Source organism: Lontra canadensis, unplaced genomic scaffold (genome assembly GCF_010015895.1).
Source record: "Lontra canadensis isolate GAN:19392208 unplaced genomic scaffold, GSC_riverotter_1.0 scaffold58, whole genome shotgun sequence".
Taxonomy (NCBI): domain Eukaryota; kingdom Metazoa; phylum Chordata; class Mammalia; order Carnivora; family Mustelidae; genus Lontra; species Lontra canadensis.
In genome coordinates this window covers 7,465,520-7,753,160 of record NW_022631052.1, presented here as the reverse complement: position 1 = coordinate 7,753,160, position 287,641 = coordinate 7,465,520, and the positions used below count along the sequence as shown (strand labels likewise).

The 287,641-nt window shown below is 46.6% G+C and overlaps 4 protein-coding genes across 16 annotated transcripts in view; 2 read left to right on the top strand and 2 right to left on the bottom strand.

Annotated features, from left to right (window-relative positions):
• The window catches only part of CUX2 (cut like homeobox 2), a 254,098-nt gene extending 178,293 nt beyond the window's left edge, over window positions 1–75,805 (top strand). For 3 of the 4 annotated variants that reach the window (XM_032876295.1, XM_032876294.1, XM_032876291.1), the window contains 19 exons: window positions 20,742–20,820; window positions 36,275–36,409; window positions 39,389–39,512; window positions 41,263–41,339; window positions 42,216–42,282; window positions 43,949–43,997; window positions 47,489–47,593; window positions 50,663–50,854; window positions 50,957–51,015; window positions 51,504–51,552; window positions 51,622–51,742; window positions 52,845–53,519; window positions 54,356–54,457; window positions 57,764–58,551; window positions 59,312–59,471; window positions 65,810–66,079; window positions 67,257–67,445; window positions 68,645–68,918; window positions 72,783–75,805. In XM_032876295.1, the coding sequence (XP_032732186.1) occupies window positions 20,742–20,820; window positions 36,275–36,409; window positions 39,389–39,512; window positions 41,263–41,339; window positions 42,216–42,282; window positions 43,949–43,997; window positions 47,489–47,593; window positions 50,663–50,854; window positions 50,957–51,015; window positions 51,504–51,552; window positions 51,622–51,742; window positions 52,845–53,519; window positions 54,356–54,457; window positions 57,764–58,551; window positions 59,312–59,471; window positions 65,810–66,079; window positions 67,257–67,445; window positions 68,645–68,918; window positions 72,783–73,584 (4,317 nt within the window). In that variant the 3' untranslated portion in view covers window positions 73,585–75,805. The remainder of the gene's footprint in view (window positions 1–20,741; window positions 20,821–36,274; window positions 36,410–39,388; window positions 39,513–41,262; window positions 41,340–42,215; window positions 42,283–43,948; window positions 43,998–47,488; window positions 47,594–50,662; window positions 50,855–50,956; window positions 51,016–51,503; window positions 51,553–51,621; window positions 51,743–52,844; window positions 53,520–54,355; window positions 54,458–57,763; window positions 58,552–59,311; window positions 59,472–65,809; window positions 66,080–67,256; window positions 67,446–68,644; window positions 68,919–72,782) is intronic. The other variant, XM_032876293.1, reaches the window with a different exon arrangement.
• Window positions 75,806–83,825: 8,020 nt separating this feature from the next.
• Window positions 83,826–87,842, bottom strand: PHETA1 (PH domain containing endocytic trafficking adaptor 1). Its single transcript, XM_032876290.1, has 3 exons — window positions 87,779–87,842; window positions 86,850–86,992; window positions 83,826–84,966 (listed from the first exon to the last, which is right to left on the bottom strand). Exon 3 carries the CDS (start codon window positions 84,941–84,943, stop codon window positions 84,245–84,247), a length of 699 nt encoding a protein of 232 aa, XP_032732181.1. The 5' UTR covers window positions 84,944–84,966; window positions 86,850–86,992; window positions 87,779–87,842; the 3' UTR covers window positions 83,826–84,244.
• A 19,892-nt stretch (window positions 87,843–107,734) lies between these two features.
• Window positions 107,735–143,203, top strand: SH2B3 (SH2B adaptor protein 3). 2 transcript variants are annotated; one of them, XM_032876288.1, is made up of 8 exons: window positions 107,735–108,100; window positions 118,676–119,473; window positions 141,372–141,473; window positions 141,554–141,645; window positions 141,733–141,830; window positions 141,933–142,147; window positions 142,243–142,414; window positions 142,573–143,203. In XM_032876288.1, the coding sequence occupies exons 2-8, from the start codon at window positions 118,703–118,705 to the stop codon at window positions 142,866–142,868; spliced, it is 1,746 nt and encodes a 581-aa protein (XP_032732179.1). In that variant the 5' UTR covers window positions 107,735–108,100; window positions 118,676–118,702; the 3' UTR covers window positions 142,869–143,203. The 2 variants fall into 2 exon arrangements, with proteins under 2 accessions (XP_032732179.1, XP_032732180.1); XM_032876289.1 differs by having other exon boundaries at window positions 107,736–108,100; window positions 141,736–141,830.
• A 3,277-nt stretch (window positions 143,204–146,480) lies between these two features.
• Window positions 146,481–257,967, bottom strand: ATXN2 (ataxin 2). Of its 9 annotated transcripts, none has more exons than XM_032876279.1 (25): window positions 257,442–257,967; window positions 223,572–223,605; window positions 222,377–222,436; window positions 221,776–221,847; window positions 220,857–221,007; window positions 196,337–196,461; window positions 194,424–194,515; window positions 193,310–193,507; window positions 191,681–191,859; window positions 189,624–189,833; window positions 186,967–187,149; window positions 184,462–184,659; window positions 183,991–184,098; window positions 183,663–183,733; window positions 174,529–174,833; window positions 173,139–173,202; window positions 172,409–172,561; window positions 171,960–172,026; window positions 160,668–160,852; window positions 160,218–160,350; window positions 156,563–156,616; window positions 151,340–151,485; window positions 150,425–150,652; window positions 147,969–148,137; window positions 146,481–147,113 (listed from the first exon to the last, which is right to left on the bottom strand). In XM_032876279.1, the coding sequence occupies exons 1-25, from the start codon at window positions 257,672–257,674 to the stop codon at window positions 147,085–147,087; spliced, it is 3,447 nt and encodes a 1,148-aa protein (XP_032732170.1). In that variant the 5' UTR covers window positions 257,675–257,967; the 3' UTR covers window positions 146,481–147,084. The 9 variants fall into 9 exon arrangements, with proteins under 9 accessions (XP_032732170.1, XP_032732171.1, XP_032732178.1 ...); XM_032876280.1 differs by having other exon boundaries at window positions 171,966–172,026; XM_032876287.1 differs by lacking the exon at window positions 257,442–257,967 and adding an exon at window positions 149,315–149,390 and having other exon boundaries at window positions 150,426–150,652; window positions 171,966–172,026.
• Window positions 257,968–287,641: the final 29,674 nt, after the last annotated feature.

Genomic DNA, 287,641 nt, shown 5'->3' with positions numbered 1-287,641 from the left:
CTGTTTACAGGTACAGACACTGAAGCGCAGAGATGCTGAGATGCTGAGCAAGGTCTCACAGCCAGTTGGCGGCAGAACACCTCTTTTTATTCCAGGCTTTACGTGCTTCCCACTACACCCTGTGTCCACGGGGTAGGGACACTTTGACAATTTAACCAGTCAATTATAATAATATTTTTCTCCTGGAATGTTTAAACAAAAAAAAAAGTTGGCTTGCCAAGGTATAATCATGGCTCAGAGGCCAACCTGACATTAGTTATTAATTAGGCCATTATGCATTCCACAGTGATAATTGCTTTGCTGCAAAGTCACCAAGCATGAAACGGACCCAGCACAGAAACGCAATCTATCAATCTGAGAAGTCGCAGCCCAGTTGCGTTCTCTCACCTTGAGTCGGGTGTACGCCATAGCGGGAAACAAAAAGAAATTAATGATACATCGATAGGCAATAGCAAGCCAGACCCTTCCCAGTCCCGCCCCAGGAGATCACATGCCTGGGTGCGGGGACAGCATCTAAGTGAAGTTTATCAGCGAAAATGGCCATTTCTCTTTGATCTAGACGGTAGAAATCTGTTCATCTCCTTTCCCTTTTTTTTTTCACCTTGTTATTTAGGAGGAGAGGGAAAAAGCCATCTCTCAGCCATCTGTTTGCCTTGCCTGTTGCTTTTTGTAATGAGTAGGGTGGGGGAACAGCAACAACGGGATCCTGGCCCATCAGGAGCCATCCAGTACCTCCGTCTGTGTTCTGTCTCCGTCTAGGTTCTGTCCCAGGCCTGAGCAGGGGAGAGGAGAACCCCAGCTCCACCCAAACTTTGGAGTGGGAGGTGTCCATGTCGAGGGGAGCTGGGAGGCCGGTTTTAAGAGAAAACCTTAGATTGCAAAAAAAACAAACATCCACTGAAGCTAGCCTTCACAAAGAGAATGTATTACGGTGTTAACTGTGATGATATTTATGGGACATCTGTTGTACGCCAGGCACACATTTGTGCCACTGAATCCTCTTAGCAGTCCTGTGAGGGAAGAACTGGTATTCTCCCCATTTTACAGAAGAAACTGTAGCTCATCGAGTTGAGGGGTTTGCCAAAGGGCCTCAGCTAGTTAGCGGTGGAGCTCAGATTTGAACCCAAGCCCATGAGCACAGCACTCTTCTGAGACCACATGAGGGGCCAGAGAAAGTTCAGCGGGGCTTCCGAGAGGGTGGACGAGGAACCAGAAAGGGCTGTGAAACGAGGAGGGCGCTTCTGCTATACAAGGGGCAAGGACCCTCACCCTGCCTCCCTAGGCCAGCTTTCTCACACATGATCGATGGAAGGTGGCCCCCATAACAGCCATCTCAGCCCCTGGGTTCACCCCACCACTGATCCCAAACAAATCAAAAGCAACCCATCTCACATTCAAACTCTGGGATCATCAAGATCATTAGCCTCGCTTGAGACCAGTGTCGGCCCCTGATGCAGTCACAGCTGTGGACGGGAAGATGCCTCAGTACCAACATTGTGGCCCATCTCAGGGGAAGAAGGAAGATCGTAGCCTGGCAAGCTGGCTGTCAGGCCTCTTCTGACCTCTTATCAGTTTGGTCCATTTATGCTAACACCCACTGCCCACCTCTCTCTCTCCTCTCATCCTTCACCGTACTAGAGTCACTAATTCCTGCAGATACTTAAAATTTGTTAACAGTTTTTTTAATTGAGATGTAATTTACATATAACTTATATTAGTTTCAGGCTATGTGTCTCTCTCTTGCCACAATTAAGTCTATTAACATGCCTACCACACGTGGTTACTTGTTTATTTCCTAACAGTAGTTTCTCGGTATCCCCTAATATCCAGGTGATGTTTCAGTGTCCCTGATTGGCTCCTCCGTTTTTTAAATCTTTTTTTGGTCCATGTCACGACTCCTACAGGGCCCATTGGGGTTGGTTGATGGGCCCAGCTGTCCTGGTTGGACTGGGCTGCAGAACTTCCGGTTATAAAGCTGGGAAGGTCTTGAGGTACAAAAGTCTTTGGCCTAAAACCAGGAAAGCCCCCGGGACAGGCTGGCCACACTACTTCCTCTCATCTGTAAATTCCTTTTCCATCCCCAGTTTTTTTTGGGGGGGGGGCAGTTTACGTGTGGAAGTAACTGGACCGTTTTTCCTCAAGACTTTGCCCTGATCACAGCTGATTGCACCTTTGTCCATCCTTGGTCTCAAGTAAGGCCAACGATACTCATTATCTCAGGAGTCTGAATTTGAGACTGGCCTAGACAAAGAACAGGATGAGAGACCTTGCCCCTTGTAGCAAAAGCTCCTTCCTTGCTTCTGAGCCTTTCTGGTTCCCTGTTCCACCCTCTGGCAAGCCCAGCTGTGCTTTCTCTAGCCCCTCGTGTGGTCTCAGGAGAGTGCTGTGCTCATGGACTTGGGTTCAAGTCCCAGTTCCACCACTAGCTGTGGGACCTTGAGTAAGTCCCTCAGCTCTAGTTGTGTCCCCATGGTGTGGTCTGATTTGCTCGTCTGTCCCCTGTGTTTGCTGTGCACGGGCAGTTGGACTGGAGACTTGATCACATTTAGGTTCTGTGTTTTCAGTAAGTCTATCCGTAGCTGGTGCTGGGCGCTTCCATCACGAGATACACAACGCACCTTCCAGTCAATCCCAGGATGGGCATGGGAGTCAGCTGGAGGCAGGGAGCAGTTTGATCAGTGACAAGCCCGGTATGGCTGCCTGGGGACACCTAAGCCCCTTCCCCCAGTATGTCAAGAAACCTCAGCCAATGTCCTCTGATAGTTAACATTCATCATTAATAATGGAAGCGGAAACCAAGAGATTTCATAGCTGTGCATGGTAATTAAATTATTTACATGAATCTACTCTCACTTGATTATTTCCACGTTTCCCACCAAACATATGACTTTCCTTCATTTGCTGCCATCCTGGGGTCTCAGTTGGGAGGATGAGAGTTATCGGGGGCTTTGCAAGGGTTGCCTGTCTTTGAGAAAACAGCAAAGAAGATGGGGTTCCCCATCTGAGCCCCCTCCCCCTGAAAAACAGAAGCGCCTTCCCCCAACAAAGTACAGAGGATGCAGCAACCTTTGCATGTCTAACCTAAAGTGAACTGCTTTTTTTAATATTTTCCCCCTAAAAATCAGGTTTTTCCCAAGTTTTGTCATATGGGGTGGTGGGAAGGCGAAGAGGGGAAGAGAAAAATTGCTTCCATTAAATTGATTCTGTTAGTGCCCCTGGCAAAGAGAGAATGAGAGAAAGTGTGAAGAGATCATTTGAACTAAAGATTTGCACTGGCATTCTGTGCCAGGTGCTAGTGGACGGGGTTGGGATAGAGGAAAAGAAGCTGGTTGTCCCCCACCCTGGGTGCCTTCTGTTTGTGTCCAGGTACCTGTTGAGGTTCCCAGTAGAGTAGGGGGAAATGTTGGGGGCAGGATGCCATTTCATACCCCAAAGCAGGGATACAGGGGCCCCGCAGGTAAGCTGAATGAGCAATGCAGACACAGCTAAGATGACAGGAGTGGAGAGAGGCAAGCCTGCGTTGAGTGGCCTCTGCCCAGCTCGAGCCGACTATAGAAGTCTGGTCTTGCAGCACAGAATGTAGGCTGAGAGCACAAACTTGGAAGCCAGGCTGCCTGTCTCCAGATCCCTGCTCTGCCCACTCTCCTGCCTGTGTGACGTTAAGCAAGTGTCTTGACCTCTCTGTGCCTCTGTTTCCTCTTCTGGGGACTAGAAACAATACCTTCACCTACCACTGATGTGCTGGAGGGGCTCATTACAGTGCCTTCCTTTGGTCAGTGAGGTTGCTTGAAATCTGCCATAGTGGGAATATTTATGCCACAGAAATTGGCAAATACTACAAAACAGGGCCTTTCTTCCCCAACCACATAACCAGGTGTTAAACCTTTGCTAGTACTGCGCATCACTGCACCTGCCCTATAGGGCTTTTATGATGAGCATTTTTATTTTTTTTTTTTAAGATTTTATTTATTTATTTGACAGATAGAGATCACAGGTAGGCAGAGAGGCAGGCAGAGAGAGAGAGGAGGAAACAGGCTCCCCGCTGAGCAGAGAGCCCGATGTGGGGCTCGATCCCAGGACCCTGGGACCATGACCTGAGCCGAAGGCAGAGGCTTTAACCCACTGAGCCACTCAGGCACCCTATGATGAGCATTTTTAGACTTAGTGTGTGTGTGAAACACGAACAGTGCCTGGCACACTTTAAGTACTCAGTAAGTATTCGCTATTCTTTCTGGGGGGGGGTTGTTTTATAGTCTTGTTATGCAGGAATGTAAGCCTGCTGTGGCCACGTTTACTAATTTTTCCAGACAAGCTGGAAATCTCGATTTTTATGTAAAAACCTCTTGATTTTTAAATGTTGGCTAAAAATGAACATTTTTTTTAAACCTGAACAAAACCAAGTTCATGAGGGGATTTGGACCACAGACGGACCCCCTGTTTGCTACTTCAGACTTGGAGGAAGGGGCAATGAGTATTGTCTGATTACTCTAGGCTGTTTCTCACCTCCCACCTTGGCACTCACAACCTTCTCCATCCTCTGCACATCAATGACCTGCTCAGCCTTTGTGAGCCAGTGCCTCCTCCTTGAAGCCCTCCTCTAGGCAGTGCCCCTGCAAGATAAGCCACTCCCTCCTTGACTCTCTCTCCAAAGTGCTTCTTGCTTTCTGCCCTTTTCCATGGTCTGTCTCTCTTACTCTAGGACTTGTCGGCTGGGTTTGGGGTTCATCATTCCCTCATAGTGCTTGGCACACTGAAGATCATAATGCGTAGCAGTAGAATCAACCTCTATTATGCACCATCTGTTTGCCAGTCTGTGAGCTGAGCAATATTAATGCATATCACCTTTAATCTTTACTGTATCGCTGAGATATGGAAACAAAGGCTCAGAGACGGCCGGCAGCCTCTCAGGGCCACAAAGAAGTAAGAGGGACTGGGAATGACATCAGCCTCCTTCAGGAAGCTGAGCGGCCCCTGAGAACCATGGCTGGAAGTTACAGGCAGAGTGGCCCCGGCTGAGTAGTGCCCTGAGTGTCCAGCTGAGGCCTCATGGGCCTGTCTCGAGTCACACTCCTCAGAGACATCCAGAAAGGACATTGCTATATTTAAAAGCCCAGGCAGGGTGGTGCTTTGTGACATTTGGGTGGCCGCCTCTCCATAAAGGGCATGCATGCTCTTTTAACTCTGCTCTTCGGAGCTGGCATTTTGGAGAACTTCCACAATCTCTCCTCTCGCAGCCACCTGGGACCCCTACAGTCCTCCCTCTCAGCGCAAGGATGCCACAGCACATGGCTGATGGAGCATGGGGCAGAGAGAGCTCAGGGCCCAGCTCAGGGCCACTGAGTGGGCTCAGGAGGCAGCAGCTGTCGTTGGAGCTGGGCGCACTGACCCCTGGACCGCTCCGCATTTCAGAGGGTGCTGGTGGCTGTTTCAGAGGGGCAGCCTGGGGTGGTTCTTGGCATCCCTGACCCTCTGCCCACACTGGCAATTTGGCTTTGGCCCTGTTGTTCCAGCAGCTTCCACCTCCCACATTCCCTGTGGAAAGCATCAACTTCTAATACTGTTGGAACCCTTTGCCCAGAAATCCCCAGAACCATCTATGACTTGGCCATCTTCGTTCCGTATTAAGAGTGAACAAAGCTTTTCTTTTAGCTGCTGTGCCTTCACAGCCAAGCTGATCTCTTAAGTGGAGAAAGGAGGCACACACAGGTCAAGAAAGGATGTTCATAACCATCCCATGCACATTCATACAGAGCAAGCTAAGTGAGCACCATGCCAGCTCTTTCACTGCCTTGATTGATTGGATGCCCCAGTAGCTCTTCATATCATTGTACCCATTTTACAGTTATGAAGGCTGAGACTTTGAGAGTTCAGGGACTGGCTCAGAGTCACACAGCCAGGGATGCAGGCTTCAGACCCCGGTCACTCAGCCTTGTGCTCTGTGGTCTTTCCTTGAAGCCCCAGGCCTTTATTAAGCCTCTGCTGCATGCACCCCCTTGCTCTTCTCTCCCCCCGACTTGTGAACTCACCCCTTCCTCTCCAGGCCCGACTTGGCTTCACCACTCTCACCAGAATATACAGATTGCCAAGCCCTGCTAGTTCTTTCTCAACTTTGCCTACAAGTCCCTCACCTCCAGGAAAGCAGAATCATCCAGATGCTCTAAATGGCCTCTTTTCTCTGAGTCCGGGTGGACTTGAGTGGGAGGGCCTGACCATTCCGTACGTAATCCATGGAAGGCTCACACAAAGATCCTGGTGCATTTGGGAAAGGCGGTTTGCCAGCCACACAGGGCTGCATGGAAGCGAGAAGTAGGACCAGTATGGGACACTCTGCCCTTCACTCCTGGTTTTCATCAGACTGCAAAATCACAATTTGAAGAGGGCGAGGAGGTAGGAAGGGGACAGAACTCAAGAAGAATGTGGTGAAGACAAAGCAAGGGGGGAAAGGAGTGTCTGTCTAGGACAGAGAGAAAATGCTGATGCCTTTGGGGGTCCAGATAGGCCCACACCTGTACTGCAGGAGGCCGGGAGGCTTGGGGGAATTGAGACCCCCCAGCTTATCTCAGCAGGAGACAGCTAGTTGGCTTCAGGCGATGGTTGTCAGTGGAAACGTAGGCCCAGGGTAGCCAGATCCTATTTTCCAAGAGAAACCAGCAATTTGGATCTCTTCTGGTTTTTAAATGCTGGCTCAATATATATGCACATATTTTCATGCTCACAGTACTTTATGGAGGTGTAATTTACATACGGTAAAATGCGCAAATCTTAAGTGTGTAACTTGATGAATTTTGATGCCTCAAATATTTTTAAAACACTGGAGGGTCCAAGAAAATATGCCCTTGGGGTGCATCTGGCCCTGGACCCCACCATTCATGACCCCTAGTCTAATGTATTTTGTGACCCCCATGAACATGGTGGGATGCTTACACAACCATATCCCATGGAGAGTGGGACAGGCTTTGGGTGAGGACTCAGTGATAACCCCATTACTCTCACAGCTAAGGTGTAGACTCTGGAGCCCAGGGTGTGAAATAGCCTTGCCACTTGCTGTGTGACTTCGGGCAAATTACTTCACCTCTCTGATGCTTGTTTTCCCCACGGATAAAATGAGAAAGATAATGATACTAATCTCATAGAGCTATTGTGTGGATTAAATGACTTAATATGGGAAACACTCAGCAGTGCCTGGCAGAGAGTAACTGCTTTATACGCGTACACTACTACTTTTTTTTTTTAAGTTAATAGACTTTTTTTTGAGCAGTTAGAATTTGAACAGACAGTTTAGAGCTTTCATACACTCCCTCTTCTCTTCACCCCCACCCTGTTTCCCCTAACATCTTCCCTTAGTGAGGTATATTTGTTACAGTTGCTAAACCAACATTGATACATTGTTATCAACTAAAGTCTATCCTTTACATTAGGGGTCACTCTTTGTGTTGCACATTTTGTGGGTTTTGACAAATGGCATAACGTCTATCCACCATCATACAGAATAGTTTCACTGTTATTTTAAATCAAGAATCTTTGTTCATCCCCACGGCTACTGCAGAGAAAGACCGGCTGTAGCTTATGAATAACTTCTGGTGGGCTGGCAGGAACCCCACTTTTTACTCTCCCACTCAGGAAGTGTCGCACATTCAGGCACATGAAGGGGACATTTTAGAGGTGAACCCGAGTCTGTTCTAATTTACCCAAAATGGAAACTACTTTCCCATTTAAGGTTGGGAGTCACACAATTTCCAGCCCCTAATTCCTTGCCCCACAGCTGGCTCTGAGTCCAAAGACCCCTTTCACACCCTAGTTTAGCCCTTGCTGTGTGACTTGGAGCCACTGTGGGCCTCTCTGGGCCTCTCAAACAACCACACTCCCTTTCCTGGGACACCCCTGGGAGTGTGTGGAGCCTCAGACGCACTAATTTCTGTGAAAGGTCTTTGTACATTATAAAAAGCTCTAGATTAAAATTGGAAGTATTATGATTATAATCAGTTAGGCAGAAAAACTGAGCTGTTAGCGAAGCAAGTCTGGCCCTCAACGGCTGAGCCACAAGAAGTCAGTTGCATGCAGGGGCTGCGTGACAGCCATCCATAGCTCGTCCCTCTGGGGTGAGGTAGCCAGGAAGTCAGACACACAGCTGGAGGCTGCCTTTGGCTAGAACAGCAAGGCTGAGCTGGGGGCACCCACCCCTGGGTTGTTTCTACTTTCATAGCCTGCCGGCCAAATGCCAATCAGCACGGAGCCACGTTTGCGGTATCGGCAGCTCCCAAAAAGAGGAAATTGGACACAGATGCTTCCAGCACCCATGAGAATGAATCTCAATCATCCAGCTTCATCCACTGGCCACACCCCGGCGGGCAGGACAAGAAACACAACTCCTGTCCTGAATGAATGAATGAATATATATATATATGGCTTTGTGGCTTATTATATGAGCATATAGTTTATTTTTTTTAATACCCCAAAGCGAAATTTATTTGTAAGGCACTAAAGAAAGCCTCCTGTCCCTTTTATGCCAGGAACCCTCGGAAGAGAAGTGAAATTGTGTATTCGGTGCTAAAAAAAGCCCTGGCTTATACAATTTTAACAATAGAAAAATGATCTTTGTGCTTCAGTGCATGGATGCTTAAAGGAAAACAGGCAGTCTGTTCAGGTGGCTGGTGAATTACAAATGAGTGGTTCGCCTTTGTTTTGAGTGACAAGCAATTTAAATGCAGTCTTACGTGGAGGCCTGGAAATTCTTTTCCCCAGAAGAGAGAGCACGAGAGGAAAAGGAAAAAGAAAAAAGCTTCCTTTTTGAACTGAGAGATTGTATTAGTTGCCACTGAGCAGAGGTGAGAAGTTAGAACTTCATTTGATAATTATAAAATCAGTAGTTTGTGATTGGACGTAATTGATGATTATACTCTTGCTAATAGCAAGCCTGCCAGCCTGCACTTGTGGGACATTTCATTTCTGCACCGCTTCCAAGCCATGAAAGCCAGCCCGGCGTGGGGCGCTGCTCACAAGATCTCAGGGAGCCTGACATCAAATGCATTTGGGGGCCTGTATTATGTTGGATAAAAAGTGTTCATTAATGCCGACATTTGAAAACACTTTTCTCTGTGCCTTATTTTTAGCCTGGGAATAATTACAAATATTAGAATAAAATTGCACAGTGTTTTTCTCCCCTGCCTCATCCTCTCCCAGCAGACCCACCCCTCAGTCAGAACCTGGGTGGGCTCCTAAGCCTTGCACTGCCTTTGATTAAAATACCTGTGGGGTGGGGATCAGTGTGTGGGGAGGAGAGTGTCTGTCTTTCTGTCTGCCTAGGTGAGTTTAGAGCCATCACACAACAAAGTTGGACGGGAACTTAAGGCCAGCACCTTCACTTTACAGATGGGGAAACTGAGGCTCGGAAGGGGGGTGTGCCTTTCTCAAAGATGAGCAGGGTCTCAAGGCCCCAGCCAAAACCAGAACCTACATCTACTCACTCCTACGTCTAGCTTCTCCTGTTTTCTACCCAGCTGTTGGCTTCCCTAAGACAAGCACCGGGGTTCTCTGGGGCCCATCCTAGGCCTCTGACCCCTCCCACCTCGGGCTCCTCCGTTACTCCGTCAGAGAGCCCGCAAGAGACCTCCTGCAGAGCCTCCGAGACCACAGCCTGGTTTGGTCTGCTCTGGGGGCATGATTCTCCATTACCCTTCCTGATGAGGGTTTTTTTTTTTAAGTTTGTAGTTTGTAAGATTAGCTCAGAGAACCTCTTATCTCATTCATTCGTTTGTTCATTCAGTCAGTGTTGGGTTAGTGCCCACTCCTGACCTGCCCCGTGCTGGGCTGCGAAGGGGGGAGAAAAATCATAGCAGTGGCCATTTAAGATCATCCAGCTACGGAGTCCCTCTGATTCCCCTCTCACCACCACCCCCCAATCATCTCCGTGTTCCTGAGGAACAAAGCCTGTGGCTTGAATTCACATCCATCCAGACCCGAGCATTTCTCCCACTTCCGCTGCCAGCACCCTGCTCTGAGCTGGCGTCCTTGCTTGCCCAGACTGTTACAGTAGCCACCTCCCCGGTCTCCCTGCTTCTATCAGAGCCAGACTCAGTCCATTTTCCACTCAACAGCCAAAGGCATCCTGTTAAAACGAATGTCAGATCATGTCTCTTTCTGGACTCAAACCCTGGCATGACTTCTCATCCTCCTTAGAGGAAAAAGTCCCAAGTCTTCACAGTAGCCTGCAAGGTTACACCCCGCCCTTCTCCTTCTCTCCCCCTCCACTTAACTTCTACCACTACAGTGGCCTCTTTGCTGTTACTCAAGCCAAATTCACTTCTGCCCCAGGGCCTTTGCACCTGCTGTTCTCGCTGCCTGGAACACTCTTCCCCCAGATCACTGCACAACTTAGTCCCAGGGCCTTCCATGGCCCTGCTAGGCAGCGCACACCTTGCCCCAAACCTGTGTCCTTCTCCCTGCTTTATTTTCCTCTCCTGCACTTGGTCATGTTCACACATTCTATAATATGATTTATTTTATTGCCCATCTCTGCCTTTAGAGTGTCAGGTCCACAAGGGTACGGGTTTCATTCAGTCCTGGTTGGTACTGAATGCCCAATGCCTAGAACAGCCTCCATCTTTAAGAGGTGCTCAATAAGGAGGGACCCCCCACTTCTACCAGTTTCTCTCCAGCCTTAGAATCACCCCCAAGGATGACACAGAAACAATGAGGCTCATTATTCAGCAGTTGTTTGTTGAGTACCTGCTGTGCGCAGAGTTGCCTGAAGGGGAACACAGCAATGAATGGACAGACCCACTTTCCCGGAGCTCAGACATAAGAGCTGACAAATCCCGGCTTGAGAAGACAGCTTCTGGAGCTGGGCGAGTCTGGGAATGACTCCTCAGGGAAGGGGTGCCTGCATGACTCACCCCAACAGTGTATTCAGGGGAAAACAGCTAGGGCTAAAAGTATAACCTGCTGCAAGAGGCCTGGTTTCTAAAATCTCAAACCTCTGCTGTCAAACAGCTGTTTTCCCTTTTGGCATGTGTCATATGGTCCCACTAACAACCATTTGTCCATCCTCTCAGTAAAAGGGCCCCAGCCTGCTGGCTTCTTTCTGCCTCCTATCAAAGTAATATTTTAGTCCCCAAGATGGCAGATTGCCCAAACCCTATGCCTCCCTAAAGAGCTGCTGCATCCTTGGTTGCTCTTTAAACTCTTTGTGCCTCAGTTTTCTCATCTTTAAAATGGGAATAACCATAGAGCCCACCTGCCTTAGATCGGGCTAACAGAATACCACAGACTGGGTGTCTGAAACAATAGGATTTTATTTTCTCACAGTTCTGGAGGCAGAAAGTCCCAAGATCATGGTGCTGGCATTGTTGGTTTCTGGTGAGAGCTCTCTCCTCGGCTTATAGACAGCTGCCTTCTCACTATGTACCTCTTTGCTCCTACATCCCTGGGGGCTCTTCCTCTTCTTATAAGGACATTAGTTTTGAGGCTCCCGGCTGGCTCAGTTGATAGAGACTGTTGTGACTGTTGATCCCCAGGTTGTGAGTTCAAGCCCCACATTGGGAGTAGAGATTACAATTTAAAAAGGTAAAATCTTTGGGGCACCTGGGTGGCTTAATTGGCTAAGTGTCTGCCTTTGGCTCAGGTCATGATCCCAGGGTCCTGGGATTGAACCACGCATTGGGCTCCCTGCTCAGCAGGAAGCCTGCTTCTTACGCCCCCACTCCCCCTCCTTGTGTTCCCTCTCTCACTGTCTCTCTCTCTGTCAAATAAATAAATAAAATCTTAAAAAAAGAACATTAATCCTATAGGATCAGGGATCTGCCATTTTGACATCATTTAATTTTAAATACCTCTTTAAAGGCCCTATCACTAAATATAGTCACACTGGAGGTTAGTCTTCAACATACAGATTCAGAGGAACACAGTTCATTTTGGAACACCACCACCTCATGAGAGTTTTGCAAGGATCAAGTGAGTTAATGCATGTACAGCGCTGAGTATGTGTTTGAGGGACTTGGGGAGGGAGCGGGATGGTTCCCCTCAGGCACACACATAGTAGGTGCTCAGTAAACACCACCTGTTATTGTTGTAGTTACTGAGCTCCTGCCCATGTCCATCACCGCTGCAGGTTGAGGCACTGAGGGGAGTATCTAGAAGCTGGACCTGCAGCCCTAGAGGAGGGGGCGTCTCAGAGCTCAAGCATGGAATTTGAATTAGCAATTTACACCTGAGGATTCAAAATAGTGACAGGTGGCCAGATGCATTAATTCTGCTCCATCCTGTCAGGATATGGAGTGTCTGATGTTGACTTCTGAGCCCCTAGAATGAGGTCTTTCTGGGACCCCCATGATCCTCCAGGGAATGCCACCCAAGATCTCAGAAGGCCAGAGAGGGTCTCAGGCTTCTGTCTCATGTGGTAGGAGCCGAGAGAGCCCAGATCAACAATAGCCGACAAAAATAAGAGTCAAACTCTTATTTCTTATTTAAGCCTGACATTAAATTGTAATTTTCATTTGCTCAGCCACATCAGTGATTTATAGCAGAGAGAGCGTTAGCACTTAACCCAGGAATGGAGCTCCCAGCAAACACACTGTGTAAGGCAGGGGGAGTAAAATTCTGCTGAAGACCTGGGTGCTTGGCTCCTCCTGGCCTCCCAGTCCCCTGACCATCTAGCTCCTCCCACTCGTTCAGACATTCCAGCTGCTTCCACAAAACTCCCACTAGAGTCAGTCCCAAGCAGGGATTGGAAGCATGGGGTTTGGAGTCCAGCTAAGCTGAATCTGGGTCCCAACTCCCACAGGCTATGGCCTTCTCCATTCCATGCCTCAATATCTTCATCCATTAAATGGGCAGTAACACCACCTCCTCAGAGTTATGAGGATTAAGTGAGATAATACATGCCCAACACATAACACAGTGCCTGACAGAGTTAGTGCTTGGTAGTCACTGCTATTATTAATGATACCAGTTCTTATACCAGCCCAAGATAAATGTTATCCTGTTTTATAGGTGGTAGAAAACCAGAATATTACTATAAAGAAAAGGGATCGATCTATCAGACTTTATCTAAGACTCATCTTAGAATCACATGTAAGTCTTCTGGATAGTCGAGTCAGACCTCCATATGCAGGTCTCCCTGAGTACCTTTACAGCCTCCCAGATGGGTAGTTGTCTACTTTGATGCCTCACCTCATGGGGAGCTCAGTATCTGATAAGGTAGCTCACTTTGAGAACTTAGAGCTTTCTAAGACAGAGCCTCCTTGAAATTTCCTTCATCCTCTCACCCCTGGTCCACCCCACCTCTGGAATATTTACAGCTATCAACGTAATGGCCAGAAAGATCTTTAGCTGATTACATACCATTCTTGGGTATGTCCCCCTGAATCTGCTCCTCTCTCTTGGCTAAATATACCCCACAGCCCTCCCCATCTTTTGCCTCCACCTTGTCCTGAATCAGGAATTTATCTCCTGATCATCTTTCGAATTTGTTCTCCAGGACGCCCTTGGACCTGGGCACCAAACCTCCCCAGCCCCTGAGCAGCCCCCACGGTGAACAACTTGCTTCCCCCATTCACAGCGTCTGGGTTTCTTCCTGTCTTTCATCCTCCACATACCTCTGCCCCCCTCATTCTCCATGTACCCCCTTACTGCTCCCCTCAGGGTCTGTGCCCCCACTCGATGCTCCCCCTTCATTCGGACTCTCTTATTCCATGCTGCCTCCCATGTTGGTGCCTCCCTGACTCTCCATCACCCCCTTATCCATGCTCCCCCCAGTGACCACAAACACTGAAGCCCTCTGTGCTCCCCGCAGTGCCCACGAACACCACAGCCTCCGCACCCCCTTCTCCATGCTCCCCCAGTGCCCACGAACACCACAGCCCTCCACACCCCCCTCTCTGTGCTCCCTGTAGTGTCCACGAACACCGCAGCTCTCCTCACCCCCTTCTCTGTGCTCCCCCAGTGCCCACGAACACCAGAGTTCTCCGTGCCCCCTGGCTCCCCAAGCATCCCCTCAGATCTGCACCCCCGGCCTCCAGAGGGAGAACCAGACCTCAGCATTTAAGGGCACGCCCCACACCCCTTGCTTTCCTGAGCTGATTCCTTCTCTCCCCAGATCTCAATTCCTCTTCATCCTCCTCAGAGGTCGTGCTCCTGAGATCATCGGAGCACCCCGCCTCCTCTCCATTGTCCATAAGTCTTCAGTTTCTTCCAGAATCCTGCCACTTCAGACACACCCATTTCTGTCTCACAGAACCACCACACCCACCCTCCCCAGAGCCCGGAACCCAGTGGTAAAGGAAAACTGTTCTCAAAGTGTGCTCCACAGAACCCTAGTTTCCAGGTTCACTCTCCAAAACAAAAAGTTCTGTGGCTTAAATGCATTTGTGAAAACCCTGGGCTATGCTGAATTGAAGGGGACTTTTTCCAGCAGCTCTTCGAAGCGTCCATTTTGTTGGTATATTCTGTACATATCCACGCAGAAAGTGTGTGCGGACTTGATCACAGGTCCTCCTGTCCATGCCCAGGGGACCGTGCAACATGCTTTGGGAAGCACGGGTTTCTGATTGAAGCCTGAGCCCTGGAATGAGAAGACTGGGCCACCTCTGCCACCGACTAGTTCTGTCCGTTTCTTCCTCTGTAGAACAGGGGGCCATAACCGGGCTCACATCTGAGAACTGGAGGAGAATCCGAAAATAAAGCACTGAGTGCAGAATAAGGTTCAGTTCCCAGAAGTTCTGACCATTCTTTGTAAAGAGATTGGACAGAGAAGTTCTCGATAGCCAGCGGCTGTTGTCACCACTAGCTCGGACAGCTCGTGGAAGCTCAGCTTCAGGAGGCCCCCAAATTTGCTACTTTTAACCACTTGACAGATGAGAGCTAAGTAGCCAGAACGGGCTTTTGCCTCTCCCCTGACTTAACTGGTTTTGCACCTGTTATTTTCATACTTGGGGGACCAACACGTTTTCACCCCTCATATTATAGCGGGTGGTGCAAATGCCACGTGCTCCATCAGACGCTGAGCTATTTCTGATGGTGACCTTCTTGGTGTCTGTAGCTGGCCGCCACCTCCTCCTCCTCCTCCTTCCCCAGATGGCCTTCAAAGATCTGCCTGTCACAAGCCAAATCTGTTATCCTGGACACTTTCTCCCGCCCTTCTGTGTGGTCGGGCCCAGCCATGAGGCAAAGACACACATGGCCTTTTACTTGTGCCAGGCTCACCTGTCTGGGCACATGGTTGAAACACGCTAAAGTTGCAGACTTTGGAAAAGACATCCTGTGTGGTCAGAAGAAAAATTAATTAAGTGCCTTATTAGAAAGCTTTTTGCCAACTTCTGTGGCCACTCTTTGCCACATGCTCGCCCATTCCTCCCCAGTAGCTTCCTAGGCAGATGGAGAGTATCTTTCCCACTTGATGGTTGAACAAACTAAGGCCAAGAAATGCTTAATGACGTTAGGCCCAGCACCAGATCAGCCTCTAATGCCATTAGAAATTTTGACCTGGCCTTCTAGAAACAGACAGGGTTATTGTTCTAAAACAAGAATGAACAAGGCAGGGCATCCACATGGCTCCCTATCTGCAAGTCATCTTTACTGTGGGAAGCCCTGAACTTGAACTGATTAAAACTGAGAGCCGTTTGATCTCTGCTTTTGAAAATATTGTCCAGTCATTAGATGAGTCTCGAAAGCAGGGATTGGCAAACATTTTCTATAAAGGGACAGATAGTAAATATTTTTTTATTTTATTTTATAAGACTTATTTATGTATGTATGTATTTATTTATTTATTTATTTATTTTAGACAACGAGAGAGCACGCATGTGTGAGCAGGGGGAAGGCGCAGAGGGAGAGAACTCCCAAGCAGGCTCCCCGCTGAGCACAGAGCCCAACATAGAGCCCCATCTCATGACCCTGAGATCACGACCAAGCCAAAACCAAGAGTCAGATGCTTCACCACGCAGGCACCCCTATTTTATCTTATTTTAAGTAATCACTACCCCCAACATGGGGCTCAAACTCAATGACTCCGAGACCAAGAGTCACATGCTCTATTGACTGAGCCAACCAGGTGCCCCCACATATTTTTTATTTTACAGCCAGTGTCTTTGTCACAACTATGGAACTAGGCCGTTATAGCATGAAAGCAGCCATAGACAATAAATAAAAGAATGGCTGCAACTGTATTCCAAGAAAACTTTATTTACACAAACAGATGAAGGTCCACATTTGGCCTAAGGACCATAGTTCGCCAACCCCCAACCCTTGATTTAGACCAACACTATCCAGTAGAAATATAATGCAAGCCATATATGTAATTTAAATTTTTCTAATAGCTACATTACAAAGTAAAAAGAAACAGGTGAGTTTAATTTTAATAATATATTTTACTGAACCCAGTAATTCCACAGTGTTATCATTTCACATAAAATCAATACAAAGTTACTGAGATGGGTTGCCTGGGTGGCTCAGTCTGTTAAGCATCTGCCCTAGGCTTAGGTCATGATCTCAGGGTCCTGGGATTGAGCGCCCTGTTGGGCTCCCTGCTCAGCAGAGAGCCTGCTTCTCCCTCTGTCCTGCCTCCCCCCACTCCTGCTCATTCTCTCTCTCTCTCTCAGATAAATAAAATCTTTTTTAAAAAAGTGCTGAGGTATTTTACAACCCTTTTTTCATCCTGAGACTTAAAAATCCCATATTTTACACCCATAGCCCATCTGAATTTGGAATAGTCCCATTTCAAGTGTTTAGTGGCCACATGTGCCAGCGGCTGCTCTATTGGACAGTGTAGCTCCAGTGGGCAGACCAATATCATAAGGAGACAATCACATTGGTAAACAACATGCCCTTACGAACTGATAAGCACCGTGAGAAGAAAGCAAAAGGCACTATAGGCAGGGACAGGGAAGCATTGAAGCAATTCTTCTGGTATTTGCCCCAACCCTGCTCATAGTTCCTTTTTAGCAGTCAATGGAACATTCCCTTTTTTTTTTTTTTTAAGATTTTATTTATTTATTTGAGAGAGAGACAGAGGGCTCATGCATGAGCTGAAAGGAGAGGGAATCCAAAGGCTGTGCACAGAGTGCAGAGCTGGACGCGGGGCTCAGGCCCATGGCACTGAGATCATGACCTGAGCTGAAACACAAGAGTCGGCCGCTTAAGCAACTGAACCACCCAGGGGCCCCAAGTCAATGCAACGTTCTTATGCCTTTTCCCAAGCCCCACACATGCTCAGCATAGATGACTGTAAAATGAAAGATTCAGACTTTGCTGGCTCGTCTTTGATAATTTCCCATCTAGGGCTCAGAAGATGAATTGCTTTCATTTCTCATAGCTTTCCTGGGCTTCAGATCAGCAACACAGTAGCCTATGACCTGGTACAGCCATAGATGATGTCACGAGGCAACATATAGGGTCCAAGCAACTATCCCCACTGAGTGGGATGGTTTCTCTATCCAGGAGAAAGGGCCCAGCATCTGGATCAGAGCAAGAATTTGAACCCCCAGACCTCGTATGAATCCCACTGTGCCGTCTACTTACTGGTGACCTTTGGCAAGTTATTCAGTGTCATCGAGGTTTTCTCATCTATGTAGTAGGGATAGTGACAGCAGCTACCTTTACTGATTGGTGTGTCCATGGAGAGAGATGATCATGGAGAGTAAGAGCATCTGGGACATGGTAAATGCTGAATATTACAACAATGATGATTATTATTATTGGCCCATCAAGGTTGCCCCCCCAAAACTCAGAATTAATTGCTTTCTAGTGTTTGCATCACCTTCTCCCATGTTGTGGTTCCTCTTGGACGTAGCTGTGTCCCCCACTCAGTTCTAAGTCCCCAGAACAGGAACTGTGCCTTGTCTATTTCAGCAAGATCAAAAATCGACCTGCAGTTGATTTTTCCCTTTCCTAGATCCTGGAACATTCTTTCTTTCCCTTTCTTTCTTTCTTTCTTTCTTTCTTTCTTTCTTTCTTTCTTTCTTTCTTTTTAAGATTTTATTTATTTGACAGAGATCACAATCAGGCAGAGAGAGAGGAAGGGAAGCAGGCTCCCTGCTGAGCAGAGAGCCCAATGTGGGGCTCGATCCCATGACCTTGGGATCATGACCTGAGCCGAAAACAGAGACTTTAACCCACTAAGCCACGCAGGTGCCCCTGGAACATTCTTTATGTTTGCCGTTGTCTTTCTCTTCTCCAGGAGATAATGCGTAATGTTCCCTCTACCAAACTGGACCAGCTTCTCCCCACTTAACATACTCTCAAGGCCCCCTTGTACTTTCCCTTCGAAGCATTTAGCATTTGTAATTAATGAGTGACCTGGAGAATCTGCTTTGATCTCAGTCTCCCTGCTAGACTGAGTCCCATGAGGGCAGGGCTCCAGTCTGCATCATCCATCGATGAGCTCCCAGCACAGAGCACATAGTAGGTGCTCAGGAAGTGTTTGTTGAGTGAATGAGAGACTATCATTCCCTCTGGAATTTAAAAGACCAGACACTGTTCGCAGAATAACAAGAGAGCTTAGGGAATTTTCGTAACTGACCTTTTTAAAATCATTTGCTCAACGTCCACCATACATTTCCCTCCACCTCTCTTAAACAACGAATTCTCTGTGGACCTCATAAAACCTTCAGGCTATGCTGTCCAATAGAAATATAATGTGATCCATGGATGTATTTTTACAGGTTGTAGTATCTACATTGAAAAATAAGTAAAAGGAAACAGGTGAAATGAATTTTAGTAAAAGATTTTATTTGACCCAGCATATCCAAGAGGTTACCAATTCAATATGTAACCAGTATACATGATGAGCTGTTGTCCATTCTTTTTCTCTTGCTAAGTCTTTGAAACCTTGTGTGCACTTTGCACTCCCAGCCCATCTCAATCTGTGCTTGCTGCATTTCAAGTGCTCAAGAGCCACCTGTGATTTGCGGCTGCCATATTGGAGGCCTTACAAGAACCACTGTGGTTTTCACATTCTTCTTCCCAGTATGCACTGCGAGGTGTGGAGGCGGAGCCTTTCTTAGGTGGTCTTTGTAGGACGCTAGATAAGCACAGCTGGGGTTTATCACCCAGCACTGGACAGAACTTGTCTCCGTAACAGGCAAGAAGGAAGGGGTTGGTCATACCAAGAGGTGACCTATACGGGGCTTAATGTATCCCATAAGATTTACAAAGGGATTTGTATGTGTTAAATCATCTGACCCTCCAGCAAGGGAGGGTGTGGTGTTATTATTTGCATTTTACAGAGGGGGAAGTAGAGGCACAGGGATTGCCATGACCTGTCCACTCAAAGACACAAAGATAGTAAGTGATGGACCTGGGATTTGAACCCAGGTGGCCTGGATCCAAGGCTTGTGCCTTAGTTGGCCCTTCTCTGAATAGACCATCTCAGAATTGGCCCTTGTCATTTCTCCAAAATGGTGTCACAAACAGGACCTAGAGTTGGGGCAACCAACCCTCTTAGATTTGCTCATCCCCCAAATTGTGTTGAGCACCTTCTGTGCATTCACAGAGCTCATGTCAAGGGAAGGAATTTGATAACAGACACTCCCCCAAGTGGCGTCCCTGGGATTGGTAAGAGAAGCCCACCTCTGAAAAAGGGAGATTGACACGTAGATCCTCCCCATAGATTCATCATTGAAGAAGATGGCACCAGAGGGAGAGGTATATCATTGTCAGGGAGAATGAAGATGTTCCAATGCAAAGGGAGATACCCCACCCAGAGTGTTCTCGAGGATGTAGGGACGGTGACCTGCAGGTACCAGGAGCTCACACCTGCCGTGTGCTGGAGAGGCCCAGGATGATGCCAGAGAAACTGGCTACCAAGAGCCAGCACCAAGGCAGCTGTGAAGCCAGAGCTTGGAATTCCTAGCCAAGGACAAGGAGGGATGAGATGGTGCTGAGCCCCAGAAATGTCTTGCCCACCTTATCTTAAGGAACATCACTGGCAGAACGAAAAAGTCTGTGAGCAAGAGAACAAACGTAGGAAGGTAGCTCTTCACAATGGGGTTATAGAGCCGTTTGTGTTTTCATCAGCCAGGAAGCATTCGTTGAGCTGTTTGACATCTCACAAGAGTTTTAACGAGTTCTCTGTAATTTTCAGTGTCAAGAAATATTCCCCAGATGTGTGCCACTTTCCCCCAGAACATGTGTCACATCTGGATCTCCAGCAGGACCCTTTCATAACAAAAACAATAATAATAGCTATTAACCTGCTGTGTGCCAGGCCCTATGCTAAGCACTTACATGTAATTTCATTCCGTCCCCAGAAGAGACCCAGAAGGTAGGTTCCATTTTTCCCCCATTTTTCAGATGAGAAAACCTTAGATCAGGGAGGGCCAATGACGTGCCCGAGGTCACAGCTAAAATGCAGCGGGGCCAGGATTTGAACCTGGACTTTCTTTCTTTCTTTCTTTCTTTCTTTTATATTTTATTTATTTATTTGACCGAGAGAGAGAGGTCACAAGTAGGCAGAGAGGCAGGCAGAGTTGGCGGGGGCGGGGGGGCGGGGGAGCCGGCTCCCTGCTGAGCAGAGAGCCCAATGAGGAGCTCGATCCCAGGACCCTGAGATCATGACTTGAGCCGAAGGCAGAGTCTTAACCCACTGAGCCAGCCAGGTGCCCAAACCTGGACTTTCTAACTCCATACTTTTGACTTTCATTTCCCCTCACCTCCCCCCATCCCATGTTTGCACATGTAGGAAAGTGATCATATTTCCTTGTAGACTCGGATGCCATGGTTACACATGACTCTCTCTCTTGTTTCCAAAGGTGGTGGCCCTTAGTAAGAGAAGTCAGGAGGCCGAGGCAGCTTTCCTGAGTGTTTACAAGCAGTTAATTGAAGCACCAGGTAAGATACATTTGGGTTCCATAACTGGATAATTAATGACATTGAAGAGCTAGCCATTATTGGTCATTACACAGGGGCCTCCCCACAGTGGGATCCAGGGACAAGCGAAGGCTCCTGGGCAAGGCTGAGCCCTCCACAGGTGAGGGTTGTTGGGGGCAGTGAGAGGTCCACACCCAGCCTGGTGTGACACGTCCCCACACAGTTCCTCCATCCTCCCCCACCATCTTCCAATGTTAGCTGGAAAGCTTTGGGGGACTCCTGGCAAGATCTCCCACCTGGACCTTCTTGGGGAGCCGAGTGTCTTACCTCCAGAACCCCCACCCCATTGCCACAAAGGACAGATGGTGCCCAGGGCTGTCTGCCAGCTAAGGGCACTGGAGGAAAGACCGCAAATGTTTCCCCACCATGGCATAGCCAACCTCAGCTCAAAGAACACATACTTACGTGACTCTCTTTACATGAAATATGAAGACAGGCAAAGATGAATCTGTCGGCAGTATTCACAATGCCCCAAATGGGGAAAAAACCCCTATGTCCATGAATGGATGAATGGATAAATAAAATGTGGTCGATTCAGCCATAAAAAAGAGAGACGCGCTGACACCCACTGACACATGCTGACACGCAGCAGGGACGGCCCTCACAATCATGGTGCTGAGTGGAAGAAGCCAGACACAAGGTCACATAATCCAAGACTCCACTTATATGGAATGTCCCAAATGGGCAAATCTAAAGAGACAGATACCAGACTGGTGGGAGGCGGTTGGTGACCGCTAATGGGTGTGGGGTCTCCTTCTGGAGGGATGAAAATGCCCTGGGGCTAGATGGGGTGATGGCTATGTGACTTCATGAATGTGCCAGATCCCACTGAACTGATCACTTTAAAATGGTAGATTATATGTTCTAAGAATTTCACCTCATCTAAAAAAAAAAAAATTACCTGTGCTGTTAGAAGTCAAGAGAGTGGTTTCTGTTGGAGGGCCAGTAGTTCCCAGAAGGGACCTCTGGGGGCCAAAGATGCTGCTTCTTGATCTTGATGTGGATTGTAGAGCTGTGAGCGGTTTGAGCACACTTAGGTGTGTGCCTAAGATGTGTAGATACATGTCTGTAAAAAAGTCTCCCATTTCCAAAATGGCGCCTTCTCTGCCACCTTCTCATTTCATGACTCCGAAACGGGAGCCCAGGGAGGTGTAAGTGATTTGCTTACAATGGTGGGGACCCTCTGCCAACTCCCGCCACCCGGACAGCCTCCTGGTCCTTTCTGGGGCCCTTCTACACAGCCGCAAGGATCAATGCTATCGGGTGACCGGGGCTGGGGTTTATGAGGAAGAAAATGAAATCCTAGCTAAGCCAAGTCATGGAGAAGGCGAAGTCCTTTCTACTCTATGTGGAGGTCATTTGTGGGATCTTTGTGTTTGTGGGTGGGGAAGTCCCTCATTCCATCTGTCTTGGGCGACTAGAGTGGCTTGAGTGGTGTCTTCCCAAAATTCATGGCTACCCTGAAACTTGGAACGTGATCTTCTTTGGAAGCAGGATCTTTGCAGGTGTAACTAGTTAAGGACCTCAAGATGAGACCATGCAGATACAGGGTGGATCCTACCTCCAGTGACTTGTGTCCTTGTAAGAGGAGGAGAGGACACAGAGACCCAGGACGAAGGCCATGTGAAGACTGGCTCAGGCTGGAGTGATGGGGCTACAAGCCAAGGAGGGCTTGAGGCTGCCAGAAACGGGGAGCGCATCAGGGTTTAGAAAGCACATGCCTGGCATTGAGGCCGCTCCACTGTCTGCACGTTACAGCCCCAGGGGAACAGGTCAACCAGCCCCCTTCACGGGGTACCCTGAGGTTAAGTCTGGTGCCTGAGGTCTCACAGCCAGGAGAGTGGGGCTCAGGTCTCCGCACACACGCTGGTATGTCCAGAGTGGCTGCTCCGTGTCACAACTCAGCTGCGCGGAGGAGGCTGTGTTTGTTTTCTGGGGCTCCTGTTACAAGTCACCACAAACGGGGGGGCTTCAAGCAACAGATGTTTGTTGTCTCCTAGTTCTGGAGGCCGGAAATCCGAAATTAAGGTGCCCACAGGGCCGTGCTCCCTCTCAAGATTCTAGGGGAAGCTTCTTCCTTACCTCTTCCAGCTTCTTGTGGTTCCAGGTGTCCCTTTGCCTGTGGCCCCGTCATTCCGGTCTTTGCCTCTGTCTTCACGAGGCTCCCTCCACCCTATGTCTGGGTCCCAACTCTCTAGCTCTTTTCTCTTATAAGAACACTAGCCATTGAATTTAGGGCCCACCCCATAATCCAGGGTGATCTCCTCCAGAGACCTTAGCTGAGTTACATCTGCCAAAGACCCTTTTCCCAAATAAGGTCACGTTCACCGGCTCCAGGCGTTAGGACATGGGTATATGTTCAGGGGCCCGTTCAGCCCCCCGCAGAGGGATGTGCACACTCCATTCTCTTTGCCCTGGTCCTACCCTCCTGGTCCTACACTCCCTGGAAGGCAGCATGCTGTGTGGGTCTTCTCAAGGAGGATGTTTGGGCAGTGAGAGTGGCTGGAGTTGGACAGTACAGCCCTTGGGGTTCTATGCCCACCATGAGGACGTGGCCCCCGGGCCATGAGGCCAAGACGGCCATGTCTGCAGCCCTGGCCATTGTCCCCCTCACTAAGGACCACATTGGGCATGTAGCAGATGCTCTGCTTATATCTCTACCCTCATTAGAGCTATCTGGAAAAAATAATTGGGAAAATAAACCCTCATATTTACCATCATTTTTCAGTCCTTAAGGTCCCACGAGATCAGCGACAAGTGACATTGGAAAGTGACCCACAATAGACCCCAAAAATGTCTCCTAGGAGTCTCCACACAAGGCTCCTCCCCTAGACCCCATGTACCTCCCCTGTAGCACCAGGGGGCAGCACTGAGACGGGCTTGTGATTCGGGGCTCAGGCTGGAGTCCTACTCAGACCACTCACTCACTGGGTGACTGCAGATGAATTAATTGACTTCGAGAGCCCCAGCCTCCTCTTGTATAAATTGGTGACTGGGCTACACTTGTCGTCATGTATGTGTCTGGCTTTCCTAGAAGTGAAATTCTCTAAGCCTGGGACTGACTGGTCATATCAGATTTGTATACCCAGAACCTGATACACAGTAAGCACCTAATAGTTGTTGAATGAACGAGAAACAAGACTCACGTGCAGAAATGGGGGGAAGGGTTATTTGAATGACAAGGCGCTCTTTCACCTGGAGCCCTCTGCCTATCACGTGTTTATTTACATTTATTTAAGTGCATTTATTAAGTACCTGCTGTGTGCCTGGCACTTGCTAGACACTGAGAACCTAACCATGAGCCTGCAAATGCAGACAGGGGCCCAGGCCTCGGGGAGCTTGCATGCCGCCGGCAGGTGACCAGATCATCCCTCGAATGCTTATGGCAAACCTAGGGGAGCTCCAGCAAGCCTAGCGCTTGAGGGTGAGGAGAGGCTATGGCCCCTGCTTGGAAAAGAGTCATTAATTCCAGGGTTCACTGTGAAACCCTCATCTTTCTCTAGATAGGGCGGTTAACACAATCACAGGGCCAGAGTGCCAGCCAGGGACTTCGAGAGTTCCCAAGACCGGTGCAGAGCTTTCCAGAAGGTCCTCGTGCCCTCCTGCCCCTCCCCCCAAAGGGGTCTTTCCAAGTCTGGTGCTGACTCCACGCATCTGATTTCGCAACTCTGCTCCCCAGAAATGGAGAGGCGGGGGAGACGTACGTCCCTAGCTGTCGCTGAGTTGGAGAACAAGGAGACTTAACTGATGGAGACATACTGTTCGAACGGCCCCTTTAGGGGCTCTAATTCATTTTCGAGACATTTAAGAATAACAAAATGTTTTAATGATTTCTTAGGGGAATTAGGAAGACATATTTTTGTTCTCATTAAATTTTATCCTCAGACACAAGAACCAAATGTCAGATGTGTTTTTGGTGCTGGGAGCTTCCCGGCGCACTGTCCCCCCCACACACACACGCTGTTCTAACCCCCTCCAGAAAAAAATAACACTCCTGGAAAATTTGCCAGGATGCACACTCTCCTGTTTTTATATTTCTTGACAGGCAAATTATTTGTCGAAATACTTTCCACCCCCCTCCAAAGCCACACAAGTCCTGATTCAACATTTTTGTTTTGAATGACTGCTGCCAGCACAGATCTTTGGCAGAGAATACGATATGGCGTGATTGCTCAGCAAGTATTTTGATAAGTGTGCAGCCTGTATGTCTGTAATTACGAAAGAAAACCGTAAATCTTTTGGATATTGTTCACACAGATGTGGCGTGAAGTGAGAAAAAAAGCAGTAAAACGTGTTAAAAGCATAATTAATGTCATTGTTGTGGAGGATGGTTTGATTTAAACCTTTCTGACTTCTGTATCGGTGGCGGCTGATTTCTTTATCGCGCTTGCAGTCACCAGGTACCAACCCGAGCTTCACAAAGCTAACTTGTTAACTGAGTGCTTAGTTAAAAGTAAAAGAGGGGAGGAGGGGAGGAAGAAAGAAAGAGAAAAAATGAAAAGAAAGGAAACAAGGAGAGAGCAAGAGAGCAGGCAGAAGAGGACTGCTGAAGAGATAAGAAGTGAGAGGTGAGTGCCCCCAAAATGGGTTTTTCTGCTTTACTTTGGTTTTTTAAAAATCCAGTGCAGGAGACGGCAACTCCTGACAGGTGTTTCTCTCCCTGCTTCTTTCAGGAGGCAAAGCTGGTCAGCTTAGGTGTTCCAGCTGCAGAGTCAGACACAGCAGGGTAGGACTCTCAGTTAGGTAGTTTTGAGCTGTGTGACCTTGGGCAGGGGCCCGAACCTCTCTGAGCTCTGAGTTCTATGTCTTTAGCAGAGGGGTAATAATAGCAGCTACTCACTATTTGACACAAAGGTTCACTGTGCTGGGTGTGAAAGTATTTGGCAGGGTCTAATAACCAGCAGCCCACTGCCAAGCTGACATCAGAGTGTAAGCTACATAGATCACAAGCGTTTGCTGCTGATCTCACAAGGTTCTGGCAGTTATCAAGGACATGGGGTGAGCAGTTTAGGCAACAGGGTGACTGAGTCTGGAATAGGAAAATGCTTTACAGTGTTTGGGGCTTTAATTTTTTTTTCTCCCCAATTATAAAAGTCACATACGCGTGCTTTCGACTTCAAAAAATACGGAAAAGTAGAAAGAAGGAGACAGAACTCCCTACTAGAGAAGCAGTGGGAACATTATTTTTCTTTCTGATCTTTTCCCTATGTACTTCCTCAAAACAGTAGTTCATTCTGCTTGTACCATTTTGAATCATCCTTCCTTTTTACCCAATATGAGCATACGTATTTCCCTGTGTGATTAAAAATCCTGAGTAACTTTGGTTCATCGTGTGTAATGGTCTCTTGTGTGGCTGTGCTGTAATTTTCTGGACTGCCTTCTCCAATGTTGGGCATGTAGGGTGCTCAGGAATGAGCAGCTTATTGGTACTGTGCTGTAGTTCTGAGGACAAAGAAGAGAACTTGGGAAGGAAAATAGATTGTAGCCATGCATTGGCCCCAAACCCAGAATTTATTCTGAACTCATGCATTTGTTACACTAAGTATCTTTTCAAATATTATGAGCCTCTCATATTCTTTTGTGAATCACTGGTTCATGTATCTATAGCCCATTTTAATGTCAGAGATCACTTTCTCATTGATTTGTAGGCACTCTTTATATATTAAAGATAATAACCTTTGCCCTGGTAAACATGTCTCATATCTTCTCCCCTAGTTTGCTTTTTGTTTATAATGTCTCTTGTATATGGCACATAGCAGGCATTCAAAAAATATTTGCAGAAACGTAGAAATTCTTACCAAACCTTTGCTTTTATGGCTTCTGGATTTCATGTCATGTTTTTTAAAACCCCTTCTTGCTTGAAAGTTTTGGGTTTTTGTTTTTTTTAGTACTTCTGTGACCTTAATTTTTAGAGATATGAATCTTTGATGGAAGTAGTGAGGGAGGTTAAGAATTTAGCTTTGTTTTTATCCCAAATGACTAGTTCTACTGCCATCTAGTGGATAAGCCACCTTCACAAATAGAGGTGATAAAGATTTTAGTACAACGAGAAACTCTTGTTTCTGTTTGCTCTCACTTCCTTCCCTTTCTCCCTGAATATGCCTCTGCTCACTTGATCCCATAGGGAACAAGGCCAGAGTTTCCCGAAGATGGCAGCTGACTTTAGAAGGCATTACACCACCATCTCCCCTGCCAGAAGTGCTCCCCCACCATGGCGGCCCGTCTAACTTTCAGTACTCTTGGTAACCAAGGACTGGAGGAAGATGAAACGAAAGCATCTGGCATGATGCTGGCACCCAGTAGGTGCTCAATGCACGGCTGTTCCCTTGCGGGAGGAAAGCCAAGCACATCAGCTGTAGCTTTTCATCAGTTCATTCTGGGCACCTACTAGAGCTGAACCCTGTGGGAGCTCAAGCCTGAGCCTTCTTCTGCCCTCAGAGACTCGGAGGCTGGCAGGGCCATCATGACCCAAAGTCAGACTACCAGAGAAAGGGCCCCGCAGCTGGACAGCCAGAGGAGGCACCTCAGAGAAAACAGGCTTCGAACGTGGTCCTAAAGCATCAGCTGCCACCCTTGCAGGGGTGGTTGGGGGGTGCTTCCTGTGCGTTAGGCTGTGCAGCACAGCCCCTCACAGAAATGAGTCCATGATCCCCTTAGCCCCCTTGACAGCAGCTAAGCTGTCCTACTGTGCAGCTGAAAAAATGTAGGCTCAGAGAGATCAAGGCACTTGCCCGAGGTCACACAGCAGAGAGGCAGTAGAGTCTGAATTTTGACCCGGACTCCTAACCTACGTGCAGGTTCGTTTTAAAAATTGAAAGGATTTGGACAAAACCATTGGACATTTAGCCTCCAAAAAGAGTGACAAACAGCTGAGGGTCTTTGTTGCTGGTAGGTTAAGAAGTTCTAGACTGAGAGGATGGGCCCTTTGCTGAAATACAAGTGTGTTACCCAGAAGAGGAAAAAGTTAACCCCCCCAGCTAAGAACTCCTCGTTCTCCCGGCTCAAGCTTCCAAATTCAGGGAGCCGAGTGATACCAGGAGAAGCACTAGCAGGACCCCAGGCCAGAGGGCCCTCCTACAGAGCAGGGCCAATCCCTGTCCTGCCATTGTGCTCCCCTTGTCATTCTTCACTTTTCTGCTCCTCGGTTTCCCCATTTATAAAACGCGGATAATAATCATACCTAATTATAGGCCAATTGGGTGGATTTGGTGAGAGAAAGAACATTGAGTATGGTGCCTGGTACAGAGTAGCAGCCCCATGCAATTCATGAGACAAATATTGAGCACCTACTGTTTGCTGGACCCTCCACTCACCACCAGGAGCACAATGTGAAGCAAAACACACTGTCGCTGCCTGCCTTTCTGTGAAACTCCGTATATGGGAACTTTATTTGTTTTATAATGGACTTGGCTTTGAATTGGGCTCTGGTGCTCCCTGGCTGGGCCACCCTGAGTGGCTGGTTCTGCCTCTCAGCCTGTTTCTTGGTCTGGAAAAGCACACCTACCCCCTGGGACCTCAGAGAGGAGTAACCGTGGTACAGAGTCTAGAAGGCCCTCTGGGTGTCTAGCACCTAGTATGTTCTCAGTAAACAGTCCCTGCAGCTATGCTGGTGTTGAATTCCCACCACCACCCCGTGCCAAGAAGGAAGACCTTCCCCAGCCCCTCTGTCCGTCCTTCAGCCAGAAGACCCCCCAGAGCAGCCGGTCCTGGCAGTGGATGAAAGAGCGGGTGGGCGGACACATGGCTCACGGCTGTGTGGAGGGGCCCCACACCCCATCTGCTCTCTAAAAGTTAAGATTAAAGGATCAGAGTTAGTCTCTCTGCCGCCGTCAGTAGCCCGAGCCTCCCGCCCATGCAGGCGCCCGGAGCCTGGGCCCAGATGGGAGAAGGCTTCTGTCTCCAAGATATTTTGGAGGGGCGCACGCATACTTCTGCATATATGTGTTTCTAAACAGCCTCTCGGAGAGCCTTTGCGGCTCCAGCTTTCCTAAAAAAGCTCTGAATGCCACTTTCCTTCAGATGGACACAGTGGGAGGAATGAGACAGCTTTTCCTAGCTCCCCGGCTCCCCCCCACCAAAAACCCCATAGACACTTTCTGAAGAAACACCACAGCATCAGCTAGCGGTGGGAGAGGGAATAGACGAGTACCTCTGTGAAGCCCGGTGTGGTATTACAATAGTACAAGTCCGTTGGCAGTCTTCTCTAAGGGGTTAGATCCAATGTAGCCAAAATGAATTAGTCATTTTATTAAGCACTTTATGCATAAAGAGCAGGTTGATGACTGTAGGACAAAGGCCCTCCGCTTCCTGACAGCGTCCCCCTCCCTGCACTCCCGTCAGGACCTGCCACCTCGGATGGCTCGTGTCTGATCTCCCGTGTCTGCCGGCGTGCTCGATTAATCCAAAGGATTTGTTGTAGTCAAACATTTCTGATTTGGGATCCTCCCTGTTTGGGGCTTTTTCATTCAGGTTGGATCCAAGGCCCTTTGCTTCCCACTGCCACTGCCCTCATCGAGGTATCGACCGTGTGTCTGTCGCAGAAGTGAAGTGAGGGAGTCCCGCGCCCAACTCTGGGCAGCTGTGTGTCTTGGCTGAAAGGTTCGGCTGGAAGTGCTGAGCCCGGCAGAACCTGGGCTCCCTGCTCCAGACAAGGACATGCGGGGATGTTTGGTCACTTCTCCTGACACCAGGATAGGAGGCTTGCCAGACACCAGAGTGGGGACACAGGTCACTTTGGAGGTTGGGGGCTTGGTGGGACCCAGCACGTCCCCTCATGGGGTCACCTGACACGGGAAACAGCTTCAGTGTACCTGGCACAGCAGTGAAGCTTTGAACGCATTGCATGCCGGGTGTCACCTGTCTACTTCCTTCTAGATAAACTTCAGTCTGGTGCTAGAGCATCTTAAACACCTGTAGAATACCTGTGCATCTCCCTTTTTAGCCGAGGGAGAGCCAGCCTTGGGATCCCCGTCTTAGGTAACAAGAGAGTCTAACTAGAATTTAATAACATCAATTTTCACCCAGTGTGGGGCTTGAACTCACAACCCTGAGATCCAGAGCTGCATGCTCTCCTGAAGCCAGACAGGCGCCCCCTCTTTGTGTTTATTTTTATGGTTTAAGGCACCTTCTATTTATGATATAGGATCCCAATTATCTATTTATAATAATTTAAAATATTCTTAGTTAAAAAATACTGAGTCACATAAGGACAAATGTCATGTTGGTAATCCTTGAGGGGCAGGTGGATTCAGTAGAAGTTGTGAAGTGTGTATGCCAATGTCCGGCGTTTGGGCTGTACTGGGTTCAGATTCAGCTCTGCCTTGTTCTGGGTTGGTGGCCTTGAACAAATGGCTTCCCTTTGCTAGGCCTCAGTTTTCTCATCTGGAAGATGGGGATAGAACCATCTCATGGGAATCTAACACGATTTGATTGTTTTGATGATTAAATGAGATGTAAATATATGTAAAGTACCAGGCATATGTGAGTGGGGGGAGTATGAGGATATGTCAGTTCCCTGGAGCTTTTGGCCCAAAACACTTGGTGGAGGTCATATCTACCCCATAACCTAGCTCCCCAGATGTGGGTGCCCCACCTGCTTCAGGATCCATGGTAGCTGGGGTTTTGGAAACAAAGACCAGGAACTAGCGGTTAGAGGGCCAGAGCCTGCTCTGAACCCAACTTCCACCCTCGGCGGCAGCCCCCAGACCAGCCTGCAGGGAGGGGAGGTGAGGCTGGCACCAGAAGTCCCTGGACATTGCCAGTCTCTGTCAGCCCCACATCCTCGTCTCTAAAATGGGTCAGTTGTGAAGATTGAGCTAAGTTGTGTTTCTGGGACAATAACTGGGGCAGGGGGTGGGCAGCTGGTCACAAGGGTCCACCACCCTCTCTTGGTCCGGTGGGGGCTCTTTCTCCTGGTGGTGATTCTTGTGTCTAGACTATTCTCTCTGCCCCCGCTGCTGGCTCCCTCATCTTCTTCAAGGCTCTGTTCAAATGTTACCTCCTTCAAGAAGCTTTCTCTGACCAGCCTGCCTCCATTAGCAGCATTCCCCCCACCAAGCATGTCAGGCCACTCTCTGCCCGGACCCGGCCTTCTTTTTCTTCTCTGTCCCCTTACTGCCATTGGTTTATTTGTCCTTTATCCCTCTTTCTCTCTGGAGTGTCAACCCCAGGAAGACAGAAATTCCCTCTTATCTACTGCTCTATCTCTGGGGCCCAGAAACCTCCCTGGCACACAGCAGGTGCTCAGAAAATATTTGGCAACTGAACTAATGGTGTCTGGCACGTAGTAGATGCTCAGTTAAAATGTACTGGTGAATAATGAATGCATTAGTGACTATTCACTTCCTATTGCTGTTATAACCTATGACCGCAGACTTAGAAGCTTATCACAATCCACATTTACTGAGCACCTACTATGTGAAATGCCAGGGCAGGGCCCCAAGGGGAAAGGGAAGACTGAGGAATGCAAGCAAGATGCTCCCCACTTCCCTGTGGCTGTCAGGTTCTCTGAAAGACCTCTTCCAAACATTTTAAAGATCTGTTGTCACTTTTCTCTCTTTCAGTTTGTGTTTGTAAAAGTGGCCAGTGACATTTAGCTGATGGATCGAATAATGCTGTTGGACAAGGGAAGGGGGAAAGCCTTGAATTTGCCAGCCCCCAAGGCTGAGTATTTTACCTCTGTGTGATTTGGCAAATCTTCCAGTCGTCTGGGTGCTAGTCATTTTTTTCCTCCATAACTCAGCCCCTGGCAGCATAGCTCAGGGCTCCGTGGATTTCTCCCAGATAGGGGAGGTGGGAAGAAATTAGTTTCCCACACACTGTAAAACCTAAGAATTCCCACTATGCACCAGCGGGGAGGAAATAAAGGGTAAAAAATACCTGGGGTAGTAAGAGACCATCCATCGTTGCTGTGTGCTTTTCAGAGCAGGGACCCTATTCGACCCACGGCCCAGTGCCTCAGTAGATCTGGAGGATAAAAATGCAATAGAGTGAGAACCAGGTCCCGACACTTTCTCTTACACAATGGGCTTGTTCCCTGGATGCCAGGTAACATGGTACAGCAGGAGAGAAGTAGATTAGACTTGAATGAGGACTTCCTTCCTGTGGGACTTGGAGTCTTGGCAGTGCCTCAGTCCTGCCTCTCTCACAGTTGGTATCCAGTCAGTTACCACATGTTATGGTTTGAATTATGTGCCCCAGAAAGATACGTGGAGGTCCTAACCTCTGGTACCCTCTTTTAGAAAGAGGGTCTTTGCAGATGTAATCAACTTAGGAAGAGGTCATCAGGTAGACCCTAATTCAGTATGCTGGGTCCTTATAAGAAGAGGAGAGAGACATAGAGGAGAAAGTCTTGTGATAACAGAGCCAAGATCAAGAAACAATGGCCAAGGAACGCCAAGGATTGCTAGTAATACCAGGAGCGGCGACGAAGGTGTGGAACACTTGGGGAGAGCAGACTTTGGACCTGTGTCCTCCAGACCATTTTCTGGGGCTGCCTACCAAACTAGGTTGTTGGAAACCATGAAAATTTATTCTCTCGGTTCTGGAGGCTGGAAGTCCAAAAATCAAAGTGTTGGCAGGGTCAGTCAGTTCCTTCTGGAGTCGCTGAGGGAGAACCGGTTCCAGTCCCCTGTTCTACCTCTGGTGGTGGCCGGCCATCCTTGATGGCAGATGCATCACTTGAGTCTCTGCCTCTGTCTTCGCAGGGACTTCTCTGTGTGTGTCTCTCTGTGCTGTCTCCTCTTCTTAAAAGGACTCCGGTCGTTAGTCAACCCCAATCCAGTTGACTTCACCTTAAGTTGATTCCTTCTGCAAAGACCCTGTTTCTAAATAAGGTCAAGTTCCGAAGTTCTGGATGGACATGAATTTCAGAGAGCACTACTCAACCTAGGACACCACACCCCATCAGTTCTTCCTGTCTACCTCTTGAATCTGAGCAGTGTGTGGGACCCCATCAGTTCTTCCTGTCTACCTCTTGAATCTGAGCACTCTCTCCACTTCTGCCGCCTCCCTGATCCCGGCATCGCTGCTTTGACGGTCCTGGTAGCTTCTCCTTGGGCTCCCTCTCCAGCTCGTTTCTCACACAGCAGCTCAGACGAACCTTTGAAAAAGGCGAAATAGAACGTGTCACTCCCTCCCCACTGCCCTTAGGGTAAACCCCACCCCCCCATCACCTGACTGGGATGACAGTCACACAGAGACAAGAGCCTGTACGTGGACCCTTAGGTCCCCCTGTGAGCTCCGCCCACTCCAGACTCCTCCCTGGAAAGTGCCAGCGCCATACCAGGGGTTTCACATCCATAGACTCTGATTCTAGCAGCAGCTCTGCAGGAGAGGCCCCACGGCTGCCCCCATTTTACAGATGGGAAAACTAAGAGTCCAAGAGGAGAAAAAGTAGTCACATGTTGCTTTTGGTCCTGTGGAAGCAGGCAGATGCCAGAACGGCGTTAAATAGGCAAGAGGTTTATTGCGGGGAGGGACGCTGTGTAGGATGAAGGAGAAGGAGAGGAGGAGGTGCCGAGAGCCTTTAGATGGCAATGTGGTCTGAACCTGGGGTGAGGGGAAGAAGCTTGGCGGGAAGACCCTCGGACTGCAGTGCAGCTCTGAGCAGGTCTCGGCTGGACTGACAGGCAACGCCAAAGAAGGTGTACCAGTTTGCTCAAGCTGCTCTGACCAGACCACAGAGCAGGTGGCCTAAGCAACAGACATTTATTTCTCACAGTTCTGGAGGTTGAAAGTCCAAGATCAAGGTGCCAGCAGGCTGGTTTCTGGTGAGAGCTCTCCTCCCAGCTTGCAGGTGGCTGCCTTTGCTGTCTGCACGGGGCCTTTCCTGTGTGCACATGCAGAGAGAGTTCTGGTGTCTTCCTGTTCATATAAGGGCACTGGTCCTATAGGATTCAAGGCCCTTTTATCCAGATGCGGCTGGATCAGGGGGTTAGGGCTCTACTACATGGATTTGGAGAGACACAGTTCAGTCCATGATACAAGGTTTGCCCGTCCCAGCATCATCAGGAGCAGCCCCACTCTAGCCCCACTCTGCACCCCCTGTCATGCTTCGTTGGGCTGGGAGCAGCCCCAGGCAGGTGTGGCCTGAGCTGACACTACAGTAGATCAGAAGAGTCTCCGTGGCTGCCACAAATCTTCATAATAAGCGGAAGGGCAACACTCACTCAGAGTCTGCTGGGTGCCAGGCACCGTTATAGGGCTCGGCATCTCGTGGGAGCCCTGCACAGCCCATACGCAGTAGGCCTGCTGTCCCCGTTTTACCACTGGGGAAACTGAGACACAGAAAACCTAAGCGGCTGTCTCTGGAGATGTCACAGCAGGAAACACTCTCCGTGTCCCAGCCTGGCCCCCTCCCACTTTGTCTCAGGGTGGCTTGGGAATTCACAACATTCGTACTTCTTGGGTCAGGCTAGCCTGTGAAGGTGTCTAGTATAAACTTTCTGCCACACATCCCAGCTCTACGGGATAGCTGCACAGCCAAAAGCACTCACTTTGACAGGATCCCACCCCTATCTGATTGACATCCAGGGTTAATATACTTGTAATAGGAATTTGAGTGGAGAGCCCAGAGAGGTCTGGTGCTCTGTCCAAGGCCACACAGCAAGCCAATGGCAAGGCAAAGAACAGAACCATCAGTCTAATGCTCCTAGCCTAATAGTAAAAAATCCCCATGCCCTGCCTCAAAGCAGCTTGGCCTACTGCAAAGAATCACCTGGCACCCTGAGTTCAAGTCCCACCTCTGCCACTTTTGAGCTAGGTGACCTTGAGCACATGACATCTCTTCTCTGGGCCTTCATTTTCTTGTCCAGAAAATGGGGAATAGCAACATCTTCCTTCCTGGGCCTCAGGAAGGCCCCATTTTACAGATGAGAAAATGGAGGCTCTGGGAGGTTAACTAACTGTCCAGAGTTATTAGCCAGTTTGGAGCCAGACCTGGCACCAGCAGCCCTTGGAACATATTGCCTCTGCTGGTATCTTTGTTTATCTTCCCGGTAATAATTCTTGGGAATTAGGAACTGTTGTAGTTCTCCCACTGTATTAGAGGGAAAATGAGGTTCATGGCTCTTTGGGAGTAGGATTTGGATCCAGAGCTGGGCTTCAGCTTCTGTGAGCTTAACCACTATGTTCTACCCTGTAGCAGCAAATGAAGGTGAAAAACAGGAACCTTAGAATCGCTGAACCTCTATTAAGCAGGGATCCGGCCAACCCTGCTCCTCCAGCCTCTCAGGGGCCCACCTGAGGGCAGCTCCCCCTGGACAGAGGGCACAAGGCAGCCACAGGGCCTCCGAGCAGAGTGAAGGAGGGAAGCATCAATCCCTGATCCCTGGAAATGGGGTGGATGATACCCTTTATCACCCAAGTGTAATCATTTGGCTTAGACGGGCTTGTGGCCAGCCAGCCCCCAAGCCATGAGCTAGATCTTTTCCACCTCCTTGGAACCAGAGTGAGCCCTCTGTGGCCCACTCAGAGCTGCCCCCTCCCGTGTTTATCTAACTTCCCTGACCCTGGCAAGTGCTCATGGCCTTTCTCTTCTTTCTGAAAAACCAGGACACAATAGGAAGCATTTCCTTGAACTTATTAAAAAATCCAGACTTGTAAATTAATTTGTCCGTGTTGTACAAAGGCAGTGCAGATGGACTCATTAGCATGCACACAACAAATAATTATAGATGAATTTTTAGCTGGCCTGCCTAATGCGCTTGCTGGGTTAATTATGTCAATGTATAATTACATCAGCCCGGGGAGACATAATGGCATACCCCGCTGAGCAGGCCCTGCCTAATGACGGGGCGTAGGGGGAGTGCTGACAGGGGAAAGACGGCAGCGTTCTCGCGCACCTGCTTACCTCGGCACAAATGCCCATTGTCAGAGCCTCCCGCCACCTAAACAGACAGGAGGAGAGGGGTAAAATGCAGAGGCGACCTTGTTCCAGCCGGACCTGAAGGCTCCTGTGTGTAGGCACTGCCCCATTTCTTCCCTCAGCAGATGTTTGTTGGGTCAGATTGTGTGTTGGACTTCATTCACCCACCAGGGGTCCAGTGGGGAGTGAGAACAGACGCGGTCCCAGCCCTGCCTTGTGGAGTTGGCAGTCCAGTGGGTGTTAATTAGGTAGACTTGCAAATCAGTGAAAATTGTAAGTACAGTGAGTGCTCTAAAGGAAAGGTGCAGGGAGCTGGGAGAGCTCAGGTGGAGGAATGACTGACTGGTCAAGGCAGGCTTCCTGGAAGAAGTGGCATTTGAGTTGCAGTATGGAAGGTGATTAAGCATGAACTAGCTGAAAGAGGTTAAAGGAGAAGGCAGGGTGTTCCTGTAGGGGAACCCACCAGGCCCTGCGGCCTCAGCCTAGGCAGCCCTCAACCCTCAGGGCTCCCCCCCACCCACTCCTGGGCTCTTCTCTCTGTGTATGCAGACCCCGTGCCTGTGTTTGAAGCGACACGCAGCCTAGACGACAGACTGCAGCCCCCCAGCTTCGACTCCACTGGGCAGCCGCGGCGAGACCTCCACACTTCGTGGAAGAGGCACCCTGAGCTCCTGGGCCCCAAAGGTACTGATAAGGCCTTCATGGGATGTCCCTAATAAACAAATGGGCTGTGGATCTTCAGCAGCCTGGCTTGGCCATCTTTGGAGGGATGGGGGTAGGGACGCCTAGGAGCTTGACTTTATCATTTTCCAGGTAGGGTGGGTTATGGTACACCACTGCTGAAACAACCCAATCCCAAATCGCAGAAGCGTAATATATTTAAAGGGTGGGAGGTTGGAGGAGACACTCCATGTGGTCACTCACACAGCCAAGCTATGGTGATCCTGCCATCTTCAACACTTGACATCCCGAGTCACAGTGACTGTTACAACCAGCCAACGGGAAGAGAAAAACTGCAGAGGATCATACCGCGGTTTATGGGTCCAGGCTCAGACTTGGCACACAGCACCCCCAGCCACATCCTGGTGACCCAAACTCCGTCATGGGGCCCCGCCCAGCCACAGGGGAGCCGGGAAGGGCAGACTGACTGTGTGCCCCACAGGGGAGGGAAACCGGATGTGGGGAACACAGCACTGTCCTGGCATCGAGCGAGGCAAGTCAAGAAACTGGGAGAGCTAAAAATAGAGTTCAGATATACATATATGTGATTAAAAATGTTTAAAAGCAGGAGAATGATGAACAGAAGCGAGCATGGTGGTTACCCGTGGCAGGTGAAGGAGGAGGTCTCTGGGGAGGAGAAATGCGGCCATGAAAGCTCTCGGTGACCATCTGAGTCTTGGGTGTTGGTTGAGCTTCAAGCCAGACACTGTCATAGGCTCCGGTGACATAGCTGGGAGCAAATAAGGCCCAAATCCCTGCCCTCGTGGCTCTGACCTTCTAGAATGTAAGGCTGACTGTCAACCAATAAATATACAGCACTTCCAGTGTAAGAAAGGCTTTGGGGGCAAATGAAGCAGGGAGGAGGGGACCAGACTAAGGAATAAATGAGAATTTACCTCAAAGTTCAGCAAATTTACCTTTTTTTTTTTTTCTTTTTTTTGTAAAGGGCCAGAGAGTACATACTTCAGGCTTTGCAGGCCACATATTTTCTGTCACAACTACTCAACTGTGTGGAAAAAAAAAAGCCATAGAACTTGGGTAAATGAGTGGGTGTGGCTGTGTTCCAATAAAACTTTATAGGCAAAACAGGAGGTGGGCCAGATTTGGCCCAAGGGCTGTCATCGCAGACCCCGAGTCGAGTCTACCTCCTGGAGTCATGGAGATCATGGGCTGAGGCCCGCCAAGTCGGTCTGACTGCTCCAGTGCACTCCCCATCTCACAGCCCCCTCCCTTCCTTCCAGTCCCTAGTGAGCACCTACTGTATGTATGCCTGGTCCTTGGCAGAGTCCTCTGGGGAAGATTAATGGTGACTAAAATACAGCACTTTGCCGGCTCTGTTCCTGTACCCAGAATGCCTTTCCAGCCTCCCTGACAAACCAGCTCATACGGCGATGGCTCTGTGCGGCCTCTGAGGTCCCTCTAGGGTTTGAATTTCCCTCTATCAGAATAATGACGCTTGTGGGAACTGCCTCTTGAGAGCATTTACTCTGTGCCATGTGCCTTTCACACGGTTTCCCACTGTCTCCTCTTGTCAACTTGGGGTGTCACTGGCCCCGTTTGACAAACGGGTTAACAGTCTCAGAGGCAGCAAGCAGTCAAGCAGGGATTCAAACCAAGGGCTCTTGACCTTGGCCCTGGGCTGTGTTTCTCCCTGAGAACACTTGTTGCTGTGCCTCACGATGGTCAAACCCCGTTTGTTCACTGCTGTGTCCTCAGCCCCTGGAACGTCCTATGTGGCCTGCAAAGCCGTGTGTGTGTGTGTGTGTGTGTGTGTGTGTGTGAACAAGCCAGGGCCTGAAAACTGTCGGGCCCTCAAGGGAGGCAAACTGCCCAGCTCTGCACTCAGCAGAGGAGCCTAACAACCAGGACAGAGCTTAAAGGAGTCAGTCGGACCCAAGGCCGGAAGCCCAGATTTTGGGATTCTTGAGACACCCTTGATGGCCTGTCCCTGAGCACCCTTTCTCCCCATGACGAATTGAGTGCCCAGGGCATACACACTGATTCCCTGAAGCAGCCACCACGGGCCTGCAAAGCGAGACCTGATGTGGGCCCTGTGCAGGCGTTCCTGCAGGTGCAGTGGGCTGTGACCGAGCCTCTGAGTGTACACCGTCAGCTGTGGGGAGGGGAAGTTAAACCCACAGCTACCCCATGGCCCAGCACTTTCACTCCTAGGTGTCTACTCCAGAGAACTGAGAACAGGTGCTCAAACACGTGTACACACATGTTCGCAATAGCCCTATTCACAGCCGCCGAAGGTGGAAACACGCCAGATGTCTATTGGCAGATGAATGGGAAAACAAAATGTGGCCTGTCCATGAAATGGAATATTAGTGAACCATAAAAATGAATGATGGTCTGATCCATGCTATAACCTGGATGAACCTCGAAAACATTTTGCTAAGTAAAAGAAGCCGGACGCGGAAGGACATATATTATGTGTGATTTCGGTGATAGAAAATATCCAGGATATGAAAGTCCCCAGAGACAGAAAGCGGATTGGTGATTGCCAAGGGTTGGGGGAGAGGAAAAGGAGTGACTGCTTAGTGGGGACGGGCTTCCTTTTGATGACATTCTGGAATTAGTGCTCACAGTTGCACAATACTAAATGTCACTGAATTGTATACTTTTATGCATATTTTACCATCACCCTTAAAAAAGTAAAAAGGCCGAGGAGGCAGGAACTGGTCCAAGAGGGTAAAGGAAGCTTCTGGGCGTGCTGGCTGAGGCTGGCACACTGGAACTTGACATTCATTCACACACGCCCCCCAGGGCAACAACCCAGCTCATCATGGTGATGGCAGGTCTTTCCAGCTACACTCTCTCCATCACCTGAGTTTGGAAAACTGAGTCCCAGCCCTCCCAGTCCCTCCGATTTGCAGAACACAGCTCTGGCTGCCGTGCCACTTCCAGCGATGGGTGGTTTTCCCTCTTTTTTCCCTCCAGAGCAGAGAGAGGGGACGTCTCCGGCGGGGCCCACGCTGACTGAGGGGAGCCGCCTCCCGGGCATTCCCAGCAAAGCCCTCCTGACAGAAACTTTGCTGCAGAGAAATGAGGCGGAGAAACAAAAGTGAGTGGGGAGGAGCAGGTGGGCCGCCCACCTGGCTGGGAGGTGGGACTATCAGGGAATCCAGATGTAGGTTGGAGGTGGAGATGCAGGCCTGGCCCATTTCAGCAGCTCAACAGCCAGCCCTGGGCAGCTCACATCACCTGTCTGAGCTTCAGTTTCCCCAGCCGGAAAGTGGGGCTAATGGTGGTGTATTAGTCAGGATTCCCCAGAGGGGGAAAGAAAAAAAAGAAATTTTTCTATTTTAATTAAGACATGTGTTTTAAAGACTTAGTTCACGCTGGTCGGACAAGTCTGAATCGGTAGAGCCAGCCAGCAGGCTGGAAACTGTCAGGCAGGAGTCAGTGCTGCAATCTTGAGAGGAATTTCTTCTTCCTTAGTTTTATTCTTAAGCTCTGCAACTGATTAGGCAAGGCCCACCCACATTATTGAGATTATTCTCCTTTACTTAATGTCAGCTGACTGTAGATGTTAACCCTAACTACAGAATACCTTCACAGCAACCCCAAGTTTAGTGTGTGGTTGAATAACTGGATACTGTAGCTTGATCAGGTGGACAGGTGCTATCAACACCTAATCTGCTGTGAGAGTGAATGCATGTGCTTAGCCCGGCACTCACTTGGAGGAGTGTGTCAGTAAATGGTTGCCCTTACAGTTGTTGTGGGAATAATAATACCTGCTTATTATACATCTGGATCCTTGGGGCATTTCTAGACCAGCTTCATGGTGGTCATTACATGTATCCTTTCATTCACTTCTTCGTTCGTTTGTCCCATGTATTTATGGAGCCACCTGCTGTGTGCCAAGCACTGTGTCTAGGGACACAGCAGTGAACAAAGGGACAAACCTCCTACTCTCCTGGAGTTTACTTTCTCATGAGGAAGACACAAATAAACCAGATAAATAAATGGTCTGCTACGTGATGATAAGGGTTGTGAAGGAAAATAAAGGGGGGGAGGGGATGAGATTGAAGCCGAAGTTTTAAATAGGGTATGAGGGGAGGCCTCACTGAGGAGGTGAGCAAAGCCCTAAGAAGGTGAGGGAGGGGAACTTGCAGATATATAGGGGAAGTGTGTTACAGACAGAGGGGACAGCCAATGCAAAGGCCCGGAGGTAGAAATATGCCTGGTGCATTTGACCAGCAAGGAGGTGGTGTGATTGGAGGAGTGTGAGAGAGGGGAAGGGACAGGATATAGGACCAGAGGTAAAGGGGCTCCTTCCCTAGAGTCTCTGAGCCAGACAACATAAGGTCCAGGCTTTGTATAAACCCTCTCCCAGTCTAGCTGGGGCCCCTCTGTCTCTGCTGAGACACGTGCGTCACACCAAAACTCTAGGCTGCAGTGGGCTGGGCGACTATCCCAAATGACTGACCCAGAAACGGGAAAAAAATGCCTCCCTGGGCACAGGAATAGTAAGTAATGGTACTGAGGGAGTCCTGGGAACCAGCATCACGCTTAAGATTTTCACAGCACCCATGGAGGCAAAGACCAGCAGGAACCTTATTTTACAGATGAGGAAATTGATGCCCGGAGAGACAAAGTCACTGACTGATACAGGTCCACACAGTTAGCAAAAAGCAAGGCAGCCAAGTGCCTGAAGGTTTAAGGACCGAGTAACAAGGCAGTGGTACATGTGATTACAGAGAGCAGGTGAGAGGAGTAGAAAGCTAGGAGGGCCCACTCGGGGACCCAGGCAAGGCCCATGCACATGGGCGTGTGCAGAGCCAGTGTGAGCAGGCCCGGTCTCTCTGCAGGGGCCTTCAAGAAGTACAAATCACTTTGGCAGCCAGACTGGGGGAGGCAGAGGAAAAGATCAAAGTCCTACATTCAGGTATGTATCTGGCACGCATTCCCTGGCCCCGTGCAGCTCCCCAGCCCAGTCAGACCAGGAGGGGGAGTGGGAGGGGACAGTCAGTGACACTGTGAACTCAGGCTCAGGTATTTTGGAATCAGGAAGGCAAGGGGGGAGTTTGCGGAGGAAGGGGATAGTTCAGCATTACCCAGTGGGGGTCTGAACCCAGTCTCCAGAGGCCACATTGCTGTGGAGAGAGGGTTTGAGAAATAGAATTAAATCAGGAGTAACACAGCGCCTGCAGGGGCCAGACACACAACCATGCCAGCCAGGTTAGGGAAGGCACTAAGGCAGGGTGGGGTCCAGGGCAAACTGGACCACTTGGGCCTTGGCTAAAGAAATGGCCACTGTGAGCACCAGCCAGGCATGGCCATATGACCCAGTGTCACCAAGCCTTCGATTTTCTTGGAGAAATCAGAAATCTGGAATTTTATAAGAAATTTCTCATTTATTATAATATACACATATCTGTTGACTTCATTGCTCCTCTCTGTCCCCCTCACTTGCCAGTCTGGACCTTGGGGTAGGTGAGCTCATGGACAGATGGCCCCACCCAGGTCCTGAAGTGACCTAAGGGTGTGGGACAGCTTATACCCAAGGCCATGGGACAGAAGACCCCTACTGCTTACATGGGTCCTCTAAGCTTCATAGACTCCTAGAGGGTCATCCTGTCCACCCTCCAACCAGCTTGAGTCCCCTCCATTGGCAGGAAACTCTACCTGTCACTGGTTCTAACCAAAAGAAAGGTCTTCCCTTTCCACCTTGAACCTCATTCTGCCTTCTGAGCCCTGCAGAAGGAATGGGCTTCTGGGGGAAGTGGGGGGCGCTTCACCCTGGCTCTTTAATTTTTCCCAGCGTTAAAGGCCACACAGACAGAGCTGCTGGAACTGCGGCGAAAATATGATGAGGAGGCAGCATCCAAGTAAGTGAAAACCCTGCTGAGACATGTCTTCTCACTCTGGCCCTCCCAGACATCCCTCTTCCCTCATATCCTACCAGATATGTCTCTTCCCTCTGACCTTCTCAAATATGCCTCCTCCCTCCAACACCCCCATGCATGCCTCCACCCTCAGGCCCTCTCAAATATTCCTTCCTGACTCCTCCCTCCAACTCACTGCCTGAAACACCTATTTCATTAAGCACCCAGTGCTCCCCAGCCCCGTAGGCACACAGCTGTTCACTGGTCATTTGCTGTGCCATTCATGTGCCAGACTATAAATGACATTCTGGGTCATGTCTGAGCAGGTTTGCTGGGTGGGGGCCTTCATCTTACCCCAAATTCCTAGAACTGTCTCCACCACAACTCCACAGTCCAACCCTCGGGCTGAGTATCATTCACTTAAATTACTCTGGACTCAACATGGCTTTAAGACATCATTTATTTAAAAAAAAAAAAAAGACATAATTTATTCCACAGACACTTATTAAACACCTACTGTTTACCCAGTGCTGTGCGGGGTCCCTAGAAGAAATGTTAGAACATGATCCTGTCCTCAGTTGAGAAGAGACAGACAATAACTGATAATGTACAGAGATAAATTCATTCCTTCACAGATTACTATTGAGCACTTACTGTATGCTTGGCACTGTTCTGGGTGCCTGGTGAATGCTAAGAAAGGAAGAACCAAGAGCAGCAAGAGAGAATCACAGGGAGGGTTGGGTCCTATTATCCAGCGTAGTTACGGAAGGCTTCCCTGAGGAGATGACCTTCAGAATGAGAAGGAGATAGCCACGTGGAGAATGCCGGGTCGGGTGCTCTGGGCAGGGGGGGAACAGCTTGCATGAAAAAAGCCCCCAAACATACCTAAAGCACGCGCACAGCTTCTAGTCACCAAATGCTCCCCGCAGGCCTCCTGTGCCCCACCAACCCCATGCTCAGCAGAGGGGCGACCGAGGTAGATATGGCCTGTCCTGGCCCCCTTAGTGCTGGGACCGTGGATGGGGGGCAGCAAATAAATGACCACCACGGGGATAGAGGGAGGCCTCCTAGGAGGACACTTTGGAGCTGGCTTTTAAAGCTCAGGGTCGGGGCACCTGGGTGGCTCAGTGGGTTAAAGCCTCTGCCTTCGGCTCAGGTCATGATCTCAGGGTCCTGGGATCGAGCCCCTGCATCAGGCTCTCTGCTCAGCAGGGAGCCTGCTTCCCCTTCTCTCTCTGCCTGCCTCTCGGTCTACTTGTGATCTCTCTCCCTCTGTCAAATAAATAAGTTAAATCTTTCAAAAAAATTTATTAAAAAAATAAATAAATAAATAAATAAAGCTCAGGGTCCTGTCCTCTTGAGGAAGGGCATTCCAGGTGGAAGGCACAGCAGGGACAAAGCCTGGGAGGCGTAGCTCTGTCCGCACCTGGGGGTGTGGCAGGCCAGGTTGCCCAGAAGGGGTGTTGTGCTGAGGCCCCCGTCCCATTTCCAGACGTACTGGGTTCTTTAGTGCCCAGCCCCGTTTCTGTCCAGTAGGAAGGGTAGAGGGCAACCTCCTTAACCTCCCGTTGTGGGCCTTTAGGTTCAGGCAGGGGCTGGGGTTATCGGGGTAGGCAGGGGCCCAGGGGCTGCCAGAAGCCCTTCTCAGGATCTTCTCTTTCTGTCTCAGGGCAGATGAAGTCGGCCTGATCATGACCAACTTGGAGAAAGCTAATCAGGTGAGAAGATGTATGCTAACACTCACTCATTCTGCCCAGGGTTGGGGACTCGGGCTGGGAGGGACGGACTGAACCCAGCTGATAGTTGTTGGTATCATTGCCGTGTGCCATGCTGAGTGCTAGGGCCAGGAGGTGCCTGGGGCCCTGAGCTCCCGGAGGGAGGAGGAAGGGATGCTGATGGGACACTCAGAAATAGGGTGACCAGGAAGCAGCAGTCGGGGAGGGACGCCTGACCCAGACTCAAGGGTCAGAGAAGGCATCATGGAGAAAGGGCGTGATGCTGAGATCTGATGAACAAATTGAAAACGGATGCCCGGATGGCATTCCAGGCCAGGGAACAGCCTGGGCGAAGGCCAGGAGGCCACCTACAGAGAACACGGTGCCTTCCCTGGTGGCTGTACTAGAGGCCTCTCCAACAGGAGGAAGGCGGCAAAGCAGTGACTGGTGAGCCTAGAGTGCAGGCCTAGCTGGGACATGGGTCTCTCCCAAGCAGACCAAGTGAGGAACCATATTCCACAGAGCCTGTGGTGGTGACAGGGGACAAACCCCTGCTGCTTCTTTCCCTCCCTCCCCACTACCAGGTCTCCTGCAGCCTTCTCCCTTGATCCCAGCCCCACCAGCCAAGCACTGGGCAGACCCCAAACTTCAATGGGTTCCCCATCTGCTAGTCCCAGCCCAGGTCCTCGAAAGTCTATGAGCCTCTGCGAGTCCCCGTTTTCACATATGTAAATGGGGTCCCGCACCCTGCCTTCTTCTGGCCTCAGACCTGTTGCCGTCTTGTGGGCAAAGCTGGCAAGAGCCTGAATGGAGGTGAAGTGTGGCCATGGGCTCCGGTCTGGAGTCTCTACCCACACCCGGCTCCCTGCAAACCCAGCAGCCAGGGTCATGGCCATGCAGCGTGACAGCAAGTGGATCACACTGGTCACAAGTGGGTCATTGCTTTGGAGGAGCACACTTTGCAGCCCAGGAGCCGTTCTCTGGAGGAAGGGCGTTCCGGGCAGAAGGCACCGCAGGAGCAAAGGCCCAGAGGCATGGCTGTGCTGGCATAAGGGCAGGACCCTCCCACCTGCAGAGGAAACGTAGAAAGGGATAGCATTTTCAGGGTAATTTTTTGAATACATAATCCATTTACATCGTTCAAAACACAGAAAAGTTCATACGTGGGGAACTCCCATCTCCTTCCCCAACTCGGCTTGCCAGTTCCCCTCCCTTTGGCAGTCTCTCTTGTTTCTAGGGTCTCCTTGTAGAGCTCTGTCCACAAACTCATGAATATATGAATTTTTACCCCTTTTAAAAGCAAAAGCTATCACATACTGTACCCACCCTCCTGAACCTTCTTTTTTCCACGTGTGTATCTTAGAACTCGTTCCATGTCTGTATAGAAACAATTTATTCATGGCTGTTGGTATTGCCCTACAGGGCCGCACTGCCATGTAACCTGGGGGGGCTTTCCGTGAAGGGGCACAGAGGAACTATGCCCAGCTCTGTGGGTCTCTGTCACAGCCGATCCATTTTCCCGTACGTGAAAGCATAGACGTATGCGAGCGAATGGATGTGGCTGGGTTCCAGAAAAGCCTGGTACACAAACCGGGCATCCGGCTGCAGTTTGCCCGCCCGTGGTCTAAACAGTCCCCGACTGGTGAAGACCATGGTATTTCCAGCTGTGTACCATCATCGTCAGTCCCGCAGGGAACACCCTGGCACAGACACTATTTCAGACCTGCATGAGCCAATAAATAGGATAAATTCTGAGAAGTGGAATTACTGGGCGGAGGATCTGTGCATTTTTATCTGACAGATGTGACCAAACTGCCCAGTTTGCCCTCCCTGCAGCCAGTGAAGAGAGGGCCTGTTCCCCTGCATCCTCGCTAGTACCGTGTGTCACCCAACTTTTGGATCTTCGCCAATTTAATAGGCTTGAGGAAAGAGATCTTAGAGCAGTTTGAACAGGAAACAATTTTTTTAATGTTCATCTTCTCTGAGTATAAAAGTAAAACCTCGTTATAGAAAGTATGGAGAGGAAAATAAATGTCATCATATGAGGGTTTCTTTAATCTGTGTTAAGATTATCCAAAATGTGAACAAGAGGATTCTGGAGCAGAGCAGATCAGCGTTACTATTTACATAGTAAATAGTATTTACTATTATTACTATTTACATAGTAATAACCCGGCCAGTTTGCCCCAGCTCTTTCCCCTGGGGGTGACAATCAGTCATTGTCCTGCATGCACCAGATTTCTTACTGGGGACAAGGAACCCCCAGATGTGAATCCAGGTGGTTATATAGGAGAGGGAGCTCTTTGAGAGGGAGAAAACTAGCTCCCTAGAGTCATGATGGACAGAGGGCAAGGATCCTAGATTTTTAGCATGTGGAATGCAAATATTTCTGTCCATGGGGGAGATAAGACTCGTAACTTTCTAGTAGCTATAAACCCAGCTTTCCAACCCAGGGGTTGTGTCCATGGCCGGGGTCTCCTCCCGCTTTGAAATGTAAACACATATCTTCAGAGAGGAAAATCTGCTGTTCTCACCAGCGGAGAGAAACTGACTTCTGGGCTTGTCATTTAGCCCCATCCTGTTTTAGTCAGATTTGCTTGGGAAGCCCCAACTGTGCAGAAACATCAAAGTATTTCTCTATACCCACACACCCAAAGCCTTTCCCAAAACAAAACTTACTTGAGCCATTTCTGGAACAAGGCAGGATACTAGGAAGTGAACAAATCAATTTAAAAAATTAATTAACCAAAATTAATTAATTAATCAATTAACAAAATGTGAACATGGATGTGTGTGGGTCTCCATATGTGTGTGGTAGGCGTGGCATCTTGATTGCCAAGATCAGCATGAAAGTTAACTATAATCGTTATGACCTGTGTCACCAGCTGAGGATAAAAATATAGTCACAGCTTTTTTCATTAAGTTAACCAACTATTGATACCTAAAATACCTAATGAGTTGTAATTTACCAGATCACTTACTTTGCAAAACAAATCTATGAGGTAGTTCTTTTTATCATCCCCATTTTACAAATAGGGAAACTGAGGCTGGGCAGATGAACTCTCCTTCCCAAGGTCACACAACCAGGGAATGACAAAGTACAAATTTCTCTCAAAAGCCACAAGGCTACATTGTGAACATTTGGAGGCTTCCTTCAAGGCTTTTTTCTTAGAAATTTTTGAGGAGTTAAGTTTCACCATAGACCGAGTTTGGTAAGCTGGCATCCCAATTTAGATGTATTTCATAGCCCCCATTTCACAAGAGGAAAACTGAGACCCAGGGAGAGGAAGCGACTTGCCCAGGGGCCTGCCACAGCTCATGGGCTGGGAAACACTCTGCAGACACTCCATCTAGGTGGCACTAGGTGGCATGGGAGCTGGAGACAAACACCAGTTCTGCCTGAGGTGTGCAGGGCGATGGCAGAAGGCCAGGGTGGGATCCAGTGTGACCCTGCTCCCCTCTTAACCACATTCACCTCCATTCTCTTCCCCCAGCGAGCTGAGGCTGCCCAGCGAGAGGTAGAAAGTCTTCGGGAACAACTCGCCTCAGTTAACAGCTCTATCCGCCTGGCCTGCTGCTCCCCCCAGGGACCCAGTGGGGTAAGGATGGTGCAGGAGCCAGAGGGAAAGGTTGGGAAAAGCCATGTTGGGGAGTGTGAATATGTGGATGACATTTTGTGGATCAGTCATGTACCTCTGTGTGAAATTAGGCACATGAAAGTGTGTGGATACAGTGGGCATAGCATCTTAATAAGGTCAGTGTATAGTTAACTATAATTACTATGACTTGCTTCACCAGTTGAAGGTCAAAATACAGCCACAGCTCTTTGCAAGCTCAAGCTTCCATGTGTGATTAATAGGAAGTCCAGCATCTTCCTTTGGAGGCTCTCCTTTACCCCAAATTGTCCAAGAATGCCAGCAACTTACTCAGGCCAAAGAGGACCATTTCCATGGCCAGATGCCTGGCAAGACTGGGTGGGAGGGTAAGTTTGAGCTCTAGAACAGCGGTGCAGTTCTGGTAGCTGCCACCAGGTGTCGCCATTGACCACTGGTTCTCAAGTCCTACAAAACCGTAGTAGGACCACTTAACCAAGATCTGAGGTAAACAGTCCTATCAGCCAGTTGGGTCCCAAAACATGCCGGAGTGATTCCAGTAGGCTTTCCCAAACAGCCACATGCTACAAAGCACCAGTCTTTAGTCATCAATCCTGAGGTTCCTGTGTTAAGCCAGCTTAGCGCACCTTTCTCTTAGAGCACCTTGGGGCCGCCTGGGATCCTGGGGTCAGAGGGATTTCAGTCAGAGTCACCCCAATCGATCCCTCTGTCCTGTGTTAAGTAAGAGTCTTCATCGCGGAGCACCTGGCTGTCAGTAGAGCACGCAACTTGATCTCACAGTCATGAGTTCAAGCCCCACACTGGGTGTGGAGCCTACTTAAAAAAAAAAAAAAAAAAAGTCACCATTGCTCCTCTCCCAGGAAGCCTTGGGTTCCTTATGTCAGCTGGTCCACCTTCTTTCCAGATCTGTGCATACCAAAGGATTCGATTCCCGACTCCTTACATGACAACAGGCCTGCTCCAGGGTGATTTGCTGCCTCCCCGCACACGCCTGAAGTGGCCAGCATATGTTTCACCCCACCGGACTCCCTGAAACACTGACCACTGTGCCCGTATCGGTCTTCCTGTTTCAGTGTCGGACTGTGTCTCCCCTGACGTGTGTCACCATGAATGTGTTTATCTGTTTGTGGCCTTTGGGCAGATAACTGTGTCCTTAATCTAACTGTGCCTCAGTTTCCTCACCTGAAAAGTAAGACCTACTTATAGGGCTGTTGAGAGGATTACATGTAAAGTACCTAAAATGGTTTTTGGCTTATAGTCTGAGGTGGTTTTGCCCACATCGCATGTGATCTCTCAGCACACACATGACTCTGTGTGTCACGGTGACATGTCCATGTGCACACATCTCTTTGGTGCCCAGATATTTCTGTGTATCTGCGTGTCAGCACGAGTACTCCAGCAGGTACATGTATCAGGGTGTGCTGTGTGTGTGTCTGTGTCCCAAGAGGCAGTGTGTGTAGACGTCAGTGTGCCTGGATATCAGCACAACACAACAAGCGAGCACGAGAAAGACCAAGAGAAAGAGGGCTCCTGGGGTCGCCTTAGACGGAATTTACCGATGGTTCTTAATTAACCCCTGTGGAACGCGGTAAATGCCTGTGCTAATCAGCCACGGGGAATTTTGCTGGTTTGGGGGGTAAGTTTTTCTGAGCATCACAGTGGCGCTCGATGCTAATTAATTTAATGTGTTAATGGCATCCGCTTCCTGTTTTAATTGGCATTTATCTCCCTGGAAGAATAGCGGGTATTGGTAGTGGTAGGCTGTGTTTTCTGCTCCGTTTTGTTTTTTGTAAGCCTTTTTAGATTCATTTGCAACTGCTTAGAACAAGCTTGACTTCAGGTCCTCTCAAACATAAACTTCTTATTCATCCAGGACAAAGGGACCATTTCCTAAAACCTGGAGAAGCCGTGGGGCTTGGGGCTAGGGGCAAATTAGGAAGAGAAAGGAACCACCGCTCACATGGCCTATGGCTGTGGGGGTCTCAGGTCTAATCCTGAGGGGTCTGCCTGGAATGAGTGGAAATGCCTCCCTGGGATAGGACCTGTGCCTAATTTAGAAACCTAAACCTTGATCTTGATGTTCTCTCAGCTGGGAACACCCAATCCCCACCCTTTCCTCACCAGACTACTTCCCTTTTTTTTGTCCTTTCATAACAGAGGTTTTATTGAAATATAATATGTATAAGGACACATGTGCATATCCTAAGTGTACAGCATGTTGAATTTTTCAGAGATGCCATAACCAGCGTCCAGATCAGCAGGTAGAATGTCCCCAGCCCTCAGAATGCCCCCCTCGGGTCCCCATCCGGGACCTACTCCCCAAGGGAGACACTCTCCTGACTCTTAACCATACAGTTGGGTTTTGCCTGCTTTTGTATCTGGTCAGAGTCAGATCCCGCACACACGCTTTGCGGTCTGGCTCCTTTCCCTTCATATTCTGAGAGCCTGGTCCATGCTGTGTTAGTAGTCGTGGACTATCCGTTTTCAGAGCTGTAGCGTTCTCCATGGTGTGGGTGTGCCACAACCCGATCCTCCCTTCTCTCACTGGAGGGCATCTGGTGGCCAGAGGAGGGTTTCCGGCTTGGGGCTATGACAGAGAGGGCTGCTACGACCGTTAGCTTGGTGTTCACATGTGTGCCTTGTGCGTTGTTCCTGCTTCCCCCCCCACATATGCACCAGGCAGAAGTGCACATATCCACCCTTAGCAGACGCTGCCAAGCAGTTTTCCAAGTCACTAACTTGTTCTTGAACTTCTTCACAGTTTAGACACATCTGCCTCCAGAAAATCTTCCCTACCCACTCTCCCCTCCGCGCCCCAGTTTGAATACTAGAGGGAAGGCGTCCGGGCTGGTAGAACTGGCCTGAGCAAAGGCTCAGAGACAGGAGGAGGAAAGCCAGAGCCTGGAAGGAGGGGCTGAGTCACTCCAGGGAGCATAGCACCAGGGGTGGGGGAGGATGCCAGGGATGGATTTCCCCTTTTGTCTGGGATTCGGTCAGCCCTCCGGCCCCCTGCCCCACACCTCTTAGCCCCTCAAAGCCCCACTTTTTCTGCAGGATAAGGTGAACTTCGCGCTGTGCTCGGGCCCCCGGCTTGAAGCCGCGCTGGCCTCCAAGGATCGGGAGATCCTGCGGCTGCTGAAGGACGTGCAGCACCTCCAGAACTCTCTGCAGGAACTGGAGGAGACCTCGGCCAACCAGATCGCGGACCTGGAGCGGCAGCTCACGGCTAAGTCCGAGGCCATAGAAGTAGGTCTTGGGAGAGGAGGTGTGCAGACAGGAGACGGGCGGGGCGTCCCCCAGGCAGAAGGACGTGGGCCAGCCTGAATCCATCTTTGCTTTCTCCTCTAGAAGCTGGAAGAGAAGCTCCAGGCACAGTCTGACTATGAAGAAATTAAAACAGAGCTGAGGTACCATGGGGAGTGGGGCCCCACCACCCCCAGCCCTCTTCCTGGGTGAGGAGGGGCCCTGGACCTAGTTCATGATCTTCCTTCCTCCCACCACACCCCACTTGGTGATGCCCCTGTCCCTCCCCCAGGGCAGCCTGGGTCTCAGAACTGAACCACACTTGGTTCTTTGCCCTCCAGAGCCACCTATCCGAGAACTTGCGAGGTGGCTCATGGCCCGTGTGGGAACTGGCAGGATGGTACTTGCACTGGATGAGCTCAGACCCGCCCTCAGGGGTTGGTTAAGGCAGCACCCCTCCAGCTATCACGGGAGCCGGCTCACAGCCTGCTACCTGAGCCTGTGGTTGACCCAGGGGCAGTGTTCCGTGGGGCCCCCGGGGTGGGGCCGTTGTTCTCAGTCAGGGAAGAGGAGCCAGAGGAAGTATCTCTCAGACCTCCCCCTCAAGCGCCACGAACCTGACTGGTCTCAGACTCTGCGCTTTCTCTGGCAGCATCCTGAAAGCCATGAAGCTGGCCTCCAGCTCCTGCAGCCTCCCCCAGGTGAGCTTTCCGCCACTGTCCCCACAGTGCAGGCTGCCCTCGGGCCTTCTGCCACCCGTGCCCTCTCAGCCCGGCCTCTTGTCTCCTCAGGGCATGGCCAAGCCCGAAGACTCATTGCTCATGGCAAAGGAGGCCTTCTTCCCCACGCAGAAATTCCTTCTGGAAAAGCCCGGTCTTCTGGCCAGCCCTGGTAGGGGAGACGGGATGTTCTTGGGGCCGAGGGACTATGATAGGGGCTGCCCGTGGGCCTCTGGCCTTCTCTGGGCCCACACACCACTGCTTCCTGTGTGGGCAGGAGAGGGAGGAGGAAAGGGGTGAACATTGAATGGGCGGCTGTGTGGTGGTGCTGCGCTGGGGGTTCCCCTAGGTGAAGCCAGCTGGCAGCGCCCCCCACCCCGAGTGTCCACACACACCTACCCCACACAGCTCACTCAGGCCCTCCCAAGAACCCTCCACAAAAGGCTCCATTCATCCCCGAGTCTCGATGAGCAGCGGGAAGAGGTCACAGGGCACGAGGAGGGCATTCCCATTGTAACCCCCGAAGACATTGCTCTCTCCCCAAATCACCTTCGCTGCTCAGGCCTTCTCCCCACATAGTGGCTCCATGACCTTACAGCTCTGTGGCCCCGGCCAAGACTCTCTGTGCTGCCTCTGTTTCCTCATCTGTGAAATGGGGGCAATAACAGATCTACTCCGTGGGTGCTATTCATCTGGGTAATGCAAGCACATAGGACGTGTAGGAAGAGGAGGGCTGCAAGGTGGGCCAGGAGTGCGCATCCTGCCTCGGTGGGCATTGGTCCCAGCGCACCACCCAGGGGCCAGGGGCTGGCCCGGAACAAGTGCTCAGTGCATGTTAATGTAGGAGGGAAGGGTCCCCAGGACTGGCGTGTGGGCCAGGCCTGCACAGATGGGGATTTGAGGGTCAGAAAATGAGCTCTTGGTACTGCTGGACGCCCAAAGCACTTCTCTCCCCTTCCCCACCTGCCCTCTCCTCCCCTCTCCTCTCCCTGAATTGCTCTCTCATGTATGTGTCTCTCTACCTCCCACTTTCTGTCTCTTTGTCCCTCTGTCTCTTTCTGCCTCTCATTCTGTCTCTGCCTCTGTCTGTGTCTCCCTGGTTTCTTGTTTGCCTGGTGTATGCCTGGTTTCTTGTTTCTCTCTGCCTCTCTGTCTCCCTGTGTCCATTTCTCTGGTATCTTTCTCACTCTCTGTCACTCTCAATATTTCTCTCCCTGTCTCTCTCTCTATCTCTCCTTTCTTCCTCCATCTGTCTGTCTCTCTCGACATTATAGAAGAGGACCCTTCGGAGGACGATTCCATCAAGGACTCTCTGGGCACGGAGCAGTCCTACCCATCCCCTCCGCAGCTCCCGCCACCACCAGGGCCCGAAGACCCCCTATCCCCCAGCCCTGGGCAGCCCCTGCTGGGTCCTGGCCTGGGCCCTGATGGCCCAAGGACTTTCTCACTGTCCCCCTTCCCCAGCTTGGCCTCTGGGGACAGACTAGCAGGGGACGCACTGCTGTCCAAGCACATGATGCCCCCGGCCACCTTTAAGGGGGAGGCAGGCGGCCTGCTGGTGTTCCCCCCGGCCTTCTACGGCACCAAGCCCCCCACGGCTCCTGCCACCCCTGCTCCTGGCCCCGAGCCGCCTGGGGCCCCCGAGCCAGTGGACGGGGGTGGGAGCAGCGCAGCCGGGGCAGGGGCCGGAGCCGAGGAGGAGCAGCTGGACACGGCGGAGATCGCATTCCAGGTGAAGGAGCAGCTGCTCAAACACAACATCGGGCAGCGAGTGTTCGGCCACTATGTGCTGGGGCTGTCACAGGGCTCGGTCAGCGAGATCCTGGCCCGGCCCAAGCCCTGGCGCAAGCTCACGGTGAAGGGCAAGGAGCCCTTCATCAAGATGAAGCAGTTCCTGTCAGATGAGCAGAACGTGCTGGCTCTGAGGACCATCCAGGTGCGGCAGCGAGGTGAGGGCCTGTCCCAGGGCACAGGGGCAGAGGGCACAGGCTCCGGGCTCAGAGCCGGACTCTGCCACCTCTCAGCTGTGTCACCGGGGCAAGTGACTTTACCGCTCTGTGCCTCAGTTTCGCCTTCTATAGAACAAGGAAATATATCCCCTCTCCCTTCTTCCTGGGGCCTGTGGCTACCCCTTGCTCCCAACTTGGCCCTAGTGGGACAACTCAGGCTGATCATGGTGGGAGAAGGCTGGGCCAGGGGCTGCCCTGGCAGGTAGGAACTTCCTGAGGACCTCCAAGCCTCAGCTCACCCATCCGTGAAATGGCCCGGGTTCCTACCAATCTTGCGAGACTTGACTTTTAGGGTATCCTATGTGAATGGCCCAAGGTTTGACCTCCCAAACACACCTGAGTTTGAGTTCCAGCTCTGCCATTCACGCACTAGGTGACCTGGGACGGCTGACTTTAGTTTCTGTGCCTCAGTTTCCCCATCCATCCCCATCTTTCAGGCACCTCTGAGGGTTAAATGAGTAGAAATCATTCAGCACGCCCGCAAAACCTAGTACCTGCTTGAGGACTGTTAGCTGTGGTGGCCATCGTTGTTGTCACCATTATGATTGGTATTATTATTATTAGTTCAAGCCAAAATCATTTGTAGATCCAGCCTGTCACACAGACTGGCTAAGTGGCGGTCTTGCCACACACACTCGAGGTCTGGCCCTCCCTTTCCCAGCCCTGGCCCTGGAGCCCCTGAGGGAGGAAGGGACCCACCCTTCACCCTGCCCAGCTCAAGGGACTGACCCACAGCAGGCAGGTCCCCACGACAGATGCCCCCTTGCCTCCCCCAGGCAGTATCACCCCAAGAATCCGCACACCAGAGACAGGCTCGGATGACGCCATCAAGAGCATCCTGGAACAGGCCAAGAAGGAGATCGAGTCCCAGAAGGGGGGTGAGTGTCACTGCCCCAGGCGGGGCCTGAGGCCTCCAGGACCTGCCCTGAGCAGGAGCTGAACCCTTGCCCGCCTTCATCCACAACAGCCGGGATTCCAAGCAGGTCAGAACCTCTTCGCCAACCAGCCTGCAGCCATGTGAGGCCTGGAAGGCACTGGGTCCCTGTTAGTGTGGGAGCCACTAGCCACGTGTGACTATTTCCACTCAAATTACTGGAAATTAACTAAAATTACAGCTTCAGTTTTCGGCACAGTGACGAGTGGCAGCTGTATGGGACAGCCCAGCTACTGCCACCACCCCGCTCTGGATTGTCCCGGGGGCTTCGACTTTGAAGAGACTCGGTGATCCGTAATCACACAGGAACTCTGTCAAAAGTCACAGGTCCGCAGTCAGCCTCACGGGGCAACAGGGCCGCGTTCCTTCTGGAGGCTCCAGGGGAGAATCCATTTCCTTACCTTTTCCAGCTTCTAGAGGCGCCCACAGCCCTTCCCCTGTGGCCCCTCCTGCATCCTCAAGGCCAGCAGCATAGCAATTTCCGCTCTGCCTCTGATCTTCCTGTTTCCCTCTCACAAGCACCCCTGTGATGATGTGTGGCCGGCCCATGTAGCCCAGGATCGTCTCCCATCTCAAGATCCTTAACTTGATCCCATCTGCAGAATCCTCTTTGTCATGTGAAGTAGCATAGTCTGGGCCCAGGGATAGGGATACCATTGGGACCCCATTATTCAGCCAAACAGAGTGTACTTTCTCCAGCAGCCCCTCAAACACAGGATCCCCCAGGACTCCCCCCACCAGGCCCTCTGACTTTCCTACCCTTCCTAGATGAGTTAGTCCATTCCTAGAAGTTCCACCAACACCCAAAACACCCCCTCTCCAGGCCACACCTCTCGAGAGTTCCAGAGCCCTACACCAACTGCTAGCTGGACATATCCACCAGGGTCCTCCAATGGCATCTCAGACTCAGCGTATCTGAGATGGAACTTACTGTCTTCCCTTACCCCTCACTCACTCCCCATACCCACCAGCTCAAGGCTGGGAACCTGTCACAGATGGTGCCTGGCACCCAGGTGGCGTGAGCAGCTCTCCTAGACTACCATCATCTTCACTTGCTGGAACTGTCTCACTAGCCTCTTCACTGGTCTTACCAATGATATTCTAGGTCCCGGTGTAGCCCATTCTCCACAGAGGCCAGAGGGATCTTTCTAGAGCAGACAAATGGGCATGTCACTACTCCCCTTCCACAGCTCCCCATTCCCCTAAGATAAAAATGCCAACTCCTCAACAAAGCCCCAGACCCTAAGGTCTTGACTTCTCCTGACTACCTATACCTCTCGAACAAACTGCTTATAGCCACGTCCACTCTCCTGCTGTTCCCTGTGCCCCTAATGCAATCCTCACCCCTGGCCAACTCCTGCTCATTCTCAACAGTTCAACTCAAAGTCGCCTCGTCTAGGAAACCACCCACCCCCATCCAGATGGATTGGATACTGACCCTCCTTGGATTCCCCGTAATCACCTACATTGCTTGATGCAATGCAGCCAGAGTGGCCAGGCTGCAAATTTTGCCTCTTCTGTTTATTAGCCGTGTGACCTTGGGCAAGTTTCTTAGCCTCTCTGTGCCTCAATTTTCTCATATTTAAAATGGGCACAATATCAGTACTCCTTTCTTAAGGCTGTATAAGGTCAAATGAAATCAGTCCTGACAAGCACTCAGCCTGGGGGCCTGGCATGTAGAAGGTCCCCCTGAAAATGTAGCTATCATTACAGGTAATGTTACATTTTTCTATCTGTTGTTACATTTGTTCAAGTTACAAATACTTCTGCTGATACGTCTGTCCCCCCTACCCATCTGTCAGAGGGCTTTTTGCCGCAAGGGGCGGAGTGGCCTCCCTCCTGCTCCCAGCACTGCTGCTGACTTTGAACCTGATGCTGGCTTTCACGTTCCCACTTTGTGGTGTCTGCTGCCCCTTGGTGGCAAATTGGAGCAAACTGTCCCGATTCCCCAGCGTCTGAATGTGGCTGGGAGCCAAGTGTTCAGCAAGGGCCCGTTCTCCTGCCAGGTCCCTGGGAGGGACAGAGGATCTCGCCCCAGGACCCTACACTGCCCCACCCAAATAATCCTCTGAGGCCCTGCTGTGTACAGCTGATTTCTTTATTGAGCTCCTGTGCAGGAGAGGCAGTCATTCCATAAACATTGGCTAAGCATCTCCTGCATACTGGACATGAGGTACAGCTGCAGACAAGACATAGTACTGGAGTGTAAAGAACCATGAGAAACAGATTCATCAAACTCTCCCACTAAATAAACAGGACAGCTGAGAGCAGAGAGGGGGAGACATGCTCGCAGTTGCACAGAGACCAAGGGAGAACCCAGGTCTCCTGACTCCCTGTACAGTACGCTCCCACAGGTGGGGGTGGGGGGTGTCAGAAAGAAGACAGCAGAGAAATCAAAAAGGCAACATTAGGGGGCGCCTGGGTAGCTCAATTGGTTAAGTGTCCGGCTCTTGATTTGGGGCTCAGCTCATGATCTCAAGGTAGTGAGATGGAGCCTGCTTAAGATTCTCTCTCCCCCTGCCCCTCCCTGCCCATGCACAGTCCCTGTCTCTAAAAACTACTAATAATAAGACAAAAATATCGGGCAACATCACAGCAGAGTGGGCCAGCCAGGGGGGGTTCCATTCAGGGTCTCTGAAGAGGTAGCAAGAGACAGAAATGTCCAGGTGATTGCTCCACACCGCTGACAAGAGTGGATGCTACGAAGAGAGCACGGAGCAGACCCCCAGGGAGGACAAGCGCATGCTGACTGCTAACTCAAAAGCTCCACTCTCGGAATTGAAGAAAAACTACCCAGGATGGGGGCAGAGATTTATATACAAGCTGTTCCTTTATCGGGGTTCACATCAGTGACCAAATAGAAACAGCATGAGTGTCCCGCAGTGGGGGATCAGGTAAACACAGCAGAGAATATCTCTTCAAGTGGCAGAGGCAGCCGTAAGAGGTAGAACTTTGAGTCATGAGAAAACATGCTCGTGTTGATACTAAGTGGGGATGCGCCAGGCTGCGATCCCACATCAAGCATGATCTCCCCCACGTGTGTGAGATTAGAAAGCAGAGCAGAAGGCAATACGTGAGGCTATTCCGTGTGATTGCCTTTGGCAGAGAGATTAACTTCATTTAACCACTTTGCTGCAGTATCTTCACAGTATCTCCAAAGCATGCTTTGACTGATGCTGTGAACACCTTTGCCCGTCAAGCCATGCCCTGACCGTGGGCCTCTGGCCACCCTGTGTCATCCTCCCGACAGGTGAGCCCAAGAACGCGACAGCCCCACTCAGCATCACCAACGGCACAGCCCCTGCCAGCACGTCAGAAGATGCCATCAAGAACATTCTGGAGCAAGCACGCCGCGAGATGCAGGCACAACAGCAGGCACTGCTGGAGATGGAGGCCGGGCCCCGGGGCCGTTCGGTCCCTCCCTCGCCCCCAGAGCGGCCCTCACTGGCTGCTGTGAGCCAGAATGGGGCCCCGACCTACGTCAAGCAGGAGGACAGCAGTGGCGGCGGTGGCGGGGGAACCAGCAGTAGTGCCACACAGACGTCCCTCACGGTCCTGTCCCCCGCGGCCTTCGTCCAGAGCATCATCCGGAAGGTCAAGTCGGAGATCGGAGACGCCGGCTACTTTGACCACCACTGGGCCTCGGACCGTGGCCTGCTCAGCCGCCCCTATGCCTCCGTCTCGCCCTCCCTGTCCTCCTCCTCCTCCAGCTATTCTGGACAGCCCAACGGGAGGGCCTGGCCCCGTGGGGATGAGGCCCCCACAGCCCCTGAGGACGAGTCAGCGGGGGGCGAGGAGGAGCCCCCCAGGGTGGGCGAGCTGAAGTCTGAAGGGGGCGTCCCCGAGGCAGGCAGCGGTGGGCGGCTGGCCTACTACCCCGCGTACGTGCCCCGCACGCTGAAGCCCACCGTGCCGCCCCTGACCCCCGAGCAGTACGAGCTTTACATGTACCGGGAGGTGGACACCCTGGAGCTGACACGCCAGGTCAAGGAGAAGCTAGCCAAGAACGGAATCTGCCAGAGGATCTTTGGGGAGAAGGTGAAGACAGTGGGGCCCACCTCCAAGGAGCTCAGGGGGCCATGGGGCCCATGGGACCTGGGGAGGGAGGACCACCTGAGGACCCAGCCCCCAGCGCTTGTGGTTTGGAAAGAGAGGTTGTGTGTATGAACAGGAGCAAGGCAAAAGCAGGATTCGAACCCAGGTCTGCCTGACCCAGACCGTTTTTCCTGCATCCACCTGTCTCTGGGTCCTGTGGGAAGAGAGCCATAGGCAGGACTGACATTCAGTCCTGTGGTTGTTCAAACAGTGAAATGTTTCTGTCTGGTTAGGAATAGCTACTTATCTCCCATCCTCCAGAACCCTCCATCCCTCCCAATGATCTGCCCACTAAAGGGTTAAGGCTCAGCCCAGCAAAGGGTGCCCTGCAGTGCCAGTGGTTAAGTAGTTTTTAACAGCACCTCTGCCTACAGTAGAGGAGCAGGGAAAGGGTCAGGTGAGCTGAGAGATAGGAGTGACCTAAGTGGAAGCACAGGAGGATTCCCTGGAGGAGGAGGCGTTTGAGGGCTCTTAAAGTCAGGAAGGATTCTTACATGCAGGGATCATCTGGAAGGGCACTGTCGATGGGGGGCGTGGCCCAGCCACACGGCAGGCACCTGGGAGATAAAGAACAATCAAGGCAGCCCTGGTCTCCCAGAGAATCAGAGTGAACAGTGGTCTCTACAGAGGGAGGGAGGGAGGGGAGGCCCGGGGATGGCCCAGGAGCCTGCCTCCCTACCCTTCCTGCCCCACCCATCCCCAGGTGCTGGGCCTGTCCCAGGGCAGCGTGAGCGACATGCTGTCCCGGCCGAAGCCCTGGAGCAAGCTGACGCAGAAGGGGCGAGAGCCCTTCATCCGCATGCAGCTGTGGCTCTCGGACCAGCTCGGCCAGGCCGTCAGCCAGCAGCCCAGCGCCTCCCAGGGTGAGTGTGGTCGGGGCCCTCTCGCAGGATGCTGCCTGCCCCCCAGAACTGCCATTCCCAGCAGCCATTACTTCTCTCTGGAAGACAGCAGGGCTATCCTTCCTCCAACCAGAGGAATGCCCTCTGTTGGTGGTTTAGACTCTATGCCTAGAGCAAGTGGAGGGAATACTTAGCGTGTGGAGCTGGGGCCACGCCCTCCCATCCCCTGACCAGAATCACTGATTGATCTCTTTTTCCCAGCGAGGCAACACGCAGCCTCAGAAGCCTTAGCACAGAGATTTGGGCTGTTACCCGTCCATTAGTGATGCACAGGCAGGGTGAGGTCTGAACATTGCCCGGGTGAGGAAACTGAGGCTCGGAGAGTTGCCCAACGTCACAGAGCAGAGATGGCAGCATGGAGTCTGGGGAGGGACTCTAGGAAGCCCTCGCTCCCTCCCTTGCAGCGCCCAGTGGGCAGGTCAGTTGGAGTCCGGATGAAGTGCAGGGATCAACAGACAACAAAGCATCCCAGGTGATGGTGTTTATAGCAGAAGTTCATGGCCAGAAGACAAGACAGCACACTGTTGCCGCATTGGCTACAAGCCTGTGCATTAAAATGTCAAAAAGAGGGACACCTGACTGCTTCCATCGGTAGAGCATGTGACTCTTGATCTCAGGGTCATGAGTTCAAGCCCCATGTTGGGCATAGAGCTTACTGGGGGGAAAAAAAAAGTCAAAAAGAGCCACCACTCTCCAGCATGGGAAGAGGGGTTCCATGGGGGAGGAGAGGGCTCTAGCTGTCTCGGTGGCTTTTTGTCTTTAAAAGAAACAGGGAGATTTGAAGCAAATAAGGGCGTATTAACATCTATTAAGGGCATGGACCCGGGGAAGGGAAGGGGGATTGATGTTTTCTTTTCAGCATATTTCTGTACTTTGAAATATTTTATATTTATAATTTTTGATTGAAAAACCCTGCTCCATGAGGCAGTTGTGAGACTGATGCTGCCGTTCTAATGACAGCTGCCGTTGGTCACACCCAAGGCTGGGCACTTGCAGTAGCTTCTTTAATCCTCACATCAGTCTTCACTGGAAGAATTATTTGTCATTCCCACCTTCCAGAAGAAGAAACGGATGGTCTGAGTAGTACAAGGATGTGCCCAAGGTCACTGGCCAGTTAGTGGCAGAGCCAGGATCAGAATGCAAGGCTTTCAGCCACTAGGGTCCCTAGGAGCGCCTACCCCAGAGCCCATAGCTGTGAAAGAGTTCTCATCCCTGTGTCATGTTGTGTTGTATTGTAATTAATCTGTTCATTGTTGTAAAACTCACATCACGTAAAATTTACCATTTGAACCGCCTCAAAAGTGTACAATTCAGTGGCATGTAGTGCATTCAAAACTTTGTGCAACCCCCAGCTCTCCAGCACCCCTGGACATTCTTAGCCCCCCAAAAGGAACCCTGTGTGCATTAATCAGTCGTGCCCACCCAGCCCTCCCCCAGGCTCGGGAACCACCAGCCTGCTTCCTGTCAGTGTGGATTTGCCTTTGCTGGCCGTTCAGGTCAATGGAATCGTACGCTATGGGGCCTTTTGTGTCTGGCTTCTTTCACCGAACATCATGTTCTCCAAGCTCATCCCTGTTGTAACCTGTCTCAGTACTTCCTGTTTGTGGCCGAATGATATGTCCATGTGTGGCTAGGCCGCCTTTTGGCTACTGTGACTAATGCTGCTGTGAACTTCACGTACCTGTTTTGAATACCTGTTTTTGATTCCTTTGGATACATACCTCAGAGCGGAATTGCTAGGTCGGGTGATAATTCTGGAACTTACTGAGGACCTTCCAAACTGTGCCCCATAGTGACCACAAACGCACCATTTTACACTCCAGGCAGCAGTGGGGGGGGGGGTCCTATTTCTTTCCATCCTCGCCAGCACCTGCCGTTCTCCGTGTTTGACTGAATCTGTCCCTGTGGGTATGAGTGGGCATCTCGTTGCAGTTCTGGTTTGCATTTGCCCAGTGTCAGATTGTTTGGGTTTTTCAAAACATCTTTGTTGTGTAAGGATAGGGTTAGGCTAAGATAGTCAAGAGTGGTGTTCCTGGTGGAAGAAACAGCACAAGCAAAGGCTAGGAAAAAGGATCCTTCACAGATTAGGAAAGGAGTGAGGTCCGGTGAGCATGGACACCTTGTCCCCTCCCCCCTCCCCCAGAGACCAGGAAGCCAGGGCCCATGTTCGTGGAGGCAGAGATGTGAGCAGTGGCTGCTGGCTCGGTGGGGGGTGGCTGATCCAGCCAAGGCCCCCACAGCCACCAGCTGTCCACAGCCTAGAGGAAGGAGAGGATCCATTGCCCACAAGGTCCCGCATAGTCTGGCCATGGGGTTGGGTATGGACCATCCATGGCCCAGGGAGTTGGGGGTGAGCCTGATGCCAGGGGAGGCTTCCAAAGTCTGGCCTCCCCAACACCAGCTGCCCGCCAGCAGAGCCTGGTTCAGTGTTGGGTTCTTAGCACTGCCCACAGTGGTCAACATGGGCACTACGGCCATTTGTGTCTGAGGCTTCTTCTCAGAATTCTCTAGCTCCCCCAGAGCAGTCTCTGACTCCCCGACCCCCGCCCACCTGAGTCTCTCCCACCATCATTGTTGTTTCTCTCCCCCTCCCTTGTCTTTCTCACTGCCTTTCTCATGTGTCTCTTTGTCCCAGTCTCTCTCCACCCCAGCCCCTTCTTTCCCTGTCCCTCTCTACCACTCTGTGCCTGTCCCTACCCCATGTCCCCCTGTCACTCCATCTCTCTCCTTCCATCTCTCCCTCACTGTCTCTCTCCATCATGACCACTGTCCTGTTTGCCCAGGACACGGGACTTTCTATACTACAACCAGCACAGTCCTGGGCAAACAGGTATTACCCTGCTCTCCCAGCTGTGCCCCGCCAACATCCCTGTCCAACACCCTTGCTCAGGCCCCAGCCCGCCTGACTGTTCATGTTCAACCCCTGGCCCCTTATGATTAGTGTGTTCCTCCTGATAGAGTTGATTTCTGAATCTTTCAATAATTTTATTAGAAGTGGTCCTCGGAATCTGAGTAGTCAGAAAAGGCTGACGTTCTGCCTGGAGGCTGGCTGATTTCGGGCTTATAATCGGGGTCTCCCTCCATCGCCTCATCCCGCTCCCCCTCTAGTTGGAAATCTGGCCCTTTAGGAGGGGGTGCAGGTGTTCCAAGAGGCAGATGCCTTTGGAGACCCCCGATTCTCCTCCAGCTGAGCCCAGCTCCTCTCCTATACCCGTGATGGATGGACTCTTGAAACAGCCTCTTGCTTTCCCAGGCTGGCCCTTCCCCACCAGCTCTGTATCTCTGCTGGTGACAGTTGGCGGGGGGGGGGGGGGGGAACACATCATCTCCAGCATCACACAGAGGCCACCTGGATGACCAGAATCAGTCTGATTCGGAGCCGGGGAACAGCAGTGTCTTCATGATGCCCAGTGTGGGCTGCCAGCTCCATGGGGCTGTGATGCCACTGCTCAGAACTTTGAGGGTTCACCTTGCACCCTGTGAGGGTACACAGGGGTCCTGTTTCAAAACTTACTTATTTTATTTATTCACTCAGCGGACCTGCCCAGTGCCTCCTTCCTCCCCACCCTCTAAAACTCACCCATGACTAATGTGTGTTCCCAGCCTGCCAGGGACTTATAGTGGATGAGAAGACAGTGTCAGATATAAGCAGATCTCAGCTTGCCACTAGTCCCTGTGTGACCTTGGACACATTGCCTAACAGCCCTGATCCTCAGTTTCCTCCTCTACAAAATGGGGTGACATGGTAGCTACCTCCTAGAGATGCTATGAAGGTCACTTGAGATCACATAGCATTATGCAGGGCATGTGATAAGTACCCAATAAAAAGAAGTTTTACTAATTATTATCATCATCGCTGTCATCAGGTAGGGGTGAGATCTGGCACAAGAAGGAAATTTCAGCGAAGTGTAACAGTGTAGTCAAGGTGTACCTCGGAGAAGGGGTGTTGGGGACTGGGTTTTGAAGGATGCATAGGAGGTCAAGGCTAGGGAGAAGACCTTCAGGATGGCAAAGTCATAGGGGCATAGAAGAGCCTAGGAGGTTTGGGGCGGGCGGTGGTGGGTGGGTGAATGGGGCTGTGAGAGTAGCTCCAGGTCTGTGTGGTTGGTCCCTCCAAGAGAGCCCAGAGCCTTAAACTCTAGAACAGGGAGAACTCGTTTCTCGTGCAAAGGTCAATAAGGAGCCGTTTCAGATTCTGGAACACGGTAATCCACCTGCTCTCCACAGGGAAGGAAGAACCCATCCAGAGCAGAGGCTCCGAATATTCTTTCTAGAATCAAAGCCACTACAGGATGGCTGTGGGACACTTTTCACTTTCTAGGCATCATACATTTTTATACTTAGTGAATTTCTGGCTGGTAGCAGCCAAATGTCTTGAAGAAGAGGTACCTGTTTCTAATTTGCTGGAAGGTGCCATGTGGACCAGCACTGGGATTCCTTGAACCTCCACCTTGGTCCCACCCCTTTAAGGGCATCAGCTCAGGCCCCTCCCCTACCTCCCGGGATAGACGGGAGGCTCAGTTCATGCCCAAAAGCCCAGTGGGTGGGTGACTGCTCAGGCGGTGGCCTCTTGATGGCCCCGAGGAGGGCTGCTGTAGACATAGTGCCACGTGCTCTGTGGTGCCATGTAACAGATTCAGGGGTTGGGGGTTTGGCAAGGTCATCCCACCCAACGAGTCTACCAAATGGCTTTTGCCAGATGAAAACTGTAGCTTATGAACTCAGTTTTTAAATATGCCAGTGTACCATGGACATCTTTTTCTTTTTTCAGCTTTATTAAGATACATTTGACATAGTAACATTGTATAAGTTTAAAGTATACAATGTGATGGTTTTTTGTGGGTTTTTTTTTAAGATTTTATTTATTTATTTGACAGAGAGACAGCGAGAGAGGGAACACAAACAGGGGGAGTGGGAGATGGAGAAGCAGGCTTCCTGAGGAGCAGGGAGCCTGTTATGGGACTCGATCCCAGGACTCTGGGATCATGACCTGAGCTGAAGGCAGACGCTTAATGACTGAGCCACCCAGGCACCCATAAAATGTGATGGTTTAATAGGCATATATATTGCAAATATTTACCACAGTAAGACTACCTAACACATCCTTCACCTCACATAATTACCATTTTGTTATGTCAGGAGGAGTGAAGTTCTCCTATAGCCGAGTGTCAAGTATATAATGCCGAATTGATCCCCACAGTCACCACACTGCACATTAGATCCCCAGAACGACTCTTACTCTGTGGACAGCTTTTCATTACATCCTTTTTCATTGCTTCTGGGAATCACCATATTTTATTCCATTAATCTCTCTCAGTTGGGTTTATAAAAAGGGTTCCCAACTTACTTTTTGGAACTTTTCATTTTTGAAGTAATTTCTAATTAATTGAAAAGTTGAAACAATAGGACCACGGACTCCCTGTACCCCCCACACAGACTCACCAGTTGCTAATTTTGCCACGTTTGTGCCCTTTCGCTCCTGACCATTGGAGAGGTTAGTTCACTTCGTGTCCCTTTATCCCTAAATACTTTAACAAAGCATTTCCCGAGAACAAGAAAGCTGACAATGGTACGATACCATTAATGTAGCCCACTACCTATGTTCAGGTTTCTTTGGTTGTCCCAATAACAACCTTTATATCATTTTTTAAAGTAAACTCTGTGCCCAACTTAGGGCTTGAACTCACAACCCCCAGATCAAGAGTCACGTGCTCCACGGACTGAGCCGGCCAGGCTCCCACCCCATCCTTTATATAATTTTGTTTCTCCCTGTCCAGGATCAGATTCAGGAACCCTTGTATCTTGTAGTCGTGTCTCTCTAGTCTCCCAATTTGAACAGTCTTCTGCCTCCGTTTGTTTTCCAATTTTGACATTTCTGAATTATTCTACAGACTGTCTCAGTCTGGCTTTGTCGGCTGCCTCCGTGTGATTAGGTTCAGGCCACATTCAGAGCAGGACTGTCACAGAGGTGACACTGTGTCCTTCTCACTCCATTGCATCAGGAGGCACCAACTGTTGATTTGTCCTTCGATTGGTGATGTTACCTTTGGTCCTTTGGTTAAGGGGATGTCTGCCAAGTAGCTGTGCTGGAGAGTTACTATCTTTCCCTTTGTAATTAATAAGTATCTTACAGGGAGATACTTTGAGACCATGTAAATACCCTACTCTTCATCAGCCTCTCATCTAGTTTTTGCATCCAGGATGGTTGCCCACATTGGCTCCAGCACACAAACACCCAAACCCTGTGTGTCTGTTCCAAATGGCAGTAACTGCCTTCTCTGTCTCTCTGTGGCCCACAGCTAGTCCCACGGAACCGAGGTCCTCGCCATCGCCACCCCCTAGCCCCACAGAGCCGGAGAGGAGCTCCCAGGAGCCCTTGATCCTGGCACTGGAGGGCAGCAAGGAGAACCAGCAGCCGGAGGGACGCTCCAGCTCCTCGCTGGGGGGGAAGATGTACTCGGGCAGCCAGACCACGGGGGGCATCCAGGAGATTGTGGCCATGTCCCCCGAGCTGGACACATACTCCATTACCAAGAGAGTCAAAGAGGTCCTCACAGACAACAACCTAGGTACGGGGTGGTGGGAATCAGGTATGCTGCCCTCCTCCCCGGGTTGGCTCTTACTTGCCTTGAGCTAAGTGCCCACAATGAGATCCTGGGGTCCAGGGTCCAGCCTGCAGGAGCCCATCAGCCCACGGGTATCCAGGATCCTCCAGAAGGCATCTGACTCTGACCCTAGAGTAGGACAGAGGGGGGTGAGTACAGGTCTGATGTGACCTGAAATCCTCAGCCCATAGTGATAGTGACACTCTAGCACAATCCTGACCCAGTGCCCAACCCCTTACCCTCAGGGGACACAGAGGAGAACCCTGTTCTAGGGCTCTTTCACTCTATGGATCACGAACTCCTCTGAGTCTCCACTGTGGGTCGTGCCCCTGTCCCAGAGGGATGCACACAAAACCCAGATTCTTCACTACAATTTCTATTGGAAAATTAAGACATGTTCTTTATTTCAAAATACCAAACAGTGCAGAAAAAGAAAAAAGACTAAAAAGTAAGTAAAACTCCCCAAGCCCCCAATCATACTCCATAATTTTTATATATATTTGATTCTTTCTGAAAACATGCAAGAATATATGTATACCTGATTTTTTACATATTTTCTGTGTAGATGAATTTACATGTATACTGTCCTATAACCTGCTTTTTAAAAGTGAACCCTGTTTTGTGGACACCCTTCCACATTAGAATGACCAGAAAGTCTTCTTCCCTGTGGCCAAGTGTTGCAGGCCAGGGATCCCCACATTTCTGACCCATTTGATGGGCATTTGCTTATTTCCAGTTTCCTTCTGCCTCTGAAACCACATCAGTATGTGTCTTTGTGCCTTGAGCAAACACAACTGGAGGGAATTGCAGGGTCAGAGAATATGCACATTGAAAATTTTGATGCCGTCTGTCAGATTACTTTCTAATGAGGTGACAGTAATTTGTACACACGAAGTTTTCTGACCTATTCGGGGATCTCCTAGGAGTAAAGTTTCCTTCACTGAATTATGAAAGCATTTTTGTTGGGAACTGTCAGGTCCCTTACCCCCAACCTCCTATTTTGCAGAAAATTTCCCTCCAAACTCCTACTGGGTGGTCCCTCTGAGTTCATGGAGATGTCCCAGGTTCTCCTCTATTTCTTGTCTCTCCTGGGCACACTGGGCCTGGCCTGGGATAACAGGTTGCCCTCCCCTGTCCCTAGGGCAGCGGCTGTTCGGGGAGAGCATCCTGGGGCTGACACAGGGCTCCGTGTCTGACCTGCTGTCCCGCCCCAAACCCTGGCACAAGCTGAGCTTGAAGGGACGGGAGCCCTTTGTACGCATGCAGCTGTGGCTCAACGACCCCCAGAATGTGGAGAAGCTGAGGGACATGAAGAAGCTGGAGAAGAAAGGTGAGCGCTGGGTACTCTGGGCATGGCTTCAGGTTTTTGCTTTGGAACCATATCTAGTTGTAACCCAAGGAAAGCCAGGGCTCCAAGGATCCCATCTCAGCCGAGTGTGGGCCTGCAAAACACAGCCATCCCCCAGCACATAACTGAAAGCAACCAAACCATTTACTGTTTCTCCCATGAAAACCCCAATACCCCACCTCTCTCAGCATCCTTCCTTACACCCGTAGCTGCTTCGAGGTCTTTTGTCAGCCCCAACCGTGTATTCCCCAGAATGCTCTCTGTCCAATTCCCCTTAGCCTGTCACCCAGACTCTACACAACACGGCACAAAAGTGGCCCAGCAGACAGGAATTCTCCCTCCTGGGGGTGGGCGAGAAGATTGCAAATTCTTCCGTCATCCACTGTTATATCCCTGAAAAACTGAGCCGACATTGAGCACCTGCTGTGTGCCCACCCAGTCTCGTGCTGTGCCAAAGGGAGTCTAAAAAAAGCTCAAGGTTGGGAGGTGAGATAAAACCAGCTGGAAAGCTGTCACCCAGGGCAGCAAGGCAGTACCCGGTGAGGGCGCAGGGCCAAGCCAGGCTGCCAAGGGCACACGAGCTTTTGGCATGAGACAATTCTGCAACTGAGAACTGACCCACCCCTTCCTGGCTCTGTGACCTTGGGCAAGTTGCTCCCTCTCTCTGTGCCTCATGCTGCTTCATCTGAAGAGAAGAGCCTCAGGGCATTGCTGGGGGGATTGAATTACACCCTCTATTCTGAAGCAGGCTTCTCTTCCCCCATTTTGGAGATTTGGGATGGAGATGCACCATGCAGTAACAGGGGTCCATTACATGAATGTCCTGCCCTCGCCCCCAAGACTGTAGTGCCCTTCAGTGACCCTTCTGTCAACCAAGAGAACACGGCATAGCCCCCGGTGTTGAACACTCCCTTCTGTGAGGGTCCAGCCACGCTCTCTGCATGCTAACGACCAGACCAGACGTCAGGGGCAGGTGTAGGCAGACCAGCGTCTCCGCGCAGGGTTTGGAAGTATGTGGAAACCCAGCTTGGAGGGAGGAAAGGATGAGACTGGCATTGTGGCCCTGAGCGTGGGGCGCGAGCTGGGAGCCGCCCCCACCCCCTGCTCCTGCCAACACTAGGGGCCTGGCCTCTGGTCGGCACCCCCTCAGCGCTTCCTCCCCCCGCCCCAACCCGCCCCAGCCTACCTCAAGCGCAGGTACGGCCTCATCAGCACCGGCTCCGACAGCGAGTCCCCGGCCACCCGCTCCGAGTGCCCCAGCCCCTGTCTGCAGCCCCAGGACCTGAGCCTCCTTCAAATCAAGAAGCCCCGAGTGGTGCTGGCGCCCGAGGAGAAGGAGGCGCTGAAGAAGGCTTACCAGCTGGAGCCCTACCCCTCCCAGCAGACCATCGAGCTCCTCTCCTTCCAGCTCAACCTCAAGACCAATACCGTCATCAACTGGTTCCACAACTACAGGTGCGGCGCGGGGCGTGTCCGCTGGGAGGGGGGCGGTGCCGGCGCGACCCGGCCCCATCGCAGGCCCAGGGGGAACCCAGCTCGGCCTGTGGGCGGGTGGGCGGGGGGTGCGGGGACCATCGCAGCCCAGTGTTTAGATTCAGAGTCAGGCAAACCCGGGTATAAACCCCAGTCCCAGCATTTCCAGCTGTGAGCACCTGAGCGCGTCGCTTCAGCTCCCTGAGTCGTAGTCTCCTGACCTACAAAATGGGAACCATATTGGGATTTGCTTCCTGGATTTGAGGATTAATTCAGGGGGCTACCATATTTACAGAACATGCTGGCCACATGGTACAGGGTAGCTGATGATATTGGTGTCACCTGTCTGAATTATTGCTTCAACCCAGTTTGCATTTGCCTCTGTGAAGAGGCGGGGAATGGTGTTGGGGGCACAGGCCCGAGAAGCCCTAACTACCCACTGAGCCTCATATGGGAGCCCTGATTTGGGGCTTCTGGCCTCTCCCACTCCTGAGGCCAAAGGAGAACCCTCAGTCTCCTTAGTCTCGCCTGCCCGGGGGAGTGGGTGATTCCTATTTCTGTGGCTACCTCCCATTCATTGCTCCCTAGTCTTGGGGGTCACTGGTCTCTAGTGGCTGAAGTTCCTGGGAGTTAAGTCCCGGGGCTGGCTGGGGGCGGTGACTGGTTCAGCAATGCCCAAGAAGATGGCAGAGGGGCTTTCTAAGCTCAGCAGAGAGCCCTGCGGGGAAGGCTTGATGGGATTCCGTCTCTGAGCCTCCCTCCCCAGCCAAGCTTCCTGAACGGGAAGGGTCTCTGGTGTCCATGCAGTGCCAGAGAGAGTCCCTCCACGTGTTCTAGGGGGCCGGGAGATGGTTTCTTGCTCCCCAAGGGAAAAGAGGAAGGAGGAGCCTGGAAAGGTGGAACGTTTGAAATCTCCTCTCCACAGCCCAGGCCAGGGCACCTCAATGATTTGAGCTCAGTCTCACCTTGGCTGTGTGTTCTTGGGAGAGTCACTGTACTTCTCTGAGTCTCATCCCTGTTTACAGACAAGGCAGACAAGGAATCTAATACCCCACAGTGCTGAATCAAGGAGTGAATGAAAAAACTTTAGACATAAAAATATTGTGAAATATTTCTGCTTTTGATCAGACTCAGGGCCTTCCAAACAGCAAATGACATAGGTCCCTAAATCCTCACGTCCTCCTTCCCTACCTGGGTGATATGTGGATGTCCTCTCCCTTCTTGTTCCTCGTACGAACTGAGCACTCCATTTTTATCCAACATATTCATCCAACAAATAGTTACAATGTATGCACACTGATCCAGGATCTGGAGATACAGGGGTTCAAAGCCATCATCCCGGGGCGCCTGGGTGGCTCAGTCAGTGAAGCGTCACCTGCTTTTGGCTGAGGTCATGATCTCAGGGTCCTGGGATCAAGCCCCACATCAGGCTCTCCGCTCAGCAGGGAGCCTGCTTCCCCCCCTCTCTCTCTATGATCTCTCTCACTCTTACTCCCTCTCACTCTCAAATAAATAAAATCTTTTAAAAAGCCATCATTCCTGCCCTTAGAGAGTTTAAAATTATGAACCAGATAATTTTACTACAGCCTAATTACTATAGAACAGGAGGACTAAGGGGCTGAGGGAAAAGGAAGTTCTGTCCAGGGGAGACTCCACAGAAGAGGTGGCATTTGAGCTGGGTTTTGAAAGATGACTAGGAACTTGCACTGAGGAGCAGAGAGAATTCCACTCCCAAAAGAAAGAAACTGGTCTCAAAGAGTTAGAGGAGAATATATCATTTCATTTTATAAATGTTTACTGAGTACCTAGTCTGTACCAGGCACTGACGAGAACAAGACAAAGTCCTTGTCCTTCCCATCTCCTACAGACCAGCAGGAAAGGACACTATTACACGAGCACTCGTATTAATGCATCATTACAAATTGCAGTGAACTCTGGGAAAGGTGAACGACAGGATGTTTCGAGAATAAATTATCAGGGAGCGGAGCCTGGGTGGCTCAGCCAGTTAAGCATCCAACTCTTGGTTTCGGCTCAGGTCATAATCTCAGTGTTGTGGGATTGAACCCCATGTCAGTCTCTGCACTCAGAGTGGAGTGTGCTGGAGATTATCTCCTCTCCCTCTGCTCCTTCCCCTGCTCCTGTGCACACACATACATACTCTCTCTCTCTCAAATAAATAAATATAATCTTAAAAAAAAGAAAAAAGAATTACCAGGTATACCCTGGTATAGATTCAGGAGTCAGGAATTTTATTTTTAAAAAAAGAGATTAAAAACTAATTTATACTATGGTGTAAATGACTATTAGCCTCATATTTATATCTGTTCTACAGTTTGGACAGTCTAATGCTGGAACCTCAGACATTGAGCCATCCTAAACCCCCCTCCAATCTCACCTCAGTGGAACCCACGAGGGCTCTCCCTGATCCCAACAGCTCTTCCCTCTTCTAGAGGAGACTAAAGGTGAAGGTGGAGTCCCGTGGACGGTGGACTAAGGCCTCCTATGTAGAGGGACTGGAGACTGAACCAAATAACCCCTCAGAGTCCTTCTAGACCCAGGCTACTGAGATGGGACCCCCATCCCCAACCTGGACAGGGAGCCAGGGGACAAGAGAGTGTAGCCAGGTCACCGGGTTCTCAGCCCCACTGCTTGCCCTGTGATCATACCAATCCTTGTGCCTCTCTCAGTCTTGTCTCCTGTATCTAAAGGAATGAGACTAATATCCTTTTCCTAAAGTTATTTTGAAAAAATAAATGAAATAATCTGGAAAAAGCACTTGTCATGGTGCCTGATGCATGATAAGCACCTTTAGTGTGATGTTTATAACTTATAATCGTTAGTATTACATATCAATCACATGTACTTTATTATTAATATAGACGGGCAGAGGGCCACAGCAGGTAGCTGAGGAAGCCCTTCTGTTCTATAACCCTGAATGAGTCATTTCACTTCTCTAGACTTCCTTTGCTGTCAGGAAAATAATGACTGGGGTTAGTCCCAATCCTGGTTTGTCGGCTCTAAAAACAGTGTAAGACTGAGTTGCCCTCCAGTGGCAGGGAAACCACAGAAGTGAAGAGAGGATGAGTGGGTTCTGTGATCTCTCTCACTCTCTCTCTCTCTCAAATAAACGCCGTGGTGACCTGTACAAGTCACTCTTCGCACCTCAGTTTCCCCTTCTGGGCTGATGTCTAAGAGTCCCCACAGGAAAGAAGCAGAGACATGTTGCCACAACCCACATCGGGTTTGGCTTCAAGAAGTGCTCTAGACTACTGCTGTCCAAAAGAAACAATGCAAGCCACATGTGATTTGAAATTCCCTAGGAGCCATGTTAAAAAAACCAGAAATATATGAAATTAATTATAATAGTATATTTAGCCTAATGTAACAATTTCAGTGTGTAATCAATATAAAAACTTTACTAATGAGACCTTCTACTTTTTTTTTTGTATTAAGTTTCAAAATCCAGTGTGTATTTTAACCCGTACAGCACACCTCAGTTCAGACTAGCCACATTTCAAGTGCTCAAGAACCACATGTGGCTAGTGGCTCCTCTACTGGACAGCACAGGTCTAGATCAAGAACTTTGGAATCTTTAACAATCCTGAGTTCAAGCCCAGACTCCACACCTACTGGCTGTGTGAGGCTTGCTTCCTCTTATATGAAGGAGGGTTAATAACAGCACAGCACCCACGAGTAAGGCTGTTGACAGGACTTACTAAGACGCTGCATGTGAAGACCCCCCCCCCACGGAAAGTGGGCGGGGTCACAAGGCCACTTGACTGGATGGAGTCGGGGGTTAGCTGGGTCCCCCATCCAGCCCCTCGCTCACCACCATCTCTGCCCCAGGTCCCGGATGCGCCGGGAGATGTTGGTGGAGGGGACCCAAGACGAACCAGACCTCGACCCTAGTGGGGGTCCTGGTGTCCTACCGCCAGGCCACTCCCACCCAGACCCTACCCTGCAGAGCCCCGACTCTGAGGCTGAGGACCAGAAGCCTACCGTGAAGGAACTGGAACTTCGGGAAGGCTCCGAGGAGAGCATCACACCCCCGACCCCCCAGGACAAGGCCCAGGTGAGGATTAAGCAGGAACAGACTGAGGAGGATGCAGAGGAAGAGGCGGGCAACCAGCTCCAGGACTCGGGGGAGCCAGACAAAGGCCACGGTTCCCCCAAAGAGGCGAATCCTGACCGTCCGGGTAACGACAGACTCCCTAAAGTGGCCCCGGGGCTCCTCCTTCCAGGCGGGACCACGCCAGACTGCCCCTCACTACAGCCCCCCCAGGAGAGCGAGGGCGGGGAGCGGCTCCACCCGGACCCTCTAAGTTTTAAGTCGGTCTCAGAGTCCTCGCGCTGTAGTCTGGAGGTGTCCCTGAACTCACCCTCAGCTGCCTCCTCACCGGGCCTCATGATGTCTGTGTCACCCGTCCCCTCCTCCTCAGCCCCCATCTCCCCATCCCCACCCGGCGCCCCTCCTGCCAAAGTGCCGAGTGCCAGCCCCACCGCCGACACAGCTGGGGCTTTGCACCCCAGCGCCAAGGTGAACCCCAACCTGCAGCGGCGACATGAGAAGATGGCCAACCTGAACAGCATCATCTACCGGCTAGAGAGAGCTGCCAACCGGGAGGAGGCCCTGGAGTGGGAGTTCTGAAGGCAGGGGCGTGAGGGCGCGGGGCGTACCAGGGGGCCAGCGCCCCCCACTCTCGCTCACTCCCCCAGACGGGGTGGGGGAAGGAAGGAAGGAACTCAACCATCCAAAAGGGGACAGCAGTGGTATGCAGTTTACGGTTTTTGTTGTGATCCTAGTTCTCTGACGTTGTGAGTGAGCGGGCGGGGCAAGTGCCACTCCCTCCTCTTTCTGGCACCCCCAGCCCCACAGAGCACCCCCTTCTCTACCCTGGCCTCTCTGCGGGAGGCGGAAGCGATGTGGCACCACACGTTCACCTGGAAACTCCAAACTCTTTTAGAAAAATAAATATTTATAGACCTCTTTTAGATATTTTAATAAAGGATCCTTTGGAATTTATTCCCAGCCAATGCTGTTTTGATATTACAGAGAGTTATAAAATCAGGATGCTGTCACAACTGTTGCGAAGTATACACTGAAGTTGTGTCGTTTTTGCCACTAGATGAGATTAAAAGAAGACAATTGTTCAAAGCCATCACAAAACACTCTAAGACTGACCAAAATTTAGATAACCCTTGAACTGCTTTTTTTTTTTTTTCTGTATCTGTCTGTGAGACACAGCACATTGCTACTGCCCTTCCAGAAACCGTGTTGAAAAGAGAAAGTCCAAAAGACTCTAAATGAAAACCTCGATGCCGTTGAGGATGTGTTCCATTCTGCCGGTCTGTCGTGCAGCCTCAGTAACCCTGAGCGTCCCGTGCTGTCGTAAATGTTGTAGAGGTGTGGGCCGTGGCCAGCCCTCCTCCCCAAGACGTGACGTGGTACAAAACTGCTTCCTCGCCCTCTCGTCAGAAACCTGGGGGCTGCCAAGTTTGGACACCCAGCCTGTCCATCTCTAGACAAGATGTGTTTCTGGATTCTCCGGGAAGCCAGGCGAGGGGTCAGGTGATTGGAGGACAGCACTTGAGCCAGAATGACCCCGCTCCCCTGAATCGTGGCCCTGGCACAGGAAGTTTCCCCACTGGCTTTCCAGAGCAGGACTGCGGCCGCCATCTTCCCCTCCCCATGTTTTAAGAGAATAACAGCATTGGTCATCCCATGAGCACCCAGCACCAAAAAGTAGATTCCTCCAACTAGAGACCCCAATTCCCCTTCTTGCCATCTTCGCTCTCAAGCTGACCCAGGTGCTGTTTCTGGAAGGCCTCTGCAACTCCCAAGTTAAGGCAGAACAAAAGCAAGAAGGTTGAGTTCACCACAGCATAACCACTGTATCCCAGGCCCTAAGTCTACCCTCCTGCCTTCCGACACATGACCTTCTCGGGAGCGGAGACTCTATCTCCCCAAACTCAGAGGAGCCCTTCCTCTAGAAACTTCGTCACCAGGGTTTCTGGCGGGAGAGTTCCCAGTGTGGATGGAACAGCCACCATATTGGTTTTCGACGCTGTCTCTCTCTCCCGTTTTTATTTCTTTTCCTTTGTCAAACTCTCCGTGGGAAGGCTGAATTGGTGACTCCCCAGCTGAAACCAGAATGATGATGAAAAGGTGGCCACAATCGGTGCCAATCCAGTGCCCTGGGGGGAGATGGCTGAGGGTTTTCAAGGATGCAGCAAAATCCAGTAACCAGAAGGGGACAATTGAGGGCTGTTCCAGAAATCTCAACTCTCATGCACCCAGGCCAGGCTGCAGACTCCACAATCAATGAAAAAGAACACAAACGCTGCAGGAAAACATCCTTTTCCGTACACCCAGGCTATGCATTGAAGAGTTTTCCACTGTATACATTTTTATCCAGATGAAGGTATTTTTATATTTTGACAATAGGAAACACTGACCAATTTTCAGAGTAATCAAATCAGGAACAAACGAAACATCTCCTTTTAGCCACCACCGCCCTGTCTCAATTAAGACGATCGTGAGGGAACACACAACTTTCTACTGTTGAAACCCACACAACATTGAAACCCAGGCTCACCCGCAGACTACAGATCTTAGAGGACTCAATCTGGCTTTTGTGTGACGGGATTTGATTAAGCACTTAGCATATAGTCTTTTGAACACGGAAATCCTGTTGTACTGAAAGCTAGCAGACTCATGAACAACTTTGTCAGGTTCGCGTCCTATAACGGTAAAAACAAAACAAAAACCCACAAAACCGTTTCTATGAGAGATTGATGAACTTTGTTTAAAATTTTAAAAAGAACACGTTCTGTAAACGCGTCGCTCAATACAGAATTGTATAATAATGTCTGGGTGTCCTGCTTGCTTTATTCTAGAGCTGGGGATGCAAATTGGAGGTCCAAGCTGGCCCTCAGAGGTGTTTTACAAGACGTTTTTGTGGGGGGGTGGGGGGACTGGCTTTTAATTAGTTTGCAAACCATTAAAATATGGGGATGTGGGGGCACTTGGGTGGCTCAGTGGGTTAAAATATGGGGACGTGTCACATAAAAATCCTAATTACCGGCTTCTCTTGAAAACTGTAAGATCTAGTCACACTGGACACAAGTTCTAAGGTAACAGCAGTTCCCCCCTTTTAGACAGGACACTTGCCTGTGATGTGCCTCAGTCCTCGCCTGTGCCACCTTCCTGGGTCCCATGGACATCTCTGTCGGCGACTGTGCTATGGGCTCCGGCAAAGGGAAATGGAAGGATCAGATTCCATGTTTGTCCTCAGTGCAGCAGGGTGGAAGCAAGTTAGACTCTGGGCCTGAGATCATGCCTTGCCCCCACATCAGTGGCCACAGGTCATGGCCCCAGGATCACCCAGTGGAGTGAGGAGAGGTGTCCCCAGCCTTCCGATATGAAAAGGCCAAGACGGGCTTCCCAGTAACCAACAGAGCATCGCCCCTTTCCATGCTGTGTAACTCGGACCTTGATTTCCCTGTCTGCGTAATGGGGGTATCACAGCAACCAGCCAGCTCAGGAGGTGGTTATGAAGAACAACCACGCGTGTAAATTATGTTAGTGCGGCACATCAGGGCTCAACGTGACCTGTTCCCATGAGCAGAGGTCGGGTTCTTTCAACCCGTGATGGTGAGTCTCTGCTTCAAGCGGCAGGGTTTTTCTTGACCAGTAATGTCAAGAGAGTCCCTGAGATGGCATTACTCACCCGTGAGCCAAGGCCACATGGTGTCCCAAGACAGACCTCTCCTTTCTGGAAACTTTCCACATGTCCTTAAAGTGGTAATCAAATGATTAATCACCTTCATTAGGATAATTAATTACTCCAAACCCAGCAGGATTGCCCCCCGGGATACCTGAGCACCCCATCAGGGCAGCGAGGGCAGCATCACGTAAGGCCGAGGCCCCCATCCATGGGGGTCCCGAGCTAGCCCTTAAGGGTGACATCTCGGGCGGGGCTGGCCTTTGTTCAGAGTTGGAGAAAAGGATGAGAGTCAAGAGCTCCGGGGAGGGAAGGGGAGAGCAGACCACCTGGGTTCAACCCTGGCTCCATCTATTGGAACCGTAGGACCTTGGGTATAAGCCAAAGCCACTCTGTGCTTCAACTTCCCAAACAGTACAGTGGAAAGAATAATAATGGCAACTTCCCTATAAGGTGGTTGTGAGGGTTCAGATGAGGCAACGCCACGGACTGACTCTTTGGACCCTCGGTTCACAGCTCTGGAAAAACAGAAGGCAGAAATTCCCAGGACATGGCCCCATGGTGGTGTAGGTGGGGGCCAGAGTAGAGAAGAAGCCACATCTGACATCCATAAGCCACCTAAGATCCTGCAGAAGCAAGTGCCCCCGGCCTCTGGAAACTAAAGCTCCATCCTGGGCCATCATCTTTGGTGTTGATATTGTCCGCAGTCGCTGCCCATCTGGAGTGGAAAATGCAGTAAAAAACACAGACATATGGAATGCTGAACTAGGGAGCATAGGTGAGTGGGGGTTGGAGAGACCAGAAAGATAAGAGAAGGCAGGGAAGGCCTTGGAAGAGAGTGGTGGTAGATTCCAATCAGGGGACAGAGGAGACAGAGAGCTGAGTTGGGGGAAATTGGGTGACTGTCCGGGTTATAAGTATTTATCGAATGCCTACATGTGCTCAGTGATCCAATGGCAGAAACATGGGGAACCATGAGAGTATGAGTAGTGAAATCCAGGAAAGCTTCCTGGAGGAGAGGACATCTCAGCGGACACCTGAAATACTATAGGAGTTAGAGGAGAAGCAGGGGCCAGAACATGGGGGAACAGGTCCAAAAGAGGTTGGAACTTGAGATGGGGTGGATGGAGGAAGGATGAAGGTCAGATCCCGAAGCCCATTGGGAAATATGCCTTTCCACTGAGGGTACTGGGAGCCATGGACGGTGTGAGGCAGGCAGTTGCTGTGTTCAGACTTGCATTCTTAGGAGGTTAGGAGGTTCCATCTGCCTGGGGAAGTGGCAAGCCAGAGGAGAGAAGCAGGCCCACCCCTACATAGGCCCTGACCCTCAGGCCTCTATGGCCCTTGCTTCCTACTCCTGCCCCCCTTTGGATACTAGTTAAACTCCTGCCCTGGGCCAACAGCCCCACTTCCCATCACCTACTGGTGAGTGAAGAAACCAGACCTCTCCTGGCTGATTAGCCCATGACTGCCAGGCTGGCTATTCTAGAGATCATTCCAAAGGCCAGGTTCTCAGGGAGTCTGCTTCTCCCTCTGTCTCTCCCCCTGCTCTCTCCTCTCTGTCTCTCCTCTCCTCTCCCCCTGCTCCTCTCTGTCTCTCTCTCTCAAATGAATAAATAAAATCTTTTTAAAAATAAATAAATAAATAAAGATTAAGACCAGGCTTTCCATAGCCAAAGGCACAGCGTATATGCTGCTGTAGAATCTAGGCGCTCTTTGTGGGCACCCTGGAGGCTGACGTCACTCCTGTAAACCCAAGAGCAGTAGGGAAGGGGCAGGGAACAGCACCTTGAGTGACCTTAGCCAAGGTGACTCCTCACCCCAGATCAGGTTCCCATCTGCCACAACGAAGGAATAAGACTGCTGGTTTCATGACCTTCTCCAGGCCCTCAGGGTGTTGTTAAAAGCACTGGTTTTGGACTTAGCCTAGCCTGGGTTTGACTCTCCACTATCAGGTAATCTAGGGTCCTTCAATGAGACTCAGTTTCCTTATCTGTAAAATGGACCAGATCATAGTAGCATCTACTTGTGTTTGCTGCCTCTTACCACACAACAATGCCAAAACTTAGTGGCTTAAAACGGTAAATGTTTACCTCTCAGTCTCTGCTGGGTCAGGAATTTAGGAGTGGGGTAGCCGGGTGGTTCTGGGTCCTGGATCCCTCATGAGGGTACCAGGAAGCTGCCAACCACCGGGGCTGCAGTCTCCTGAAGGCTGTTTTGGGACCGGAGAATCTGATCCCAAGATGGTGCCCTCATGACTGGCAGGCTGGGGCTGGCTTGTTGGCTGAGGGCTTCTGTTCCTCTGTCAGGGCTGCTTGAGTGTCCCCACAACACGCCAGCCAAAGGGGAGCAAGGCAGAGGCTGCGGTGTCTTCCGTGACCCAGACTTGTAAGCCCTACTGTCACTCCCACGGTATTCCCTTGGCACACAGGCCTGCCATGACTCAGTGCGGGAGGGGACAACACAAAGGCACGGACACCAGGAGGCAAGGCTCATCAGGGCCCATCATGGGGTCTGGCTACCACACCACCTTAGAAGTTTTCTTCGAAGATTAAATGAGCATTTCCTACGCTGTGGCCCTCAAATCCCTGTTTCCTACTCAAAAATGCAGGTTCCTGGGCCCTGCCTCCAACCTCCTGACCCAGATTTCTGGGAGCCAGGGCCCAGGAATCTGCATTTTTAAACCATGCCCACCCCCTGCAGTGACTAGGACATCACAGGTGTCAGCAGATGGGAGGAAGAGCTAATTTTTTGTGTTGGCCCCACTGGGTGTGCCAGGCCCCAGATGCTGGTGAAACAGGAGAGCCTGGGTGTGTGAAACAAACATCCGCTGGGTGTCTTGGCATAATCGGGAACGGCTGTGTTGAGAGCAATATGGATCCTCTTAGAGATGTGCCAACGGTTTATTGGGAAGATCAGGAGAAGACCCTGTGAAATCCAGAGGCAGGAGTTTCAGCCAGGCTTTGGGGTACCAGACGGTCTCTCTCTCTCAGACCCCCTCATACCTGAGTCTGTTCCTCCAAATTCAAAGTTCCTAGGACCCTGCCTGGCTCAGCCCGCGTCTGAGACCAACTCCTGCCTGGCGACCGTAGTTGGGGAGAGAAGAATCACGTGAGTGAGCTCACGGGGCACGGGAGGCAGCGATTGGCATCTCAGTGCCAAGCCCTGGGTGGGTGCGCACCAACAGCAGAGCTGATCCGCACCTTCTGGAAAGCCTGGGTGCACTGCTCTGGATCTCGGCCCCACAAAGGAGAAACAACAACAGCAGTTCCCCCGAACAATGAAGGGAGTGCAGTGGCAGTGGCCCCAGCCTGCAAGTGCTTCCCAAACCCCTCCTGGTAAGAACAGCCATGGCCGTGGCCCCAAGTGCGATCAGACCAAGCCAGCTCGGACCCCTCTGTCAGGAGCAGAAAACGGTCTTGAAACCTTAAGTGAAAAAACAGTTCATGGGACCCACCTTTTAAAACGTCTTCATCAGGAAATGCAAATTTGGAGTTGGGCTTAATTAAGGAGTTTATCATTTTTCTGCTTTTGAAGAGTTTAATTTTAGATGCCGCGACTTTAGAAATTGGGACAAGTAGTAGGAACTTTTCAATAACCAAGTTTGTGTAACATGAGTTAAGGTGTCTGGGGATGGGTTGGGAGGAGTGGACAGTTGGGACAAAACAGCCCCTCTTAGAACATATAAGTACAGTGCTATGCTTTCAGTATTTGTTCGCTCCGAAGAGGAGATGGATGTCCCAGGGAATACCACCCAGCACTAACCTTCACCCCACTGAGCTGAGAACAGCCCTACACTTGGTCATCTAGAGCCATGCTCCTTAGAAGGAACAGCTACAGTCATTCAAACTTACCTGTTAGGAAGCCTCTGGCTGCAAAAAAAAAAAAAAAAAAAAAAAAGTACCACTCAAACCTTTAAACAAGAACATTTAATACCTCAAATTACTAGATGTCCAGGAGTAGGGCAGGCTTCTGGTCCGTTGATTTGTCAGTTCAAGGATATCTTCAAATATGTACAACCCAGCAGGGCATATTTTCCTTAGTGTGGCCTACTCATGATCACAAGATGGCTGCCACAGCTCCAGGCATCAGATGTAACCTATCCCCAGAGAGCAATGAATTGCTTTTCATTGTATCTCTTTTTAGAAGCAACAAGACCCTTCTACTCACATCTCCTTGGCTGAAATTCAGTCACACAGCCATTCTTTAGCAGCTAAAGTCTAGCTGATCCCTGAAAGTCAAGCGGGAGCAGCACAATTAACCATTTAGGGTAGATGGATGTGGTCAACCAGCCCATAGCTTTTGGCCTGGTTGCCGTCCTTGAGGTTCTCACCCCTACCCCAAGTGGCTTCTCAGAATATCCCTCTGAATATATACAATATCCCCCCAAAGACTGTTTGGTAAGGACAATTTCCTCTACTTTGTCCTGCTTCTGGGATGTTTTACTCATCCTTAGACACATGCCCCAAACATCCCCCCTCGGTCTGGCGGAAACACTGACATACTAGCAGGTAGATGTCCAACGCTCTGGTATGGACCGACTTGTCTCCCCTTCCCCTTTCAGCGGGTTGCAAGGAAACATTCCAGCCCTCAAAAGCCTGGCACGTGAGGACACCCTTGTGACCCTCCCTCTTGCGGCCGTATCTCTCCTGCGACTTCCCCCATCCTACAGCCCAGGCCCTGCAGAGACTGTGGTCACAAACACCACAGGGAGCACCCTGACTCAGCCTGTGTGGGGAACCACTTCCCTGGCTCCCATGTCAGCTGTGGTCCCTGGAGAGGTGGGAGTAATTACTCAGCACATCCTGGGTGCTCACGGTGGCATGATTCCCTGACCCTCATAGTTTTCATTTCTTATTCATGAACTTGTTCAGAGGACTGAGGATGGAAGGTTGCTCATCCTAAGCCACATTTTCCTGAGTGTGCACAGTTTTTCCAGGCTGGCAAGGGAGACACGTGACTCAAGTTCTGAAACCACATTAGGAGGACCTTGGGCCAGCCCCTTCCCATCTGTGAATCCCCCAGTAGCCCAGCAAACAAGCTCGAGGAGTCTTGTTTGAGCACCACCACCATCCACCCTGTGCTCACAGAAGACATCACTCATCACAGGCTCTTCCTCTCTGAACCAGCATTGATGTCAGAATTCTCTTCCAGGGCCCTAGGCAGCCACCATGAACTGATCTGTGGGAAGAGGCAGGTTTTGACTCTTCCATCTGCCATCCCTGATGTCCCTCCCAACTGTCAAGCCCTAGCCCACAGTTAACTTTTAAGTCTTCACCTTTCCCCCTCCTTCCTCTCCCCTCTGAAAAGGAACTTTGCAACTCCACCCCCCGCCACCACCATATTCCTCTGGAAGGCTCTGCCCTTCTTCCACAGGATTCTAGGTGTTTATGTCCCTACTTTGACACTTTACAGCTGTGTGAACTTAGCAGCTTTCTCAACTCGAGTCTCAGTTCCCTCATCTGTAAAACGGAGCTGTTATCTGCTGTAAGATGTTGAGAATGTGCCAGGCAGAGCATCAGCCATGGGCACGCAGCATCTACTAGTCGTTTCTCCTGTAGGGTCTGCTCTGCAATGAAGGATTTTGATGGGGAAAAATGACACAATCAGTCTTTTTTTTTTTTTTTACCAATTTTTTTAATTTTAGCCTTTACATGCCCCTCCCAGGCTGCCTGATATCTCTGTCCCCACCCAACTCTGGAGGCAGCCTGACCCCATCTTGTGCTTTTTTTGGGGGGGATGGGGTGGAAAAGGGGACCAGTGGTAGGCACTGTACCTTTACAGAGCTTGTAAACCTGTACCAGGATGGGGGCCGACACCTCACCCCACCAGCTGGGTCTGGCCAGTACATGGGCTCTGGGCAGATCTTAACATCCCTGGAGACCCAGAGCCTATAGACAACAGCAGCCATCCCTACCCCCTCCACTCGGGACTTGGAAAGGAGGGGCATGGAAAGCGTAGGAACACCCCAGAGGCACCTGTCAGCGGAAAAGGACGTGTAGAGACTGGGAAGAAGGTAGAAAACCAGGTGAGATTCTTGAGGTGACGGTCTCCAGCCCAGGCTCCTGACCCTCTCCCTGGGAGCCGTGCCAACTGCCCGCCGCTGACCCTCAGCCAGCCCAGAGCTGGGGCACCTCATCCCCTCCCACCAGCTAACAAGAAACAAAAGCAGTGAAAACACCAGGCTCTGTTGCTGGGGGAAAAACACCCTAAAGTATTAAAAATTAAATTAAAACTGAAGCCCCAGTCAACTGAGCCAGCAGTGAGCTGGTGACTGCAGACACAGACACCCCCCCATTCTTCCCCGAGCCCCAGGGTCTCCAAAGACAGCAAGAAGGGGCCTCAGGACCAAGGCCCACTGTCACCAAGAGGGACCCTCTGGGGAAATACAGCTTGGGGCATATGTGTCCTCAGGTGGTCCCCAGTGTGGGGCACTGAGGACTGTAAACAAAACCCAGCTTGAGGGTCAGGGGTGTCCCAGCCCCCCGAGATTCTCCCTGGAAGAATGGCCACTGTGGTGAGTACGTAAAACAGCAGTCGGCCTTGAAGCAAAGCAAGACCTGGTCTCCCCCTCAGAATACTGGGGGTGGAGGTGGGCCAGGACTGTGGAGTGAGGGGCTTCCAGAAGCCAAACACAGCATGGCAGCTGTTTCTTTGCAGTACCAGATCAGCACCCAGGCCCTTTCTGGGTGGTGAGTCAGCTCCTGGCCACCCATCCCTGGGGAACCCCGCTAGAAAGTCAGCTCAGGCCACACCTGCCCAGCTCGGGGCTGGACAAGGTCAGGCGAGCTCCTGAGAGGCCCCAGCCCAGGGTGGGGCAGAAGACCCACTTCCGAAGGAGACTGAAGTATGTGGTTAAGGAGTGTCGGGAAGGCATGTGAGAACCACCACAGGGACACACACATGGCCCAAACCAGAGCGCCGCTGCTGTGCCAGCAGTACCTTGTCAAGGCCTGGCTGAGTCTCAGGGCAAAGTCCTGCCTCGGCCCCCACTGCAAGCCAAGAGCCCTGGGAGCAGGCCATGTCAGAGCACCGGCCGCGCGTGAAAACGGGGCGCCTGCGCGGCCTTCGGCACCTGCCTGGGGAGTCAGGAAGGCGGCCTGGAGCCACGGTCAAACCTCCAGGCCTGGAGCAAAAGGTCAAACCCAGGTGTGGTGCTGCAAGGTCAAGGCTTCTCTCTGTCCACGTCCAGGGCCAGTCCCAGCGGCCAGAACCAGGGCTGAGTGGGCATTGCCTTTCAGGCCCCAGATCCTCACGTGGTCCCAGTCACCCCAGTGGGGGCCTGTTAACAGCAACAGGCCTTTGCTGGGTGACTCCGGCCGGCTTGGGGCCAGAGTTCCCTGGATACCAGGACTCTGGCTTCTTGAGGCTCACCGAGGCCCCGGAGGCTCCCTAGAAGCAGGTACAGGGCCCCCTTTGAGTCCCACAGTCCTAAAGCACCCCTCGGAGCCGGGTCCCGGAAACCAGGCCACCCTGACTTCCCTCAGGAACCCCTCCACCCTGGTCTCCCAGGGCAGCGCCTGTCAGAGCGAGGCCTGGGGCTGGGGTCCCGCTGGAACCAGCTCCTCCACCACTGGGGTGACGTCAGGGCTGGGCCCGGTTCCTGAGCCACTGGCTCCTCAGCGCCCTCACCTCCTGCCCATACAGCTCGTGCAGCTGGGCGAAGGAGCCAGCGCGGAGGGGCCCGTTGGGCGCCGAAGCCCGCCGCCGGGGAGGGAGAGGCGGCGGAGCAGGGCCCGGCGGGGAGCCGGCGGCCGAGGCGCCCGCGGGGCTGGGGGCGGGGCTGGGGGCGGGGCTGGCGGCCGGGGGCTCCGCGCTCCACACGGCGCAGCCGTTCTCCTTGGGCGGGAGCGCGCGCGGGCGGCGCGGAGGGTGCGGACAGTCCCCGGCCCGCATGGCGGCCAGCTGCTGCTCCAGCTCGCGCACCACGAGCCGCAGGTAGTCGAAGCTGGCCCGCGACAGCGCCTTCACCCAGCCCTCCATGGCGGCCTGGCTCTCGGCGGCCAGCACGTAGGTGCGCGCCCGGGCCCCTGCGAAGCGCACAGCGAAGGCGAACTCCTCGGCGGCCTCCACCAGCTCCACCGTGCAGCCCTCCAGGATGATGACGCCCACCGGCTCGCGGCTGGCCGGGTCCTCGAAGTAGAAGAGCATGTTGCCGCGCAGCACGAACCAGCGGCGGTGGTAGGCCGCGTGCCGGCCGCCCTTCTTGTACAGGAAGCCCGCGTTGTCCACCGGCGCGTCGCACGTGGCGTAGAAGGCCAGGCTGCGCTCGTTCAGCTTCATGGCGGCCGCGCAGGGGCCTGTCCCTGCTCCCCAGGACAGCCCGCCGTGACTCACACGGCCACGGCCACCAGGTCCCTCCCCGCACCGCGCCTCGCTGTGACCTCACTGCCACCTCACTGCCACCCTCGGCCACCTGCGGCCCTCAACGCCTCCCCACCCCCTCACAGCTGAGGAAACTGAGGCTCCTGGAGCAGAAGCGGCCTGGCCACGCTCACGCAGCTCTTCAGGATCAGAGCCAGGGCCCAAATGCAGGGCTAACTAGCCCCCGAAGTCTCCCCAAGGTAAGGTGGAGCGTAACTACTGCAGGCCAAGCATTTTGTATGTATTAACTCATTTCATCTAGCAGCAAACCCCCGTTGGTAGGGCCTCGCACCACCCCTATTTGACAGGTGGGGTAACAAAAGACGGAGCTAGTTGCTCTCAGACAGTCACAAAGCAGGTTGGGCAGAACTGAAATTCAAACCCAGGCCTCATCTCAGGCCCGGAGGTTTTCAGCATCCCCAGAAACCAGACCGGCTGTCTCTTTGTGGTCCCTTCCACATCCCAGCTCCGCTTTTATAACTGGCTTTGATTTGCCTATCCCTGGAATGGGGATATGAACAGAACTTAGTTTGGAAGGCTGTAGGGCCTTCACTCATCAAACTTCATTCATCAAATTTGTTAAGGACCTTCTATGTGCCGAGGACTGCTCCAGGCACGAGGAGTACAGCCATAAAGGAGAGAGAGGGTCACTGCCCTGGTGGCACTGACGTGCTAGTGGCAGGGGAAGAGGGCAGACCATTAACAAACAGATAAAGGTACGTCTGCGAGGTGGTCTTCAGTGCTGTAGAAAATAAAAAGAAGGGAAGGGAAGGGGCCAAGGGTGTTAGGGACCAAAGGAATGTTTGACTTTAGTGGGAGTCAGGAAAGGCTATACTGAGAAGGTAACATCTGAGCAAAGACCTGAGGAGGTGAGGGAGGGAGCCCCAGAGACATATCAAGCAGAGGGAAGAGCAAGTGCAAAGGCCCTGAGGTAGGAACCTGCTACTATGCTTGAGAAACAGCCAGGAGGCTGGTGAGGCCAGAGCAGAGGGGGAAGGGAAGAGGCAGAAAACACGTTATGAAGTGATCCAGATAAAAGGCCCAGGGCTTGGCCCACACTTATAGGAAAGGGATGCGGAGCACATCTAATACCCACTTAAAGCAGAGGACTCTAACTCTATACCTTTGGCCAGTGATTTTTATCCACTTTCCCCCAAAGAGTACATGATGGGGGCAACACTGGCCAGACGGGATTAACTGGGAGGTGGAACCTGGGCCCCCAACATAGCCATACCTTCCCTTGGAGTATTTCATGGACAGTTTGTTTGGGATTCACAGCCCCACTCTGCACAGGACAGTAGCTGTATTTTTCAAGAGGCAAAGCATGTAAAGTCCCTGGATTGCAGAAGGTACTCAATGAACGTTTATTCCCCAGCCTGGGTGGTGCCTTACTCAGGGCCTGGAGGAATGAGGTATGGCTGGTGACTCTCTTGGGAGCATCTGCCAAGCCAGGCAACCTGACCCAGAGCAGAGGGGAACGACTGCTCCCAACTGAATCCACCTCATCTAACTTGCCTGAGCAGTCAAGGAAGGCTTCCTGGAAGAGACAACACGAGCTATGATTTAGTAGCGGAGATCAGCCTGTCTTGACCTAGCAGTGGGGCCAAGGTCAGACAGAGGCCCTGAAGGCTCAGGGCATGTAATCCCTGCTCTGCCTACCTGAGCTGAGTGACTTTAGACACAGGCTGCCCTGCTCTAAGCCTCAGTTCCTCTCTCTGCAAAACAGGACTCATGCGTCCTTCCTCACACCCCAACAACTCCATGTGGACCCTGGCTCCATTTTGCACAAGAACCACCCACCCTACCTGCCACATCGCCCTCCTACCTCTCAGGCAACCACTTGCCTCCCTGCCCTCTGCCCAGTCTGGTGTCGGCTTGCTCTTCTCTGGGTTCAAATGTCAGCTCTGTAGTGTTCAGGTCGTGTGAGCCAGGCAACCTTTAAGCTTCTCTGGGCCTCCTTTTCCACATCTGTAAGATGGGATCATGACAGCACCTACATCAGGGTATTGCGATGTGACAGTGACTCTGTAGAAGGTGCCGAGCCTGGTGCTGGACACACAGTACACCCTCAGCAGTGGTAGTGTTGATACTCTTCTCGGCCTCACCAAATGCTCCCCTCAGCACTCCGCCTCCCCACCTCACCCCCACTGTGCACTGATCAAGCCCAGTTGATGCCCCCCCCAATCCCAACCCCTTCCAAATCACTGGTCTAATATCTCTGCCCTCTACCCCTTCCCTGTCCTCCATCCCTATCGTCACTTACCTCACAGCTGCCATAGCTTCCTGGTCGTCTCCCTGCCTCCACCCTTGCACCTTCCCTGTCCTCTTTCTTCAGGGTAAGAGCCAAACTCCCTCCTTGGCCCCTCCCCCTGGCCCCACTACAATCCATTCCCCACCGAGGGATCCTGTTAAGAAAAGTCCAACCACACCCCTCCTCTACTCTAAACACTCCCATGACTCCCTGCTTGTCCCAGTATTAAATTCAGTCCTACCCATGGCTTCCAAATGCCCTTCCCCTCCCTCTTTCCCCCTTGCTCATTCAGCTCCAGCCTCCAGAGCCTCCTTGCTGTTCCCCAGACACACCAGCCTTTGCCCTGGCTGTTCTCTCTGCCTGGAATGGCCCTCTTCTATTTTCACATGGCTGACTTCTCATCCTTCAGTGTCAGCTTGACCATCAGGGAAGCAGTCCCTGACCACCCTGTACTCAAGAGACACATACCCCAGTCACTCCCCTACACCCCAACCTGAAATTACCTGAGTCGTCTCTGCCTACTCTGGGAGGGCAGGGGTTTCCTGCCTGAATTCCAGTGCCTGGCATTCCAGATGCTCAGATACCTGTGGAATGAATCAGACAGTTATCTTCTGATATCTCTCTACATCCCCAACCCACATTCATAGATGTGGAGAAGGGAGACAGAGAGGTTAAGTAACTTGTCCAAAGGCACAGTGCTGTGCCCAGAGTCACATGCTCCAGGCAGCCAGCACAAAGGGGCTGATCCTGAGATGTCCCCACCCCATTAAGACCCAAGGAAGAGCAGTTTCCCTCATGGCTCAGCAGCTGTCCCCCTGCTGCTGCCCAAATGGGGCCAGCCTGGCCCACGATCACCACCCAGCACAGAACCCCACTCTGCCCATGACTCTTGCCTCCTCCAGCCCAGGAAAAAAAAAAAAAAAAAGAGAGAGAGAGAGCAGGAAACAGAAGGGGTGCAACCTCCAGCTCCTGGGAGGGCCTGGTCACCCACTTATCTCCTCACTCTCGTGCTGTTTTCCAAGTTCAGAGTCCACTCCGGGTACTGCTGTTGATTCAACAGCCTTTGGCCAAGCAGGAAGCTGGAGGGAGCCTGGCCTCTCTCTGGTCCCAAGGCCAAGTTCTCTCCTCCATCTAAAAAATGTCATTTCTCCTTTCCCAGCCTGTTTCCCATCTGCCAAACGGGCTGTGGAGTGGGTTGGATGGGCTAGAATGAGGAAAACCCACTGGCAAACTCTGGGAAAGGAACCGAAAGCACTGCCACTGGGAGTCGGGGTGAGCCTCATCTATAAAGTGAGAATATTAATCTCTATCCCTCTGGGAAGGATTGAATAAATCCTGAGAAGTCATTCTGCAAAATGTTTACCAGGTAGTGAGCACTCAGGAAAGAAGCTGTCCAAAAGGCAAATTAATTAGTTCAACGTCTCCAGGGACACAGCTGGCCCAGAATCCAGGACTCTGGGGAAACTGAGGCATGACATTTGGCATTCAATTCAAGAAGCCAGACCGCAGGTGCTGAGATTGAATCCAGCTGCACAAGTGTCCCCAACAGTGGGCATGGGGGAGAGGGTGTGGCAGGTACAGACAGAAAAACGTGCTGAGAACCCCGAAGAAGAGGGCCTCTCCAAGACCAGGGGCCACAGAGAGCCCAGGGCCCCCGCCCAGGCCCGAAGCAGCCCCACTGCCCATTGCAGAGGCTGCTTCTCCAGGTCTGGCACTGCTCCTGGCTGCCCTCTGCTCCTTTCTTTGTGTCTGGTGTGTTCCTTAAAGGACAGCCAGAGCCCAGATGAGGTGGTTCACCGCAGAACGTGGGAACCAGAGCTCCACCACGGGTGGAGGTCGCTTATGGGGCGGGGTCGGCGGCCAAGCTCGGCCGGCAGCCGGGGTCCCCAGAGGGTAAATTACCAGTGGCGTGTTATCGCAGATGGGCAGCTCTCTCCAGCAGAGGTCTCCCAGACAGCCGGGGATCCCGAGGCCCACGGCGGTCCGAGCCCGGTCTCGCGTCCCCTCGCAGGGCCACCCGCAGGTCCCCCCTCGCCAGGCCGGCCTTACCTCGCCGTGCAGCCTAGGGAGGTGGCGGCAGCAGCGGGACGGGAGGCGCGGGGCCCCGGGGCGGCCCAGCCATGGCCCGGGACCCGCTGGGTGGCGGCGGCAGCGGTGGCGCTTTGTCTCCTGGGTGGCGGGGCTGGCGCAGCCGCGGGAGAGCGCCACTCAGGCGGAAGGAGGCGGGAGCAGCCGGACGGTCCACGACCCCCGGGCGCGCCCCTTTAACCCTTCGCAACCCACCCACGCCGGGACCGCCCCGCCTTCGTCCCGCCCCCGGATTGGCCTGCCCCGACTCGCCACGCCCCTGGGTTCGCCACGCCCCCGCTGGCCGGCTCCCGAAACCGCTCTTAAAGGGACCGCGCCTAATTCCCAAATCCCCAGTGCCCTATCCCAGGAAAGAGGCCTAGGCCCTGGACACCGCGCGCTTCTAGGGGTAAGGACTGGCGGCGGATTTGCAGGGGAAAAATCATCTGGGGTCGTGGGCGAGACCAGGTCCTGCAGCCCTAGGCCTGGAGACGGAGCTCTTCCCTGACTAGCGTTGCCAGATTTAGAAATTTTAGCTCCCAGCCGAATCTGAAAAACAACTCTTCTAAAAATTTGTAATTTATTTAAAAAAAAAAAAAAAGGCAACAACAACCCGAATACAGCACATTTCGGGCGTTTTGACAAAGTCAGTCGAGAACTGTATTATATAAACAGGGTGCCTGGCAGCCCTACCACTTGTCCCAGTGAAGAGGGAAAGTCCTGGAGTTGGGTGGGCATGGGGTTCGGGTCCCACTGAGCCGTTTGATTGCTGTGGGCCCTTGAGAAGTCAGTTCACGACTCTAGGTCTCTGTTTCCTCGTCTGTAAAGTAAAGACAGTGAATATAAAGTTCATGGCACACAGTAGGTGCTTTCAGCAAACAGGAACTGCTGTTCTTTTTATTCTACCCAAAATAACATTGTTCTACCTCCTGGACCTTTTTTTAATTTCTGGCTCTTGTTGCCACCCTCCAGGACTCAGTCATTGTCCGGTCCTGGCCTGAGGACAAGAGAGGACCGGGACAGACCAGGATCATGTATTCGTTCTACAGCCCCTTACTAAGCACCTACTATGTGTCAGGTGCTGTTCCTTATTCAGTCAACAACTGAGTTCTGGAAGTGATCTGTGCTAGGAAGACAGTCAGCCATAGTGAGGTAGCAAGAATGCGAGTGAAACTTTAGACAAGATGCTCAGAGAAAGTCTCTCTGAGGAGCAGAGACCTGAATGAAGTGAGGGAGAGAGACATGTAGATGTCCAGGAGAAGATTGTTCCAGGCAGAGGAAACAGCACATGCAAAGGTCCTGAGATTAGACCATCCCAAGCATGTTTGGAGAACAGGGAACAGACCCAGTGGGGCTGCAGCCAAGCAGGTCAGTGAAATAATCGTAGGAAATGAGGTCAGAGAGTATTGGTTGAACCAGATGGCTTAGAGCCTTGTGGATCATAAGATTCTACTTTTACTCTGAGAAGAATGGGGAGCCATAGGAGGGTTTTGAGAACAGGAGAGAAACATGGTCTGTCTTGGGTTCAACATGGTCCTGGCTATTGTGAGGAGGATGAACTACAAGAAGAAGGGTAGATGCAGGAGACCTGGGTAGATGCAGGAGACCAGGGAGGATCCTATTATATTAGTCTAAGCAAGTGATGGTTGTCGCTTAGAGCAAAGCAGAAGCAGTGGGGGGTGGAGAGGAGCAGTTGAATTCTACGGCTTCCCTGATAGTGAAGCCAGCATGGGAGAAAATAGGACCAAGACCCACAACATGGAGCGAGACAGATACCTAAATGCATCTGATAGTGACTGAACCCCTGAGTCCACCTATGCCGGATGCTGCCATAATTCTTCAGCCAGGAAAGCCTAGCCCAAATTTCTGCAACTGTAAACACTCACCGGATTAGGAAAATGCCAGGCACAAAGGTTTCTGGGTCTTGATGTGGGGAAATATTCCCGGAAGTCTGTGAACCTTGGTTCTCGGAGCCCCTCATGCTGCAGTTGGGGTTTTCCATGGGTGAAGGAGGCAGAAAGCAACCACCTGGCATCTTTTTTTAAAAAAATTCCTCAATATTTATTGTAATTTTAATTGAGGTGAAATTCATGTAACAAAAATTAATCATTTTATTTATTTAAAAAAAAATTTTTTTTTTTTAGTAATCTCTACACCCAACGTGGGGCTTGAACTTACAACCCTGAGATCCAGAGTTGCATGCTCCACCAACTGAGCCAGCCAGCCAGGTGCCCTCAAAATTAACCATTTCAAAGTAAACATAACATATAGCACGGTGAGGGACAGCTGGGTGGCTCAGTCTGTTAAGCGTCTTCCTTTGGCTCAGGTCATGATCCCGGGGTCCTGGGATTGAGTCCCACATTGTGCTCCTTGCTCAGTGGGGAGCCTGTTTCTCCCTCTGCCTGCCACTCCCCCGCTTGTGCTCTCTCTCGCTGACAAATAAATAAAATATTTAAATGCATGTGTGTGTGTGTGTGTGTGTGTGTGTGTATACATACATATATAGCATGGTGACTAGTTGATAACACAGTTTGTATAATTTAAATTTGCTAAGAGAGTAGAGCTTAAATGTTCTCACCAAAAGAAGAAAAAAAAACAAAAAAGAAATGCTAAAACACATTGATGATGTGTTAACTAGGGGAGAGGAATCTTCACAAAGTTTATATATGTATCAAATCATCACAATGTACACTTTAAATGTCTTACTTTTAATTTGTCCATTATACCTCCATAAAGCTAAAAATAAAGAAAGAAAAGAAAAAAGATAGAGCTCCGAGCTTTAAAAAGTCACCAACATGGGGCACCTGGGTGGCTCAGTGAGTTAAGCCTCTGCCTTCGGCTCGGGTCATGATCCCAGGGTTCTGGGATCGAGCCCACACATCAGGCCCTCTGCTCGGCAGGGAGTCTGCTTCCTCCTCTCTCTCTGCCTGCCTCTCTGCCTGCTTGTGATCTCTGTCTGTCAAATAAATAAATAAAATAAAATTTAAAAAGTCACCAACACAGGGGCTCCTGGGTGGCTCAGTTGGTTAAGGGTCGTACTGTTAGTTTTGGCTCAGGTCATGATTTCAGGGTCGTGGGATCGAGCCCCACATCAGACTCCGTGCTGAGTATGGAGTACCCTTCAGATTCTTTCTCTCTGCCTCCTGGCATGCATGCTTTCAATCTCTCTCTCTTGCTCATAAATAAATAAATAAATTCTTTTTAAAAAACCATCACCAGCACAAAATAAAAGAAACAATTCAGTGACATTTAGTACATTGATGATGTTTAATCACCAACACTGTCTAGTCTCAGAACATTCCTGTCACTCCAAAGTAAAACCCCACAACCTTTAGCAGTCACTCCCCTTTCTCCCCTCCCTCCAGCTCCTGGCAACACCCAATCTACTTTCTGTCTTTTTTTTTTTTTTTCATGGAAGTGGACTTGACACACAATGCTACATTAGTTTCAGGTGTACAACATAGTGATTCAACAACTCTGTACTTACGCTCTGTTCACAGCAAGCGCAGCGGCCATCTGTCACCATGCAACACTATTACAGTATTATTGATCGTCCTCCCTGTGCTGTCCTTTTCATGTCTGTGACTTCTCTTCCACAACCAGAAGCCTGTGTCTTCCACTCCCCTTCACCCATTTTGCCCATCTCCACCTCCCTCCCCAAGGGCAACTACCAGTTTGTTCACTGTATTTATGGGTCTGTTTCTGTTTTTTTGTTATTTGTTCATTTTTGGTTTTTAGATTCCACATGTAAGTGAAATCGTATGAAGATCGTCTTTCTCTGTCTGACTTATTTCACATAGCACTACACCCTCTAGGTCCATCCATGTTGTTGCAAATGGCAAGATTTCAGTCTTTTTTATGGCTGAGTAATATTCCATTTTGTGTATCTACCTCACATCTTTGTCCATTCATCTGTGGGTGGACACGGGCTGCTTCCATATCTTGGCTGTTATAATTAATGCTGAATTAAACACAGGATTGCATATAGCTTTTCAAATTAGTGTTTTTACTTTCTTTGGATAAATACCCAGTAGTGGGATTACTGGATCATACTGTGTTACTATTTTTAATTTTCTGAGGCATCTCAACACTGTTTTCCACAGTGGTTGCACCAATTTACATTTCCACCATCAGGAGAGTCCCTTTTCCTCCACGTCCTCAGCAACATATGTTATTTCTGGTTGTGGTTGTGGTTGTTTTAATTCTGGCTATTCTGATGGGAGTGAGGTGCTATCCCGTTACAGTTTTAATTTTCATTTCCCTGAGGATGAGTGATGTGGAGCATCTCTTCATGTGTCTATTGGCCATCTGGATGTCTTCCTTGGGAACATATCAATTTATGTCTTCTGCTTATTTTAATTGGATTATTTGGTTTTGAGGTGTTAGGTCGCATGAGTTCTTTATATATTTTGCATATTAACCCCTTATTGGATATATCATTTGGGAATATCTTCTCGCATTCAGTAGGTTGCCTCTACTTTCTGTTGCTATGGATTTATCGATGCTGGATATTTCATGTAAGTGGAATCATAGTATAGGGCCTTTTGTGCCTGACTTCTTTCACTTAGCATAGTTTTTTCAACGTCCATGAGCCTTACAGCATTTATCAGTACTTCCTTTCTTTGTGGCCGATCCGTATTTCACCGTACGGATATGCTACATTTTGTTTATCCTTTCATCTGTTGAGAGATGTTCTGTCATCCCAGCCTTTGGCGGCTGTGAATGGCTGAGCAGCTTTGTGGCTGGGGACTGGGGAGAGCTGGAGAAGAGGCCGTGATTGAGAAGGCCTGGAAAGGGGAATTTGAGAACCAGAACTGAGTTGTGGCTGCGGTTACCAATCCTGATGATTTTACCTCCAAACCATGTCTGAGTCTGTCACTTCTCCATCCTTGCCACCACTTCCCCATCCCAGGCCACCATCAACTCTCAGCTCTCACCAGGACAGCTGCTGTGGCCTCCTCTCCCGTCTCCCGGCTGCCCCTCCAACCCCTGCACCCGGCGAATCCATCTTCCTCTGAGGGAATCCTAGTAAAACTTAAGGCAAACCAAGGCACGGCACTCTCTTACTCAGAGCCTTTCCGTGGCTCCCCACTGCCTCAGAAGCACATCCACCTCCACCCTGTGAGTGACAAGGTCCTACTTGTCCTGGACTCTGCCCACCCCTCCAGCTTCTCATGCTTCTCATGCATGGTGTCCTATCCCCACTCCTTCAGCTTCAGCCACCTGGCTTCCTTCTGCTCCAGCAATGCACCGTGCTCAGGGCCTTTGCACATGTGGCCCATTTCCAGTCTCCTCCTTCAAGTCCTCACCCAGCCATCCCCTCTTCTCAGCCCCACCCCACTGAGTCCAGTGCCTTGGTTTCCTCCAAGTCATTCTTTGTTTCCTCCAGTCATTCTTTCCACCAGCATTTATCAAGCATGACTGTGTCCCAGGGACGAGGGATACAAGGTAAAAATAAGTATATGCCTGCTCATAGCAGCAATATTCCCTAACCAAAAGTTGGAAGCAACCCAAGTGTCCAAGTGTCCATCAACAGATGAATGGATAAATAAAATATGGTGCATCCATAAAATGGAATATTACTCAGCCATAATTAAGGAATAGAGTTCTGGGGCGCCTGACTGACTCAGTTGGTAGATCGCCTGACCCTTGATCTTGGGGTTGTAGGTGCGAGCCCCGGGTTGGGTATAGAGATTACTTAAAAATTAAATCTCTGGGGGGCACCTGGTGGTACTGTTGGTTAAGTGTCCGACTCTTAGTTTCTGCTCGGGTTGTGATCTCAGGGTTGTGAGATCGGGCCCTGCATAGAGCTCTGCTCAGCGCTGAGCACAGAGTCTGCTGGGACTCTCTCTCTCCCTCTTCTTCTGCCCCTCCCCGGCAAAAAACTTTAAAAAATAAATAAATAAGAATAAATAAAATGGTCAATTTTATGCCATGTGAGTTTCTTTTCAATAAATTAGGGGTGGGTATATTTAAAATAAGCTGTACACCCAACGTGGGGTTCCAGCTCACAAGCACAAGCTCAAGAGTCTTGGGGCACCTGAGTGGCTCAGTGGGTTAAGCCTCTGCCTTCAGCTCAGGTCATGATCTCAGGGTCCTGGGATCAAGCCCTGCATTGGGCTCTCTGCTCAGCAGGGAGCCTGCTTCTGCCTCTCTCTCTCTCTCTGCCTGCTGCTCTGCCTACTTGTGATCTCCGTCTGTCAAATAAATAAATAAGATCTTAAGAGTCTCACGCTGTACAGACTAAACCAGCCAGGTGCCCCCTTCAATACGATGTTTAAAAAAAAGAAAGAAAAAAAGACAAGTGCTCCTCCCCTCTCTTACTAGAGGGGGATGAAAAGGAAGCAACATTCACATAGCACAGTAGATGAAGTTAGGAGTCAAGAAGAAAAATAAAGCAGGGGAACAACATAGGAAGTGTGAGTGATAATGAGCTTGCCCTCCTGGGTTGCTAGGAGGGGCCGGGAAGACCTCCCAGAGAAGGCGCTTTTCAGGAAAGGCCTGAAGGAAATAAGGGCACAAACCATGAGGATATCCAGAGGGAAAAGCATTCTTGGCAGAGAGAACAGCAAATGCAAAGCCTCAGAGGCAAGAAACATATTAAGGAGGCCAGTGTGGCTGGAGAAGAAAGAGCAAGAAGAGAGGAGAGATGAGATCAGGAGGCCCGTGGGCTTTTCTCAGAAGGCGAGATGAGGAGGAACTCTCAAGGAGGCCAGAGGGCACATGCGATGGAGAGGGGGGGCAGAAAAAACCACAGGAGAAACCAACTGTAGGCCGTGTACTTGGGGTTGATGACTCTGTACCTAACCTGTCACTACCCCCAAGCCCGTTAGATGGTAGGTCCACAAGGGCAGGGAGTTTGCTTTTCTCGCACCTGCGTCCCCACGCCTGGCACAGCTTTGGGCACATAGTTGGGGCTGGGTGACTGGCACATGACTCAGGGCCTGAGCCAGTCCTCCTGGGAAGGTGCCCACAGGACCTGCCATCTCACTTCCAGCTCTCACCTCCCCCCACTTGTCTTAGCCACGAGCAGGGGAAGACCCGCTCCAAGCTGGGGTCTGAGGCAGAGTTTCCTTCCACAGCGGCCACCCCACCCCAGCAGTGGGCAGGACCCGCCAGCCCCAAGAAGGAACTGAAATTGTCCTCCACCACAACTCGCGGGCCTGGCACATGGCAGGCTGGGAGGCACATGGGGGAAGTGGAGTGACCGGAAGGGCCAGAGTCCCTGACTTCAAGGGCCCCTCCTCTGGTATCCGCGCCAGCGGCCTAAAGCCGCGTCCTGGGTATGAGCGAAATTTTGCTGAAAGCACAGAGACCTGGAAGGTCTTGCCAGCTCATTCCATAGCATTGCCAGCTCCTCTCCTTGTCCCCTCCATCTCTTACGGGGCCTCTCCCCACTCCTTAAAGCCTCTCCTTGCCACTGACCCCCGAATTACTGAATTCTTTCTCCCAAGGACTTAAGCCTCCTCCCAGTTTCACCAGCTCCTTAGCTAGTTCGTTAAAAGGAGGCTCCACAGGCACACTCGTGATCCTGAGATCTGGTCACCTGCTCTGCCAACTGAGCCAGCCAGGCACCCCCCTGCAAGGTGTATTGCTGATCTGCCAAGCTCTTTCTCCCCAGACCCTCACATGGAATCTGCAAGGCTCAGAGAAGGTGAGTAACATGCCTGTGGTCACACAGGAAGGGGCAGAGCTGACATTACTACCCAGACCTGTTGGATATCAAAGCCTACCATGCAGCTGGCTCCACCTCAAGTCCAAAGAAACGGCATTCCCCTTATTCCGGTCCTTCCATAGCAAAACCTGCAAACAACTAATCCCTTCCCTTGACACAAGCCACTCCCATTCCCAGAACAGCAGAATGGCTGCCTTTAGTCTGTATATGAAGTGTGATTTGTTTTCCTTCCTTCTAGGCCAGATTGGCCTGGTCCCTGAGCTGCACCCTAGATGGCAGAAGGGGCAGAGGAGTCTTACATTTGCCAATGAAATTAACAGGCTTAATGTGTATAAGTGGGTGCCGATCCCCACTCTGCCATTTTCAAGCTGTGTGACCTTCAGCAAGTCACTTAACCTCTCTGTGCCTTGGTTTCCTCATCTGTAAAACAGAAGAAATAACAACATCATGTCACCCCGTTCCTACCCTCACCCCCTGTGTCTCATAAGGTGTTAGGAGGGGGTTCAGGAAAAATGGCTCATGTTCACTGAGCTGTGCTGTGTGTTTTACTTGTCAGGACAACACTGAGAAGTAGGAGCGATTTTACCATCCCCATTTTACAGATAAATAAACCAAGATGAAATGGCTTGCCTGGCCTCATGCAGCGAGCAAAATGAGTTCAAATCCAGGCAGTCCCACTTTGAGTCTAAATCTTGCCACCCCATATGGTTAAGAATAAAAAGCCCTAGGGCGCCTGGGTGGCTCAGTGGGTTAAAGCCTCTGCCTTCAGCTTGGGTCATGGTCTCATTGTCCTGGGATCGAGCCCCGCATCAGGCTCTCTGCTCAGCAGGGAGCCTGCTTCTGCCTCTCTCTCTGCCTGCCTCTCTGCCTACTTGTGATCTCTGTCTGTCAAATAAATAAATAAATCTTAAAAAAAAAAAAAAAAGAATAAAAAGCCCGCAGAACAGGGTTGGCAGGTAGTAAATCCTCCGTAACTGTGGGGTGTTACCACCTTCTGCACACAAGTTTTGTCAGCAGTTCACACCTTCGAGAAATAGAAAATGTAAAAAAACAGGGGCGCCTGGGTGGCTCAGTCAGTTAAGCGTCTGCCTTCGGCTCAGGTCATGATCCGAGAGTCCTGGGATCGAGCCCCACTTCCTGCCCAGCGGGGAGCCTGCTTCTCACTCTGCCTCTGTTGCTCCCCCTGCTTGTGCTCTCTCTCAAGTAAATAAAATCTTTGAAACTAAAAGTAAGTAATAAGTAACAGATTTTTAAAAAATTAACAAGAACTAAAAAGCTGTGATGCCAGACCTGGGTTTGAATCCTGGCTTGGAATCTGAGTAGCTACGCGACTTAAGGGAAGTCACCTTCACCTCTCTGGGCCTCAGTTTCCTCACCTGGAAAACAGAGATAGGGGTTGTTGGAAGAATTCAGCGAACTTTGAGGTCCTTGCCAACTTGTCACTGTCCGTTTATTTAAGAGGTCACTTACCAATGAGCACGAGAATAGACTGCAGTGTCTGTAGGGTCCACCATTGGATCCCCAGTGTCTGGCACATAGTAGGGGCTCAGAAGATCTCAGCCTGATGAGGGGAGTATTTTCCTGCCCCCCCCGTGGCGCCCCAGGTTCTCTCAGCCTGCCCGGCACCTGCTACTCCTTACTTCCAACCCCAAGACCATGTCCTCATCTCCTATTTCAGCCATGAGAAACCCATGAGGGACCTTCTGTGGGGGATGATTCCTGGGAGGCGCCACTGTTGTTCTTGGATGGGAGTCTCTCAGTTGCTAAGTGACCAAAAGCCTACCCACAAACAGGGCTTCAGCCAACGAGAGCCAACCAACTGACACATCTGGTTGAGAAGTCTAAGAGTAACAGTGTTTCAGGTGTGGCTGGATCTAGGTGTGTACATCAGTAGTTCTCAGTGTCTCTGTCTCCAAGTTATTTTTTGCTCTGAGTGTTTTCATTCTGAGACACAGTGGCCCTCCAGAAGCTCCAAGCTTATGTCTTCCCAGCTCTAAAATTTTCAAGTGGAATAGGACACTTTCTTGCTGTTCTGCCTGAGCCCGAAATTGATTCTCACAGGTCCCTGCCCATCCTTGAGCCAGTCATTGGAGCAGGGATGGGAAGGTCAGCCCCAGAGAACATCTTGATCTGAGACTACCTAGAAAACCAGGTGCTGCTGCCATAGCAAGGGGAAGCCAGGCCACCCTGACGGCCACCGATCATGGGCAATCACTCCAAAACTGAAGAGAGCCCAGCTTGGGGAAAATGGAAATGTGGGGCTCAGCTGCTCTCTGTGCACGCCCTCAGCTTCCTACTTCTGTTTCCAAGAGTATTGCTGAATATTTCCCTCTCTCCTCTCTTCCTCTCTGCTCCTCCTCTCCTTGGTCCTGTGGCTCCTGCTGCCTCAGAGAGGTGAAGTAACTTGTCCCAGGTCACACAGCCAGCACATGTGGCAGAGTCCAAAGGCGTCCCCAGGCAGCTAAAGGCAAAGTCCTGCTCTGGGCTCAGGAGTAAGCCAAGGCCAAGTTGCTACCATAGCCCAGTCCCAGACAGCCCACAGAGGACACTGCAGCCTCCTCACACCAGTCACCTCTGCCCTCAAATATGCACCTGACCTGTGACTCCATTTTCTCCCCAGAAAGGACCTGATTGCCTGGTGGCCATCCTTAAGCATAGAGCTGCTGCTGGACAACCTTCCCATGGTTCCTTTGGCTCACCTTGAAGCCATGCTCAGTCACCCAGTGGCTGGCCAGGGGCTCAGGTGGCCACTAGCATGGTCTCATAGGGGTCTCACTGGGGTCTCAGAGCCACCCTGGGTAATCTGCAGGTGACATGTCACTCATGTCACATGCTCTGGGTGACCATCCCCAGTGTCTGCCAGGCCAGGGGTAGGAGACCAGGATCCGGCAGCCCATTTTGGGGTGAAGACCAGCCTGTGGGGGACTGGAGGAATAAAGGAGACACATCTCCAAACCTTAGTCCTCTACCTAACCCTTTTTTGGTTACATTTTTTTTAATTGAGGTGAAATTCACATAACATAAAATTAATCCTTTTAAAGTGAACAATTCCGTGGCATTTACCACATTCACAATGTTGTACAACCCCTACAGCTTCCTAGTTCCAAAACCTTTTCATCCCCATAAAAGAAAACCCCATACTTAGAACCAGGAACTCCCCATCCTCATCCTCCCCTCCCCTGACCCGGAACAAACAGCGATCTGTGTTTTGTCTCTGTGGAATTACCCCTTCTGCATATTCACAGAAATGGAATTATACACTATGGGACCTTCTGTGTCGGGCTGCCTTTACTCAGCACATTGGGGTTTTTCTGTGTGTGGAAGGGGGTTTTGTTTTGTTTTCTTTTTGTTTTTTAATTCCATGTGAATTTGTCTTTTTTAAAGTTTATTTATTTAAGTCATCTCTATATCCAACCCAGGGTTCGAACTCACAACCCCGAGATCAAAAGTCGCATGTTCCTCCAACCAAGCCAACCAGGCGCCCCTCACTCCGCATATTATTTGGAGGGCCATCCATGTTTTATCCTATGGCAGTATTTCCTTTTTATGGTTGAGGATAGATCACATCTTGGTTGTCCATTTATCCACTGATGGACATCTGGGTTGTTTCTACATTTTGCCTCTGTGAACACTGAATGGACATTCATATACAAGTGTCTGTTCAAGTACCTGTCACTAGTTCTTTGGGTCTGTATTTTAGCTGACAGTCTGATGCTTCTTGTAGTGTAGATAGGAAAGGGTCGCATTCTCAGGTGTTCGCAGTCCCCTACCCCTCAGTGTAAAGGGGGGACCCGAGAACAGGTTTAGCTCATCATGAGCAGCATCATTGATCAAGTGTCCTGTGCTACACAGATATGTTCATTCAATCTTCACAAATACTCTGTGCAGTAGGTATTATTTCTCATCCCCATTTTGCAGATGAGGAAACTGAGACTTAGATTAAGTCACCAGCACGAAGGTGACAGAACCAAGGCTTGCGTAACAACCGTGTGCTTTGGAGTCACCATCCACCAATAATCACTTAGACCTTTCGTTTGGACTCAGCACAAGGTTTTGAAGCACCTGATGTGTGCCCGAGTCCTGCTCCATCCCAGCGGTTCAAAGATGAGGAAAAACATTGCCTCCCCCTCCAAGAGCTCGGAGTCTGGGGCGTATACAGACAGATGCATGAGTAATTGCACCATAAGAGACAAGCCCCCTCTCCCTCAGAAGCTTGTGGCAGAGGAAGCCAAAGGAGGCCAGAGGAGGCAATGTCCCTAGGGAACCAGAGTAGACTTTGAGCGCAGATCATGTTTCGGGGGTTTTGAAGGATGCATAAGAGTTTGCCAAGCAGAGGAAAGGAAAAGGGAATGTCAGGCAGTGAGAATAGTGTGGGCAAAGGTCTGGAAACGGGAAGCGGGGTCAGAAAGAAGTCTGGTGTGGCCAGAGCACAGGGTGTTTGGTGGATATGCCGCAAGAGGTCCCTGAGGATGAGACTGGCCTGTCAGGGTGAGGCTTTTATTCGGAAGGTAATAGGAGCCTTGGAGGGTTTAGAGCGGGGGAGAGAGGTCGCACATAACCAAGTTTGTGCCTTGGAAGTTAACAATAACATTTATTGAGCGCTTACCGCTTGTAGCAGGGACTTCTACATGAATTAATTTTCATTACAATCCTGCTCAGGACGCCGCTTCCCAGGCCGCCACCCCAAGGCTGCCACCAGAGGGCGCCAGAGCTGCGCGCAATTCGGCCGCCGCCGCTGACCCGCAGCCTGGGACCGCGGCAAAGCTCGCGCCAGGGAAGCTCGTGCGCGGCGCGCAGATCCAGGGGCAGGGGTAGGACTGCGGAAGTGACAGGTTGTACGTCCTGTGGGGAGCCATCAGGGCCTTTAATTACCGGGATTGGAAGTGAATAATTATCTACTGGGCCTTAGGCCACTGAGTCACTTCCCCTCCGAAACCAGATTCTCTGGGGGAAGAGGGGACAACTCGTAGCTCCCCAAGGACGGGCTGGGGGCCCTTGGGGTGGGCACCGGGCGCGGTGCTCCTGTGAATCGGCTGGGCATTGACTTGGTGGCGGCTCTCTGCGGTGGTCCCGTGCTCAACGTGGCCCTCTGCCTGGGCTGTGCATGTGCAGCTCCTCTGAAATCTGGGTGGAGGCAGCCATACCCTCTCAGCTTTGCAGGGCCCAGCACGCTGGAGACCAGCTGGAGCCACAGCTGGGGCAGCCGATGGTGGGGGTGGGGGTGGGGGTGGGGGAGCCCGGAACGGCGGCCCCTCCCTTGAAATCCTCCTGCCACCCAGGTCCTTGATGACCTCCGAAGGGCCTCTGGGGTCATTCTTCTAACATCTTGGACCTTCTGCAGCTCTCCTCTTTTTCTTCTGGGTCTCCAGCAGAATCACCCTTAAGGGTCTATTCATGGCACCCTGAACTCTTCCAGCCTCTACCCACATCACCCAGTGCCAAAGCTGCTTCTACATTTTTAGGTATTTGTTACAGCAGCTTCCACTTCTCAGTATGGACGTTCTATCTTAGGCCATTCAGAAACGACAGAAATGTATTCCTTACAATTCCGGAGTGGGAAGCCCTAGATCAAGGCCCTGGCAGATTCAGCGTCTGCTGAAAGCTCTCTTTCCAGCTTAGAGATTGTGGCTTCTGGCTGTAACCTCTCCTGGTAGAAACAGAGGGGGATCTCTTTGGGGTCTCTTTTATAATCTTTTATATAGGTCATGAAGGCTCTGATCTCATGACCCATTCGCCTCCCAAAGACCCCACCTCTTAACACCATCCCCTAGGAGGTTGGGATTTCAACATGAGTCTTTGGAGGACATAAACATGCAGTCCATAGGGGGCAGACCAGGCGCTCAGGCTTCATCCTGTGACCCAGACTTTGTTTCCCATAGGGAAAGGATAGGTCTGCAGAAGCACATTTTATAGACGTGAACACCAAGGTCTCTGCTCACTAGCTGGGTGACCTCAGGCAACAGTCTTTACTGTCAAACCTCAGTGTCCTCATCTGTAGAAGGGGTGTGAGGCTCTCGTGCCCACAGAGCTGATCTCTGTGGCCACCATTCTTCAGAACCACTCCCTGAGGGACCTATGACTCACATCCAATTACACATTACAATCAACACTCTGTCGGACACGTACTGTTCATACAGAAGCGCTATCCAAACTCCAGCCATCACTGTAAGTTTTCTCATCAAATTCTCCCACACAGCCCAACCAAGCCAGCCCTGTGACTGTCCCCGTTTTACAGACAAAAAAAATTGAGGTCTAGGGAGTCCAAGTGATCACCCAGCTAAGAGGATGCCAAACCTGTCGGGGTGACCCCAGAGCCTTCATTCTTAACTGGGGTCCCCTCAGACAATGCTGTTCTGTCTTTGAAGTGGGGAGATTCTGATCCGGCCTAATGACTTTACTTTTCAATGACTCAGTTTCCTCATAATAAAGTGGGATAATGGGGCGCCTGGGTGGCTCAGTGGTTTAAAGCCTCTGCCTTCGGCTCAGGTCATGATCCCAGCGTCCTGGGATCGAGCCCCACATCGGGCTCTCTGCTCAGCGGGGAGCCTGCTTCCCCTTCTCTCTCTACCTGCCTCTCTGCCTACTTGTGATCTCTGTCTGTCAAATAAATAAATAAAATCTTTAAAAAAATAAAATAAAATGGGGATAATAACAACAGTAAGAGTACCTAGCCCACGGCTGTCATGAGAATGAAATGAGTTAACTGATGGAAAATGTCCAGAGCCATGCCATCGAGGACAGAGATCACTGACCACATGAGGCTATTTAAATTTTAATTCATTAACACTACAGCAAATTAAAATTTAGTTCCTCAGTGACCCTTGCCAGAGTTCAAATGCTCAGTAGCCTCATGTGGCTCGTGGTGACCATTTTGGACAAGTGCAGACAGCACGTCTCCATCATCACAGCAAGTTTCCTCTGCCAGCACTGGCATGGAGCAATGCCCGACAAGACGCAAGCCTCCGCAACTGGTAATTGTATTATTATTAATCCTAGATCATTAGTTATTATGATTACACTATTATTCTATTACTGTTAGTCCTCTTTCTAGCCTATTATTACTTTATTATTTTTTTAAAAATGTTTTTATTAATTTGAGAGAGTGCGAGTGAGAGCACGAGCAGGAGGGAGGGGAAGACAGAGAGGGAGAAGCAGACCGCCAGCTGAACAGGGAGCCCCACACGGAGCTTGATCTCAGGACCCCGGGGTCATGACCTGAGCCCAAGGCAGCCGCTTAACTGACTGAGCCACCCAGGTGCCCCTATTTATTATTTTAAATCCTGTAACTGTTAAGTGCTATTATTAGTCCTGGGGCTGTTAACTCTGATTATATTATTATTATATTACGTTTGTTATTATTATTATTATTTAAGTTTATTATTTATTTATTTATTTATTTGACAGAGAGAGAGAGAGAGAGAGATCACAAGTAGGCAGAGAGGCAGGTAGAGAGAGAGAGGAGGAAGCAGGCTCCCCGCTGAGCAGAGAGCCCGACGCGGGGCTCGATCCCAGGACCCCGAGATCACGACCCGAGCTGAAGGCAGAGGCTTTAACCCACTGAGCCACCCAGACGCCCCTATTTAAGTTTATTTTTTTAGTCATCCCTACACCCAGCGTGGGGTGGGGCTTGAACTCACGACCCCGGGCTCAGGAGTCACATACTCTTCCCACTAAGCCAGCCAGATGCCCCATGTTACATTTATTATTAATCTTATTACTCTTCTACTGTTAGTTTTTATTTATTATTATTAATCCCGGTACCGTTTGCTATTATGGTAACTATGAATCCTAGACCTGTTATTATATTTATTTTTGCTACTAATATCTTACTGTTATTTTATATTTACTATTAATTCTGTAATAACTAACAGTGACTTATTATTTTTAACAAGATCTATTAACAGTTGTTACGTTATTATTCTATTGTTATTGATTTATTAATCCCATACTGGTTAACTTTTGTGTTGTTATCAGTACCAGTTGTTAATATCATGTTAATGGTATTAATAAGCATTTACTAATGTTGTCATTGGCTGCTGTTTCGTTACTGTTATTAATCCTGAGAGTCTCCAGCCCCTAGTTGGCAGGCAGTAGGTGTTCTCCCCAAGGGCGGTGGCACCTGCTGGCTGAGGCTACCTCCCTTGCTTCAGGGCAATTCGGATAAATCTCCTTCTCACTTTGGGCCCCAGGGACCTCTGAAGTGGGAGGAGCCACGGCGAGAGGAGGAAAATCGCAGTTCAGAGCGGGGGTGCTCTCAAATCTAGGGCAAGGCAACGAAAGAGGTGTTCGTTGTAAACCCGTTGCCTTTAGAAGGAAAAGCAGAAACAGAGTGAGAAGTCTCTTGCAGAGAGAGCATTGAAACAACTAACTTGGACTCGAGGGGACGCCTGGCAAGAAGAAATTAAGCGAGAAGGGAAACCACTTTGGGCCTCAGAGAAATCTGGCACGAGAGAAGGCTTGCACTGTGATTAAAAAGGGGAAGAACCACAAGTCTCCATTTAAGTCAGCAAAACTGCTGTCTGGGCAGTGAGAGGGAAAGTGCTTGTGGCTGGCAGCTTTCAGCAACCATTTGACAACTGCTGTGTACCTACTGCTCTGTTGGCGCCACCTGGCAGCTGTGTGACTGCAGGCAGGTAACTGCTCTCTCTAGGTCTCGGTCTCCCCAGACGCCATATAGAGATAATAATATGGAGTGATCGGTTTAGGCTTCCCAAATACCTCACCCCCCCTTGTCCCACATACTCAGATGCTGTGTGAATGTTACTGGAGCACCTTCTCATGGGTTGCCAACTCCAGACTTTGCAGCTCAAATCCAAACTCAACAGGTCCTTCAAAAATTCCCCGTGGCTCCCTATTGCTCTCAAGATAATTCCCAAACTTGATGCCAGGACCTTCAGGTTTCCATGTGACAGGCCTACCTTTCCAACTTCATCTCTTCCCATCTGTAAGCCTGGGTATCACACTGCCTTCTTGACTTTCCTCAAATGCACCAAGCTTATTCCCACCTCAGGACCTTTGCACTCACTGTTCCTTTGGCCAGGAATGCCCTTCCCTCAGACTTTATCATGCCCAGATGCTTCTTGCTACAGGATGGGGAAAGGAGTGGTCTCACCTCAAATGCTAGTTCCTCAGAGCGGTCCTCCCCAAGCCTCCAGTCTAAGACAGCCCCTTCCTACTGTCTATCTTTAACTGTTTTATCTTCCTCTCAATCCATTATCCCATTTATTCAAGTACTTATGCTGTGTGTCCCCTCACCAGAATGTCAGCTCCACAAGGGCAGCCTATTTGTCTGTCTTGTTCACGTCTGTGTCTCCAGCACCTACAACAGTGCTTGGCGCATTGGAGGCATTTAACAAGTATTTGTGGGAAAGCACATGTTCATTGCTAGAGGTCCTTCAAGGTTATGTGATTTCAAGGATCCTACAGCAGACCAGCCCTGATCCCCGTCTGGGTGGAGTCTGGAAATCCCCATCTTCTGGGGAACCCCTTTCTGCATCTCCAGGGGCAGAACTCAAGCCTGATGAACAAACACGCAGGTAGTAGTGCTTTCCCTTGGGCAATGCCCAATGCTAAGTGCTTTAATGCACTGACTCATTTAATCCCCACAGTAACCCAGTGGATTGGGTACTCTTACTATTTCCATTTCACAGATGAGGAAATTGAGGTATGGAGAAGTCAAGTCATTTGCCCAAGGTTAGTAAGAGGGGGAGGCAGCGGACCGGACAGTGTGTTGTCTGGGAAGGGGTGATGAGGTTCCTGCAAGCTTGGGGCCTAATCGACTAGTTTCCTGTTGTGGGAGGGAGAGAAGAGTAGACATTCCTCTCTCACCTCGCTGCCCCGTGTTGGGGGAAGGGCCCGCTGACTGTATGCTCCACCTCAGACTAGGGGGCACCCCACTGTCAACCTCACCCCACGTAAGGCCTGCAGAGAAAAATGAAAGCACGGGGGAGAGCAGAGAGGGAGGCCCAGAGGGCATGGGTGCCCGCGGTCCGGGAGGGCTTTCTGGAGAAAGATGTATTCCTGAGGTGTGGCCCCGATAGTAGTGGCTCAGGGGAGGTCGGTCTACCCAGGCACCAGCAACTGCAAGAGCAGAACCGAGGGTGGGGACAGAACCTGAATGGGCAGGGGATACGGCCGTGGCGGGTCGGTTCAGCAGAGTCGCGGATAGTCGGGGCCCGGCTGAGTTGGGATCCTTCCCCGGGGGGTGACGAAAGCTGTGGTCGCTATTGCGCGGACCCGCCGGGAGCGTGCAGATAAGGCCTTGCAGGAGGGAGTCGCAGGGGCGCGCCCCCTCGAGGCCAAGAGGCTCGACCCCTCCCCGCCCAGGCCCCGCCTCTCCTCCATCTGGCTACGCCCCCGAAGCGCTGAGGCACCTGGGGGTCTGCAGGGGCTAGGTGGGTGGGGCCAAGGTTGCCCCGCCCCTCGGTCGTTCATTCCCTTCTTTAGCCCTCGCGATGCGACCTCGGGTGGGCGAGGTGTGGGCGTGGCTTGGTAGGGCCCGCCTCTCTCCGAGCTCGCCTTCGAGACCCCGGGACCCAGTCAGCCGTGTCGGATGCGGATTGATGGGCGGGGCCAGGTCCGACCCCGCCCCTAGGAGCCGCCCCCGGCCGAGTCTGGCTCGGGGAAGGACCGGGGCGTGGTCTCTCCCCGTCCCGCCCCACCCTGGCCCCGCCCCTGCCGTGGCCGCCCTCCCCCGCCGGGCTCCGCTAGCACAGCCGGTTCCTCTTTACATAACGGCGCGAGGCGGCATGGGCTCGGGCCACCGCCTCCGCCCGGCCGCCCGCCCGGACTGTCGCGGCCCGTGGTGGCGACGGCGGCGGCAGCAGCCAAGTTTCCCCCGCGGCGGCCCGGGGGCGCATCCCCCCGCAACTGTCAAGCGCTGGCGGCGGAAATGATGAGGCGCTGGCCATTTTCCGAGCCCGGGTTTCCTGCCTGAGCCCCGCTCGAGCGAGCCGCGAGCCAGGAGCCGGCGCGCGGGAGAGAACGCGCCCGGGGCGGGGGCCCGCCCGCCCCCTCGAGATTTCGGGGGGCCGGGGGCGCGCGACGCCATGGGCCGGCCGGGCCCGGACCCCCTCTCTCTCAGGTAAGCCAGCCTTTCCTGGCGTTCCCTCCACCGGGTTGGGAGGGCTCTGATGGGGGAAGAGGAGGCCCCCTGTCCTGTTCTGCCCGGTGTCTGCGCACTCCCATAACAGCCTGAAATACTGTCCTGCCCCTGACCCGGTTGGGGTGTTCAGGGGCGGCCCTTCTCCAGCTCCTGCGACACCCTCCCAGACGACACCCCCACCCACACACGTGTTGGCGATGTAATAGGGGAGGCAGTGGGGAAGGCGCTGAGAGGGTATGGTTAATACTCCCAGTCTACCCCTTAAAGGAGGGCAGCAGTCCCCCTCAACTTGTGCGTGGTGAGGAGGGGTCCAGGGTCAAGCGCTTGGTACCTTGAAAGTGAAAGCAGTCAGACGGGGCTGTGAGGATGGAAGAGCCCTCTGGGAGTGGGGCCACCTGTCCCTCCCCACTCTACCAGCCCAGACCATGTGGCTATGAGGGTGTCTCTGGATTCTAGAAACTCTCTCCCCAGTCACCATGCCTCAGAGGTGGGCCAGGCCAGGTGCCCACAAGCTGCTGAGTTTGGGGTTTCCCAAGGGTTCAAGAGTCCTGGAGCTCAGTTCTCTTTGAGCTGGTGCCCTCACACCCCAGACCTGGAGCTCAGGTGAATCCTCCTATCTAAGAAAAAAAAAAAAAAAAAGTGGGTGGGATGGGGGTGATTTGCCTTTTAGGTCAGCATGGCTGGGAGGGTCATTTCAGAGGCCTTTAATGCTTGGTGCAGAAATCCCCTCCCTTCCCTCCCTCTGCCCATGGGGGCTTTTGGGATGATGGGGATTGCATTTGAGGAACTGGGGAGGGGGGCCTTCCTGCCTGTCCTGCCTTTTTTTTTTTTTTTTTTCTTTAATTTCCTCATTCTCCTGTTTCTCTTCCCCATTCCCGGCCAAGATGATGTAGGTGAGGAGGTCACTGCCTGCAGCTGGAGGCCTCCAGGGAGGGGCATGGCCAGGCCTGACTGAGTGGGAGGAAGTGAAATTGGGCTGCGGTGGGGGCTTTGGAGCAGAGGGCCTGGCAAAGCAATGTCCAGCTCTGGGGGCAGGATGGGCTGAGATCTGACCCCCATGCCCCTCTCCTGGGAGAGGAGCATCCTCTGACCCCCACCAGCTGCCAGGCTCAGCTAGGGCAGCCAGCCCTTCCTGCCTTCCCTTTTACAGTCCAGCTGCAAGGCCCCTGCCAGGCGATGGGCACATGGGTCTCCAGGGCTAGGGGCGAGAGTCATGTCTGGCTTTCTCATCACTGACCTGGCTGCCAGAGCGGAAACAGCTCTGAAGGCTCCCTGGGGCTGCGGGGGCTGGAGACCCAGCCCTAATTGGGGGGAGAGAAGGCAGAGGCCGCCCGGGCGGGCTGGGGTCAGCCGATGAGAGGCCAGGGCCCGCTTGGGAAGTTGGAAGGGTTTTTAATACACTTTTTCTGAGCTTTTTCCCACAACCCTCCTCTGGGAGGGAAAATCCTTCTGAGCCAAAGGGTGAACATTCCTAGAACTTGAGCGAGTCCCTGTGGACCACAGAGACAGCCAGCTGGGAAGGAGTTGGACTGAAGTACCAGCTGCTGGGGTCTGAGGACCTTCAGGGATTTAGCAGTGGGAGAGGAGGGTTCTGGAGGCGGAGGTTCCATGCTCCCACTGCTTCTGTCCAGCTGAGGGCATGGCCAAGTGACACCTGTGAACCTCAGTCTCCCTCCCCCCCCCCACCATGTGAAATGGGATAATAACAGGTTTATGGTAGGGATTTAATGAGTCATTGTGTGAGAAGCACCTGCTGCCTGGCAGAGAAAAGGTTCAATTACAGGTGGTGGTGGTTATTTTATTATTATCATTACCATCATTATCATGATTTTCCTGGCTGTGGAATGTTTGTCCATCAGCATCCCTCGAGCATCTCCAGCACGTGTGCGGCTCTGGGGGGGTCCTGAGTTTTTAGGAGAAGAATTGCAAAGATGCAGGCAGGATGAGGGGATGGCTTCCTGGCTACAAAGCCTTGCTTAACTATCCCGGACTCAGTTTCCTTGTCTGTCAAATGGGTGTGATCAGAGTACTTAATTCTTAGGGTCATTGGAACCATATGAGCGAATTTGCAAAGCGTTTAGAACATTTTGATCAGGAGTGATAATAGTAATAATGATGAGACTGTTACTGTTTGTCGTGGATGTTAGCTCTGATTGTTCTCCTTCCTGATCCTCTGTTTTCCCTCCCCCCTCTCCCCTGCTGTTCCTGTAAACCCTGGACTTAATCCTTCCTGATACATAGAACTTTCTAGTACAAATCAGATTCTGTAGAACCACTCCAGATATGGGGGGAGCCTGGGCCCAGCAGACACAGGTAACCCTGAAGCAGGTCAGCCTTTGGGGGCCCTTGGATATCTTGGTCCAGCCGTGTTACCCCAGGACACCCTCCACCTCCTGGATGGAACCTCCCCAAGGACAAAGGGGGCAGGGCTGGAGGCACTTGGAGAGACCTCCCAGTCCCAGTGCAGCCCACTTTGGGGGTTGGGGGAGGTATGGAGATGCACATAAAGCAGTCAGAGCTGGGCCTCCCCTGATGATAATAGATGAGGATATTATTATTAGTATTATTAAATGAGTTGCCTCTGCTGTTAAATTCCCATTTCTCCTTGGTAGCAACATGGATTTTGGAGCCAAATCCAGGATCTGCCAGGTTCTAGCTGTGAGGCCTAGGGCAAATTATCAGACCTCTCTGGATTGCATCTGCCCAACGGGGACCAAGAGTCTTTGCCTTTCAGGGGTATATGAACCTGCGCGTAAGGTAATATATGGAGTGTGTGAGCCCAGGGCAGTGTAGGGACTTGAAAGGCGTTGGCTGTAATTGCTATGGCTCTGTGCCCCTGGGCTTGTCCCTTAACCTCTCTGAGCTCTGCTGTCCTCCTCTATGACAAGGGAGTACTAATGACTGGATTGTATTGAAAAGAGGCATGCATAATGCCTGGCAGGCAGTTGGTGCTCAATAAGTGTGAGCTGCTACTGTGAGTGCCCTAGAGGGGGCTAACACTTCATTGGTTTCCTGGGAAAATGGTCCCAAGGGCCCCCCCCCCCCCCGCCCCGCCGGTGTTCAGCATCTTTGGCTGGGCGGGGCAGGAAGCTGCTTCCATCTGGCAGATGGGAGAAGCCTGCCTCAGAGTCCAGAGGTGTAATACAAGTTTCTTGTTCCCAGCCAGACCCTGCTCCCAGCTACCCGCCCTCCCTGAGGAAACTGAGGCGGGCAGTCTGCCCAGGGGAAGTGACTCAGCTGGGGTCACTCGCTGAGTCAGGCTTAATTGGACCCAGGAGCCCTGCACCCCAGCTCCCTGGCTTCCGGGGGCCTGTAGTCCCTTGGAAACTGGGCAGGTCCAAAGGCCACAGCTGGACACCCGCTCACTTGGGTCCTGTCCCCTGGGCAACCACCACCATTCCTCAGCCGGGGCTCTGAGGTCCCACGGACCACCCCTAGGCTTCGCAACCTGGTATTCTTCTTCCCAGCAAGGGCAAGGGGCACTTCCCCAGGAGAGCAAGTCCTCCTTGAGTCCCCCAGCCCCGCCTCAACCGGAAACTCAGCAGCTGAGCAGATGGCTGGAAGATTTGTCCTCCCACGCCACTCTGTCCGGGGTCGGCGAGGGGGGCCAGGCTGCAGGCTTCCTCGTGAGCCAGGCCGTGAGCCCCTGGGGGCCTGTCCGGATGTGGGCCCCCACCCCGGTTGGCGGGGAGGGGGGCAGTGAGGGAGGGCAGCCTGCCCCTGCCCCTTGTGTCCCCAGGGAGGCCTGGGAGGGAGGAAGTCTGCCCTGCTCACCGGGAGCTGACTCACAGGGTGCCTGATGGAGATGCCGGCCTTGGGGAGCTGGAGGACTGGAAATGTGACTGGGGGAGGCGGTCACAAAAGAGGGCCTTGGGCATGAATACGCCCTGAGAGCCGGCCTCTCATGGGACAGGCCAGAGAAGGTGAGGAGTGTGGGGAGAGGTTCACCTCTCCTGACACCACTGCAGGGTTCAGGACACCGAGGGGCTGTCCCCTGGGTAGACTCTCAGCCTTCTCAACTCAGGGACAGTGAGAAGAAGTCACATGCTGGTATGGAGGGGTGGTGCTGGGGCTGGGGAGTACTGCCCGTTCTTGGGGGGATAGTCTCTGGCTTTCTCCTGAAGCCTAGCTGGGTAGGTAGTTGGGGTGTCAGGCTGGGCGTGGGGACAGAGGACTTGAATGTCCCTGGGCACTAGGTGACCCCAGAGAGGGTGCCTCAGGACTCCACAGACTGCTCAGTGATATAGGGCAGAACCCACCTCTCAGCCTCCCCAGGACCTCAGAACCTTGATTCCCTACATCCCAGGGGCTTCTCCACAGTCTGGACAGCCTGAATGGTGTGAGAGGGCAGTGGGCTGACTCCCAGGCGTGTGTGTTGGAATCCCCCCAACTCTCTGGGCTTCCTTGGGCAGAGGGTCTGGGCTGCTGGAGAAGTTGGTGCTGTAGGTGGGAAAGGACAAAATGCTTGCTGTGGCCTATAGTCAACCTGGAGGCCTCCCTGGAGGAGGTGTCTCCCTCTGAAGATATGGGACTTCCTGCCCAAACATCTGTGAGCTGGGGGCAGGGGAAGCTGTGGACCTGGGGGAGGATGGAAGCTCTGGACTGGCTCATTTTAACTTCATTTACCACAAATTAAACTGTCCTCTCCAAGCCTTGGCAGGTGGAATTCCCACAGGTGGGTAAAGATCTTGTCTGCACCTGGGCCTCATAATTAAGTGGGAAATGTTAGCTTCCCCAGATTACACTGTTACCCAGGTTGATGGGATAGAGGAGGGGCTGAGGAGCCCCAGTCTCTGGGGTCATGGGCTAGAGTGGACCCCACAGTTCAGATTCCCTGCCTAGAGCCAGGATTCCCAGCTGTTCAGCGCCTCATTTCTCTCCAACTTGGTAGAGGCTCGAGGGTTGCTTAGGCTGGATCTGCTTCAACGGGGGACACCAAGCTCGGGCTAGGGCTTTTTTTTTTTTTTTTTTTTTTTAGATTTTATTTATTTATTTGATAGAGATCACAAGTAGGCAGAGAGGCAGGCAGAGAGAGAGAGGAGGAAGCAGGCTCCCCACTAAGCAGAGAGCCCGATGTGGGGCTCGATTCCAGGACCCGGAGATCATGACCTGAGCTGAAGACAGAGGCTTAACCCACTGAGCCACCCAGGTGCCCCACGGGCTAGGGCTTTAAGGCCCACAGGCACTCTGGTGGACATAGTTGTCTTGAATGTGGGGTCCTGAGAGGCAGATCTACCCCCAGCCCAGCCCAGCCCAGGGCCCTAGGATGGTCAGGGAGACCGTGATTTCCATGTGTTCACTGTGGGGACTTGGGGGGAAGGGGGGTGCCAGGATTCGACCTTCCTGCTCCGCATAACAGCCTTCTTGTCCCTCACCCCACCGTGGGATTTGGGAAATGCCCGCGCCCCACCTCCACACACATAGCTGGGAACTCCCCGCCCCAGAAGCCCAAGCTCATCAGGTGGGAGGGACTCTGCAGATTTGCAGGCCCCTCTGTGTGAGTTCATCCCTTTGGCCACCCAGGCTTCCAGTGCTCTGGCAGGTGGGGGAAGGGGGGAGGAGGGAGCCAGTGGAAGTGCCCCCGAGACCCTCTTCTACTTATACCCCCACCCTAAGCCTGGAGGTTCCTGGGAACCCTCAGGTGATTAATAAATGCTTTCTGCTAAGAGCTTTTCAGGCTTTACTCCCACAGCTGGTGTGATCTGATCAATTACTTAGCATATAGTAAGTGTTCAATAAATGGCTGCAGCCGGGGCTCAGGCCCAAGGAGAGGACCACCTTCCTGCTGCCTGGCTGCCAGCCCAGCCAGGAAACCTCTGAGGCACGCCCCCTCCCAGACGTGGGCCCCAGCGGAGAGCTCAGTGCTCTGACTGGTGACTTCCTGCCCGGAGCTCCTGCCTGGAGCCACCTCTCCCCTGAGAAGGCCTTTTGTTCAGGCTCCCTTGATGCTCGCTCCCTTCTGGCCCAGCCCACAAGGCAGGCTCCCTCTCTGGCTTCAGTGATCAAAGGCCTGAAATTCTCTGGAGCTGGTGCTCTTCTCTGCTGACAGTAAGAGTAATAAAATAGCAACAGCCACTTGTTTGCTGAGCCCAGTGCCCAGCACCTCGCAGACCTCCGTTCTCAGAATGTTCCTAGTGAATGCCGAGAGCTGAACACTGGCCCATTTTACAGATGGGGGCACAGGCTCAGAGAGATGAGCCCCCTTTTCTGTACCGCACAGCGAAGAAGGGGCAGAGGCAGGAGGCGGCCCCAGGTTTGGCGGGTAGCTCCACAAGTGCTTGTCTGGGCGGTGGGGGGATCTCGGTGTGTTTCTCAGAGCCCTGCAGCCCTTCTGTTTGTCCCTGTCGGTCAGGAGTACGACTCCAAGAGCAGGACTACCAAACCGCAGCCTGCCCCAATCCCAGGAGTTCATTAACTCATACAGGTGCTATTTCGGGAGCATCTACTCTGACCTGGCGGTGGGGGTGACTGGAGCGAGATGGCCTCTGCACCTTCCAGGGGCAAACAGCCCTGGTTGAGCGCACAGGACAGAGAGTGGTTCTAATCCCAGCTCTGCGCCTCACTGGATGTGGAGCTCTGGGCAAGCTAATCTTCCCATGTCTTGGCTTTTTTATCTATAAAATGGACGTATTGATAGGTCTCCCCTCTACCCTCCAGTGTAGATTAAACTAGCGAGTATAAATGCAAAGCATTTAGCACACAGCAGGGCATCTAAAAAGCCAGAAATAGTGTCATTTATTGTTATTTTTGTTTTTAAAATTGTATTTCTAAAATTGAGATACAATTGGGGTGCCTGGGTGGCTCAGTCGGTTAAGTGTCTGCCTTCAGCTCAGGTCATGATCCCAGGGTCCTGGGTTCGAGCCCTGCATCAGGCTCCCTGCTCAGCGGGGAGCCTGCTTCTCCCTCTTTCTCTGCCTGCTGCTCGCCCTGCTTGTATTCTCTTTTTCCCTGTCAAATATATCTTAATAAATAAAATTGAGATATGATAAACATACATTAGTTTCAGGAATACAACATAATAACTAGATTTCCTGTGCTCATTTTATAATGTATACAAATGTCGAATCATTGTTTTTAAACTTGTACCCTGTGGTTGCTTTCCTGACCCCCTGGTGGCTTTGGGACCTGGGCAGGGGAGCTGATGCCTCCTGACTCCCGCAGAGGCTGAATGAGAAGTTTATGTCCCTCCCCTGGGTTTCCTTCGTTCAGTATACATTTCCTGGGAAAGTGAGTCTTCCCAACGGTGTACATTCTGGCCCTGATGAGGCATTTTGGGACGGCTTCTGTGGGGGTTTCTATTGCCAGCAATGGGACCTCCCACGCTTCAGTTTCTCTGTCTGTAAAATGGGAGCAATTATAGGCCCAACTTCCTAGGGCTTCCATGAAGCCTAGGAGAGTTAATGGTTTGCAAAAGCAGAACCGATGCCTGATGTCTAGCAAGTACTTGGGCCACACCGCTCTTCTGTTGGGGGAACCGTAGGAGGTGTGGTTAGGAGGGCTGCCAGCCATCCCCCGGGCAGTGGGGAAGCCCGGAGCTGGCACACTGTTCCAGGAAGCCTCCTGCCGAGGTTGGGCCCTGCCATTGGGCATCGGGACTCGGGGGCGCCTGGGAGGTGGGTTGGCCCGGGGAGAGGTGGTTGTTGGGGGGGACTGGCCCCAATGCATCTCTTGCGGGGCCACGAGTTGCAAATGCAGCTGACCGCTTGCATTCATACGTTCATTCATTCAGTGGGCATTTACTGAGCTCCCGCTGCATGCTAGGAACTGGGGCTAGAGTAGGGACCAGATTGGGAAGCTCATAGTCTGGTGTGGAGATAGCCACTAATTTAAAAAATAACAGCTATTTAAAAAAAAAAAGATTTAGGGGCACCTGGGTGGCTCAGTGGGTTAAGCCTCTGCCTTCGGCCCAGGTTATGATCTCAGGGTCCTGGGATCGAGTCCGGCATCGGGCTCTCTGCTCAGCGGGGAGCCTGCTTCCCTCTCTCTCTTTGCCTGCCTCTCTGCCTACTTGTGATCTCTCTCTCTCTGTCAAATAAATGAATAAAATCTTTTAAAAAAGAGATTTATTTATTTTAGAGGAGGGAGTGAACGCACTTGGTGGGAGGGCAGAGGGAGAGAATCTCAAGCAGACTCGATTGCGGGGGCTGGAGCTCGCAACCCCCAGGTTATGACCTGAGCTGAAATCAAGAGTGGGATGCTTCACTGACTGAGCTGCGCGTGGCTGTTGAATGCTAACATGTGATGGGTGTGCTGAAGGTCAAGTTCAGGACTTGACTCTGTGGGCTCATGGAAGGTTCTCGCGTGTGAAGTCGGAAGCCGGCTGAGAGCAGGCAGGGCTGAGGGGACACTGAAGGCAAGGCCCAGAGGCTGCAGCCGCCATGTGATGCTGCACACACAGGGTCTCCTAGAGGAGCAGGAGCTTGGGTCTGGGGTCTGAGAGCTTTCTGGGCCCCATAGCCTGCGAGAACAGTGCTTGCCTCACCTGTGTGGCTGCATGGGTGTAGCCATGGGGTTAACTAAGGACAAATCACACACACACAGATCCTCAGCAGCAAGGCGGTTTTCTGGGCAGTGTGGGGGCCAAGGGCACATGTTCCTCCCTCCCCTGCTGCCTGGCAGCCTTCGTTGACTACTCTGTGCAAGGTGCTTACTGCGAGGAGGTCTCCGCCTTCCTCACTGATGCAGACACTTGCTCTACACTGCCTGGGGCATCCTGCTGCAGTCACTGCAGGGTCCCCAGTGTGGCCCAGGGAGGGCAGGACAGCACAGCCCTCACTGTCCTGTAGCTTCCCTGCAGGCCTGCCCCACCCCGCCCCTGCATAGATAGAAGGTATATGTGCTGTGGGGTGTGGTAGAAGGAACCTTGGTCTCCAGGTCCTGGTCTCCACCTTGAGTGCCTCTCAAGGACTCCTTATAACCATTTAATGAAGTGGGTACCATGGTGCTCCGCATTTGACAGATGAGGGAAGTGGGGTTCAGAGAGGTCCAGTCAGGTGTCAGAGGTCACACAGCCTCCACATATGTGTATAGTATAGCTTGGTGCCAGCATGGTGCCTGGCACAGAGTAGACCCTCAGTAATAGTTTTTTATTGGGGAGGGGGCATGGTGGTAGAATGAGCAGCCGTCATTATGTCGTCCCCAAAGGGGCCCAGGCCCAGCCAGGCTTAGTTGGAAGGACAGCATTGATTGTAACTAGAGAGGTCCAGGGTTCAGCACCTTGGACAGCAGAAGGTGGGGGGCTTCTACCATTTTGATTGTGTGGTGCTGAAGAAGGAGCCATGGGAGTAGGAGGAGAAGGGAGCCCCAGGTGGGATGTGTAGGCAAGGGTCTGCCTGTCCTGACATCCCCCCCTCATCGGAGCAGGAAATAACCTTTGCACTCCTTTGTGAGTCTTGTTAATTCCTTTTTATTTGTCGTTTTATATTTATTTTTATTGACACCAATGATACACTCTCATTGTAATATTTGTTTTTATTTTTTTTTAAGATTTTTTATTTATTTGACAGAGATCACAAGTAGGCAGAGAAGCAGGCAGAGAGAGGAGGAAACAGGCTCCCCGCTGAGCAGAGCGCCCGATGCAGGGCTCAATCCCAGGACCCTGGGATCATGACCTGAGCCGAAGGCAGAGGCTTTAACCCACTGAGCCACCCAGGCGCCCCTCATTGTAATATTTAAATAGTAACAGCCAGACTTTAGTAGGCTTTTCCTAAGTTCTTATGCCTTTACATTTATTAACTCAGTGAATCCTTGTAACACTCCTATAAGGCAGGTACAAGCGTGTTCCCCATTTTACAGATGGGGAAACTGAGAGAGAAGTCAGTAACTCACCCAAAGTCAGGTAACGAGTAAGTGGCGGTGCTGGAGTTTGAACCCAGGCTCAGTGTTCTCAACCATAGAGACATGTAGCTGCAGTGTTCCTTGGTACTTGAATCCCAAATCCGGTTCTTCCCCCAGAAGTCACCACTGTTTTCAGCAGCTTCGCTCCAGCCACACCTTTCTTGCCCACCACTTAAACACATGGACATCAAAGTTGGTAATTCGGCTTTGTGTGTGTTCACGTATATGGGATCACAGAGTCTGCGTTGTTTCATGGTTTGCCTTGGGGATCTCCCTGGGGTGGCAGCGTGGACCTTCCCCTACCTCGTCCACTGCTGCAGAATGCTCCAGCCTGCAGATGCAGCGCTGTTGGCTTTACCAGTCTCTGATGGGCATTTAAGTTGTATAAACACCGAAGTCGGACACATCCGGGGATTGTCTTATACCTACCTCTCTGCACAGGCAAGCAAGCATTCCCTCGAATACTTGAGAGTGGAATTCCTGGGTCTGAAATGCACCCTGCCAAACTACCCTCCAAAAAGGCTGTATCACTCCGAGCACTGGCAGCACTGGAGGGAAGTGACCATTTCGATGCACCTTCACCAGCACCGGGTATTATCGGTGACTTCCGATTTCTGACGTTGGGCCTGGTGAATAACCTGTCTCGCGGTGGTGGGTTTAAGTAGTCGTTTGCTCAGCTGCTCACTCCTTTGTCGCCCACCCCTCTTTGTCTTTCAGCCTGGCCGCCCCACCTCGGTCTCCGCCATGAACGGGCCCACCCTGCAGCCCTCCTCGGCCTCCTCCGCGTCCTCGCCCTCCTCGTCGGCCGCCGCGACGTCGTCACCGTCCCCTCGGGGCTGGAGCGAGTTCTGCGAGCTGCACGCGGTGGCTGCGGCCCGGGAGGTGGCCCGGCAGTACTGGCTCTTCGCGCGCGAGCACCCACACCACGCGCCGCTGCGCGCCGAGCTCGTGTCGCTGCAGTTCACCGACCTCTTCCAGCGCTACTTCTGCCGCGAGGTGCGCGAGGGCTGGGTGCCCGGGCCACCGGGGTCCCGGGCCGCGCCGCCTGCGCGTGACTACCGGGACACGGGCCGCGGGCCCCCGTCCAAGGCCGAGGCGGCCCCGGCCGAGTCGGGCCCGGGTCCCGCCGTCCCCGCGCTGCCCAAGGCCCGTAGCTCGGAGGAGCTGGCCCCGCCGCGACCGTCCGCCGCCTGCACCTTCCAGCACCTGCGCCACAGCCTGCGCCACATCCTGCGCCGCGGCTCTGCCGGGGAGCTGCCGGCCGCCACCGGGGCCGCGGGGGAGGCGGGGGAGGGCCCGGCCCGCTCCGGCCTGGCCAGGAAGCTCCTGCCCTGGAGCCTGGCCCGCGAGCCGCCGCCCGAGGCCCTCAAGGAGGCGGCGCTGCGCTACAGCCTGGCAGACGAGGCGTCCATGGACAGCGGGGCGCGCTGGCAGCGGGGGCGGCTGGCGCTGCGGCGCGCCCGGGGCCCCGACGGCGGCGCGGACCGCGTGCTGGAGCTCTTCGACCCGCCCAAGGTAAGCTCCCCGGCGACAGCCCCACGGGCGGCTGCACGCGCCCGGAGGGAAAGCATGCCTTGGGAAAAGTGAGGCGTTTCTTTCAGGCGGTTTTGGATTTGCGGAGAGGGTGCAGAGATGGCCCCGGGGTTCCCTCGGACACCCCACGCAGCCGTGCCTGACCTTAGCGGCTCGCGTTACTGCGGCTCGTGCCTAACCGAGGCAGCGCGCGCCTCGCAGCAGTTTTTCTATTCCAGCATATTCCATATTCGATTCGGTTGTCGTGGTGTCTCTCTAGGGGCCTCACGGCTTTGACAAGTTCTCAGGCTTTCCTTGTTTCTGATGACGGTTTTGAGGGTTTTGAGGAGTAGTGGTCAAGGATTTTGTAGAAAGTGCAGAGACACCGTAGATGGGCATCACGGGGACTGTGACAGGGCCCTCTGGTCCTTGACACCCCTGACCCAGGTGGACCATGACCAAGAGGAGGGGGTTCTCCAGGGGGGTTGAAAACTGTCGTTTTGATTCCTTTGCATGTCTCATGATTGGTGGATGTCTTATTTCAAGTGTTAAAAATTCTCTGTGTTTTTCCACAACTTAATTCAACTCTGCAGGTGAGGCTGGAGGCTTAAGGGGTTCCAAACACCTGACAAGCTCTATCTTGGACTCAGGTGTATCAAATTGATGCAACCACGTGGCTTTCATTTGATTCCTTTCTCTTTCTGTCACACTGCTGGAAAGTGAGCAAGGCACATGTGATCCTAGCCCCCGGAGGGTCCCGGTCTGAATGGTGGAGACTTAGTTATTCATTCATTTAACAGATGTTTATTGAGCACGGACCGTGTACACAGATGCTGATGCTGGGGTCCTGGCATCTTAGTGGGAGCCACTGGGCAAGAAACCTACAACCGAATAGGGAGTTATAAATTCTGCACAATGTTATAAAGGAAGAGCAGTGGGGCCTCTGGGAGTATCTCTGAGAGGTCCCGATTTGGTGGTTGGGATCGGTTGTTGCCAAAGAATCCCCTTGTGTGACGTAACCTTTGGCGCTGTGTCCCGGGCGTTCAGGGCAGAGGGTGAGCGAACGGGAAGCCCCACGAGGGTTGCCATGTTCACACACACCCAAGTCACCCAACACCCAGAGGGCTCCCTCCTGCTGCCTGTCAGTAACCCAGGCCACCCCCTCCTCCCACAGACTCCTGTTCCACGGATTACATTTCTCTGTTCTTGAACTTGATACAAATGGAATCACGCAGCATGTTGCCTTTTGCGTCTGCTCCTTTGGCTCAGCAGAATGTTGTAGAGGCTTGTTTGTGCTCTCCTGTGCGTCAGGAGCCTGTTCCTATCTCGGTACCGCAGGGAGCTTACACCCACCTGTCGGTGGTATTTGGATCATTTCTACTTTGGGACTTTTAGGAATAAAATTCATAAAAGCTACGAAATTCGCAAATAGTTCCCTGTGCAGACGTGCGCGTCCATTTCTCTCAGGAAGATTCCTAGAGGCCTTGCTAGGTCATGTGGCAAGTGCATGTTTATCAGAAACGTCTGTATTTTTTCCAAAGTGGCTGCAAGATCTTCTGTCCCCACCTGCAGTGTATGAGAGTCTTTTTCCGTCCCACCCCTCCCACCCCTCCGGGTGGCTGTGTATACCGGGTGCTCACTGCAGCTTTAATTTGCATTTCCCTGATGACTCCTGAGGTTAAGCACCTTTTCATATGTTTATTGGCCACTGGAATTAACTCTTTTATGTTTGCTTATTTTTATTGAGTTGTCTCTTCTCTTAGGAGTTTTCATATATGCTGGACATACTTCCTTGTTTTGTAAATATCATCTCCAACTCTGTGGGTTGCCTTTTTTCTTCTTTAATGGAATCTTTCCATGAACACAAGTTAAGTGCGGCTTATCAGCTGCTTTCCTTACAGTTATTGCTTTTTGTGTCCTGTTTAAGAAAATTTTATCCCCCCGGGGTGATGAAGATCTCCTGTCTTTTCTTCTGGAAACTTTATTGTTTGGGTCTTCACATTTTGGACCAAAATCCATCTGGAATTAGTTTTGATGTACAGCGTGAGGTAGGGGTCATGATTCTTCCAGTTGTTCTGGCACGATTTGCTGATGTGACCATCTTTTCTCTTTTGGATTGCAATGCTGCTTTTATCCTAAATCCAGTGTCCATTGCTGTGCTTCTGGAAGACTCTCCCTTCTGTTCCACTGGCCCATGTGTCTGTCCTTAAGCCAACACTACCCTGTCCTAATTACCAAAGTGTCCTAGTGAGTATTGAGCTGGTGACTTTTGGACCAGTCTTAATCCTGAGTGAAGAATTTCTCAGTGTCAGGGCACCTGGCTGGCTCTGTAGAGCATGTGACTCTTGATCTCGGAGTTGTGAGGTCGAGCCCCAATTTGGGTGCAGAGAAGACTTAAAAATTAAATCTTTAAAACGAAAAAAACCTCTCAGTGTTTCAGGCAGAGGGAGCAGCACAGACAAAGGCCCTGAGGTGGGTAGGCATTCTGTGCGTTTTGAAGAATATAACAGAAGAGGCCTGGGTGGTGGGAGCACAGAGAGGGAATATGGGGCATGGGGCGTATGTGTGGTTAGAGGGTCCCGTGAAGAGTTAGCGTTTTATTCCAAACACAACGGGAAGCTGTTGGAAAATGCAAGTGCAGATAAAAACTGTTTTCTCATCATTTTTAAAGTCTTGAGGTTATGACACCGTGAAAGGCAAATAACATCCCAAACACGTGGTCTTATCTGTGTGACAGCACGGGGTCCCTATAAAACTTCACTTTCAAAACAGCTTCTGGGGTGCCTGGCTGGCTCATCTGGAGGAGTGTGCGATGCTTGATCCTCGGGGTCATGAGTTTGAGCCCCATGTTGGGGGTAGAGAACACTAAATAAATACTTTAAAAAATACAAGTAAAAAATAAATTAAAAAAACAACTTCTGCTTAAAACAAACCATCTTGGAAAACCAGGTGTCAGGAGTCAAGTGGACCTGAGTTTAATGACTTAACTTTTTTCCCAGTTCTGGGGCCATAGGCAAGTGATAGCCCCTCTCTGAGCCTCAGTGGCCTCCTCTGTACAATGGGGCTACTCACAGTTTCGCCTTGTGGAGTTGTTGCATTAACTGGGTAGCCCCTGGCCTGGGGAGCACTCAGTGTTAGTGCTTCTTCTTGTCATGGTGGTGGTCATGGTAATGACTTTGGGACTGAGAACAGTTTTAATCCCAGTGCTGATCTGGGTCCTCAGTGCCCAACTGAGAGGCACAAATGTTGTGTGTGGTGTTCTGGCCCTGGTGAAGTCAAGGCCCGGAGGAGGGCTGCTAGGGCCCTTAGGGCTGTGCCGTAGGCTCAGTGGTTGGTCCAAGACCTGGGGTGTCCTCCACAAAGTGAGCTGCCCTGTTAAGGCCTCTCCCAGCCCCTGCACCGAGTATCTGGCTTGACGGAGCAGCCCAGCTCCAGCAGCTTCCAGCAGCCCCCCACTGTGTTTGGAACAGTCTAGGGGCTGTTCCTGAATGTTCCCTGGAATGACTTGGAGCGTCCAGGCTCCAGGCTGAGGATTGTTAGACTCTAAGTCTTGATGGAGTGTGCCTGCCAGGTGGGCAGTCTTGACCTCTGAGCCTGGAGTTGTTCAAAGGAGCAGCTTTGAACAGAAGGCAAAGGAAGGCTGCAGCTTCGACAGCCGGTGGGTGGTGGTGAAGGGCCTGGGCTCTGGGCTCACGCCCACCATGGCCCTTGCACGGTGCCGAGCACCAGCTTGGAGAATGTCCCGCTGCATAGAGCAGGCCGAGGTTTGGAGAACATGAGCTGAGACAGGGCAGCTGCCCAGAGACATGTTCCTTGGGCCTCAGCCAAGCAAATGCCACCCAGATTCTGAGGCCCGGGAACCAAGGACTCATGGGTCCTCAAGACTCACCTCTGCCTCTGACCAGCTGTGTGACCCTGGCTGACCTCGTCCCCACTCAGCCTCCTTCTGTTCACCTCTAAGCAGGGGTAAAAGCCCCTCGGGTTCATGATGAGGCTCTCAAGGGTGGAGGCCAGAGCCAGGCTGCTGGCGGGGGTGGGGGGTGTGGCTGGAGGGTGGTTGGAGGAGACATTTGTGGCTATTTCCAGTGTCCAAAGATGGGTGGTTATGGCCATCTCTGGTTTCAGTGGGTGGGCAGGAGACGGACCTCCCTTCTGGGTGCTCACCTTCAGGAGAAGGCTGGGGATTGGGGGGTGGTCCTCAAAGTAGTCCTGCCCCTGGAAGGAGGTGATGTCTGAGATGAGGAAAGGTGCCAATTCTGAAAGATCTGGGTGTAGGAGTCCCAGGTCAATGAAATAGCAAGTGCAAAGGCCCTGGGGTGGCTATGAACCAGGAGACTTTGAGGAATGAACAAGTGGCCGGGGGTTGGAATGGAGGGAACAAGCACAGAAAAGGTTGGAAAGATGCTGGGGCTGGGTTAGGTGGGGACCATGTGGCCATAGGGAGGACTTGGGGGTCTCACACTATCAGCAGTGGCATGATTCTTCTCCTATGAGACCCTCTGGTCTCCATCTCCACTTGTCCTATGGCAACTCCCCCTCCTCAGACATCTGAGTCCCAGGGTTGGGCTAGAATTGGGGGGGGTGGGCAGCATATTTACTATCTTGCCTGGGCACCTGCTATGTGCCGACCATTGCCCTAAACACTTGACCCGAAGTCCCTACCCGTGAGGTCAAGGCCACTGACCCATTTGACAGGGGAGAAACGAAGTTCTGGGAGAGGCAAAGGGACTCGCTCAGGGCCATGCACCTGAGGAGAGAGGAACACTGATCACAAGGGGCTCCCACCTCCAAACCCCTGGCCACGCTCTTCAACTTCTCCCTGGAGCCCGAGCCCGTGGAGTGTCAGCCCCCCACCAGGCCAGGCCTGAGACATGCCATTGTACTCAGCAGTTAAAAGAAAAAGTTGGATTGGTTACCAATATTTAAAAACATAAAATGTAGAGATTTCACAGAAGAATCCAGATTTCTGGTTTTTCTTTTTTAATTTTTTTTTAAGATTTTATTTGATAGACAGAGATCACAAGTAGGCAGAGAGGCAGGCAGAGAGAGAGGGGAAGCAGGCTCCCTGCTGAGCAGGGAGCCCGATGTGGGGCTCGATCCCAGGACCCTGGGGTCATGACCTGAGCTGAAGACAGAGGTTCTAACCCACTGAGCCACCCAGGCGCTCCATAGATTTCTGGCTTCTCTTACAAAGTCAGTGGATAAGCAGGGACCTGGGTGGCTCAGTCGGTTGAGTGTCTGACTCTTGATTTCTGCTCAGGTCGTGGCCTCAGGGTCACGGGCTCAAGCCTCACATTGGGCTCCCTGCTTGTGGGGCCTCTGCTTGAGATTCTTGCTCCCTCTGTCCCTCTCCTTCCCCTCCCCCCAACAAATAAATAATCTTAAAAGAAAAAAACCAAACCTGTCAGTGGATCCCCAGAGCCAGGCCGGCATCACAGGGCGTGGACCAAGCCTATGTGCTGAGGAGGGAGAGCCTGGCAGGAGGCGGTGGGCGGACGGGGCAGGGAGGGGAGAAGGAACCGAAGCAGCCACCGGGCCAGGCCCTCCCCTGGAGCTCAGGGTCCGTTTTCAGATGGAGCACAACCAGGCCGGCCATAGCATTTGGGCCGGCTCTCTGCTCTTTAGGGCCTCAGTTTCCCCATGTATCCAGGCCTTAGTTGGCTGAAATGGTTTCCAAGCCCCGTCAAGTCTGGGGGCTGAGCCTCAGTTTCTCTCTTCCGCACAAGGGGGTGATGGTGGAGTTCTAGCTGCGGTCAGAAAGTAACCTGTTCGCCGACATTTATTTGGCGCTTGTTATATACGCGGGACTTTACTGACCTGGCTTGCTGAACCCTCACAGCGGCCCTGTGAGAGCTCTGGAGTTGCCCCCATTTCACAGATGAGGAAAGGAGGTGAAGAATGATGACTTGGCTGAGGTCACACAGCTCGTGAGTGGCCGGATTGGGACAGGAACCCCGGGGAACCAGGCTGCCTCGGGTGCCGAGTGGGCCTTCAGCAGGACTTACTATCACTAGTGGCCCCATCGGGGTTGGGGAGGGGCCACTGTTCGGAGCTCGCATCCCGGGAAAGGCTCCCTGTGACCACTTTGTCCAGTGCCACCCCCCTAGAGGGGGCCGGCCAGTGTCTCCTTCACCCCGCATGCTCTGCCCTTGGCCTTTGCTGGCCTGGAGAAGAGGTAGAGGAAGGAGGCGGGGGACACCTCAGCCAATAGCCCTGAGCACCCCCATATACACCGTAGGCCTCAACTAGCCCCAGGAGGAAGTGGTCTGGTTGGGAGTAGCTGTGCTGCTGGTCCTGGGGCGGCTGGGGGTGGGCCAGTTGGACACTGTGGTTCAGAGCCGTTCCCACTCTGCTCTTTCTGAGCTGGGCGGCCTGGGGCAAGCGACTCAGCCTTTCCGGGCTTCGGTTTCCCCATCTGTGAAATGGGGATGGTCACAGCACCTGCCTGTGGGGTTGCTCATGTGGCAGAGGCCACGGATGCAGTGTGTGACTGGGTGGCTGGGGTCAGCCTCAGGCCCCTGCATCCAGGCAGCAGACCTCCCTGGGGTGCCTGGAAGCCCTCTGGCCCCGCTGTCACAGAGCCCATTGTCCAGCGGGGGACAGTCTGGGGGACCCAGTTTGTGACAAGAGGTCCCCAGGCCTCGAGCCCCCTCGGCTCCTCAGCCGCGCCCACTGTGTGTCCGGGAGGAGGCGGAGTTGCAGCTCTGGTGGTTCTCGGAGGCTGTGCAGCCGCAGGGGCTCTGGCCGCCCGGGTGCTGGCCGGGCCCCCCACCCCCGGGGGCGCGCTGCGGCTGAGGGCGCCACTGTAGGAGCCTGGGGCTGCTCACTGTCCGATCAGGTTGGCATTGGCACTGCGCCTGCCTTCCAGGTAGGGAAACTGAGGCTGGGAGAGGCAGAGGGAGCCACAGTGTGGATGCCGGGGGCCTGAGCCTGGAGCTCGTGCCCCTGAGTGTGGGAAAGAGGAAGCAGAGAGAAAGGGATGTCCGCCGGAGGCCTGGCGGTTTCCTCTCGGAGGCAGGAGGAAGAGGAGGAAGAGGAGGAGGGCCGGGCAGGAAGCGGCCAGGCGGGAGGGGGCACCCTCCCTTGGCTCAGACAGACCTCGGTTTGAGTCCTGCCTCTGCCCCCCCCTGAGCTGTGTGACCTTGGGAAAGGCACTCGGCCCTCTCTCACTGTGCCTCAGTTTCCTCAAATATTTCCTAAAACTAGTGGCGTGACGGCCCTCACCTGTGGGGAGCTGAGAGGGGCGGCCGAGCTGCTGTCCACGAAGCACCTGAGGGCGCCCCGCGCCGCCAGCAGAGCTGAGCTGTGGTTGTGTCATTACCAACATTGGTTGTCGATCTGACACACGGTGGGGGCGGGGGGTGGCGATGAAGCCATCTCACCGGTGAGGAACCAGGCACAGAGAGGTAGAAAGACTTGCCCAAGGCCACACAGCCGGGAGGCGAAAGAGCCAGGAACAGCATCTGCTATAGGCCTGCCAAGGCCAGGGGTTTGCGTTTCGGCCCCCCAACAGGTGGAGAAGTCACCCACCCCTCACTGCCAGCCCCGTAGATCTTCGTGGGCCAGGCAGAGACCCCGTGTTCCCGTGGGGACAGATGGGAGTGCCAGAGGCCAGTGGCGCCCCAGTCCCACCCTCTCCCAGGATGACCAGAGGCAGAGGGCTCCCCCAGTGAGAATGGGGTTCCTGTCGTTGCTCCGCTCTGGGCTGCTTTGGGCCCCGGGCGGGTCCCCACCCCTCTCTGAGCTGTGAAATGGGCAACAAAGGGGCTTGTTCGGGGCCTTCCGGGACTGGTGGGGGAAGGAAGGAAGGGGTGGTGGTGGGCCGGGCTCCTGTGGGGGCCCCGAAGGCACACACAGCTGCCCCTTACTGGGGCTCCGTGTCAGATCATTTCTGAAGAGTAGTTTGCCGCTCAGAAGAAACCCCTGACCATGCTGACACCGCGGGCAGATGGTATCGGTGTTTCCTTTCAGCTCAAATTCTGTGAATCCACACGCTAGAAAGTGCTCCTGACTCCAGCAGGGGGAGGGCGGCGGAGCACGTTGGTTTATCCTCACCCCCTGCCCCCAGCGCCTCTGGGGGTACCTCACCTGCTCCCCAGGGCCCTTCGCCAGCTTCCTGGAAGTGCACGTTCGGTTTTCGTTCGTTCGGGACCATCGCAGTAGTCTGGGCTGTGAGCGTGGCCGCCGGGGAGGATGGCAGCAGGTGGACGGGTTTAGGCTCAGATCTTGGCTCTCATATCCTTGATATGTGACTTTGGGCCGAGAGCTTGGCCTTTCTGAGCCTCAGTTTCCCATTCTAGAAAGCAGAATGTCAGTATGTGGCATTTTGGGGGTGACTGAGTCAAAAGCAGGCTCAGCAAGGGCACAGCGTGCTCCCACCCGAGAGGGCGCCGCATCCCGGAGGTGGGTCCCTGGCTGCTGTCCTGGGGCTGGGCCCCACCGTGGCCGTCCTGGGCACCAGCTGGCAGCCCCAGCGAGCCAGGCAGGCCGCTGCTGGAAATCCCCCACCCACGTCTTTGTGAATGGAAAAGGAAACCAAAATGCACAAGAAGAGATCTCCGTGCTCTGAGCCACCGGCCTTTAGTGGTGATGGGGGGGGGGGAGGGAGCTTCCTTCCCCAAGGCAGGAGGGGCCGCCTCAGCTTCCTTTTGGGGGCCCCACACCCCTTTTTCCTATCTCCCCTCTGTGCTGGGGAGGAGGCCAGTGTTGTCCTCCGGCCGTGGACTCCGCTGACATCTCAGGGTCTGGCATCAGTGGGTGACACCATCCACGGGGACGACCGAAGCAGCGCCCGCCACCAGGCCTCGGGAGCCTCCCTCACTTGGGGCTGAAGTGGGGGGTCCTGGCGCTGGCCGAGGCGGGGGTGCTGCGAGCCCGCAGGAACAGCAGTGGAGGGAGAAACTGGTCTCCGGGGAATCGTGCGGCACCGAGGGCCCCTGCTCTGTCTCATCTGAACCGTCACGTAATCTAGGAAACTCTCTAATTTGCCGAGAGCCTCCACGTTTGAGCTCCTCCTGGTTTTGGCTTTGCGTTTTCTGCTAATAAAGCTCACGGCAGAGACTGTAGAGCATCAACTGAAGACCGCCTCCGAGCCCCGCACCTGGAGAGAACCAGCATTTTCCATCTTGGCAGAAGTCTTGGTGACCTTTCTTCTTGCGTTTCCTAACTTTCCCCCCTCTGAACTGCAGTCCTTCCAGCACTCTCTCCTCCTCCTTTCCGAGCTTCTCTCTGGAGCCCGCTGTGCGCGCCAGGCGCGGGGGCAGTGCGGGCAGACACCTTAGGACAAAAACCCCAGCCCCGGGGGGACGCACACTCCTCGTTCTGCTTTGTGACCTTTTTTTTTTTTTTCTCACTTAACAGAGCTTGGACATTTTTCTGAACTATCTTCCAAGAATGTCTTTTTTTATACTGGCTACGCAATATTTCATTTACACAGAGAGGCTGTGGTGTATTTAATATTATCCAGACTCCTAATTCAGCCATTTCTCACTTTCCTGCTTGGAGAGAGAACTGCGTGACATACACTCGTACATAAATCTTCGTGCCCAGCTCTCATTATTTCCTTAGGTTAACTTCCTAGAAAGGGAAGTGCTGAGTCGAAGGCTTTATGACAGCTTCTACAGCGTGCTCGCTGAGCTGTTTGCTTTTTTGTTTTTTAAGATTATTTATTTATTGATTTATTTGAGAGCAAGTGAGGGAGAGAGCGTGAGCAGGGGGAGGGGCAGAGGGAGAAGCAGTGCCCCCCACCACCAGCCAGCAGAGCCCCTGTGGACCCTAGGATCATGACCTGAGTCGAGGGGGGACCCTTAACCAACTGAGCCACTCAGGTGCCCTCTGAGCTTTACCGAGATGCAGTTCACAAGCACGGAAAATGAACTTACTTCGAGCGTACAGCGGCAGCTTTGGGTGTATTTACGGACTTGCGCAATGATCACCGTGATCTGATTTTATTAGAACACTCTCATCATCTCAGAAAGAGACCTTGCACCCATTAGCAAGCACTCCCCACTGTCCCCTCCCTCCGCCACTGGTCTGCTCTCGGTCTCTCTGCATTTGCCTATTAGGTTGTTTCTACAGAAGTAGAATCTGAGGATTTGCCAGTCTTTTGTGACCAGCATCTTGTACTTGACGTCACGTCTTCAAGGTTCACCCATGACGTGGCCGGTGTCAGCACCCCACTCCTTTTATGGCTGAGTCCTGTTCCATCGTGCGGACACACGACGTTCCATCTGTCCATCAGTGAACGGACGTTGCGTCGCTCCCACTTTCTGGCACGTGGCGTGGCTCCCGTGTGGACGGGGCTGGGCTGCCGTGAACGGTCGTGTGTAACCTTCTGTGCAGACATCGTGGGTTCATCTCCCTCGGGTGTCTGTCTAGGAGTGGCGCCGCAGGGTTACATGGTAATTCTCGGTTTCACATTTTACTGCCAGACTGTTGTCCGCGGCGGCTGCCCCGATTTGTTCCCACCGGCAGCGGGCGAGGGCTCCAGCTTCTCCACGTCCTCGACAACTCTTGTTATCGGTCTTTTTTTGATTGTAATCGTCCTGGTGGGTGTGAAGAGCTCTCTCATCGGGTTCTGATTTGCATCTCCCTGATGGTGACGGTGCTGAGCATTTTTTTCATGTGCTGAACTGGCCATTTCTGTGCTTCTGATAGATCCTTTGCAGATAGCCTTGCAGAAGGGCTGGGGCCGCTCGCCTTCTCACCACCAGCGGGCCCAGCCCTGGGTATTGAAGACTTCTGCCAACTTCTGGGTGAAGTGGTTATCTTGCCCTTTCTGACTGCAGTGGAAAAGACCATTTCTCCAAAACCCATAAAAATACTGAATTCACTAATATTTCACCACAGGAGAGTGCAGTGCATTGGTTTTTACTACATTCACTGTGTGCACAATCACCACTGCTAATTCCAGAACATTTCTGTCGCCCCAGAAAGAAACCCTGTACCTGTTAGCAGTCAGTCCAATTTCCGTCCCCACCCTCCCCAACCCCTGGCAGCCACTAGTCTACTTTCTGTCCCTGTGGATTTGGACCGTTTCTCTTCCATTTCTGGGTCATACACATTGTTGTGACTTACAGGCCATTTACAACACTGTCTGCCTTTTTTCTTGTTGGTTTGCCAGAGCTCTTTACATGAGCATAAGCGGTCACATGCTGCTAATAATATTCCCCTATTCGCCATTTGGCTTTTCAATTTCTATCCTGAGGTTCTTCATCTCTGGAGGTTTTTAAGTCTGGGCAATAAAACACAGTGATCTTTTCCCTTGGGGTTTTGTCCTTTGCTTTTCCTGCCTCAGGCCCCTCCCACCCTGGATCAGATAATTACTTGGGTTCTATTCCAGTTTTGTCTCAAGCTTTATTTTTCACTTCTAATTATTTAACCCATCCGGTTTCTATTCTTTCTGGCTGGTGTGATTTCCTGTTGTTTTCTGATGTCCATGAGATGCTGTGTGTGCAGGTACATGGCACGGGGAGCGCTCACTGAACAGGCTCAAGGTAAGGGTGGCAAGTCTGTCGGACACGCTCAGAGGGGTGGGGGACCCCCGGGCGCTGTGCTGACTGTGGCTGCGACCCGGCCAGCTCCTTGCTCTCGCCCACGTTTCCATCCATTCCGGGGCTCGGAGCCTTCCTGGCGCCCCTGCAGCCCCCCGCGCCCCAGAGGCCATCGTTTCAGCCTCTTCTGAATCACCATTCTTCGAAGGCAGGAGGTGGGTCTCGGTGGTGACGAGCCCCCCCTCCGTCGCTGCGCTCCCCCACCCCAGGCTGCCGACAGAGGCTGTTAGTTCTCAACCACAGCTTTTTCCACCCTCAGCCGGCTCGGCAGCCTCCGGGCCCCGGGGCTGCAGCTGAAGCCCGAGTTGCTGAGGTGAGGGGCTTCCCCCAGCTGCTCTGGCTTCACAGCAGGGGCCTTGGTGGGCACCTTGTCTAAGGCCTTGGGGCCCGGGACCCCTCAGCCTGGTGACACCCATGGTCATCACCTGCAGACTCCAGTGGGCCCATCCGTGTTTGGGGGAGGGGTGTCCAAGCCTGCAGGCGCACCCCACTGTGTGGCCAGAAGGCCCAGGTGGGCAGTGCCAGCTCTGACGCTTGGGCACAGCTGGACACATGGCCTGGACTCTTGGAGCCATGGCTCTGTCTTGACTGCAGCCCCACACTCATGGCTTGGGGTGTCCCCGGGATGGAGGTGGCCAGGAGCAGTGGCACTGTGATGGGAGGGCATGGCCTGGGGCGAGGGTGGATGGGGATGGGGCTCATTGGCCTTGGGGCTCTGCGGTCATGTGGGGGCAGGGACGGTTCCTGGCGGGGTCTCCTGGAGCAGGATGTGGTTGCTCAAGGTGTGGGCTGGTGGCAGCTGGTTTGCAGCGGGCGACGGGGAGGGCGGGGTAGAGGGGGGTTCTGGCTGGGTCCTGACCCCGCTCGGGACCATCTCTGGGCTTGCTGGCTGCCTGCTGAGCACTCCCAGACTAAGAGGCCATTTCCGTCCACAAGAATGTTCCAGGCCAGCCATAAACTGACTGAAGGTGGTAGTGGGTGACCAGCCCATGAGGTCCTCGGAGTCTTTGCTCAGCTCCGGGGTCTGGAGAATGCCTCTAACCTGCCACCCTGAGAGCCCAGGTTTGGGCCAGGAGCGATGCCCTGCGTGGGGGCGCAGCTTGAATACAGGTGTGGAGGAGAGACAGCCAGGAAGGAGGTGTTGGCCAGTGGGGGTGGGGGGCACTGGTTCCCTCCATTCCTGCCCTGTAAGGCTCTGTCCTGGGTGGTGCCGGGTGTGGTCACTTTTGTCACCCTGTTGGGGGGCGAGATCAGCTGACAAAGGTGCCGATGGACTGACTGGCTCCTTGGCTCATCTGTCCAGTCATGCCTGCGAGTGGGTACGGCAGGTGTGGAACCTGCGGGGGTGGCCCCTCGTAAGCCATGGCCCCCCTAGGCTTGGGTGTGGCCCCTCCATGGGCAGGCCTCGGAGTGGAGTTCACCCCCGTCCTCACAGATGGTTTCTCCACACTCGGCCACTCTGTGTCAACCAGGACTCCTGCATCTCGGAAGGGGGTCGAGTGAGTGTCGGGGAGATCCCAGGCCAGTTGTTTGTTGGGGGGCTGTCTCCCTCTGTGTGTGGGGGGGTCTCTAGCTCCAGGTGTTTGTCAGGGGGAGGTTGCTCTAGCATCTGGGAGCAGCTCTGTGTCCCTGTTCCTGTGATTCTGGGGGGGGAGGAGGTGGGGGTCATCTCGAGAGGGGGCTTTGTGACTGTGTCACTGTAAGTTTGGCATGTGGGGGTACCCTTATGGGCATGAGGGGAGCTCACTGCAGGTGGGGCTTTAGACAGGCCCCCAGGCCCTGTCTCAGCATCTCTGGCTAATCACCTACACTATAGGGGCTCCTTGGGGCTTCTGAGGGTCCAAGAGTGGGCGAAGGGGAGGGCAGATGATGGGGACTGGGTCTCTAGCAGAACTGTTGCACTTGGGGGGAGTGTATCACTGTCTGTGCCTGCCCTCCGGGGGCTCTGGGAACTCTTGCTTGCCAGGGAAGGGGGGAAGCTGACTTGTTCCAGAAGTGTCTCCCATCCCTTTCCTGTTCCTCTGAGAGGGGCATAAGGCAAAGGCGCCAGACCAAGGAGGAAATCTGGCTCATAGTGAACTGGTGAGTCTGGGGGACTCCTCTGTAGTCAGGTCACAGGCAGGTCTGCTTTCAGAAGCCCTAGGCAGCGGGTTCCATGGTCATTCCCGTTTTACAGAGGAGGAACCAAAAGCACAGGAAAGCGAAGTGATTTATTCCGGGTCACCCCAGAGAGAAGTGGCTGAAGCAGGCCTCTGAAGGGCCTGTGGAGTGGGTTTTGGGGCCCCAGGAAGGAAATGGCCCGTGGTCTATAGTTCTGACACTTCTTCAGGCTTCAGCCCTGGAATAGACTCATTGCCTTCCCTTCGCCCGCAAGGGAGCTGGGGAACTGGGGGGGGGGTGATAACTCACCACACCCCACATCTGCTTCTGCTCCCCCACATCTACCGACTGGGACCCCCGGCACCCAGCCCAAGCATGTCCTCGGGGCCCGCCCCGTTGCTGGGCCCCACCTCCGAACAAGGTCTTGGTGCCCTGTCCCCACCCCCAGAGGAACTCCCAGTTGGACGGTGGGGGCAGCTGCCTCATCAGGAAATTATGGCCGGGCCTGATAAGACCCAGGCGGAGGGAGAGGCAGGGGAATCGCACTAACCACAACCGAGTGAGCAGAGAAGGCTCCCTGGAGGAGGGGAGGCTCCCTCTGCCGAGGCCACACTCTGGATCAGGCACCGCGGCGGTCCGAGCCCTGGCTCTCCGCAGCTCCTCTCTGTGGCTGGGGGCAAGCGGATTCTGCCTGTCGGGCCCTCCCTCTCTCCATCTGTACCGGGGCGGGGCGCCCCAAGTATTGCTTGCGGCCAGCGCCCCCCTCCCCCAGCCAGCTGCAGCCCCGGGAGGCCCAGCTCTCGTCCCGACTGCCTGTCCTCCGGTCCTCCCCCGACCACACAGCGCCTCGAAGTACGCTGTCCCTCTTCCAGAGCGTTCCCTTGGGTGGGGCTCCACAGTGGAGGAGGGACCGTGGCCTGTGTCCCCCAGGCCCCAGCACTCAGGGCCAACTGGGTGCCGGGGCCGCTGCGTGACTAGACCAAGGCCCCGGCGGAGCCTGTTTCACAGGATGATAAATGCAGGGAAGGAAGTACGGGGGTTTCTGTGACGGGGACTGTGTATTTAGTCACTGGGATCAGGGAGGGCCTTCCTGTGGTGGCACATGGGTTGAGACCCAAATCAGTGAAGAGCTAGATTTGTGAAGCCGAGGGGGACGGCCTCCCCAAGGGAGCGGCAGGTGGAGCGGCCCGCGGCGGGAGCGTGCTTGGTCCACTTCCCTTCCCGAAGGCGGAGGCCAGGGCTGTGCTCACAGTGGGAGCAGGCGAGCTCCGGGAGGTCCTAAGGACTAGGCGCTGCAGGGTCCTGCGGCCACGGTGAGGACTGGCGCTCCTCCTGGGGTGAGATGAGGCCCAGAGTGCTGAGCAGCTGGACTCTGGACCCACCTGGGAGTAGCCCAGGAAGGACTGGTGGGTGGCAGCTCTGTTTCAGCGCTGCCCACCTCCTGGGGGCTCGGGAGGTCACCCTGTTTTCTCGGCTCTCACTCTGTAGCCGGGGTTCCCCCGGAGCACCCGCTCTGCCCTCAGCAGCTGCCCTCCTCCAGATTCCTGGCACCCCTCGGTCTGCCTCTGGGGGAGGAGCCCGGGGAGGGGGGCGAGGGAGGAGGCAGGGTCTGGCCTTCCGGCCCAGGACTCCCCTCAGGTGCCAGTGAGTTTCAGAGCCACCCAGGGTTTGGGTTAAAACACAGACGTCAGGCTCACTTGCGCGGGTTACAGGTCAGACTTGGGCTGTGATTCGTAACCCCCGGAGGTTTCCTGAGCCTTGGCGCCGCCCTTGTGAAGCAGGGATAAAGCACCGGCCCCCAGGCGGCTGGAGGGGCGCGGACGGACCCCCCCCACTGCTCCCCGGGCAGACAGACGGCCCAGAGCAGGGCATGGGGGTCTTCCCTCCACACTTAATATTAGGGTTGTCCCTTACTCTGGGACAGTGACCTTCTGGCTTCCTTGGTCCTGGCATCTCTTCAATATGGTGCTCTTTTTTGTGAAATTGGAGAAAAGTTTTAAATGGCGGTGGCTTATGAAGTCAATAGTCCAGAAGCCACTGATGGGACAGCCCAGGCAGCAGTGCCGGACACCGAACAGGTGCTCCCAAAGGGGGTCCGCCAGCACTTGCAGCCCCAGGCAACTCCCCTGCCATCTTCTGGGTCTGACCGTACTTCTGGCCTCTGAGCAGTGGCTCTTGCTGTGCTCTTAGCCTCCAGTGCCTTTCCTTCCACCTCTGCCACTCAGGGGTGCTCGGCAAACACTTAGAACCGCTGACTCTGTGCCCTGCTGAAGGCAAAGCTGGAGAGAAGCGAAGCCTCCGGAGCTTATGGCGTAAAGTGGGGAGACAGCCACGTGGGCCGACTGCGGTGAGAAGGGGGGTGGCGAGTAACAGGAGGAAAGCTTCGCAGAGAGGAGCCTTCGCTGCCGCGCAGACGGACTCTTCCGAAGGCCTGCGTCCGCCCTCTGAGGCCTTCCCGTACCCACCGCGCACACTCCGTCCCCAGCTTCTCGTGGGAGGGTGTGGCACCGTCGGGTCTTACGAGAGGGAAGACAAGCCGGACAGGTGTCACCTGTGCATAGAGGACAAGGCAGAGCTGAGACCCTAGGCCTGGGACGGAAAGGTTGCCGTGTGGCTGTTATGCAGGCCCCAGAGAGGTGTCTGAGTAGGACACCGGGTCACGGGAAGTCATGCTGAAGTCACGGGAACACACGCATCCCTCAGGTTTCTTGGCTCCGGCACTTCCAGAGCCTTCCGCGGACTGTGAATAGGATTCCCGGGCACAGGAGGCTGCCCTCTCTTGGGAAGAGTCCCTCTTTTGCACTGGCTGCCAGGTACCTCAGCGACAGTTAAGTGGCAAGTAGAACTCTCCTCTGTATTCTAGCAGCTGTCTCCCTCCCACTGAGAGATCCTAAAATCTTCTTCGGAGGCGTGTGGGGGCAAGTAAGCCAGGGTATTCTCTTTACCTTGTACGTAGGCTGCTGTTTTGATACCATCAGTAAGACTTGGTTGAGCACTTTCCATAGGGATGTTTCATCCTTTGTTCATTCATTCATTCACCCAGGCCGCACCCATCCTGGGCTCTGGGTGGGAATGGGGGGGGGGGGCGGACACTCAGCCATCCAGGACTAGGATCTGCAATTTGCTCTGAGTCTTTTAAGTTTTCAAGCCGTCCTCCAAGACCACCTCCCATCCTCCCTCTATTCCTGGGAGGTCAGCAGGATCTTTTTACTGTCTCCAGGTCACCAAGAGGAAACTGAGGCTGCGGTTAGTGCCATGCCCAAGATCCCAGAGGTACTAAGTGGTGGAGTTAGGACTCGTCTAACCACCTCGAGCGGGGCTCCAGGCCACTGAGAAGCTGCCTAGAGGGCATGGGTACTGGGGTGGAAATGTGAGGCTTGGACCTAGACCTCCCAACTGTACACGGTCTCCTCCTTCCTGAGCCACTGCTGTTCTTTGTAGGAGAGGAGTGAGGGCCCAAAGCCCTGGGAGAGATAAGTCTGCCAGGGGCGCGCGATGGTCTGAGGGGATTCCCGCTGGTGAGACGCCTTCCCCTAGGCTGTTGCTGGATAAGGGCTTCTCCAGTGGCCAGGTGGGATGCCATGGGTGGAACAGAGCCATTGTGAGGGCCTGCCCTCCCCACACCTCTGGACCCTCTGTGCCAGGCCCTTCGCTACCTGGGTGTGCGTGAAGTGGTGCCTTCCCTTCCAGCTTCCCAGGGAGCAGGAGGTAAGAGCTGGTCCGGCCCGACTAGCAGGTATGCTGCTGTCTGCAGGAGCTCCCCGGAGCCTCTGAAGTGTACATCCAGCTGCCATTTCCACATCTCGGACTTAGGACAAGCCCAAACTGACCCTCAAAGCCTCCACACCGCACGGGGACTTCTGGCACCTTCCTCTAACCACCCCACTGTGCACAGGAGTCCCATCAGCCTCCTTAGGTGCTCCTGTGCTTTCCCACCTCAGGGCCTTTGCAAGGGTGCCTGGCAACCTCAGCTGAGCTCTCCTCATAGCTAAAATGAGCCCATCTTGTTTCTGTGGCCCTTCATGGCTTCCCCCACCTACCTATGTGGGTCCTTCCCGTCTCCTTCACACTGGGCATCTGTCTCCCTTGCTAAAATGTAAGCTGTGATCAGGGACTGCGTATTTTGTTTCCACTGCGGTACTGCACCTGGAGTTCAGTGAGGGCTTGGCCGGTCCCTGCGCTGGGGTCTTAAAGAACAAATGGTGATAGGCCCCATTCACGGTGCTTGTGAGGACATGGCAGAGTGGGATATAGCGTGTAACCTTGGAGCTCTGGGCCATCCCCGCCCTCAGCCCATGCTTGTGGCCCTACCCTAACTTAGCACATGGGCAACAGCAACAGGTCATGGGACAGCTTCCAGGTGACAACATGAGGGGAAAACAAGGCTGAGAGAAATGGGAAAGGAAGTCTGGTTCCAGTTGTCCATCTCAGTCCCCCAGGCACATTTGAAGCCCAAAGCCCCACCAGAGGCAGACGGGCCCATGGGTCAGTGTGGGTCAGGAAGGACCAGGTAAACCCACAGGTTGAGGCAGAGATGTCCATGCCACCCTCTAAAAGTGTAAGAGATGACAAACCAAGAGCCCAAAAAGTACAGTCTTACAGAAGCACATGGAACTTTCTGCCCAGTTTTAATGTCCACTGAAGAGACTAACTGTTCTCTTAGGGCTTACCCTGCTCTCAGGCTCCTTTTAAAACAAACTCGAAGCACCTGAGTGGCTCATTGATGGATAGTCCCATTGAAACACATTAAAAAAAAAAAAAATTGAGAGACTGAGCACAAGCAGGGCAGGGAGGAGAGGGACCTGAGCCGAAGACAGCCCCTTAGCTGACTGGGCCACCCAGGCGCCCCTGAAGCACATCTTACTATAAACTGCATCCTGCTGTCTTCCCCTTACCTTCACTAGGGCACTTACAGAGGCAAGCTAGGGGACACGTGGATTTCACCGCAGGATGGGCTGAAGGAAGGCTTGTGTGTCTGGTTCCTGGGCCACATGGAGGGGAAGCTGTCGTACTGCAACCACAGGGGACCCCGCACTTTACCCACCTTGGCTGGCCCCAGCCTGGAAATTTCACAGCTGTTTGTCAGGCCATTGTTTTTTCCCACTTGCAGTAGCTCACCCAGTCACCATAGCAGCTGTGCAAGGAGAGAGTGACTCTTAAATCTGTTTTATAAATGACAACACCGACAAGAGGGATGAGCCACTTGGCCAGGGTAACAGAAGTCGCACAGACAAGACTGAACACTGCCATCTAGAGGGTGAAGAAAGTGTAGAGCCTAGATAAAGTCAGGTATTGAAATGCAAGCCCTACTGTGGGGACAGTGTCAGAGCTTATCTGCTTCTTTGCCTTTGAGCTTCCAGGCAGCCAGGGCAAAGAAAGAAATGGTTATATTTCCCCACCCCCACCCACCCCACCCCCCGCCCCGGAGCCTGAGGGGCCATAGGAAAGCAGCTAGCTTTGTGGATGCTGGGAGGTGAAACGTGCTTCCCAGGAGGGATGTAGTGAGTGACAGGATACTGCTCACACCACATCACCTGGAGTGCTTTGGCTCTTCCAGTCACTCAGGTGGGACAGAGCACATGCTAGAGAGGGGAACGTGGAGTCCTCTCATGTTCCTATAGCTGCTGATCCAGCCCCAGGGTTTGGGCTCAGCTCCCCCTCCCAGCTGTTTGCTGAACCAGGAAGGCACCCATTGGTCCTTCCACATGTGACCAGTGCTCTTGAGTCCTGCTCTGGACCATCCAACTAGGGCTGTGGCCACAGGCAGGGTTTATCCTGCCCCACGTGCTCGCTCACCACTCCAGTCTGAGCAGAGCCTCTGGCCTCTCTCTACCATCAGACAGCACAGTACCTGGACACACCAGCTTTGGGGTTCAGATCCTGGCTGTGCCCCCAGCTGTGCGGCAGCAGGGGAGATGACTGGGCTGGCTGGGACAGCTGTCCCCCAAGCTGCCTGACAGGAGTCGGGAAGAACCTGTATCTCAGCCAGTGGGCGAATGGGGGGCCAGCATCTGTGCAGCAGGGCTGGCTGTAGGGGAAGCAGGGGAGTCCTCTTTACCACTGCCTGCCAGGTCAGCAGTTCCTCAGCTTCTGCGGACAGAGCTGGCATGGAGGCCCCACGTTCAGAGTGAAACCAGTGGCTCTGCTGGTTAATCTCAGCATTCACCCTGGGGCCAGGCCCGGAGCGGAACTGAGAGGGAGACTAATTCTGCTGCTGCTTCGCCGGCTGACTTCCTCCCAGTGATCCGGAGGGCCTGGAGCCAGTGGGGAGGCTCGCGGGCCAGGCAGAGCCAACTGCAACAGCATAAGGAAGGAAAGAGCACTTGGACAGTACCCATCGTGCAGAAAGGAAACCGAGGCTCTGAAAGGTGGAGCCTTGCTCGCTCCAGCACGCCCAGGGCCCGTGTCCGTACCGCATGGGATTCCTGTGCTCCCCACATCTCACGAGCTCCCAGGCTGAGAAACTGGGGTATGGGGGACAAGTAAGAGAAACCTGAAAGGTTAAAAAAAAAACCCTGGCTGGTGGTCACTTAGGGCTGGGACTGGCTGGCCACCTCTCTGTGCTTGCTATCACGTTAGTGAGATGAGGCAGTCCACCAAGGCGAACGTCAGGGGCTCCTAGAGTTGGTTCTTTCCTCTGGACTGCTGGGGGCAGGGGTTGCCTGGACTGGGAAGAGCCCCCGTTTGTCCAAACGTCTCCTGCCAGACTGCTGCATCCCTCACTGTTTAACAGCTCTCCTGCAGGTAGGGAGTAGCTGAAGGCAGGTGGCCTGGTCCTAGGGTCACCATCCTTCTATCAGAGATGCCTGGTGCCTGTGTGTCTCGAGCAGTCACACATGTGGCTTTGGGGATGGGCTCCTGTACTTCTTGAAAAGGCAGCTTCTGCTCAAGATGTGGAGGTCAGATTCCCCCAAAGTCACAGTGCCAGGAACAAGCCTTTGGGCCTGCCTTGTTTCCATCCCTCTGCCCCTGCCCTGTGTTGGCTTGGTCAGGCCGGTCCTTCCCAGCTGGTCCTAGGTGGGCCTGGCAGTCTCTCGGTCCTGGAGAAGAAAGAGGTACTGGAGAGACGGGGCCCAACTGAGCCTCCATGTCCATTCCTCCATCTTTGGCTCCTTCCGCTGTTCTTATCTGCTTCTGGCCCCTGCTGGAAGCAGCCATCCATCATCTCCTGACCTTGCGAGAAATAATCTTATCACTCTTATCACAAGAGGAAGAGATGGGGGTGGGCAGTAGAGGGGGACCTGCATTCTGAGACGCTGCTGCCCTAGAGATGCGGACTTCTGTGCTCTAGGGCCCCAGAGCTTCCTGCTCCCTGGGAACAGGCACCTGCAAGCTCAGCCCCTGCTTTAGTCAGGTTCAGTCTGGACCTGGGAGAGGAGCCCTTGCTGGCAAAGGAGTAGGGGACCACTTCCCATGCCCCCTGAACCCCGTGTATGCTGGATGTCACGGGAGACTCCCGGGTCCAAGGTTTTGTGTAGGTTTCCAGCTGGTTCTACCTGGGGCCAGCCCTACCCAGCTTTGTTCCTTTAGGGATGCTGGCAGGAGCCCCAAGAACCTGTGGCTAAGCTGCTCTGTCAACCCCCACCCTCAGCCTTGCAGACAGACCAGCTGGGCGTGACAGTGTGAACTTCTAGGCTGTATGCTGTGGACGGAGGTGAAAACCCGATCTACCCTCCCTCAGGCAAAAGACTTCACCTCCAAGATTTGAGCTGCTTCTCTTTATGATGTGATGAGAGTATGTTTCCTACAAGGTCCGGAGAGGCCTGCACTAATGAGGAGCTGATGGCAGGGGGATAAACTAAAGGCAGGACGAAGGCCTGAGCCCCCGGCACAGGCAGCGCCGTGGAGGGAAATGCGACTTGGGCTGGATGCCCTCATGTCCACTCTCAGCGCTTCTTTTGATGAGGAGGTCAGCAGCCATTGTGACCTGGCTGGGCTGGGGGGTGGGCAGCGCTCTTTGTTCCACCGGTGGAGAAGGAACAGATGTCAGCAGGCAGACAGCGGTCAGAGAGGTTCAGGTCCACTGGGGCACGGGAAGAGTGCTTAGAGGCTACAGGAGAAGGGCCCTCGGCGAGGCTCCAGCAAGCCACAATGCTCGACCTTGGTCCAGGCTTGGGGGGCCTGCGTGGCAGCACCAGGAGCCCTCACCCACCCAACTAAGCCCTTGGGGAGACTGCAGGAAAGGAGAGGCCTGGGGGGACGAAGGGCCATCAGGATCAAGCCTCAAGTGCCCTACCTTGGTCTCCTAGAGTTCAAAGCCCAAGCTACAAGCAGCCTGCTCCACCATCCAGGAGGTTCGGCGATGCACACGCCTCGAGATGCCGGACAACCTCTATACCTTTGTCCTGAAGGTAAGGAACGGCTTTTCCCACCCGGGGTCACACCTACACACCCAAGGCACCCACACAGCCACTCCCTTCCTCCTTGCCAGGTGAAGGACCGGACAGACATCATCTTTGAGGTGGGGGACGAGCAGCAGCTGAACTCCTGGATGGCTGAGCTCCGGGAGTGCACAGGCCAAGGGTGAGGCCCCGGACCATAGGGCCCCACTCCTGGCACAGCTTTTCCTACTGCCCTGGTCTATCCAGATCCTAACCTCAGCCTCTTCAGCAGGCTGGAGCGCACAGACCCAGAGACGCACATTCCCTCAGCCCCCGAGTCTGGCACATCCAACTCCCCGCGGGGAAGCACAGATTCCCTGAACCAAGGTGAGTGGGTCAGGCCTCCGTTCTCCGGGTAAGTCGGAACCAGCTTCAGCCTAGGATGTAAGGTACCCACCGGGGGTGACCATCACCCGTCCTGTCTACCAGGTGCTTCTCCTGGGGGGTTGCTGGACCCAGCCTGTCAGAAGACAGATCACTTCCTGTCCTGCTATCCCTGGTTCCATGGCCCCATCTCCCGGGTGAAGGCAGCCCAGCTGGTTCAGCTGCAGGGTCCTGATGCTCACGGAGTGTTCCTGGTACGGCAGAGTGAGACACGGCGAGGGGAGTATGTGCTCACGTTCAACTTCCAAGGCATAGCCAAGGTACGGGGCATGGTAGGTGGGGCCGTACCTCCCCCACCCCCAAGTTCAAAGCCCTCAGTGGCCAGTGGCTGAGCCTCCTCTCCTCTCCTCTCCAGCACCTGCGCCTGTCGCTGACCGAGCGAGGCCAGTGCCGAGTGCAGCACCTCCACTTCCCCTCTGTCGTGGACATGCTACACCACTTCCAGCGCTCTCCCATCCCACTCGAGTGCGGTGCTGCCTGTGACGTCCGCTTGTCCAGCTATGTGGTAGTCGTCTCCCAGCCAGCAGGTGTGACCCTTGATAAAGGGGGTGGGTGGCACAGGGAACCAGAGGGTAAAAGCTTGCTGCAAACCCAGGGGCACAGAGATTTTGGTGTTCTTCCAACATCTGCCCCATCACATTAAGACTGACTGCGCTGGTCTCTCTCTTGGTCACTTGTCCCCCAGGTTCCTCCAACACCGTCCTGTTCCCTTTCTCCCTTGCTCACTGGGATTCGGAGCTGGGCCTTCCCCACCTTAGCTCTTCTGGCTGTCCGCGAGGGCATGGCCCGGAGGGTCCCCCCAGCCGACCCTCCCCCCCAGAGCAGATATTCCACCTGCTGCCTTCGCCCGAGGAGCTGGAAAACAGCCTGCGGCACCTGGAGCCTGAAGCTGCCAGTCGAGCCCGGGACTCAGACTACGAAATGGACTCCTCCTCCCGGAGCCATCTACGGGCCATAGACAATCAGTACACACCTCTCTGACCGGCGGTGAGGAATCCCGGGCCTCACACGTGCCCCCGCGGAGCACAAGCAAGCAGAGATGTGAACTTGTGAATGTAATTTTCTTTCCTTCCTTCCAGAGAGAGAGTTAAGGGACACTGTTAACTGCTCCAGTTTCGATGTGACCCTTCTATTCGGCCTGTTAAAGGGCCTCCTGTAAGTTTCATCGTCCACCACCTGCTTTCTCCTTATTGTTTACAGATGTAGTTCTTGTTCGCAGATGCCACCAGTTCCTGCCCTGAGTCCCCAGGACCTGTCCCATCCTCTTACAGGAGGTAATGGGTGAGGGCCAGAGCTGGCGGCAGAACTGGGCTCTTTTTCACGGACACTGTCACAGCGGATGGCAGACTTTCGGGGGGGGGGGGGTTGTCAGGAAGCCCAAAACACTAACAAGCCCTGGATTCTCATATGGTTTGCCTGTCGTAGCCTCAGTCCACGTGGCAGGTCTGCCGTCCCCCACGTCATAGGTGAACACCCCATTCCTGCTCTGACTCGCAGCTTTAGGACAAAGCTCAAGGTTAACAATTTTTTTAAACATTTTACCTCAGATTAATTTTTCAAAGGATTCAGGTTTCAAAACTCAATTATTGCTTATGTCATTGCACTCTTTAAACGAATACCCATGCGATTTTGTAGTTCAGAGACAGCTATGCAAACCCTACTTGACTAGTTCCCAGTCTGAGCCAGCACGCCTGGCATCCATGTCTTTTTCATCCTCAGGACAGTCACCTGCTGCTGAGTAGCCACTGTCCTTACTAATGAAGAGAAGTTAAATACGTCACCCTTTCAGGGAAATTCAGGCCATTACTGAAATAGGAGGGTGGCAAGGAATAATTCTACCCTGGTGCCTTATGAATAAAAAACTGGATTCTGGTTAATAGCAGTTTTATGGTGAGACTTAAACTAGTTTAACCAAGGGGTAAGGGGAGGGACAAGCAAAAAGGGAGGAAGGGCTCCTGGGCCATCCTTCACCAATGGGGCTGGCTCAGAAACCCCTAGACATCTAATGGCTTATAAACTATCCCACAAGGTTTTAGGCTCACTCTTGAGCCAAAAGAGGAGCTGGGAATCTGGTGCCACAGCTAATGAGAAACTCCTTTAACAGCCACAATCAGCATTCTGTGCCAGCCGCTTACTGCTTCTCTTGATGAGGAATGTCTGCGCGCACTCGCGGGCACGCAGCGTCTCCACCAGCCGGGGGCCTGCAGTAGAACCTCCCTCTACACTTGCCTTTCACCAGTAACACAATTCACAGGGGAGCTGGCTCCCCCCAGGACTTTCACGCAGAGGCTCTAAACCAAGGGGGCAGTGACAGAGTGGAGCCAGCTGCTCCTGGGTGCCATTAGCAGGCTCACCCATGTGGCTTCTAGGAAACTGGGAGTTCAGCGCAGCTTAACCTTTACAGATACATCAATCAGAGGCTAAATAAACCCTGGCCTAAAACTACTGCTTCCCTCTTTTGGGGTGACGGTTCGGTTTGCTCCCTCAAGCCATTCTCTGTATTCCCAGTGGTCAGACTTTTGATTCTAGAATTTTCTGGGGTTTTCTTTTGGGGGGGCGTCGAGGGGGCCAAGCAGTCACCTCTTCACCACTTTAGAAACCAACACTCCTGGGTGTTTCCAGTAGATTATAAAGCAGATCCAATCCAGATTTGTGGTTTTTTTCTATGTTCTGAATTTCTCTTAGAGAAAACTCATCAAAGAAAGAGCTGAGAAGGCACTGGTACAGATTGTCCCCTTGGCTGCACAGGAAAGGGGCCAAGCAGGCAACAACCCACGTGAGTCCCCTCCCTCTAGCCAGAAGGGATGGAATCTAAACACCTGGAATGTGACATCGTTAAGCCAGGGACCCTCACTGCTTAGCTGCTCACCATACAATTCTCAGGTAATACGAAAAGGCAAGCCAGGCACAGCAAACTAGCAGCTCTGACCCACTGGCTATGAAGGACAAGTCCAGACTCGGTGACAGAAAACTGGAAGTCACCCACCTCCAGACTGCTTCATTTAATACGCTCAAGAAAAACACTTCCTTTTAAAACATGTCCAAGTTCCCAGGATAGCTCAAATACGGCCCCCCAAAAAGCCCCCTCAGGGCCTGAGAAGAAGTGACACTGAGCCACTGCCTTTTCTTTCTGCTAGAGCAGGTCGAGATGGAGGAAAAGGAGCCGTGGGTCCCCTGGGCTAGATGCCTTCACAGGCAATGACCCTGCTGGCTACAGTCAGCCCAGCATGGTCACAGCATACCCCACCACCCTCCTGGCCCCAGGGTGACTGCTGCTGGCAGCAAGAAGCCAAGCCAGCAGCCTCCACTGAGAGCCCGGGCTCTGAGTGCCAAAGGGACAGTAAGCACCATGATCCCTCCAGTTAGCTCTAAGGACGAGACAACAGGATAGCTTGACTGCTCCCAGCACCATCACTTCCTTCTTCTGTCTTGAATGAACTTTTACATACTAACAGTCACCAGCACCAAAGAATTAAGTCAACTAACCTGCCTTGAATTTTAGACCAGCAATCCATATGGCTTTATCTGGTATAAATCTTCTGCCTTTGATCATTTCTGGACCGTGTAGGAAAAAGGAATAGCAATCATTAAAATCTTAGGCCAGAAAACACTATTTTTACATAACAGTTTCTTAACCTAAAATCAAGGCCTTGAACTCTTCCCTAAGTGTTGCCTGAGATTCCTTCATGCTTTTAATTCAGGGCTACGTCTCTTATTGCAAATGTCACGTGAGCTCTAACATCTCCCACAGGCTTGAGGAACTTGATAGTATATTATCCACCATTAACAAGGACACATCTGACATCCAGTGTTTGGCTGGAATAAGCAGCACATTGTAATGACAACGGCGTAAATGGATCCATTCTGTATCATTATAGGCAGAAGATATTTGGCAAATTTTTATGTATTGTTTATGTACTGTACAAGTAACTTATTCTTGAATAATGCAAATTTTGCTATAATGTACAAATTGCTACACATGAATTAAAAGTTTTCAGAACTGACTTGTTGCCACAATATTTAAAGGCTCTATCATTACAGGACTGCGGTCTCTGCAAAATCCCTGCTCCGCTCCACTGCTCGCTCCTCCCTCTGTCCTCCCGCACGCGGCAGCGTGAGCACTGCAGCCAGTCTACGGCAGTAAGCGACTCTGTACAGCGCTGTGCTGTTTTAGCTTTCAGTCTTCTGGATTTATCAGTTTCTTTTTAAAAAGTGTCTCCTGCCCCCTTCTGGTAAAATAGGTGTGTGAATCAGAACGACTTCTGACTAAGAACACTCATTCTGCGTTCAGGAGATATTAAAAAGGAAAGCTTACAGAACCAGCGTCAGGCTGAGGATGTGGTATCTCAGTGCCGCCCAGCTCTGGCCAGCCTTCCTCCTTCTGGAGCGGACCTTTATCCACCAAACAGAATGTCTCAGTCTTGTCTTTTTCTAGAGATACCTTGAACCAGAACTAAAGGTGAAGAAGAAAAGTCATTTGACAACTAACCTTCCAGGATTATTTAAGAAAGCACACTCAGCCCTCCTGCCTTGATATGAAGTATCCTATAATAGAAATATCTTAAGCTTATACAAACACACACTAACTTGATATCAGTTTTTAAAACTTTTTTTATTTTTTAATTTTTTTTAAGTTTTTATTTTATATTATCTACAAAGTAAAAGTTTTTCCCTTAACTTAAAAGTTGAACCACTGTAGACAGTGATCACTCCATCAAACTTGATTTATAAATAATAACCCGTCATTTTGACGGTAAGAATTTACTGAACCTTTGTCAAGTTTAGTAAAAGGGCGTTCCAAGTCTTGATTTTTTTTTTTTTTTTTTTTTTTTTTTTAGCAGTAATAGCAGCAAGAATCACTCTTGTTACTTCTTTTGCTAGCTGATGTGTTCATGACTTTCGAGGGTCATTAAAAAATAAATAACTTCCAGTTTCAGCAAGCAGAGCTGGGGTACTTGCGGGACTCTGAAACAGCATATGGAATTATGGAACAGCCCACAAGTTCCTAAATGCCTCTACTCGGTCCAAATATCTTCCACTGCAAGTGAACTGTTAGCATTCCTATTGGATGTTACAAGAAATCAACATATATTTTTTAAAAACAAAATAAATGAAATTCTAGTTTTCTGTGCTTCCAGTTGGTAGAAGCAGTAGAAGGGAGGAGGGAATTTGGCCTTTCGGTTCCTCCAGGGCAGCCTTACAACTGCTGTTGGTGGTGGGCTTGTACTGTAAGAAAGAAAAGTGGATATTTAAACAGAAAACTGGCAACACCGCAAATCAGCCTAGTGTCTCTGCAGCACACGCCTGTAAACTATCCTTGTGCTAGCTGAACAAGACTCAAAATTCAATTCACTCTTCCCCCTCCCATCTGCACCAAAAAGGGGAGGGGTAGGTGGGTGGGTAGAAACAAACCAGTCAGATGTAAAACCACTTCAGGTAAAACTCCCAGAAGATTTGTTGCTCATGGGGTAGAGAAAAAGGCCTTAACATACCCCCTCCCCAGATACTAGCCAAGCACCAGTATTGATTTCAGAGTAACAGGTTAGACTGAAATATCGCCATGGCAGCCATCAAGTGTTAGAGCACAATCACGGGGCCTTCTCTCCCTGTCAGGGCATAGGCTGGAGCTAAGGCTACACTCAAAACCAGTCCACACACAGCACACTTTCTCATCAATAGTCTTCTCCAGAGCTACAATCAAACTCTGCCATGGTGGTAACGACCCCCGTCAGACTGGGGGCGGGGGGGGGGCGGGGACTAAGGAAGGCGAACGCTGCCCTGTCCAGCCTATTGTAACAAGGAAGGCCAACTGAGTCCTAAGCATGCGTCAGCCACACAGAATGCTGCTGCTGCTTCTCATCAAGCCAAATCCTGTATACCATCAGAACACACACAGACTCGGCTCCTGGAAGCCTCAGGCCCTGACACTGAACTTATCATCACAGTCCCTACTGTGCACACTCTGACGGGTCTTCCTAGTTCTCGAATGCGGGGCTTGAAGCGCTGGCCCTGCCTGCCGTTCGATCTGTGCGAGCAGAATGCTTTGGGGTGCCCGGCGGCCCCTGCACACACACGCCTCACCTGAAGGGTGCGTCATATAGGGGAAATGCGCTGTTGTCGAGACTGGAATGGGCTGTAGTGCACTTTGAGCGAGGGCGGCCTGGGGACCGCCGGGTGGCTGTGTCGTCATTAGCATCATTGGCGCATGGGCAGTTGGATGAGAAGGAACCATTCCTGACTGTACATGAGCCTGAAACAGAGAGCTCTTTTACGCATACAGGCAACATCTCCAGCTTAAACAACATGTCAACTGTGTTCCTTTAGCTGGGCTGGGGCAGGAAAGGCCAACAGGGGGGCCCTCAGGGCCCTTTCTTTCCTCTGTGGACACTCCCTAGTGGATCATCCACTGACCTACAGACCTACTTCACCCTTTAGCAGGTCCTGCGAGGCTGAGGGAGCAGGCGCCCAGCAAGCCTGGGTAAAAGTAAGGGCTGCAACATCCTAGCCTTCAACATTTCTGACTGCTGGTTTCTGTGTATGTCAGGCAAGACCGTCACAAAGCTAGATATCTGATCCGAGGGAAGAGAGGTGCAATGACGCTTCAGAATCTGGCTTCTGAGTGGGGCCTGAAGCAGTTTTAAAGGTAACCTCCCTTTTAATTAGGAAAGCAGGTGATGACAGTCATCTATGGATTCCTTCGCCCTCTTGTTGTCTGCCCCTCCCCTCTGCTTGTCTGCTCACCAGCACATCTCTGTGAAGAATGAGTCCGGGCAGCGAGAGGAGAGACAGTCGGGCCCCTTTATTCTAAGAGACATGCTGACTGAGCAGGAGGAGGAGGCTGCAGTAAATGGCTCCAATGAAATGGGGGAGGAGTGATGTGAAATTATCTGGGCCAGCCCCGTATCCCTAAACCAAGTGATAGTGAGTACAACCTGGTGTGTCAAGCTGGGAAAGGGTTAGCCAGCCCAACTGCTAGATCCCAGCCCTGGGGAGACACGGCAGGCCCAGAAGAGCCCTCCTTTCCTGCCTCCCTGTGCACTGTCCTAGACCACAATAAGCCTTGCATGAAATGCTGCTTTTACTGTCTTACATATTCCAGGGCCCATGGCGTATCTGGACTTCCCTGGAAGTGTTAACCTTTTTCTCTTTCAGCACAAAAACACAAAAGTGAGGTTTTAGGAACTCTAACTTAAGGTAAATTCACATATCTACTTAGCCACCAGCCTCTGCTAACAACCTCCAGGACCCCACCTCTCATGAAGCTCCTGATTCAGCCAAACCACGCTGGCCCACACCTGACCAGACCGGCCGGCCCCCTCCCCACTGTCAAAACCAATCATCCGCTGCAGTGCGCCACACCACAGGACCCTCCTCACTTGTGCAGAGGAGGACGCCCAAACTCCCCAGAGCTGCGGAACTCTAGTCACAATGTCGCCTTCTGAGAGGGAGCTCCGAATGAGCCGCGTCTCCAGCCCCCAGCACGCCAGTGCCTCAGGGGCGCACCATGACATGAAATGGAGTTCAGTGAGCAATCTAGCCTACACCTGCCTCACAGAGTTCTATTATGAAAGCAGCAAAAAGAGCCATCAAATACAGCCGATTCACCCTTAAGAGCTCCAGGGAGGGCCTCGAGGACAGTGTTAGAGCCCAATTTCAGTGCAGCTCCTTATTAAGATAATCTAACTTGGCCCTGGATTGCATGGACTTTTGTCAGCAGCTGATGCAGCCGGCAACCACGGAGATGGCAACCACACCTTTCAACCATCAGAGGCTTACGCTGGAGGAGAGCTCCAGACAGCCAGGATGCTAAGAAAAATGGGAACGCCTGAGTGCTTCCAACTTCTAGTTACACCGCACCAATGTATAAGGCCAAGCCCTTTCAAGAAGTACAACATATGGTCAAAGCGGATGTACTGATAGGCAAGGAAAACAAGGGGAGAGATTTCTCTGGAACTCGTGTAACTAACATTCAAGCGGACAGGCTCAGGGCAGTCACCTCAGAGAGCTGAGAATTTGTGAAGGCCCAACCTCCCTGCCAGTCTTTTCTCTCTCTCTCTCTGTGTGTGTGTGTGTATGTGTGTGTGTGTGTGTGAGGGGGTGGGATGGGGAGTGTGGGGGGGATGGAGAGAGTGAGGGAGGGAGAATGGGGTAGGGATAGAGAGAGAGAGGGAAGGGAGAAGAGGAGAAAGAATGTATGTACTATGTATACACATATAGCAGTGAAGCTGTATAAACATAGCAAAGCAGACACAGGAAGGAAAGGACTGGGCTGCATTCCAAAATCAGAGAGATTTTTAAGGTCTCAGATGGGAAACATTAAAGGACTGACCAATCAGCAACTTCACTGACCCCATTACAAAACCATACCAACATTCATTTAGGGCCAGATCACATGTATTTGAGAGGGGAAGGGAGACAGGCAGATGGCATCACACACAGGGTTTCCTAGCCTGCAGAGCACCTGGCTCTTCGCTGCTTCTCCAGTAACTTTCTTATTCTACTTGGTCTCCACAGAAAGTTGGCTAAAGCTGGTTTACCTGAGGTACGTGGGCCATGTGGGGAGGATTGGTGTATGCCGGCTGAACGTGAGAAGGATGGATTGTAAAGACGGTCTGTTGTGCTGTTGGGAAACTATTCTGTGGCGACTGCGTATTGGAGGCAGGGGTCATGGAAGGTGGGGTTGGTGCGAGCCCCGCGTGGTAAATGGCTGACTGCTGCTGTGGACTGGCCAGATGGAGCGCCTGGGCGGCCTGGTGCTGATGGTGCTGCAAAGCGACAAGAAAGAACTGAGAAAACCATTTCTTCAATGAAAAGCAGATAAGGTCACACACAAAGCTGAACTCCATACATGAGCGTAGGCTCCACTGGGCCCACTGAAGATGAGGGCCAATGGCAAGTACCAGAGAATGTACAGGGTAGGAAGGGCAGGGCTGGGGGGCACCCCCCATTCAGAGACACTCCTTTCTGGGCATAAGCCCAATTCTCAGCCTGGCGGTAGCAAGACCCCAACCAAGCAGAGGTAAAACAAGTCCACTGCCCCAGGGAACTGAAAGATGTCAAAGAAATCCTCAACCGCCCTGTTAACAAACATGACTACAGAAACTAACAGGGAAAAAAACCTCATTATATAACTGTCAGGAATGAAGTTAAAAAAAAAAAAAAAAAACCAAGAAAATCTCCTATACAATGTTAAATTAGATTTTTCAATCAATTATTTCTAGAACTTACCCAATCACTTCATTCTCAAGATGTATCTTAATATGCCTTAAAAACAGTAACAACAAAAACCAAACCCCAGGGCCACAGCGGGCAGAGTTAGCTGTCTGCTGGCGCCATGAGGCAGTGCCCTGAGGGGTTTTGATCAAGCGGTACCCAGCGCGCTCCTCAGTAGCAAAAACGCCCAGTGAACAGAATGAGGACGCACTTCTACAAGGACCTGGGTGTCTCCTTACCTGAACAGGACTGGGTGCAGGATGACTGCCACCATGCTGGCTCTGCTGCTGTCCGGTGGGGGTAGCTGAAGGCTGAGGGTGCGGAGTATGTGGGTGCAGGGTAGCATTAGGGTGCGCATACTGCTGAGCAAGGGAGCCAGTGGAAACTGAAGTGAAAGAAAAAGGTGTGCGTACAATCGACATGTAGGACCATCTCAACTGCTCCTCTGTGCCTTATCAGCTGAGCTTTCGTGATACTCCACGCCTAACTTAGGCTTTCGCCAATCTTTTTTCGACTCCTCTTAAACCATCCATTTTCTTGAAAATCTAAGTGTGACGTTATCACTCACCAATCACACTAGCATTTTATTTCTATAACACAGCTGTATACATTAAAATCTAATTAAATTTATTCTTAAAAACAGTCACATTTTCCTGAAAAAGCAACTTAAACAGATAAGCAGAAACAATCCACATACACACACACACACACACTCACTCTCTCTCTCTCTCTCTCTCTAGTTCAAGGCCATCATCTGGCTAACCTCACCATGCTACTGCCCTGGAGCAGGCACAGTGTCCCGTGGGCACGGACTGCAATGGGGCTGGGAGCGAGGGCAAGATCAGGGCTCTATCTTCACGGCAAAATGACCATAATCAGTCTCAGCGGGTCACAGAAGTCCCTCTGCCACTCAGTTCGTACCCTGGATCCTCCCTACGCAAGGATCTGCCTCACCTTTGCTTTAAAAATCTAGTAAATGGAATTACCTAAACTGTGTAGAAAAATGAACTCCCTTCAAAGCATCCCAGACTTCAGGAAGATTTTTACTAGCTAGAATAACTTCAAAGGAATTATGATGGGCCCTTCTAAGTAAAAATGTGTTCATTAGACCTGAGCACCTAATGCCAACTCTTTATGGATCTCAGCAAGACCATACCTTGATACCAAACAGGAGATTAGGTATAAATTCATTTGCTTATGTATTCCCAAAACAGCAATCTGAGAATCAAAATCACAGTGAGTTCACTGCTTCTAGTAACTCCTGGCAGCACGGATACAAATCTAACCATGATGTGGCAATGAGCTGAGCACAGTGTTCTCAAGACACATCCCTAGCAACCCAGGACTTCCAGCATTCTCTCAAATTCATCCTAAAATTCCAGAGAAGCTAAGTTCGTACACAGAAACAATCCAAAATAGCTCCTCATGTTCTTCCTATGACATGTGAGCAAATACAGACATACAGGGGACTGACAGGAAGAAACAAGCGCTGCTGTGAGAACAGGCACTCTAACTCAAACAGTCTAATAGGCAAGACGGCCAAGAGTCACCAGCATAGGTGACACCCGGCACGTCCCAAAGAAATGTTATGCAGAGGGTTAGGCACATTAAGCAATTCTGTTATGCCTGACATTGTAGGACCAAAGGCCACCAATATTCGAGCCTAACTGGTTATCTCCCCAACTGTATGTATTTTTAAAATTAGACTCTATGCCCAGCATGTGGCTTGAACTCACAGCCCTGAGTTTGAGAGCTGTACACTCTACTATCTGAGCTAGCCAGGCACCCCATACATGTATCTTTTAAAAGAGGCAAGGGTGAGGCAAAAAGCTAGTGCTAGGATCACCTGTGCATCCACTGCCAATGTCACAGCAGGCATTAATATTTGTTAATACCCAGATTAAATTAAACAAAACACTTTCATTTATACAGTGAAAAAGTTTCCCTAACTCTAGGAGTTAATACACACTGGAACATATTAACAAGGAAAATTGTGGCAAGATAGTCTCTGGGTGTTTTTAGGAAGAGTCCATGCCTGTTTTCTGGGAGCTAGGAAGAATAATGTGCTAATTGCTTTCCCTGAACTCCATGGTCCCCAAGTCTATAAAGTCAGTGTCTTTCTTCTAATTCATCTGGTTATTAGGCAACCATTCTTCACCATCATATTCATTAGGTTAACTTTCAGATCCCCCCAAACTGTCTAGGCACTGACTTGGTCTAAAAGACTTGATGTAAATTTCGAACCTGACTCTGCTCTTATAAAAATGTTATACTCATTCTTAAAATTTATTTTTAAATAACTACAATAGCCACACGTATAGCTAGTGGTTTCTGATTACACAGCACAATTTACAGCACACTTTTATTATCACAGAAGTTCCTGGAGAATGTTGTCTAGAGTCACTCACAGGCCTTTTTAAAAAAAAGACAACTTCACCCGCAGTGTGGAGTTACGACGCTGACCCTGAGATCAAGAGTCACGTGCTCCACCGCTAAGCCAGCCAGGCGCCCCTCACACTTCTTATTTTCACACTATTAGCATCAAAATCCTCTCTATCCCCAAGCTTCTTAAATGTTTCATTTGCAAGAATACTAAATATATCTAGGGGAAAGCAATTCCTGAATACCAAGACCCAGTACAGAATCTCAGAATTTCTATTTTTAAAACTTTATTCAAGAGATGTTTGTACTTTAACCTAAGTGAAGTTTTAAAAAACAATAAATAAAAAAATAAACTCTAGCTGGGTGCTATATTATTACTTTTCTGACATAAAAACATTACCTCAAAAAAAAATTACCTCACACAAGGAGAATAATTACACCCATGATGTCTCATAATGAAGTAATTCATCAATTTAAAAAGGTTAAAATCTTGAAATTATTTGGAAAAAAATTAAAGGTGAAATATGTTTTACCGTGCACTTTTAAAAGGTATCAAAAGGCTATATTCTAATTTATATCTCATTTGCATTCATAGCACAAATACTTCAAGTAACCCAAACTGTGTGCATCTACACAGGCTTTTGTTTAAAAACAAAAACAAAACAACAAAAAACCTGTACCCCTGAAACAAGTAATACATTATGTTATTTAAAAACAAAAAAAATCCTTTCCCTACCTAAGTAACAGCAAACTACAATGCATTCTAAGAAAAATCAAGCACCTGTAAATATGCATCATTAACTGCAAATAAAACTTTGAAAGGTTTCATTAGAAATAACTTCTTTTATCTTCTTGCTTAAAAGATATCTGCTAAGCAAGGACCTCATCCAGGAACTCTTACCCCCACTCAAATACGAAAACTGGGCAGCTAATTGGGAAAAAATGTGAAACTGACACATTTTAATTCAATACTTATGTAACAACAAAAATACAGTCTGATTTCTTGAAAGGCCAGTTAAGAATGGGACAAAGGTGGGGTAGGAGAGATATCCAAAGGTTGAGGGGCAGAAAGGTTGGAAGAAAAGAGAGCCAAGAGGAAGGAACCAAGATAGAATAAATGAGGAAAATTTACTAGAATCAGGAAAAGGAGAAGGGGGAGAGTAGAAGACTGTAAATGCTAAGCTTTACTGAGTCTAATTATTTCATTAATTTAGCTAAAGATTCCAAAGGCTAAAAATAAATTTTCTTCAAAATTCTGACTTAGCTATTCATCGGTTAAACTTCTGTTTATAAAAATTAAGTTGCCTTCATGAAACCTGGATGAATTCAGGCTAATCAAAGAAGCACTGCTTTTCTGGGTTTTACCTGGTCCAGAAGTCTCCCAATTCACTGTGTTCCCTGATACAAATGTTTAAAACTCTAAATGTATGACTTGTCAAATCCTCCTAACACTAGTAACCACATTATAAAAACTGTTTCCTAAGCCATGATCCTACTGAAGCCAATTCAGTCCACAAGGCTGTGCGTTTAATTTTTAACTAGGTTTTATCATTTTGACCTTGGATGCACAAGTCATGAGAGATCACCAGCACTGCAAAACTAAAAATGAAAACAAAATCTCCCAATTTGATGTTAAATTCAGAAAAAAGCAAGTGAGGAAAACTGAACTCTTAAAGGGGCGTAACAGGCAACTAGATCAAACCAGGACAAAACAGCTTCTTGGGAGGGGGTGGTACAAAGCAGCGAATTATATTACGAACAGCAGCCCCACTGTTAGTTTCTTTTAAAAACTATTAATTCCTTTCAGGGGGAGTTGTACTAAGGCAGTTAATACTTAGGTTTGATGATTAAGGACCTTTTAGCTACTTACCAGGAAACTGACTCCAAAATTACTATCAGAGACAGTAAGATGGTGAGGATAACTACATTTGAGACCTCAAATTGAGTACATAATAAAATTAATTACTGACACTGTCTTTTACAAACTGTATCACATACAAAGTTTCCCTTTAATAGTATAGATATACAGCAAGACTCCTTTTTAAAGAGCATCTATTAAAGGATTAAATTTGTTAACAATTCCTAGCACCAAATGAGTAACATGTACACACTTATTTTTGGATACCAAGTCATGACACAGTCAATGAAAACTTAAGTCAAAATATTTTCTCAACTTTTTAAAATCTGGCATTTAGTAGATTCAGACATTAAGTCTGTCTAAAATAATCCAAAATTTAGTATTTAAAATCTTAATCCTTAATATCCCTTAAAATATAGTATTGCACATAAAGTGACTCGTTACTGACATACATTTCTGAAGGACTTGTGCAAGTCAGTACCTCTCTTATCCAAATACCGAAAAGTCTGTGACTAGCCTTATTTAAAAACTGCCCTACAAAATAAAGAAGACACACCTTACACGTTCATTTCTAAACCAGAGCCCTGCCCAGACTTTCTCCATTTAGGAGCCACTGTTTATTTACCTTCTCACTGCCGGTTGAGAGAGGCCAGTGCCGCCAATCGCAATCAAGCAGCGAGGCTGTGCTTTCCTGGTGAAGCTCAAACATGCTGGGGCGTCTACACCTGAGTATTTTAAACCGTCTTCAGTCATGCAAAGACTGAAAAGACAGAAATGTTTCTTCCCTAGAATTTCAACCCTATTCAATTAAAAAAATCCTTGTAAGGATAAATTTCTTCTTACCAGGATACTGAAAAACCCTGCTATTTTAAGACTTTTATGCTAAATTTGTGGCTTGGATTAAAAAAAAAAAAAAGGCAGTCCAGCAGAAGTTTCTCTGAACAAGGAAAATATTAGGCACTTCCAAAACAGTCGTCACATGTTTGCTTGGTATGCAAAAATTAATTTCTGACGCAACTCAATTTTTAAATTAACTCCAGCTTTCTTAAGCTGGGTTGTATTTTTTTTTTTTTTAACTCGGAATTATTTACAAATATACATATATTCAACAATTTTGGCTGGCACAAGGAAAATATTGCTCAACAAGTCTACTCCCTTAACATGTATTCTTTAAAAAGTGTTTTACTGTTCAATTAAAATTAGTATAAAAAACCCAACTCACTGGCAAAGTAGAAAGAAGGGCTTGTCTCCTTGTTGTATGGTAATTTGGGACATGCTGAATTTGGGAAATAGAAAGGTAAATTAGCCTTTTGAGGTGTGCATTTTCCTAATTTTCTGGAAAGGTTGACATATTTAGTAATTTCTTTTTGTATTCATGCATAAATCATTTTTCTTATTTTACAAGAGATGACAAGCACTTTAAACATTGCTACAAAATTATACAAAGGACTGAACCAAAAGACACTTTCTTCTGTACTTATGTGTCGAGTTCCACATTCTGACTTGCTTAAATAAAAGGTATAAAATCATTATCTAATCAAAGACCAGTATGGCATTCCACTGAACAACCTGAATATAAATAACGTACCAAAATAAGAGAATGTTTACCAAGTTTAATTCAAAAGACTCAAACAATGTTGTAAATCATGAAGAGAAACATCATTATTCTGTAAGATATTTATTAGGCATCTGGAAGTGAACCCCAAAATTTAGAAACATAATAATGATAATATTAAACATGGGTATAGTATCATTTCCTATTAAAATGTCTACATAAATCTGTGTGTCTGTAAGTACATTTGAAAGGATATGCACCAAAATGTTAACTGGTGGTTGCCAGGTGGAGGGGATAATAGGTGTATTTTAAATCTTTTTGCCTCATGTATTTTCTCATTTGCTTGCATTAAACTACCAAAAACAAACTCAAATAAACTCAAAGAGGATTCTAGATCTAATTCTTCCTGACGGCTTCAGTTAGTAAAGAAAGTTTCATTAGTACTATTTCTGAAAGGGAAAATACCACTGCCATAGAACAAAATTAGGTGAACTAGAAGACCAGGAAACAAAAAGTAACTTCTTAGGAGGGAAGGGGTAAAGGCAATGATTTAAGTTAGATTAAGGTCAGAGATGAAGTTTGTGATCAAACTCCTTTCTATAACAGCTAGAAAGAGAACAAGGTCAGTAACTATTTAGAATGTTTAATATCTCTAATAATTTAGCTGTTCAATAATCTGTCAGCATATTTATATTAAATACGCCAACCATTTAAAGAAAATAATCAGTCTTTATTTTGTAGTCATTAGTGTCCTTTCTATTCTTAAAGCCTTTTGCTGTGGCTGTTAACAATGAATGAATGACAAAAGGGTGACATATAACTGTCGCCAACATCTGGGTGCATATTCTCTTATTTGCATAAAAAGTTGAAAATATTTAGAATGAAGCTTAAAAATAGACATAAATTCATACTCAAAATACTTCGTTTCTTTGGGAATATGAATTATAAACTGTTCGAGGGAAGTAAGTATAAAATTAGCATTTCTATGCAACAGATTTAAAAGTACATTATTTTAAATTAAGACAAAAGTGTCTATATCTGGCATAATTAAAGTCTTGGAAGATCTAAAATAACTGAAGTAAATTACTGAAGAATTAATGAACTTGCTTTACTAGATTAAATTATGGTTTATGATGGCAAAGAATAAAATATTTCATTTTCTAGTGTTCTTTTTAGAGTATGAAATATCAAAACGAGACCCTGAGTAAACAACTGTATCAACAACCATATCATAGCAACAACCGTATCAAGTCCATAGCCTCACCCCAGCCTATCCTTATTAACAGATGTCAATTAGATACAACATGTGTAAACTGCAGGAGAGAAGTTTCAGATCTGGTTGAGCAACTTTCTCCCGGCAATAAAGAACTAGTCTTAATGACAAATCATTCCAGATTTCACTGGACATTAGGTCTAGTGTTTTTTGTCTGCAGTATTTCCTATTTACGCACATTTGAATTGACTTCAGGGTCCAAGGACAACTACTTTTCAAATGGAAATGTTTTGGGAAAGCAATTATAAAACCATTAGTGTATCAAACACAGTATTTCCGATACAGGCTATTTCAAACCAGTGAACATCCATCCAAAAGACAAAACCAAATGCTGGCAGTTAGAGAACACACTGAGGAGAAAGATTCTTCTCAACATCACAGTATTACTACAATGTCTCAGAAGCATGGGTACACAAACAGCTATTCTCTAAAAAGTAATGGAAATTTTAACTCAAAAGTTTTAGACCTTATTCCAAAGGGAATATGCCAGAAAATGGGAAGGGAGAAGTGTTTTTTCTACTTTTAAAATCATGATGTATTTATCAGAAATATATAGAAAATGATAATGAACTTTTTCACATAAGCCTTCAGCAAACCAGAAAATTGTTAAAATGTATACAAACTGCGTAGAAGCATGTATGATGAATACACTTTTATGCAATTTCATACATACTTAGTCCTGGTTAAGACAAGCCAATGAAAAGCAATCATAACCAAAATCATAAGCCAAAATCAGTCTGTTGGTATTTTTTTCAATTAAATTATGAATGAGTTTCTTGTAAGAAAGTTTCCCCAAATGTGGCAATTACATCATTTTAACTTAAAAGGCATAATCCACAGCAGAAGGTTTTAAGTGATAAGGTATAAAGATTGGGTTTAAGAATTTTACAAAAACAATGCCTTTAATCATTTAACATGCCTATCACTGAATGTGTGCAGTGGGAGCACGCCTCCAGGAAGAAAGCATGAGCAGCAGGTCACGGATGACAAGAAACTTGACGGCTGCTGCCTGAGTGCTAGTCCTATGAACCTACAGAGTATCATATAGCTGTAGCCATTAAAAAAGTTTTAAAAGGTTTAAAAAAATGCAATGTCCATGTAATTACTTGTAATGGTATTTTCTTTCTCATAGTGGTATACTTTCCATTTGTATGAGTAAATTTAAATTTCTCTCCTCCCACTCCAAAAAACTGAAATGCCAATGGGAAAACCTAAATGACAGTACAGGAGTGCTCAGGAAAGTTCAAAACAAAACTTACATCTTAATGAAACTAGAACGAATTAAAGTTTTTTGAAAAATATGGGTCCACTCACTGACTCTATTATTATAAGATATGAGTGGAAATGTCATTTTAAATTCTCAACATTGAAAACCACCTTATTTTAGTACTTTAGATGGATGCTAAGGTGACCTGCACAAAACTCTCCAGCCACAAAACTAAGATGGAGATTTCTGCCTATTATTCCTTTATATATTTGTTTTAATTATTTTACATAGGGTACTTCTCATTTTCATTTTACCACTGCTTATATGATTATATTTAAAGTGTGACTCATGTCTAAAGGAGACCCAGTATCATACTATTTTGACCTCTTAAAATCAGCATGAGGCAGACACAAACTAGCATTCATTTTAACAAACAGCAATAAAAATATGTAATGCCAATGATTGCCAGGAGAAGGAGTGGAGCAGAATGTTTTCTTGTCAGAGAGGGCTTTCATTGTGTCAAAACTTTCTTGCATGCCTTAGGCAGGCCATACCAAACTGCTGTAATACTGATGAGGAAGAGGAGGAAGATGCCTTTCTCCACAAATGATACTTTCCATTATACAAGTCATTCAATTTCACTTAAAATAAGGAATGACATTTGAACACAAAAACAGAAGTTGAAATGATTTGCCAAGACTTAAAGAAATGGGTTAATCTTTTCTTTAGATTCTTGACCCTCATTGGTATAAAAGGCTAAGTTAATCTTAAAGTTTCTTTTCAGAGCTTTAAAACAATTAATAGTCACTCACACTGAAAGAGACAAACAAAATGCTTCCTACCATACATCGCATGCGTCTGCTCATGAGCCCCGTACTGAGTTGCTGAAGAAGACACTAAACCAGGCTGGGCATGTGCTGGCGGCGCCATCATTCTAGCATTACCCTGTATCACAGGACTATAGACATGAGGATGCTGTGTTCAAACAAAATATAAAGAAAACACATTAAATTATCAAACAGAGTCAGGCAAATTTTAGCCAGACATCTTAACTCCACACTTTCCAGGTTTAAAGAAACAACTCTGAAAATCCTAAAACTGTTTTTGGTTATTTCCTTTGAAATACACTGATCAGCAACCTTCTTATACTAAAAAGGCCCCCAAATCCTTAGCTATCTACCTCACCATGACACAGAACACAAAATATAAAGGAAAAGCCCTTTACCCTATTAAAGGTTAAAACTGAATGTTATTTAAATGGAACAAAAATTAAGAGGTCACAGCAGCCTTACCTGAGACTGATAGTGTGGCACATGCTGAACGAGAGGCTGATTTGGAAACTGCTGAGGACTATAGGCAACATATTGTGTGGAATAAGCTGGTGGGGTGGCCACAATCGGTGGGCCCGCCGCGGAGGCTGGGTGCATCATGGTGCTCTGATGATGCTGGTCCTGCCGCTGCTGGGGCATATTTGGTACTGAAGAAAAGATGACTGAGTATTAGAAAATACCCTCTCCTCAGAATCAGACACATGCACATAGCATCGGACACATGCTCTTCCATGTGTCTCATGTAACCTCAAACACCAATGCCCAACCCTCAGTTTGCACAACTCTGACTCATCCTTCAAGTGTCAGCCTGAAAGCAACTTCCTCAGAGACTCTCTCCAATGACCCCCAGATCTGACTGAGTCCCTGTAAATCGACACTTATAGCACTATGAAAAGTTTCCTACATACTACTTTCTGAGATAATCCCTGTCTGACACACCAAATTATGCCATTTGCTACAGAAGGCTATTAGAGTTATTTAAAGAAAAACAAAAGTACAAGAAAAAAGCCAAAATAGACCCAACACTAAGCTTTACTCTCTTTTCCCATCACTGAATTCTTACACAATTTCTTGCTCTTTTTCAAAATACAGCAACACATACCACCATGCAGGTTTCTAACAGTTGTTTTTAAAAATTACTGTTAAGTCTTTTATTATTTTTAAGATTTTATTTGACTGAGAGAGAGGGAGCGAGTGAGCTCATGAGCAGGGAGAAGGGGCAGAGGGACGGGGAGAAGCAGACTCCCTGCTGAGCAGAGAGCCCCAGATGCGGCTCTCAATCCCAGGACCCTGAGATCATGACCTGAGTGGAGGCAGATGCCCAACTAGCTGAGCCACCCAGGCAGCCCTACTGTATGTCTTTTATTATTCCACACAGATTTTTGCCTCATGGTCCTCCCAGTGTTAAAATTCTAAAAATTAATTAAAAATTCAGCTAAAAAAAAAAAAAAAAGAATTCAGCTCAACTGGGGCGCCTGGCTGGCTCAGTCAGTAGGGGATATAATTCTTATTCTTGGGGTGTGAATTCAAGCCCCACACTGGGTGTAGAGATTACTTAAAAGAAATTCAGGGGCACCTGGGTGGCTCCGTCTGTTAAGCATCTGCCTTTGGCTCAGGTCATGATCCCAGGGTCCTGGGATTGAGCCCCACACCTGGCTCCCTGCTCATGGGGAGCCTGCTTCTCCCTATCCCTCCTGTTCATGCTATCTATCACTTTCTCTCCCTCTCAAATAAAATCTTAAAAAAAAAAATTCAGCTGTCACCTCCTCTGTAACATCTTTTCCATTTCCCCTAAAACAAAGAGCTGCATACTCTGTGTACCTTCTTCTCACTTGTCTATTAGAGCACTGCACTATTGTCTGTAATGGGTGGGTGGTATGATGTCAACAAAGCCACTTGAGGGAAGGAATCATGAACCACTGCTTACAACACGGCAGAAGGCACAAAGAATGTATAACCTGGCATGTTCATAAAATCATCAGAACTAATTACACAAGTAATTACTAATTTAGAGACAGGATTTGTTTAAATATTTGAATTTTCTTGCTAAAAATTTAATGACTTGCTGAAATTTAAGAGAGGTGGTAATATAGAGTTTTATCTATTTAGAGAAGGAAATGTGGAAATAGAAGAAATGTATTTTTCTGAACTTGATCTTGAGAGTCCATATATTGAAAAAAGCAATTCCTTTCAGTAAAGCCGCCCCAAACTCCTATAACATTTTTTTTTTAAGATTTTATTTATTTATTTGACAGAGAGAGATCACAAGCAGGCAGAGAGCGAGAGAGAGGAGGAAGCAGGCTACCTGCCAAGCAGAGAGCCCGATGTGGGACTCAATCCCAGGACCCTGGGATCATGACCTGAGCCGAAGGCAGAAGCTTAACCCGCTGAGCCATCCGGGCACACCCCAAACTCCTATAACATTTTTAACAAATGAAAGTTTACGATTTCTTTTGATACTTGATTATAACCCTTTTTACTATTTGATACTTGATTATAACCCTCATATATTTAAAATAATTAATTTAAGTAAAAAAGTCAGTCAAGTGTACCATCTTTTTTAAAATTAAATTTCTAGGAACTCCTGGGTGGCTCAGTCAGTTAAGCATCTACCTTCAGCTCACATCATGATCCCAGAGTCCTAGGATTAAGCCCCACATCGGGCTCCCTGCTCCATGGGGATCATGCTTCTCCCTCTCTCTCTGCAGCTTCCCCTGCTTGTGCACATGCAATCTCTGTAAAATACATAAAGGCTAAAAAAAATAAAATAAAATTCTAGTTATACACACAGAAAATGCTTGAATATAATTTTTAAAATTTTTTTTTAAAGATTTTATTTATTTGACGGACAGAGATCACAAGTAGGCAGAGAGGCAGGCAGAGAGAGAGGGAGGAAGCAGGCTCCCTGCTGAGCAGAGAGCCCGATGCGGGGCTCAATCCCAGGACCCTGAGATCATGACCTGAGCCGAAGGCAGAGGCTTTAATCCACTGAGCCACCCAGGTGCCCCACTTGAATATAATTTTAAAACATAAAAAATTCTACAATACAACATAAAATCCTCCATCCCACTATTTACAAACATTTTTTCCCACTAACAGCAACTGTGTGTGGCCTTCTAGATTATCTCCTATGCATTAGCACATATGCCTATGTATTTATACAGACATATACTTGGGTTTATGGTATATTTTCTTCCTCAAATTGAATCTATCTTAATATTAAACTATAACTTAGATGGACCATAGTTTAATGATTTCCATATGTCCAATGGTTTTCAACTGAGAGCAATTTGTCTTTCAAGGGACATGTGGCAGTATCTGGGAACATTTTGGTTGCCACAAATCAGAGAAGAGGAGTACTACTAGCATCAAATGCGTAAAGGCCCAGTACCTGGGTGGCTCAGTCAGTTAAGCATCTGCCTTCAGGTCAGGCCATGATCCCAGGGTTCTGGGATCTGGTCCCACATGGAGTGGGGGGTTTGGGGGGGTGTTCCCTGCTCAGCGGTGAGCCTGCTTCTCCCTCTCCCTCTACCCCTCGCCCCTGTTCATGCTCTCTCTTCTCCCTCTCCCACTCGCTTTCTCCCTCAAATAAATAAAGTCTTGAAAAAAAAGTTTTTAAAAATGGGTAAGCCAGGTATGCTAATAAACCAAAAATATCTGTCCCAAAATGTCAACAGGGCCAAGGCTAAGAAATTCTGTTCTACATTAATCAAGTTCTTTACTTTGGTGTATTTTTTAGAACAACAAAATTTTTCTCACGAATTGCAAAAGAAAACCATTACATTTGTACCAAGAAGACAAAGTGGTTTTGTGCAAAGGCTTTACTATCATGAAGGAATGATATGCCTTATACAATCCTTGACTGCGTTTCAGAAGCAAATCCTTGACAAATAAAAGAGCATGATACAAAATTAATATAAAGACAGAAATAGCCTGCATATATAGTATTTCATAAACTTACTTCATAAGTAACTACTTAAACTGCAGTGGAAAACACACTGGTTTTATAACAATAAAAAAAGAAAATACCTAAGTATAAACTGAAAAAATACACACTACCTTCTAAGAGAAACTTAAGAAAAAACACTAAATATACAAAAGCAGATTTAAAGGAGAAAGGCGTAATTGTTCTTGCATAAGAAGACTAAATAAAAAGACAGCAATTCTCCCCTAATTTATAAATTTAATATCATTCCAATAAAAATGCCAACTGGAGAACTGAATGTTAAAAACAATGAGTTTGTACTAAAAGAACAACAAAAACCATCACTGGTCAACCTTTAGAGGATAGTATGAAATCAACTCATTATTTTGAGAACTTTCTTGAAATGATAACATTTTAATTGCACAAACTATACCTCACAGTAACCAGTTTTTCTTTTTCTCTTTTAAGATTTTGTCAGAGAGAGAGAAGAAGAGAGCACAAACACGGGGAGCAGCAGGCAGAGGGAGAAGCAAGCTCCCTGCTGAGCAGGGAGTCTGATGCAGACTTGATTCCAGGACCCCGGGATCATGACCTGAGCCACCCATGCGTCCCTAAAAATTTTCTTTATAGAAATATTCCAACTAATAATTGAATAAGGGATAATAGAGAATGTCACCATTTTGCAACCCCTTAATGAAATGATGGCTCTAGGGCTAGACAATGATTGTCAGTGGTTGCTAAACACAGAAGGGCTAGTAGGAAATGTTATCCTGAATAGATACAGCTATTCTATTATCACAAAAAGGTGACATCATATGACTCTTAATGACAGTATACATTTCACCTATGAAACATTCTAGATTAAATTTAAAAAACTACAACCCGATCTTATCAAGCCTCTCTAGACATCTACTCTCAGTTTGCGAGCATTACAGAGAACAGACGGCCACTTTAAACACCACCAAAGAGATGCAATTCCTGAAATTCAAATTGTAAGAAAGAATATAGGACAAAGCAGCTAGATTTAAGTAAAATGTAAAGGGGAAAAAACAAAAACTAAAGGGAAAACTTTAAGAGAGACTTATCATTAAGAGAGATACATCAATCAAAAAGGTGGATTTTGGATGACGGTAAGCTTTCAGTGAGTTGTAACCACTGATCACGTATTTTATATATGTATAAGACAAATAATAATGTAAAAGCTTCAAACAAAGAGAGAATTACCAAATTACCAAATGTGACAGAGACAAATGCTGAGCAAATGCTGTTAGAAAAATGGTGCCATGGACACCTGGGTGGCTCAGTCAGTTAAGTGGCTGCCTTCAGCTCAGGTCATGATTCCAGGGTCCTGGGATCGAGTCCCACATTGGGCTCCTTGCTCAGCAGGGAGCCTGCTTCTCGCTCTGCCTCTGCCTGCTTACGCTCTTTCTGACAAATAAATAAATTTAAAAAAAGAAAAAAAAAAGAAAAATGGTGCCAACAGACTTGCCTAAAACAGGGTTGCCACAAATCGTCGCTCTGGGGAAAAAAGCAGCACCTGTAGAGTGTAATTAAAGAAGTACACCTGTACCTAACACTGTAAGACAAGGCTCCACCCTAAGAACAGGAGCAATGCAAGGGTCATGTCACTTAGAAGAGTTAGCCAGTGCAATAAAGCAAGAAAAATATACAGTGATTGGCCTATAATTATGTACACAGAAAATTCTAAGTCTAAAAGCTACTAAAAACAATAAATGTATTTAGTGAAGTGGAAAGACACAAAGTCAATATTAAGAAATCAAGTGTATCTCTATATACTTGGTAAACAATGTTAAAAAATTTTAAAACACTGAAAGAGCAGCATAAAAATATAAAATACCAACAACTTCTCACTCTGAAAACTGTCACTTAAAGATTTCTAAATGAAATAGATACTAAGAAATTAATACTGCAAAGAAATGTTAAATTGTATTGTTAACAATTAGACAACAAATATTTTTAAAATATACACATTATAGCAAAATTCAAATAAGCCCACCTCTAAGATGGGCCCCTCTGATCCTGCCTCCTGGTATTCACACTCTTGTGAAGTCCCCTCCCACTGTACCAGGTCTGCTTTGTGTGATCTATAGCATACCACAAAAGTTATGTCATTGCCAAGACTAGATTGTAAAACACACTCTAGTTTCCATTTAGATCAATTTCTCTTTCTGAATACTCATTTTGGGAGAAGCCAGCTGCCATGTTATGACCAGCTCTATCCTGTCAATATCTCTGAATCTGGAAGCAGATCCTCCAGCCCCATTTAACCCTTCAGACCCTATAATTTTTTGTTTTTGTTTTTGTTTTTTTTTTTTTTAAGATTTTATTTATTTATTTGGCAGGGAGAGATCACAAGTAGGCAGAAAGGCAAGCAGAGAGAGAAGGGAAGCAGGCTCCCTGCTGAGCAGAGAGCCCGATGCGGGGCTGGATCTCAGGACCCTGGATCATGATATGAGCCGAAGGCGGAGGCTTAACCCACTGAGCCACCCAGGTGTCCCTTCAGACCCTATAGTTCTAACCAATATCCTGACTGCAACTTCATAAGACACGGAGGCAGAACCACCCAGTTAAGCTACACCTGATTTTCTAACCCTGAGAAACTGTGCGAAATAATTTATGTTTGTTGTTTTAGGCAGCTAAACTCTGTGGTAATTTGTTAAAAGATAGGTAATACAGGGGCACCTGGGTGGCTTGTCAGTTAAGTGTCTGACTCTTGGTTTCAGCTCAGGTCATGGTCTCAGGGTCATCAGACTGAGCCCTGCAGGAGGGTCCACACTCAGCAGGGAGTCAGCTTGAGATTCTCTCCCTCTCCCCTTTCTCTCAAATAAATAAAATCTTTTTTTTCCCAAAAAAGGGATAATACAGTCACTATTTTTACAAGGTTTTCAATGGAAAAGAAAAAGATTCAAGCAAAAAGTCACTGTAAAAATCTTGCAATGTTAACTTGAATTAGATGATTCAGTATGAATTTCCCAATTTTGTCCACTGAAAAGGCCAAGACACAATAACTCAAAGACCAGAAAATGGTTTATAAATACTTTTTCTGCAAAAAGAATTTGATTCCTTGAAGGAATATGGATCCAGGTCGGGGTTTAGACACAGATTAGCCTGAGATATCTTATTTATGGCAGAAACTAAGGAAGCTATCAAAGACAAATGAATAGGGGAGTCTGGGTGGTTCAGTCAATTAAGTGTCTGCCTTTGGCTCAGGTCAAGATCTCAGGGTCCTGGGATTGAGCTCCATGTCGGGAATCCCTGCTCAGCAGGAGTCTGCTTCTCCCTCTGCATCTCTTCCCTGCTCTTCTGTGTTTTCTCTCAAATAAACAAATTAAATCTTAAAAAATAACAACAACAAAAACAAAGACAAAGGAATAGAACTAAAAAGACAGGAGCCAACTTGAAGGGACTGGCATTGATTAAAAAGATGGGGCAGGGGCGCCTGGGTGGCTCAGTGGGTTAAGCCTCTGCCTTCAGCTCAGGTCATGATCCCAGGGTCCTGAGATCCAGCCCCGCATCGGGCTCTCTGCTCAGCAGGGAGCGTGCTTCCCTTCTTCTCTCTCTGCCTGCCTCTCTGCCTACTTGTGATCTTTGTCTATCAAATAAATAAATAAAATCTTTAAAAAAAAAAAAAAAGATGGGGCAATAGGAGCAGCAAAAACCTGAAACATACGAAAATACAAAAGTATACAAAATCCATGCATTCATAATATTTTTAAAAATAAGAATAAGGGCGCCTGGGTGGCTCAGTGGGTTAAGCCGCTGCCTTCGGCTCAGGTCATGATCTCAGGGTCCTGGGATCGAGTCCCGCATCGGGCTCTCTGCTCAGCAGGGAGCCAAGCCTGCTTCTCTCTCTCTCTCTCTGACTGCCTGTCTGTCAAATAAATAAATAAAGTCTTTAAAAAAAAAAATAAGAATAAAAGAAAGGGGGGGCAGTCACATCTTTCAAAACAAAGCAATTTCACTAGACACTACTGAAAAGTGTCAAGGGTAAAAACTCCTCACTGAAAATTGACACTTAAGGCAATTTTAAGCCCTTAAATTTAAGCATTTATTCTTACTTTCCTGTACCAACTATTTGAGGATAACCATATCCAACCCTAGTTGAAAAGAACAGCCCCTTACAGGATGATTCTAGCTAAGAGATAGAAAAGAAATGCTAGGAATTCAGAAATTACTGTTTTCAAACTCCTAACTAATGATTTTCAAAATATGATCACGGACCTTCAGTATCACGAGGGAGCTGGTTTTATAAGCTGTGCTAGAAATTTTAATTCTCAGGCTATACCCCAAATCTACTGAATTGGAAATTCTGGGGCTGGGGCCAAGCAATCTGTGTTTTTAACAAATTCTGATACACACTAAAATTTGAGAACCAGAGCCCTAACAAATTTCAGAAAACTTTACATCTGGGGAGGGGAGGACTGGGCTATCACCACCTGAGCCCTTAATTTTACCAATTATCAAAGTAGGACCAGATAATGAGCATCTCCTGAATAATCCAACATCATCTGTTAAAGATTTCTTTACCATCTTCTGTTAAATATCTCACAATCATGTTAAATATTCTTACCTCTCTGCCACAAGAAAATTAAATTAAACCTAATGTAATCGGTGACATCACAAGAAGTGAACAGACCATCTAGAATACAGGACATTCCTATTTAACAACTGGTTTCTGCCTCAAAACAACGGCAGGGAAAAAACAGCAGAGGAATTACAAAGACATGTAATAAATATATTGTATGGATCTTATTACTTTGATCCATATTCAATACAAACCAGCTGTAAAAAATACCAAAATAATGTGATTGTGGTGATTATTAGATAAAAAGGAATTACAATTTTTTTTTAAGATTTTATGTATTTATTAGAGAGACAGAGAGCACAAGTAGACAGAGCAGCAGGTAGAGGGAGAAGCATGCTCTCCGATGAGCAGGCAGCCCGATGCGGGACTTGACCCTGGGATCATGACCTGAGCCAAAGGGAGCCACCTAACCAACTGAGCCACCCAGGCGCCCTGGAATTACTACCTTTATAAAGTGTGATAATTAGCACTCTGGCTAAGAAAAATGTCCATATTCAAAAGGATACACACTAAGTATATAGAAATAAAATGGCATGATGTCTGGGATTTACTTTAAATACTGCAGCAAATAAACGAAGCACTCCTCAAATATGACAAAATCTTGATAATCACCAAATCTGAACTATGGACAAAGCAATTATGTTGTCACTTTCCACCTTCTTAGCACAGACTGTGTTTACAGCTGTGTTTGCAGTGTTCCCGTTCCACCTTCCTAGAAATGGCTCTACAACGCTGGCTGAGGGTCTCTCAGGGCGTGTAACTTCTCTCTCTGGGAAATGACAAGCTGCCTGAAGTCAAAGTGCCACCCTCACATCAGAGCCATACTATAGTGTTTGCTTTCATTGCTATCATCTTTTTTGTTTTAACATAAAAACACACCATTGTACTGTTTTAAGTAATCGTTAAAATATCCCATAACCAGGTAGTAATATATGAAAATCTTAATATTGTTTTTATTTAAATTAACATATGTTATTGGTTTCAGAGACAGAGGTCAGTGATTCATCAGTCTTATACAATACCCAGTGCCCTCAAGGTCCACCATCCAGTTGATCCATTCCTCCAACCCCCTCCCCTCCAGCAACCCTCAGTTTGTTTCCTGTGATTAAGAGTCTCTTAACGGTTTGTCTACCTCTCTGATTTCATCTTATTTTTTCCCTCTCTTCCCCTATGATCTTCTGTCTTGTTCCTTAAATTCTACATACAAGCGAGATATGATATTTGTTGTTCTCTGACTGACTTCTCTCATTTAGCACAATACTTAGTTCCAGCCACATACTTGCAAATGGCAAGATATTTCACAAGATTTTTTTTTTTTAAAGATTTCATTTATTTATTTGAGAGAGAGAGAGACACAGCGAGAGAAAGAACACATTAGGGGGGATGGGAGAGGGAAAGCAGGCTTCCCACAGAGCAGGGGGCCCGATGCAGGCTCAATCCCAGGACCCTGGAATCATGGCCTGAGCCAAAGGCAGACACTTAATGACTGAACCACCTAGGCAGTCCCCCCACTGGTTTTTAAAAAATTTTTATTTATTTATTTGAGAGAGGGAGAACACAAGCACGGGGAGAGGCAGAGGGAGAAGCAGACTCCCTACTGAGCAGGGAGCCTGATGCAGAACTTGATTCCAGGACCCCAGGAGCATGACCCAAGCCAAAGGCAGATGCCTAACCGACTGAGCCAACTAGGCGCCCTTTCATTTTTCTTTTGATGGCTGAGTAAGATTCCATTGTATATATATACCACATCTTGTTTATCCATTCATCTGCTGAGGGACATCTGGGCTCTTTCCGCACTTTGGCTACTATGGACACTGCTGCCATCAACACTGGGGTGTGGGTACCCCTTCACATCACCGTATTTGTATCTTTGCAGTAAAACATAGCAATGCGATTGCTGGGTCATAGGGCAGCTCTACTTTCAACTTTTTGAGGAACCTCCATACTGTTTTCCAGAGTGGCTCCACCAGCCTGCATTCCCACCAACAGTTTGAGAGGAAAACATACCTTAATATTAACCTCACTCAAAATGGCACTAGAAGAACCTTTCCTCCACCTGAACTTTTTTTAGATCCATAGAATAAGATTAATCCTAAAACTAGATAACTTTATTTAAGCTACAGTTCTTTCAGCATGTTCCGGTGTTCCAAGGCAAAGAATACCATACTTGTTTAAAAAAAAAAAAAAAAAAGTAAGAATTTTAATCAACATCCAAAAATGATTACTTCAAATACTTAGGAAAGCTTATTAATTTAAGAAGTGGAAGTTTTAGGTCAGGAGAATGTTGCTAGGCACTGAGTAACTTATCAACTAGCTCTTAACTACCTGGATGGCAAAAAAAGACACCCTTTAACATTTGCCCACATTAAAAGATCTCCTTTTAAGATCAGTATGGGTCCCACAAAGGCTGTTTAACCATAAGTCTAGAATATTAGATTACACAACATTCTCATTTTATTATTTTTTTAAAGATTTATTTATTTGAGGGTGGGGAGGGGCAGAGGGAGAGGGAGAGAGAATCCCAAGCATACTCTACAGGGAGCCCAATGCAAGGCTCGATCTCACAACCCTGAGATCACAACCTGAGCCAAAACCAAGAGTTGGATGCCACCCAGGCTCCCCACAACATTTTCATTTTGAAGATGAGGAAACATCCCTCTACTAAGAAGATTTTGATGGTTTCTGAAATGAGCTGCCCTCAGCTCAAAAAGAAATTCCGGATTGGGGAGGGGGGGGTGTATGTTATTATGAAACAAAAGGTCAACAACCTGGTAAACTAATTTAGCAAACACTTTTCAAATTTGGTAATGAAAACTTCAAAATTCAATTATTCTTTCTGAAAAGGATCTTAAACAATCACAACTGATGAACATTTTCTCCTCCCGTAGTCTTGTTTATCAAAATGCATCTGAGGGGCACATGGGTGGTGCTGTTCGTTGAGCATCCAACTCTTAGTTTGGGCTCAGGTTATGGTCTCAAGGTTGTGAGATCGGCTCTGCTCTCAGTGAAAAGTCTGCTTGAGTTTCTCTCTCCCTCTCTAATAAATCAATCTTGGTGGGGAAAAAAGCACATCAAATACCTTACCTAGTATTGGGTATCACAAGTCAATGTACAGGCTGACCAAAAATGAAAGCTCAACTACAAATATTCATTCATTATAAATTAGTTCCCGAATTCATGCAGCATGCTGACTACAAGCAAACACAGGCAGGATTATTCTCACCTTTACCTGCTCTATATGTCTTGGCTTGATTCACTGGCATGGGCGTCATAGGTATAGGGTATAAAGGCTTGAGGGAATTAAAAAAAAAAAGATTAAACTTTTCAGATAGTAAGAATATATTTTACTATTTTCTCTTAGTTGTATATTGCTAGAGAGCTAGCTCTGAGGTTTCCTAATTCTCCAGGAGTTATTAAAAAAATAAAATCACCCCCACACCTAAAAGGACAAACCCCAAACTGCAGTAAACCTGAACTGTCTTTCTTTCTCACCAGAAAACATTCTCAGATTTAGGTTTTTATACAAACAACACACTATGCCATCGCATGCCTCCCCCTTTCAAGTACTTCTGCTTTGCCACTACTGCCTTAAGTCACCACACACTGACAGAGTGCTTGGTGTGAATACAAATAACTAAGGAGGGAAAACAAACATCAAAATCTAAGACTTACTTGCACGCCTGGGCTCACTGGGACTGGATACATCATATTTGGTGCAAAACAAACAGGCTGCGTGTAAACTGGAGCTGGCTGTTGGTGGCCCACCATGGATGGGCTGGGCTGTGCTTGAGGACGAGGTGAAGTTGGGGTGGTAGAAGGCTTTGGCTACAAAAATAAAAATCAACCATCTTAAGATGAAAGGCTAACTGTTATTTCAATCTGAAAACTGATCTTTCCCATCTTTCTAAGCTCTACTTGCTTTTAGTGCCTTTTAATGAAAAAAAGTTTCAGAAAATAAATTTCCACGTTTCAAAAGGAAAAACACTTGGGTAGAAAGTTAAATTTGCCAATTAATTTATTATAATAATCTGCCAACTTGTCAATAATACTTTAAAAACAGTTGATTTTTAATGAACTAAAAATATTTTTAAAATTTACTAAGTGTTTTATAAATTCAGTAGAATAAAAATAGTTTATCTATAAACCTGAGAGCCTAGCTTACCAGCCAGTCAGAGTCAAAGACTTACCCCAGATCGCATTTAACTGATAACAAAACAAGAAATCTTTTCAGCGACTCAAAAATATTCATGAGTGATCATATAAGAAAAAGGAACTTAAACTACAAGCTGTTTCAACATCCTGTAAGTGAGTTTAGATGGCAGGTATGTGAAAAATACTATTACCAATAATAAATTAATTTTTTTGGAGACAATGATTACTTCAAAGAGAGAAATAAACTTACCTGAGAAAAGGAACGAGGGTTGAACTCTTTTGCGTTAGGATTCAAAGTTGATTTTCTCACTTGCCTAAACCAGGGGAAAATTAAAAGGGGCCAATAAAATTTGCATGGAACTTGTGTTTCTCTCAAGTCTTCTACACTTTTTTTAAAAAACTGCTAAACATACATTAAACAATTCTTACTAGATCACGAATTCTCTTCATTAAAATGCATACATGTATTTCCCACACCTTAATCAGATTAAGACATGCCCAAAAAAGGCAATTTTTTTAAAAAGTGGGGGCACCTGGGTGGCTCAGTTATTTAAGCATCCAATTCTTGATTTCGGCTCAGGTCATGATCTCAGGGTCCTGGAATCAAGCCCCTCCTCGAAGTCTGCACTCAGTGGGAGTCTGCTTGAGGATTCTTTCTTGCCCTCACCCCATCCCCGAACCATGCATACGCATGTGTACAACAAATAAATAAATAAATCCTTAAAAAAGTGTTAATACATAATTCTTCTCTCAAAGGCAATCAACAAATCAACTGAGAAGATAAAATATCACTAAAGGCAATCCCTAATATACCAATTCTCTAGAATGCAGTATTTTCTTTCCTTCTCTCTTTTTTTTTTTTTTTAAAGATTTTACTTTTAAGTACTCTACACCCAACATGGGGTGGGTCCCACACACTGAGATCAAGTTGCATGCTCTGCAGACTGAACCAGCTGGTGCCCCCAGCATGCAGTATTTTCTAATGCAACCAAGTGTCTTCCTACATACCACCTACATACCGCTACTGGGAAATAAAAATTTTTGCCTCACATTAAGAACAAGCACTCTCCGACAGATCAATAAGCTGCATTCCAAACGTTCAGCAGTAAATGGATTGTACGGAACCCAGAACAGATACATTCATAGTGGTTAGGTTGAAGCTAGCCCACAAAGATCTGTTCAGTTGATGACCTATCAAATGTGGAGGATTAAGTTTATCTTAGGAAATCTAACAACTAACGAAACGTCTTCTGGCGGAAACCGTGCTGAATTCCGAGCAGGAGCACCAGACACTTCTCCCTTCTTGGCAGCAGCAGCTCTCGGTTCCAGCGGCGGGGCTAGGAGGGGCATGACCAGTGCTCAGGGATATACTTCCCAACACTCCCTGCACATTTACAGAAAAAAGTTCTTCTTAATTTAGTCTAGATTCTGGCCATGGGGAACAAAACTGGGGAAGGAAGGAAACGAGTAGAGTACAAAGACTTAATTTACGTAAGAAATCATCTGTTTACAGCTGTCTGTAACCTGGGGGGGTGCGCACAAAGAGGTCCAAAAGTCTAGACAGATTCCTGAGCTGAAAGCCCCTGCACACTCTAAGAAAAAGCAAGTAACAGGATGTGCTCAATTCAAAGTTTACTCACTCAGCTGCATCTTTCTTTTCCTCTTTATCATCCTTCTCTTGTTTACATCCTGGACTGGAAGTTTGAACCCCTTGGGATGTGACCTCAGGTCCCCTCTTGTGCTCCGTGTTACTGAGGATTGAAGGGGAAATGCTGGGACTGTTCGGTTTGCTGCTGCTACTGGTGCAATTGCTGCTGCTATTTTCAATGAAAGAATCCTTAGCATTTGGTTCAATTTTGTCTTTGATCAAATCTCTCGATTTTTCTCCCTCTCTATTTTTGTTTATCAGTTGATCCATAGATTCAGAAGTAGAACTTGGCTGTAACTAAATAAAGGAAACAATTATATTTAAATATTTTAAATAACTCTATAATCAATTTTCTCCATGAGTCTAAGCAAACTAATACTATTTATAAGCATGAGATATACCAAATAAGGCTTTTTACATTTTAAGAGTAATGTACTTACCATAAAGCAATAATAACAGAACATATATACAACACACCCATAGTCATCTAGGCACTCAAATATCCTAACCTCAAAAGTTAAATATCTACTAACTGCCTACCATGAGTCAGAAATTGCACCCTCTGGGTATGGAAAATACGAAATAGTTCCTATCCTCACAAAGCTTACCACCTGGGTGAGATCAGTTACCTAACAAAAACGTGATAAACGCTATGGGATCCTAAAGGAAAAGCAATTTATAGAAAAAGGTTTCTCAGTGGAAGCGCCATCCAGTCTAAGGTATAAAAGTTTGGGGGTGGGAGTAGCCTGGAAAATGGAATTATCTAAGCTAAAGAAACAACATGCTTAAAAACCCAAGGGAAAGGGAGAAACAGAAAAGCGCTAGTGGACTAGAACCTGGGCCGGGACTGCAGAAGTGGTGGGTTGGCAAGTCAGAAGCAGGTGGATTCAGAAGGATAGAAGGTTGGTCAATTAGATCTTCTAACCTTATTGAAGAAGGAAAGCGCAAAACAGAAGTACCAAGACGAGTAGGAGGCAAAGATGCTAGTGACGTAGGTGCTGGGGTTTTTAAGTTTACAGGCTAGAAGAAATCAATGCTACTACTGTCTGAAGATGATTGATTTAAGATGCCATACTCTCTAGAAAGAGAAGAGAAGAAGCTGAAGGAAATGACAAGAAAAAGAAGGAAAAAGACACCAAGTAGAAGCAGCCGAAGTGGCAATGTGAATACAGCAGCAGCCCCAGGCATCAAGAAGGGACTGCACGGGCTGGACAGAAAAAAAAAGTCTCTCCCCAGCCTCAGGATGGGCAAACAAATGTCAAAGTCTCACTCCTCAGGCCCTTGGCAGGCTGGCATCTTGGGAGCATCTCAAGCTTCACCACATCACCAGTGCAGTCACAGAATCCACAGCAGCTCATGCCAAAAGGCGATGACAGGATCATTTATTTGAACCCAGTGGCAACTTAAGTTACAAACAGGCATTTAATGTTTAAGCCAGTGTTTGTTCAGGTAATCTTTAGTAGAAGCTACCTACATTAACAGACCTACTGCATACTGCAGAGATCTCCTGAGTATTTACAGACATCTTTGAGTGAGACAAAAATGAGCCTTTTTTTTATGTTACTCAGATAATGGAAAACATACCTAAAGTACTCACTATGGTGTGGACACTGCTCTAAATGATTTACAAACTCATTCATTTAATTGCTACAACAGACCTATGTGATGTAGACACTTATCACCACCTCGTAAATGGATAAACTAAGGCACAATTCATGCTTTTCAGCATTCAGCTGTATTTCCAACTGCAGAACACTAAGGAAGCCTAAGTGAAAACTGAGATTTTTTCTTCCCCTGAAACTGAACCACTTTTTTCCAATGAAACATAATGTATAAATGTATTGGTTTCAGGCATACACCACAATCATTCAATACACGTATATGCTGCAAAATAATCAATGTCTAGTTAACAGCCACAACTGCAGTTACAAATTTTTCTTTTGACAACTTTTAAGATCAATTCTTTTAGAAGTTTCAAATATTACAGTACAGTATGACTGACTAGAGTCACCATGCTGAACATCACACCCCCATGACTTATTTTATAAACAGAAGTTTTTATCTTTTGACCCCATTCACACATTTCACTGTCCCCCTGCCTATGATAACCAATCTGTACCTGAAGGGCTTTTTCTTTTTTTACGATCTCACACATAAGCGAGATTATGCAATTTGTCTTTGATTTATTTTACTTAGCATGATGACCACAAAGTCCATCCACGTTGTCACAAATGACAGGATCTCCTTTTTATGCCTCAATATTCCTGTGTGTATCTGTATTATATATACATAAGTATGTATATGTATTTGTATATACATATATATACACACCCCATTTTCTTTATCCATTCACCCATCAATGGACACCTAGGTTGCTTTCATGTCTTGGCCACTGTAAATAATGATGCAATGAACATGGGGATCCAGCTATATTTCTGAGTTGGTATTTTCATTCCCTTTGTATAAATACCCAGAAATGGAACTGCTAAATCATATGGTAGTTCTATTTTTAATTTTTTTATTTTTGAGGAACCTCTACACTATTTTCCTTAGCACCTACAGCAATTTATGTTTCTACCAAAAGTGTACATCTTAGCCAACATTTGTTATTTTCTTAATTTTTTTTGGTAACAACCATTCCAAAGGTGTGGGTGATATCTCATTGTGGTTTGATTTGCATTTCCCTGGTGATTAGTGGTAAGCACCTGTTCGTGGACTTATTGGCCATCTGTATGTCTCCTTGGAAAAGTGTTTGTTTACATCCTCTACCATTTTTAGATCAGTTTTTTTTTGGGGGGGGGTAATGCGCTACTCAGTTATAGGAGTTCTGTATGTTGGATATTAAATCCTTGTCAGTTATGTGATTTGCAAGTATTTCCAGCATGCAGTAGGTTCCTTTTCGTTTTGGTTTCCTTCACTGTGCATTTTTAGCTCTTGTTACTTCTGCTTTTGATGTCAAAAAAAAAAAAAAAAAAAAAAATCACTGCCAACATCAAGGAGCTTACTGCCTATGTTTCCTTCTAGGAGTTTTTGTTCAAGTCTTTAATCCATTTTGAGTTAATTTTTATGTAGAGTGTAAGACAGTCCAGTTTCATCCTTTTTAACATTTTACTTATTTATTTGAGAGAGAAGGAGAGAGACAGCGCACATTGTGAGCAGGGGAAGGAGCGGAGGGATAGAGAGAGAATCCCAAGCAGACTGGGTTGAGAGGTGAGCTGATGCAGGGCTCAATCTCCTGACCCTGAGATCATGACCTGAGCTGGAATCAAGAATCAGATGCTCAACCAACTGAGCCACCCAGATGCCCTAGTTTTATTCTTTTAAATGTGGCTGTCCAGTTTTCCCAACACCATTTAGTGATGATACTGGCCCTTCCTCATGCCCCCCCCCTTTTTTTTAAGATTTTATTTATTTGAGAGAGAGAGCAAGGAGAGGAGCAGAGGGAGAAGCAGACTCCCTGCTGAGTATGGAGCCCAACATGTGGCTCAATCCCAGGACCCCGAGATCATAACCTGAGTCGAAATCAACAGTCAGATGCTTAATCAACTGAGCCACCCAGGCGCCTCTCCCCTTCCCTTTCTATATTCTTGGCTCCTTTGTTGTAAATTAATTAACCATATGTGCATAGCTTTAGTTCTGGGCTCTCTATTTTTGTGTAACTGACCTGTGCATCTGTTTTTATGCCAAGAACATACTTTCATTACTGCAGCTTTATATATAGTTTGAAATCAGGGAGCATGATGCCTCCAGCTTTCCTCTTCTTTCTCAAGACTGCTTTGGCTGTCTGAAATGTACTACGGTAACACAATTTTTAGGATTATTGGTTCATTTTCTGTGAAAAATGCCATTGCAATTTTGACAGAGACTGCACTGAATCTCTAGGTTGCTTTGGGTAGTATGGACATTTAATGGGAAAGCTGAAATTCTTATGTGATTTAACAAACAAGACAACTGATTGCCAGTAAAACACTGGGGTGTTTTTTTTTTCTAGTAAGAATTAATATTCACTGAATACATACTGGATGTGTCATGTACTATATTAAACACTTCATATTAGTATCTCATTTAATTCTCATGAGAACAATGAAATTGGTTCCATAATAATCCCGTTTCAGCTTGGTAGAAGTAGATAACATACTTCAGTGTTTCACATAGGCTATTTGTAAAGGGATGATTCAAATCAGACAGTCTACTTACCTCCAAACCCCATACTGTTAATCTGTACAGATCAAATTACTAGCAATTCTTATACAAATAAAGCTATCAGCATCATGCACATAGCTATATTAGATCCCGCAGATGGCTGTCAAGTAAAACGAAAAGAAAAAAGAAAACCACAGAGTATTCTTACCTCTGTCTCAATGAAAGACTAGAGATTTCCGTGAATCACCATAGTTTGAGGCCATGCGTATACTAGGAGGACAGCTCTGATAATTCACTCACTGAATAGCAGCAGTACAGCCTATGCGTTAGGTACTATTCAAAGCACTACTAGAAACTTAAACACACAAATGGCTGGGCCTATCTTTTACTAACCATGTGATTCTTGGCAAATTATTTAATTTGTCTTTACCTCAGTTTCCTAATATACACACTGGAAATAATAACAGAGGCTGCTTCAAAGGGATGATAGGCCAATAAAAGATTGATCACATAAGCACTTAAGACAGCATAGGATACACAGGCAATATTCAATGTGTAAACTACTAATGTTATTTTACCCTAATTGAAGTATAAAGTTCACCCTCAAACATTTTTAATACCATCTCCTTGCTTTTCAGAACTCCTTTATGGATGAAAAAGTTACTTATCTGAGACTTAATGTTACATTAAATTATTCAGGTTCCCAATAGTAATAGATAAGAATTCCTAAAGAGGTAGCCTTCTAATCCTACAACCACCTGGACTTTAAGAGTCAAGCATTAAAGAAGATTTACAGAAAATTGTGAACTGATAATATGAGAAACAAAATGTTTTCTACTAAATGAAGTTACAAGCTCATTAAAAATACACTAACTCTAGGGGCGCCTGGGTGGCTCAGTGGGTTAAGCCTCTGCCTTCAGCTCAGGTCATGATCTCAGGGTCCTGGGATCGAGCCCCACATAGGGCTCTCTGCTCGGCAGGGAGTCTGCTTTCTCCCCTCTCTCTGCCTGCCTCTCTGCCTGTGATCTCTGTCAAATAAATTTTAAAAAATCTTAAAAAAAAAAATAACACACTAACTCTATTGGTGCCTGGGTGGCTCAGTTGGTTAAGTGCCTGACTCTTGATTTCAGCTCAGGTTATGATTTCAGGGTTGTGAGATGGAGCCCTGTGTTGTGAGATGGAGCACTGTGCATAGAACCTACTTAAGACTCTCTTTCCCTCCCCCTCTCCTCTTTCCCTCCCCACCTTAAACAAAACAAAACAAAAACACTAATTCTGAGACAGTGTGTTGCTGACATAAGTGAAGACATACAGAGAGATGTATGGAAGAGAATTCAGAGTCCAGTAATGGAGTTTCCACAAGAGTGCAAAGATTATTCAATTCAGTATCTTTTCTTTTAAGATTTTGTTTGTTTTAAAGAGAGAGAGAAAGCACAAGCAGGGGGATGGGCAGAGAGAGAGTCCCAAGCAGACTCCACACCCCCCAACGTGGGGCTTGACTGATCCTATGACCCCCGAGATCATGACCCAAACTGAAACTAAGAACCTGACAACCAACCAACTCAGGCACCCAGGAAGCACCCCCAATACAGTGTCTTTTAAAAGAGAAGGTGCTGGGACATGTAAGAGCAACAAGCACAAGAGGAAATCTGGAAGCCTACCTCACACTATATATAACAATTATTCAAAATGGATCACAGCCCTAAATTAGACTCTTAGAAAAAAATAAGAGTAAATCTTTATGACTATGGATTAAGCAATGGTTTCTGAGATATGACACCAAAAGCACAAGTAACAAAAAAAAAAAAGAGAGAGATAAAGTGGACTTCAGTAAAATCAAAAATTTTTGGTTAAGGGTCAACATCTAGAAAGTGAAAAGACAACTGACATAAAAGTAGAAAAAAATTGTAAACCATGTATCTCATGTGAGACTTGTACACAGAATAAAGAACTCAATAATAAGACAACTCGGATTTTAGAATGGGCAAAGGATCTGAATAGACATTTCTCTTAAAAAGATTTATAAGTGGCCAATGAACACATAAAAAGATGCTCAACATTGTTAGCCAATAGAGAAATGCAAATCAAAACCACAATGAGATACCACAAGGACGACTACAATAAAAGAGACAGTAACAAATGCTGGCAAGGATGTGGAAAAAACAGAAATCCTATATGCTGGTGATGGAAACTACAATACTCCAGTTGTTCTGGCAAACAGTCTGGAGATTTTCCTCAAAAGGTTTAAGACAGAGTTATCATAGGACCCAGAAATTCTACTCTTATGTATATACACCCAAAAGAAATGAATATATATGTCCACAACAAAAACTATACTAATATTCATAGCAGCATTATTCGTAACAGTCAACATATGGGAAAAAGTCAGACAGACATTAAATGATGGATAAATAAAATGTGGTCTATTCAATGGAGTATTATTAAAAAGCAATGAAGTACTGGGATGCCTGGGTGGTGTAGTTGGTTAGGCGACCAATTCTTGGTTTCAGCTCAGGTCCTGATTTCAGGGTTGTGGGATCAAGCCCTATGTTGGGTTTCCTGCTCAGCAGAAAGATTGCTTGAGATTCTCTCTCCCTCTCCCTCTGCCCCTCCCCCTGCTCGCACACTCTCGTGCGCTCTAATAAATCTTAAAAAAAAAAAGCAATGACAGATGCTCCAACATGGATGACCTTTGAAAATATTATGCTAAGTGAAGAAACCAGACTCAAAAGACCTCATATCATGAGATTCCATTCATATGAAATGTCCAGAATAGGCAACTGTATAGAGAAAGCAAGCGGACTCTTTAGGACCTAAGGAAAGGGGTATAGGGTTTCTTCTGGGGGTGAAGAAAATGTTCTAAAACTGACTGTGGTAATGGTCGTATAAATCTGTGAATATACGAAAAGCCACTCAATTGTACACTTTGTATGCTAAAATGTATGACACGTAAATTTTATCTCAGTAAGACTGATACCACTAACTCATATGCTTCAAAGTAAAAATTTTCTTTCCTTCCTAACATGATAAATTCAACATAAGAAAGGACTGAATGCTTGACTCTAAAAAGTAACATGAGAAAATAAAAGGGAATAGGCAATACCTATAACGAGCTCCTTTACATCAAATGGAAGATTATGCAAAATAGTATCACCTACTCCTTAGGAATCTATTCAGATGCAGTGTAAAGAACTGCTCAGAAACGAAACACTCCCTCTGGCAGGAGCATGCAGCTGAGGAGACCAAGTACATAAAAGAGCTTTAACTGCGTTGGGAGTACATGACCTATTAAACTGGCTATCTGGGCATTCGGTTGTAATTCTCCGTATCATGCCCATGGATTAGCTATGGCTTAAAAAATTAAAATTTAAATTCATAAGCACTAATGTGGGAGGCCGCGTAAGGCTTGAGACGAGAACCAAACCAGGCCCTGACTTGTGCCTCCTTTAAAGATTGAATAGCCGAACAAAAGGCTTAGATCAATAAAGTCGAGTAGCACTGAAAAAGGGTCTGTGCTATGTGTTGTGCGCTTGCCTATGTGACTTCCTACGTTTGCTAGTCAGATAGAGACGATTTGGCTGGGGTCAGAAATTCTTGGCTGGTCCTTGCTGTCCTTGCACAGGCTATAGACTACACCACTGTAAGACTGTGCTGTGCTTACACAAACTATGTCTTGAGTGGCCTTGAAGTCAGTACATCTGACGCTAGAAGATCTGCTATTGATGTTTAGAAAATAGATAATGGGAAAGCTTGAAGGATTTTCTGTGCTTATTGCAAACTCTTTAGTAATCAGCTAAAAATAGACACCTTTCTTATGATTGTTTCTGTTAGTTATAAAATGCCTCACAGCCTTGAATAAAATCGGCACTATTGGACATCCTCCTTGGTGCTCCCCTCCTGCCCCCATCTCTTTGTCTCTTAATTTCTTTTCAGCATCCTCTTACTCTCTCGACCCTGGTCGATTTGTCACAGTGGCCGCGACACACTAACAGCATTAAAGCTGAACAGAGAAATTGTGAAAAAATGTGGTATGTAATATTTTGAATGGTGCCAATAAATATGAAGCTATCACCAAAAAATCATTAATTTTTAGGAAGCTAACACAGACTATGAAAAAGCTGCCCTTTGACTGATTCATCTCTTAAGTCAGCCATATTTTCCAAAGGCTGATAATCAGATCTTTTCCTCTATGAAGCTAAGTTTCAGGATAACTTCTTGCATTGGTCCCAAAATGACTTGATATACAAAGTGTATTATAGTAAACGTGTGCAAAAGAATGCAGTGTTCATCCAAAAGAGATGGGAATATGTTTGGAGTCTTAAAACAGAGAACTGGTATTAAAGACCAATTTCTACCACAATACATTTGTGTACAAAGTGTACATCTGCAACTATCCAGAACACCAGGGTCCATTACATTTCCCACTAGCCCTACCAGATAATTAATACCCTGGCTTTGCTCTACTCTTCACTGAACAAAGTAATCAAATGGGCATCAAATAATAACTTATGTTATGACTGACTTTAAATGTCAAAATTATATTCTCTTTCATTTGGTATCTGTATAGTTCTCAGAAGCTATTGATTTAGTTATCTACTCAAAAGCACAAGCAGGAACACCTTGGTGGCTCAGTCCGTTAAGCAACCGACTCTTGATTCGGCTCAGGTCATTATCTCAGGGTCATGAGACTAAGCCCTGTGTCAGGCTCTGCGCTCAGCTGAGAGTCTGCTCGAGATTCTCTCTTCCCCCTCTCCCTTTATTCCTCCTCCCACCCCAAGGTCGCTCTCTCTCTCTAAAAGTAAGTAAATAAAATAATTTTAAAGCACAAAGACAATTTTAAGAACGTTTAGCTTTCTACAGACATGATTCATTGTTTCCGAGTATGCATATAATGCATTTTGTAAATGAAGGATCTAAAAATTTGTAATCATGTTTACTATTCATTTTTAAAGTTCTAATTCATTAATCAATAACAACACTTACCCTAAAATCATTCTTAAACTTCTTTAAGTCATCAATCTGCTTTCTATGTTCAGAAACAATTGGTGATATACCTATAAAATTACAAACTGTTAAATATAAATTCACTGCAAATCTTTAATTTAAAATTCTTTAGGATGAGATACTGGAAATAAAAATAAGCTTTTATTCAATATATTATTTACAGATTTTGACATCTGTCAAGTTATGCATTTAAAATGTGCACAATCCTAAGAAGAAGTGTTGACCAAAACCAATCTGTATAGGCATGAGCTTAGACATCTCCTTCCTATTTCTATAATTATACTGAAAGACTTTTTAAAACTCTAACCTTTATTTTCAGTCTTTGAGAAGCTAGGTGATGTCTCATTGGGCTTCACATTTTCTTTATTCCCTGCAGGAGAATTTTGCCTCTGATCTTGAAGCCTGGAATCCTTAGCTAAAAAAATATGTATTTAAAAAAATAACAGTAAAGTAAAATGGGAAAATATTCAACAATTTTTATTTCCTATGGTTTGTGGAAAAAAAATTTTCCATTTCACTAGAAGCTTTTCCCTTGGCAGACAAATGAAACACCAACAACTTTATTTATATTGATATTCACTACCTAAGAATGTTAACCCTTGTAACAATAAACATTCAAGAATATATATGAAACTGTATTAAACTTCATTTACACAAAATTTTAAATTTACACTCAAATACCTACCTATGAATAAATACAGCATTTTTCATATTAATGTAAAACTTTTAACACTCAACTTCACAAATGACATGGAGCCAGAAGCCCTTTCTTACATACCCTCAAGAGACGGGGTGACAGCTCTGTTGGATGCAGGACTGGCAGGCGTAGGAGACGCGGCTGGAATGGGCATAGCAACAGCTTCGGCTGGAATAATACCAGCTTGAGGAGAAGCAAGAACTGGCCCACCAGGAGTATTTCCAATACTGTTCTGTCTGGGAGACCTGGGTCTGTGAGTTTTAGGGGATAATCTTGGAACTACAAGAAAGAAAATTTATCCATTACATTCTTAGCTCAAATGTCACTTCTTCAAAGAGGCTTCTTAGAAAATCTAGGTAAAATACTCCTCGTCAACCACCATCCCTATTACTCTTTATCCCATCACCCATAGTGGTGGTGACTGAAAACACAAAGAGCTGAAGAATGACAGCAATTACTAATACCTAAGTACAGCTGCAGTTCTTCCTTGTAACTAAATAGATCAGATTAATTCCAAAAGGCAATACTTTAAATGAAATTAGAAACTGGATTTGAAGACAGGATAAACCCCATTTTTAAAGATGAAGACAGCAACATTCTCCACTAAGAAGTGAGATGTTTCTTTAACAGTGGGGTGGCAGATCCCAAAGAAAAAGGCTTATTTGTTTCTTCTTCAAATAATAAACTCAAAACACCTTTTGGCAGCTTGCAGCCAATCCTGAATGCTCTTTCCAGCCACCTCAAGAGGCACTTTACAAGAACTAAGAAAATCGGGGAACCAATTTAGCCAAAAGCAGAAGATAATTCACCAGGGTTCCTGTTCCACCTGACCTCAAATAAACAACTGATAGGTTTCTTAATCCATTAAAAACCCATTTGTAGAGGGCGCCTGGGTGGCTCAGTGGGTTAAGCTGCTGCCTTCGGCTCAGGTCATGATCTCAGGGTCCTGGGATCGAGTCCCACATCGGGCTCTCTGCTCAGCAAGGAGCCTGCTTCCCTCCCTCCCTCTCTCTCTCTGCCTGCCTCTCCATCTACTTGTGATCTCTCTGTCAAATAAATAAATAAATAAAATCTTAAAAAAAAAAACAAACCCATTTGTAGAACTCAGATTCAACGGTTTAAAGAAAATGGTTCCAATTACAATTTAGTGGTTCTTTACTTTTTTAAGTCATAGGATCATGGAAGGAAACTATCCAACAACTGTCATTTTTCTAATTAGTATAAAAAAACAACTGTAACATCACCGTGCATGTATTCCTAATAACAGTTATTGTTTCACTGCTATTATTACGCTGTTAACTCTCAAAATTCACTTCCAAATTCTCCAAGCAATGTCAAATGATGAATGGTACAACTGAAGAAATAAAGATTTTTAGAAATTCTATTTTCTTGTTAAGTGAATTATTTCCTTCTAATAATTAACACCTAATTTCTAATTAGATTATGTTAATAAAATATCTAATTTCTAATACCCAACTTCTTTTGGTCTTCCTTGAAGACCAAAGAAGAAAACAGAATATACGAAGTAACTGGGGCGCCTGGGTGGCTCAGTGGGTTAAGCCTCTGCCTTCTGCTCCGGTCATGATCCCAAAGTCCTGGGATCGAGCCCCGCGTCGGGCTCTCTGCTCAGCAGGGAGCCTGCTTCCCCCTCCCTCTATCTGCCTCTCTGCTACTTGTGATCTCTGTCTCTGTCAAATAAATAAATAAAATCTTAAAATAAATAAATAAATAAATAAATAAAAATCTTAAAAAAAAAAAAAAAGAATATACGAAGTAACTGACCATAAAATTATGCATACACGGTGCTGAGCAATGTGTATCAACGAAGTTTAGAGAGTTAGGAATGTTTTTGTTTAAGCCTGAAGATATTTTCTTTTAAAAATCCTATCTGCTGATTAAGACAGACTAGGACTAAAAAATCACAATCACTGCATGTTCTAACTCTCCACAGTTATCATGGAAACAAAACATTAAGTAGCAAAAGCAGTTTTGGACTGAGCTTATAGTTAGTCTTTTTACGTATCTTTTATACTTGTATAGCTGCTGTCAGCATATTCCTCAGGCTAATCACAGATAAAACTTGGGCCCATCATGTACTGATATTCCTTATTAGGGAAATAAAGTCAAGAATTAGTACCATATACAGATGCTATAGGAATACACAGCACTGTAAGCCCAAAGGAAGTGTCTGTGGAATGAATCCACAGACAAAATTGCTAAGAAGATAGGAAATACAGTCTGTTCATATGATGTTACATACTGTATTTGTTTTATATTTGGGTGGTACTCTATGGAACTATGAAGTATATTCCTGAACTTATGAACCTCATTTGAATCTTATCACAAGTCCATAAAGTAGAACAGGCAAAAATTACTCTAATTCACGGAGAAAACCGAAATTCAGAATGATCACATGGTTTGCTTTAACATATGGTGAATATGTGGTGGAAACCAGAAGAAAAATGTAGGTTTCCCAATTCCTGGTTATTCCAATAATTTTAATATATACACTGAACTCAGCCCTTCTTACATGCAGCAGAGTTACAACGTGCGCTGTCATTATGCTCCAGGCCAAGTGTTACCTACCCCCGCTGACCACGGATGACCACGTGCCCCCTGCAGGACTAGGTCTTGCCGCTGGAGGGGCAGCTGCTTCACTTGGTGGGGTTTGGGATACAAATTCTAGGCCACCGGAAATGGAACCCCTCCCAGCAGAAACTCTGTGATTTCGAGGGTGTCGCTGGGCCTTTGGGGACATCCTTGGAGGCCCTAAGAAAGGAATAGTGAACATCACATAAATGCTACAACGTCCATCAGTACAACTTTTCTGCTAAATACACACACCCTATTCACACATACACACGCACACATTCTCTCTAGCTTCTCCTTGGTTATAAAAGAAAAAACAAAAACAGAAAAACATATTTTTGGCCATATTCCTTCAGAATTATTCTGTGGAATGCCACAAGGTTTTAGAAATAAATTTTATATCATTTCCCTGTTTTTTAAAGAAAGGGAGGGATGAAGTTGGTGTCAGGAAATCAAACAGATGTTGTAACTCTTCAAAAATTTTTATTCATTTGTTTAATCTATATTCATTACTTGTGGGCATATAAAAATAAATATAATATGTTAACAGAAGTTACGGTTACATGATAGGATCAGTCTTATTTTACCACATACTTTTTTAGCTTTTCCCCCTCAAACTTTATTATTTCTAAAATTAGAAAAAGATTCTGAAACAGACTGTTAATCCCTATATACTTTTATATTATCGAAATATGGCAATAAATTTTACAACCCGTGCCTTAAAACAGTCTTCACCTGTAAGCAGTTTCTCAGGCTGAACAGGCTATAAGCTAAAAATTCTACTGTTAAGGCATGACCTGAAAGACTAAAATAACTGGCATTTGGAGAAGAAATGTACACTACATGAATCATCAAAAATTCTAGATCATTAATTCTGTCACCCCATTAGTGACTTCTATTTCTAAAGAAGTCTACTCTGCATTCGAACAATCAATCAAGTGAAATCAGTAGACAGAATGGCTCTCAGTAGAAAAGCCAGACAGTGCTAACACTCAGCAAAACTCATCCTTAACGTCATAGCCAAGGGTCCTCACCCTTACCTTCCTGCCAAAATCTTAAGAACATCAAATAAATTTGTACCCTCAGTAGGAATTTAATCATGGACACAATCTTAAAAAGAAATGTTAATGTTATATATTATAGTTTTCAACTGAAGAGGTGATTTATATAAAAAAATTTAAAGAATTAGGTATATGCATATCATAAACTTTTTATACCCACTTAGAGAAAAAGAGTAAGAAAGCTGGTTGGCATAGCTCAATGAAATCAAACTCTAACTTAAAAAAAATTTCATTCTTTTTGATAAATACATAAAATACAAAATACTCTCCCATATTAAACACAGAAAACCACTGAATTTCATAGTTCTACATTTGAAGTTCACCTAACTACATGACTGGAAAACATTTTAATTCAAATCAGTTAAAAAGAAAAATTGGATAATGTAGCAGCTCTGAATACCCAGAAGGTCTATTTTCTACGTGAACAGTCCCTCTTACAAGCAGTGTACAATTTACTATAGTGAAGACGTTCATACTCACTGAGTCCTGCTTTACTCAAACAATGCACCACAACAAATACAACAGATTTTAACTTTTCACTTAGTGGCCACCATCACAAGCACTTTCTAGCAAGGAAGTCACCTTGAAAATCAGTGCAACATGCTGTTCAAGGTCAGCCACTTTAGTCACGATCACATGACCTCCCTGCTGCCTGGATGGCAACAATTTATTAAAAAGCAGCCAACGTGGGTTTTCTCCAGGGAAGCACTTTATGCCAGAAACTGTATTAGTCTCAGCATAAGTTCTATCAACTACAATTTTAATGAATAAATCGGGACTAAAATGTAAACATATATACCCTGAAATAATATCAAAAATACATATTCAGAAAATAGGTTTTTAACATATGCACTGCATTTATATTAAAGTGTCATTTGTCTACAATACCTCCATGATTTGATATGTAGTAATGGTAGACTTAGCATCAAACATTGCATGAGAATTACAGGATTTTTTTTTTTTTTACAAGGGCAAATGGTTTTTAATAACAATGTTTTATTTTAGATCAAAGACTGCCAGATTAGACTTTCACTAGAAAATATTACAAAGCTTATTTTCTTAAATTCCCCAAACATAAAACCAATCTCTGTATTATAATCTAAGAGCAGACACACAAAGGCAGCTACATGGAATGTCCCTTTCAAAAAGGACCCCTAAATCACCATTACTGCCTATGGCCAACAGGTAGGTTCACGAGTACATTGGCCAAGGAGCTATAAAATGAAGGTTCTACAGTAATTCCAAAACTGGTAAAGAAAGTTCATCGTTTATCATTAACCACTGTTTATACTGTATATTGAGAGGGACAAAAACCTGGCGCAGACCTTCTGGGGCTGTAAAGGAACATCATTTTTACCAGGCAGAGATAAACCCCCATTCTTATAATCCAGGATAGTTCATAGCTTCACACAGCATTTATCAAATTTCTCTCCAATGAACAAAAGGTTAATAGAAATAGTTTTAATAAACTAAAGTTAAAACACGGAAATTATAGGTTACTAAATAATGAAGAGGAAACTATTTTGTAATTATAAACTCACATAGGAGTTAAACAAAGACAAACAAAAACATGAACAAATTGTGGTATTGTACCTTCTGAAGACATGCGTTTAGGCATAGTAGAGACAGGAGCTGGAGAACCATGAGCAGAGGGGTGAGACGGGGGTCTGGATGGCCGCGAGGGGGGCCTGGAGGGCGGCCGTGTAGGGGTGGCTGCCCGAGGTGGAAGAGAGTTGGGACCTGACTGGTAGCGAGAAGGTGGGCGAGAGGAAGGAGATGGGCAAGGCGATGGCCAGGGAACACCTGACAGAACAAATGATATGAAGGAAAGTATAAAAACTAAAGAAAAAAATGAGGGAAAAAAGTAAACAGAAAAAAAAGTAAAATGACAAAAATGATTTCTTGTACATTTTAACCCTTTGAGGACAGTCATTTGATTTGTGATAAGTTTTAGCATAACTTAACTGACATAAATTCACATTTTACTTTAACCTCCTTAAAATTAAGTCTGTTTAAATGAACATACGTTCCCAAAGGGTTAATTAGGATCTACACATACTATTGGAGAAGACAGTTAAGACTTTGCCTATTAATCCTGCTTCTGTAACTGTTTCTCAATAATCAATTATTAAAAGGAATATTAACATAAACTAGATAATTTCACACAATAAATGACAAAACTCAGGAATAAGATTACTTACTAATTTTAGCTTTTGAAACAGGAAAATAAGCAGGAGCTATTACATCCCATTAAAAATGCTGGTTTTTAAATAACCATTTGTGATTTTCATCTAATTTGTATTTGAAGGTAAAATTTAGTTTGAAATCTCATTAAGCAAGCCCATTTAGTAGAAATATAACATTACTTCTGTTTTTTAGCGTCTTAAGAGTAAAAAAGGTTACTATTCATTGCCTTTTCAAAAATCATTTTAATCTTATCAAATTAGAAAAAGAGGGGAGACCTGCTAATTTATGCAGTTAAAAACTTACTTAAGTGACTGCTTAATAAGCAATGCAACTAGAAAGCAGTCATCACCACATAAGCGGACACTGACGGATATGCACAGGTCAAGATACAACTAATGTGTAACATTACCTATCACTTACCTTAATCTTAGGAAAACAGTCCAGGTCTCCTCTCCATTGGGTTCCACACACTTGAGTATCACACGTTTCCTAGCCCCCTTCATGTTTTTTACTTGAAAATTCTGTTCATGAACTAAAATTCTTTACTCAGAGAGCAAAGAAATTTCACCCCCAATACTAAGTACAGAAAATACTCAAGAGTGTTTATTTGGAGAGGAATTCTGGAGACTCAACAGAAACAACTGAAATTGGAAACTTAAGTGTTCTCCACTTTTCTAACTTTCTGAACCGAAATATCTTAAACTCAATGTCCACTTTGTTCCCTAGGTTATGAACACAGTTCTGCTACGGTATTTCCGTACTGCCTATAGCACTACCGTCCAGTATCCCTGACTCACACAAAAGAGCCATGACCTATGAGCTATAGTCAATCTTAGATTTAGAGGTAGAGCAGAAAAATATCTTCCTCCTGAAGATGCAAGTCTCTTTCACTGTACTTATGATAAATTGCAAAAACCAGTCGTTTTTATTGTTTTTTAAGCACTTTTCTTTCTTCATCTTCTTCACATGACTCTTGGTCATGTCTTGTATAGCAAATTACCTCAAATCATTTCTTGAAATAAGCAGAGTATAAACGTGCAAACAGTTAATGAATTTAATCTGTGTTAACTACTGAGCGTTTCACACAAACTAGGATTTTCCATATAAACTACGTTCAAGTAATTTTATCATACGGGGTTTTTAAATTGAGAACCTACCCAAAGTTTCCAATTTCTTTGTATGTGGAGTGTTTTTTGGCCAAGTGAATTATCTTTGGTTAAATTTAGCACTTTATCTTAACACGTGAGTATTTCACCACACTAAATACTATATATGCCAATGATTTATACTAATTTTACTAATTTGATATCCACAAAGGCAAATTTTAAGTAGTTTTGAAGTAAAAAACTACTCCACAGAAATCAATGAAGATGTGCATGCTTTTACCAATTATGTTAAACTTAAATATTCAGAAAACTGTATATTTGATTGAGGACATTGACAAATTTGGTCAAAATACTTGCCTCCATTAACTACTCTTTGGTCTGAACCAGAATTCGGGTTGAAATCTGAAGTGTGAGAGGTGGATCTTGACGGCATGGAGCCCGATCCAGGCTGGCCCATACGCGGTGAATTCTGTCTCCCACTTCCCCAGGATATGACTTCTCTATTTCTTTGTCCAGGAGGAATATATTTATTTTCCCTGAAAATGAGAGATTCTCTAAATTATTTTATCCTAACAGGTATCAGGCCAATGAAACAAATCTAAAAATAATTTAGGCAGAAGTGAATGCTTGTTATAAAAAGGTTAAACACTAAACCAAAATATCTCCCTCCCTAACACCCCTAATTCTTCCATGTTACCCTGAAGTCTAGCCTCTGGCCTTTCCTTTCTCTCAGATTCTCCTCCTAAGCAAAAAGGTTAACAGATTTGTGTTCATTCTCATCCTACTTCACCTCTCAATGGCTGAGTCTATCAAATATGGTCCATCTTCTTAAAACTTTCTTTGTCCTTGGCCTTCTCTGCTTTGTTTTCTCTTGGAACTCTTCTTTTTATAGCTATTCATTGGTTTTTTCGTTCAATATCAGCAATGCTGACAAGTCCTAAATCCACACTGCCAGTCCCACAGTCTCAACATCTCCCACTGAACACTTTCATTCAAACCATCACTCTAAGCTGCGTCTTCAAGAAAGAATCTGTATCTTACTCCACCAGGTATGTAGTACATGTTTCTCAACACGTTTACAAATAAATTAATCAAAGACCTGCAAGCCCCTCAAATGCAATAAATTTAACAAAGGGCTCATTCTATCTCCCCTCAAATTTACTCTCTGTTTTCTATCTCCATTACCAGTACAATTATCAATCAACTTAGTTATCAAATAAACCTCAGGCTCACCCATGTTTTTTCTAACCTTTCTCTCACCAGCCCTGGTCTCGATGGTTACCAAGTTTTCACACTTGAACAATTTCAATACACTAATTGGTCTCCACGTTTCAGCCAATTTTCAAATGTCCCAGAGTTCATTCACACCATCCCCTGCCTACAGGGTGCTCTTTAACAGGACACAAACCCTTCAGGACCTCAGTTCCTATCACCAGCTGCCACCACTGCACCCTCCACATCATCCTGTATGCCAGACATATGAAACAACCAGCCTCATCTTCGGTTGGCCAGGTTCTTTCACATGTGTTTCATCATGCAAGAAATGCCTCTCTTACTTCTTGATGGGCAGCAGACAATGCTACTATCCTATCACAAAATTTCTCCTCTTCTGTGAGGCTTTCTCTGATCCCACTGGATACATGCTAGTTCTTTCTCACTCTGAATACACCTCTAATCTAGCAAATCCTAGTGAACTGCTGTTATGTTCTGTGCAGCATCCCCCCGACCTGATCGCTTTTCTGTAAGTAGCTCCTCCACACCTTGGCTTGCTCATCACTGGCTTCAACACCTGGCTTCAAGAGCTGATGCTCAAAAAATATTTTCTAATATTACTATAATCTTTTCTCTAAAAGAATCTTAAACCAATTCCCCTTGCATTCTCTATCTAAGCTACATTAAAGGAAGATGAAATAATAATAATACACCTTCTCACACAGACCTTGAGTTGTGTATCCAAAATACTGCATCATGATTTCCTTTAAATACCTAGTGTTTATGCTGTGGCCCTCACGTTCACTGGAATTTCTCTGAACGGCTGTGTATTTTTCTTCTTCACTCCTATCATCATTTTCCAGGGCCACCCGGGCTTTGTACTGGGCACTTGATTCAATTTCTTCTGCTAATTGGTTTGCCCTTGCTTCTCGTTTTAAAAATTCTTCTGAGTTATCCCTTTCTAAGGGTACCCTGAAACAAGACGGGGGGGAAGCAAAGTGAGTATTTTGAAGGCACAGTTAATGTATCTGTCCTAATCAACTATTAAGAGAGTTTAGAGTTTGAAAGACTGATAAAAATATAAAACACTTACAGTGATCTACTCATGTATAAATCAAAATTAGAAATTTTTTTTGTTTCACTCTTCCCTAGAAGAATATAAATTTCCAAAACTGGTTAAATTGACTATTCTCCTATAACATCTACACTTGCAAACTTAAGAATTTTTACAACTTAAAACAAGAACAAAATTTATCTAGAGCATAAAACCAGAATGCAGGTAAACTAAACTATATTTATGCCCTGTTTTAAAGAGAATTTATCAGCTTAAGCAGTAACAGGATTAATTCTTTCACATAATTGTTTAACTTAAAATCTGACAGAGGGGTGCCTGAGTGGCTCAGTCAGTTAAGCATCCAATTCTTGATTTCAGTTCAGATCATTATCTCAAGGTTGTGAGATCAAGCACCATGTCACACTCTGCACTGGGTATGGAACCCGCTTAAGATTCGCTCTCCCGGGGTGCCTGGGTGGCTCAGTGGGTTAAAGCCTCTGCCTTGGGCTCGGGTCATGGTCCCGGTGTCCTGGGATCGAGCCCTGCATTGGGCTCTCTGCTCAGCGGGGAGCCTGCTTCCTCCTCTCTCTCTGCCTGCCTCTCTGCCTACTTATGATCTCTGTCTGTCAAATAAATAAATAAAATCTTTAAAAAAAAAAAAAAAAAGATTCGTTCTCTCCCTCTTCCTCTGGCCCCGTCCCTCTCCCACTCTCTTAAAAAAAGTACATTAAAAAAAAAAAAAATCCAACAGAAAAATTTATTCAACATCCTAATATAAGTTGATGAAAGTCAAAGACAAATGTACTAAAATAAAAGCCAGGTTTTTAAACTTACGTATATGAAGATAAACTGCTATCATATGTAGACACTACACCATAATTTTCTTCATTATATCGAAACATATCATTGGGATCCCATCCATTAGACTAGAAGAAAATAATGTACTTTTCAAAATGACAAAGTATTTGTCATGGAAATTGCTTTAATTCAAGTGCAATCAATATCTCACATTAATAATATCATCTATAACAGCAAAATCTATCCACAACAGTTAACCACTACTAACTTCTTGGGCATAATTCCAGATGCACTCTATGCATTCATTAAGAACATGATCAGTTAGATCAAGTTCCTTTTTAATTCAAATAGGATGTTCTTATTCTGTAACTTGCTTTGTCTTTTAATAAGTCTTAAGTACCTTTCCGTACCAGAATGCCATTCTTTTTAGTGGAACCACAGTGTTTCAACTGAATGGAAGTACAATAAATCTAACTCATGTCCTCCTGATGGACAGGATGTTTCTAATTTTTCACTATCAGAGGTAATGCTGCAAAAAAATCCTTACACATCATTATTTGCAATCCTATGGATATACCAAAACAAAATTCTCAGAGGTGAGACAAACTATAGGTGTGTTTTAAACTTTTATAAATATTGCCAGAATGCTCTCTGGCAACTTAACAGTTTATCCACCTTACTATCAGTAAAAAAAGGAGTACCTGATTTGTATCCTACGTAGGTGATGTGGTGCATAGACCTGAGAACCTCTATATTAGGTTATATCGAATTCTTTAAAGTCTGAAAATGAATAATGATGTTCTGCCTATATATTTTCAGTTTCAAAGCTGGACTTAAACATTAAAAACAGATTTGTTATAAAGACTTCTCCACAACAGTCAATGGAAGATCTTCATTCGATTCAATTTTGGTACCTAAACATTCATTTTTGGCAAAAGACTTTGCTTTCTATCTCTCTACCTTAGAAACATAATTTATAGAATCCTAATGATAGTCTTTACTACTAAGCATTGATTCATAGATGATGTGTTAACAGAAAAGTAAAAATAATACACATTAAAAAGCTTTTAGAAATAGCAGATTTGGGGCGCCTGGGTGGCTCAGTGAGTTAAGCCGCTGCCTTCAGCTCAGGTCATGGTCTCGGGGTCCCGGGATCGAGTCCCACATCAGGCTCTCTGCTCAGCGGGGAGCTTGCTTCCCCCACCCCTGCTTGCCTCTCTGCCTACTTGTGATCTGTCAAATAAATAAATAAAATCTTAAAAAAGAAAGAAAGAAATAGCAGATTTTTGGGGCACCGGGATGGCTCAGTGGGTTAAGTCTCTGCCTTCGGCTCAGGCCATGATCTCAGGGTCCTGGGAGAGAATCCTACACCGGGGCTCTGCTCAGCAAGGAGCCTGCTTCCCCTCTCTTTCTGCCTGCCTCTCTGCCTACTTATGATCTCTGTTAAATAAATAAAATCTTAAAAAAAATAATTTTTGTGGAGAATGATCCTAATTTTAAGACCAAGAAATCTACTTACTGCTTTATTTCTAATGCAACTTAACAATGTATCTTAATAGTGAGTATGTCTTCCTCAGATAGGAAGCCCAAGAGTCTTACCTCTAGGAAAGGTAAAGAGACAATTAAGACACTAATTTCCTTAGGCTGCCTCATTCTGTAAAGCATTCAAAGCAAAACATGCCAGTTTTTCCATTTTCCCATGTTTCCCAACTTAAATTTGTAAGTTGCTTATTATGATCTATTTAAAAACATGGAAATCATTCATAAGCATCCCAAAGAAAGATCTGTCTAAATTTACTGCCTGGGGGGAGGTCTCTATATAGACAATAAAAACTGCTGATTTAAATATATCCACCGGAATGATGACAACATACTTAAATTAAAACCAAATGATATCACACCACATCACATAACCACAGTCTGATACTAAGCAAAAACACTTTACTTACTACATCATTTTCCAAAGCCTCCAGTTCCTCCGTGGTTGTGAGTTCACCTGCATCCCAGGGCTCCAGGTCCTTCTCTTTGTGTTCACCATTCACTTTAGCACTGATAGCAGAGTCAGTAAAAGCATCTGCAAAGGATGGACTTAGCTGAAAGATCATATAGCCAGACAATGGGTGACTCTAATATACACACATAAATTATCAACAGAGATATGCTAAAAATAATTATGATATAGAAGGTATAACGTTCACTAATGGTATGCTTTCAGATGTATAATGCCTTAATACAATAATCTTCAGAACACTTTGAGTAAGGTATGCTCTTCCCATATAATTTTAAGCCACATGAAATGTTTTAATGTATTCACACAAGTCATTAAATTATATTAAAAATAATTACTTTGTATTTCAGAAGTGACCCAGAAACTATCAACCCATCTAAAATAGGATGTTTTTGGTTTAACAGATCCATTAATTAAATAAAAGCTCAGAGCTCCTATATCTAAACATGTGCAGATATTTTAACTTTCCAAAGCCATGTCTGTATGCAGGGGTCAGTATCCTAACATAATCTTGCCGTTAGTAATGGAAGCCATTCTAAATGAGCAAATCCTTCAGAAAACCCATTTTTCCCTATAGCCACTTTGTTACACAGTTCAGGCGCTACAGTGTCACCTGTCTCCAAAAGGTTCAGGAGGCAGGCCTATCTACCTGGACTTCCCACCAACACTTATTTATAATCATTGTGTCCTCTCTTCTTCTCTAATGTTACCGAGAAGCAGTAGCTTGTGAGAGCAGCACTATGTTTAGCTGACAGGAAATATCTCATAGCTGCTATCCAACAAAGAAAATTTTTCTCTAGTTGGGTGTTAGGACCAGGTAAGTAAAGGTCTACTTGGCTAACGACAGTATTAGAAAATGCTTTAGAGATACAGGCTTGCATTTAAATGGCTGGGCCCATAAGGTATCACCAAGCACAGGGCCAGGGAATAATACTTTCGCTGATCTCGCTCTGTCAAAGGATACTAGTTCCCCAGTCATTGTGCCCTCACCATACTATAAGCGGCCACCAAGGAGTAGGAGGAAGGGAAGAAATCAAAAACTGTGGCTCTTTTAATAGAGACAATTCCAGAGGGATTTTTTATTTGGTACGACTTCTGTAACAGTCACTGGCTCCCTAGTGGGCAAGGTGATAACCAAAATAAAAAATTTGAGCCAGCAAATTTAAGCCAGCTTGGCACTATAAACCTAACTAGCTCTTGCCTCCTCTCATCCTACAGTAGGGGTAGATGGGCGTGTACATGCAAACCAAGAAATAAAAGCATAACTGCACCTGTGGGCTTAGCCACTAGCTCTACCAACAGCATGGCTTCTGCTGCTAGCAATTATAAAAGCTAAGAGCATACCAAGGAGAATCCCCCAGAACAGCAGGCCTCAGCTTAAAGTAGGAGGGAGCATCCACTGAAAGGTTACTGTACTTTGGTAAAGCTCTCTAAGAGCTTCTAATAGACTGGTGTTGTCTTCATAATGCCACATTCAGCTAGAAGCCACTAATGGCCCTAGAAACTTGGCTTTATGTGACATTCACCTAAGTTAAGCAATACTCTCTACCACCTTGTAATTGGACAAATTCTTGGTAAAAATTAGTTCTGCCATGTTTATTTTTAAGAACATGAAATGCAAAAAAAAAAAAAAAAAAAAAAAAAAAAAACGAACATGAAATGCTTCAAGAAAACATCAATAATAACTTACATTAGGATGCTGAAATTCCCTATTTTCTCCAGAAAACTAGACTACAGGAAAATTCCCAACCAGTCATGTCATCTTCTAAGAAAAAGCAATAAGATTACTATTATACTGCTGATCCTATGTTGTAATCACATTAGTTCTTGGAAAAGCATCTACTTCAGTGAATATTTACTTACATGAAATCCCAGCACTAAAGATGATGCTCTTTATCCAAGAAATTAAAGCTCAAAGCAGCAAGAGGTATTTTTACACAATGAAATAAATTGCCTTTTTCTCACTAAGTGTGTGTATGTACACGTGAGTGCATGTGTGTGTCAAAATATTTAGGAAAGACGGGCTGAACCAAGTTGTCCTCAAACTGATAAATATATTTTTATCAGTATTATTCTAAATAAAATTAAAAAGGATCCCTGAATCGAAGTCAGTGTGGAAAAAACAAACATTTAACAGTTAACCGAGCCAAGTTTTACCCTGCTGATCACAATTTAGGCTATATTAACAGGACATTATTTTATTTGTCCCAGAGGTACAGGTCTGTGAACCATCAGGCTTACACATTTCACAGCCCTCACCACAGCACATACCCTCCCCAAAGTCCATCACCCAGCCACCCTATCCCTCCCCTCCACCCCTCGGCAACGCTCAGTTTGTTTTGTGAGATTAAGTCTCTTACATGGTTTGTCTCCCTCCCGATCCCATCTTGTGTCATTTTTCCCTTCCCTACCCCCACAACCCCCGGCCCTGTCTCTCAAATTTAACAGGACATTATTAAGTAACCTATTTTTTTCATTACTACATTTTTATCACAAATTTCTGTTACAGTATCAATAAATAATTCCTTGTAAAAGGAATTAACTACTCACATGTTGTTACTTAGCGTGATAGTTTTCTTTTGAGGCAATAATTGGGGGGAGAGAAAAGACAAAAGGTGTGTTTCCCTTAATTAAGAATGATATTCCTCGATTTTAAGACCTCCTCCAAAGAAAGTCTCTTTTTAAAGATGAGTGAAGAGTTTAGAGAAAGATGTGGGGGGAAAAAATAGAAATGAGCAGAGGTAGAGAGTGAGCACAAAAATGAGGCTATACAGTCAGGATGCTAAGGGAAACCCTGGCCACAAATACTATATTTCAGGTCAACCCTGTGTTTTATTAGTAGCTAGAAGGAAGCAAGACCTGGATATTTCATTCCACACTGTTACCAATATCTAATGCTGTAAATTCTGAAAATTCCATGTTCGGATTTTTTTTAAAAATTGTTTTTTTAAAACAATGCTGGTATTAAATAACACAGTTTGTAGCCAAGTTTCTGCAAAGTTCGAGAAATCAACTGGCCATAATCTAATTACAATTGTGGGAATTTGCATGCAGATTTTTCCAATGCCATGTGAGAGTATATTAATTTTCCATTATCCTCTATGCAAGAAACAAAAGCATAATAAAAGCAAGATGCAAGAATACAAAAAGGATGCTAGAAAAATGTTACCTGTTTTTGAAGCAGTAACAGGTATAGAAAATAAAAACAATAAAAATTATAAAGATAATAAAGATTTAAATTCATGTACTTCATTCCCTGCCTTATAAACATTCAGTTTACCAAAATCTCTAGACTAGAGGGGGAAAGAATACACAAGTATCCCCCTACCCACACATCTGCAAACCCCTCAATGTCACCACCCCCAACAGAAGATGGGCTCTCAAAACCTTCTGATTCTAGGCAGAGATCTCGTCAACCTGGGTCAGTGGCGACACCTGGTGGTAATCAGAAAGAAGTGTTTCAGCCAAAGCACCACCTCTTGTGGGTAGCCCAGGGCCCCACACCCAGGAAACAGGATGCATGTTCTGCTCCTCAGCTTTTCCTCTTTTACCTCTCAATTATGCTCATCTACAACACCAAACAATCCCTCAAAGTTGTCTGAGAACTTTTTGAAGGATCAGAATAGTGGTGAATATAAATGTTAGTGGCATGCTATAAATTAATAAATACAAACTTAAATTTATTCAAACCACAAAATGACATAAAACTAGATGAAACTTAAAAATCATTATCAAAAATTTTAAAATGTTAGGGGCACCTGGGTGGCTCAGTGGGTTAAAGCCTCTGCCTTCAGCTCAGGTCATGATCTCAGGGTCCTGGGATCGAGCCCCACATCGGGCTCTCTGCTTAGCAGGGAGCCTGCTTCCTCCTCTCTCTTTGCCTGCCTCTCTGCCCACTTGAGATCTCTGTCTGTCAAATAAATAAATAAAATCTTTAAAAAAATTTTTTTTAAATGTTATAAATGAAAATTAAAAAATCAGTATCAGACTTAATATCAGAAGCCCTCAAATGCACTTCCAGAAAAGTCTGCACCAGAATCCTCTACCTATTTCCTCTCTCAATTAAATCTTTTTCTCCCTCTTAAAGATTTTATTTATATGAGAGAGAGAGAGAGAGAGCAAGCAACAGGAAGAGAAGACTCCCCACTGAGCAGGGAGCCTGACACAGGGCTAGATCCCAGGACCCTCGGATCATGTTTTCTCAAACACTGAAATTCTAGATCAATTTTTAAAAACTTATTTGTTAATGTTCTGTTTTGATGAATTAATACTGTGACTTTTCTCAAAAACTAAAAAAATATTTTCTCAAGGTGCCAGGATGTGTGTAGTTGGTTCATTGTTTCCACTCTTGTTTCCACTCAAGTCATGATCTTAGGGTCGTGAGATCAAGCCCCATGTGGGGCACTGTGTTCAGCTTGGAGTCTGCTTGAGATTCTCTCTCCCTCTCCCTCTGCCCCTCCTGCTCATACTCCCTTTCTCTAAAATAAATATTTATTAAAAAGTAAGATTAAAGAATAGTATAAAGAAACAAAATGGGGAATGAAACTGGACCTCTTTCTTACACCACACACAAAAATAAGCTCAAAAAATAAATATGAGACCTGATACCCTAAAATCCTAGAAGAGAGCACAGGCAGTAATTCCTCTGACACTGGCTCCAAGAACATTCTTCTAGATAGGTCTCCTGAGGCAAGAGAAACAAAAGCAAAAATAAGCTATTGGAACTACATAAAAATAAATCTTCTGTATAGCAAAAAAAAAATGACAAAACTAAAAGACAATCTACTGAATGGGGAAAGATATTTGCAAATAACGTATCTGATAAAAGGTTAGCATTTAAAATAATGAAGAACTTAGAAAACACCCAAAAAAACCCCAGTCCAATTATAAAATGGGCAGAAAACATGAACTGTCATTTCTCTAAAGACGCCACATAGATGACCAACAGATACATGGAAAGATGCTCAATATCACTCACCATCAGGGAAATACAAATGAAAACCACAGTGAAATATCATTTCACACCTGTCAGGATGGCTAAAAATCAAAACCATAAGAAACAAGTGGAGAAAGAAGAACCCTTGTGCACTGTTTTTTGTTGTTTTTTTAAGTAATCTCTACACCCAATGTGGGGCCTGAACTCATGACCCTTAAATCAAAAGTCGCATGTTCTACTGTCTGAGCCACCCACGGACCCCACCCCCATTTAAGAAAATTTTTTCTCCCCCCCCCCCTTTTTTTACCCTCATGCACTGTTGGTGGGAACATAAACTGGTACAGCCATTGCAGAAAACAGTATGGAGGCTCCCCAAAAAATTAAAAATAGAATTTCCATACAATCCAGTAATTCCACTACTGTGTATTTACCCAAAGAATATGAAATGACTAATGCAAAAAGACATATGCACTTTTATATTTATTGCATTATTTACAATAGCCATATTAAAGAAGCAGCCCACATGTCTACTGACTTATGAGTGGATAAAGAAGATGTGATATATATGTACAATGGAGTATCATTCAGCCATAAAAAAGAATGAAATCTTGGCATTTGCAATGACGTGGATGGACCCAGAAAGTTTAATTTTAAGTGAAATAAGTCAGAGAAACACAAATACTATATGGTTTCACTCAGACATGGAATTTAAGAAACAAACTAACAAAGGGGGTGGGGAAGAGACACATACAAACCAAGAAACAGACTCAACTCTAGAGGACAAACAGATGGTTACCAGGAGGCAGGCAGAAGGATGGGTGAAAAGTGAAAGGGATTGAGTACAGGTATCATGATGAGCACTGAGTAATGTATGGAACTGCTGAATCACTATATAGTACACCTGAATCTAATGTAACACTGTATGTTAACCACACTGGAATTCACACACACACACGCAACAACAAGCAATTGACGTGTTCCCTGAAAATGCTAAATCTTCAAATAACAGTATATTATACAAAGATTGCACATGCTACAGATTAAGGTGTTATGTTTTATAAGGTTTTTTATAAAGTTTTTATCTACATATATTTCTGTAAACTATTAAAACAGTCTAGAAAGAAAAAAAAAAAAAGGAACAAGATGGGGATAACACTATAAGGGCCAAGGTGTGAGGAAAGGAACAATAGTAACAAAGGTATAAGTGGAGGCATTATTCTCAGGCAAGAGGGAGAAAAAGGAGTAAGAGAGAAATGGGGAAGGGGAGGCCTGGCTGGCTGTCAGTGGTGCATGTGATTCTTGATCTTGGGTTATGGGCTCATTCAAGCCCCACAGTGGTGCAAAGCTTACTTAAAAAATAATAATAATAAAATAATAAGGAGAGAAAAGCAGGGAAATGGGGCACAAGGAGGAGCCTCTATCTAGATTAGAAATTCTTAACCTTTCTTCTTTTATCCATGGACCCCACAAGCGTAGGGGGGATTTAAATAAATCTTTTTTTTTTAAAAATTCCTACCTTGATAGAAAAGGATGTCATTTTTTCAGAGAAGAACCAATTAATCCTATCTTTGCCTCCTGGGCACTGAACAAGGAAAATGAGTTTTGTGACCCACAAGCAGAAAGGGGGTTGTTTTTACCCTGGTTAGCACAAAAATGAAATGCATTAATCTCTAAAGTATGGTATCTTTTCCTCTTAGGGTTTCAAACTGAACTCAGATAAAGCTGATTTGATACAAATCTTCACAAATGAATATACTGCATACATGGATATAAACCCAAAAATGCATGCATTTCCAACACACACAATACCTAAGGCAAATTAATTATTTTAAGAGAATTTCAAATAGCCTATATGTAGGTATGCATTTATACTTAAATCCCTTATTTGTGTTTCTGACTTTTCTTGCTTGTATAAGCATCATTTGGACCTTATTTTTTAAAGTTAATACTTGGGATTTTGTTTTTTCTAATACTTTAAAAGGATTAATAAAATGCCTCCTAGAAGCAACCTCCTATAAGAAAAACATACTCTGAATATGTCATGTTGTAGGAAAGCCGTTTTTAGATCTGACTAGGAATAACTGCTTTCTTTAGTATCCTGAAAATGAGTGATACTTACAGTTTCTAATCATCTATGGCAATATGTCCATGTAAGAAAAAAAAAAAGCTGGCCCCTAATCTGAATGTAGTGAATATAAAAACATAATATTTTAAAAATATTAATTGAAAAATAAATATATGCTGGGTACCTACTCTCTGTGAGACATTATGCTAGACACCGCAGGGAATACACATCCCTACCTAGTTCTATAAACAGGTTTCTAAACTGCAGAAAATTATAATGCATTAGGAGAAAAAAATGTCACACATTGCTTTGTAATGCTGAGCATTCAGGACATGAGGTAGACAATTGGCTCTCCCACTATGCTCCATGTAACCCTATGATTTCTTAGGGGGTACCTCAGCAGACAAAAGGAAAGCTGAGTAAGTTAAGGCTCTAGGACACCCTCCTCCTCCCAACTTTCCTCCCTCACCACTACACCTTGTTGTAACTGGAATTCAGCATGAGATTCATGGGGAGTAGGGGGAAACCATTCTGTGCTAAAAATAAAATGTAGTAAATTTTAGTAGCCATTGGTGTAGGCAAAATAATCAGACCACAGTGAGCAGGGAAGGTCAAGAACACTATAAAGAAGAAAGGAGGTTTCACTTGGTTTTAGAAAAGTATTTAAAAATCTATGAAGGGGGCACCTGGGTGGCTCAGTGGGTTAAAGCCTCTGCCTTTGGCTCAGTTCATGATCCTGGGGTCCTGGGATCGAGCCCCACATTGGGCTCTCTGCTTGGCGGGGAACCTGCTTCATCCCCTCTCTGCCTGCCTCTCCACCTACTTGTAATCTCTGTCAAATAAATAAATAAAATCTTAAAAAAAAAAAAAAAAAAAGCAATGCTTAAGAATTTCTTTGTGCTGGGGTGCCTGGGTGGCTTAGTTAAGTGTGCTATTCTTGATTTCGGCTCAGGTCATGATCTTAGGGTGTTAAGATCGAAACCTGCATCAGGCCCCTCGGGGCATGGAGACTATTTGAGATTCTCTCTCTCCCTCTCCTCTGCCCCCTCTCCTCTCTAAAAAGGAAAAAAAAAAAAAAAAAAAAAAAAAAAAAAAAAAAGAATTTCTTTGTACTAATGTCCAGGACTAGCTGAAAGTGATGGGATATGGAAGAAGTTAACTAGGCGATTCCAGTACTGTCTGGTTACAAACTATCCCAGGAAAAGAAACAGTGAGGAAGAAAAGAATGCAGATGTGACAACCAATGAAAACTTTACAAAGCAAGGTAAAAGGAAGAATACAACTTTCTTCCCAAACAGAAGCCAAAATAATCCTTATATCTACGTTATTTCCCTACAAGCAGCTGAAGAACAGGATGGATAAAAAAGATGTGACTCTTGTTTGGAAGTGTATTATAAGCTAAAAGAGTAAGTCCAGCTCAGGTTACATAGCCTCTAAGACTCAATCTATATAATAGGTATTTTATGTGTCCACTCTTGCAGTAGAATGAATTACCATTCTATCATTTGCTTCAAAGGAAAGAAAGCTTTTGCTTTCATCTCCAGAAGTTGTTTCATAAAACACTGTTACTTTGAAACACAGTAAAAATCTGACCTTGCCAAAATACCAATTACAAAGTTGTTCTGATCATTACAGAAAACGAATTTTACAAAGTAGACATGCATAAATGCTACTATCAGTGGAAAATTAATAAATCAGCAAAAGGTAGCAGAGCAGACAAGCTCAAAGCTTAGCACCTATCCTACTAATGAGTCAAAAGATTTAAATACTATAAAACAATACTGCTCTAATCTAAAAATGAAAAAAAATTTTTTAAATACATTTGCAATAGGGGTGCCTAGGTGGCTCAATTGGTTAAGAGTCTCCCTTTGGCTCAGGTCATGATCCTGGGGTCCTAGGATTGAGCTCACGTGAGGCTCCCCATTCAGCGGGGAGTCTACTTTTTCCTCTGACCCTGCCCCCTCTCTGCTCTCTCTCTCTCTCACTCTCACTCAAATAACTAAATAAAAATCTCTAAAAATAAATAAAGTATATTTACAATACTAAACTCCATTTTGGATAACATTCTTAACTAAATTAAAAATACTGAGGAATAAAGCTACCAACAGAAGTGTAAAACTTACACCCTGATAACTACAAAACATTTTTTAATAAATTTAAAGATGACCTAAATAAATGGAAAGATAAACCATGTGCTTGAACTAGAAGATTTAACATCGTTAAGATGGTAACATTCCCCAAAATGATCTCCAGATTCAATGCAATCTCTATCAAAATCCCAGCTATCATTTTACAGATATTGACAAGATGATCCTAAAATTTACATGGAAATGCAAGGGACCCAGAATAGACAATCTTCGGCAGAAAAAAAAACAAAAACAAAAACAAAAAACCCACTAACACTTGACTTGAATTCAAAGCTTACTACAAAGGTACAATAATTAAGGGGCACATGGGTAGCTCAGTCTGGCGTCCAAATCTTGGTTTCAGCTCAGGTCATGATCTCAGATTGAGCTCTGCATCAGGCTCTGCACCCAGCGCAGAGTCTGCTTATGATCCTCTCCCTCTTCCTCCCCACCACTGCACACTCTCTAAAATAAACAAAGTCTTTAAAAAACAAAACAAAAAAAAGGTTCAACAATCAGAATAGAATAATACTGCCATAAGGAGAGACATATAATCTATAGGATATAACTGAGAGTACAGAAATGTATCTTTACATTTATGGTCAACTGAACTTCAACAAAGGTTCTAAGGTACTTCATTGGGAAAAGAACAGTCTTTTTCAACAGACTGTACTTGGATTAGTAGATATCCACATGTAACACCATTAAATTGGGGCTCTTCCTCACACGTCATAAAAAATTTAAATGAAAAATGGATCAAACACCTAAACTATGAGACCTTAAACTATAAAAATCTTAAAAGAAAGCAGAGGAACAAATCTTTATAATCTCAGAGTAAGCAACATTTTTTTAGATACAACACAAAAAGAAAAAATAAAAACACAGATAAACTGGACTTCATCCAAATTGAAATCTTTTATGTTGTTGCTGGCTTTTTCTTAATATTTTGTTTTTATTTGACAGAGCCAGCAAGAGAGGGAACACTAGCAGGGGGAGTGGGAGAGGTAGAAGCAGGCTTCCCGCTGAGCAGGGAGCCCGATGCGGGGCTCAATCCCAGGACCCTGGGATCAGGACCTGAGCCAAAGGCAGACACTTAACTACTGAACCACCCAGGTGCCCCGAAATCTTTTGAGCTTTGAAGGACACCAGCAAGAGTGAAAAGATAACCCACACAATGGGGAAAAAATATTTGCAAACCATTTCTGCTAAGGGGATAAATGGTATCCAGAATATTTAAAGAATTAAAGAATTCTTACAACTCAATAATAAGACATACTAATTTAAAATGTAGGCAAAGAACATTTCTCCAAGAAAAACATGCAAATCTCAAAAAACACAAGAAAAGCACAAATAAGCACATGAAGAGATTCACATCACTAATCACTACAGAAAAGAAAATCAAAACCACATGAGATGCTACTTCACAACCACACACGAGGACAGGTATTATCCAAGAGACAACTGCTGATGAAAATATGGAGAAACTGGAGCTCTCACACACTGCTGATGGATGGTCAAATGATACAGCCACTCTGAAAAACCATCCCGGCAGTTTCCTCAAACTATCCCATATGATCCAGCAATTCCACTCCTGGGTATATGCCCAACAGAAATGAAAACATAATGTCCACACAAAAATCAGCACATGAATGATCTTAGCAGCATATTCTCAACATAAAAAGCAGACACTGAAATGTCCATCAACTGATAAATGGATAAATAAAATGTAGTATACCCAGAATGGATGAAAAGGACATTATGCTAAGTGAAGTCAGGGGGGGAAAAAAAAAAAAAAGAACAAACAAAACAAAACAAAAACCCATGCTAAACAGAACAAACTGGTGGTTGCCTAAGGGGAGGTGACGGAGTATGTAATAGATAAATGGGATTAACGGACACCCGGGTGGCTCAGTGGGTTAAAACCTCTGCCAACAGCTCAGGTCATGATCTTAGAGTCCTGGGATCGAGCCCCGCATGGGGCTCTCTGCTCAGCGGGGAGGCTGCTTCCTCCTCTCTCTCTGCCTGCCTCTCCGCCTACTTCTGATCTGTCAAATAAATAAATAAAATCTAAAACATATATATATATAGTCTATTAATTAGTCAAGAACAAATGTAGTCTAGCCCTACAATGGAATATCACTTGGCAGTGAAAAGGAAGAAGCACTGATAGATGGATGAATGAACACATTATAAAACAAGCCTGTCTCAAAAGGCCCCATATTGTGTGATTCTATATGCAATAACCACAAAAGGCAACCTACAGAGACAAAGAGAAGACTAGTAGTTGTCCAAGGCTGGGTAGGTTGGAAGGAAGTACAGAATGACACTAAAGAGTGCGAGGCTTCTTTTTAGGCTGAAGATATTCTAAAATTAACTATAGTGAAAGATTCTATGACTACACTAAAAACTGAATTGTATAATATAAATGAACAAATTATAATGTATGTGAATTATATATCAATGAAATTGTTTTTAAGAAAAATCCAATTTTGCTCTCAACAGTCCAAAAGATAAGGACTATGTGACAGTGGTCCCCCTTGGCCCCAGCCCCCCCAAATTACCTTATTGAAAGGCAACTCAAAAGCTGGAGGTACTTCAGGGCTTGAAATCTATTATCTCTACAATGCTATCTCGTAAGTCAGCAACAAGGAAAAATGCCAGTGTTACAACAGATAAAATCTTTACTTCTTTGCAAAGTATATGGCATAAGGAGGCAGAAGCTATATTTTCTGGGAAACTTCAGGCTAGCCAGAATCCCTACACTGTCTTGCATCAGAGGCATGCAATTCAAGAGACCGGCATATATAAACAGCAACATTCCAGTTTTCAGGATTTGGAGCTTGATGCCTGTTATACTGATGACTCAAAATAATACAACTATCAACAGGAAGAAAGTTTAGGGACACCTGGGTGGCTCAGTCAGTTAAGCATCTGCCTTTGGCTCAGGTTATGATCCCAGGGTCCTCGGATGGAGCCCCACATTGGGCTCCCTACTCCACAGGGGGCCAGCTTTTCCCTCTCTCTGCCACTCCCCCGCCTGTGCTCTGTCAAATAAATAAATAAAATCTTAAAAAAAAAAAAAAAAGAGGACGTTTTCTGTCTGACCTTAGTTGAACTGGACTCATTTTGACAACTTTCAAGATCTTATTTATTTATTTGACAGAGAGATCACAAGCAGGCAGAGGGGCAGGCAGAGAGAGAGGAAGAAGCAGGTTCCCTGCTGAGCAGAGAGCCCGATGCGGGGCTCGATCCCAGGACTCTGAGACCATGACCTGAGCCGAAGGCAGCGGCTTAACCCACTGAGCCACCCAGGCGCCCCTCATTTTGACAACTTTCAAATAACACTGGTCACAATACTGCCCACTGCTTCTCCCATCAGGCATACTGCTCTGCATTCAAATGCATATTTGACTGATAGTTTATCAAACCAGTGATCATAGAACCCAAATCATCTGCTTTATCTTAACCTGAAATAAAGCTAAATAATGTCTTTGCACATTGCCTGTTTAAAGCTAGTAATAAAAAACGGACTTTCTTAGACACAGTGCTTATCAATCTCAGAAAGTGAGTCATACTGATAACCTAAGACGGTATCTCTTTTGAAATGACAAACAAGAGGCAAAATCATAAAAGCTTCGAGGCTACAAAGCCCCAAATTCCTAAATCCCTTTAAGAGAAAAATTGTATTTTATCAGACTTTATTGTGGATGTATGTAACTTTTGGGATCTGACATCATTTAGTCATTTGGAAATAAAGACTACACTGTTTAAGAGCCACCTTGGAAAGAATCAAAAAGGGATGTCACCCATTTAAAAGCACAGCAACATACTTTTTCTGAAGCTTACACAATTTCAAGATGCAGCCTTTGAGAAGAGAAAAAAAAAAAAAAAAAAAAAAAAAGAAGACCTGGGAGGGGGATCTTTTCTTCTTGACAAGTTATATGCAGCTATGAAAAAAATGTCATTATGTCCTGTTCTCTGGCAACAAAATAATATAGCCTAAAACAGTGCTTACTTTTTAACTGTGATTTCCATAAAAACTTCTGAGTCCTATAACTCAAAGTAAATTTATTACCACCCAAGGAAGAATGACAAACCCTTAGCAAGAAAACGGAGATGGAGGCTATCTGAACAGCTGCAGGAGGCAAGGATCTAAAGGACGGCAGCTTCAAAACTGTGAATACAGTGCAGGGAAAACACCAATAATGGGCTTTCTGAAACATGGCTAAGCCACTTGAAAAAATTCTTTCCTGAGCAAAATGCTGCTCCAAGGAAAAGGAGAATGTATCATGTTGGGAGACTTCAGTTTCAGTCCACGCATCACCTACTGTGTTAAAAATAAATAAACCAAATACTAAAAAACAGACTCTATGGTTTTCTAGTCAGTATCAAATCAAACCTCAAAATCGTTTTCTTTTGTTCTTTTCTGACATCTGGACTAGGTACCCTTTTGACTAAAGTGTGGAAAGAATCAACAGATGTGGAAAAGCAAAGCCCAGATACTGATTCTTGTTAAATTCAATTTGTGTCTCTGTCTCTCTTATGGAGCCCAACAGGTAAGCCTAGACTCCAAGCAGGAAACCGGGTAACGTGAATCAACGCACCACATCGAAAGGGCACACAATATAGGCCTTTCACAATAAACAGCCCTATAAATGCTTTTCATGTTACAGTATTTGACCAAAAGTTTAAATAAATTGCTTAGTCAGTAGCTCTACTTGGACAGCACCAAATTATGTCAAAATGTATTGATAATGAAGAAGTCTCATTTTCTTCTTATATAAAATATTTTACAGAAGTATGATAAAGTATTACTAAAATCCATCAGAGAAAAATATATCCAACTTAAATATGAAAAAGCAGTTATTTTCCTTACCAATAAACTTTGAAAAGTGTGCATATTGGATTCTCTAATTTAAACTTAAGGCAAAATATTTTTAGACAAACTATTTTATCTTTTTACTAACCTGCTATAGAACATGAAAACACTGAATATAACATTTGAGAAGCAATTTTCTTAAAATCTTAATTAGCAAAATTAGAAGCTGAGCTAAAATTTTCAGAAAAAAAATATTTTTAAAGATTTTATTTATTTGACAGAGACACAGCACAAGAGGGAACACAAGGAGGGGAAGCGGGAGTGGGAGAGGGAGAAGCAGGCCTCCTGCTGAGCAGGGAGCCTGATGTGGAGTTCAATCCTAAGACCATCCTGGGTTCACGACCTGAGATGAAGGCAGATGCTTAATGACTGAGCCATCCAAGCGCCCCAAATTTTTCAGAAATCCTACTTTTTTAAAAGAAACTTTACCATTTAATATACTGCTGTATGAGACTTAAAAATCAATCAAATATTGGGGGTAAAAACTTAAACCAACAGGAGCACCTGGGTGGCTCAGTCAGCTGAACATCCAACTCCTAATTTCAGCTCAGCTCATGATCTCAGAGTCATGGAATCAAGTCCCACGATGGGCTCTGCACTCAGCATGGAGTCTACTTGTCCCTCCCCCTCCACACCTCCCCAACTCACTTTCTCTCTCAAATAAATAAAATCTTTAAACAAACAAAAAAAAAACCCTTAAACCCACAAACCATAGACTTCTGTGGAAAGATCTAAATGAAGATCAATAGCCAAGACTCCACAGAATCAAATGCACACCAAAGCCAGATTAATCTAACAGAATAAGAGAAAAAGGGAAACCCAGTTGTGAGGCTTGCTTTATTATTTAAAACAAACAAACAAAAAAAAGTGATAGAGGCATCTGGGTGGTTCAGTCAGTTAAGCATCTGCCTTCAGCTCAGATCATGATTCCAGGGTCCCAGGATCAAGCCCCACATGGGGCTCCCTGAGAAGCAGGGAGCCTGCTTCTCCCTCTCCCTAGTCCCCTCCACCCTGCTTGTTTCCTCTCTCTCTTCTCTCAAATAAGTAAAAATCTTCAAACAAACAAACAAAAAAACCCAAGGTGACAGATTACAGAAAATGTTAGACTTCTATTTTCTATATTATCTCCAAAAGAAATCAGAAGAAATTCTAACAAAGATGCCAATAGAAAGATATTCTGTGGGGTATCAGGAGGTGACATTCTGTTTTCAGCCTTTGCATTAGACTCCTGGTTCAGAACCCATTTTGAAGGGGTAGGGGGAGTCTTTAGTCTACACCATCAGAAAAAATGAAATCTGTCCAATCACTGCTAGAGCAATTTTTTAATAAAAGGTAACTGTTTTTATCTCAAAAGTTAAAGAGAGAGGGGCGCCTGGGTGGCTTAGTGGGTTAAACCATCTGCCTTCGGCTCAGGTCAAGATCTCAGGATCCTGGGATCAAGCCCCGCCTCGGGCTCTCTGCTCAGCGGGGAGCCTGCTTCTCCCCTTCTCTCTCTCTACCTGCCTCTCTGCCTACTTGTGATCTCTGTCAAATAAATAAATCTTTTTTTTTTAATATTTTATTTATTTGACAGAGATCACAAGTAGGCAGAGAGACAGGCAGAGAGAGAGAGGGAATCAGGCTCCCTGCCGAGCAAAGAGCCCGATGCGGGGCTCTATCCCAGAACTCTGAGACCATGACCTGAGCCGAAGGCAGAGGCTTTAACCCACTGAGCCACCCAGGTGCCCCTAAATAAAATCTTAAAAAAAAAAAAAAAGTTAAAGGGAGAGAAGGAAATATGGAAAGAAAGTGATTTTGTTGAAAATTTAGGGGGCAGGGGACTAAATTCAGAAATGTTCAGGAAGCAAAAAAAGAATTTGGGAACTGCCAATACCATTAGCCAATACAGTATTCTTTTTGCAATTTACTCTCGATTCTATAGCAAAGTGTTGAGACCTAGGTTAAGAAAAAGCTAGTAAATAGAATTAATTCCAATTTTTACAGCTGTACGAACACCTTTCTGTTTCTTTGGAAAATATATAAAACACTTTACAAATCAGACTGTTCTTTTCTTATGTAAATTAGAAGAACTACTGTTCAAGTGCACATGCTCCCTTAAAACACTCTGCCAGGACTGATCTGGGTAAAAAAGCAGTCAAATGGAAAAGAAAATGCAGACAATTTATCCACATCCCTTCACTGCCCTGCTTTATCACTACTTTTAATATATGTGCTATTCATAAGACTTCACTGAGTGTGTGCAGAGCAACAAAAAAAAGTAAAACTAAAACCAGACAGTAAGTGGGTATACTAGCATTACACACTACTGCCAAGTAAACGGTCTTCCTGGACTCATCTGAATTACCTGCCAGAAGAGCTCAAAAATGCTACTTCGGCTCAGGTCATGGTCTCAGGGTCCTAGGATCGAGCCCCGTGTTGGGCTCTCTGCTCAGCAGGGAGCAGGTTTCTCCCTCTCTCTCTGCCTGCCTGTCTACTTGTAATCTCTCTCTCTCTCTCTCTGTGTCGAATAAATAAATAAATAAATCTTTTAAAATTTTAGGATCATTTTGTCACTTTCTACAAAAACAGACATACTATCTTTAGTGATTATTTTGAGGAAAAAGGACAATTTTACAGTGTTAAATATTTCCATTCCAAGTATGGCACATTTCTCCATTTAATCTAATCTACTTTTATTTTCTTCAGTAGTGTTTTTATGAAGTCTTCAGCCTATTCACATAAACTATGCTTATTTCTACACTTTAAGTCTTGTTCCTTTGTGAAGATGTTTTCCTTTTAAACCATCTAGCTGGGGCGCCTGGGTGGCTCAGTGGGTTAAAGCCTCTGCCTTCGGCTCGGGTCATGATCCCAGTGTCCTGGGATTGAGCCCCGCATCGGGCTCTCTGCTCTGCGGAGAGCCTGCTTCCTCCTCTCTCTCTCTCTACCTGCCTCTCTGCCTACTTGTGATCTCTGTCTGTCAAATAAATAAATAAAATCTTAAAAAAAAAAACAAAAAAAAACCATCTAGCTGATTAATGCTGTCCAATAGTTAGCAACAGTTTTCATATATCTTAAATCAGTCCACCTTACTCTTATTAGTTCTAAATATTTCTATTTTATCTAAACAAAATTCTATTTTATTCTAGGTTTTCATTTGCTTTTTTATTTTGTTTTTTAATAAATGAAGAATTACTGTTTTGATCTTCACATACACATGAAGAATACAGCAGAGAATTTTTATATGCTCTAAAAACCTATGAGGAAATGAAATTTTAACATATCAGAGATCATATTTTAATAAACATGCAATACTTCCCTATTGCATACCTCCAACTACTCTTTAATGTTTCATCACCTGTTCTACTATACATGTTTATTTTTTTTAATCTCAATAATCTCTGTGCCTCCTCCATACTGGCCTCAGTACATCTTAGTTTCCATTCAACCACTTCCCCCAGCATGGACACACAACCTTCTCTTACTAGCCCACAGCAGAGGAAGTCAACGTTCTGATGGTTCAAGTTTTAACAGAAGACAATTAAGAACACAGTATTACTCAGCTGGCTCAATAAAAAAACTAGTCCAAAGCCCACAGGCCCAAGCCAATCTCTTTACAGGGCTTTCCTGCACCATTCCCTGGATATCCCCCAGCCAAGACCACCTGCTTATCCATCACCCCATCTGCCTACTCACCAGAGGGCCTACCCTCCCTTCTGCCAAAAGGCAGACTGATCATTAGCACTTGTCCAGCATTACAGCTGCTTGCCTGTCCAACATTAGCATGGCTTGCCCATCTACAGAGCCTACTGACTGCACTCCTAGCTCCAAGAATGTGCCTCTTCAGCTGCAAGGCTTGTGGCCTCATCACCCTACTATAAGACCACCCATGAAAGAATTTAGAACACATTCAGACTCCTCAGAATTCAAGGTTTTCCAAGTCACAGCCTGCGGACGTTTGTCTCTTCCTTAGATATGACTGATATGGCCTTCCTAATGTCATGCCTTTCAGAAAAGATCATTCCCAGGGCACTTGGCTGGCTCAGTCAGCTAAGCATCTGCCTTCAGCTCGGCCTGTGATCTCAGGGTTCTAGGATCAGCCCCTAGCTGGGCTCCCTGCTCGTCAAGAAATCTGCCTTTCTCTCTGCCCTTCATCCTGCTTGTACTCTCTCTCACTCTTTCAAATAAAGAAATAAAATCTTAAGGAAAAAAAAAAAAAAAAGAAGAAGAAGAGATCATTCTCTGTTACTCCTAGGACCGTGCCCTATCAGAGCTACAGAACAACCACATGAGAACACAATAGTATCACGTATTACTTTATTTCGCTCTACCTCTAATCACACATTCACACCCCGAATGCCTTCAACTACTACAACAATTCTAATTGTCTCTGAACTCTGTTTGGAATTCAATGCCACCAATTCTAACATTCCATTTTTCTTGAATTCCTTCATGTGCCTTGGTATTTCCAACTGTGAAAATGCCTGAAGCAAAGCTTCTTAACATGGAGTACATGAACTCCCTAAGGAACTGTGAACACTACAGAATTCAATATAAAAGTCTGCATGCGTGTTTTTTCTAGGGTTAGGGTATACAGTTTCACGAAGTTCTCAAAAGGGACCCAAAATAGATTAAGTCTTGAATTTCTCTGTACTGTCTATAGAAACAAGCAGAGCAATGAACACATTCCAGGGCCCAGTGTTTGCTGGCTGGCTGTATACATAAGACCACTTCTAGTTTTATCACTCTTTGCATAAAATAGTTTTTTAAAAACATGGGAAGGTCCTAATTTCATTCATTCATGAGACACTGACACTGTGCCTGTCCTATGTAGGAAAACACTACGTGAGGCAACAAGGATTAAAAAAACGAAACAGGGGCGCCTGGGTGGCTCAGTGGGTTAAGCCTCTGCCTTCAGTTCAGCTCATTATCTCAGGGTCCTGGGATTCAGCCCCAAGTCGGGCTCTCTGCTCGTCAGGGAGCCTGCTTCTTCCTCTCTCTCTCTGCCTGCCTCTCTGCCTACTTGTGATCTCTGTCAAATAAATAAGTAAAAACTCAAAAAAAAAAAAAAAAAAGACAAAACAGTATTCATGCGCAAGGAGCTCAAAGTATAATAGGGGAGACAGAAACATCTAATTACATAATACAACATGGCATAAAGGCAATACAAAAGATGCTGGGCTTATGTGTGGCTGCTGAAATTAGAAGAGTATTAAACAACTGATAGGCAATTAAGATCAGTGAGCAAAGAAACAAACACTGGAAATACACACACAATTAAGACCACTTTAACAGAAATGAAGCCTAAAAATGGGCAGGGAAGAAATGATGAATAAAACACATGAAAAACAGGGGCGCCTGGGAGGCTCAGTTGCTAAGCATCTGCCTTCGGCTCGGGTCATGATTCAGGGTCCTGGGATCGAGCCCCACACTGGGCTCCCTGCTCAGCAAGAAGCTTGCTTCTCCCTCTCCCACTCCCCCTGCTGTATTCCCTCTCTCACTGTCTCTCTGTCAAATAAATTAAAAAAATCTTAAAACACACACACACACACACACACACACACGAAAAACAGAAGAGCAGCTTCTGCGGGAGGATGAAACCAACAGTGTCAAAAACCATAGTAAAGTCTGCAAGACTACAAAGGACTGAGCAATGAGAGGTTAATTCCAGGTAGTTCCCCAGTAGTGAACATAAGTCAGATTATGTTGCAGGAGTCAAAAGAAACTAGTAAGAGTTAAGATGTTTAGGTAATGGAGTGCCTGGGTGGCTCAGTCACTGAGGGTCTGTCTGCCTTTGGCTCAGGTCATGATCTTGGGGTCCTGGGATCAAGTCCCATAATCTCTGCCTCTGCCCCTCCCCCCCCCCATGCTTGCTCTCAAATAAATAAGTAAAATCTTTGAAAAAAAGAAAGTTTGGATAAGAAAGGAAGAAAGGATAGTAAGTAGGAGTTCAGGATAAAAGGGAATCCTTTTCAGGGAGGGAGGGACTTGAATAGGTTTTCGGGCTAAAGGGAAAGACTAACTGGAGAGGAAAAGCTTGAAGAGTCTCGAAACAGAGGTGACATAAAAGAGCAAGAACCCAGGAATGGTAAAATAGAGTCAAGGGCATGACCAGAGAAGTTGGGATTCAGCAGGAAGTGAAACATCCCATTTATTAAAACCAAAGGAAAGAGAGCAATGATAGCAAGGGGAAGATAAAGCTGAAGGTAGGGGAGGGAGCAGCTGGTTGATGATGGAGGTCTTTCCCAAGAACTACTTTCCTCATTTGTGATTTTTTCAGTTATTGTGACAAAAAGCTGGTAAGAAAACGGACTCTTCAAACTAAATCCAATTTCAATGGTCACAAATAAGGAATAGATGAAATTACACAGTATTAGAGCCAAAGCATGTTCTAAATTATTTCACCAAAGACAGTACAGTATATATTTTTGATCAGCCCCAACAACCCAAACACAGTAGGAAAAAAGATCTAGGACGAAAGTCAGCAGTACCTTTCTGTAAAGAACCAGAAAATATTGTTTGGCTTTGCAAGCCATATAGTCTCTATTACAACTACTCAGTGTTATCACTGTAGCATCAAAGTGGCTATAGACAATACATGAATAAACAGGCATACCCTGTTAAAATAAAACTTTATTTAGCAATGAATGGATCTGGCCCCCAGGCCTTAAATTTACTGACCCATTCTTTAGACTGAGAACACAGCAAAGGAAATGAACCGGTAGAAAATAGCATAAGTTAGGAGAATGAAATAAGAAAGTAGACACAGGGGTCATCTGGATGGTTTAGTCAATTAAGCATCTGCCTTTGGCTGGGATCTTGATCCTAGGGTCCTGGGATAGAGCTCCTGTTCAGCTGGGAGCCTGTTTCTCCCTCTCCCTGCTGCTCCCCCTTCTTGTGCTCTCACCCTCTCTCCGTCAAATAAATAAATAAAATCTAAGGAAGGAAGGAAAGAAGGGAAGAAGGAGGGAAGGGGCCACAGAACTAAAATGTAGTTGATTTGGGGTATTAAATCAAAAGCAAAATATGAAAAGGAGCAAAAGAAAAAGTGGAAAGAGAGTGAAGGAGAAAAGCAGACAGAGAAACACTAGAAAGAGAAAAGAAACGAAGTAAAAAGTGAGTAGAGATAATACACAAACTCCAAGGTAGAAAAATGCAGACACCAAAGCAACTGAATGCCCTAAAAAATAGGTGGCAAAATGAAGCGGGTAAAATGAGAGCATCCCAGCTCTGTCTGCAATGGAATTCAGATAAAGTATAACACACACACTAATTTTCCAGTGATAATCTAATGGTCTAACTATGGATGTGCAAAAGGAACCCACAGCTTACAAAATAGTAGTTACTTTTCATTTTGTCTGCAAATCAATCTGGTAACATACTCATTCACGAGATCAAACTAAATTTATCCACCATATCATAAAAAAAATTATTTCTAGGCCTCTTATTCACTTGCATATGTGTATGAATAGGACCTTATAAACGTATTAAAATGAAAAAGACAAACTTACAAAATCAGTAAAGTCAGCATTAAGAAGTTAAAAGTCATAATAACCTAACTTTTAAAAGTCTCCCCAAAAATAAAGCCAAAGATTTAAAAAAGAATCTGAAATAATATAATAATTTGCATATTTACATTGAACAAGAATTTTTTTTTTTTTTTACCTTTGGCGTTATTTGTGGGGAAATCCTTTAAGGTAAATGCAGATTTATTCTGACACAGCTAAACAACAAATTAGACCACATAATTTATGTCACAGTAGTACAATGTTTAAGAACATGATTTGGGGGGCACCTAGGGGGCTCAGTCATTAAGTGCCTTCCCTCGGCTTGGGTCATGATCCCAGGATCCTGAGACTAAGTCCTGCACTGGGCTCCCTGCTCAGTGGGAAGCCTGCTTCTCCCTCTCCCACTCCCCCTTGCTTGTGTTTACTCTCTCACTGTCTGTCAAATAAATAAATAAATAATCTTTTCAAGATTTTATTTATTTGTCATAGAGAGAGAGAAGGAGAGCACAAGCAGGGGGAATGGCAGAGGCAGAGGGAAAAGCAGGCTCCTCACTGAGCACGGAGCCCGATGTCATACTTGATACCAGGACCTCAGGATCACAACCTGAGCGCTAGGTTTGTGTCATCACTTTACCAAGTTACTGAATTGTGTCTTAATTTCTGTAATTAATGAACCATGCCAATTAATTACTCTAAAAAAGTTTTCTTTATACTAATTATTATCTCCAAAATAATACTTATAGAGGGCAACTTCTGCCAGACAGTATTAAAAACCTGGCTTAACAGACCTGAAATCTAAAATAATTAAAAATTTTAAAAAATAAATAAGCAAAAATAAAAATAAAAAACAACAAAAAAAAGAGATCTGAAATCCTAAACACATGACTTAATACTATTTTCAGGATACTATGCCCTAGACACAACTTTGTAATTCACTAAACCACTACAGTCTTTATATAAAATACTTGAAATTACTCCACTATGGGATGTCCTCATCAAGAAAACTATATTTTTATGTATATAGCAAAATACATCCAGCCCGTTATGAGTGTACTGAACAGTGTCAAAGCTGTCACTCTGATCTGTATGTTCTTGGCTTTCTACAATGAACACAAATTATCTGAGAAATAAAGACATAACAAAATAATAAAATAAAAAATTTAGGGGCGCCTGGGTGGCTCAGGGGTTAAAGCCTCTGCCTTCGGCTCGGGTCATGATTCCAGGGTCCTGGGATCGAGCCCCGCATTGGGCTCTCTGCTCAGTGCAGAGCCTGCTTCTCTCTCTCTCTCTCTGCCTGCTTCTCTGCCGACTTGTGTTCTCTGTCAAATGAATAAATAAAATCTTTAAAAAAAAAAAAAAAAGAAAAATTTAAAGACATTATTTTGAAGAGGATCGAAAAATAGGATACCATAGATATTTCCAAGTAATATTTATCCTTCCAAATTTGGGAAATGCCAATTCACTTCAAGAACAAAAAACAAAATCTATTGTGAATGGCTGTTAGCTAAACAGCCCGGTACCCAACAGAGTAAGAAACATTTTGTTGTTGTGGCCCATACTTTTTCTAGAGTACTGTGTACTAAATTCAACTGTAACTGTATTTTTGTGGTCCCAGGCATAAACAAGATCAACTCCAAAGGCAGAAACTAAAAAAAAGACTTGTTTCCTTGTATGGGCCATTGAAGGACTCTTAGAGTTGTGAATCGGAAACACAGACATCTGAGGACAAGGTACAAAAACAGAACACCGTGCTTTCTGTAGCACGGCAAAGCGGTTAAAGGTACCTAGCCTCTGAAAAAAACAAGCTAACTATATGTGAGAGCCTTGTTAAGGGTCCAAGAGAAAGGCTTTAACTTTCTAGTGGCTTATATTTCTAAATAACAGTGTAGTAAAATGAATACAACAAAAACAGCTGTTGGTCTAGACTGAATAATGAAAATCAAAAATTGTGGTGAGTTAAAACTCAAAAAAGAATTGACTATAGAATTTGACCAGGAAAAAAAAAAATCAATTTAAGAATTTTAGAACCAAGTTCAAAACTGCCCAGAAGAGCCTTTTCAACATGTTATGAACACTCAACACTGCAAAGAATGCTCTCCAAACAAGTAATAGCATTCCCATATTTCCCTCCTCAGTGGACATCTGAAACAGATTAAATTTAAAAAAAAAATTTTTTAAGATTTTATTTATTTATTTGATCAACAGAGATTACAAGTCGTCAGAGAGGCAGGCAGGGAAAGAGGAGAAAGCAGGCTCCCCGCTGAGCAGAGAGCCCGATGCGGGGCTCAATCCCAGGACCCTGAGATCATGACCTGAGCCGAAGGCAGAGGCTTTAACCCACTGAGCCACCCAGGTGCCCCTGAAACAGATTAAATTTTAATATAACTATACATCACCCCTTTTATATCGTCAAAACATACTCCCATACTCTGAATTTTTTTTTTTTTAAATATGCATGTTCTACTTCTTTACCTTTTTCATCTTCATTGGACAATTGCCTGAGACCTGCGCTTTATTTCCAGGTCACAAAACTAAAACACTTATTGAACTAAAAGCATAATAATACTAAATAAGCATGATTTATAACCATTTTAAAACTAAAAATTTATAAACTAAAGAACTGTAAGCCAAATAGGACAAGAAATTTCAGCTGAATATGATCTATAGCATTCTTGACCATGAAACTGTAGAAAATCCTTTACAAACTTTAATACAACTCTTATAATCTATCCTATCAAACGTACCAAGGACTGTTTCTCTGAAGTTTTAAATATTTTTCAACAAAAATGCATTAAAATTCCCCTCTGTTATTAAACAGATTATTCTTTAATTTTAAATAGGTTATTCTTTAAAAAAAAATTTTTTTTCTTTAACAAAAGGGAAAAAAAAAAGTCTGTATAATTGATGTATAGAGTCCTTGTTTAAATAAATCTTATAAACCATGAAGCATATTTAGGAAATCAACATTTACCTCTTCTTGCATAACTGGAGTCCATATCTTTAAACTGTACCACAACAAAGTCTGAACACTTGAACAAAATACTCTCCATTATTTCTTCACGTTTTGGCCCCGAACTGGATTCCATACTTTTCTCATGTGCAGCATCAAGTACCAAATCACACTAAAATGAGAAGCATGAGTAAATATTCAAATTACTTATAAAATAAAATATGACAGGGATTCTTTAGCACATCAAGGTACTATTTCTTATGTCTTTGACAAAAATAATCTATCTCAAAAGAACCTTATAATCCTAAGTTTTTCTCAAAAATATGACCTATTATTTATTCCATCATTCAAAATCCTCTTATCTGAAAGTTGGTCTTTGCTACCATAGTACCATAGTCTGTTTTAAGTACATTAATGGTGATGATAAAGAAAATAATGAACCACTCAATACGTCTTCTAGCCTCCAATGCTTGAAAAGGTCAAGATATTTTAATAAGCACACAGAGCAAGTTTAATTATATGAACCAGTCTACAAAATAATCAGTATTTCAAACTAAAGAGCAAAATCAAAGTGTAAATTTTAAGATTATTTATTTATCTCAGAGAGAGAGAGAGAAAGCACACAAGCAGACAAAGTGGCAAGCAGAAGCAGAGAGAGAGAAGCAGGCTCCCTGCTGACAAGAAGCCCGATGCGGGACTTGATCTCAAGACCCTGGGATCATGACCTGAGCTGAAGGCAGAGGCTTAACCTACTGAGCCACCCAGGCATCCCCAAAGTGTAAATTTTTAAAAGTGCTTTAAAGAACATGAAAATGTCAGAAACAACTACAAACTGCTAAATCAGGAACTAACACACAGTGTCAGGACGGCATACAAACATACAGCAGTTGATGATTCACGGGCTTTTACATTTAACAAAAAGGAAAAGAGTAAAAATTACCTTAGGACTGTATGTTTTAAAAACTCCTTCATATATACCTCCGTTTTTCACTTGTACTTCACATTTGGATCCCTAAAAACATACAATTAATTTATCAAAGAAACAGTGTGCTACCCTGTCAAGAGGGATAATTGTTTTCATTTTACTTCTTATATAGCTCACCAGGCTTCACTCAGCATATTGGGTATTCACTGACAGAACAATAAATTCTAAAATATTAACAATACACTGAATTCTCAAAATTCCTCAGAAGGCATTGCTCAGAGATTGCAGTATGAATTTAAACACTGAAGTTTAAAAAAAATAAATAAATAGATAGATAAAATAAATATGAAGTTAAGTATTTCTGATTCTGGCTTTATTAGGTGACAAAATAATGCACTAATCAACTACTACTATTATTTTATACATACCAGGGTTAAGAAGAATGCTTTTATAGTGTGTCACAATAGTTTGGATGGAGTTCTAAGCTTTTTTTTTTCTAAATAATCCTGATTAAATGTGACCTAAGAAACGTTATTTTGAAAATTATTCATCTACATTTTAGCATCACGAAATTACACTCCCAAGGCAGTTTCTCCCCAATAATCTGGTAACTTACAACAACTGATGTAAGTATATGAACCATCCTCATATTTGCATAGATTCCATCAAAAGAAATCTGGAATATTAAGGAAAAAAACACTATTAGCAATTAGTATTTATCCTTGTATATATATATTAAAATTAACATTTATTTTCTTAAAAAATGTTTAGTTAAGTTTGCGATGCTTTACACGCATTAAAGAAAGACTTGGGTTTACTACGATCTTTGTTTCCTTAGAGAACAGAAGCTTAAGTTTTCAACAGTGAAAACAGTCATACCATCTAACAATGTTTTTGACTACATGTGATACAAAAAAGCAAAAGTGAACTTCCATATATGAGGAATGACAAAACCACAGAAACAAAGGACAGAGCAAAGGCTGGGGAGCAGAGGAAGGAGGAATCACTACTAAATGGCATGAGTGATTTTTCAAGGTGAGAGAACTGTCCCATTATCTTGACTGTGGTGGTGGTTACATAACTGTACGCATCAAAACTCAAAGACCTGTACACTAAACAGGGCTAAGCATATATAAATAAATAAACGGGGTGCAGGAGTGTGCACCTTTGTCAAAGACCCTTGACTATCTTCTCTTAGCACATATGAATCAACGCTAGTGCTCTCAGGTCTCTTCAACCACACCACTCCTTACTACATACTACAAAAGCATGCATCCTTCTGATTTGAAATAAGAGTATCTGTCCAGTAATGCCAAAATCTGAAAGATAAATGACAGTTTGTCATTTATTTTTCCATCACATGGAACTGCCCTTCATGCCCAGTTTAATTTTATTGATAGAGTTCTAAAATTTAAAATAAGAAGGCCCTTTCCAAGGGAGAAAAATGAAAGGACTTAAAAGATAGCATTAATTCAAAATCAAAACCCCAAAGAACTCTGCAAACTCCAATCCTGTTCCACTTATCTTTTGGGGTGTTATTCATTTAGATTTGCCTTTAGCCATTTATAAAACAACAAATGACTTATTACTTTGCATGAAAAATACTATTTACAGATAATTTTACATTTTGTATGAAGAATCACGTCCAAAAACACATATAGCTAATAATTTTATACCAAACAGTACTGAGGTACAAAAGTTGTATGAGGTATAAACCCCAAGATTTCTTTTCATCTTGGCTTTCGTCTATGGTGCAGAAATAACATCTTAGTTACCAATTCTTCCAAACAAGTGACATTAAAATTACTCACCGTGGATTGAGGCAGTCCTTTGCTGTTTCGACCTCTGAAAAAATAAAACATTTATTTAAAGTTCAACAGGAGAAACAAGCTTAAAAATTTTTTTTCTTTAAATTTCATAAATATTTTCAAATTTAAATATTTTCAAATTTAATCATAATTCCATTCAAATTACAGCACAAGCAACCTGGGGGGAAGGCTCATCTAATATCAAGTATAAAGGCTACCTAAGAATGGTTCCCTCTGGCTTCACTGGCTCAGAGACCCAGAACAGGTATGTATCATGGAAGGGAGAAAGGAGGAAGAATGTGAACATGATCAAAATAAAATAAATGAAGTAAAAATAAAAACAGCCTACTGGAAAAAATAACCAATACTAAACATAATAATCTTTAGTCCCATAGTAACCTACTGTTGTGTTACAGAAAGCTACTTAGGAATAAAATATAAATTCTACTCCTGATTTAACTGACATATTATTGACTGACATCAAAGTCACCTCCTGTGTTTTTCTGTTGCCTCTAAAAATAGGCACCATGTTTACAACTGCAGAAAAACATTTGAAAATAAATTAAATCATTCAAAGCACTTTCACTTCTAAGTACCTCTGTCAGGATCTATGTAACAAGTACCTTTCTCTGCCAATCCCCTAGCTCTGAAACAATGCAGAACACCAGTCAGCTGTCAAGTTATTTCCAGTGAATTTAGTTACAGAGCATAATACAAGCTAAGGCTTATTCCACTGGAAAAGATTAGGCCCCTATGAAATGATAAAAACATTAATAACATAAAATGTTATATTCCTCATAAATAACAGAATAAAGGAATAATAATAAAACTGGAATAATAGAACTAGAATCTCTCTCTTTCTCTTTTGAGAGAGACAGAGAAAGTGTGATTAGGGAGAGGGAGAGAATCTTAAGTGCTCTCCACACTCTGCGTGGAGCTGGACAAAGGGCTCAATCTCATGACCCTGAGATCATGACCTGAGCCGAAGGCAGATGCTCAACTGACTGAGCCAGCCAGGAAACCCTAGAATCTTATTATAACAAAATAATCAAGATACTCAAATTAAGTCACAAATTCAAAGAGAAGCACAATTCAGGTCTAAAAAGTCTAATAGTATGAATGTGCCAATTCCCAGTAAAATGGCACTGATCTTAGAACTCCAAGGACAGGGCTGGTTTGCTTTCCAACTCAGTAACCCTCTCTCAACTAGAAAATAACATCTTAGACCAAAGCACCTCTGAAAGTCCTTCCATTTCTAACATTCTGATTCTGTAACTCTTTGTCTCACACACAGAACAGAAAAATTCCTGTAGTTCACGGAATAGGACTAATAATACCATTTATAATACTACAAACCATATACTATGGTAAACACTATGTCAAACTCTCACCCCAACTTTACAGGTGAAGAAACTGGACCTTAGTTAACTATCTTGACCAAAACCATCTGGCTAATGAGCAGTAGAACTGATATTTTAACCAGGTGATCCAAAGTCTAGGCTTTTCATTTGTAGGTTATATTCTGCCTCTCTGAAATTGCATCACAAGGAATAAACTAATTTCACAATTAAACCTAACCAAATTATTTTTTTTTCAAACATCATTTGAATTTATCGGGTTTTTTTAATTATCGGTAGTCTAAAACCAAAGGCTGCCAAATAGCTAAAAATCCTGTGTGGGTTATCTTATCTTGGTGGTTGCTGAGATGCCACAGTTAAGACTTAAACAAAGGGGCGCCTGAGTGGCTCAGTGGGTTAAGCCTCTGCCTTCAGCTCAGGTCATGATCTCAGGGCCCTGGGATTGAGCCCCACATTGGGCTCTCTGCTCAGCAGGGAGCCTGCTTCCTCCTCTCTCTCTGCCTGCCTCTCTGCCTACCTATAATCTCTCTCTCTGTCAAATAAATAAAAAATTTTTAAAAATTAAAAAAAAAAGACTTAAATGCCACCAGTTAAGTACCTTTAAATTCATGTGGCATCCCCATAAAGCTATTTAAAAGAATGTACAGACCCTCTATAGAAGTCACACTATTTATTGATTATATAATTACATCTTCGACTAACAAAGAACTGTTTTGACAATCCAGTTTACTAATTAGAACAAATCATGCAACAAAGAAAATAACAGAAGACCCACAGCAGTATAAAGTGGTACAGAGTGTAGAAACAGATTTCCACTGACCAAACCAGGAAATCGAATAACCAAGGGGAATGTTAGTGTACCATAGTAGCATTTTCTGAAGCTTATGCTAAAAGTCCAAATTCATTCTTTTTTTTTTTTTTCTTTTAGGATCCACTTAGATTATGCTTCACTTTTAATTTTCTTCTTTAGTATTTTGGAATAAAGCATCTTAATGTTTCTTATAGAAACAAAAACAGAATTTCAAAGAAGCCAAGTCAATTAAGTGTCTGCCTTCAGCTCAAGTCATGATCCTGGGATCAGGCCCTGCAGGCAGGGAGCCTGCTTCTCCCTCTCCCACTCCCCCTACTTGTGCGCTCTCTCTCTCTCTCTCAAATAAAATCTTAAAAGGGAAAAAAAAAAAAAAAAGCCAAGATCATACTCTACTCCTAAATATACTTATGATTAGGTGGATCAGATTTAACAAAATAACAATATTCAGGATTGTTACTGAATATGAAGTTAAGGCGTCATTCAAGATGCCAAATTAATATAAATTTTTATATTATAAATTATGAACTATAAATTTGTATTGCTTCAAAATAACACAGAGAGAGGAAATAGAGGGAATTATACTGAAGTAAGACTGGCATGAGTTGCTAACCATTAAAACTAGGTGCCAGGTGTATAGGGGTTCAATATATCATTCTGCCTGCTTTTTATAATTTCCTTAAGTTAAAAAAAAAAACGGTACCTTCTGATATGATGCAATCGGAGTCCAGATTTAATCAAGATCTACTAATTTACAGGAAACATGGTGTGGGAGAATATATTAACTGATACCATGAGGTTATGATCAGTTAAACCAAGACTGTGGTAAATAGGACACAAGTAACAGCTTCTTCAACAAATAAACAGCAGGAGAACAAAAAAAAAAAAAAACAGTGCAGAGGAAGGGAAAATTATAAATTTAAGGACAAACATAAATCAAAAGCAAAGTGTGGCTTCTCAATTTCAAAACTTACTACAAAGCTATAGTGATCAAAATAGTGTGATACTGGCATAAGGACAGACATAAAATCCAATGGAATAGAGAGTCCAGAAATAAGCCCTCACAAATATGTTGAACCCTTACACCTTATAACATACATAAAAACTAACTCAGAATGGGTCAAAGATACAAACTTAAGGGTTAAAACTATGAAACTCTTGAAGAAAACAGAGGGGACAAGTCTTCATGACTCTGAATTTGGCAATGATTTCTCAACTGTGACACCAAAGTGAATAAACAACAACAACAAAAAAACAGTAAAAAAGTCTTCATCAAAATTAAAAGCTTTTGTGCAAAGGATTATCAGAGTTATCAGAGTGAAAAGACAATACTTTTCAGAATGAGAGAAGATACGTGCATTCCACTTATCGGATATGATAAAGGGTTCATGCCAGAATACATAAACTGTAACTTGATAAGAAAAGTACATACAACCTAATTAAAAAATGGGCAAAAGACTTGAATAGCACTCCTCCAAAGAAGTCATACAATTAGCATGTGAAAAGATGCTCAACATCACTAGTCACCACGAAACATGGAAATCAAAACCACAATGAGCTACCACTTCACCCCCACTACTGTAGCTATTATCAAAAAGACAAAAAATCACAAGTGTTGGCAAAAAACTGGCAAAACCCTTCTGCACTACCTGTGGGAATGTAAAATGGTATAGCTACTGTGGAAGATAGTATGGCAGTTCCTCAAAAAATTGAACAGAATTACCATATGATCCAGCAATTACCACATCAGAATATATACCCAAAATAACCGAAAGCAGGGTTCTGGGGATGATTAGATGGCTCAATCAGTTAAGGGTCTGACTGCAGTTCAGGTCATGATCCCGGGGTCTTGGGATCTAGCCCTACATTGGGCTCCCTGCTGCGTGGGCAGTCTGCTTCTCCCTCTCCCTCTGCACCCCCCACCCAGTTTGTGCTTTCTCTCTCATTTGCTGCTCTCTCTCAAATGAATAAAATCTTAAAACAAAAAAGAACTGTGATTTATTAACTTCTATCTACTTTACTGTCCAGAATGTCTTTAATTTCTTAAAATTAAACAACAACAACAACAAAAAAAAACCTCAACTCTACACAGCCTTGAAATTCAAATGCCACCTTTTCAAGAAGCCTTCCTTGGATTACACTATTCCAAATCAAACACGCAGTGCTCTCTTCAACTCTCCAGACTGGAATCTGACATAACCAGATTTGTATTATAGTTACTGGTGACCTATCATATGCCTACTACTCAGGGCCATCAACTGACCAAATCAGAAAATGATGCCTCCTCCAGGGAGTCAAACTCCACACTAGAGAAAAGAGTGTGATCAGCAGCCAGTGCTTTTGTGAAAATTAGAAGAGGTACCAGAAATGGAGGTAGCCCCAAAGGCACATTGTGTGGCCAAAGAAACTCCTGGATTTCAACATGCATTCATGTCCTTGGCCAAAAGCTCCTGGATGAAATAAAACCTAAACCAAGCCTGGCAGACAGTATCTTACACATCTTAGGAACATCTACCAAAATCAGCACAGAAGAACCATAGCTCACATATGACATATAGTTAATAAATAATGAATTAATGAGCCCAGCCAAAAAGAAAGAAAAAGATGGAGAAAGATTTCAAAGTAATCATTACATAAATCAACGGTCAGCAAAATATAGCCCACAACCCATTTTTGTTGAGATTCTGAGCTAAGTACGTTTTTAGGTTGGGAGGAAGATAGGAAGGGAGGGAGGAGAGAAGGGACAAGCCAAGAAGAATATGCAACAGAGAAGTTATATGGCCTCTTAACACCTAAAATACTACCTCTCTGGGTCATTCCAAGAAAAATCTGCTGACCTCTGCACTGAAAAAGTGGCTGTGATGTCAACAACTGCAATTTAAAAAAATAAAAGTTTACTGCTATTTTACATGAACCACTACTTCTAAAACAAATCTGATAGCTTATTAAATACTTTTTTCATGGAAGTTTAATGCAAACATAATTGAAAAAATGTCATCAAAGTGCTCTCATTCTTTATTATTTTTAAGCTTCACAATGGAATTGAGGATGATCCAAATTTTGAAAAAAATCAAGGTATTTTACTAACATCTGATGTCAATACAAGCAAGTTTCACAAAGCCAGGGACTTTGTATCGACTGCTGAATCAAAAGCACATAGCACCAACTGATGAAACAGTAAATGGCAGATTTATACAATAGACTTGACATATCACCTTGTGAATCTCATAAGAATCTTTTTTTTAAGATTTTATTTTTTTTTTATTTGAAAGAGATCAAAAATAGAGAGGCAGGCAGAGAGAGAGGGGGAAGCAGGCTCCCCGCTGAGCATGGAGCCCGATGCGGGGCTCGATCTCAGGACCCTGGGATCATGACCTGAGCCGAAGGCAGAGGCTTTAACCCACTGAGCCACCCGGGCACCCCGAATTTCATAAGAATCTTGACTAGAATTATAAAAAAATAAATTGATGAGACATCTGAACTGGAGGTTCTAGCCTGGGCCATATCAAGGCAAGAAAAAGAAATAAGGGCTGCCTGTATGGATCAGTCCTTAAGCAACTGCCTTTGCCTCAGGTCATGATCCCTGCTCTGCAAGAAGCGTGTTCTCCCTCTCCTACTCCCCCTGTTTGTGTTCCCTCTCTTGCTGCCTTTTTCTGTCAAAAAAATAAATAAAACCTTAAGGAAGGAAGGAAGAAAAGTCACCATGATTGGACAGAAAAAAGGAAAATGTCTTTAGTAATAAAGACAGCATGATCATTTATGCAGAAAATCCTAAGAGAATCTTCAAAAAAACTATAAGAAATAAGAGCTTAGCAAAGCTAACTCAAAAACAGATCAGTGACCTAATCACAAAAGGGTTAAATGAAACTTTTAAAAGAAAATAGGGGGGAAAATCTTTATAACCTTTGGTTAGATGAAGACTTCAGACAGAACAAAAAATGCAAACCATAAAAGCAAAAACTAACAAATGAGACTTCATCAAACTTTTAAGCATTCTGTCCTTTCAAAGACTGTTAAGAAAATTAAGTCAATCCAAACAAGGAAATATTTGCAAAATGTCTAATAATAGATTTACACCAAGAATATACAAACAACTCCTACAACTTAGTAAGAAAAGATAAATAGCCCATAAGTGGGCAGAAGACTTACACAGTCGTTTAACCAAGTAAGACTTCATAAAATTAAAGCCTGATAATACTAACCACGAGGAAGGATGCCAACCAACTGAAACTCTCACACACCACTGCTGGAAAAGGAAATGCAGATTTCTTTTCCTGGAAAAGAGTCTGGCATTTTCTTATAAAGTTAAACATACTAGGTTGCCTGGGTGGCTCAGTTGGTGAAGCATCTGCCTTTGGCCCAGGTCACGATCCCAGGGTCCTGGGACAGATAGGACCGCATTGGGCTCCCTGCTCACTGGGGAGTCTGCTTCTCTCTCTGCCCTTCCCCGCCAGTTCGTTTTCTCGCTCTCTCAAAAATAAATAAAAATGGGGCACCCGGGTGGCTCAGGGGGTTAAGCCTCTACCTTTGGCTCAGGTCATGGTCTCAGGGTCCTGGGATTGAGCCCCACATTGGGCTCTCTGCTCAGCAGGGAGTCTGCTTCCCCCTTTCTCTCTGCCTGCTTCTCTACTTGTGATCTCTGTCAAATAAATAATTAAATCTTTAATAAATAAATAAATACATACATACATACATACATACATAAATTAAACTATTTTAGGGGCCCCTGGGTGACTCAGTCATTAAGCATCTGCCATCGGCTCCGGTCATGATCTCAGGGTCCTGAGATGAGCCTACATCGCATCAGGCTCCCTGCTCGGTGGGAAGCCTGCTTCTCCCCTACCACTCCCCCTGTTTGTGTTCCCTCTTTTGCTGTCTGTCCCTCTCTGTCAAATAAATAAATAAGTAATCTTTAAAAAATAATAAGTAATATTTTAAAAAATAAATAAAATTAATAATAAATTAATTAAAAAAATAAAAAAATAAAGTTAAACATACTAATACAACCTAGCAATCCCACTCCCAGGTAATTATTCAAGACCAAATGAATGTGAATGTTCAGAGCTGGTTTATTCACATAGCCAAATGCTGGAGACAGTTCAAATGTCTATTACCTGATAAATAAATAAACATACTGTGATAGTACATCCTTAATAGAGGAACACTGCTCAGTAATAAAGTTACAAATTACTGATACATGCTACACACAACTTGGATGAATTTCAAAAGCACTGTGCTAAAGGAAAGAAACTAGACACAAATGATCCCATTTATGACATTCTGGAAAGGCAAATCTACAGATACAGAATCAGATCAATGACTACCCTGGGCTAAGAGAGAAGAAAGATATTTACTATAAAAGTACAGCGGGAACTTTAAAGGGTGGTATCTTTTTTTTTTTTAAGATTTTATTTATTTATTTGACAGAGAGAGATCACAAGTAGGCAGAGAGGCAGGTAGGGAGAGGAGGAAGCAGACTCCCCACCAAGCAGAGAGCCTGACTCGGGACTTGATCCCAGGACCCCGAGGATCATGACCCGAGCCGAAGGCAGAGGCTCAACCCACTGAGCCACCCAGGCAACCAAGGGTGGTATCTCAATTGTGATAGTGATTGCATGACTATACACATTTGTTAAAACTCAAAGAACTTTACACTGAATAGGATGAGTTTACTGCATATAAACTATACCTCAAAACCCTGCCACTCGCCAAACTAAAGGCAGATCCAAAGAAAAAAGAAACTCCTAACACATATACCTAAAAAAACGGTGAATTTTGTAACAAAATTAATCTGATGTTAAACACTCATTATACTGGGACACCTGGTGGCTCAGATGTAAAGTGTCTGCCCTCGGCTTGGGTCATGATCCCAGGATCCTGGGTTGGAGCCCCATGTGAGGCTCCCAGCTCAGTGGGGAGTCTGCTTCTCTCTCTCTCACTGCCTCTCCCCCTGCTTGCGCTCTCTCTCAAATGAATAAAAAAAACTTTTTAAAAACTGATTATATTGCAAACGTAAATTTAGTGAATTTTACTGCATATAATTATATATGATTATATAATTATACTTCAATAGTAAAGTTGATTTACTTTTTAAGAGACACACAATTGGGAACATTTGAACTGACTAGACATTAAGTAATACTGGAGAATTTTAATTTTTTACATGTGATTATTTTCTTTTAAGTAATCTCTACCCTCAATGTTCAGGGGCTTGAACTCATGACCCTGAGGTCAAGAGTCACAGGCTCTACTGACTAAGCCAGCCAGGGGTCACTAAATGTGTTGTTCTGTTTTTAAAGATTTTATTTATTTGACAGAGACAGACATAGCGAGAGAGGGAGCACAGGCAGGGGGAGTGGGAGGTAGAAGCAGGCTTCTCATCTGAGCAGGGAGCCCAACGTGGGGCTTGATCCCAGAACCTGGGCATTATGACCTAAGGCAAAGGCAGCCACTTAACGACTGAGCCATGCATGTGCCCGTACATGTGTTGTTTTTAAAACTTTCATTCTCTTAGAGAGATTATCTATTGAAAAATTGCTTTAAAATAATATGGGAACTACATTAAGACAGTATGATGTCGACATAAGGACAAATAAAAGAGCTATGAAACAGCATTCAAAGTCCAAAAAAAAAATTTTTTTTTTAAAGATTTTATTTGATAGAGAGAGACACAGTGAGAGAGGAACACGAGCAAGGGGAGTGGGACAGGGAGAAGCAGGCTTCCCGCCAAGCAGGGAGCCGGATGTGGGGCTTGATCCCAGGACCCTGGGATCATGACCTGAGCAGAAGGCAGACGCTTTACAACTGAGCCACCCAAGCATCAACCCCCCCGAAAATTCTTACAGTTATGGCCAATGACTTTTAGGAAGAGCCAAAACAACTTATTGGGGAAATAATAGTCTTTTCAACAAACAGCGCTGGCATAATTACATACCCATATGCAAAAGAATGTAGTTGGACCTCTACCTCATACCACATATAAAAATTCAAAATAGATCAAATACCTAAATGTAAAGACTATAAAAACTCTTAGGAGAAAAAAAAAATAGGGTTAAATCTTCAAGACCTTGGATTTGGAAATGGATTCTTTTTGTTTGGTTTGTTGTTTTTTAAAAAAATGTATTTATTTGAAAGGGACAGCCTAAATGCGAACCTGAGCAGAGGTAGGGGGAAAAGCTCCCCTGGCCTGATGTGGGGCTCGTAAGACCCTGGGATTATGACCTGAGCTGAAGGCAGTGCTTAACTAACTGAGCCACCCAGGTGCCCTTAGCAATGGATTCTTATATAAGACTGTAAAAGCACAAACAATGGATATATATTTTATATGGAACTCGATCAAAATCAGAAATCTGGGGTGCCTGGCTGGCTCAGTCAGTAGAGCATGCAACTCTTGATCTCAAGAGTTCAAGCCCCACGCTGGGCATAGAGCTGACTTATCGAAAAAAAAATAATAATAAATATATATATATTTTTTTTTTCTGCGAAAGACATCAATAAAACAATAGCCAAAAAACTCCAAAACCAAAAACATGAAAAAAAAAAACAGAAATATGAAGGACTATGAATAAATTATGGAAGAAATCTCAGATACCCCCTAACACAAGGAAACCAAAAGCACAGGACTCCAGAGTGCACTCCTTAAAAACAGAGGGCAACCATATCAAAACCCAAAGTTCTACTCTACTGCTTTTTAGACAGCTCAGTTTCAAATCCTAGGCCAGCCACTTACAGGAACCCCAGAATGGTTATTTAACCACTCTGGTCCCCAATTTTCTTATCTGTAAAACGTTAGTAAGAAAAGTCATAAGGTTGGGGGTGCCTGGGTAGCTCGGTTGGTTGAGCATCTGACCCTTGCTATCAGCTCAGGTCATGATCTCAAGGTGAGAGGATGAAGCCCTGCATCACGTTCCATGCTTGGTGGGGAGCCTGCTTCTTTCTCCCCCTCTGCCTGTCCCCCTGCTTACACTTGCTCTTTCTCTGTCAAATAAATAAAATCCTTTAAAAAAATTTCTCTCTTTCCCTCTACCCCTTCTCCCCATTCACATGTACTCTCTCTCTCTCAAATAAATCTTTATAAAAAAAAAAGTCAAAGGGTTGTTGAGGATCAAATAATACTCAAAATGTACATACATAAACGTGTGTGCGCATATACAATCTCATTTGGACCAGAGTTATAGGCTTATTTTATGTCAATTAAACTTCATTAAAGGTGTAAAATAAAGTCTGGCACACAGGAAACACTCAAAAACTAGTTTGTTTTTTAACTTTATATTTGACAAATATTTATTGAAACAGCAAGATGAATACAGCCTTGTCTTCAGGCAGCTTACACTTCAGAGGTTATGTCTAGGACAGAAAGTTTAGAATGTATATTTTCATATGCATATTTTATCTGTTTCCTTCACCACCTGAATAAATAAAAACATACAAACAACCCAAGAGCACTCCTTTTTTTTTTTAAAGTAGGCTCCATGCCCAACATGGGGCTCGAACACATGACCCTGAGATCAAGAGTTGCATGCTCTGACTGAGCCAGCCAGATGCCCCCCAAGAACACTCCTGGTAACTGAAACACATTTAAAAAATCTAGCCAAGAATAAAATTCCTTCCCTTATCATTTCAAAATTCCGGGGGTCCAGGAAATACGCAATATTCATTGGAACTGCCATCCACAATGTAATTATGGAACTTTTTATTTCTTCACTTTTCACAATTCTGCTACTTCATTACCATCTTTCAACACTGTAGCTATACATGTCATTTGCTAGTTTCTACAACTATTTCAACAGGCCTGAGTAAATGCAATCAAAATACTTCACTGACCCAGATTTCTAGAACCAGAAACTGTTGTCTGGATGTAACTAATATTCTCTGACACACTTAGAATACTACATACCTCCAACCCCTTTCCAGTAGAAGCTGTAATAATGCTCTTCTCCTCAGGTATTCATATGGCTACCTGCTTGTTATTTAGATCTCAATTTAAATGTCCCCTCCTCAGAAAGGCCTGCCCTGACCATATTATCAAACGTAGTTCCCCAATAGTATAACACCGTTTTAGTACTTATTAGTAACTAATCTTTAGTGCATCATAGAACTTAATATCTGAAATTCTATTATGTGTTCATCTATTTAATTTCTCGGTCTACCTCCCACTCCCAGAATATAAACCCCATGGGGGCAAACACTTCTGTCTCCTTCACCACTGTGTGCCCACAGCTAAACAGAGCCTGGCACACAGTAAGTATTCTAAATTGTTGATTAAGTATACAGAACAGTTTATGTGAATTATGACAAGTATCAACTAGTTCAATTTCTTTTTATAGTACAGAGTAACTACAGTTGTCAAGAGAAAGGACAACTAAAACCTAGAAATCTAATTCCAGCTCTTACAGTTAACTCACTTACGTGAGTCATTTTGTTCTTCCCATTTCAGTTTTTTTATTAGAAAGGGAAATTCTGTAACTAGTACTTACTGAACAACTATTTCCTCACTGAAAAGATGAGTAAAGCTAGGGTTTTTTTTTTTTCTTTTTAGCAAACTAAGGTGGACTGGCAACTCTAAATTCACACAAAACAACTGTCAGATTAATCCAGTTACATAATCATCTAGAATCAACATTTCAAAAAAACTACCATCCCGTAAGAACTAATTCAACTTCTCTACAAACAGCTGGGATTAAAAATCTGACCCTACCATCACTTCTAGCTCTGTGACCTTAACCTCGTAACTTTAGCTGTTTGTGTCTCAATCTACGATCTGTAAAATAGTGATAAATACAGTACCTTCTGAAAAAGAACAAAAACAAAAACCAGTATCTGCACATAAGGTTATAAAAAATTAAATGATATTCATATAGACAGCCTGGCTTAAGAATAACACCTGGTACATTAAATAAATGCTTAATAATTGTTGGCTTAATACAATTATTTTCCTCATATTATAGAACAAACTAAAGCTGTACAAAAATATCTCTTTGGGGCACCTGGGTCGCTCAGCAGGTTAAGTGTCTACCTTCAGCTCAGGTCATGATCCCAAGGTCCTTGGATCAAGCCCCACATCAAGCCCCACTTTGGGCTCCCTGCTTCCTCCTCTCCCTCCACTGCTCACATGCCTGTTCTCTCTCTCTCTCTCAAATAAATAAAATCTTTAAAAAGAAGTATCTCTTCAAAGGAAGTTTTACTTAGAGGAAGGGATAAGAGGCTTGACCATAACATGAAGCCATACACAATTAGATACAACCTAGACACATCAAAAGTTCCACAAGACTCCAATAAAAAGGAGTTTCAGGGCTCAAGTTCAGTGTTGTCCAACAGAACTTTCTATAATGATTAAAAAAGGGGTGTGTGTGTGTGTGTCTGGGTGGCTCAGTTGTTAAGCGTCTGCCTTTGGCTCAGATCATGATCCCAGCATCCTGGGATCGAGCCCCATTCTGGCTCCCTGCTCAGTGCTTCTCCCTCTCCAGCTCCCCTGTGCTTGTGTTACCTCTCTCGCTACCTGTTTTTCATAAATAAATAAAATCTTAAAAAAAAAAAAAGTTCTATTGTACTGCCCAATATGGTAGCCCAGGGGCACACATGATGGGTAAGGAATTGAAATATGGCTTACTTCACTGAGCCACCCGGGCACCCCTTTTTGGTAAAAGTTTGAAGATGTGTCTGGGAGAATGATTCTTGAATCACTATACTGTATGCCTGAAACTAACTCTGTATGTAAGTGGTGAAGTGTGACTGAGGACTGAATTTTAATTTTAATTAACATAACTGTAAATTTAAATAGCCATATGCAGATAACAGCCACCATACAGGACAGTACAGTTTCAGTCCTCTCCCTGAGCTTGCTTCCTCCGCACAAGGCCCTATTGACCTTCCAAAGCAGTCATCATCCCCTCTGACCAAAAGTGCTTCCATATGGTAAACTCAAGTCTCTGTCCCAATGGTTTTACCCATTGGTCATTAATCTTTCCTGGGGACTCAAAACAACTTTAATCCCCTTCAAAAGACAACAAGTGACAATGAAGAAGAAGGGAGTACAGGTGAAAAAAGATGAGCCATCACTGCTAAAGCTGAGTGGTAGCTAAACAAGGCTCATTAAACTCTTCTACTTTTACATATGTTGAAATTCTTTTTTTTTTTTTAAAGATTTTATTTATTTATTTGACAGAGAGAGATCACAAGTAGGCAGAGAGGCAGGCAGAGAGAGAGGAGGAAGCAGGCTCCCCGCGGAACAGAGAGCCCGATGCGGGACTCGATCCCAGGACCCCAGGATCATGACCTGAGCCGAAGGCAGAGGCTTTAACCCACTGAGCCACCCAGGTGCCCCACATATGCTGAAATTTTCTATTTAAAAAATTCTCATTGGTATTTATTTCCGAACTCGCTTCATTCCTTCTCTAACTATAGGGGCTTCCAAATCTGACCCCCCGCTGTCAGTAAGTGCCTCCCTTACATTTCTTCTGCCACACTGTGAACCACGTCTTTCTACACATGCCATGTTGATAGCATCTTCTGCTTTAGCAGAAACTTCTTTGCCAGGAACTTTCTCTTCTCTTCCACGGCCTCACTGAAAAGTGCTCATCATTCCTCAAGATCCATCTCAACTCTCCTGCTTTCTTCAAGGTTTTTTTTTTCCTAACCGCCCACCCACAGCAGTCACTCACTCCCTCCTCAGTGCTACCAGCTTACACTATCTGAATGCCTGCCTTCCCTACTACACTGAGAAACCTGCAAGCAGAGATGTTTCATTCATCTTTTAAGGTTTTAATTTTATTCCAGTTAGTTAACATACAGAGTTAGTTTCAGGCATACAGTATAGTGATTCAAGAATCATTCTCCCAGACACATCTTCAAACTTTTACCAAAAAGGGGTGCCCGGGTGGCTCAGTCCTTAAGCATCTGCCTTCAGCTCAAGTACGATCCCACAGTCCTGGGATGGAGCTCTGCATCGCATCGGGCTCCCTGCTGTGCGGGAAGCCTGCTTCTCCCTCTACCACTCCCCCTGCTTGTGTTCCCTCTCTCGCTGCCTCTCTCTCTCCCTCTGTGTCAAATAAATAAATAAATAAATCTTTTAAAAAAAAAACTTTTACTGAAGTAATGAACAGTATACATACAAGCTCAACAAAAGGCTAAACTGCATACACTCATCCAGTACCAATAAGCACTTCCCAGCCTTAACTTCCTCATGTAGTTTCTACCAATTTCCAAAAATGCTAATTAACAGCTAAAAGTTACTGAGCACTTACTACATACCCAGGCATTGATTTAAACACTTTACAGGCACAATTCATTTCATACTCATCATCCCCATTTCACAGACGAAGAAACCCAAGCACAAATGAAATAGCCGGCCTTACGTCACAAAGAAAGGAGCTAGGGTGCTAAACGAATTGTTGTATGACTTCGGACAAGTCATTTAAAGTGCCTGCTCCTGTGTAAAATAAAGAAGATGAGTCATGATGATCTGAAATGCAAGCTTCCAATTTTAAAATTCAGATTTGTGGGAAGGGAATAGGATGCCAAATAGAAGGAACACTGATCTGTGAAAAGAAAAGTAATTTTAGGCATTTTCCATAAAACAGTTTGAGGGAAAATGTCAATCTTTATTCTTGTATTTCATAGCAAACTACTATAGAGAAATATGGAAATGTTCTCAAACACTAACATATGGGACGAGCTAAGTTCTACGGGAGTTAATAAAAAGAAAAATGAGAATTTGTTTCAATGGAAGATTTAGGCTAGATCTAAGGGATCTAAGGATGAGGATGAGGATAAATATAAGGACATGGAAACACAGAAAAATGATGGAAGAGCAAGAAGGGAATGAAGGCTGAGCCTGGTACCTACAGAGGTGATGAGAAAGGAGACCATAGTGATTTAAATGGGTCATGTTTTGAAGAGCTGATGGAAAATAGGACCAAAAAGATAAAATGGGGTTTTATAAAGGGTCATCAAATGCTCTGTTTTTATATGTCCCAGGATTTAATATATACACAAAAAAGACTGTATGTGGCATGCAAAGCCCAAGTCATCTGGCTCGTCACTGAAAAAGCCTGCCAATCCCTAGGTTAGATCATGGAAAGGTGAGGAGGACCTTGGGCTTGGGAACAGGGTGATTTCTGAACAAAAGTAGAGTTTAAGTCTAACAGCAAAAGGTAGGCCAGGTTAATCTGGTGGACAAAATTAATGTGTTGCAGTAATTAAGAATAAAATGTATGATCACCTAAAATGATGGTCTGGCCCATACACGTAACTGCAGCAGTAATTTCCCTTAAGTCCGCAATCATTTCCTCAACTATTAATCCTTTCTCTCTGGAAGACTAATGTGTGCTAAGTCTTATTTAGTGTGTCCTAGCCCCAGGGCTATGCAGCCTCTAACGTGACTAAGACAGGGAGAGTGGAGAAGTGGGTTCTACACTAATTTTCCTATAGAAATATCGTAAGTGGTGTTTGGGTTCTTAGTTCAAACCACAAACGCCTTCTCAACCCATGATATATACAATACTTAGTTCAAATTAATTATGGGTTACAACTGACAATCTGACAAAATAGGCAGGTGTTGAAAACTAACCACCATTTAAAATACTGTTTTCAGATTTTAAAATAAAAGTCATGAACTTTTAGATCCAGATTCATTTATAAATAAACGTAACTGCCAGGACTAAGGCATGGATAACTGAAGCTATTTTATGGCTAACAATAATGACTGAATTGTTTCCATGGATTTTTATCAGTTTTGTCAGAGAGCTGCACTAGAAGCAGCGGAGCAGTTATTAAAAGTGAAAGCGCGCTCATGGCCTCTGCGGGGAGGGCTGGGCGCCTCTACTTTCCCTCACGTGCCCCGATGATGCGGCTGGGCACGGCGGGAGCGAGTGGCCGCCAGGAAAGCCCGAGGCCTTCTCTCCACAAATTGTTTCCTCGGTCCACGCGCCTCAGCACAGGAGCTCACCAAGTAGCTCTTTACAAAGTTTTGGAATGCAATAGAGAAAAAGAAAAAAGACAGGGGCGCGTGGGTGGTCAGTGGGTTAAAGCGTCTGCCTTCGGCTCAGGTCATGATCTCGGGGTCCTGGGATCGAGCCCCCCCATTGGCCTCTCTGCTCAGCAGGGAGCCTGCTTCCCCCGCCCTCTGCCTGCCTCTCTGCCTACTTCTGATCTCTGTCAAATAAATAAATCTTAAAAAAAAAAAAAAAAGAAAGAAAGAAAGAAAAGACCGACATCTCCGCAAATTACTACAGTAGTTTGCAACTTGCTACCTCCAATTGGGAATGTGTGTTTGGGAAAGGAGTGAGAACACTGACGCAGAACAGTGCTGGTGGCAGGAGGTACAATGGCGGACAAAACCACCCATCCCTGCTTTCATGGAGCCAAGAGTTCACCGAGGATGCCTGACCCTGAGCAAATGACCATAGCGTATTAGAGCAACCAAAGAACCTAGAAAGAAAGAAGGAAAATTTCTCCCTCCCCCACCCTGCGCCCCCTGACAGTTTGGTGACCTGCAAAGGGACCTTTGCTGGATGGACACAGCTTCCTCCAGGGCAGCTGCAGCTGAGAACGCCGCAGAAGCCAGGCAAACAAGCTAGAGCTGGACAACTTGATATAAACTTCAAAGAAATCACCACAATAGCTCATGTACAGACAATCTTAATGCCTCTGCGCCACAGAAGGGTCACCAGAGACATTCGAACTGCCAACCAGAAAAATCTGTCAGGTTACTGCTGTCCTTTCTCATTCCTTCTGAAGAGGTTTGGAGCCAGATATCTAAAAATCTTCTCGACTGGCTGCCTTCAGAACTCAGAAACTAGGAGTATAATCTTCTCCAGGCATTAACTATTGTTTTCCTTTTGTTTCCATAGAAATGCTTCTTATTAAATATCTAATTGCTTGCACCACAGACCTAACTTTGGAAGTCCACCTGCATTTCTGCCTCCTAAATTGAGACACAAGTGTTTAACTGAACTGGCCTACTCTCTGGACTAAGAGACTTGTCCAGTGAGATAGGGCGATTTACCAACTCAACTTACAAACTATGGAAAGTTTCAAAGATGAGACTGAAGGGAACAGAATATGCCACTTTGGCATGTAGATTATTTTAACTTGAAGGCAATCAAGTCTCGGTAGACTCAAGAAAAACTGACTGAGGATGGCTAAAAGAAATTGCCCAAAAGAAATTTAGATGGGGAGCCTGGCCCAGAAAGAGAGTTATTACCAGAGGGTTTTTTTGTTTGTTTTTTTTTATTTTTTAATCTGAAAGACTTATCCACATGGCAGGGCCAACATCTGCCTAGGAAACATCTGCTCTTTTCATCTTCCTGCAAGTTGCCCTCCTTCCCTTTGAAGCCCCAGCCCCATCTCTTTCCTCAGCTCAGGATGGCATGTGAGCCTCCATTGCCTGACTGCCTCTGAGTCTCTCTTTTTTTTTTTTTTTTTTTTTTTAATTTATTTGACAGATCACAAGTAGGCAGAGAGGCAGGCAGAGAGAGATAGGAGGAGGAGGCAGGCTCCCTGCTGAGCAGAGAGCCCGATGTGGGACTCGATCCCAGGACCCTGAGATCATGACCTGAGCCAAAGGCAGAGGCTTTAGCCACTGAGCCACCCAGGCACCCCTGAGTCTCATATTTTTGTGGGACTTCTGTACCCACAAAATTAAATTTGGTTTTCCTGTTAAAATAAATAAACAGATAGATAGATAAATAAATGCAAAAGTGCTTAAGTCTCACAGGCTTAGAATCTCAGCTTCATCTCTTCCTAGCTCTTTGACCTTGGGCAAGTTCCTTAATTTCCCTGAACTACCTACCACTTCCTCATCTGTAAAATGGATATGGCACTACCAACCTGACAGGCTGACCTGTTCTAAGGAGTAAAGGATACAGACGGGCACCTGGGTGGCTCAGTTGGTTAAGCGACTGCCTTTGACTCAGGTCATGATCCTAGAGTCCTGGGATCAAGCCCCGCATCGGGCTCCCTGCTTGGCAGGGAGTCTGCTTCTCCCTCTGACCCTCCCTCTTCTGATGCTCTCTCTCTCTCTCTCTTTCTCTTTCAAGTAAATAAATACGATCTTAAAAAAAAAAGAAGAAGAAGTAATGCACCCGGCACGGTTCCTGAAAACTAACAGGTCCACGATAAATGGTAACTATCATTATATAAACAGAAAGTTCTTCATAAACTGTTTTCACATCACAGATACCTAAACTTTTTTCAGAAAAATGGCTGCTGCTACTACTACTACTACCACTCAACTCAGAAATGCTAGCTTTTTCCTAACACATTTTATATAGGAAAAAAGTTTTTGTCAACAGGGGTTCTTATTCTCTAACCTTTCAGACTGGGTTAAAAATATGCAGACTTCCTATAACATTTGCAGACTATAAACAACTAAATTCTGTATCCATCACAAATGCAAATTCCTCACTTTCTTCTCCATTGTTCATCCTAAGGAGCCTCTGAAGTACATTTCTTCACCAGGTAAAGCAAATTCCCGGTCAATTAAAATAAGAAGCTAATTGTAATTTTCCTTAAATCCATGACCAGGGCCTTCTGGGTGGCTCAGTTAGGCATCTGACTTCACCTCAGGTCTTGATCCCAGGGTTCTGGTATGGAGCCCTATGTGGGGCTCCCTGATCAGCAGAGAGCCTGCTTCTCTCTCTCCCTATTCCCCATGCTTGTCCTCACTCTGTTAAGTAAATAAAATCTTAAAAAAAAAAAAAAAATCCAGGGTGCTTGGGTGGCTCAGTCTTTAAGTGTCTGCCTTCCGCTCAAGTCAGGGTCCTGGGATCATCAGGCTCCCTGCTCAGCGGGAAGCCTGCTTCTCCCTCTCCCATTCCCGCTGTTTGTGCTCCCCCTCTGTCTGTCTCTGTCAAATAAATAAATAAAATCTTTAAACAAAAAAAAAAATCCATCACCAGTTTTCTTCTCATCTCACTTGCAGACCTTTTCAGAGATCCTAATACAACAATATTAAATCATTCCAGTTTTGCCACTTTCTAGCACAGTAAATTTAAACAGGTACTTAGCTTCTCTGGGCCTCACCTTCTTCACAGGTAAAATGGGACAGGGCAACAGATTATCTAATAGGATTGTGTGATAACCAAGTAAGAAAAAAATACATGTATGTATACATGTATGTATTTACATTAAGTGTATATGCCCAAGCAGAAAAGAAGCTCAAGGTGGGATCCACTCAGTAATTTTTCCCCCCTCCCTTTCAATTATAACCTTACTCAGCTTTCACAAGCTTAGACCACAAGGATTCTCAAACCTACTGATTTCTGTGACTAGCCAGTGGCTGCCCCTAAAGCATTAGGAGTAAAACATTAGCAACATACTAGACTACTCAGGGCCCCTGGCTGGCTCAGTCCACAGAGCCTGGGCTCTTGATCTCAGGGTTTTGAGATCAAGCTCCACAGTGGACACAGAGCTTACTTAATTAAAAAAAATACATATTAGGGGCGCCTGAGTGGCTTGGTGCTCTCAGGGAGTCTGCTTTTCTCCCTCTACCCCTCACCCAACTCGTGCTCTTGCACTCAGTCAAATAAATAAATGAAACCTTTAAAAAAATAAAATTTAAATTAAAAAATATTAGCTATTAAAAAAATACTGGACCACTCATAAGAGGGCCTATATTCTGATGAAAGCAGCATGTTTTCTTCCCCTTATCTAAGAGACTTCCTTCCAAGAGGCAAGCATTAGCAACTCAAACATATCATGAGGAGGCAGTTAGAACTTTCTGCCTTGTCTCCCCCCAACTAGAAGGTAAGCTCCAGGATGGAAGAGACCTCATCTGGATTGATTACTACAGTATCCCCAGGGCCTAGAAAACGAGAAATTTTAAAGAATAGTTTTAATTAAGGTATGCCTATAAAATAAATAGCATGTTCCTTTTGAGATGACAGCTATCCTTTTTTTATTTTTTTGACAGCTATTCCTTGACAGTAAATTCATCTGCTTAACAATGAAACCCAGGCTCATACAGTCAATAAGGAATTTACCACTTATTAAGTATGCTAAGTTGTACAACGCGCTTGTCCCTATCCTCAAGATGCTCTAAACCTAGGGGCGCCTGGGTGGCTCAGTGGGTTAAACTTCTGCCTTCAGCTCGGGTCATGGTCTCAGGGTCCTGGGATCGAGCCCTGAGTGGAGCTCTCTGCTCAGCAGGGAGCTTGCTTCCCCCTCTCTCTCTGCCTGCCTCTCTGCCTACTTGTGATCTGTCAAATAAATAAATAAAATCTTTAAAAAAAAAAAAAAAAAAAAGATGCTCTAAACCTAGAAGGCAATACAAATTCAGTAGCTCTTTTACTTCCAAACAAGTTAGAGCCCAAATAGTTTTCACCAAAGATGATATATAAATGGCAAACAAGCATGTGAAAGGAAGTTCAATATCATTAGGCAATAAAGAAATGTAAATTCAAACCACAATGAAATACCACTAGACTGGCTGAAATTAAAGATTAACATACCAAGTGTTCCCAAGGAATTAGAGCAATTAAAAAATCTCATACACTGCTGAGGGGAATACAAAATAGGACAGGACTAACAGTTTGGCAATTACTTTTAAAACTAAATAAACACTTGTCATACAACTCAGCAATCCCATTTCTATGTACTTACCCAAGAGAAATGAAATCGTCATGACCACACAAAACCTATACACAAATACTTATAGCAGCTTCATTCATAATAGCCAGAACTGCTAACAACTGTCCAATACTCGATGAACACACTGTGGGGAAGAAACTACTATTACATGCAGTGACACAAATGAATTTCAACCCATTATTCTACATGAGAGAAGCTAATCACCAAAGGCTGTATACTGTGCGATTCCATTTAAATGACATTCCAGAAAAGTCAAAACTGTGACAACAGGAAAAAGAGCATAATTGCCAGGATTAGACAATGGAGACTGATGGGTAAGAGGCACAAGGAAACTTTCAAGTGACACTCTAATTGTGGTGGTGACTCCACGGCTCTGTTTGTGAAAACTCAAGAGCTATACACTAAAAAGGGTGAACTTTACGTATATCATATTTTAATATAGCTAATTAAAATGCAACCTACCACAATAAGGAATAACTATCTAACGACCTGAGCTAAACCACAGTATACTAAGCAACACATTTTTAAAATCTCTTGTGTATCACCCACATGTTTGGACAGGAGGAGGTTTTGAAGCTTACAGACCCAATATATGAACATTCTATTGGGCGTCTTTTCCCAAAAGACAATATTTTCTTCTTCTTTTTCCCCCAAGATTGATTGGTTATTTATTTGACACAGAGAGAAAGAGATCACAAGTAGGCAGAGGCAGGTGGGGGGGGGGGTGTAAGCAGGCTCCCTGCTGAGCAGAGAGCCCTATGTGGGGCTTGACCCAAGGCCCCTGAGATCATGACCAGAGCCGAAGGCAGCGGCTTAACCCACTGAGCCACCCAGGCGCCCCAACCTTTTCTAAGAAACCTTCTTAGTGTCACGGGAGCCACCTGAGACCCTGTACTCAATGACCGCAAACCTGGAGCACTATCTGCAAGTCCTGACACAAGCTTCAGCAGCACTTTAACTAGTACTTTAGCCTTCTCCCAAATCAGCATGGTTAGCTGCAAACTTCCAAGTTTTCCCATTTCATCCATTAATTATCTTTATTTTTGGCTGATCATTACTGACTAAACCATGGCACTTTTCGTTCTCTGTCCTTCAGAATAATTCATCCTGTCCCCAGCCATCATTTTCCTACTAATTTTTTTTAAATCTCTCACTACCTTAAATTTACTTATTTAAGTAATCTCTACACCAAATGCAGGGCTTGAACCACAGTGACATCAAGAGTCACACACTCTGTTGACTGAGCCAGCCCAGGTGTCCCAATCTCTCATTTCTACCATAATTAAATGTTTTATTCTGACTGGCACTGTCAATACTGCTGCTACACTTGTTGAAAATGACAGCTTTAAGAACGGTAAGTATAAACACAGAGAATTTTAAAACATCAGGGATGGCTGACTATGCAATGACCACAGTCATAAATAACCTCCGCCTCCAAAAAATACCCCCCCATCTGTTGGTAGACTTAACCCACTTTTGTTCTGGGCAATAGCTATGCTACCATCTGATTTCATTCTAAAGAGAGTTTGTAAGGGGAGAAGCTGCTGCACTTAAATGTAAGGCACTATGCATTCAATACCACGGGAATGATACCTGCCAAAAGCTTTAGCAGCACAGGAGAAACCACATTTTCCAAAGGTAAATATGGTAAGACACTATGAGAGAAGATCTGGGCTAAGCCATTAAAGACCTATGCTGAAGAGGATGAGAGGACTACACTGGCATAATTTGATTTATGCTGGAGAATAAATACAGTGTGCAGTCTGCAGAGGGACTTGAAGGGCCAAAGAGTCTGGATTCGATTCAGCTAGTAATGAGAGCCGCTGAAAGTTTCTCAGTAGTAAGTGGGTAAGTGAACGATGTTTGGGGGAGATTCTTATGGCTATGGAGTATGGAAGAAGTATCTGGACATGAAGAGACCAACTGGGAAGCCTGGTAGGCTCCAGGCAACAGATAACGTCTGGTGCCCATGATATAAAGACTCCCCTCACCACTTCTATCCACATTTCTTCCCTAAGGCCAAAAGAAATCTCAGAATCCTCTGCATAGGGCGCCTGGGTGGCTGACATGAGCTAAAGCAGAAGCTCATGTCAAAATCCCAGGGTCCTGGGATCGAGTCCTTCCTGCTCAAGCAGGAGTCTGCTTTCTCCTTCTATCCCGCCTCCCACTCATTCTCTCAATCACTCTCTAATAAATAAAGCATTAAAAAAAAATCCTCTACATAACATTCCAATCAGAATTGGCGTAAAACCAGGTAAACCTACTTGCTATGTAGAATGAGTATGAGAAGTGGATAGTCACAGAAGGAAGGAAAAGAATCCCTGGCAGAAACAATAAAGGAAATTCATTTATTGAGAACTAAAGAGTGCACATGGCTGGCTCAGTCAGTTAAGCATCCAACTCTTGGTTTCAGCTCAGGTCATGCTTTTGGGGTCCTGGGATCAAGCCCAAGTCAGGTCAGGCTCTGCACAGAATCTGCTTGGGGTTCTCTCTCTCCCTCTACTCCTTCCACTTCTCAAGCGCTCCCTCTCAAATTTTTTTAAAAAGGAGACACACTTTCACTTGAAACATGACAAAACGAGAGCAAAAGTAGAGTAGAGCCTTTGCTAACTCGGAAAACTTCAGAAATGTTTTGTGGGTGTTTTTGTTTTTTTTTTGGATAGGTGAATCTTTTCTTAGATTACTGAATAAACACCAAATTTTAAAAAGAAGTCTTAAGAAATATGTTATATTAGGGGTACCTGAGTGCCCAGTTGTTTAACTGTCTGTCTTCAGCTCAGGTCCTGATCCTGGGATCCTGGGATGGAGTCCTGCATCAGGCTCCCTGATCGGCAGTGGGAAGCCTGCTTCCCCTTCTTCCTCTGCTTCCCCACTCCATGAGCACGTGCTCGCTCTCTCACTCTAATAAATAAAATATTCTTAAAAAACTGTGTATTTGTATCACTATATCATGCACCTGAAACTAGTATTACACTGTAGGTTAACTAACTGGACTTTAAATAAATTTTTAAAAATGTTATCCTAGAAAGAAAAGGGAACAAGATTCCTGGCAAATAAGCTCTGTGGCCTTCATTTCCTCACCCGTAAAGAAAATTAAGAACTAAAAATCCACCTGAGCCAGTTTCCAGCTCCAAATCTGTATGATCCTAAAATACTGAATGCTTTCCATGTACCAAGAAAGAAATGTAATAAAAACCCAGTATCGGGGCACCTGGGTGGCTCAGTGGGTTAAAGCCTCTGCCTTCGGCTCGGGTCATGATCCCAGGGTCCTGGGATCGAGCCCCACATCAGGCTCCCTGCGGAGCGGAGAGAGAGAATCTCAAGCAGGCTGAGCATGGAGCCCCAGTGCCTATAGGGGTAGCAGGGGTACCTGGGACTTGATCCCAAAACCCTGAGAGCATAACCTGAGCTCAAACCAAGAGCTGAACACCCAACCAACTGAGGCACCCAGGTGCCCCCTTCTCCTTTTAGTAAGTGTCATAAATAGAAAGTTTTTAATAAAAAAACTGAGACTAAGTATGAGTGACCTGCCACAATTATTCAAACAGCTCACCACTTCTAAGGGCCAAAGACTGTTTGAACAGAAAGACTGTTTCTGCCCTCACTGCTCTTAAATTTTAGTTACCAAGGGGTGAACCTTGATTCTAGCCTAGACTGGGGTTACCAGATAAAATAAAGGATGCCCCATTAAATCTGAATTTCATATAAATGAATAGTTTTGTTCCATGCAATTTGGGACACATTTATACTTTAGTATCAGTCACTGTTGATCAGAAATTCAAGTTCAGCTGGGCATCCTATATTTTTACTTGCTAAATCTGGCAACCCTAGCAGAGACTTAACTATAAAACCCTTCCTCAGTCCTTTTACTACATCTCAGTGCTCTAAAATATTACAGTTTATATCACAACACAGTACACATACATTAAGTCAAACAGTTCTTTAAAACCATTCTTACCTCTAAGAATACAATGCATTCTAGTATCTTCTATTCTTTTTCATTTTTCTAAAAATGCTTGTCACGACTCACTAATGAGATTTTTACAATTTATTAGGGGGTCCTGATGTACAGCTCGAAAAATACTTCTTTGAAAAATATGAAAAACAATTTACCTTTGTGTTGAGTCACTATTATAAGCCCATCAACAACTATATTGTGCTATAAAATAATAATGCCTCAGGCTGAATGCCTATAGAAGGCATACAGCTATAACCTTAGAGTCAAATGGTATACTTTGAGTTCTTTTGTCTGTTTTTTAGTTTTCCAATCTTTTCACTTTTTGTCACACAATTAGTATTTCTCATTGCTGTCAATATGTTCGCCTCTAAATGTGCCCCTTTCTGGGGCACCTGGGTGGCTCAGTCAGTTAAGTGTCTGACTTGATTTCAGCTCAGGTCACAATCTCAGGGTCGTGAGAATAAGCCCTGTGTCAGGTTCCCCACTCACAGAATCTGTCTGTCCCTCCCCTGTCTCTCAAATAAACTCTTTAAAACAAGTAAATAAGTTTTATTTCTCTATTGCTGGCAATCTGTAAATCAAAAATGTAAGCTATGTAAAATCATGTGTAAAGTAAAAGCAAATAAAACTCTGAAAGAGGCCCTGAAGAGCTCCCCTTTCTGTAATCTACACAATCTTCAATGTAAAAACCATAGGTCTTTACCTAATTTCAAGTGTGTTTCAGGAATGAAAATAGGTAACTACACACTGTCCACAAAAACGATTTTTGGGGAAAAAAAATGATTTTGAGCCCCAAAGGAAAAATGCACAATTTGGTTCAAAACTAACCTTTCCCTTCTTTTTAAATTAAAACTATAATCAAGATTAATTTTGCCTATTTACAAGATTACTATTAAGAATATTATTTAATAATTCATAAAACCAGTAAGAACATAAAGTGGCAATCAAAAATATTTGACCACTGGGGCGCCTGAGTGGCTCAGTGGGTTAAAGCCTCTGCTTTCGGCTCAGGTCATGATCCCAGGGTCCTGGGATCGAGTCCCACATCAGGCTCTCTGCTCAGCAGGGAGCCTGCTTCCCTCCCTCTCTCTCTGCCTGCCTCTCTGCCTACTTGTGATCTGTCTGTCAAATAAATAAATAAAATCTTTAAAAAAAAAAATATTTGACCACTGACAAAACTGTCAAGTACGACACTCTACAGTTCTTATATGCTTACTAAAAATCAGCTACATTCATTTATAATTACATCACAGACAAGTTTCATACCACAAAGTGATAGGATTTACAAAGCCATTATAGAATGCCATTTTATCCAGTTTCCAAAATGCAGTTAGCTATTAATCATGGCATAAAATTGCTATTTTATAGACACTTCAAGGCTCATAATATAAGCAATCTACACCAGAGTATTTTTAAATTAAAAGGAATTTCCAATTTTCACATGACAACTACAAACAATTTTCAGCAAATAAAATCTAAGGCTAATAGTTGTGGCAAATTTTCACTTCTTTTTTTTTCTTTTTTTAAAGATTCCATTCATCCATTTGACAGAGAAAGCACAAGAAGGGGGAGTGGCAGGCAGAGAGAGAAACAGGCTCCCTGCAGAGCAAGGGTAGGCTGATGTGGGACTCAATCCCAGGACCCCAGGATCATGACATGACCTAAACCGAAGGTAGTCACTTAACCAGTTGAGCCACCCAGGTGCCCAGTTGTGGCAAATTTTTATAAGCAACCACAGATTCATAACAATACTAAACTATTAAAAATAATAAAACCAAGGGGAGCACCTGGGTGGCTCAGGTCATGATCTCAGGGTCCTGGGATCAAGCCCTGCATCTTGAGCTCTCTGCTCAGCAGGGAGCCTGCTTCCACCTTTCTGTCTACCTGCCTCTCTGCCTGCTTGTGCTCTTCTTGTCAAATAAATAAATAAAATATTTTTTTAAAATAATAATAATAATAAAACCAAGGACTTAACATTTAAGTAGATTTCATGCCACATATGTACAAAATTGCATGTATCTTCCAAAAAGATAAAAAACTAGACCTCCTATTTCACTGAGCCAAACTTCAAGGTTACAAAAAGATACCCTGAAGGTCAACTGTCTGTGATTGTCCTATTCTTTAAAATACACAGGATAGGGCGCCTGGGTGGCTCAGTTGGTTGGGCAACTGCTGTTGGCTCAGGTCATGATCCTGGAGTCCCAGGATCCAGTCCCACATCAGGCTCCCTGCTCAGCAGGGAGTCGGTTTCTCCCTTTGACTGGTCTCCTCTCATGCGCTCTCTCTCTCATTCTCTCTCTCAAATAAACAAATATATAATTAAAATTAAAATACACACCATAACTTTATTTAGGTCTATGTCTGAATTTATTTAAAGAGAAGAATATAATAAAATTCTACAAATAAGTTGTTTTGGTCAAGTCCCCCAACTCCTCAAAGCTTAGGGGTCTTCCCTTCTATTTTAAGATTTTGTTATTTCTTCCTGCTCTAAAATTCTAGTTTTAGGGGCGCCTGGGTGGCTCAGTGGGTTAAAGCCTCTGCCTTCGGCTGGGGTCGTGATCTCAGGGTCCTGGGATCAAGTCCTACATCGGGCTCTCTGCTCGGCGGGGAGCCTGCTTCCTCCTCGCTCTCTCTGCTTGCCTCTCTGCCTACTTGTGATCTGTCAAATAAATAAATAAATAAAAATCTTTTAAAAAATAAATAAATAAAATTCTAGTTTTAGGAGGAAAATATTTTAAAAGACAGACAATATATACTCTTGAAGCTGCAACAGTATGTACCATATGATTCCATTTTGTTTATTCTACATATGTTCACAAAGAGTCTGAAAAGATGAGCTCCAAACTTCCAACAATATTATGTCAAAGGAAAGATTGTGGGAGATTTTAAAGGAGTTTGGCTTTGTTTTTCTGATTCTCTGTACTCTTTTCTACAATGAGTATTTAAATCTTACTGTTTTTCAAATTATGAGACAGAACTTTCATATATAGATAAGGCAGTACCTGTACAAAGACTATTTATTAAATTTTTTTTATTTTAAAAAATTTATTTTTGCACATGCACAAGAGAGAGCACAGGTGCACAAGCAGCGGGAGGGGCAGAGGGAGAAGCAGACTGCCCGCTGAGCAGGGAGCCTGACATTGGGGGCTTGGGCTCCATCCCAGGATGAAGGCAGACACTTAACTGACTGAACCACCCAGGAACCCTCTCTATTAATTTCAAGAATAAATCTGTTCTGTTGAGTCAACATGGATGGACTTAGAAGGTATTATGCTAAGTGAAAATAAGTCAGACCGAGAAAGACAAATACCATATGATTCCACCCCTTACATGAAATCTTAAAAAAAAAAAAAAAGAATAAACAAAAAGCAGAATAAGAACTATAAATACTGAGAACTGATGGTTGCAGAGGGTGGGGGAGCAAAATGGGTGAAGGGGAGAAGGAGATAAAGTCAGTCACTGGAGTAAAAAGAGCGTAAGAAATATAGTCAATGATATTTTAATAGTGATGTAATAGGACAGATGATAGCTGTACTTGTGGTAAACATGGCATAAAGCATAGATTTATCCAATCACCAAGTTCTACACCTCAAATTAATGTAACATTACGTGTCAACTATACTCAAAAAGATAAGAAGATCCAAAAAAAGAGAGAGAGAGAAGAAATCTGTTCTGGACACTGGTTCAAGTACATCTCTTCTCTCCATTATACTACAGGCAGCTTAAGATCTGCTGAAGATCCACAACCATGTTCTATACATATCTTCAAGTCGCAAAGCCTGAAATCTTATATATATATACATATATATATGACATAAAAATCTCTTGAATTAATTGGTGTTTTAAATAACAGGAAAGCGGTTTATGACACCACTCCTACAAAACTGCAAATCTGCTTTGTTTGGCAAGCACCTCAATGGAGACTACTACTATTCTACATAGAACATTTATCTTCAAAAGCAGAAGAAATTCTTTTTGAGTAGAAAAATATACTTTAAGGATATCAAAAAACACATTAAAATGAAGCTCAACCTAGCCTAAGTAATGCTAGTAAAGGTCTCACATTCAAAGGTGCCTACATTACAGATTCTAGATTTGAATGCTACAACTTTTCAAAGGCTTGATACCAGCTTCACAGTCACTGATAAAGTCAATCTTCTGATAAAAACATCCCTATTTTTGAAGTCTAACATCTAAGCAGGCAAAAAAGACTCAAGAGGAAAGAGCATCCTACTTTTATTTTAGTAACATTCTTGCTAAAATATGAAAAAGACCACTGTACTGACCTCTTAAAATCACGGTATGGTAACAGTCATAAATGAACCAGATGTGCTTCAAAAACAAAAAAAAAACAAAAACAAAAACAAGTACTTTCACTTAAAAAGATACAGTAGCAGGCATGCCTGTTAATCAACTATATTGCAGCTGAAGTTACTACAATCATTTGAAATAGCTACAAAAACAGGGTTCTGTTCAGGCTCAAATCTTTACCTATCAAAACGCTATCACTATCTATCCAAAACGGAAAACTACAACTCCAGGAAAAAAATCTTATAGAGACTTAAATACCCTTTCAAGGTATAAAAACACACTTTGCCACAGTGAAAATAAATTCTAACACAGCTGTAGCTACACAGAACAATAAAAAAAAATTAGATCCTCCTTTAAGTCGAAACATATGGCTATTAAATAGCTATGATAGGAGTTAACATCCCTCGTGTAAAATCTGCAAAATTTTAACTGTCTAATTAGACACGGAAAATACAAACTTAACATTTAACCAAAAAAGGAACACCATAACTGACACCATTGATGTTTTGACTTTTCAAAATGCAAAATCTTTAAGCAACTATAGGATTACTTTTTCTGACAAAGATCTGATACAGGTTTTTGCCCAATCCAAAAAAAGTCTATTTTCTCTAGGTACTTAGGATGAAAATTAAGTCAATTAGATTAAAATATATATGTCCATTAGAAAAACAAAAATGTACAGCTTTTAATAGCCATCTACAGCTTACCTCTGATGACTTCGATTGTCAATTAACTTTTCTGGTCCAACTGCAAATGTGGTTATTATCAATACCCACATAAAAGAATAAATTAACAAAGGATGATACAGTTTAAATCTTCTAAGCTACAAATGGGACCATATGACTGACTAGTCTAGAGTTAAAGCAAATGGCTAACTACCTCATCATCAAAACTCTGCTCTAAGAGTTACCTCCTCAAAGAAGCCTGCCTAGTCCACTTAAAAGTGCAACCCACTCCCTTCCCTCACACTCTCATATTATATCCTTAATCTGCTCTCCCCTAAACCCACAGCTCTTACCTAATATCATACATAGTTTGCTAATTTAATGTCTCAATTAATGTCTGACTCATCATGTTAGAATGGAAACACGAGGAGAGCATCTATCTTTTTGTTTTATTCATTGGTATATCCCAAACACCTGTAACTGCCTGTACATGGATTTTCAATAAATTTCTATGTTCAATGGTGTCGATGTTTTAGGCTCTTCTAGAATATATTTAAAGAGACGAATGTCTCACAGATTCTTAAATGAAAACTTATACTAAATTGCAGCATAATTTCGAAGTTGCAATGCCTTAAAAGAAAGAAGCAGTGAAAATACAAAGCTGAAAATGACTAAAGTAAGTTTTTACTCACATTTAATCCTGTATCCAAAGATATTCTAATATTGTATTATCAAGGTTTAGGAATGGGTAACAGAATGGGTAAACCCATTATTTTTTTAAATAGGAAAGGGATTGTGGGAGAGGAAGAGATATAGGTTAGCCAGTGATAATTCCCAACAGTGCCATGAACTTATATAAATGTCAACAAAAGCGACTTGGTCACAAGGCTAACAGCTAATAAAAAATACTTTTAGATGAATGAGGGAGATAACAACAACAAAAGCTTCAGAACAAGTTTCTCAGGACTTTCATTCCTCTACTTAGAGAAGTATGAGCACAATAGTTAAACCATGTATCCTCATTAGTGTTAACAGTTACTGTTTTCAAAGCATCTTCCCTTATATTATTTCATTAAGTCCTCAGAGAAACCAAATTCAAACTCAAGTATAAATAATCAGGTAGCTAACAAAAGTACTTAATAATGTATTCACTTGACAGTAAATGCAACTTTTCCCTTGAAAATCCCCCACAGTGTCTGACAAAGAAACCATTCTATAGAAGAGCCACCTTCCTGGCAATGGAAACTAACACAAGTCTTCTCAAGAGTAATATGGCACAGCTAGCAAGAGCCATAAAAACCTTGAAGCCCTTTGACCCAGTAAAACCACTCCTGGGAACTTTCTCTAAGGCAATAATTAGACTAAAGCCAAAAGCTATTAGTATAAAGATGTTTAGTGTGCCACTAACTATAATAATAAAGATGTGGACACCCAAATCCCAACAGTTGAATGGTTAACCAAAAACCTAAAGAAAATTTATATTACAATGCTAAACAGAAAAATAAATAAATAAATAAACCACAAAATAACATGCACAATCATTAAAACTACATAAAAATGAAAAGGTAAAAACTGAAAACAAGATTTTGATTAACAGACTTTAATATTAGGGGTATGTTGTTCTAAGAGAAAACCGTAACCTTCTAAAACATATATGATAATTTAAGGCAGAATAAATTTTTGAAAGCCATAAAAAAACCACTATTTTAAAAAAAGTCAAACATTATGAAATGTTATTTAAAGAAGACATGTGAATTTCTTGACTTTCAAGAATATTTTACTATCTCTAAACACGTCAAACCCAATGCTGCATTTTCTTTCTTTACCCCTGGCCTCAGGGACATATTTTAACTGCTGATACACACAAACATGTGTAAGGAGACCTTAAAAACTGTAACCAGTTTACAAAGAACCTAGCAGCAGTGGATCAAAATCCAAAGGAACTACGTGAGACCTATGTAATAAAATACACATTATATGAATCCAATAAACAGAACTTCACATATCAAAAAGAACAAGGGCGAGAATTCATGTCTCAAATGAAAGAACTTAAAGCAAAGAAGAATTTAAATTAATCTTAAATGTAAAGCCTCAAAGAACAGAAAAGGCTCTTTGGTACTAAAACATTCCAAATATTTTTGATCATTCAAGCCACTCTGCAACAGATTATAATTTTTAAGCCTAAGGAGAGCGGTCGAAACCTAAAAGCCTAAGTTTTAATTTCTAATTATATGAACAAGTAAAATATATCTGCCAAATCTCTATGATACCTAAGAAGAAAAATACCGTGGATCCTTTTCTGTAAAAAAAATAGGTACAAAATTTGTCCATTTTTCACTGTGGATGCCACTGAAAAAGGGAAACTGAAGTTACAGAATCCTAAGTGGAAAGAGCTGGGAAAATAATCACTTTATCTGAACTAGTTAGGGTAAGGTTAACGTTTGAGGGTGGTTCAGAGAAAGGACAACTGTGAAGGGGAGGTAGGGTAGAAGTAAACAAAAACAAAAACAAAAACACAATGTTGGCCCTTCCCCCCTTGAAAGCAGGATTCCTTAAAAATCAGCCCTGATTCATCTTGAAGGGTAACTTCTTGGGCCATAAATGAAAATTCTTTGGAAATGGATCGCTGAAAACCTGTTTTCAAAAAGAAAACTCAGTGCGTGGGGAAAAAAAAAAAAAACAAATCCCCTATCCCACCTTCTCAAGCCCAGGATGTCTATTTCCGGAGGACCCTCGTCACTGACTACCAACCCCGCCTAGGTCTAAGGGAGGCAAGGCAGTGCTGAACACGGATGGGCTCGGGGCACAGGGGAAATAGACTTGCGTGCCCTTGGTGAGCTCTGGCGGCACTTCCCAAGTTAAGGACACTGGCCACAATGGAATGGAGTCTATTGACATTTGCTGCCCCGTTTGAACACTAAGCATTTTCTTAGTTCGTGAAATACGAACTGTCAACCCCCCCACACACACACACCCTCCCCAACAGGCCTTCCCGCACAAACACACCCTCCCAAGTCAGACCCGGTTAGAGAGACAGCACACGGCCCCCAGTCCCTACCACAAGCCTAGGTTTATTGGGAAAGAAGAGACGACGACGCAAGTAAACACCCGCATTTCTGCTTTCAGGAACCCCACCAGGTCTCCTGCTGCAATCCCTCTCCCCTCGAAATTCCATGAATTGGGACGGGGGTTGGGGAAAATGCGCAGCGTGCCCGCTCCTTGCCACCACCATCCCCCTCTGTCCCCGATCTGGCCTGGACTTCTGACGCACGCCTGGGTCCGGCCCTCGCCCACCACTATTCAAAGGCGCCTTCTCGGCCTCGGAACAGCATTGCGGATCGGCCACCACCCGCGGCGGAGAGGCCTTGCGGGGGAAGGAGGGAGGCCGGGAGGGGGCCGGGCACTCCCCACCCGTTCCTCAAGTGGGGGAGGGCGGAACGCTGCAGAAGACTGCACAGAGCCCCACGATTCCTGGAGTTCTGGAGCCCCCGCCGCTACCTCAGATTTAAATGGGGAGGGGAGCGGAGACCACTACCCACCCACCTCAATCCGGTTCTTCGAGCTTTCCCAGGGCAGGGGAGTGGGGTGGTTACGCACACCAGACAGACCCTAACGATTCCAGATGAGCCCCGTGGCTGCCCCTTTAACGGACAGGGGGGGACGCTGCCCTAACTTTCCCCCTCCCTTGTTATTCCCCAAAGCGGGAGTTGGCAAGTTTCGGGAGACTGAACCAAAACCTAAAGACCATTCCACGTTAATATTTAAACGCGGGGGGGGGGGGGGGGCGAGGGGGGCGCTGCCCAAGCATCCCCTCCACGTTGGGGCTAAAGGAGGAACAGGGGCTGACAATTAGTGAGACCTGTAAATCCCTCCCGAACACTTAAATGGAGAGGGGGAGGCTGCCCAGTCCTTCCATCTTGACCGTTTGGGGGAGGGGGTGGAGATGTTGCAGGAGGCTGGACACGACCTGACTGACATTCCCGGAGGGACCCCGCAGCGCCCCCCAACCAAACCCCGGGGCTCCAGGGGGGAGCGGGAGCCCCACCCCCACTGCGGGCCCCCAGCCCACCCCACCAAGCCTGGCCGGTCACAGGGCGGGGACGACGGTGTGGGCCGCGGGGGAGGGGACAGGAGGCCTGAGCTCGTCCAGGCCCGGAACGGAGGGGGCTGGGGCGCGACACCCACCTGCCCAGGCCGGGCCGCCCGCCGCCTGCGCTCGCCGCCGCCGAGGAGGAGGAAGCCACCGCCGAGGACGACGAGACGGAGGACGGCGACGGCGCAGCGGCGGGCGACGTGAGAAGGCCGCCGCTGCCGCCGGGCTTACGGGCATTGGCGGCCGCGGGCGGCGGCGGCGGCTGCTGCTGCTGCTGCTGCTGCTGCTGCTGCTGCTGTTGTTGTTGCTGGGGCTTCAGCGACATGGTGAGGGGCCCATACACCGGCCCGCACGCCGGGCGGGGACAGCCGGGAGCCGGGCGCGCCGAGGAGACGCTGGAGCGCGGTGGGGACGCACGGGCGCCGAGCGGGGAGGCGCGGGATGGCGCGGCCGGGGGGGCGCCCGGGCCGGCTAGGGGGAGAAGGAGGACGACGAAGGGGCGGGGAGGCCCGCCGAAACCGAGGAGCCGCCGGGAGCCGGGCAGGGACGCGCCGCCGCCGTTGCCGTTGCTACCAAAACAGTCTGAGGCGGAGGGAGGCGAGCGCTGCCCGGAGGGAGGGGGGCCGGGGCCGGGCGGGGGAGGGGCGGCGGAGGGATACGGGCCCGGAGCCGCGCCGCCGCCGCCGCCCCGCCCGCCCCGCCGCGCCGGCCGCGGGAGCGAGCGCCGCCCGGGCCACCTGGCCGCGGCGAAGCGGCGTGGTTCGATGGCCGCTGCGGGGCCCCGGGGAGCTGCGGCCGCCGAGCGCATCGGGGGTCGGGCACACAGAGGCGCCGCGTGGCGATGCTGGGTGGGCGCGGTGGTGTGGAACGGGGACTCTTTACCGGAAGTCGGAAGGGTCGGACGGAAGCAGAACGTGAGACGACCCCGGGGCCGGGAGGGACACGTGAGGAGCGGGCGCCGCGCTGGGCTGCGTTCGCGGGGGTCGGGTGAGGGCCCGGCAGGCGGCCCTGCCCGGATCCGCCCTCCTCGAGGCGGGTCTGCCCTTCGGGAGGGCGTGTCTGTCTTCGCCCTCAGGGCCGGCCTAGTCTGGAGGACCGGAGGGAAGCGTTTCTTCCCCGCCCCCCAGTAATCCTTCGGCGACCTCAGAGTACTGGGAGAGTCCGTGTTTACCCCCACCTGATGCAACCTCGAACGTGGACTGCGAGTCCCTTCAGGGCGGAGACTCCGTCTTCCTACGTAAGAAGCATCTAGAACACAGGCATCCCATAGTTGTCTTTGTATCCCCAGCACCTGGCACACAGTAGGTTCTCATCGCGTCACTGGATGTCTGAAAGGCAGACCCTTTTTTGCCTTGCCAAGACTTAACAACGAGGTTGGAGTCGAGCAACCTCTCGGGGCCACCTACATCTGGTTACCTTTTCCCCACTTTTTTCCACCCCAGCAGCACACAGGAGCCAGAAAACTCTTTTGGGTATTTGACCTTCATTTGAACCCATTTTCCCTCACTTGAACTTCTTTTTTCCTCATTCAGGAGACTCAAAAGGAAATGTACGTGATTGGTAGAGCTATGGATAATGGGGTCTCCCTTGGTGGAGACAGAACAGACCTCACAAGAATGTGTGAACTTTAGACCTTGGCCCCTTTAGAAGTTTTACTTTAACTTAGATTGCTAGCCAGCACAGTAGTCCGTTTTTTAAATGTGTGGCAATTAAACTGGAAGCTAATAGATTTTTTTTTTTTTTTTGAGTGAAGAATCGAGGTTTTTGTTTTTTGGTTTTTGATTTTGTTTTTTTAAGTAAAATTAGTTAAGGAGTCTGACCAGAATTGTCAGATAAAGATAAAGACATTTAAAAAAAAAAAACACACACACACACACCTTGGAGAATGATTAAACCACAAGTCTCCAGGAGCTAAATTGAAATTAATCTCCTAGATAATCCAGGCAAAAATTAACATTAATTCTGCAAATACTTGAAAAATAGGAAGTCAGCTTTATCTCCCAACTGAGGTAAAAAGGTTGAGAATAAAAAAGAAAAGTATTATTTTAAACCAACAGTTGCAAAATCCTTTAAAAATTAACCCAAAGGAAACAGATTAAAAAACCAGAAAAGAGGGGTGCCTGGGTGGTTCAGTCGATTAAGCCTCTGCGTTCAGCTCAGGTCCTGATGTTAGGGTGGTGGGATTGAGCACCACAAGGGGCTTCCTGCTCAGCCAGGAGTGAGAATGCTTTCCCTCTACCCTGCCCCTCTGCCCTCTCATTCTCTCCCTCTCAAATAAATAAAATATATTTTTTTTTAATTTTTAAAGGACCATAATAAAAATACATCAACTTTCTCTGGTTTAATGATTTGATCGTTAACCATATCTGGAAACATGATCCCAGGATTCAATCTTAGGACTAAACTGCAGGCAGGTGGGAGGTAAAAGAGACATTGAGTAAGAAAACCTGAAGCTGACAGCTGAACTTAATTTCATTTAGGATGAGAAAGTTTTTACCCACTATCATTTAAAATATATTTAATAATTAGGGGCACCTGGTGGCTCAGTCATTAAGCATTCGCCTTCAGCTTGGGTCATGATCCCAGGGTTCTGGGATGGAGCACTCAGCAGGAAGCCTGCTTCTCCCTCTCCCACTCTTCCTGCTTGTATTCCCTCTCTCACAGTCTCCCTCTCTGTCAAATAAATAAATAAAAATCTTTAAAAACATATATATATTTAATAATTTATTGAAGTATAATTTACATATTATAAAATTTACCAATTCTGTATACAATTAATGATTCTCAGTAAATACATAATTATGTAACGATCGCCATTAATTTCAGGACATTTCGATCACCCCAAAAAGATCCTTATACCCATTAGTAGTTACTCCTGGTTACCATTCTCAGCCCCAGCAAACACTAATATATTTTCCATGGATTTATCAATTGTAGACATTTCATATAAATGGAATCTAACAATAGGCAATGATTGCCTTTTTTTCACTTAGCATATGTTAATGCTTTGGAGGTTTATCCATGTCCTAGCATGTATCATTACTTATTATCATGGAGTAGTATACCATTGTATGGATGTATCACATTTTGTGTATCTACTCACCAGTTGGTGGGCTTTTAGATTGTTTCAAGTTCGAGGCTATTATGGATAATGCTGCTATGAACATTTTTGTACATGTATGTCTTCATATGGATATATTTCTCTTGAGCAGAGGCCTAGTAATGGAATGTTGGGCTGGTACGGTAAATTTATATTTAACTTTTTAAAAGATACTATCAGGGCACCTGCGTGGCTCAGATGGTTAAGCGTCTACCCTTGGCTCAGGTCATGATCGCCAGGTCCTGGGATAGAGCCCCATGACGTGCTCCCAGCTCAGGGGGAAGCCTGCTTCTCCTGCTCCCTCTGCCTTTCCTGCTGCTTGTGCCCTCTCGCTCTCTCTCTCTCACGTGAATAAATAATTTTTTTTTAAAGAAAATACTTTTTTCTAAAGTGACTGCCATTTTACATCTACACTTGGAATGTTTGAGGGTTTCTCATTAAAATTTCTGCGTTTATATTAAAATGGAAACCGAAAGAACCTCTACAGAATGGAGTCCATTCTGTACACACTCCCTTTTTTTTTCTTTGTCCAAGGAAGATCGCCACCCAAAACCAAGAAATATGTTTTATTGCAAACCCTTCACCTCCATTCCAGACATCTGAAAATGTAGCTATGTAACAGCAACTGTGACATCAGCATGTTCTAGCTTTCAATGTAAACATCAGGATAATATACCTTAAGACAAAATGGTGTGTGGGGCGCCTGGGTGGCTCAGTCGGTTAAGTGCCCAGCTCTTGATTTCAGCTCAGGTCATGAACTCAGGGTCCTGGGATTGAGCCCTGCATCAGGTTCTGTGCTCAGTGGGGAGTTGCTCGAGATTCTCTATCTCCCTCTGCCCCTCTCCCCAACTCAAACACACATGTTTTGAGCTCTCTTTTTCTTTAAAATAAATAAATCTGGGGCAACTGGGTGGCTCTGTCGTTAAGCATCTGCCTTGGGCTTAGGTCATGATCCCAGGGTCCTGGGAACCAGCCCCGCGTCGGGCTCCCTGCTTGGCGGGGAAGCCTGCTTCTCCCTCTCCCACTCCCCCTGCTTGTGTTCCCTTTCTCTGTGTCTCTCTCTGTCAAATAAATAAATAAAATCTTTAAAAATAAAAATGGTGTGGTAGGCAGCCAGTAAGACCACCCACCCATGTCGGGGGGCACCTGGCGCCTCTGCCTTTAGCTCAGGTCATGATCTTGGTGTCCTGAGATCAAGCCCTGCTTCGTGCTCATTGCTCAGCAGAAAGCCTGCTTCTCCCTCTCCCTTACCCCTCCCCTACTCTGGCTTGCAGTCTGTCACTCTCTCTCTCAGATAAATAAATAAAATCTTAAAAAAAAAAAAAAAAAGACCACCCCCATGTGATCCTGCTCTCCTGGTGGCCAGACCCAGTGAAATTTCTACCAACTGAATATGAGCTGGACCTTAGTGGCTTCCTTCCAACAAAAAATTTGAAAAAATTATAGGTTTCCACTTCCAATATTGAGTTATAAAAAGACTGTGGCTTTTATTTTGGAATGTCTTCTCTCACTTGTTTGAAGGAAGCTAGCGCCATGTGGCGAGCTACCCTATGGAGAGATTTCCATGGCAAGGAATTGCTGTCCACAAGCACTGCAGTAGGACCTGATGGCTGTCAACAGCCATGTGGGTGAGCTTGGAAATGACTCATCCCCCAGACAAGGCTTGAAGTGGCTGCAGTCCTGATCAAAGCACATTAATAGGCTTTGTTAGAGACCCTGAGCTAAAGACCCTCGACTTACCCACACCAGATTCCCAGCCTTTTTGTTGTTTCAACCAATAAGTTCTGGGATAATGTATCATGCAGCAAAAGACAACCAATACAGATGGAAAAAAAAGTGCATTTCCTATGATTTCCACGTGCGTTCAGAATTCTTTAAAGGGGCACTTGGCTGGCTTGGTTGGTGAAGCATGTGACTCTTGATCTTAGGGTTGTGAGTTCAAGCCCCACATAGGGCGCCTGGGTGGCTCAGTTGGTTGGGCAACTGTCTTCAGCTCAGGTCATGATCCTAGAGTCCCAGGATCAAGTCCTGCATCTGGCTCCCAGCTCCATGGGGAGTCTGCTTCTCCCTCTGACCTTCTCCCCTCTCAGGCTCTCTCCCACTGTCTCTCTCTCAAATAAATAAAATCTTTAAAAAAAAAAAAAAGTAATTTAAAAAAAGATTAAATCTTTAAGGGGTGCCTGGGTGGCTCAGTGAGTTAAGCGTCTGCCTTCTGCTCAGGTCATGATCCCCGGGGAATCCTGTGGCCAGCTCCCTGCTCAGTGGGGAGTCGGCTTCTCCCACTTCTCTGCCCTTCCCCCCACTTGTGCTCTCTCATTCTCTCACTCAAATAAATAAAATCTTTTTTTTAAAGATAAAATCTTTAAAATTAAAAAAAAAATTTAAGATTGTATCTATTTATTTGACACAGAGAGAGAGAGAGAGGGAACACAAGCAGGGGGAGTGGGAGAGGGAGAAGCAGGCTTCCCGCTGAGCAGGACCCTGAGATCATGACCTGAGCCGAAGGCAGAAGCTTAACAACTGAGCCACCCAGCCCCTGCCCCGCAAAAAGAGAATTCTTTAAAGACAAATGCTGAAATCAGAAATGTTATATCCAATAGAATTTAAATTTCTGAATGCTTCCTAAATGATCTTCCGGCAGCCACATAAACCAAATCCACAAGTGTCGCTGGTGAGTTGTCATCAAGGGCGATGAAGAACATTGTTCGGAAAGAGTTCTGACATTGAGAAATGTTGCTAAAATTTAAATTTCAAAAGTAGTTGTGGACATTTCAAACACGATTTCAGAAATGAAGAATGTGTCAAATGAGGAAGCAGAAAGACTTTCAAACTTGGGAACCTAGTCCTGTGAATTCCGCACTTGCTTTCTGATTTTCAATGACCCTTCAGCGAGCCGTATGGCCCTTTAATTTTTATCACTTCAATGATTAATCAAGTCTGAGGATATGGGGCTGAAAAACGGAGGCAGCCCCACAAAGCCGAAATGCGAAGGGTGATTTGCTACCTCTCAGTACAGCAGCACACATCAGGTGATCCAGTATTTTCAGCCATTCATTTTCCTCCAATCATTTCTTTTCAACTCTCTTCATTTGAGCATGTTTAATGTATGATGATACATTATTCACTCAATACTCTTGATTTCACTTTCAAAAACATGAAAATTAATTCAAATCAAAAGTAACATGCGCCCCCCCCATCCATCCTCTTCAAGTTTTCGCATAGATCAATCCTCATTTAAAAAAAAAAAAAAAAAAGAGCAGATGTAATTTCAAAAATAGGACCATGGCTAATTAAACCAGTGTTTTTTTCTAACCATGGTTACTCAGAATTCTTAGAGGCTAATCTATTTGTAGACACTCCAGGAATCCCAAAAGACTAAAAGCAATAAAAAAAGAAAACTTGTATGGTGCGGAGGCCTTCCAGGAGGGCATAATTTATACACCTTGTGTGCAAAGTAACAACTTTCCCATAGGTCTGAAAAAAAAACTTTGGAGGGGGGTTGTGGCAAAGTAGTAGGGGAACAACAGCCACATTATCTGAAAAGCTTTTAAATGAGCCTTTCCTCCACACAAGCACCCTTCTGGTTGTTAAGTTGCTCATTTTGTTTTACCTTGTGGGACAGAATAATGATGCGGCGACATTATTCACGAAGCAAAAGCTGGATGCCAGCTGAAATGGACACAGAAGAAAGAATTCTTTATTTTTCATTGGAAATGCTTTTGCTGCACAGAGCCAGAAATTTAAAGAAACGCAGCCTTTTGTTTTTCCTCATTCTCTCTTTCTGTTTTCACTCGCCCCCTATTTTCGGTGGATTTGGGGGGCAGCCTGTTGTTCCAGGGGCCTTGGATTTATGGAAAACCTGAGATTTGAAGCATGCGCCATGTGAAGAATACAGGAGAGAATTTGAAATTGATGTGCTGCGCACTGGAGATGGCTCAAGTGGTCATTAGCATGGGATGGTGTTAAGTTTGCTACAAGAGATGGGGAACCCCACGGTGGAACCCCCAGAGGGATCAGACTATAATTAATACTGGCGTCGCTGACCTATCATCTTAGAAGGACTTGGCTGCTTGTTTCAGAGTGAAATCAGATAGGGGCTTAACAATACTCATTGTCTTGCTGAAGACCCTATTTTATCAAAACTATCCATTTTCCATAAGGTAGGCCAGGACAAGAGAATGAGAATGATAATTGCGAGCCCTTACTACTTTATGTTCTATGGACCAGCTCTGTTCTAAGTGCTTTCTACATAATAACTCACTCATTTAATCTTCACAATACCCACTGATTCTCAATGGAAGGGGAGAATTTTGCGCTGTCCCCTCCCCCGGCAGGGAACATTTGGAAATGTCTAGAGATATTGTTGGTTGTCACAAATGAAGAGGAAATGCTACTGGCATCTTGTGAGTGAGGTCAGGGAGGCTGCTGAACACCCACCGCGCACAGGACTGCCCCCCCCCCAACAAAGAATTACCCAGCCCCAAATATCAATAGTGTCAAGGTTGGCTGGGAAAACCTGCATAACACTATGAAGTAGATAGGATTATTATTCCCATGTGATAGGTAGGGAGACTGAGGCACAACAAGGTTAAGTCACTTTGCCTAAGGTCACGCTCATTAAGTGTTACAGCTAGCAAGTCACGATCTCGGGGTCCTGGGATGGAGTACCGCACTGGGTCCCCTGCTCAGCGATGAGCCTGCTTCTCCCTCTGCCTCTGCCGTTCCCCCTGCTTGTGCTTGCTCTCTGTCTCTCTCCCCCTCTCTCTCTGACAAACAAATAAAATCTTAAAAAAAAAAAGGAAATTTATTTTACCATGTGCATATATTACCTTTTATTAAAAAAACAATAGACTGTTAGGGCATCAGTAAGAGTAACTACTGTTTATTTAACGCTTCATGATTTACAGAGCACTTTTATTTGTAGGATTTCCTTTGGTGTTCACACCATTGCAGAGACAGTGACCCTGGATTAGAGAGGTGGCCTGAGCCACCCAAGGTCACTCGCCACTGACTCCCTCACCTACCTCCCTTCTCTGTTTCCCAAAGATCAATCACTGTCCCCACCACTGATTTTTGTTATTCCACCACAAACTGTCATTCACAAACTCTAGCAGAAAATCCTGAATCCCATAAAAAGAGAAAAGGCCAGTTTCAGGAGCTCCTCTCTCTCTCTCACGCGCACGAGCGTGCACACACACACTCTCTCTTCCCTTTCTGCCACTTTTGTATTGTTTAGTGCTGAAATGTTAGATCAGCCAAACAGAGGAGCCAGGGAAACAGGTAGACCCGCTCACCTCCACCACCCACAGTCAGTCCACAGTAGGCACTTAATAAACCTGAGCTCACCCGATCTGACAGTGACTCGCTCTCGGTTTATACACGTTTGCTTGTTTGGGCCTGGAATAGCATATGCTTCCTATTTAAACCTGCTAATGACTACCAGCCCCAGGCCAGAATGGTGGGGCCCACATCCAAGGCCACCCCCTAATGACCCAAGCATTTCCAGGCAGGGAGAGGACGGCTGGACAACTAGCCTGCTTTATCCACGCGTTTCCATCGCATGTGATTTGGGCGGAGTTCACATTCCCTCGTGGAAAAAGCTTACTTCTCTTCCAGTTAATAGTTTGTGATACGGGCATTCGGGAAAGGGCCAGCCTAGTTCATCAGAGACGCTGAAGCCAGAAAACCGCAAGGGGCCTCCTGGGGAACTACTCTTCGTCACCAGACTGCAGCGGGGCTTGCAGAGGTGACTGCTGGGGTGCTGGGAATGCTGGATTCACCCTCCTGTGATCGGAACCCCGCTCTCTTCCACCACACACATGGCTCATTTCTGTCCTCAGCGTGTCAATACCGGATAAGTGTTCATCCGTCACATAAGCAACGGATAGGCTTCTGGTATCCTGAAAATGACTCAGGAATCCTGTTACTGCAATTTCTTTCCTTTTTTTTTTTTTAAAGAATTTATTTATTTGAGAAAGAGTGTGTGTCCACATGTGTCTGTGAGCTGGGCCAGTGAGGAGGGAGAGAAACCCAAGCAGACTCCTCACCGAGCGTGGAGCCCAGTCCAGGGCACCATCCCATGACCTTGACACCATGACCCAAGCAGAAACCAAGAGCCGACCACCTAAGCAATTGAGCCACCCAGGGTCCCCTGTTACTGGATTTCTAATAATCTCAACACATTTTTTTAAAAGTTGTTGTTCAGTGTTTTTTTAAGAACATCCTAAATATTTGTGTATTAGTTAGCGTTTGCCCTGCAACAAATTGCCCCCCAACATGGTGGCTGAAAACAACAAACTTTTTTTTTTTTCCTTAAAATTCTTAGGTTGGCTGAACGATTCTTCTCTTCTGGGCTGGCGTGATTGGAGGTGGATGGTCTAGACATGACATGACATGTCTGGCCATTGGCTCTGGATCAGCTGGGGATGGGAAGCACCACTTGGCCACATAACTCGAATCATCCTGCAGCTGGCCTGGGCTCATTCACGTGGCAGTGGTCGCAATGGGCCCCAGAGCAGCATGTACTGGGCAAGCCTCAACCCATGGCACTTTTCATGTCTCTTCTTGTGTCACATTTTCTAACGTCACATTTGTCAAAGCCAAGCCTAGATTTGAGGGGTGGGGACAGAGACTCCCATCTCTCGAGGCAACAAGCTGCAAAATTACTTTGCAAAGTATAAGCATGCAGGGAGGAAAGATGTTGTGGTCCTTTTTTTGGAATCTATCACAATCAGGGATGGGGTAATTAGAAAAATCTATTCAAAACTTTTTTTTTTTTTTCTTTAACAAGAGGACGCCCAGTATTGGGAAGAAAGCTGAGAAGCCTACCTTTAACCCTTTGATGACTTTCAAACCTCCAAGTTCTTGGTCATCTCACTCAGGATTGCTAGAAGCATCCCGATGAAAACAGCACCGCATGAGTTTTCTGCAAAGCTGGTTGTGATGGTTAATGTTATTTATGAACTTGACTGGGCCATGGGATACCCAGATATATCTGGTGAAACATTATTTCTGGGTGTGTCTGTGAGGGAGTTTCCAGAAAAGATTACCACTTGAGTTGGTAGATTGAGTAAAGCAGATTGCCCTCTCCAGTGTGTGTGGGTACCATCCAATTCATTGAGGACCTTACTAGAACAAAAATGCAGAAGAAGGAAGAGTCCTCTCCCTGACCACTTGAGTTGGGTCACTGGTCTTCTGCCCTCAGACTGGGATCTAATATCATCAATGCTCCTTGTTCTCAGGCATTTGGACTTGGAATTAGACTACCCCATCAGCTTTCCTGGGTCTCCGGCTTATAGATGTCAGATTGTGGGACTTCTAAGCCTCTATAAATACACAAGCCAATTCCTTATAATAAATCTATTTATGGATATATATATATATATACATATATACATATATATATGAATTATAATTATATAATGAATTTTTGGAGTATCAGTGCATTACTCAGGGTCCCCCAGAGAAACATTACCAATAGGAGACAGATAGATATCTATCTCCTATTGGTAATGTTTCTCTGGGGGACCCTGAGTAATGCACTGATACTCCAGAAATGTCGTCATATGACCTTGGGAAAGTCATCCTCATTGTCCCTTATGGATGATGAGGGAGGCACTAGATATTCTCAAGTTGCAAGAGAACTTTTTTTTTAAAAGACTTTTATTTTTTATGGACTCTCTACACGCAGTGTGGGACTCGAACCCACAGCCTGGAGATCGAGAGTCGTATGCTTCACAGACTAAGCCAGCCAGGCGCCAGGAAGGGAACTTTCAGAGGTTATATTGCAGGAAAATGAAAGAACAGGCCACATGCTGAATGGCCCAACCCCTGCTTGTAGAGAGAAGATGGTTAGACTTGGGGCTGGAACTTTCAGCTTTCACCCAGATTTTTGGTATGGTCTGTAAGACTATGATTTTCAAATTTTCCTCCTCATAGGCCTGGTTAAACCCTTTGATCTCATTTTTATTGGGCAATATTATTATACCACTTTACAAATACCCATTTATTCCAGCCTGACCTTAACAGACTTTCCTTTCCCCCAGGCCTTAAAGGGTATTAAAAGTCAGCAGAATACTCAACAATGCTAGATGTAAAAAGGGGAAAGGCAGACAGTAGTTTCTTAAAAATGTCCAAACACATGAAGGCCAAGAAAGCAGGAAGGAGAGGGAGAGTGAAAGCAAATGAAGGAAAAGAATCTGTTAATTTAGCACTTTTCCTAAGATGTCCAATTTGCACTATTCTTTTAATAGCTTTGTTGATATCTAATTCCCATCCTCTGTAAGTCACCCATTCAAACGCGTGCAGTTCAGTGGTTTTTAGTATATTTGCAGAGTTGTGCAACCGTCACCACAGTATAATTTTAGAACATTCCATCATCCCGAAAGGAAATCCCATAACCATTGGCAATCAATGCCTGTCACCCCTTCCTCAGCCCCTGGCAACCACTAATCTCCTTTCTGCCCCTTGGGCTATTTCTTTTTCTTGTGGCAAAATATACATAACAGAAAATTTACCATTGTAACCATTTTTAAGTTTGCAACTTAGTGACATCAAATACATTCCCATGGTTGGGCAGGCAACACCGCCATTCATCTTCCAAGATGAAACTCAGTCTCCATTAAACACGAATTACCCATTTCCTCCCTACCCTCCTCAGCCCGCAGCCCTCAGTGAGTACCCTTCTACTTTCTGTCTCTAGGAACTTGACTACTTGAAGTACCTTATAGAAGTAGAATCAGATGGGGCTTTCGGGTGGCTCAGATGGTTGAGTGTCTGCCTTTGGCTCAGGTCATGATCTTTAGGTCATGGGATCGAGCCCCACATCCGGCTCCCAGCTCTGTGGGGAGTCTGCTTCTCCCTCTCCCCCTGCTTGTGCTCTCTCTCTCAAATGAACAAATAAAATTAAAAGAAAAAAAGAAGTGGAATCATACAATATTTCACCTTTTGTGTCTGGCTACCTTCACTCACCATAATGTCTTCAAGATTCATCCCCGAAAAAAAAAAAAAAAAAAAAAGGAGATTCATCCCCATTGTAGCATATTGCAGAATTTCCTTCCCTTTTCAGGCTCAGTAAGTTTCCACTGAATGAACGGACTACATTTACACATAGGCTCTTTCATGCCAAGTTTTGGAAATTGTTTTTTGTGGACTGACCTCTAGTAATTGAGTAATGGACCCATTCCCACTCATCTCCATCCCCTTCCAAATGGAAAAATAAGAGTAGTCTGAGCTTACCCTTCTATATTGGCCAAGAGGGAAGGCAAGAGGCTGTGTTGAAGGGAGTCATGATGGGTATGTGGGGCCTGTGCCCATGTGTCTCCCACAGGCTCTTCCCCTTCTGGCCTTGTTCACCTCCCGCCTAAAGAGGTGGTGGGTGACCTGGCATTTGGAGCCCTGAGTGTTTTGTGCTACTTTCTGCAGATAGACCAAAGGGGCAGAGATGAGCGGCTCACCTACAATGACAAAAACGAGGCTGGGCTGGTGACAACTTGGTCTCTTGGGAAAGCCTAGGTAGCGGGGAACTGAGGAGGTAGATTCCTAAATTCTCAACCCCTAGGCAAAGCCCAGTGTTCGAGGGGTGCCTGGGGGGCTCAGTCGTTAAGTGTCTGTCTTCGGCTCAGGTCATGATCTCAGGGTCCTGGGATTGAGCCCCGCATTGGGCTCTCTGCTCAGCGGGGAGCCTGCTTCCCCCTCTCTCTCTGCCTGCCTCTCTGCCTACTTGTGATCTCTGTCTGTCAAATAAATAAATAAAATCTTAAAAAAAAATAGTCGTGATGGATGCAGAACATGGTAATTAATGCCAATGATCTGTATACTTAAGGATGGTTAAAATGGGGGCACCTGGGTGGCTCAGTCGGTTAAGTGTCTGTCTTCAGCTCAGGTCATGATCCCAGGATCCTGGGTTGGAGTCCCATGTGGGGCTCCCTGCTCAGCGAGGAGTCTGCTTCTCCCTTTCCCTCTGCTGCTCCCCCAGCTTGTTTTCCCTCTCAAAAAAAAAAAAAAAAAAGGAAAAAAGAATGGCTAAAATGGGGGCACTTGGGTGGCTCGGTCAGTTAGGCACCCGACTCTTGATTTTGGTTCAGGTCATGATCTCAAGGTCGTGGGATCGAGCCCCTCATCGAGCTCCCCCACTCAGCAGGGAATCTGCTTGAGATTCTCTCTCCCTCTGCCCCTCCCTTCTGCTCACAAGCTCCCTCTCCCCCAAATAAATAAATCTTTTTAAAAAATGATTAAAATGGCAAATTTTATGTATATTTTACCATAATTAAAAAAATAGTACTAAGTAACAAACTACTGCCAGATGGCTTTGGAGCTAAGAGAACACGGGTGATGTTCTTAGGTTATTAGATAAACCCTAAGGAGTTCAAATTCAAAGTTCAGTAGCAGGCTCACCCATAGAAACATTATTTGTGCTTGTAGAAGGGTCCACAGTTCGATCTAAATCCTACTGTCTCTCTCCTACTGAGGGACAGCCCCAGTGCTCAGCTCTCTTCTGGCTCATTCTCTCCAGCAAACCAACATGCTGTAACAGTTCTCATTTTTTAAAAACTCTTAATTATTTTTTAATTTATTATTATTTTTATTTATTTATTTATTTATTTATTTTACTTGACAGAGAGATAGGGAGAGCAGCAGGCAGAGGGAGAGGGAGAAGCAGGCTCCCCACTGAGCAGGGAGTCCAACCGGGGCTCGATCCTGGAACCCTGGGATCATGACCTGAGCTGAAGGCAGACGCTTAACTGACTGAGCCACCCAAGTCATCCCTTTTTATTTTTTTTAAATAAACTCTACACCCAATATGGAGCTTGAACTGACCACCTGGAGATCAGGAGTCACATGCTATATATAGTAACTGAGCCAGCCAGGGGCCCCTAAATATTTCTTTTTTTTTTTCTTTTAAAATTTAACTTTAAATGTTTTTAAAATGTATTATTATGTTTTTAAGTAAGCACTACAATTACCTCTCATCTTTACAAAAGTAACCCTCCACTGGTGCTCACCCCCCTTGGGCCACCTCTGCCTTCCTGCCCTGCCCACCACTGAGCAGAGCTGCCTGCCCGCACCTCCCTTTCCTCCACTCGCCTTCTCTCCTGAGCCCCACCCCTTCAAAGAAACACTTTCCTCAATGTCTGCAGTGGCGGCCCCATTGCAGAAGCCCGCCTTCCTGGCCTTAGCAGCAGACTTCCTCACTTCCTCCTTCCAGAGACATTCCTGCCACCTGGCTCTCTGTCCTGAACTCTCTCATGAGCCCCGCTTACCTTCCCCACCTTGCTTTTCTCCACTGTGGCGACTCACACCCTCCTGATCTCAGCAGCATTCTCTCCCCCAGGCCTGCCCTGCACTTGCCTGTCCTATGTCTGTCTGCTTACAATCTTACCCTGCTGGGTATGTTTCTCAAACAACATCTTAAAAAAAAAAAAAAAAAAAAAAAAAGACACACAAACACACACACACAGATCATAGTCTGAAGCTTCCGTGCTAAAAAATACTCCCATAGTTCTCACGTCTTAATAATAAGTGCCACATGGTTACCTTGACTTATAAGGTCTTAAACATCTGGACCTTCACTACCTCCTCGGTCTTCTCCTTCCACTCTTGTGCTTTATTCCAGCCTCCACTCACTGGCCTCCTTGACAGTCTTCCAACAGGTCAAGCATACCCCCCGCCTCAGGGCTTTTGCACTTGCGGCTCCCTCTGCTTGGGATGCCCTTCCCCCAGGCATACACGTGGCTCAGTCCTTTACATTATTTGGATCTTTGGGCTCATTTTTTATCCTTCTTAATGGAGAAGGCTTTCCTGAGCACCCTGTTGTGTATAACAGCACCCTACCTCCTCACACTTACCCCCATAATCTGCTTTATCTTTCCTCATACCACTTATCACTACTAGATATATATTTGGTGGTTTATTACCTGTTTCCCTCCACTAGAAGTAAGCCCAACAAAGGCAGGAACCTTATTGTTTGCAGTTGTAAAGCCTAGAACACTGCCTGACCCTTAATAGATGCTTGGTTTTTTGTTTGTTTGGTTTTTGTTTTTAAGTAGGCCCCATGCCCAACATGGAGCCCAGTGGGGCTTGAACACATGACCCTGAGATCAAGGCTTGAACTGAGATCATGAGTCAGTCGCTTAACCAACTGACCCAACCAGGCACCCTGCTTGATATTTTAAATGAATTAACAGATATTTAACAGATTTTATTTTATTTTTTAAAAGATTTTATTTATTTGAGAAAGAGAGAGAGCCTGAGCGGGAAGGGGGGTGGTGGCAGGGAGAGAGAGAAGCAGGCTCCCCCACAGAAAAGGGAGCCCAATGTGGGACTTGATCCGAGGACCCTGGATCATAACCTGAGCAGAAGGCAGATGCCCAAATAACTACACCACCCAGGCACCCCTAATTAACAGATTTTAAATGGAGTTACATGTGTGGTGTGTGTATGTATTGTTTTGTTTTAAGATTTTGCTTATTTATGTATTTGAGAGAGAGAGCACATGTGCATGTGCGAGTTGGAGCCGGGTTGGCAGACGGGAGTGGCAGAGGGAGAGGAAGAGAGAATCTGGAGCAAACTCCACGCTGGGCATGGAGCCCTACATGGGGCTTGATCTCAAGACCCTGAGATCGTGACCCCAGCGGAAACCAAGATTGGATGCTTAACCAACTGAGCCACCAGGTGTCCCTATGTGTTGTGTTTTTTAAATCCACTCCTGGGGGGCTTCCGGCTGGCTCTGTCTGAAAAGCATGTGACTCTGGATCTCAGGGCCTTGAGTTCGAGCCCTATGTTGGGCGTAGAGATTACTAAAAAAAAAATTTTTTTTAACGCACTTCTGGAGAACCAGGGAAATGAATGAGAAGGTAAAAGCGATATACAGTTGACCCTTGAACAACGCAGGGGTGGGGGCGTGAACCCCCCTGCAATGTACTATTGTCCACTAGAAGTCTACTGGTAACACAGGGAACACATGTCATAGGTTATATGTATTATACACTGTATTCTTACGTTAGAGTAAACTAGGGGCACCTGGTGGCTCAGTGTTAAGCATCTGCCTTTGCTTCAAGTCATGATCTGGGGTCCTGGGATCGAGCCCCTGCATTGGGCGCCCCGCTGAGCAGGAAGCCTGCTTCTCTCTCTCCCTCCGCCTGCTGCTCCCCGAGCTTGTGCTCTCTTCTATCTCTGTCAGATAAATAAAACTTAAAAAAACCCACAATAGACTAAGCTAGAGGGAAAAAAGTGTTACTAAGAAAATCATAAGCAGGGGAGCCTGGATGGCTCAGTCAAGTTAAGCATCTGCCTTTGGCTCAGGTCATGAGCCCCTGCTCGGCGGGGAGCCTATTTCTCCTTCCGCCTGTCACTCCCCCTACTTGTGTGCTTTCTCTCTCTCTCTCTCTCTCTGACAAGTAAATAAATAAAATCTTAAAAAAAAAAAAAAAAAAAAAGGAAACAGTGTGCCGGCTCATCAGGAGTTAAACACAGAAGTACTACGACCCAGCAATTTCATTCCTAGGTGTACACCCCCCAAAAAATTGAAACCCGGAACTCAAAAATAATATATGTACATACATGTTCATAACAGCACTACTCGCAGTAGCCAAAAAATGGAAACATCCCAAATGTCCATAAATGGGTGAACAGATAAACAAAATGTATATTTGGACAATGGAGTATCAGTCAGTCATAAAAAAGAGTGAGGTTCTGATACATACCATCATGAATGAGCCTCAAACACAGGATGGTAAGTGGCAGAAGCCAGACGCAAAAGGCCACAGAGTATATTATTCCACTTATATGAAACGCCCAGAACAGACGAACCCATAGAGACAGAGGCAGATTGGCGGTTGCCAGGGGCTGGGGGAAGGGAGAACGGGGAGTGACTGCTAATAGGTCCGGGGTTGCTCTGGGGGCGGAGAAGTGTGCGAGCATTTTGGAATTCGACAGAGGTGGTGTTTGCACAGCACTGTCAACGTACTAATCGGCACCGAAGGTTCACTTTAAAATGGTTAATTTTCTTATGTGAATTTCACTTCAGTTAAAAAACTGTTTGGGCTTCATGTTGGATCTTTTAATTATCACAACCTTGACTTTCATTATGAAATAGCCTTTTTGCAAAGACTCAGTGATAAAAAGGATTATGGTGTCTCGGTAGAGAACACAAATTACAAAATTTCTAGGGCAGAGGGGACAAAACAGGGTTCCAACTCCGGAAGGAAACACCATTCATCTTCTTCTCCTCCTTCTTCTGGTAAATATATACCACTAAAGAATCTGAGACTTAATTAAGTATTAAATTTGGCTCCTCTTCCGTTGACACGTCCCCCTCGCCTTTCCCAGTTACCCCAGCCCAGCGTACTGCCTACGGCACACTCCCGCCGGTCCCACACTGGCACCGGTTCTTTCCTCTCTCCCAGAATACTGGTTTTATTCAGGCACTCCCCTTCCCCCACGCAGCACTGAGCCCCAGGGAAACTGAGCCCAGCCCTCAGAAATGTCTAGTCTTGGGAGAATCCATTCCCCTTACCGGTGACTGGCTCAGGTACAACCATGTGACCCAGATCTCATGAATGAGATATCGGGGGTAAGTTTGGTGGTCTGCTGGTTTAAAAATGATGCCCTACACATCCTCTGATAGGTCTCCCTTTTGAGAAGCCGAAGCTGGGGGTGCCTGGCTGGCGGTGCCTGGCTGGCTTAGTAGGTAGAACATGCCACTCTTGATCTCCGGGTCGTGAGTTCAAGCCCCATGTGTGGCGTAGAGTTTGCTTAAAATTTAAAAAAATAAAAAAAAAAAAGTGAAGCTTAACTCTAGTCCCCTTGTGATTGGGTTGGACTTCGTGACTAGCTTCAAACATATCGAACATGGCAGAAATGGTGGTTGGTTACTTCCAAGATTTGGTTACTAAGAAGTCTTCGGCTTTCGTCTTGGGCAGGTGCTCTCACTTTCTCTTCCTCAGAGAGTTCACTCTGGCAGAAGCCAGCTGTCATGTCAGAAGGACGCTCCGGCCATTTATGGAGACGCCCACGTAGCGAGAACCAAAGCCTCTTGCCACAGCCAGGGAGGAACTGATACCGGCCAGTGTGAGCTCCTGAATGAGCTTGAGAAGAACAGGTGTCATCCCCGTCCAATAAAAATCACACCCACTCAGGGCACCTGGCTGGCTCTGTTGGAAGAGCATGCGACTCTCGGTCTCAGGGTCCTGAGTTCAAGCCCCATACTGGGTGTGGAGCCTACTTTAAAAAATAAAAAATCATCCCCACTCCTCCCCATGAGTCTCCATTTCAAGTGGCACCAAAGGCTTATTATACAAATTGGCTGAAGAATGTATTAGACTTGGGGACCCAGTCCCTCTCCATCTCTTAGCTCTGCTATCCTCCGTGTTGACTACATCCCCAGACAAGTCCTCCTTACATGGTAGCAAAGATGGCCCCCTACAGCTCCAAGCTTCCATTCTGACCGGCTTGGCAATCCCCGAAGACAGGATCACCACAAAATTCCTAGAGCCAATGCTTATCGGGCAGAACTGGGTCCCATGTTCTTTTATTAACCTATTTCTGTGGCCAGGGGGTTAGAACCTGTGGACTGGCCAGGCCAAATTTCTTGGAGTCCTATAGACAAGATCCTCGTACCTGATCCTATTTATTCTCTTTCCATTGGCCCCTCTGCCTGTATTAGTTTCCTGTTGCTTCTGTAACACGTTGCCACAAGTTTGGTGGATAAAAACCACACACAACATCTTAGAGTTATGGGAGTGAGAAGTCCACAGTGAGTCTTATGGGGCTAACTCCAACATGCCTTGTTTCTTCTGGAGGCTCTTGGGGAGAATCTGTTCCTTATCTTTTCTTCTTCTGCTTGTCATTCCCATGCCTTGGCTTTTGGCCCTACATGGCCTTTGTTCCCTCTGCTTTTGGTCCCACATCTCCTCCTACCGCTCCGGTCTCCCACCTCCCTCTGATAGGGACCTTTGTGACTGCATTTAGGTCTCACCTGGACGATTCAGGATAACCTCCCCATCTGAAGATCATCAACTTAATCTCATCTGCCCAGGCCACTTTGCCATATAAGGTAATACGCACAGGTCCAGGCGATGAGGGTGTGGCCATGTTTGGCCAGGATGGTACAGGATGCTCCCTCCTTCAACCAGCTGGGCCTCCCTTCGAGCTCTCTCGGGATCCACTAGGCACTTCCTTCCCTCTGTTCCTTGGCTCCTCCTGTTTCCTCTGCTGAAGGACCGGCCCACCCCCTTCTACCTGCCAATCTCCATACTTGGATTTCAAGGCTTGGTTCAAATGACACTTCTCTTCTGTAGCTTTCCTTAAGCACCCCCCCCCCACCATGGGGACAACGGGGGAGCATGAAGCGCACCCTTTCTCACTTTCCCAGAGCCAAACAGTTTATGACAGCGAACCATGGTATACCGGTTTACACATCTGGTCACTTACTCGATGGTGAAGTCTGCAGGCGTAGGGACTTCTGCTTGATCACCTTTATAGCTCCAGCTCCTAACACATGGCTCGTGGCCCTTAACAGGTGCAAAGGAAGTATTTAGTGAGTCCAAAAGCAGTTAGGGAAATCCATCAAGATTTTTTGAAGTCCCAGTTTGTAATGGGATGGCTTTATGACAGATGTCAGCAGGAGCATTTTCTTCCCCACACAAGGTGGTCATGGTCACATTGCCCTAAAGGACACAGCACTGTGACAGATGGCCCAGGCACGGCCAGTCAGAGTCAGGGTCGTTATCCCAGATAGGGGCATAGCCCCAGACTGGGCTAAAGGAAATGAAGTTATGGGATTCGACATGGAGGATGGAGAGAAAGGGTGCTGGTGAGCCAGTGTGAGCAGTACCCAGAGCCATGCGGGTCCCCGCCCTCCTCATCGGCCTCCACCTGGAGGAAACCTGCGTATGGACGGGCACGTGAGATCAATCTGAAGGAAAACTGAGCTCTGGGTGATTAGTGAGCTGGCCAGGTGTGGGACCACAGTCCCTAAGGCCACCCTCACCCCTGAGCTTCCCTTAATGAGAGCTAAGCAATTCCTCTTTTTTGCTTCTATCATTTGGGGTTGGATTTCTGACTTGTGCCCGAATGATCTTGACTAATACAGGCCTTAAGTTTGTAAGATATCATGGCCTAACACGCTGTGCACTGTAGACACCCAGCAATAGGACTGTAGTTGGGCTGGGTATCTTCCCAACATCTGGGATGCAGGAAAGAGAAGGTAAAGTACTGAATTCATTTCCTTGACAAATACTTTGTGATGATCTGTGACCTGGGGGAACATCCTGAAATGGCACTTGGGGACACAGTATATTAGTCAAGACTTTCAGTGACAGAAAATCAAAAGAACCTGGATCAAGAAAAAAAAAAAAAGAGTCGGGGGAGAGGGAGGATAGAATTTATTGGCTTATGTAACTACAAAGTCCAGGAATAGGGCTCATTTCTGGCATAGCTGGATCCAGTCCCTCTCCATTTCTCCCCTCTCCTTTTTGCTGTATTGATTTTATTCTCAAGTGCTCTCTTTCCACATGGCAGAAAAGACGGCCACCAGCTCCAAATTTATTACCAGCAAAGAAGGAACGTGAAATGTATTGAGGGAAGTAAGGGACTCTATCAATTAGGAATGCTTTAGTCTGTAAGTAATAGAATAACCTACTAATGGGACTTAAGTGATAAAGGTTTATTTATTGCATGAATTAGCTGTGTGGAGGTAAGCAATTTCTGTGTTGGTTTGGTGATTCAACTACGTCATCAAGAACCTGGTTCTTTCTTGCTTTCTGCTCTGCCATCCTTAGCATGTTTGCAACATTGTCCCTCTGAGTCACAGAATGGCTGCTGTGACACCAAGCATCACAGCCTCACACAGCAGCATTCTGAGAAGGAAGGAAAGAAGGAAGGCAGGAGCCAGGAACAAAAGGAACTTTCTCACTTTCACTTTTTTTAATCACAGGGGGTAAAATCATTTCCAGAAACCCCCAGCAGACTTCACTCTCCATCTCATTGGCCATAATCTCACCATATGACCATCCCTGTCCCTACCAATCCTATGACTGGCTACAACCAATTATGATTTCATCTATTTGCTAAGAGAGCAGCATGACTGTCTCAAAAGTCAACCTCTTTGAGTTTCTGGGGTGGCGAGTCCCAACCCCATTCTTGGGAGATGAACTATGGTTGGCCTCATGGAAAGTGAGGGAAAGACTCTTGGAGGGCTTCTGGACCAGATCTTTGGTGAGGTTGTTGAGCCGCTCATCTAATCAATCCAGAACTGGACCTACCTCCGTTCCTACCTTGTGAGATAAACCCCCCCATCCTGTTCAGTTAGGATTCTGTTACTTGTACCTGAAGGCATCTCACAGACTCATTCCTAACCAGCAGCATTTGGTCCAGGCAGTTTTCTCCAGACTTGGTTTCCTGCTCCAAAGACAGAGGCCACAGGGCAGGCCAGCCCACTCTGTCCTTCAAGGTCCATCTCAGTTGCCACCTTGTCCCTACAGCCATCCCTGGCAAGCTTGGTCACAATCACCCTGACCTCTCCTGAACCCCTCAGACATTTTGTTCCTTCTTCCTGTTGCCCGTCCCCATTCACTCTATTAAAGTCCTGCAGATTCTAGGGGAGGGGCTGGGTGCCGGCATTGTCCAGGCGAGGCTGCCCCTTGCGTGCCTTCTATCATGCAGAGCGTGTTGGTTTTACTCTGCCTGGCCCTTGTCCATTCCCTCCTTCCTTCATTCCGTCCAACAGTCCCGTGTTGAGGGGCTTCTCTGGGCCAGACCTTGTGCAGATGAGGGAAAATGGTCCCCACCTTCAAAATGCGTATCATCTAGCCAGGGGACAGTGACAGAGATAAGCACAGCGGCCACTAACACAGGTTGGGGTGAGAAATGCTGACATGGAGACCACTATTTGTGCTCACCGAGCTAAGCTAAGCACCGGTTCCTTTAATCCTTCCACAAATCTTCTGAGGGGTAGCTCTTACTACTATTGCCATTTTGGAGATGAAATCACTGCTCTGAGATGTCACGTAACTTTCCCTAAATCACTCAACCAGGTAGTAGCAGAGCTGGGATTTGAACCCAGGCCGGGGGCACATACCTCTAAATGCACTGTCTGTCCACGCTCGGAGGCAGACTGGCCAGATCTCCGTTTGCAAAGAGAGGCCCTAAGCCCACCCTTCCTGCATGGCCTCAGACGGAACCAGCGCTGCCGCCACCTGGATCTCGGACTTTTCCGCCTCTAGACCACAACACGATGCATTTCTGTTGCTGAAGCTGTTCGGTTTGTGGCACTCTGATGGCTGTGTGCTAGCAGACAAACACACCAGTGGAGGTCTCAAGGGAGCTGGGAGGTAGGGAGAGGGAGGGAGGGAGCTGTGAGGTGAGCCTGGAAAGGCAGGTCAGGGCCAGATCACGCAAGACCGCGTAGGCCCAGGCAAGACTTTGTGGATTTTACTCTGAGATCCAGAAAATCACGGAGGGGTTTATAACTGCCATAAGTGGGGGTGTTGAGAATGATTTGGAAGGGGGCAGGAGTCACGGTGGAAAGACCAGTAAGGAAGCCACTGCAACTGGAGCTCAGGGCAGGGTCGAGGCTGCAGGTAGAAATTTGGGGATGGGATTTCACGGCATCAAGATGGTCTTTCAAACCACAGGACCTGGTGAGCTCACTGAGAGAGGAAAAGGAAGACGGAGGCCAGGACCCTTCGCTGAGAAGCCCCCTCTTTCTGAGAGCTGGTAGAGATGACCAGGAATGAATCATGACTGCTGGTGTGGAGAGAAACCGCAGCCTGGGGAGGCCGGGCTCATCCCGGAGACAGGGAGGGCCCTCAGGAGGACATAGTGCTTAGTCAGGTAGACTGCAGGAATAGGAAATGGCTGGGGAAGGGAGCAGCTGTCAAGCTGTCAGAGGGAATGGAAGCAAAGACCATGGGTCAGTGTCCCAGAATAATAAAGTACCACAAACTGGGGCGCTTAGAACAAATAGAAGTTGATTCTCTTATAGTTCTGGAGGCCAGAAGTCCAAAGCAAGCCTCTTTTGCACACAATCAACCACGGAGGCATCTGTGCCTACCCTCCTTGAAGCAGCCCTTCCCTCCTGCCCCCTGACACTATTTCATCCTAGCATTTACGTTTTCTAAAATTTCATACAATTTCGTTTGTTTGTAGAGCAGCAACGACGGGGACAGTTGTATCTGCTGCTGGAGCCCCAGAATCCTGACGGGGTCTGGCACTTAGTAGGCCCTCAAGTAATTACTGAGAGAACAAATCAACCATATAGAAACTATATGCCTAGAAAACACTAGAAGAAACACCCCAAAGTGTTAATGGTTTCCTCTGTGGAAATGAGACTGCTTTTACTTTTCCTCTCTATATTTTCCTGCTTTAAAAATAAAACATCCTATTTTTGGGGGGAGATGGAAATGCTCTGTATCTTGATTTGGGTGGTGATTACGCGGACGTGGACAACTGTCAAAACTCACCCAACCGAATGCTTCAGACCTGCATTCTGTTATATGCTAATTATATCTCAAAAATTTTCAAAAAACCATACAAATAATATATGAATAATATACGTGTATATCTCAAAATACAATGCTCTTGCCATTATCTTACAGCATTTAAAATATATAATTATAAACAGGAAAATAGGTATTGCATCTGTATTCTAAATTAAATTTCACTTGTTACGATATCAAAAAAAAAAAAAGAAGAAAAAGGTTTTGGATGACCTTTACACGGGGACACACACAGACCAGTCTATACCTGCCAAGTTAACACCACTTTGTAACACCCCCCCGGGAATTCATAAAAAATATGTTCCAGGCTTTCCCTCTCCACTGCTTTTGTAATAAACTGAAGCCGCAAGCTAAACTGATCCCTTCAGAATCTAGTTTCCAGTTAGCCTGTTTATTCCTGCTCGTGCCTCTGGGGGCAGTAACTGAATCTACACTCTCAAAGGACTCCTTAGGGTCTAGACAGTTTTGTTCCAGAAGCAACTTTTCCAGCCGGGAAGCACCCCAGCTTCCATGAAGCTGTACAGAACACAACTGAGATGTCAGCTTAAATGGTTGGTATGAACTAGGCCCCGAGCCTCTCCGGGGTGATGGGGCCACAACAGGCTATTGGAATAAAGTGATTTCCCAAAGCTGGCCCTTGGGTGGAGTGGGGGAAAACCACTAGTGTGGTTTTCTTCCTCCTTCTTTATCAGCTCTGGCTCAGGCCCCATTAAAATGGGAGAGGAGACAAAAGTTAAAAATTTCCATGCGGAGTGGGAGGCTTGCACACGGCAGGGGTATGAGACCATTTTACTCACGCCAAAGTGGCCTCAATTCAGTACTCTGCTCCTTTCCCAAGGCAACCACAAAACGGGGATTTGGGAGCTGTGTCCTTTCTGTCCCCATGTCCCAAGGTTAGAGGGGCCAGTCGAGTGGGGTGGCGAGGAGCCCAGAGTCTGGACTCAGGCAATGCTGGGATTGAGCACGGCCCTAATCAGGGATCCCGGATGCGAGCTCAGCCAGTTCTGAGATGCCTCCGGCCGGACCTCGGTTTCTCGGTTGGTACAGCGGGGTAGCTCTACCTACCTCACAGGCTGGCTGCGCAACTGAGCGGAACCATGCACAGGAACTGTGGTCCGGTCAGCAGGAATTCAACAAACGCGTGCTAGCCCCTGGAATCAGGTGCATCAAATCAGGGCAGAGCGCGCTCCCGTCTCTCTCGCTCTGCGAGTGGAGGAGAATCCTCTTAATTCTGTGCTTCTCATTCTCTCCCGGCTTTGGGTCCTACCAAAGAAACCAGAGGTTCCGGGCCCGCCCCTCTGGATCGCCTACTTGGGGGTTACTGGTGCTGGAAAAGAGGTCTCTCCTGGGGATGTTCTTCTAGGTTGTTCCAAGTCAACATGGGTTCACACGGGCTAACAGTAACTCAGTGAGTTCTTAGCGTCAATTACCTCCCTTCTCACAAGAATGTTATCTCAGCAGGTGAAAAGAAAACTGTTTTTAAGGGTTCACCCAAAAAGCACGCTCCTGAGGAGGGCTCGGAGAGGAGAGAGGCGGGACTAGATGTAGGCTCTTTTTCTCGGGATGATTCCGGTTCTAAAAAGCAGCTAACATTCTTATTTACAAGAGCGAGCGGAAAGGGGGCCGTGGGGAGAGGAGCACCGAGCATATAGGAAGAAAGTGAGAAGGGAGAGCTTTGGCGCTTCTCGGGCCAGAGCTAGGAATCTGGCCAAACGGAGAGTGCACGATTGGCAGCAGCCGAGAGATCCTGTATGGACTTTTAGGAAAGCTTCTGGGTCGCAGCACGGGGCCTCCTCCATCGGGGCCAGGAGAGTTCTGGCAGCAGCCCCCCGCCCAGGCATGTTCCCACATAATTGAAGTCGAATGTGCTTGGGGGGGAGGGAGGATGGAGGAGGCCTCTGAGTTCCTGGCGGCTGAACCTCCGCGTTCTGCATTTGGCCCTGTTTGGGATGGAAGCCAGCGAGTGTTGATTTTCTGCAGCATGGAAACAAATGCAACGAAGCTGTTTTCCTGAGGCATGCATTTTGAAAAGAGGATTTTAATTTTTTTCCCCAAGGACAGGTGGGGCCGGGACGTTGCGGGTGGGGGGGGGGGCGCGTTGTGACGTGGCTCTTCTGCAAACGCTTTTGCACTCATAGTTTCCGTGTGAGCACAAATATATCAGTTAGAATGTGTGAGGGGGCATGGCCACAACTTAAGGCTAAGTCTTTCACAAAAGATAATTCCTGGAAAATGCTGCTGGAGGACCCTCTGGCTGTGTGTGATAAGTCACAATTTGTTTGCTCTCCGCTGGAGGGTTTCCAGGAGAGCGGCTCTCTTGCTCCTCCTAAAATTTTCCATGGACTCTCCTTCACTTCTCGGTCTTTCTCTGTGATCTTGTTCTTCTGCCCCCGAAATTAGTTTGTGTTCCTTCTTTCAGTTCCACTGAGGTCTTTTGGAGCCTAACCGTTAGGTTAGTGATATAACGTGACACCGTCTGGTTTTCCAAGTGGTGGAGACTCATCATTCTTTTAATGGCACTCAACTGTGCCCAGCCCTCTAGGGAAAAGTCTGGACTCTTGGCCCATTGGGCCATACCCAAGGGACTGAGAATCTGCAATCACTAATCGATTAGACTGGAGGGGTCTCAGTAAGGAAATGGGCATAAGGGCAGATTTTATCTGGGACCTTCTGCTCCTTCCAGACGAAAGATGGCGAAAGACCTCTCCACAGAGGCCAGGCCAGTAGTGTTTCTCGCATTCAGCATTTATGCTCAGTGCTAGAGCTCTGCTTTAATCTTTCGAGAAGAATTTCGCCATCAGCCATATTATACGAGGATACTAGCCTCTCTGCATTTATTACGAGGCTGGGTTTAAAAGGAGTTTTGGGTCAGGGGATTTAGAACCCAGCCTGAAAAAAAAGCAAAGCTGCTTTAGTTCATTTAGTGCACTTGGTAATTAGCCTCAGAGTAACAAACGTTATCTGCACCAGCACAGCCCCATGCCAAGTACCAAAACCACATTTTCCAGATGATTCCAGTGAGAAGTTTCTGACCCGAAGCAATTCAACATTGGGCCCCAAAGACCACAATCATCTTGTATAAAACAACAGATTGTTCATCTCTCCCTGGCCTTCTTTAGTACATCAAGAATGCAAAATCCAGATTAAGAACCAAATGCAGAGCCCCCTTCACACTCGCCTAAGCTTTCAGAATGACAGTAAGAGACTGTTCCATGTGCATGAAAAGTATACTAGCTAAAATGTTGCTAAGATAGTTTTGGCTTCTGGGACTGCAGCTTTCAAAATGAATGTCTAACAGAATCTAATATTGTTAAGTGTCTGAGCATTCTGGGGAGGGCAGAAATCCCATGGAGACAGGGAAAAAAGGGTTACCAGTAAGTGGTAAATGGTTACCATTACCTTTAAAAGATGAAAAGAAAGCATAAAGGAGTCAATTACTACATTAATCAGGATAAAGAGGCCACAAGCCCTCCCCATACCCCTCTTCAAAAGAGGGTAAAAAATAAAAGAAGTTTTATATAACTTCCCTGAGGTCTCCTAATGCACCAATGCCAAATGTTTGTTTGCTCCAGGCTGAGGGCAGTGCAGGGTGGAAATGAACTTCATGCTGCACAGGATGAGACACTTGGCTTTGGCTTTGGGGCAAAACAGGGTGGGGAGGTTCCTGAAGGGAAAGGCTTTTCTCCCTAGTACTGCTCTACTCTTGCCTGCCATTTAAAATTTTTTAACTTTTTTTTTTTTTTTAAAGATTCCATTTATTTATTTGACAGAGAGAGACACACAGTGAGAGAGGGAACGGGAGCAGGGGGAGTGAGAGAGCGAGAAGCTGGCTTCCTGCTGAGCAGTGAGCCCGACATAGGGCTAGATCCCAGGACCCGGGGATCACGACCTGAGCTCTTGAAGGCAGACGCTTAATGACTGACCTACCCAGGTGCCCCTAAAAATTTTTTAACTTTTAAAAGTTACATCTGGGGGCGCCTGGGTGGCTCAGTAGGTGGAGTGTCTGGCTCCTGGTTTTGGCTCAGGTCATGATCTCAGGGTCCTTGGATCCAGCCCCAGTCAGGCTCTGCGCTCAGTGCGGAGTCTGCTTGAGGATTCTCTCCTTGCCCCACTCCCCCTCCCCCACCGTCCCCACCCACCCCCACACGCATGTTCTCTCTGAAATAAATCTTTAAAAAAAGAGAAAAAAAGCTACATCTGTTGGTGTAGACACTATGCAGATATTCTCGGACTCCGACTTCAAGAACCTTCACAGGCAAGAATGAAAAGGGCTGGCCAAAGGCAGAAGCCTGCCAGAGAACACTTGGTGTCTTCCTAAACTCGCTTAAGGTGACAGCCAGGTCTTTGAGCAGTGTAGACAAGGCCCAGTACCATGAAGGAGCAGGAGCTGGGTCGTGAGAGACTCCTGAAAAATCTCTTCTGCAAATTAACGCAGCAGAATTCACTGAGGCAGTTAATTCAGCTTTATCCTGGAGAAGAAGAAATCACTTTCCTCAAATGTGAGAGCGACTTTCCTTTTTTAGATAAGCGCATTGACTTCATCACGTGAGCCCGTCTGCCACCAGCCCAAGCAACGTGGCAGAGCGCACAGCAGCCAAAATCTCAAGGGTAGTATTTGTAACTTGTGTATCCCGACTGTACCAGGAGAGGGGTTTCCAAGGGATGACAGAAGGTTGTTCATTTGTGATTTGCCAAGGGCTCCACACGACTGGGGGGCTGGTTCGTTTCCTAGCCCTCTTGCTGAGGACAAGCCCCCTGGGCAAGCACGGAGCTGGGAGTTGCTCTGGGGCTTTGCCTTACCCCGTGTATCCTAACCAGACACTCCTGGGGCAGTTTCAAAAAACAGAGCGGTCTCAGTTTGCAGTAGGGCCTGGGAAAAAGTCTCCAGTGTGTATATTGATTGCTTTCCCGTTTGCCAAAGAGTTGGGTGCTGGGTCTCAGCCTATGCCGAGCCTCCAAATTCAGATAATTCTCCTTATTCTACTTTTTATGAGTTTGGGAAGTTGGAGCAAAGGGGTGGAGAGATGAATGATCTAGCTGCTCACTCTAGTGCTGAGGCCATGATTTTTAATGCTTCTTTTAAATCCGGGTCACTGATACCTTCTTAGGTTATGTAGCTAGAAGCTCCCAAGAAAATGTCAATCAGAGAGACACAAATTTCACACAGGGCAGAATCATTTCAAAGTTTGGTTATTTTAATGGAATTTCATTGTTCAAAGTAGAATGGATATATTAAGTGGTTCATTTCCATCCTGAAGAAAACACGAACAGTTTCTTATTGTAATTTTGTCAAATTCAAACAGGACTATTTGACCTTTATCAAAGACATTTTCTTTTTTGTTTTTTTTCAAAGACATTTTCTTAATGTATCTTGAGAAGATTCTTTATTCTGGAAAAAATATTTTTAAACGTTCAAGTAGTTTGGAAACATTTGCCTATTTGCTCATTCCTCTGGGCATAGCCTTTCAGACCACTTAGCTCACCTGTACCGAAGATCTCTGTTTTTCTAGCTGGTGGTAGGGCTGTGTGACAGAGGTAATCATGGGAAAATGAGGAGCGAGCAAGCTTTGTCAACTACTACTAATTCTCTTAATTAGTATGCTACAATCCACCCCAGCTTCTGCAAGGTCAGACATGCAAGACAAGTACCTGGCCAAAAAAGCAGGATTCTAACTAGTGTAAAAATAGATTTTAAATAAAATAGAATCTCTATAGGAAAGAGAATTAGGTTATGCTTTACATTCCCGCTCTTGCTTTAAGATCTCTGTATATGTAAGTCCAAGGGGGACTTGTAGAGTGGGTCTACCCTAAGTAAAAATTGAGAATGTCTGAGGTACATTCATTTTGCAAAGTTACAGGTGAGGTTTTTTGGGAAATGCTATAGCACATCCCACAAAAATGGATGGTGATTAACAATATAGTTTGTGTGCTAACAAGTAACATGTAAGACATTTAGGCCAAAGGGGATGAGGCCTAACCATAGGCTAAAAAACAATGAAAATGTGACCATCTGAAAACTCTGGCTAATTCTGAAGCAGAAAACAAACCCCATCATTTAACAGTATGTCTTGTTAACCTATCTAGCTACCTCTTTTGGAAGCTTCAATTCCAACACGGGTCTTACTTTAAGTTCGCTCAATCGCTGTGTATTATGAATTACTTGACGTTGAGGTTTCTAGAGAAAGTACACAGCCCCTCTGTTGGCTCACAACAAGCACTGCATGACTGCTTTAAAGGGGCTCTGTTAAAATGCCAATCTTCGGATTTAGAAACAGCCTTTGGTTGTATCTTGAAAGCATCACTGAAAATCTGCCCAAGGTCCCTCCAGCCGCAATCTGAACATGCAGCCTGATCTTTTGTAAACATTCAGAAAACACTGATCCCAGCAAAATACACAATCAGCTAGTCAGAGGCCTCACTCCGCATTTTCACACGGATGATAAATCTGCTTGCTGATTCTTGCTGGATGCTAGGAAATCTACTCTCAGAGTTGGGTCTTAGAGCAACCCTTCAGCCTCCTCCTTATGTGAGGTTCACAATGTGGTGTGGAGTCATCAAAAACAAAACCTAGAAGCGCCACCATTTTTCCTACCCTGGGTCTGCTCGGCCTGCGTGGGATGTTTGTTTTTCCTGGCTAGCCCTGGAGCAAGAGGTGGCCGCTGGTGACAGGCTAGTGACTAACGGTTTACAGGCC

Excerpts from the sequence above, each read along its gene's own strand:
- PHETA1 (XM_032876290.1), bottom strand. The coding sequence starts at position 84,943 with ATGAAGCTGAACGAGCGCAGCCTGGCCTTCTACGCCACGTGCGACGCG.
- SH2B3 (XM_032876288.1), top strand. The coding sequence starts at position 118,703 with ATGAACGGGCCCACCCTGCAGCCCTCCTCGGCCTCCTCCGCGTCCTCG. Across the intron at positions 141,474-141,553 it reads TCTATACCTTTGTCCTGAAG|GTGAAGGACCGGACAGACAT; the intron begins GTAAGGAACGGC and ends CCTCCTTGCCAG. Across the intron at positions 142,148-142,242 it reads ACTTCCAAGGCATAGCCAAG|CACCTGCGCCTGTCGCTGAC; the intron begins GTACGGGGCATG and ends TCTCCTCTCCAG.
- ATXN2 (XM_032876279.1), bottom strand. The coding sequence starts at position 257,674 with ATGTCGCTGAAGCCCCAGCAACAACAACAGCAGCAGCAGCAGCAGCAG. Across the intron at positions 221,008-221,775 it reads TTAAAACATACAGTCCTAAG|TGTGATTTGGTACTTGATGC; the intron begins GTAATTTTTACT and ends TTCTCATTTTAG. Across the intron at positions 193,508-194,423 it reads AGCAGTTTATCTTCATATAC|GGTACCCTTAGAAAGGGATA; the intron begins GTAAGTTTAAAA and ends GTCTTGTTTCAG.